The 288358-nt window shown below is 36.5% G+C and overlaps 1 protein-coding gene across 5 annotated transcripts; it reads right to left on the minus strand.

Annotated features, from left to right (window-relative positions):
* Window positions 1–33944: 33944 nt before the first annotated feature.
* On the minus strand, window positions 33945–217396 carry TUSC3 (tumor suppressor candidate 3). 5 transcript variants are annotated; one of them, XM_060085676.1, is made up of 10 exons: window positions 217049–217396; window positions 153701–153870; window positions 137822–137939; window positions 133601–133741; window positions 131361–131501; window positions 110543–110632; window positions 62762–62825; window positions 51403–51477; window positions 47743–47833; window positions 33945–34419 (listed from the first exon to the last, which is right to left on the minus strand). In XM_060085676.1, exons 1-10 carry the CDS (start codon window positions 217184–217186, stop codon window positions 34404–34406), a joined length of 1044 nt encoding a protein of 347 aa, XP_059941659.1. In that variant the 5' UTR covers window positions 217187–217396; the 3' UTR covers window positions 33945–34403. The 5 variants fall into 5 exon arrangements, with proteins under 5 accessions (XP_059941659.1, XP_059941661.1, XP_059941664.1 ...); XM_060085678.1 differs by lacking the exon at window positions 110543–110632; XM_060085681.1 differs by lacking the exons at window positions 33945–34419; window positions 51403–51477; window positions 62762–62825 and having other exon boundaries at window positions 47746–47833.
* Between the last annotated feature and the right edge of the window lie 70962 nt (window positions 217397–288358).

Consider the following 288358-nt stretch of genomic DNA (forward strand, 5'->3'; position numbering starts at 1 on the left):
GCCAGTACCACACTGTCTTAATTACTGTAGCTTTGTAATATAGTCTGAAGTCAGGGAGCCTGATTCCTCAAGCTCCTTTTTTCGTTCTCAAGATTGCTTTGGCTATTCGGGGTCTTTTGTTTTTCCAAACAAATTTTGAAATTTTTTGTTCTAGTTCTGTGAAAAATGCCAGTGGTAGTTTGATAGGGATTGCATTGAATCTGTAGATTGCTTTGGGTAGTAGAGTCATTTTCACAATATTGATTCTTCCAATCCAGGAGCATGGTATATCTCTCCATCTGTTTGTATCATCTTTAATTTCTTTCATCAGTGTCTTATAATTTTCTGCATACAGGTCTTTTGTCTCCTTAGGTAGGTTTATTCCTAGATATTTTATTCTTTTTGTTGCAATGGTAAATGGGAGTGTTTTCTTGATTTCATTTTCAGATTTTTCATCATTAGTGTACAGGAATGCCAGAGATTTCTGTACATTAATTTTGTAACCTGCTACTTTACCAAATTCATTGATTAGCTCTAGTAGTTTTTCGGTAGCATCTTTAGGATTCTCTATGTATAGTATCATGTCATCTGCAAACAATGACAGCTTTACTTCTTCTTTTCCGATTTGGATTCCTTTTATTTCCTTTTCTTCTCTGATTGCTGTGGCTAAAACTTCCAAAACTAGGTTGAATAAGAGTGGTGAGAGTGGGCAGCCTTGTCTTGTTCCTGATCTTAGTGGAAATGGTTTCAGTTTTTCACCATTGAGGACAATGTTGGCTGTGGGTTTGTCATATATGGCCTTTATTATGTTGAGGAAAGATCCCTCTATGCCTACTTTCTGCAGGGTTTTTATCATAAATGGGTGTTGAATTTTGTCGAAGGCTTTCTCTGCATCTATTGAGATGATCATATGGTTTTTCTCCTTCAACTTGTTAATATGGTGTATCACATTGATTGATTTGCGTATATTGAAGAATCCTTGCATTCCTGGAATAAACCCCACTTGATCATGGTGTATGATCCTTTTAATGTGCTGTTGGATTCTGTTTGCTAGTATTTTGTTGAGGATTTTTGCATCTATGTTCATCAGTGATATTGGCCTGTAGTTTTCTTTCTTTGTGACATCCTTGCCTGGTTTTGGTATCAAGGTGATGGTGGCCTCGTAGAATGAGTTTGGGAGTGTTCCTTCCTCTGAAATTGTTTGGAAGAGTTTGAGAAGGATGGGTGTTAGCTCTTCTCTAAATGTTTGATAGAATTCGCCTGTGAAGCCATCTGGTCCTGGGCTTTTGTTTGATGGAAGATTTTTAATCACAGTTTCAATTTCAGTGCTTGTGATTGGTCTATTCATATTTTCTATTTCTTCCTGAGTCAGTCTTGGCAGGTTGTGCATTTCTAAGAATTTGTCCATTTCTTCCAGGTTGTCCATTTTATTGGCATAGAGTTGCTTGTAGTAATCTCTCATGATCTTTTGTATTTCTGCAGTGTCAGTTGTTACTTCTCCTTTTTCATTTCTAATTCTATTGATTTGAGTCTTCTCCCTTCTTTTCTTGATGAGTCTGGCTAATGGTTTGTCAATTTTGTTTATCTTCTCAAAGAACCAGCTTTTAGTTTGGTTGATCTTTGCTATCGTTTCCTTCATTTCTTTTTCATTTATTTCTGATCTGATCTTTATGATTTCTTTCCTTCTGCTAGCTTTGGGGGTTTTTTGTTCTTCTTTCTCTAATTGCTTTAGGTGCAGGGTCAGGTTGTTTACTCGAAATGTTTCCTGTTTCTTAAGGTGGGATTGTATTGCTATAAACTTTCCCCTTAGAACTGCTTTTGCTGCATCCCATAGGTTTTGGGTTGTCGTGTCTCCATTGTCATTTGTTTCTAGGTATTTTTTAATTTCCTCTTTGATTTCTTTAGTGATCACTTCATTATTGAGTAGTGTATTGTTTAGCCTCCATGTGTTTGTATTTTTTACAGATCTTTTCCTGTAATTGATGTCTAGTCTCATAGCATTGTGGTCGGAAAAGATACTTGATACAATTTCAATTTTCTTAAATTTACCAAGGCTTGATTTGTGACCCAAGATATGATCTATCCTGGAGAATGTTCCATGAGCACTTGAGAAAAATATGTATTCTGTTGTTTTTGGATGAAATGTCCTATAAATATCAACTAAGTCCATCTTGTTTAATGTATCATTTAAAGCTTGTGTTTCCTTATTTATTTTCATTTTGGACGATCTGTCCATTGGTGAAAGTGGGGTGTTAAAGTCCCCTACTATGATTGTGTTACTGTCGATTTCCCCTTTTATGGCTGTTAGTATTTGCCTTATGTATTGAGGTGCTCCTATGTTGGGTGCATAAATATTTACAATTGTTATATCTTCTTCTTGGATCGATCCCTTGATCATTATGTAGTGTCCTTCTTTGTCTCTTCTAATAGTCTTTATTTTAAAGTCTATTTTGTCTGATATAAGAATTGCTACTCCAGCTTTCTTTTGATTTCCATTTGCATGGAATATCTTTTTCCATCCCCTTACTTTCAATCTGTATGTGTCTTTAGGTCTGAAGTGGGTCTCTTGTAGACAGCATATATATGGGTCTTGTTTTTGTATCCATTCAGCCACTCTGTGTCTTTTGGTGGGAGCATTTAGTCCATTTACATTTAAGGTAATTATTGATATGTATGTTCCTATTCCCATTTCCTTAATTGCTTTGGGTTCGTTATTGTAGGTATATTCCTTCTGTTGTGTTTCTTGCCTAGAGAAGTTCCTTTAGCATTTGTTGTAAAGCTGGTTTGGTGGTGCTGAACTCTCTCGGCTTTTGCTTGTCTGTAAAGATTTTAATTTCTCCATCAAATCTGAATGAGATCCTTGCTGGGTAGAGTAATCTTGGCTGCAGGTTTCTCTCCTTCATCACTTTAATTATGTCCTGCCACTCCCTTCTGGCTTGTAGAGTTCCTGCTGAGAGATCAGCTGTTAACCTGATGGGGATTCCCTTGTGTGTTATTTGTTGTTTTTCCCTTGCTGCTTTTAATATGATTTCTTTGTGTTTAATTTTTGACAGTTTGATTAATATGTGTCTTGGTGTATTTCTCCTTGGATTTATTCTGTATGGGACTCTCTGTGCCTCCTGGACTTGTTTAACTATTTCCTTTCCCATATTGGGGAAGTTTTCAACTATAATCTCTTCAAATATTTTCTCAGTCCCTTTCTTTTTCTCTTCTTCTTCTGGAACCCTTATAATTCGAATGTTGGTGCGTTTAATGTTGTCCCAGAGGTCTCTGAGACTGTCCTCTGTTCTTTTCATTCTTTTTTCTTTATTTTGCTCTGCATCAGTTATTTCCACTATTTTATCTTTCACCTCACTTATCCGTTCTTCTGCCTCAGTTATTCTGCTATTGATCCCATCTAGAGTATTTTTTATTTCATGTATTGTGTTTTTAATCGATGGTTGATTCATCTTTAGTTCTTCTAGGTCCTTGTTAACTGTTTCTTGCATTTTGTCTATTCTATTTCCAAGATTTTGGATCATCTTTACCATCATTATTCTGAATTCTTTTTCAGGTAGACTGCCTATTACCTCTTCATTTGTTAGGTCTGGTAGGTTTTTATCTTGCTCCTTCACCTGCTGTGTGTTTTTCTGTCTTCTCATTTTGCTTATGTTACTGTGTTTGGGGTCTCCTTTTTGCAGGCTGCAGATTCGTAGTTCCCGTTGTTTTTCGTGTCTGACCCCAGTGGCTAAGGTTGTTTCAGTAGGTTGTGTAGGCTTCCTGGTGTGGGGGACTAATGCCTGTGTTCTGGTGGTTGAGGCTCGATCTTGTCTTTCTGGTGGACAGGTCCACGTCTGGTGGTGTGTTTTGGGGTGCCTATGGCCTTATTATGTTTTTAGGTAGCTTCTCTGCTAATGGGTGGGGTTGTGTTCCTGCCTTGCTAGTTGCTTGGCATAGGGTGACCAGCACTGTAGCTTGCTGGTCGTTGACTGAAGCTGGGTGCTGGTGTTGGGATGGAGATCTCTGGGAGATTTTCGCTGCTTGATATTATGTGGAGCTGGGAGGTCTCTTGTGGACCCGTGTCCTGAAGTTGGCTCTCCCACTTCAGAGGCACAGCACTGGCTCCTGGCTGCAGCACCAAGAGCCCTTTCATCCACCCGGTTCAGAATAACAGGGAGAAAAAGCAGAATGAAAGAATTAGTAGAAGAAAGAAAGAGAGAGGGAAAGAAAGGAAGAAGGGAAGAAAGGAAGGAAGGAAGGAAGAAAGAAAGAAAGGAGGGAGGGAGTGAGGAAGGATGGAAAGAAAGAAGGAAAGAAAGGAGGGAGGGAGGGAGCAATGAAAGCAAAAGGAAGAGTGAATGGAAGAAGGGAGGGAGGGAGGGAGGAAGGAAAGAAAGAAAGAAAGACAGGAGGGAGGGAGGGAGGAAGGAAAGAAAAAGAAAGTGGAAAGAAGAAGGGTGGGAGGGAGGGAGGAAAGAAAAAGAAAGAAGGAAAGGAAGAGCGGAGGGAGGGAGGGAGGAAGGGAAGGTAGGAAAAAAAGAAAGAGCAGGTAAAGTAAAATAGAATAAAGTATGAAATATAGTAGCGTTATTAAAATTAGAAAGTAATTATTGAAAAAAAAAAAAAAACGGACCGATAGAACCCTGGGACATATGGTGGAAGCAAAGCTATACAGAGAGAATCTTACACAGAAGATTACACATACACATTCACAAAAAGAGAGCAGGGGGAAAAATCAAAAATCTTGCTCTCCAAGCCCACCTCCTCAATTTGGGATAATTCGTTGTAAAAAGAGGAAAAGGGGGGAAAGTCTTAAATCTTGTCCTCAAAGTCCACTTCCTCAATTTGGGATGATTCGCTGTCCATTCATGCACTCCACAGACGCAGGGCACATCAAATGGACCGTGGAGCTTTAATCCGCTGCCTCCGAGGCTGCACAGAGAGATTTCCCTGACTCTGCTCTCACAGCTCCCGGGTCTCAGCCTTGGACCTGGCCCCGTCTCTGTGCGTAGGTCGCCGGAGGGCGTCCGTTCTTCGCTCAGACAGGACGGGTTTAAAGGAGCCGCTGATTCGGGGGCTCTGGCTCACTCATGCAGAGGGGAGGGAGGGGCGCGCAGTGTGGGGCGGGCCTGCGGCGGCAGAGGCCGGCGTGACGTTGCAGCAGCCCGTGGCGCTCCGTGCGCTTTCCCGGGAAAGCCGTCCCTGGGTCTCGGGACCCCGGCAGTGGCGGGGTGCACAGGTCCCCCGGAAGGCAGGGCGGACAGTGACCCGCGCTCGCACACAGGCCCCGCGGCTGCGGCGGCGGCGGGCGGCGGCGGGCGGCGGCGGGCGGTGGGCGGTGGCGGCGGCCCACGCCCGTCTCCGAGGTCCACGCCTTACCCGCGGCTCGCGCCTGTCTCCGGCGCTTCCCTAAGCAGCCCTTTTAATGCCCTCTCCTCGCACACCAGGAAACAAAAGTGAAAGTGAAAAAAGACTCTTGCCTCTTCAGCAACTCCAGACCCTTTCCCCGGACTCCCTCCGGGCTAGCCGTGGTGCACTAACCCCTTCAGGCTCTCTTCCTGCCGCCAGCCCCAGTCCTCTCCCTGGGCTCCGACTGAAAGCCGATACCCAAGCCTCAGCTCCCAGCCCCGCCCGCCACGGCGGCCCGAGCAGACAAGCCTCTCGGGCTGGTGTGTGCCTGAGGGCACCGATCCTCTGTGCCGGAATCTCTCCGCTTTGCCCTCCACACCCCTGTTGCTGTGCTCTCCTCCGCTACTCCGAAGCTTTCCCCCTCCGCCACCTGCAGTCTCCGCCCGCGAAGGGGCTTGTAGTGTGTAGAAACCTTCCCTCCTTCACGGCTCCCTCCCACTGGTGCAGGTCCCGTCCCTATCCTATTGTCTCTGTTTATTCTTTTTTTTCTTTTGCCCTACCCAGGTATGTGGGGAGTTTCTTGCCTTTTAGGGGGTCTGAGGTCTTCTGTCAGCGTTCAGTAGGTGTTCTGTAGGAGTTGTTCCACGTGTAGATGAATTTCTGATGTATCTGTGGGGAGGAAGGTGATCTCCGCGTCTTACTCTTCCGCCATCTTCCTCCGGGGTCCCATGTTTCTAAACAAGTTTATTTTTCAGTTACTGATTGGTCATCTTGAGGTAGTATCAAGAGAAAAGCTCCCCCACTTCTGAACTGTCTCTGCTCTTGTTAATCTAGTAAGATCCTGACAACTTTCTGTCTTACTGAAATCAATTTTTAAATGTTTCTCTGCTGTTGGTGACATCATTTCTGGTTATCAAGCCTGTTTCAGATTTATTTTTTTCTGCATGTAATGAAGTTTCAGGGGTCTTTTGAGAGGTGTGAAAGGCATGTGCTTAGTCCACCATCATAAACTGGAGTACAATATTAATTTTTTAAACTATAACCATTTTATTGTATAAAAAGCTTATTAGTGCTGGTGGCCAGTGTAATTACAGAAATAATTAATACAGAAATAATTGTGTGTTAATTAAAATACATATATTAATTTTTTAAAAGCTCAGGAATATGTAAAGAATTAACACTTAATTACCACTGAAATTAGATTGTAATTCATGTAGTAACGTTAAATATTTTAGCTACTGGTGTTGGAAATCAGATCTTTACTAGATTAACACAACATCATCCCTTTTTTGGAATGGTATAAAATAGTGCTAATTTGGTGTGAGGTAGTAAAATGAAGAGAATTCAAGGAACGTTGAGGGTTTGGGGTCCCTCCCCCCGCCCCAGGGGCAGATGGTGGTGGTGGTAGTTGTTACTGTTGTCTTTAGAAAATCCAAATTTACCCTCTAAAAATAATGTTCCTTAGTTGTTCCATGTTCTCTCCTTAGAAGGTAGAAACTATGCTCTTTGTAATGTTAATCGCAACAAACATTCACTAAAATTGAAATATTGTAACTCTTTACATTTTTCTATGGAAATAGTACCAGATAAGTTTATTAGTCAGTATTTTCTTTCATCTTGGTTATGCCACTTGAGAATGCAGCTTTCTTTGATAGTAGGATAAAAATGAGTATAATTAAAGGGAAATTCCATAAAATGGTAATTATCATTAAACACTTCTGCTTGTGCAGTATTTGGGGTAGAGGAATGGTTGAAGTTCACAGTAAAAATGCCAAGCAGCATTAGTGTCATAAGCAAAATTTTATATTTGAATTAGAGAAACTCCTTATAAAAATTCAGATCCTCATATTTTAGTATCAACTTTTCACCTGTTCTTTTATTCTAATACTAGAATGCCAAAAAAAGATGTAGACAATAAAATTGAACAACCTGAATTCTAGGAGTTGTAACTAATTTAGTCATTAAATGTTGAAGTACCTACTGTATGCCAGGCACATGAGATTTACTGGGTATATACTACAATGATAAGTAAAAATATCTGTAGAGAGAGTTAGGGATGGACAATAGTATATAGATTAGGGAGCCATTTATCAGGGACTAGGTGACTGACTGGATGTGGCCGCCCCGTCTGCTTTTATACCTGGCAAATGGTGATATTTAGTGAGATATAATCACAAGGGCTCACAGAGTAATATATATATATTTTAAATACTTCAAGGTATATTATCTTTAATATATACAATATTTATATTAACACATATCCTTTTATTTAGAAGAGAATCATTTTAAACTGTGTCAGGATGTTTACTTTCTTGTTAAGCCATGGAGATTATTTTGGGTTTTACATTAAATTTTTGCCATATACTAATTTTGAAATCAGTAATTTAGGTGCCTTTTAGAAACAGCATCTACTAGATCTATTGAAGCACCTTAAAACAGAGGAATTACTACTCTGTAGATCAATGACTATAACAGAACTTTGTTCAAAGAGTTTCTGTAATAAAATGTCTTACTCAGTTGCAACAACAAACCCAGGATCTAAAAGTTACTGTGTCTTTATTTCTTATCCTTCATAGTCATGGCTTTGCTTCTTTCCAAACACATGATCTCTTCCTTGACTGCACTCTCACATTTATTCTATTTGCCTCTCTGAGGCATTGTTAAAATCCGCTTTGGGTATGTTGCCTTGCACTCATATGACAGTTGAAGCCTGTGTGGATGAGATGCAGAAGAACATGGTCTTTTCCTTTCAGTAAAACTCAGTGTCATCGGGTCTTCACCAGAGTACTGCTTGCTTTAGCTCTATGTGTCTGTGGCCTTTGACACTTGGCTCTTTTAGTCCCCAGTACATCTGAGCCAAAATAATTCAAGGGCTGATTTTGAGAGACTGTGGTCTAAAAAGTTGTTCTATAAAAATTGGTATTTTGGGGGCTTCCCTGGTGGCGCAGTGGTTGAGAGTCTGCCTGCCAATGCAGGGGACACGGGTTCGTGCCCTGGTCTGGGAAGATCCCACATGCCGTGGAGTGGCTGCTGAGCCTGCGTGTCCGGAATCTGTGCTCCGCAATGGGAGAGGCCCCAACAGTGAGAGGCCCGTGTACCGCAAAAAAAAAAAAAAAATGGTATTTTGTGGTATGATTGAAGTAATCCTTTTATCATTAAATAGTATTGTGACCTTGAGCATCTTAAAAAAAAACTAAGTAAAAAATGTATAATAGGGGCCTCCCTGGTGGCGCAAGTGGCTGAGAGTCCGCCTGCCGATGCAGGGGATACGGGTTCGTGCCCCGGTCTGGGAGGATCCCATATGCCGCGGAGCGGCTGGGCCCGTGAGCCATGGCCGCTGAGCCTGCGCGTCCGGAGCCTGCGCGTCCGGAGCCTGTGCTCCGCAACGGGGGAGGCCACAACAGTGAGAGGCCCGCATACCAAAAAAAAAAAAAAATGTATAATAAAAGAGAACAAAAAATCATCCTAATTCCATTACTCTATGACAATTATTTAACATTTTCATCTATTTCCTTTTTTTTTGCATATGTGCATATGGACAACTCTCTTGTTAAATGCTTTAAAGAAATTCTTAAATATTAATCAAAGTGAATGTTCTATTATCCTTTATATTAAAATAATCTAATTATAATTTTAGTTGGAATTAGGAATAACTGACTTCTCTATATTGCCTACTCTTCCTAGCCAGGAACAAGGGCTCTCCATTTATTCTCCTATAATTTCTCCTTACAAAGGACCCACATAATTCTGTTTAGGATCAAGTCCAAGTGTTCTTTTAAATTTTAATTTGGCATGGATAAATTTCTTTTATTGAAGTATGGTTGATGTACAATATTATGTAAGTTACAGGTATACAATTTAGTGATTCACAGTTTTTAAAGTCTGTACTCCATTTATAGGTATTATAAAATATTGGCTATTTACCCTGTATTGTACAGTATATCCTTGCAGGTTATTTTTTTTGAATTTTATTTTATTTTTTTATACAGCAGGTTCTTAATAGTCATCAATTTTATACACATCAGTGTATACATGTCAATCCCAATCTCCCAATTCATCACCCCCACCACGGCTTTTCCCCCCTTGGTGTCCATATGTTCTCTACATCTGTGTCTCTATTTGTGCCCTGCAAACCAGTTCATCTGTACCATTTTTCTAGGTCCAACATACATGTGTTAATATACAATATTTGTTTTTCTCTTTCTGACTTACTTCCCTCTGTATGACAGTCTCTAGATCCATCCACATCTCAACAAATGACCGAATTTCATTCCTTTTTATGGCTGAGTAATACTCCATTGCATATATGTACCACCACTTCTTTATCCATTCGTCTGTTGATTGACATTTAGGTTGCTTCCATGACCTGGCTATTGTAAATAATGCTGCAATGAACATTGGGGTGCATGTATCTTTTTGAATTATGGTTTTCTCAGGTTATATGCCCAGTAGTGGAATTGCTGGGTTATGTGGTAGTATTTTTAGTTTTTTAAGGAACCTCCATACTGTTCTCCATAGTGGCTGTATCAATTTGCATTCCCACCAACAGTGCAAGGGTGTTCCCTTTTCTCCACACCCTCTCCAGCATTTGTTGTTTGTAGATTTTCTGATGATGCCCATTCTAACTGGTGTGAGGTGATACCTCATTGTAGTTTTGATTTGCATTTCTCTAATAATTAGTGATGTTGAGCAGCTTTTCATGTGCTTCTTGGCCATCTGTATCTCTTTTGTGGAGAAATGTCTATTTAGGTCTTCTGCCCATTTTTGGATTTGGTTCTTTGTTTTTTTAATATTGAGATGCATGAGCTGTTTATATATTTTGGAGATTAATCCTTTGTCCATTGATTGGTTTGCGAATATTTTCTCCCATTCTGAGGGTTGTCTTTTCGTCTTGTTTGAGGTTTCCGTTGCTTTGCAAAAGCTTTTAAGTTTCATTAGGTCCCATTTGTTTATTTTTGGTTTTATTTCCATTACTCTAGGAGGTGAATCAAAAACGATCTTGCTGTGATTTATGTCAAAGAGTGTTCTTCCTATGTTTCCTCTAAGAGTTTTATAGTGTCCAGTTTTACATTTAGTTCTCTAATCCATTTTGAGTTTATTTTCGGTATAGTGTTAGGGAGTATTCTAATGTCATTCTTTTACATGTAGCTGTCCAGTTTTCCCAGCACCACTTATTGAAGAGACTGTCTTTTCTCCATTGTATATCCTTGCCTCTTTTGCCATAGATTAGTTGACCATAGGTGGGTGGGTTTATCTTTGGGCTTTCTATTCTAGTCCATTGATCTATATTTCTGTTTTTGTGCCAGTACCATATTGTCTCGCTTACTGTAGCTTTGTAGTATAGTCTGAAGTCAAGGAGTCTGATTTCTCCAGCTTCATTTTTGTCCCTCAAGACTGCTTTGGCTCTTCAGGGTCTTTTGTGTCTCCATACAGATTTTAAGATTTTGTTCTAGTTCTGTAAAAAAATGCCATTGGTAACTTGATAAGTATTGCATTGAATCTGTATATTGCTTTGGGTAGTATAGTCATTTTCACAATATTGATTCTTCCAATCCAAGAACATGGTACATCTCTCCATCTGTTGGTATCATCTTTAATTTCTGTCATCAGTGTCTTATAATTTTCTGCATACAGGTCTTTTGTTTCCTTAGGCAGGTTTATTCCTAGGTATTTTATTCTTTTTGTTGCAGTGGTAAATGGAAGTGTTTCCTTAATTTCTCTTTCAGATTTTTCATCATTAGTGTATAGGAATGCAAGAGATTTCTGTGCATTAATTTTGAATCCTGCAACTTTACCAAATTCATTGATTAGCTCTAGTAGTTTTCTGATAGCATCTTTAGGATTCTCTGCAAACAGTAAGAATTTTACTTTTTCTTTTCCAATTTGTATTCCTTTTATTTCTTTTTTCTTCTCTGATTGCCATGGCTAGGACTTCCAAAACTATGTTGAATAACAGTGGTGAGAGTGGACATCCTTGTTTTCTTCCTGACGTTAGAGGAAATGCTTTCAGTTTTTCACCATTGAGAATGACGTTTGTTGTGGATTTGTTGATATGGCCTTTATTATGTTGAGGTAGGTTCCCTTTATGCCCACTTTCTGGAGAGTTTTTATCATAAATGGGTGTTGAATTTTGTCAAAAGCTTTTTCTGCATCTCTTCAGACGATCATATGGTTTTTATTCTTCAGTTTGTTAATATGGTGTATCACATTGATTGACTCGTATATACTGAAGAATCCTTGCATCCCTGGGATAAATCCCACTTGATTGTGGTGTATGATCCTTTTAATGTGTTGTTGGATTCTGTTTGCTAGTATTTTGTTGAGGATTTTTGCATTTATATTCATCAGTGATATTGGTCTGTAGTTTTCTTCTTTTGTAATATCTTTGTCTGGTTTTGATATCAGGGTGATGGTGTCCTTATAGAATGAGTTTGGGAGTGTTCCTTCCTCTGCAGTTTTTTGGAAGAGTTTGAGAAGGATGGGTGTTAGCTCTTCTCTAAATGTTTGATAGAATTCACCTGTGAAGCCATCTGGTCCTGGGCTTTTGTTTGTTGGAAGATTTTTAATCACAGTTTCAATTTCATTACTTGTGATTGGTCTGTTCATATTTTCTGTTTCTTCCTGGTTCAGTCTTGGAAGTTTATACCTTTCTAAGAATTTGTCCATTTCTTCCAGATTGACCATTTTATTGGCATAGAGTTGCTTGTAGTAGTCTCTTAGGATGTTTTGTATTTCTGTGGTGTCTGTTGTAACTTCTCCTTTTTCGTTTTTAATTTTATTACTTTGAGTCCTCTCCTTTTTCTTGATGAGTCTGGCTAATGGTTTATCAATTTTTTTGTATCTTTTCGATGAACCAGCTTTTAGTTTTATTTATCTTTGCTTCTATTTCATTTATTTCTGCTCTGATCTTTATGATTTCTTTTCTTCTACTAACTTTGGGTTTTGTTTGTTCTTCTTTCTCTACTTCCTTTAGGTATAAGATTAGATTGTTTATTTGAGATTTTTCTTGTTTCTTGAGGTAGGCTTGTATTGCTATAAACTTCCCTGTTAGGATTGCTTTTGCTGCGTCTCATAGGTTTTGGATTGTCATGTTTTTGTTGTCATTTGTCTCTAGGTATTTTTTATATTTTATTTTTTTTAATTTATTTATTTTTGGCTGTGGTGGGTCTTTCTTGCTGTGCATGGGCTTTCTCTAGTTGTGAGTGGGGACTCCTCTTTGTTTTGGTGCGCAGGCTTCTCATTTCTGTGGCTTCTCTTGTTGCAGATCATGGGCTCTTGGTGCGTGGGCTTCAGTAGGTGTGGCACGTGGGCTCAGAAGTTGTGGCTTACAGGCTCTAGAGCACAGGCTCTGTAGTTGTGGCGCATGGGCTTAGTTGCTCTGCAGCTTGTGGCATCTTCCTGGACCAGGGATCGAACCCATGTCCCTTGCATTGGAAGGCAGATTCTTAACCACTGTGCCACCAGGGAAGTCCTCTAGGTATTTTTAAATTTCCTCTTCGATTTCTTCAGTGATCTCTTGGTTATTTAGTAACATATTGTTTAGCCTCCATGTGTTCGTGTTTTTTACGTTTTTTTTCTGTGTAATTTCTAATCTCATAGCATTTTGGTCAGAAAAGATGCTTGACAGGATTTCTGTTTTCTTAAGTTTACTGAGGCTTGATTTGTGACCCACAATGTGATCTGTCCTGGAGAATGTTCCATGTGCACTTGAGGAGAAAGTGTAATCTGCTGTTTTTGGATGCAGTGTCCTATAAATATCAATTAAATCTATCTGGTCTATTGTGTCATTTAAAGATTGTGTTTCCTTATTAATTTTCTGTTTGGATGATCTGTCCATTGGTGTAAATGAGTTGTTAAAGTCCTCCACTATTATTGTGTTACTGTCGATTTCCTCTTTTAGAGCTGTTAGCAGTTGCCTTATGTATTGAGGTGCTCCTATGTTGGGTGCGTATATATTTATAAGTGTTATATCATCTTCTTGGATTGATCCCTTGATCATTATATAGTGTCGTTCCTTGTTTCTTGTAACATCCTTTATTTCAAAGTCTATTTTATCTGATATGAGTATTGCTACTCCAGCTTTCTTTTGATTTCCATTTGCATGGAATATCTTTTTCCTTCCCCTCACTTTCAGTCTCTATGTGTCCCTAGGTCTGAAGTGGGTCTCTTGTAGACAGCATACATATGGGTGTTGTTTTTGTATCCGTTCAGCGAACCTGTGTCTTTTGGTTGGAGTATTTAAACCATTCATGTTTAAGGTAATTATTGATATGTATGTTCCTATTACTATTTTCTTAATTGCTATGGTTTTGTTTTTGTAGGTCCTTTTCTTCTCTTGTGTTTCCCACTTAGAGAAGTTCTTTTAGCATTTGTTGTAGAGCTGATTTGGTGGTGCTGAATTCTCTTAGCTTTTGCTTGTGTGTAAATGTTTTAATTTCTCCATTGAATCTGAATGAGATATTTGCTAGGTAGAATAATCTTGGTTGTAGATTCCTCCCTTTCATCACTTTAACTGTATTATGCCACTCCCTTCTGGCTTGCGGAGTTTCTGCTTAAAGATCAACTGTTAACCTTATGGGAGTTCCCTTGTATATTATTGGTCGTTTTTCCCTTGCTGCTTTCAATAATTTTTCTTTGTCTTTAATTTTTGCCAATTTGATTACTATGTGTCTTGGCGTGTTTCTCCTTGGGTTTATCCTGCCTGGGACTCTCTGTGCTTCCTGCACTTGGATGGCTATTTCCTTTCCCATGTTAGGGACTTTTTCATCTGTAATCTCTTCAAATATTTTCTCAGGTCCTTTCTCTCTCTCTTCTCCTTCTGGGACCCCTATAATGTGAATGTTGTTGTGTTTAATGTTGTCCCAGAGGTCTCTTATGCTGTCTTCATTTCTTTTCATTCTTTTTTCTTTATACTGTTCCACAGCAGTGAATTCCACCATTCTGTCTTCCAGGTCACTTACCCGTTCTTCTGCCTCAGTTATTCTGCTATTGATTCCTTCTAGTGTAGTTTTCATTTCAGTTATTGTATTGTTCTAGCCATAGGGGCTTGAACCGGAACCTGTTGCAAGTCAGGGCTTCTGCTTTGATATCATGGTGATCATTGCCCTATTGGGGGTAGTGACAAGGCAACAATCAGGATCTAGCTAGTGTCAGAGTGTAATCTACAACAATGTCATGAAAGTTTTTACTACCACTCTTAAATTACAGAAGATCCATCAGCATGTCACTGAAATAATGCATCCCCTATTCAAGAATCTGCACCACTACTTCCATTCTTTATGCCTCTAATCTGTCTCACAATCTGTCTAGGGGATGCTGAGATTCCAGGTTCAGAGTAGTTTATACCTGTTGGTGTACAAAGAAGAGTGGCAAAAGGCCAAGATTGGTGGAAATATATGGAAGGCAAAGATACTTCTTCTGTCTCTTGAAACTCTTCCAGAAATGTTCCTTCCCAACACCTGAGAGAAATTCTTGGACCCATAGAGACTGTGAATTCCAAAGCAAAGATGGTGCTCACTAGACACTTGCATTCAAGTATAAATAGGAATAGGAGACAAAAGACAGAGCATTCTAACAATTTTTAGCATCTGGAAAGCAAACGTTATTAAGGAAAATTGATTGCACATGGATAAGAAAAGCCTGGAAGGGAATATAATAATTAGAAAGAAATGATTTATTCTCCCTTGCCGTTGAGAACAAGGGTAAATGAAATTGGCTTAGAGAATAAAATGTTTTGTTTAAATATTGCAACATACTTTTTTATGTGTGGCTTTTATTACATCTTTCAAATATAAAAGTGACTCTTCTGAATAACTTTAAAAATAGATGATAGTTGTATGTGTTTGGAATTGCTTATCTAAAGGTGAGTAGTTATACTTTATATAAACTACTACTCCCAGTGTTTCAGTATAGCCTTTTCACTTTTTTGTGATAGTATACTTCTTAATGGACGGTTTTTCCTTGTAAATTTGATGTAATAGTTCTTTCTATGTAACAGAAACTATTCATAGGCTCCATATTATTAAATATTATTAAATTTCTACTGATTTAATAATAGAAATCAAGGTTCTTTATTGGCAGTACATTTTCTAATTGAAGGGTTTTGCTAGGATTGCTACCCTATTCTTCTTCTTCCTTTTCACACTCCAAGGATATAGCCTTTATCCAAGGTCCTGGTTTCTCACGCTGGAGATATATGGGTTTTTTTCCTTGATCCCATGGATCATGGTATTTCTTTATGGAAAATCTCAAATAGTATATACCATTACTCTTTTTCTACAAGTATTATGGAAAAAAGATAATGCTAAGGGTGGACTACTCCTAGTAACTTCCCAGGATGCATATGAGCATAGCTGAAACAGAATATCCCAACCCCAGCCCTAATCCTGAAACATTATTAAAGGTAGCTTTTTGGAGAGGTAATATTCTAGATCCCTGGGGTTTTAATATTCAAATAGAAGTAATGTAAACTTAGAAAGACAAAACTTTTAAATGCCTTACTCTGTATTCATTGTTTGATATCTAACAACCCAGAGCAGAATAGCATGCATAAAAAGTTTCTTGCTATAACTTGCATTCCCAGATAATCACCTTTTTGAGGACACTTATAGTCCCCTTTCTATAAGGTGAAGGTATATTTTGGGAAAAGTACTTTTGGAAATACACACGTCTCTTATTTAGTATAAAAATCTAGGTAAATAATGATTTTTTAGGAGAATGGCATAAGGTACCTTCTATACTGTGCTCAGTGTGGTAACAATAAATGTTGGTAGCAGAATAAAAGAGAAAAGATGGTTGAATTTATAAAATCTTTGTTCATAGTTTTCTTCTTTGAGTCAGACCTGAATTTAGTCCCTTGGTGTAGTAGATAATTAGTCAGTAACATCTAATACAATATTAGAGCCCACAGATTTCTGCCTTATCTTTTTGTCTGTTATTTCCAGAACCCTAGAAAGACACCATTATCGAGGAAGATGGTTTGTTACTGGCAACGCTTTCTCTTTCTCACTTAAGGTTGTTACCGTAGTGCTAATTATAGTTTCCAGAATGAATACAATAAACCGACTTTTTTAATGGAAATCAGTAGCTTTGGTACCTGAGCAGTGACTCTTAATTGGGTGGGAGCAAGAGTTTTGTTAGCCAAATTTTTTTGCCTGATTGTATTGGGCTCTGAATCTCCGAAGTGAGGACACATTGGGATTGGTTGGTGAAGGAGAAGGAAATGGTGTTCTTCAAATGCTCTTTTTGTTTGAGATTTAAGCACAGACTCCTTGCTGATCATTTCTAATCTGGTCCATCTACACTGAAGTTAGGTGAATTCCTTCAAGAAACTGACAAAACTGTACATCAGTAGCTTTACTTTTTCAGAACTTTCATGAATTTACACTTCCTGTGTCCCTATATATGTGTGTATGTGATACTTTAAAAGGGAATTTCAGAGAGAAGAAAAGAGGATGAATTGGGAACAGTTAGCCAGTAGGCATCACAGCCCATCAATCTTGGAGCATTTATTTTCCTCTGTGCTGTAGGCAACTATCAACACAGAATCTGTAGTTATACTTGCCTTATCAACTATAAGAAGCTGTAAGCCTCAAATAAGATAATATATGTGCAAAAATTTCAAAGAGTTAGAGTTGCCATATAAAAAGTTAGTATTATTTATTTATTATAAATGTATTTATTTATTTTGGGCTGTGTTGGGTCTTCATTGCTGCACACGGGCTTTCTCTAGTTGCGGCGAGTGGGGGCTACTTTTCATTGTAGTGTGTGGGCTTCTCATTGTGGTGGCTTCTGTTGCAGAGCACAGGCTCTAGGTGTGCAGGCTTCAATAGTTGCAGCATGTGGGCTCAGTAGTTGTGGCCCACGGCCTTATTTGCTCCAAGGCATGTGGGATCTTCATGGACCAGGGCTTGAACCTGTGTCCCTGCATTGGCAGGCATATTCTTAGCCACTGTGCCACCAGGGAAGTCCCGAAAGTTAGTATTATTTATATACTTTGAATCTGCTCGAGTTGTGGGATTCTGTGTTTCCTCCTTGACCCACTAACATCTAGCACAGCACAAGACTGAATTTAGATATATTTAAGCAGCATACGTAGAGATGTAAGATCTTCTACCCATTAATTTTTGTGCCCTGTCACCAAGATAGGATAAAATTAAATCTCCCTTCATAAGCAATGAGGATTGAAGTAAAGGGAATAGGGACTATGGGAAAGCCATAGAGACAAGTTATGCCTTTTTTCATGTTGGGAACAGCTTGGTAACACCTCTCACCCCCCAGTAAGGGTGTGATGGTAATTCTGTTACCTTGATTTTTTTCACATAATAAAAGCTTAACTCTCTCACAGAGAGTTATAGAATTCTTTTGGAAAACATCACTTTAAATGATTATAATATCCAAAGAAGGCCTTAAAATAATGTATTTTGCAATGGTAGAGTGTAAGACCATTAAGAAGAAATATTTAAATGATAATATAGCTCATTGCCAATTAGAGACAATAAGAATGTGGCAAAAAATACTCCTAAAAGGCCCCCGAAGAATGTTAAAAATGGATTTGAATATCTAGCACAGTGACACTAAATGTTAAAATTTCTTAAACACCAAATAATGATAATACAGAGAAGGTTAAAATGCTGCATTGAACCTTGCAAATATGAATACATTGGCAAATAACAAATCTAAATCCATGCGTTTTGAGTTAGGACTGAAATCTGAAAACAGTATATTGACATATCAAATATTGCAAAGATGCTTCAGAAATAGTATTCCCTAAATATCAAGCAACAGCCTTCTCTCCCAGAGGAATGGCAAGCCACATGCTCACACTTTGAGGAATTCGTCCTTTCATAAAGAAATATAAAAACATGTGCTAAATATAGAAGTGCTTTCTTCCTTAGGGGTCATAGAAAAAAGTATAGTTACATGATCATAGGTGAAAATGAGGCACCAGAAATTAAAAAGCTTTATGAGAACTTTCAAAAGCTTCTCTTTATGAGAATGAATTTTTTTCATAATCAGCTGAAAAGATGCTGACATAAAAGCAATCACCAGTAAAGATATTCTTCAAGGCTACTCTCCCTTGCATAGTGATACACTAAATGTGTTGTACAATACAGAAACTACCAGGCATTTGAAAAGCAGCGAATTAGACAGGCACATCTTTTCTATATCTAAAAACTGTATAGTAAAATTTCAGAAGAATTAAAGAAAAAGAATTGAAAAACAATCTCACACCCCTCCCCACCATTTAACTTGATTTCCTTTTTCTACATTGGTTTGATTATCTTGTTTTCTGCCCATTTTTCTCATGTTTTCCACACTGATCAACCTCTTTACTCCTATTCAAAGGCACAATACAACAGGGAAAAAAAGATACATTCAGAAGCAATGCCTCTTTTGTATAAAAGAATTTTGCCTTTTTACCATTAAGGATATTTTATTTATATATACGTCTGTGTATATCTGTAAATCTACCTTTTTGGTCATTATGTACCTAATTTAGACTCTGAAAGTCCAGATGATGGGACCATGTCTTCTTGAATAGCACTGGTTTTAGGTTGCCCCAAAAAATTTTTTTTAAATAGTTACATGTGTAATTTCTTTGTGGTGGAAAAAAAACCCGATAAAATGTAACATTTTAACCGTTTTAATGAGTATATCCAGTGTATTAATTACATCACAATGTTGTTCAACACTATCTAGTTCCAGAATATTTGTCACCCCAAAAGAAAACCCTAAACCCATTATGTAGTCATGCCCCATGTTTCTCCTGCCCTCCGGCTTCTGGCTACCACTAATCTGCTCTCTATCTCTATAGATTTTTCTATTGTTGGCATTTCATATAAATGGAATTGGCTTTTTGTGTCTGGATCATTTCACTTAACATAATGTTTTCAAGGTTCATATGTTTTAGCATATATCAGCAATTCATTCCTTTTTATGGCTGAGTAATATTTCATTGCATGGATACACCCATTTTGTTTATTCGTTCATCAGCTGATGGCCATTTGGGTTGTTCCATCTGTTGACAGTTATAAATAGTGCTGCTATGTATCTTCATGTACACATTTTTGTTTGAACATCTGTTTTCAATTCTTTGGGGTATATACTTAGGAGTGGAATTGCTGGGTCATATGGTAATTATATGTTTAATTCATTGAGAAACGATTAAATTGTTTCCAAAGCAGCTTATTCATTTGACATTCACACTAGTAATGTGTGAATGTGCGCTCCCACTTTTCCACATGCTTGCTAACACTTGTTCTTTTTCTTTTTAAATTTCAGCCTTTCTGGTAGGTGTGAAATGGTATCTCATTTTGATTTTGATTTAGCATTTGCCTAATAACTAATGACATTGAGCATCTTTTCATGTGTTTGTTGGCTGGTTTTGTATCTTTGTCCTAAGGTTTACTCAAGTCTTTGCCTACTGTATTAGATTCTTAGGGCTCTTGCAACAAAGTACCACAAACTGGATGACAAAAAATGACAGAAATTCATGGCCTCCATGTTCTGGAGTTTAGAAGTCTAAAGTGAAGGTGTTGGCAGGGGCATGTTCCCCCCAAAATCTTCAGGGCAATCCATCCTTGTCTCTTCTTAGCTTCTGGTGGTTTGCTGGCAATGCTTAGCATTCTTTGACTTGTAGCTGCATCCTGCCAATCCTCCATATGGAATTCTCCCTTTGTCTTCACATAGTTGCCTTTGTCTAAGGACACCAGTCTTATTGTATTAGGGGTCCACCCTATTACAGTATGACTTCATATTAACAAATTACATCTGCAGAAACTCTATTTCCAAACCAGCCCTTCCAAGGTACTGTTCTTAGGACTTTCATGTATCTTTCTTGGGTGGAACACAGTTCAACCCACAACATCCATTTTTATTTGGGACTTTAACTTTTTGTTATTGACTTGTAAAATTCTTTATTCTAGATATTAGATCCTTATTAGATTTGATATGCAGATATTTTCTCCAATTCTGTGGATTGTGTCTTCACTCTCTTGAAAATGTCTTTTGCACAAAAGTTTTTAATTTTGCTGAAGTCCAATTTATTTTTCTTGCTTGTGTTTTTGGTCTCATATCCAAGAAACCATTGCCAAATCTAAGATCATGAAGATTTAATGCCTATGCTTTCTTCTAAGAGTTTCAACTTTTAGCTCTTATATTTAGGTCTTTGATCCATTTTGAGTTAGTTTTTTGTAAATGGCATGAGGTAAGTGTCCAACTTCATTCTTTTGCCTGTAGGAATCCAGCTGTCCCATTATCACTTCTTGAAGAGACTATTCTTTCTTCATTGAAAGATTTTGGCACCCTTGTCAAAAGTTACAAGAACAGAGACTAGAGTTATATTTTGGGGCTCTCAATTTTATTCTGTTCATCTGCATGTTTATCCTTATGCCAGTGCCTATTTTGGGGACCTTGTAGTTGTCAGTACCGATATTTCCATTACTGAAGCATTGAAGTAAGTTTCAAAATTGGGACATGTGAGTCTTCCAACTTTGTTCCTCTTTTTCAACATTGTTTTGGCTATTGAGGGCCCCTTGCGATTCCATGTGAATTTTGGAGTCAGATTGCTTATTTTTGCAAAAAGGCCACTGGACTTTAATAGGGATTGTATTAAATCTGCATATTGCTTTGGAGAATATTGCTGTCTTAACAATATTGTTTTCCAATATATGAGCACAGGATGTTTTTCCATTATTTAGGTCTTCTTTAATTTGTCACAGCAAAGTTTTATATTTTTAGGTCCTTGATTAAAATTTATTCGAAAGTATCTTACTCTCCTTGATACTACCTTAAATGGAACTTTTATTAATTTCCATTTCAGATTGTTCATTGTTAATGTATAGAAATACAGCTGATTTTTGCATGTTGATCATGTATCCTATAACTCTGAAATCATTTACTTTTTAAAAATTCTTTATGATATTTTTAATATATAAAAATCATGTCATCTGTTAATAGCTTTAGGTCTGCATTTCAAATTTTGTTGTCTCATTTCTTTTTCTTGCTGAATTGTTCTGGCTAGAACATCTAGTACATAGAAGTGGTGAAATAGAAGTGGTGAAAGTGGGTATTCTCATGTTCCTTAAGGGGAAAGCTTTATGTCTTTCGCTATTCAGTATGATGCTACTGTATATTTTTCACAAATGTCCTTTATCAAGCTGAAGAAGTTCTCTTCTAACTTGTAGTTTGTTGAGACTTTTTAAGAATGAAAGTGTATTGAATTTTGCCAAATGATTTTTCTTCATCAACTAATAATACTGTGTAGCTTTCCTGCCTTCATTCAATTAATGTATTCTATTACACTGAATTTTTTATCAGTTAAACCACCTTTACATTGCTGGAATAAACCCCACTTGGTCATGCTGTATAAAACTTTTAATATGCTGTTGGATTAGATTTGCTCATATTTTGTTGAGGATTTCTGCATGCAGTCATAAGGGATACTGGTCTATAATTTTATTATAGTGTCTTTTCCTGGTTTTAGTATCAGAGTAAACGCTGGCCACATAAAATTAGTTAGGAAGTATTCCATCATCCATTTTTTGGGGAAGAGTTTAAGAAGGATTAGTGTTCATTCTTCTTCATTGGTGAATTCTACCAAATGTTTGAAGCCACCTGGTATTGCGTTTTTATTTATTGGGAGCTTTTTAAAAACTGATTTGATTTTTTTGTTATAGGTCTGTTCAGATTTTCTGTTATCTTCTTGATTCACTTTTGGTAGTTATGTTTCTACAAATTTGTCTATATCATCTAGGTTATCTAATTTGTACAGTTGTTTATAGTACTCTATAATTTCTGTAGGGTGTTAATACTCCCAATTTCATTTATGATTTTAGTAATAAGAATTGTTTTTTGTTGTTGTTTTGTTTTGTTTTTACTTAGTGAGTCTGAAAATGTCATCAAAATTGACAAACCTTTAGCTAAAGAATCAAGCTTTGGTTTCCTTGACTTTTTCAATTGTTTCTCTATTCTCTATTTTGTTTGTTTCTCCTCTAGTTTTTTAAATTATTTCCTTCCTTCTGCTACATTTGGACTTAGATTGCTCTTCTCTCTCTAGTTCCTTAAGATGTAAAGTTACGATACTGATTTGAGATTTTAAAAAATATAGGCATTATTGCTATAAATATTCCTCTGAGTATTGTTTTCACTGCATCCCATAAGTTTTGGCATAAAGTGTTTTTTTCTTCTTTTCATCTCCAGGTATTCTCTAATTTCCCTTGTAATATTTTTTTCCTTTGACCCATTGGTTGCTTAAGTGTGCTGTTTAATTCCACATAGAGTTGACCCTTGAACAATGTAGGTTTGAACTGCACAAATCGACTTATACACAGATTTTTCCATAGTAAATAGTAAACAGTGTACTACATGGCCTGTGGTTGGTTGAATCCATGGATGTAGGGGAACCGTGGATACAGAGAGCTAACTATAAGTTATATGCAGATTAACACTGCCTTGTTTAAGTGTCAACTGTACTTGTGAGCTTTCTAGTTTTCCTTCTGTTACTGAATTTTTTTTTTTTTTAGTTTCATTCCATTGTGGTTGGAGAAGATACTTTGTATTATTTTGATATTTTAAAAGTTACTGAGACTTTCTAAAATAGTCCGTACTGGAGAATGTTAACATGTGAACTGGTGAAGAATGTGTATCATGCTGGTATTGGTGGACTGTTGTATATATGTTAGAATTTACTGGCTTATAGCATTGATTTTGTCCTCTATTTGCCTTTTACTCTTTGGATACCATTTGCATGGAATATCTTTTTCCATGTATTCATTTTAGTATATTTTTGTCTTTGGATATAAAGTAAGTTTCTTATAGACAGCATATAGTTGGATATATTTTTTAAATATTAAAAACATTTTATGGACAAAGGTATACATGAATGAACAACATTTTTATGTCTCTCAAAGCTTTCTGAATATATTGGCTTATGTATATAAACTTGGTGCCTCTAAGTAGAAGAATATTAGATATCAGTCTCAGAAAAGTACTTTTCTGCATGTACCATACCTTTTTTTAAAAAACAAACAAACAAGGTAACATTGGTTTGTAACATTATATAACATACACAAGAAACTTATATCAACTTCTATATACACTGCAGCGTGGTTACCACCAAAAGTTTAGTTTCCATCCATCACCATACAGTTGACCCCATTTCACCCTCCCCCACCCTGCTCCCTCTTTTCCTCTGGGAAGCATTAATCTGTTCTCTGTATCTATGTGTTTGTTTTGTTTATACATTTATTTTTTATATTCCACATATGAGTGAAATTATATGGTATTTGCCTTACTCTGTTGGACTTATTTCACTTAGCATATATAGTCTCAAGCTCCATGTCATAAATGTCAAGATTTTATGCTTTTTATGGTTGATTAGTATTCTATTGTATATAGGCATGTATATATATGTGTGTGTGTATACACACACAAACACACACACACATCTTTATCCATTCATCCATCAGTGGGTACTTGGATTGTGTCCATATCTTTCCATATTTTGGCTGTTGTAAATAATGCTTCAATGAACATAGAAGTGCTTATATCTTTTCAAGTTAGAGGTTTTGTATCTTTGGATAAATACCCAAAAGTTGAATACCTCGATCATATAGTAGTTCTATTCTTACTTTTTTGAGGGACCTCCATAATGTTTTCCATAGCAGCTGCACCAATTTACATTTCCACTAACAGTATGTTTATGAGGGTTCCCTTTTCTCCATGTTCTTGCCAACACTTGTTATTTCTTGCGTTTTTGATAATAGCCACTCTGATGGGTGTGTGGTGATATCTCATTGTGGTTCTGATTTGCATTTTCCTAATAATTAGTGCTGAACATCTTTTCATGTGCCTGTTAGCCATCTGTGTGTTTGGAAAAATGTTTATTCAGATCTTCTGCCCATTTTTTGGATTGAATTGTTTTTTGTTATGGGTTCTTTATATATTTGGAATATTAACTCCTTATCAGATATGACTTGTAAATATCTTCTCCCATTTGGTAGATCTTTTAATTTTGTTGATGATTCCCTTTACTGTGCAGAAGTTTTTAATTTGATGTAGTCCATTTGTTTATTTTTGCTTTTGCTTCCCTTGCCTGAGGAGACATATCCAGAAAGATATTGCTGAGACCTAAGTCAAAGAGCATACTGCCTGTTTTCTTCTAGGAATTTTATATGGTTTTAGGCCTTATATTCACCTTTAATCCATTTTGAGTTAATTTTTGTGTATGGTACAAAAAAATGTATTTTCCTTCTTTTTCATGTGGCTGTCCAGTTTTTCAACACCATTTATTGAAGAGGTAATCCTTTCTACACTGTATGTTCTTTGTTCTTCTGTTGTAAATTAATTGTCCTGCTGTATGTCTGGGCTTATTTCTGAGCTCTCAATTCTGTTCCATTGATCTTTATGTCTGTTTTTTTTTTTTTTTTTTTTTTTTTGCTAATACAATGCTGTGTTGATTGCTATAGCTTTGTAGTATAATTTGCAATCAGGGAGTGTGATATCTCCAGCTTTCTTTTTTCTCAGAATTCCTTTAGCTATTCAAGTTCTTTTGTGGTTCCATACAAATTTTAGGATTTTTTGTTTTAAATCTGTAAAAAAAATATGTCATTGGGATTTTGATAGCGATTTCACAGAATTTGTAGATTGCTTCAGGTAATATGGACATTTTAGTAATGTTAATTCTTCCAATCCATGCACACAAAATACTTTCCTGCTTCTTTGTGTCTTCAGTTTCTTTCAACAGTATCTTAGAGTTTTTAGTGGACAGGTCTTTTACCACCTTTGTCCAGTTTATTTTATTCTTTTGTGCTGTGACTGTAAATTGGATTGTTTTCTTAGTTTCTCTTCCAGTGAGTTCATTTTTAGTGTATAGAAGAGCAACATCTTTCTGTATATTGATTTTTATACCTTGAAACTTTGTATCCTTTTATTATTTTTATTGGTTTTTTGGTGGCATCTTTATGGTTTTCTATATATAAGATCATGTCATCTTTAGTGACAGTTTTACTACTTTCTTTCCAATTTCAATGTTTATTTCTCTGTCTTGCCTAATTGGCCTGGCTAGTACTTCCAATACTATGTTGAGTAAGAGTGGCAAGAGTGGGCATCCTTGTCTTGTCCCTGATTTTAGAGGGACAGCTTTCAGTTTTTCACTGTTGAGTGTGATAGCTGTGGGTTTGTCATATATGGCCTTTATTATGTTTAGGTATTCTTCTATACCTGTTGTGAGTCTTGTAATCATAAATAAGTGTTGAATCTTGTCAAAAGCTTTTTCTGCATTACTGAGATGATCATACGCTTTTGTTTCATTTTGTGATATATCATGTTGGTTGATTTGCAAATGTTGAACCATTCTTACATCACTGGAATATTTCCCACTTGATCATGGTATATGATCTTTTAAATTTATTGTTGTGTTTTGTTTGCTAATTTTTTTTTTTTGAGTATTTTTGCATCGGTGTTGATGTCTGTGTTGTCCTTGTTTGGTTTTGGTACAAGGTAAGGTTGGCCTTGTAAGATGAGTAGGAAGCATTCCCTCCTTTTCAATTTTTTGAAAGCATTTGAGAAGGATAGGTAGTAAATCTTCTTTGAATGTTTGCTAGAATTCACCTGTGAAGCTGTCTGATCTTGGACTTTAATGTTTAGGGAGGTTTTTTTTTTTTTTTTTTGCAGTACGTGGGCCTCTCACTGTTGTGGCCTCTCCCGTTGTGGAGCACAGGCTCCGGACGCGCAGGCTCAGCAGCCATGGCTCATGGACCCAGCCGCTCCACTGCATATGGGATCTTCCTGGACTGGGGCACAAACCCGTGTCCCCTGCATCGGCAGGCAGACTCTCAACCACTGTGCCACCAGGGAAGCCCTTGGGGAGGTTTTTGATTACTCTTTCAATCTCTTTACTAGTAATTGGTCTAGTCAGGTTTTCTGTTCCTTCTTGATTTAGTTTTGGAAGTTTGTATGATTCTAAGAACTTAATCCATTTCTTTCAGGTTGTCCGATTTGTTGGTGTAGAGTTCATAGTATTCCGCATAATCTTTCATGTTACTTTTTTAACCACTATAACTTCTCCTCTACCATTTCTGACTTTTATTTATCTGAGCCTTCTCTCATTTTTTTCTTAGTGAGTCTAGCTAAAACTTTGTCAATTTTATATTTTCAAAGAACCAGCACTTAGTTTCACTGATCTTTTATATTATATGTTTAGTCTCTATTTCATTCTTTTCTGCTCTGATCTTTATTTCCTTCTTCTAGTAACTCTGGGCTTTTTGTTGTTGTTGTTGGTTCTTTTTCTATTTCCTTTAGGTGTAAGGTTAGATTGTTGAGATCTTCTTGTTTCATGAGGTACGTCTGTATAGCTATAAGCTTCCCTCTTAGTGCCACTTATGCTGTATCTCATAGATTTTGGTACCACATTGTCATTTTCACTTGTCTTCTGGTACTTTTAAAATTCTGCTTTGACTTCTTTGAGCCCATAGTTGTTCAGTAGTGTACTGTTCAGTTTCCACAGATTTGTAATTTTTTCCCAGCTTTCTTTATGCAGTTGATTTCTAGTTTTATTGGAAAAGATGCTTGATATAATTTCAATCATATTAAATTTATCGAGACTTGTTTTGTGTCTCAACATATGGTCTATCCTTAAATGTTCCATGTGCACTTGAGAAGAATGTGTATTCTACTGCATTTGGACAGAATGTTGTGTATAAGTCTATTAAGTCAATCTGGTCTAATGTTTTGTTTAAGGCCACTGTTTCCTTCTTGACTTTCTGTCTGGATCATCTGTCCATTGATTTAAGTGGGGTGTCAAAGTCCCCTACTATTATTTTGTTGCTGCCAATGTCTCCTTTAAGACTGCTAATAATTGCTTTATATATTTTGATGCTCCTATGTTAGGTGCATATATGGTAATAAATGCTACATTTTCTTGATAAATGGTCCCTTTTATCATTATATAATGTCCATCTTTGTCTATTGTTACTCTTTTTGGGTTGAAGCCTATCTTGTCTGATATGCGTATGGCTACACCTACCTGCTTTCTTTTGGCTGCTATTTGTTTGGAGGATCATCTTCCATCCTTTTACTTTGAGCCAATGTTTGTCTTTAGAGCTAAGATTAGTCTTGTAGAGGCAGCTTATAGTTGGGTCTAATTTTTTTTTTAATCCATAAAGACACCCTGTGTCTTTTGATTGGCAAGTTCAACTCATGTACATTTAGGGTGATTACTGATAAATGAGGACTTAGTACTGTCATTTTACTTTTTATTTTATGTTTGCTCTAAAACTCCATTGTTTTTCATTGTGTTTCTGCCATTTTAGTTTGGTGATTTTCTGTTTTTTGTCAGTTTCTTCTTTTTTAATATGTTGTGCCTCTGCTCTAAGTGTGTTTTGTGGTTATTAAGAGGTTTGTATAAAATGATAAACTAGTCGTTTGTCTGCTGATAGCATATTCATTTGCCTATATGACTTCAGTCCTTTTCTTCCCCTTATGTTTTTGTTGTTTCAAATGATCCCTTTTTATTTTGTGAGTTTGTTACCAAATTGAAGTAGCTATTGTTATTTTTATAGCTTTTTTCTTTAATTTTTATGCTATAATTGTTTAACAGCCTATCCTGATACAGAGTTTCAATTTTCAGAATCTGTCCACGTATGACTTTACTCAAAGTTTTATGTACTTTTGCCTTTTCATTTCAGGTAGAACTGCTTTCAATACTTCTTTATAGGGCAGGTCTAGTGGAGATTAACTACTTCAGCTTTTGTTTGTCTGGGAAATCCTCTATTTCCCCTTCACATCTGAAGGATAACTTTGCTGGACAGAGTATTATTGGCTGACGGGTTTTTCTCTCAATACTTCAAGTCTGTCATTCCATCCTCTCCTGGCCTGTAGAGTTTCTGCTGGGAAATCAGCTAATAGCCTAATGGGGATTCCTTCATAGGTTACTGTCTTTTTTCCTCTGGCTGCTTTAAAATTTTTTTCTATGTCATTGACTTTTGCCAGTTGTAGTGTGTATCAGAGAAGGTCTTTTTTTGTGTTGAGATAATGAGGTGTTCTCTTAGCTTCATGGATTTTATATACAGTTACTTCCCCAGGATTGGGAAGTTATCAGCAAATATTTCCTTAACTCTCTGTGACCTTCTTCTCCCTCTCTTTTCCTTCTGGGATATCCATTATTCTCATTTTGTCTTTACTAATAGAGTCAAATAGTTTATACAAAACTTCAGTTTTTAAAAAAATACTCTCTCTTCCTCTACCTGAATCATTTCTGGAGTTCTGCCTTAGAGCAGACCTTGTGAAAGAGAAAATTAGCAAACTCAAATTTCCAATGCTTTCAAATATGTTCTTCATCTCATTTACTGAGTTCTTCAGCCCCATAATTTGTTTGGTTCTTCTTTTTAGAGTTTCAGTCTCTTTGGTAAAGTGTTCCTTCTGTTAATCTGACTCTTGAGCTCACTGAACTGCCTTTCTTACTTTTTTTTGTAGCTTGTTTCTTCATGACAGCTATTTTGAATTCTCTCCAGTTGCAGTGTTCTGTGACTTGAAGTTTGGTTTCTGGAGATTTGTCATTTTCTTTTTGTGACTCTGTTACCATGGTTTTTCATGGTGCTTGATGAGTTGTTCCTCTGCTGGCACACTTTGAAGTAGCAAATACCTTTCTTCTTTAGGTAAAGCTTGTCTTTTACCTTGATTCTAACAATTTAACAGGTTGGTAGTTAGAGGCCTTTCTTTGTTTTCCAGTAGGTGGCCCTATAGCACAAGTTACTTGTTTCTTTTACCTGATCTGCCTCTGGCTATATCTGAGAATCAGTACTTTTTACTTCATGGTGTCTGACAGGTCTCTTAGGTCTCATAGGCATTGCCCATTTTTCCTTTGTTCTTTTTGTTTTGTTTTTGTTCCTCAGACTGGATCATTTCAATTGATGTAGTTTCAAGTTCACTGATTCTTACATTTGTCTTTTCTGCTGTTGATTCCCACTAATGAATTTTTCAATTCAATTATGGCATTTTTTAGCTTCAGAGTTTGTATTTGATTTCTTTTATAATTTCTATTTCTTTATTGATGGTCTCTATTTGAGACATTGTTTCAAATAGTTTCCTTTAGTTGTTTATGGTTTTATTTACCTCTTTGAGTATATTAAAGACAGTTATAGTCTTTATCTAGTAAGTCCACTGTCTATGCTTCCACAGGGATAGTTTCTGCTAATTTTTTTCTTCCCTGTGAACAGACTATGTTTTCTTGTTGTATGCTTTTATTTTTTGAAACTGGTCATTCTTAATACTACAGTATGGCAACTCTGGAAATTGAATTCTGCTCCCTCTTCAGAGTTTTTGTTGCTTGTTGTGGGTGGTAGTTGTTTGGTGACTTTTCAAAATTGTTTTTGTAAAAACTCTATTCTTTATCATGTGTGGCCTATGAAGTTTCTATTTCATTAGCTTATTGGTCAGATAGTGGTGTGACAGCTTTCCTTAAATGCCTAGAGACAAAAGGAAATAAAAGGAAACAAAAGAAAATACTATCCTGGTCTTTGCAGATGGACTCTGTGTTGTGGTGCCCCTTCAACACTTACCTAGGGTGTTTACAGTTCTGCTTTAGCCTTCACTTCCTGCTTGGGCTTGGGTGTAAAGATCAGCAAGAGGTAAAAGCTTAAGGTCTTTCCGGATTTTTTATGAGGATGCATCCTGTCCTGGGTTATTGGCAGGTCCTTTTAGATTCCTTAGAATATGTGGGTGCTTTTCAAAGCCCTTATTCCCCAAAGTATGTCACTCTCCAATTTTCCTCTCAGGCTTTCAGCTCTGTGTCTGTTGTTTGTTTGTCCCAGCTATTATCTTTTGCCCAGGCAGCAGCATGTTCATTTACCTTCAGAGTTTTATTAGAGAAACACCTCTGTGTGTATCCTTTTTGCTACCCCGAGTAACTTCTGAGTTGGGTGAAACAAAGGCAAGACCCTTGCATCAGTTCTCCCAGGACCCTCCAGACAGGTCAAAACAAACACTGTTCTTTGGGAACAAGGTCTGTTCTGTTTCCTCCAGAACCAGGCACACACACTAGGAACACAGGCTGCCATTTTTAAGATGCTGACTGAGGAGGAGGGTGGAGGAAGAGTAAGATGAAATGCCATTAAGCTATCCTCCTGGGTTTCAGTTGTTGTTTTATGTTTGTTTGTTTTTTAGCATTTATTTGGTTTCTGTAAGCCTTTAACTATTTTCCAGACTTTGAACAAAACTGACTTCTATCAGTTTTTGCTAGTTTTTTTAGTGTTTCTATGGAGGGGGTAGGTCCCTAGAATTCTTCATTTTGCCATTTTTGTTGACATATATGCATATTTTTAATGGAAGTAATGCACCAACATTTGGGTGAATGTGACATGATTTTCCTATTATAGTCTGAATATGTGATCTTTATTAAGACTTTGTGTACTTACACTCTAGTTAAGATATAAACATTTGCATATATTTCAGAAATACAAGTAGATAAAGAATATGGAAAATTTAAAAAATGACAGATGCTCATGAATTATATAAGGGAATTTAGGGGCTATATGTACCTACTTATACCCTTTGAGTGTAACTAGCTACTATGCTCATCCTTTCCCACTATTAGAAAAAGTACTATTAGATTATTGGTCAGACCAGGTATAGCTTCCTGCTGGCATATGAAAAGCATCTTGTTTTAATGTTTTAAACTTAATGTTCCTCAGAGTCCATGGAGTTCATTAAGTTTCCGAGAGGCCACTCAAATGTTTTGTCCCTAGATGCTACAGCTAATGTGTTTGCCCCTGTCACCAGTCCTTCTTTTTTTTTTTCTTTTTGCGGTATGTGGGCCTCTCACTGTTGTGGCCTCTCCCGTTGCGGAGCACAGGCTCCGGACGCGCAGGCCCAGCGGCCATGGCTCACGGGCCCAGCCGCTCCGCGGCATATGGGATCCTTCCAGACCGGGGCACGAACCCGTATCCCCTGCATCGGCAGGCGGACTCTCAACCACTGCGCCACCAGGGAGGCCCCTACCAGTCCTTCTTAAAACATGATGTTTAACGTCTTTGGTATGTCATGCCTTATTTAGAGTAACCACTCCCTTCGTGTACCCTTAGAGAGGTTCTCATGACAGCAAGAAAGGGAATACTTGACAAGCTCTTTGGTTACAAGATCTCATCTCCCCAAATTACCATGCTTGCTGAATTGTAACTGACAAGGATATTACTTCATGTGCTAAAAAAAAAATTACAGTAAACACACAACACTATTGGGCTTACTCTTGTGAATATCTAATGCAAGGAAGAGTGTGCTAAGGAAAGTGGAACACTTTATTCATCAGATGTTATTATAGATGAGATTTTTATATTAAGATTTAAATGGAATTTTACTCCTTTAGATGGAATTTTATATTAAGATTTTTCTCTCCAACTGAGTAGGAAAGTTAATTCCTCTTATTCTAACTGGAGATCATTAAGCATATAATACTTTTTTTTTTTTTTTTGCGGTACACGGGCCTCTCACTGTTGTGGCCTCTACCATTGCGGAGCACAGGCTCCGGACGCACAGGCTCAGCGGCCATGGCTTGTGGGCCTAGCCGCTCCGCGGCATGTGGGATCTTCCCGGACTGGGGCACGAACCCGTGTCCCCTGCATCGGCAGGCGGACTCTCAACCACTGAACCACCAGGGAAGCCCCCATATAATACATTTTTAAGGGAGTCTTGCATGTAGTGAATCTAGTTGAAGTGACATTGGAGGATATAACAGCACATACAAATTAATTTTTCAGTTTAAAATATTTGGGAAAGGTAAAGATAATATATTTTGTATGTGATTTTCCACATGCTACATTCTGAAAGCAAACTACATTTGAGCCACTCTCTGTAGCACTTTCCAGTAACAACTTATTTTAAGGCAGATTTTTCCCTTTCCCTAAAGCAATAATTGTCTATAGAGAAGCTACATCTTTTAAAACTGAAATTCTGAAAAAAAATTGTTTTCATAGTTGGCATATTTTTAATATTTGGAGAAAATTACGGAATATAGGCTAGAATTTTTTTTTTTTTTACTAATCTGAGATAGGGAAGTTTTCCTTACCTCAGTCACAGTGTCTGAGAACTCTCTGACTGTGGTCATGATTAAACATTATTAGGCTTTATACAGAGAGATTAGATGTTTGTTGTTAATAAGAATTTTGAGCTTTAAGGGGACAAACATAAGCAACAGTAATTAATAAACATTTATTCGATGTAAAGCTTGGCCTCAAAGTCCAATTTTGATGTTTGTACTGAATAAACTTTAGAAAACAGAAAAGTACTAAATGGATTAAGATTTATAGGTCAAATGCTACCTAGGTGTAGACATTAAAAAAATTATTATGGGGCTTCCCTGGTGGCGCAGTGGTTGAGAGTCTGCCTGCCGATGCAGGGGATACGGGTTCGTGCCCCGGTCTGGGAAGATCCCACATGCCGCGGAGAGGCTGGGCCCGTGAGCCATGGCCGCTGGGCCTGTGCGTCCGGAGCCTGTGCTCCGCAATGGGGGAGGCCACAACAGTGAGAGGCCCGCGTACAGCAAAAAAAAAAAAAAAAAAATTATTATGATCACTTAATGGCTCTTCCATAAATGCCACTGCAATACTGAATTTATCAATCTGTGAACAGGAACTAGGGGAATGAATGTGATTTTTAATAACAGATTTTGGGAATATGTAATAATGTTAACATAGTTCAGAATTTACTTTGTAATTTTTGCTGAATATAATTGTGTTTTGAAAACATAGCTTTCTTCCTGCTAGCACACATACTGCCCTGGGATTTAACTTCATATACCCTTGTAAGCTTTTATATCTCCCATTCTTTACTGAATTTCATAGATACCAAACGGCTAGGGTCATTGGATACACACCTGGGTCCTGGTTTGAGACTACATAGGTGGAACTCTCAACTAACAAAGTTCACCATGGTTATTACTAAGATCTTAATGAAAATTAGATAACAAAGCCTAAAAAAAAAGTTTATTGAGCTGACACAATAACTGTGTTTCTAAATCCTTCTTTAGGAAGCACCACAGAAAATAGAAATTCAGGTTTGAGAGTTTGAAAGCCCAGTTACAAGCTCTATTTTTTCTTTGTGGCTTTCAGCTTCCAGTACTTAAATAAGTCAGATAAAATTTACATTTCCTGTCGAAATTCCTGTCTAATTTACAGGGTTGATGTGAAGAAAAAAATACCATAACATATGGGAAAGTGCTTTATAAACTAAAATACAATATACAAACATAATAATGGTTACACTCCTATATTTGATTTTCAAGAAAGCATCATTGAGTCCCTCATATTAGGATAACTAATCTATATCTAGGTCTAGGAATAAGGTTTTGATGGCAAGCTTCTTCCATATAACATAAGGGCAAAATGTCCATAGTGGGTTAGTTTTGTGGTTGTAAGTCTGGATTCTTGGGTGACACTTCTAAAGTTGGAGAAGAATTAATTCCTAGTTGTGGTGTGTTGCTTTCGTTGCCTGATGCCTTGAGGCATGTTGATTTAGTCATGTTGGCTTTACATTTATATTCTGGGAAGGACCTCCATGTCCCAGGGTAGGTATCTGAGTACTATTCATCCAGCTCCCTGTCCTATTTCCTTTATGTAGTTATGATGAATAAGAACAAAACGCTATTTGTAACCATACATGTCCTTTATACTGAAACTGCAGAAAGTATAATTTTTCAGTACATGACATATTTTCATGCATACACCTATGTGTGTACAATCCCAAGAATGAAGATACATTTCATTGTTTTCCTTTACTAACATTGTGGTTTTCTTTACTAGTGAGTGAACAGTTTAAAAGCATGAATTCATAACTGCTTTGTCATTTATTTCCACCTATTGCATACAGTGAATATAATATGCTTGAAAAACACTTCAGTGATGCCTCTGTTCTTTCCATATTAAATTTAACCATCCATGGCTATGAATTCAGTTTACTAGGAAAACTCACGTTTAAAAAAATTGTACAAGAAACAGCTGGATTATCACAATCAGCAAGGAAATGAACTCAAGAATTTGAACTAGTATGTCAGGAACACTTTGTCTTCATGGTAAGCATTCACTTTATGCAAATCCCACTCGGCTTCATTTAATTAAAAAGCTGAAAAAGAAAGAAAATTCTGGGCTGAAAATAAGAAAACACCAAGTGCTTTTTATTCCATTCTAAATTAGTACATGTAAATATAAAATAAAAATGTCATAGTTACATACATTTTTTCACCTCATTCTAATTTTTATATCAGGGCAATTTCTCTGAACTAGTTCCTGTAATGGGATCAGGCTTGTGGTAAGAATAGGTTAGGGGTGGAAGCAGTTGTTGATAAGAACTTGAACTTGTGGTGTTTAAATTTGAGTAACTTTTTTTTTTTAAATAGTTGATTAACAATGTTGTGTTAGTTTCAGGTGTACAGCAAGGTGGTTCAATTATACATATACATCTATCTTTTCTTTTTCAAATTCTTTTCCCATTTAGGTTATTACAGAATATTGAGCAGCGTTCCCTGTGCTATACAGTAGATCCTTGTTGGTTATCTATTTTAAATATAGCAGTGTGTACATGTCAATCCTAATCTCCCAATGGGTAGTTTCTGTGAGCCATTCTCATTGTTAGCTAGACCATTAGTTAAATCAGCATTTAAACTGACAATGTAGGGGAAGAAAAGGGAATGGATCGAAACACATATTTGGAGTGGGCCATTTCAACATCCTAAACAAAATAGTTTTTTCTGGTTATTTAATCTATAATGCATTTCTTAAAATAACTAAAGACTTTTGAGGATTTTATAATTTCATTATATTAAACAGCCAAAAAAGAATGTATTATAAATCATAATAAAAATAACATCAGATTCTGATGAAACAACACAACTATGTATTTCTATATGTACATATAGAAATACAAGTAAAAAGTAACTATTTTTCCTTTCTTAACTTCCCTAAGCAAAACTTTAACCTATGAAAAGAAATTTATTTAAGTTTGTAAAATCGTGAGTCAATTTAAATAACATTCTTTAAGCTTTTGTTGCTTATTTGTACCTTTCTGCTAACAGGTAGCAACTTTTTTTTTCTAAAGTCTTCACAACATAACTTTAGGACAACCAGAGATAAACCAATTCTTAACTAAATATTAAAAAAAAAATTAATGGTTACTATGGTTGGAAAGCCATGTAGCTGGGAAAGGGTTCAAACTAGTAAGTTTAATAGTTGAACATTTAAATGATAACATCCTAGGCATACGCTACCTCGTCTTTCTGAACCTCGGTTTCCTCATTAGTGAAAAGAACGGTTGTTTTGGATGATTTCTAAAGTTCTTTCCCGTGCTAATATTTTATAATCCTGGTGATACTATATGCTAATAGTTTATAATCCTGGCGATACTGTACACTAAAATATATGTATTATAAAACATTATATGAAACATTTAAACATATTTTAAATATATGTTATCTATATTGGTTTACATTATATAATAAAGTAATTATGCAATACAAACTAAACTTTTTATTACTCTGTATCTGTTTCTGAGGAATTACTAAATTACAGGACAGAAATCATTGTGCTGATAGCTAGATGCAACAAGACATTGCTTCTCTTTTTTGAGATAACAAGTTATGACTTAAGTACTGCAAGGGTAACCAATGCCATGAAGAGTCGGAAGTAAAATTCCTCAGAACATTAAGATACAGATGCTGTTCAAGCCACATAATCCTTAACAACACTGATGGCAAAGCAGGTATATATGTCATGTGTAGATGAACACTTCGGCTTTCTCTGTCCTCAATTAAAAGACTGCCCTGAAGATAAAGCTGACTGAAGAATAAGGGTTAATGAAAAAAGAAAACCTGATCACAGAATATTTAAAACTATAATTCAAGTTGAAAAACTTATAACTTAAAAGAAACCTGAGAATTTATAGTTTCTTTTTTTTGTGTGAAAAATAGTCCGCACATTTCCAGCGATGGAATACTAAAAATCACCTTTTAGCACTGCTAAAAGTATTACCATCATAAAAGCAAGAATAGTAATATGACCTTTATGGTCATTTTATACTTGCTAACTTTCTGGTGCTGGAAAGGTTAAAAAGGTTCTACAACTTTTAAATGTTGCTACATTCACAGGGTAAAAGGATCTTTGTATTTTCTTTTTTTTTTTTTTTTTTTTTGCGTGGTACGCGGGCCTCTCAGAGTTGTGGCCTCTCCCGTTGTGGAGCACAGGCTCCGGACGCGCAGGCTCAGCGGCCATGGCTCACAGGCCCAGCCGCTCTGCGGCATGTGGGATCTTCCCGGACCGGGGCACGAACCCGTGTCCCCTGCATCGGCAGGCGGACTCTCAACCACTGCGCCACCAGGGAAGCCCTGTATTTTCTTAATATTGAAATAGACTAAGAATCCTTAGTTACCAAGGTATTTGTTTACGCCAGGGTTTTTTCCAAACTGAAATATTTCTAGAAAACTTAAAATAATATTTTTTATATATTATTATGAAATAAGAAATACATATTTAATCTTGAACTGATCATTCTATTGTACTAAAATAAAAGTTTAATCTAGCAGAGTACTACCTAATTTATATTTAAAATAATCTTTTTCATAAGAGTTATAAGCATTTGTTCAAGACACCGGAAATACCTGAGGCACAAAAGTGTCAAATATTTTGTTAAAATGTTTCTTAGAAAAGTATGAACTATTATTCTCCAGGTAATCATTCAATAGTTCATGTCTGGTTTTATTTTTTTATTATATAAATGTCCTAGTTGTGTTCCAGTATGAATGTTTTATACTGATTTCATCACTCAAGAAATAAGTTCCTTCATTTCTATGTATCAGGGTCTGACATACTTTTTGCTCTTCTCACATTTACCTATCTAGTGTTGATATATCATCTAATGGTTCTCATAGATTCATGCTTCTAATACTGTTTGGATATTAACTTTCCTAATAAGGCTTATTATAAAACATATACAGTGCTTTTGTATCATACTTAAAAACTGCTGAATGCTGAAAACTGAATATATTCCTCTTATTTGGAATGTATTCTTCAGTGTTGCAGTCTGTTTCCTCAGCGGGAGAAGCAGCCTTGGGTGCCACAATCAACTTCTGTCCGGACTTCTGTCTGGACTTCTGTCCACCCGCTGTCATGAATGAATCTCATGGTAGTCTATACATGCGTAACACTGACGACCGTGGCTGGCTTATTCTCAAGTGAATACATGCCTGGTCAACCCTAACTCAGGTAGCAGTATAAGATGGATGCTACTTGGCAAGGGTATTGACCTGTACCCAGGAAGAACAGGTAGAGGCTGTGACCAGAAAATATGCCCCAGAAGCTCCCCTTCTCCTAGCCTAAAGGGATGCAAATATTCCCTTCTAGTGTGTAACTTTATTATTACTTAAAGTACACCAGGGATGCCAAGGGGCCTTGTATATACAAAGTCAAAGCACTTCTCCCTTTAAGTCTGGCTCTCTGCTAATGCTCCCTCACAATAGCAAATATTCAGGATTTAGATAAAAATGCAGTCACTGACTTGCTGGGGAGTGATATTCCACAAGTTCATAAACAAGCTTATTATTTGAAATCAAGTTTTTCTAGAGAAAGATTATTTAAAGTAGTAACTATTTCCTCAAATTCAGGGCCCCCAGAAGTCAGCTTCAGTCAGTATTCAACAGGACATACTGATCGTCTACTGTGTAGAAGAATATTATGAATAGAAGGGTGTTGCAAGAAAAAGAATGATTGAAAGTCATGGCCGTTATGTTTCTTCTCTAGAGGAGAGAGACCTGGATACAATAAAGTATAACACAGTGACACATTTGATAAGATGGCAAAGAAGAATTTAAACAAGCAAACAAAGGAAAAAACTGGGAACAAGTGAAATGAAGGGATAACAGCCTAAGTGAAAGGAGCTGATGGAAGAAAGACAAATTATAAGAACAGATTCTGTGTGTGCCTTACGGCTAAACCAGGAGTCGGCACACTGTGAAAGGCCTGAAAGTCAATATTTTAAGCTATGCGGGCCGTAGGTCTCTCTCGGAACTACTAAACTAAGCTGCTGTAGGGCAAAAGCAGCCTAAGTCAAGGCACAAACAAATGAATCTGGCTGTGTGCCAATAAAACTCTATTCATGGACACTGAAGTTTGAATTTTATATAATTGTCACATCACAATATTCCCTTTTTTCCAGTGATTTAAACCTTTCTTAGTTTACATGGCACACAAAAAATTGGCAGTGGGCTAGATTTGGCCCAAAGGCAGTAGTTGCTAACCCTGCTCTAAACCACAAGGTACAGTGAAGACTGTGCTGTAAGATGAAACAGATGGAGCCAAACTTTTAATATAACCCTTCCCTAGGTTCAAAATATATACAAGTCAAACTGCTGACATCCCAACTTGAATGTTGGGATTATACAAAATGTTATTTTATTCAGTTTCTTGATATTTTCTAGAAGGAACATGTATTAACTTTTCCTTCTTTCTGGTTAGCCATCAATGGATTTTGATGAAGCAGCAGCATAATCTGTGCATATCTTTAAAAAAATTCTGCATTATTCTCGAGTAAGTGATGGCTTATCGATGATAACGACTAAACACGGAGATAAATTAGGAGGCTGGGTGATATTCTGAAAAAGATACTAGGTATATAAATTCCTAGCAGTGGGAATACAAAGTGATGGAGACCAAACCGACTCCAAGGTTTCCATCTTGTATGATTATGAGAATAACAGTGTTGTAGGGAAAATGGGCAGGGCAGGAGACACAGGTTTGGAGCAGAGATGAGCTTGGCTTTGGGGTTGAGGGTGAGGTGTTAATGTGGTATTAAGGTCTGTTTCTAGATCTCAGGAGAAAGATCAGGATTTAACATGTATATTGGGGACTGAGAAGTAATCTAAAAGGAAAAAGGAAGGTCCAAGTGTGCCATGTTACAAAATCCAGGGCATAACATGACCAAGAGGAGCTAGTTAACTAAAGTCCTAGAAAGGTTACACGGGTTGCAGAATGAGAAGAAACATCTGGATCTGGTTATTGGGTGGCTACTGGAGACCCATATTACATGTAATGTGTAATGTATTTCCTTTTCTCTTCCTGTGAAATATCTGAACAGGCACCAAATAGTGGTTTGCATTTTGTTTTGACTTCTCTTAATTAATTTAACTGTTCCCCAGTGTTTTAAAAAAACAGAATGTATGCGGTGCTCTTGAATGAATGAATTCTGTCCAATTGGGAGCAGGTTAAGTTCTCTACCAAGATCTTAAGCTGGACAGAATTTTCTTGTCTAATGTTCTCACTTCCTGTTGTCAAACTGGGAAGGAAGTCAGACCTCATGGTTACATAATGGCACTCGGTCGCACATAAATCACTTCTGTGGTTAAGGGGCAGCTGCTCTGATTTCATCTTGGAGCCAAAGAAGTGAACTCACTCCTGTTCCCCTGGCCTTGTAGCTACTAGAACTTAATGAGTCACTGTTCTCAGGACTTTCTAACCTTTATATTGACAAGTGTTCTAAGGGGATGCGAGGGAGAAGTAGTTACAGCTGTCAGCCAGGCCTCTTCGGCCAAAAGCCCTGGGGCTCTCTTCTTTGTAACAGAAAATTACCAAGTCCAGAAAAGTCTTCAGGTCTGAAGTACATGATCTAAAATAAAGCCCTAAAGAAATTCAGGACTTTATTAGGAGTTGGGAAAGGGATCTTTGGGAATGGAAACCTTTCTACTGATATACCTACAGTTACGCACGGTGAGAGCTGTCAAGTTTAACGACTGCCAAGGCCTCTTCTCTGAAGCCTACAGAGCGGGGCACTTCGGAAGAGTCTGGATAACATTACTGTTATTATAACTAGGTGTGGTCAGAGACATGGATGCTAGGTCTGGGGGGAAAAGACCAATAAAGCTAGTATGTGGGGTAAGGTTGGGGGACAGGTGAACAACAGAACTTCTAGATCACAGGAGCTTCCTACTCTCCCTCCTTTCGGGGGTTGCTGAATGGTGGAGTTTCTGCCGGTGTAAGAAAGTTGTGTTTGCACAATGGAAATAACCCTCTTGAGCTTCCTTTGCTGTGTGTGTCTCTGCTCAGACCACGTGTTCTGAGGTTTGAGGGACTGTAGTGCAAAATCAAAAAACCTGGACTCTGAGTTTTCTATAAAAATTACTTTGGATTTATATACAGGTTCCTAGTATCTATTTCTGAAATATCAGGTATTGATTAAAAAATCAGTACCTGTTTAGAAGACTTGTATTTTATTATTCTGGATATTAAGGCTTATATTGTTTGTTAGTGGGAAAAGGCATTTGACTATACTTTTCCTCAGCAGAATTAAACGTATTTCTGTCAATTGTTCTGTGTTCCTCCCTCAAGTAATAAAACAGAAGTAACCAAACCGAATTACATTTTGTTTGAAGTGGTGGGCATACGCATGCATATGAATATTATTGTCTAAAAAAACATACTGTGTGTGTCAGTGGTTAATTCCATGGGTCAAAGTCTACTGCTGGAAATTTGTATCTGAGGGTTTGTCCCCGTAGCAGCTAAGTACAACAGCATAAGGCTGGGATATGAGCTCTCGTAGTTCTAAGTTATCTTGCATTTGTAAAACAATAGTTGGCCACAACTTGTCTTACTTATGAGATAAATATTATGGTGGTTATCCGAAAGATGAGGAAAACTGAGGCTCAGAGAAGATGAAAAGACTTGCCTGAGGTTACAGTTTTAAAGGGCCATGGTCCAAATCACATCTTCTCACTCAAAGTCCAGATCACTTCCCAATACACCACAGTGAGATACAACAATATGGAGAGAATAGTCCTTAAGATTCGATTTCCATTTGTACAAGAGTATTACAAAGATTTAGCACTGTATTCTTTATGTAGCTAAGATAGGACACACACAGCGGTGCCGCTATAGCACTCCAGCTCTTCTCTGAACCACCTCTAAGTCTTTGGACCTTTACGTCATTCTTCAAAGCTGGAACTCAGCATCAGAAAGGCAATCCCAGTGAAACTCTTATCAATTATACATATTGTGGATTGATCACCACACCATTTCTGTGTTTTATTTTTGTACGGCTCAAGATTGTGTTTTATATTTTCCCTACAGATGAAAGATCTACATCTAAGTAAGATGTAGAAAGGAAAGTGATATTGTTACATAGTGTACGTCCTGGGATTTTTTGCCTTGCTGTGCTTGTTCACTAGCATACTTTTCTCAAAATTCATTAGGGATATCTTTCATGTCTACCTATTATTCTGTACTTTCTCTTACTGAATGTCAATCCTTTTTTTGGTTATTCATCATCTCTGAAAGCAACCAAAGCCATCATGAATTACAAGTATCTTGTTAAGACAATGGAATAGTTTCTATGTCCATTGTAAGCTTAATTAATACATATTTTTATATTTACTTTTGATGCCAGCCAGCTCAGGATCATTTTGAGGTTGCAGTAAGTATCTTTAGAGCCCAGGTTTCTGGAATAATGTTTACACACTCCACACACCCCTCTGGGTGTGTGGAACAACCCAACAACTCCACGGCGTATCATGTGATGTGAATTCCACCTTCTGGAGTTGTGTAATGTGGCAAACCAATACTCTCCTCTCCACTATGTTTTTATCTTAATGGTTCCTGTTGCAGTTAGATAAGGAATAAATAAAAAATGTTTTTGAATAAACATATTCAATTAACAAGTATATGATGAGCACCTACTATGTGCACAACACTTTGGAGATATAAAAAAGGCATTTCCAAGGACCTTCTCTAAAATACCTTACGATACTCTAGAATAAAAAGAACTGCAACACACAAAAGTTACATATGAATACTTAATGAAAAATGTAACGTGGTAAGGTGCTACTGAATAACCAAGTGCTGAGAACCCACTACCTTTCAGGCACTACAAATTGATTGTATAATTTATCCCCTCAAAATTCTCAGATAGGTATTAATTATTATGCCAAGTTTACAGATGAAGAAACAAGCTTAACAAAGCTGTTATCCAACCCCATAAAAACACTACTTTTAGAGGTGATGAAAAATGAGACTCAAAAGTTAAGTAACTCCAAGTCCCAAAGTTAGTGAAGAGAGAATGGAAGATTCAAACTTGGATCCGTGTGACTGCAGAGCCAGAATTCTTAACTAACATACAAAATTATATACTGAATTTGAACTCAGATCTTGTGATTCTAAACATTATTTTTCCATTATACCATACTACCTCTCAAAGACAACCAAAGATTCGTAAACAGGAAGCAAAGTGATAGAATTAGTAGAGGATGTTTCATGCTGTTTTCCTACTAAAACAGAGACTTGATATGTCAAATAGTTTTATAGAAATTTTTTGAAGAAAACTTTGAATCAAAGTGTGTCAGTGGAAAACAGTGGGAAAGTAATTACCCATAATGGAAGACTCTCATGTATGACCACTAGCACTTTACTCTTCTTAGAAAATGGAATAAGCCCTAAAGTTAATCTTTATTTAATATACAAGATGAATTCAGTGCTATCACTAGAATAAAATTCCTTCTTTTTCTGAACTATGGCTCAGATGGTAATTACATCAAATTCTTAATAATCTTTGATATTTCACTGATAATTTCAAGGGATTCGAGAGACCAATTAAGTTCATCAAAAGGTTCAGGGAAAATCTGTTCTTCACCCAACTGAATCATGCAAATAAAAAACAACAGTTACCAATCCCAAACTCCCTAACAACAACAACAAAAAGACAAAAAATAATTGTAAATCACTATATTGTACACTTGTAACTTATATGATATTGTACGTCAACTATACATGAAAAAGAAAGTGGAAAAAAAAAAAACCCAAAACAACAATTGCTTAATCTTTAGTGTAAAAAAATCCTGCTTAGGAAAAATTAAATATAAATGTGTAAAATCTTTATATCAGAACTAATGAGAATAATTAGCATCAAAGACTTATTGAGTAATTAATACTATGTGCCATTTACTAAGTACCAGGCAATGTGCTAAGTGATTTATATCATGTAATCTTTACAAATGTCAAAGTATGTAAACATTTCCCATTTACAAATGAGAAAACCAAGGTTTAGAAAAGTTACTTAACTTTCCCAAAGTCGCTGAGCTAGTAACAGGTAGATCAGGGGTTTAAATGAGGGAAGTTTGCTTATTGAAACTTAAAGATGATCTGGGAGAATTTAGTGATGGCATGAAACATGTTGATACTGTGGGGAAAAAACCCTTAAGACTAAAATGTGGGGAAGATTTAAGGAAATAGAGTAAACATGTAACAGACTTTTATCCCTTTCAGCAAGTACACAGACCAAAAACAAAAAAAAATAGCAGTGTGAAGTACTCAAAAAATAGGAAGCGCATGAATGTTTAAGGTTTTGTGAGGTTTAAAATTAAAATAAAAATGAAAAGCAAAAAGATCATTCCTTATAGAAGAAATTAAAGGTTGTATATCAGACAATTCAAAATTGTGAGGAAATAAAAAATTAGTTTTAAAATAATTCTGGACATAGTTCTGTGCATCAGAGGCATTTCTTGGTACAAAAGTTATAATTCACAAACCTAAAACACAGATATCAAAGGCTACCAAAGGCTGGGGCATTACACCCAAGAGAGTACTTTGGCACTGGAGCCAAAGCCCCTGGCTAAAGGTGTTTTTCAGTTAGTAGATGGTGTTATGTTCAAATATGCGTTTTCAGTAAAGGACATCTCTCGTCTTATCCAAAGTACTGGTATTATCTAAAGTAGGTAGAAGTGGGAGGTTTTCCCATTCTTTTTGAAGAAAACTGTTTATTTGTCCTGGCAGCTCATCTCAAAGTCAAGGAAATGGTCTTGGTTGAGAAAGTTTTTTTTTTTTTTTTTTTTTTGCAAGCCTACTTCAATGTATGTCTGGCACAAAGGATTGGACTGATTTAGCTCTTGGTCACCAGGGTTTATGATTCATTATACTAGGCACTAGCTGTCATTGAAGATGGACATCCACAGTGTCTTTTCAGAAGTACCCAGGCCAAGACATACCTCTGGAATATGGAATACCTTTCCTGTTGCTATAATGATGGTGTCGAGTATCTCATTTTCTCATTCCCTACAAACTACCTTTATCCGATAGGAGCAAGATTTGGTTTGTTTTTTATTTATCAAATACTATAATGCTGGTGCCACAGATGCGTGCTTCTGAGAATGCAAAGTGTCCCTTCAGAATGTAGTACTATGTTCATAACTGACCGAGCCTCTCCCATAGGATAATTCAGCGGGAAATTGTCTCTTTTTCTTTTTTTTATTAACATGTCATCTCTCAACTATTCCCAGAATTATTTCTCTTGTCCTTTCTTTCATTTATTCCCTCTCTCACTCTGGCTTTTGCTATCACCTTTGCTTTCTCTCCAGTGAACTAGTTGGACAGAAATTGTTTTCACTATACTGCCAGGTTTTTAGAACTTAGCTGAGGATTTATCCAAATCTCTGGTATATATACTCTCTCCAGTCCTTTTGGCAACACTTGCTCTTGAGGTTAATCATCTATTTATTATCATAATCATTTGCAAGAGAACTGATACAATTTCTGAGTAAAACCTTATTCTGAAGGAAAATGATGCAGTGGATTAAAAACAAACCCCAAAGCAATACCTACCATTACTAAAGTAACTCTGGCATATATCCACATGTTAGATAATAAGAGAATAAAGCTTTTCAGAGGCAAAGTTGGTATTTTTTGCTCATAATGCTCCCCTCTACCATATTTTGTTAGCTCAGAGGGATGCTGTAAATGTAATGAAGGGAACACATATAACCTATTCTATCAACCTGACAAGGCAAGAGAATTTGATGATGAATGACTGGAGAGGTATGAAGTAGGAGGGCTAGAAGGATGTATGGAGGAAGCTTGATGAACGATGCATCACTATATCCATGGAAAAGACAGAATGCAGAAAAGCAGATACAAACAGAAGTTCTTAAGAGGCTGAAGAGAAATATTAGAAAGCTTTGAAGTGATATGGGAAGAGATGAATAAACTAAAAGAATGATATAAAGTGGGCAGTGGAAGAGCTGGATGGCTAAGTCCTGCAACAGCGCAGCAAACGGTGGAGTTTGCAAGAGTGGAGGCCAAAGCCAGGATCCTGCCTTCACGTCTCTGTAATGACATGTCACAGTCTTTCAGTGCACTGGGTTTCCCAGGCTTTTTTGCTGAGCTCTGTTCTGATTCTGTTTCTTGGCAGCTCCTTTTAGGGGTCTTCATCTAAACTATGTCAGACTTCATATTCACAAACCACTCTTGGGCGTGATTTCCATCTGACTTCTTACATCTCCACTTCCAGCCCCGTGAGGCCAGCTAAAGGCAAGCCCAGTCCTTGTTTAGCCTGGTGGGCCCTTGGAAAGGGAGTGTGACTGTGACACAATAAGAATGGTTGATGCCACACTGATAAAGAAATAAGCATATACTCTGGTTCAGAAATGCTTACTATGAATATCTAGGGTGAGGCCTGGAATATGTATTTTGAAAAGCTTCCCAGGTGATTTACATGTCCACTCCTGGTAAAGAATCAGAGGATTAGAGACTTATACTTCTAAATGACAATGACTTCTTGGGGAAAAAAGTACAAACTTAAACTCTTCATATCATAACAAAATAGTGCTGTCAAATGTAACATTATTCTATGGAACGAGAAAAACAACTTTTCTCGACTTGTTCTAACATAGCAGTATCATGACTAGGAAAATCTAGATAGGGAATGATATTCTTGTTAGAGTTTGATGCTCTGATGTAGAAGGAAAGCTGGAATTTGCTCTTTACCTTTCCCTGTTTTCTGACCGTCAACTAAATACGTTTTAAGAATCGCACAACATCCCTTACTGTACATTACCTTTTATTAAAATAGACACCGTTCATGGACACTGTAAATGCTGTAGGTTGAAATGAATTAATTTAACTGTTTTTGACACCTGAATAAAAACTTAAGGGAAAAAGAAATAGAAATACTCTTCTACAGATTCCATCAACAGAAAACATGCAAGTCAAAACTAAGCCTCCAGTCATACAGAACTGTGATTCTCAATCTTAGGGTAGGGAGAAAAAGAAGAACATAAACTTCATCTTTCTTGGGCGTACTTAATCTGAGATTTGATTAGTCTGATTTCACATTTTCAAAACCCAAATTAGATAGCCAATGTCAAGAATAAAATCAAGAAACTAGAGGCTTTATTTGCCTTTCTTATTACTCTTCTTGCCCTCAGAACTAATGTTTTTTTAAAAAATTCACTTATGCTGCAGGCAGGATTAAAGGTAGGTGGCCTCACAGCTCAGATCTGATACTCACATTTCTTCTACGCCTTTAGTACATTTATTTTTAATGGGTGTGAGAAGAAGAGATTGGAAATGTGCCTCTGTCTGTATGAGAAAACAGAGAGGGGGTGCTGAAGCGTCTTACTCTACATTGTAAGCCCATAATCAGATCTCTGTCACGGGAATAGTTCTATGCCCCAGAAAAAGCTGTACATTGCTGCCATCACCTATGTAGAAACATTCTCTTAATATAATTGCTCAGTTCACATGCAAAAGGGATGTAAGGTATGAGATTTTATTTTCTATCAATATATCATTAGTTCTACTATCTCAACAGAAAAGAGTTTTCAAAATCTCTGAGAAAGGAAATACAGAACCTTTACTTATTAATTAGAGAGAAGGATGGGTTATTAGAAGGACTCCCTAGAGAAAGAGAAAGTGGAATATTTATTCCTTTGAGAGAAGCTGAGGGAGGAATGTGGTCAAGAAATGAATCTGCCTAATTCATGACCTGGACAACTCTAATCTGGCACATCAGTTGTATTCTGCTTTAGTGAAAAGTATAGTTTGGTTATAATAACATCATTTTGGAATGAATTTTCAACATCTTTCCATCCCCAATTATGAAAATGTTGGTAAAAATCTTAGGAGATATTCATTATACAACTTCCAGTGACCAGACATTATTTTATCATTTAGTTTTCCCTTTCAAGTTTGCTTTTATTTGAAAAAAAGCTAAAACTTTGCAGAATTCAAAAGATGATGCAGTTTATTGGACACTGAATAGTAGGTTTTATGAGAAAAAAATTTTGCAAATGAAGTAAAAATCATGATGGACAGGCAAACCAAGACAAGAAGAAATTGTGATAAATTCCACAGAATTTAAAACATTTTGTTATCTGTTTATGTACATATGTAATATGCATATAACATGTATCTCTAAAATAAAACTATACTATGCTAGGCAGCAGGAACCATGCCTTATATCTCCTTCATATGGTCTATGTGGAACACATGGCAGGTGCTCAAAAACTTGCTTAACAGAGTTTAAAGTCATTTGGCAAATAAGTTAGCTACTTTATATTAATCCTTAAATATATATTAACCGTTGAAGTTCTATTTATTCTGTTAGTTAAAAATGAAAACAGTCACATTAGTATAATGATATTACCTGTAAGGGTAGCCGTGGTACTTGGAACGAAATATTGAAAGTAGAAAACTGAAGAAGAAGACCACCAGGCCTAATCCCACTAGACAAATGACTAGAAAGAGACAGAAAACTCCATTGGTCTGGATACACACAACCCAAATGTTTATATTTTTAAAATGCATTCAGTTAATTACAGTATACTTACATGTAACAGTTCATGGCACATACAGGTACAACAAACCAGATAATCATTATTTTCCACATTCTTCTCAATGAAAATGTACTATTTGGGGTATGAAAACAACAAAAGTGATCTAAGTCTTCTGGTGGTTTTCTTCTCTTACAGAATTCCTACAAGTACTAAAATGCCCCCAGAGGGATCAAAACAAAACACAACAAAATATGTGGTAAACCGCAAACAAGATTATCAGCCCCTGCATTGTGAAGTACTGGCTATATTAGCAGAGACATTTGCATTATTAGAATGTGCAATATAATTTTATTTTCAGATGCCATGGAATATTTACAGAGAAATGTAATTTTAGGTTATTGGCTAGATTATTGCCTCAGTAAAAGCCTGTTACTTACAAATAACAGTTCGTCCCAGCGCACTGAAGGCTAGGAACAAAAGCTTGGGGAGTGAGAAAATATGAACTCTGTGACAGTCAAAGCAGGAGAAAATCCCCCTAAATAGCTGGTAATAGTGTCACGGTGTTACTGTTTGTTTGTTTTACAAAGGAACAGATGGTGTATGTTACAGCAGAACGTGCTTAGGCTGTGGTCTAGGTTTTCAGTATCACTTTGTCCAAGGCAAGTTGACAACAGGGAAATTTCTTTTCCTTTCTGTTATGGTTAGGAAGATTTTACTCTAAAGTAGATGACTAATCAAATATATATAATATATATAATAAAAATGTATGCAAATACATATATTGGATTTTAATTAAATAAGATACATTGCTATTAGTAAAATAAACAAAACATAAATGCTTAAAAATCTGAGACAATTAAATGCAGGTATGTTTAGTATAAAAGAAAACATAGGTATATTTAGAGAAATAGCAATTTATTTAAATCTGTTCTGTAAATAAGTAGAAATTAGTTCTTTTAATAAGAAATAGCTAACCATTTCTTAAGAATAAAACATTTGTGCGATACTTGTATCCTTTTGTTAGTTTGAGGGAATTCTTTAAAAACACTGAAATATCTAATATAATTAATTATAAAAGAAAGGGGAAGACAAAAGAGATTAAACATACTAAGAGAGAAGGAAACAAGGAAGATTAAATGGTTCTATGTGCTGCTATAGTGATGAAATACGATTTTTAAATTATTCTAGCACATAAATTAGATCAGGTTTAATTACAATCCTGGAAATCAGGGAGTAGATAAGGTATGGCATTGTTAAAACATGGTCTCGAAATCTGTCAGTTTTCTTTCAACTCTGTAGGAATACCATTCTCTCAGTTTTGAGAACAAATTGCGAAAAGTCCTAAGTGCTTAGTAGCATTGAGCTGCAGCCTCTGTGGCATTTCATTTCAGGTAACACTCATGAAGGTGAACTTCAAATGAATATTGGCAGAAAGCAAAGCAAAAACAGTTGGTGAATACCGCAAAAATGAAAAACACCTTTTTTTCCTTAAATTGTGGAATGTCCAAGTATGAAGACACTAGCCACTAGACATAGCAACTGTGCTTACAATAATCTTAGTAAACCCAGAATTAATGACATGATGCTTTACTTTCTACTTCTACATTTGGCATTACCAAATACTTTTTCCTTTCCTCTGTCTTTTTCTCCAGAAACTGAGTAAAACACTTTTTCAGTCCCTTTGCCGCTTTCAGTAGCCTCATCTGATAGTGTTTGATGGGAAATAAGCCTCAAAATGTGATCAAGTAAGACAGAGTATATTACTTGATTCTATGCAGTGGAACAAAATAATGCTACTCAAGTACTCGCACGTCGGGGAGAGGACCCGAGACAGGAGTCAGTAATGACCCAACAAACCACTGCAGCCCATACGAGATAACGTACTTGTGAGAAGAAAATGCTATGACGACACAGACACATTCTGACCTGGGCAATAATAATCACAGTACTTGTATTATATCAAAAATAAAAATCACACTGGAATCAAAGGGGATAATTTAAAAATATATTTCCCATTCTCCACCCCTTCTGTCTCTCGCCCCCCCGACACTCACGCACACACACACGCAATGCACACACTGCCACACACACACACACACACACACACACACACACACAGACACGAATAAATAAACTGGCAGTGGGTGGGGGCTGGAGTGATTATTTATATAATTATAGACCTGCAATTTAAAAATTACGTATTTCTATTTTAATATGAAGGATACATGATAAATATATAAACACATAAGAATTTGTCCTTATAAATATTACTTGCCAGTCCCAAGAACGTCACATTCTTAATTCAAAACATAAATCATAAAATGATATTCTGAACAATGATTAACTAAAGAAAGTAATGCGTTTGTCGCTTGTGTAGTTTCTTTCTAACAGTGTATAGATGGCATCTTGGGAAAAGAGAGGGTAGACTAAAGTGTCTGTTAACGTCCAAAACATTTAAACACTTAAGATACCTAAGAATTATATTTAGAAATCACTATGACTGACTTACATACATGTCACCATAACTAGAATTCCCATTAAAAAATGTCTGGATTTTTATTTTAAACTTCTTAATAAATTATGAGTCTTTTCCAGATGCCTGTGTTCTGCACACATACATTCTGGGTTTTAAAAAGCGTTCAGAAATGCAAAGCATATTGAGAAAAATCTTAATTATAGGTTTCTGGAAGCATAATCGTAAGCTCACATGGGGACTTTATATTAATTAGAGAAAGATCTGTGGCGGGAAATACTGAACGTAAGGCTGAGTGTCCTTTCCTAACCTCTGCTCCGCAGGGCAGAAGATCTTTCCCATGTGTTTTTTCCCTTTTCCTGCCAAAAATATGTTACTTTATAAACATGTATTCTTTTTCTACAACTCCCTGAGAGGAACAGTTCTGTCAAAGGATAGAATGTAGTCACCTTGTTAAGACATAGTGCTGGAACTTGGTAGAGTTGTAAATCTTGGAATATCATTGGAAAAGGCAAAGACACTGGAAAACATGGTATTACAAAATGCCCCCTTTCTAAATGTTGCTAAAAGGTTTTGGAGGTAATCGGAAGTATAATATTTCAGGGTACAAGACCTATGCAAACTCTTCTCTCTCTGAGTCAGTCCTTGAATGCATACCTGATTCTTGTGGCACAGGGAAACATATCATTAGCCAGTAAAACCTCTGAAGACTGCCCGCAGAATTTTCCACCTCTTCCTGTAGGGTGGACATGACTACAGAGACTACGGCTTTAGCAGAGATGCGTCAGAGCACCCCAACCAAGGGTGAATAAGAGCTCTTCTTTCTATCCAGTTCCACAGAAAATCACCCAGTCCCATTTTGGAAGAAATGTATTTTTAAGTATTTGCCACACACACATCCAAGAAACAGAAAAAAGTAAGAAACACCACAAGTGTCTTCAAACCAGAACATTTCTTTAGAAGTTCATTTACAAAGGACTTTTATCTATTTCCCATTTGATTTAAATGAAGCTTAAGATTAAAACAAACTTAGAAAAATACCAACACAGAGACTTACTCCGTCTTTTTCCAACATCGCCTTTGGATGTTGCCGCTTCATTTAGAAGAACCATCCCCATGGTGATAGCAGCATCTATAGTAGTTGTCAAGGAAACAGCAGAAATAGATGCAAATAAAATCTATTACTTTTTCTGGATCTGAACACAATGTGTTCTGTCCCAGAATGATTAAATTACAAACGCACAGAGGTAAATGCAATTTATTCTCTTTATATAAGATTACCGCTGTTTGTGTATTTAAATATGCCTTAATTTTTAGACTGTATAACCTGAAACTTTGAGATTTTAAAGGTCTAATTCTAAATGCCCTTAAATTCCAGAACTTTCATAGTGCATATGAATTATAAACTCTCAAAACCAATAATGGTATTTCACATTATACATAAAGGTATACACCAGTTACAATTAGAATGAAAATTTATTGGAAATCACAGAAAATTAGAATATATTCAGCATGGGTCCAACCAACCAACCTCTGTTGGATGCCTAATGCATCCAAGAGAAAAAGCCACTACCAGCCCCATGCAGTACCATCTCCCTGCCGGACACATATGTATACCACTAAACTTTTAGGAAATCCACAATAACACAGTTTGAAAACCTCTGAAATTTAGATAATTACTAAGTTCTTTGTGTTTCAATCATGTCGTCATGGCCTGAAAGGACAAGGTAACAGAATGAATGTTTTGCACTAGCAGTATGTTAGTTTGTGGACTTTAAGGATTCATTATTCTTAAGGTGTTTTGGACAATTAACTGATACAAACTCCCTCGAGTCCAGAGTCATAGGAGGTTGCCAATAATAAAATGATCGAAAAATTAAAAGCTTGTATCACTCAAACTGCTGATACACAGGGACTTTCGACTGCTTAACTTAGTTCTCTGGAGCAGACTGATAGGACTGATGTAGATCCTTAATAAGGAATTAAATTAGGGCTCTCCTTTCATCTTTCTTTGGCAACGCCCTTTTATATTCATGTAAAATTCTAATCTATACATTTATGTACATATTTGATCTACTGAAAATTCATAGAGTTCTGGATTATTTTAACTATCACAAAAACATTTTTATAAATATTCAAAATATAAATGACACTTAAAAATGATTTTATATAGATAATATAAACAAAATGAATATTTCTTTTATGACACCATCTGCTCAGTAGCTTCCAAAATTCCTTTATAAAACTGGGGAAAATCACACTACTTTTATTTCTGGGGAAAACAAGTTTTAAAAACTAAATGCTGGGCTTCCCTGGTGGCGCAGTGGTTGAGAGTCCGCCTGCTGATGCAGGGGACACGGGTTCGTGCCCCGGTCCGGGAAGATCCTACATGCCGCGGAGCGGCTGGGCCTGTGAGCCATGGCCGCTGAGCCTGCGCGTCCGGAGCCTGTGCTCCGCAACGGGAGAGGCCGCAACAGTGAGAGGCCCACGTACCGCAAAAAAACCAACCAACCAAACAAAAAAAACAAAAAAAACCTAAATGCTTTAAAATTTTAATGAGAGTAAAGCCATATATTCAATATTCTCAGGATAAAACTGAATACATGAACACCCATGTGTACATAATAAATGTGTGTGTATTATTAGCACACACAGACATCAATATGCACTTAGCGAGAAGTTATTTTATTAAGCAAATTATATTTTATTGGATATTAACTATGGTCGCTCAAGGGTAACATATCCCTGTTAATATATCTTCATACGTGTTATTTTTACTACTGTCTCTCTGTAAATTGCTGCATTATTATGTTGTAAACTGTGACCTACATGCTGCTCATCTGATTGCTTTTGAACTTCGCACAAATTCAAACAATGTTGTTACAAAATTGTAAGATTTCCATAAGAGTGTACCACATGTTATTGCTTCATCTTACTGATGGGCATTTGTTTCCAAATGTTTGCTATTTCAAATACTCCTACAAAGACTGTCTTTTTACATGTACACGTGCAATATTTTTTCCTAGGGTCTACACCTAGAGGTAGAGTTTTTGAGAGGCTGATATGTGTATTTTCAAATTTACTAGGTATGATCATATTCTGTAAAACAAGTACTGTTAAGAGTTTCCATTTTTCTTACGTTGCCAAAGAAACGTTACGTTGGTATTACTGAACTATTGATTTTATCAAATTGTTGAGTGGGGATCTGTATCAGTAGTGAGTCTGAGTATCTTTCGATATGTTAATTCTTTTTTGTTTAATCTTTTGTATAGTGCTTAGTTATTTGTCCATTTTTCCATAAGCATACTTGCCTTATTAACTTAGAAAATGCTTCACTTTTTTTCTGTATATGAATTGATTAAAGTGTTGCATTTAGATTCTTCTACTTCTAAATTGTTTAGTTATTCAGGTTTTCATTTTAGTATGGTCAAAATTATTATTCTTTTATGAGCTTTGGTTATTGTTTCTTGCTTATGAAATTAATTCCTACCCCTAAGTCTTAGAAATATTCTCTAGCTTTTCTTAATTGAAATATACAATATTATGTTAGTTTCAGGTATACAACATAGTGTCTGCACATTTAAATACACTAGGAAATGATTGCCTAGTAAGTCTAGTAACCATCTCTCCCATACAAAGTTACTACAGTATTATCAACCATACTCCTTATGTTGTGTATTACATCCCCATGACTATTTTAAAACTGTAAGCTTGCACCTGCTAATCTCCTTCACCTGTTTTGCACAACCCATCACCCACCTGCCCTCTGGCAACCACCTTGTTCTCCGTATCTATGAGTCTGTTTTTGATTTGTTCTGTTTTGTTCATTTTTTAGATTCTGCATACAAATGAGATCATAAGGTTTTTGTCTTTCTCTGACTTATTTCACTTAGTGTGATACTCTTCAGATCCATCCATGTTGTTGCAAATGGCAAGATTTCTTTTTATTTAATGGTTGAATAATATGCCATTGTGTATATATATGTATATATATATATGCACATATATATATGGTGTGTGTGTGTAAGTGTGTATATACACATATCTTTATCCACTCATCCATTGATGGTCACTTTGGTTGCTTCCATATCTTGCTTATTGTAAATAATGCTACAGTGAGCGCAGAGGTGCATATATATTTCAGAATTAGTGTTTTTGTTTTCTTCAGGTAAATAAAATATCCAGAAGTAAAATTGCTGAATCATATGCTGGTTCTATTTTTAATTTTTTTGAGGAACTTCCATAGTGGCTGTGCCAAATTAGATTCCCACCAACAGTGCACAAGGGTTCTGTTTTCTCCACATCCTCGCCAACACTTGTTATTTTTTAACTTCTTGATGATAGCCATTCTGATGGGTGTGAGGTGGTATCTTATTGTGGATTTTATTTGCGGTTTCTTGATGATTAGCGATGTAGAGCATCTTTTCATGTGTCTGTTGGCCATCATATGTCTTCCTTAGAAAAGAGGAAGTCCTCTTCAAGTCCTCTGCCCATTTTTTAAGTAGGTTGTTTGCTTTTTGATACTGAGTTGTATGAGTTCTTTGTTTATTATGATATTAACCCCTTATTGGATATATGATTTGCAAATATCTTCTCCTTCTCCCATTCAGTAGGCTACCTTTTCATTTTGTTGATGGTTTTTTTCAGTGTGCAAAAGATTTTTAGTTTGATGTAGTCCCACTTGTTTGCTTTTGTTTCCCTTGCCTGAGGAGATAGATCCAAACAATTATCACTAAGACTGATGTCACAGAGCATACTGCCTGTGTTTTCTTCTAGGAGTTTTATAGTTTCAGGTCTTTAATCCATTTTGAATCTATTTTTGTATATCGTGTGAGAAAGTTGTCCAGTTTCATTTTTTTGCATGTAGCTGTCCAGTTTTCCCAACACCGTTTATTAAAGGGGTAGTCTTTTCCCCATTGTATATTCTTGCCTCCTTTGTAGATTAACTGACCATAAGTGCACAGGTTTATTTCTGGGCTCTGTTCCATTGATCTATGTGTCCGTTTTTGTGCTCATACCATACTGTTTTTATAATATTACCAAAGCTTTTTAATATAGTTTGAAATCAGGGAGCACGATACCTCCAGCTTTGTTATTCTTTCTCAAGGTTGCGTTGGCTAATCAGGGTCTTTTGCAGTTCCATGCAAATTTTAGGATTATTTGTTTTAGTTCTGTGAAAAAATGCCATTAATATTTTGAAAGGAATTGCATTGAATCTGTAGATTGCCTTAGGTAGTATGGCCTTTCTAATATATCATTAAAGTCAGTCAGGTAATGCCATTCTTCTCCTCAGAGCACTCTAATAGCTTTCCATCTCACTGTGAGTAAAATCTAAAGACCTCAAAATGACACCAAGGCTGTACCTGATTTATATCCTGACCCACTTCCTATACTTCTCTGCCCTTGATTGCTCTGACTCATGTCCTTGGTATTCTTCCAACAAGAGGAACCCCTCTGCCTCAGGATCTTTGCAATTGCTATCCCACTGCTTGAATACTCTTTCCCCACAATGTCCATGTAACTCACTCCCTCACTTCCTTCAGGTTTTTGCTCCAATGACATCAGAGGAGCCTCCCTTGAACTCTGTACTTCTTTATCCTGCTATGTTTTTCTCTATTAACATTGTTTTTTAAAGAAATTTTAGATTCTGTATCTTTTTTATTTACTTATTGTTTCTGTCCTGTCACTACAAATGTTAGCCCCCAAAGGGTAGGAACTTTGTTTTGTTCACTGTCTTACCCAGTACCAACTACTCTTTGAACTACTCTTTGATGTAGATACTGGAATATCATTATTATCCTCAGTTTACAAATAAGGAAACTGAAGCCAGCAAAGAGGTCCAAATAACTTGTGCAAAGCCACAAAGCTAGTGACTAAAATTTGCCAACCAAAAGAACATAGAAGGAATGAAGTAAGGATGATGAGAGGGTTAGATGAAAACGATGAGGGAGAAGCAAAAGAACAAAAGAGCTAAATCTATTTTAACATAATGTGTAAGCATAAAATTTTATGTCAAGTGAAAATGTACAAAAATATAATCTCATCTCTTTAAAAACAAATAATAAGAGAAATGCAGGGAAAGAAAGATAATAAAAAGTTGAAAGCAACTGTTTTGGGGTAATGAGGTTGTTGTGGGTTTTTGTTTTCTACTATTCATATCCTACATAACAGTAGTTTGCAAACTTTTTATCTAAAGGGCCAGAAAGTAAATATTTTGGTCTATGCAAGCTGTATGGTGTATTGTTACTACTCAACTCTGCTATTGTAGTGCAAAGTAATCATAGACAATACACAAATGAAAAGGTGTGGCTGTGTTCCCATAAAACTTTATTTATAAAAATAGTAGACAGGCTGGATTTGGCCCTTGCTGGTCCTAGTATGCCAACCCTTGCTATAGAGGATCTAAAAGACCATGCCAAAGATACTATAAACTATTATGTCTGAGAGGAAGTTAGCTTTGCTCTTATGTGAAAATAAAGGAATGAAAAACTTAGTAAACCCTTGTGTTATGATCTTGAAGTAGGAATTTTAAAGCAAAGGGATTACTAGATACAAGTGTTATGTTCAACTCCAAGATAAAATATTTTATTAGAAAGCAGCAGGGTCAGGAACCAAGTGTGAGTTTGTACTCAGAATGTTTCCTGCAAAAGTGAGTTTTCTAGGCTTTAACAAGGAATGAGCTGTGAACCTACTTTAAACTTGATGGCTGTAATTAAGATACAAGAATTAAACTAAAATGGCTTTAAACTTGCCAACCCTCCTCTTTTATTTAAAGATACTTTTAAACTTAAGGACTTAGAGTATTGAGAATTATTTAGCTTAAGTTCTACTGTATCACTGAAAACAGTTTTGGCTAAAAGAGAGCCTACATAATACTTATCATTTTGGGAAAAAAATCACATTGGTAACATAAACATTCTTAGATAAAGGACTGATTTATAGACAGAGGAAGAAGCTTGAAGATTATCTGTCAGAGTTAATGTGTAGGTCTTCCTTCATTGGGTGGAAGGCTGAATGACTAACGAAAGGTCCTACAGATCTCTAAGGGATTCTGTGTCTGACTCTGGAATAACAGATGCTTTTCTGTCATTAAACTGATGGGTGTAACCATTTGACTATGCCTTATTAAAGAGTCTCAACATTAAAAGAGAATAAAAGAGATGTAAATATACACTAGATAAATTATAATGTTCCTGAGACTTTTTCTGTTGTTCTGAGATTGTTAATGCCTATGCCTACACACACACACACACACATGCCCTTGTTCTACTTCATGTATTACTTTGCACATTTGCATTGATTAATATCATAGCAATATACACTCAACTACTGTGTACTCTCCAGTTTCTCTCTTTATCCTGTCAATCACCTTCTTACCACGAAAAAAGTCAAACTATTGCTATGATCCTACATAAAACAGAAGCTGCTGTTTGTGTAAATTATATACAAAACCCAGAGGCAATGAGCATCCTACTGAACTGGTAACACATACATTTGCATTACATTATAATCCAATCTCAATTGCACATGATGTTGTGCTTACTGTTGCTCCTAGAAAGAGAATCAGGACTGTCAATTTAAAGATAAATGCAAACAAATGTTGAAAAAAAGTCAGCACATTATAGAAGACTTGGTCTTCTATCTAAATCTAAACTATCAACTTGCATCTGTCATTAATTTTCTTCTATAGTATGTTTCTCCTTGGATATAACACATTAAAATAAAAGAAATGTTTGCTCTCTATCATAGAATGAAAACAAATCAGAGTAAAATCATACTGTTTCATAATAAATGGAAAACAAATATTTTTCTCATAGGAAAAGCAAATATGAACCATGTAAGAATACATATGTTTTAAAATATTTTAAAACTGTTATTATTGCTAGTAAAACCTTTGTCTTTTATCTCAGAACTTTTACTTCCAATTGACACTAATCTCATGTCATATTCTTGAGATTACAGAACTTAGAGGATATGCAGAATTAAAGGACAGGTCAGAATTTGTATACTTGACAATAAAGCCAATCCTGGAACTCATGTGTCTTGTTTCACCTAGCACATATAACATATCTTGGTGATTGAAATTTCTTAGCAAGGTATGGGAAGATATTCATTATCCAGCCAATTAACCTTTCATCAATCTGCCCTTCACAGTTTGAGAATACTCTCTCATTTTATGTTTTTGTACCTGCTGCACCTTCCACTGGAATATTCTCGCTCACTCATTCTCCACCTGGGGAGAAACCCTTTTTCTGCTGTATCAAAACCCAGCTGAAAAGTCTGTTCAACTTCTCCAGGAATCAAGTTGCTCCTTCCAAGCACTGATTATAGGATCTGTCTTACCAGATTAAAATTATTTCTCTATCAGTCTACCTTCTTGCGAACAGCAAATACCTTATATTTTCATTATGTAACTAAATTAAAAAATATTTTACTCGGAAAAATATAAAGGATTATATGAGTTAGTCTTAGTTCGTATATTCCTTATTAAAATGTCATAACATTTTTTATTCCTTTTTTTTTTTTTTTTTTTTTTTGCTGTATGCGGGCCTCTCACTGTTGTGGCCTCTCCCGTTGCGGAGCACAGGCTCCGGATGCGCAGGCCCAGCGGCCATGGCTCACGGGCCCAGCCGCTCCGCGGCATATGGGATCCTCCCAGACCGGGGCACGAACCCGTATCCCCTGCATCGGCAGGCGGACTCTTAACCACTGCGCCACCAGGGAGGCCCTTTATTCCTTTTTAAAATAGTTTTCTCTCAAAGACTACTTAGGACTGTTCTCCCCACCCCCATAAGGTACTGAAATAAAACACTACTAAAAGGGAGAAAAATCTTACTTTTACTAAATGTGAATCAATAACCTATGACATCAAATGACCCCATCTGTTCTTTCTTAGGTTTTTTTTCAATAAAATTTTGTATATAGTAATTACATCTAATGATCTCGCTTACTAAATTAGGAAGAGAAAACCTAAAGGCATAAATGTTCTCTAAACAAAAAGCAACCACCTGGAATTTACCTTTTTTGTTGTTGTTGTTTAAAGAGAAAAAATATACATGCAAATTACAAAAAAATTACATGATAAGTTTAAAAAATATCGGTAGACTCTGCCAAAGAAAAGTAAAATCATAAATTATATATAAAAAAATATTAGATACTGGCTTCTACTAAACTTTTACTGATAATTTTAATGAGTCCACCATTTTAAAAGACATTTTCTCTTTTCATAGATATCTGTAAATAAAAATAACAGGAGCGATAAAGCAACAAATAGTTACTAGTAGCAGAAAGAAAATAGGGGCTTTTAATTCTATGTATTACTGTTAAAGCAAGTATACTCCATCCAATAAGGATGTTAAAAAAAAAATCTACATGGAAGACTTCTTAATGTTTGTGAAATTTCTTTGCATCCTAAATCTCAGCTTGATGTCAATGAGCCAGGAAATGAAACCTTGGGGAATTCCTGCTATACAATGGAATGATGGTCTCAACACACCTTTTCATTCCTTTTGCTAGGTACTCCTGATGTATTTATAGGCTAACTGTTTGGAATAAAGTATACTGCTAAAATGCCACATCATGGATTGAAATCAGATAGAAAAGAAAAAAAAAGTCCATACAAATAAGTACCAAAAAGTTACCTCCAATACATATTCCCCCTTTTCTGCAGGTTCTCTTCTGTGGTTTCAGTTACCCACAGTCCAAAAACATAATATGGAAAATGCCAAAATAATTCGTAAGTTTTAAATTGAGATTTAAATGTCATTCTGAGTAGCATGATGCAACCTCACACCTTCCTGCCCTGTCCCACCCGGATGTCAATCATCCCTTTGTCCAGAGTATCCACTACCCATTCACTAGTCACTTAGTAGCCATCTTGTTACCAGATAAACTGTCGTGGGATCACAGTGCTTGTGTTCAAGTGACCCTTTTTACTTAATAATGGCCTCAAAGCACAAGAGTAGTGATGCTGGCAGTTTGGATATTCTCTTACTGTGCCTGATCTATAAATTAACCTTTATCATAGGTATGTATGTATAGGAAAAAATATAGTATATGTAGGGTTTGATACTATCCAGTTTCAGGTATCCACTGGGGGTGGTCTTGGAACGTATTTCCTATGGACTTGGGGGGGGGATTACTGTACTGTGTTTTAACACAAATGTGTTTTACTTCATAAATTAACTTATATAATTAAAAGATAAATTAAGAGCAAATATGGCATTACCCTTAATTTTTTTTAATAAGGATGAGATGTTCCTAGAAATGTATTTGCAAATATTTTATTTTCTCACCTAAATTCCCTCTAAATGTGCAGAAAGTATTAATCTCTTATATGAAAGCTGGAAAAGAGAAACCAAGTAGTTAACTTATCAAGATCACAAAATTTGAGAATGGAATTGGAAATACCTACATTTAAGTAAACAATCTGAGACAGACTAGAGCAAAAAATACTCATCATAGTACCTTCTTAATGGTGAAGCCACAAAGCACATAGGTAATTAAGTAAATGCAAGGAATGGGTTACAGATATGCACAGTTCCATGAAATGCACTCAAGTATGAGTAGCCAAGGATGAAAGGAATAAAAATGTTGAGAACTAATACAGAGGAAGAAGATGGTCGATGTTGTTTGGTGAGTTTCAAAAAGATAGTGTTTAGTTCCCCTCTAATAGAAAATGGAGTCTTATAATCTCATTTAAAGCTTCATTTCCAAGGTCAAATCTTCCAAAGGTACCATTTTACTATCTTGTTAAGTACACATGATTAATGGGCTCAGTGAATCACACTCCAGAAAAATTAATCCATTATGTTCCCAGTGTAACCTTTAGAATTCTGATAAATACCATAGGACTATGTTTTTGTTTTGTTTGTTTTGTTTCTGGTCATCTGCACCTTTGCCAAATGTTAAAAGAATCAACCAGTAACTGTTTATGCATGGTATCTATGACCAGCAAAGTTTTGAGTGAGAAAGATGGGAAAATACAACAGGAAAACCCGAAGCCTTTAGTGAGTACTAGATGTTTTCTTTGTGCTAGCTATCTCATATTCCACAGAGAAGTGCCATGTGATTAGTTTACTAACCCTGGTTTTACAAATGAGGAAGTTTGTGAGTTTCTTGAGAATTGGGAGTGCTTTTAAGAACCTCCCACTCCTTTCCTCCACTATAGTTAATACAAGTCTCAGTATATCCTGGCACCTGATGCACTGTCCAGAACATATTATGCAAGTAAAAGAGAACTAAAGGTGGCATATACATATTTGCCAGGTGGATTAAAGAGTGCACTGTTATAGCACAACAAAGTAATAAAATACAAAGTTTTAATGCTATTAAAAGATAGTCTTTTCCATCCAGAATAAAATTTAAAACTTCAAGATGTCATGACTGACACTTATTCATGAAATCCTATAAATAATAATACAATAATATAATATATAAAACCTGTACAACCAGTAGACTGTTAAAAACAAAACAAAACAATTTGAATCCTAGTTCTTCCTCCAACCTAAGGCAAGTCCATTAAATCTTGTGGTTTTTAGTTTTCCTAGCTATAAAATAAAGTTTTGGCCTAGGTGAGTTCTAAGAATCCTTAAAGGTTTAAATAGTTATGGTTACATCAAATACTGGAAAATTTGGTCTAGACTGCTTCATTTGAAGGTGAATCTCAGTAACCAGGAGAGTAATCAACTTTTATAAATGACACTATAAGGCACACTCTAAATCCCGATAATGATTCAATACTTTCAACACTAAATTTAACATACAGATATTTCCACGGAACTCACACAAATGTCAGTGTTCCCCCAAAGTACAGTTTTTTGCCCCAAAAGTAAGCTTACTTCATTTTAGTAATATTTAGTTTGCTTTTAGATACATGAACCTTACCTCCTTCCTATCCTGCTATCTTCTTTACCCTTCTACCTCTAAACCATAAATTGTACTGTGTTATCTGATTCATAACATTTAGTCTGCCATGTTCCAAAAAGATGTCGAATTATCCTAAATCTCCCTCTTCTCACTTACTATAATAGTTAAGGGAACCAGTACTAAGATAATTTTTTTATCCTGCTTTTTATATCATAGGACACTTTTTTCTCCCCATTAAGATCCTAAAGGGGAAAACCATACAAACGTCATAAAAAACTCTAGCCGGAGATAATCAACGCAGAGCAAAAGCTATTCTTCAAAATTCAGTAGTCAGTTCAAAAAAAAAGGAGAGAAAATTACAGTCTATTAATGATTCAGAATTTTAAAAATTACAATGCAAGAAAAAATCAGCATAGGAATTAGAAAATTAGTCAAATGGTAAAGTTTAAAATTTAATGTCTTGAAAGTCTTGATATTAGAAAAAAATCAATTTGATAGCATGCAGCTTTGCTTTGTCCTTTTCAGTCCATCTGTGTTTTAAAGGATACTTAGTAGCAGAATTATGTGTGACTCTGCCACGAATTGAGCCTGGCTGCTCCCATGGATGTAGCTCTATAAAACAAGACAAAGAAGCGAAAATTACAATCCGGGCAAAAGCAGATGTTGGGTAGTTTTTTTTCTTTGTATTGTATAGTTTTATGCCTTGAAGGTAAACAATGGATGAATCTATGAATTAAGCCCTTAGTTATAGTTTTTGAATAAAATAATTATTAGTTATTTTTGAATAAAATAATTATTAGTTAACTAGAAATAACAGATGAAAATGTTGGTGGCTGATGTAACTGTAAACTGTAGAAAGCAACCTAACATCAGAAGTAAACTTAATATAATTTGTTAAAAGGTTTTACCACAAACACATGCACAATGTAATGATTCTTCCAGAGTTACTGTAAAATGTACTTAATATAAGCATAAGGTACAAATTAGAGCAACTAAGTTTAATGACTCTCCATCCTTCAAAGTAAGTAGAAAATGACCTATCCAAAGTTATATGACTCTTCCACATTATCAAAGTTTTAAAAATAAGGAGATAGCTTTATCAATGCATTCATTTTATTAGAGAATTTCAACGGATTTTTTTCAAAGTATAATTACTATAATCGTTTAACCCCATTGAGAAATGTACAGTGTCCTATACCTAGTAAGAACTCTATTAGTTGATACCAGTCAGTTATAGAAATTTGACAAAAATCTCCACCCAGGATATTTTGCTGATTCCCACAGTATTTCTGCTTTAATGGAAAGAGTATTTAACTAAGAGTCAGAAAGTTATTCCATCTTGTCCTCAACCCTGGGCATGTCACCAAATCTCTCAGATATTCAATATCCCCTCATCTAGAAAACTAGGAACTGGATTAGATGATTCCTACGATCTTGCGGAAGCATATACAGTCTTGTGCATATTGTCATCAATTCTGTCCTGGTATTTCCGTGCAAAGGCTGCTCTTGATACTCTGATCTAAACTGTCTTTGTTTCCATCTCTAATTTCTCAGTCATTTGTAGTGCAGCTGCCTCATCCAAAGGTGTGTTTGGATATATTTTTAAATCACAGCTTCAAGCAAACTGACTAAAAAATAGTCATTTCTGGTTTATTCACATTATAGCTTCTGAGGAATCCTATTAGGTGTGTTTTCTTTTTATTCTATTAAATATTTGCCAATGAATGACAGTAGTGTAGTAAGACAAATACAAATACTATAAGCCATATGCTTGACATTACTTCATCTGATTAGAAACTAAGATCTTCAGAACTAAGAAATGAAGGTTTTATTATTCTAGTAACTGTAACAGCATAGATAATAACAAATACAACCATACCAAGTACTAATAACAACTACCATTTATCGAGCACTCATTTTGTGTTTAACACAAGCTCTACATGCAATATCTCATTTAATTCTAATAACTGTAACAAAGTAGGTATGCTTTGGCATACGTTCCTTACAAGAAAAAAAAGTGCTCACACCAATCCCAGAGAGATGTGATTCTGAATTCTGATCACTGAAAAAAATGTAACTTATTTAAAAAGAAGCATTTATGACACCAAGAAAATGGCAAATGAAAACTAGGGTTTGATAGTGCCTGCTGTTACCCAAATGACAGTTCAAGGTCAAATCCACAAAAGTACTTTTGGTCCCTTCTTTCATTTTTAAAGTACATGATTGCAGAATGAACCAAGAGCCTGTCAACAGCTAAAGGAAATGCTGTTGTGATTATAATTTACCATCTACATGAATTCTTTCTGTCCAGTCTTTTCATGCAGTTTGACTCAAATTAGTTATGAAATTTTATTTGCTCATTTTCTTTCCCCTTTCTTGCATACGTCATGAAAAATTACCTGTGTGAATCCTTTCAGCTTTTTTCAGTCCCTTATTTACTATCTCCCAGTACAAGAAGAGCAGACACTTGAAATTTAAGAAAATATTTAAGTGATGATCTCTCACTTATCTAGCATATGACTCTTTCTTTGCAACAGAAGTACTGCAATAGCAAAAAGAAGAAAGCATGATGATTTATTATCAACATAAAATCAAAATGTAGGATGAAAATCTTATATTTTCTTTGGCAACACTTCCAAGAAGTCAAGAGTTGCCTCATTGCTCTTAAATAAACTTATGTCTTTAAGGTTAAGTAATTAATTCTCATCCCTCCCACACACAAAAAAAACATTTCTAAATAACAAATGAGTTAAAGAAGAAATCTCAAGAGACATTTTAAAATATTTCGACTAAATGAAAATGAAAAACAACTTATCAAAATTTTGGAATGTAATGAAAACAGTGCTTGGGGGATATTCATAGCATTGAATGCATATATTAGAAAAGAAGAAAGATCTGAAATCAGTAATCTAAGTTTCCACCCATAGAATGTATACCACCAAGAGTGAACTCTAAGGTAAAGTATACACTTTGGGTGATTATGATGTGTCAGTGTAGGTTTGTCCTTGGTAAAAAAAGAAAAACCAAACAAACAAAACCATTTTGGTGAGTGATATTGATAATGGGAGAGACTATAAATGTGTGAGGTCGGGGGATATATGAGCAATCTCAGTACCTTCCTCTCAAGTTTGTTGTAAACCTAAAACTGATCTTAAAAAAATAAAGTCTTTTAAAAAGAAAGAAAAAAAGTTAATCTTGGCTATTTAAGATTTGCCAGTAGAAGAGCCACTGCTTTCCTGATCAAAGCCTATAGACAATGAGGGATCCATTTTCTATATATGATAGAATCAATCCTTTTTTTCTTTTTTTTAACCATGTAACTCTAAATAAAGAAGATGCTATTTTAAGATATACTAGTTAGTAGGAATGCAGTAATGACACCCTAGGCCTGAGTCTCCTTGGTATGCCCAGGTACCCAGAACTAAAATGAAATCATCTTTATTATTTCCTTCTGTTTCTTTCGGAGAATACTAACATCCAGGAAGAGATTCTTTTGAACTATGAAGATATACTATCTTATTTAGTGTTAAATTTAATAGAAGTACTTAAAGGCATTCTATGATCTTCCCACTGTATGATACTACCATCTTGCTTAAGATGGAACCAATTGCTTGAGTCTTATAGTAAAAACAAAGTGTGAGAGCAGGCAGGTAGGCAGACGGGCAGGCAGGGGGGCTTCTGCTGGCAAATGGGAGTATCCGGGTCACCTGCTGGTGCACAAAATGAGTGGAAATCCCGAGGTACTTAGCACTCTGACATCCTAATAAAAGATTTCCCCATTTCTTGACAGTTACATATTCCTAGCCCTTTCCTCAGGGCTCCTCTTTTTATTCATCAAACGACATAAACTTCTCTGAGGTAGCACTAGTTCTTGCTAGGCTGCTACCCCAAATGGCAGATGGGATATAGATCATACAGTAGCTAGGCAAAGTCCTCCTGGATTTACCTAAGAGACATAAATAGGTATTATCTATATCCAGGTGGCAAAGAATGCCACTGTGTTTGATTTCCCCAGGCTAGGAAGGGTATGATTGGTCTTAATCAAACCCTTCTCTACAAAAAGTTGTCAGCCCTGCTAGTACAGTGAAGAAATGGCTGTCCTTATGAGCTTTACCTGAATTACAGTGCCAATAAGACTGGTAGTTCACATACTGCAAAGGGGGGAGGGGAGGGGGAGAAAAAGTAACAAAACAGAACACCAAAAACAAAAAGCTCCAGTCAATACTAAGGAAATCCTCAGCAGAATATGCTGAAATAGTTCATTATAATTGGCCCTCCCTACAAGGTCAGCCAATGAGAACACAGAGTGCAGGGCTGCAAGACTGCAGATACTACAAAACAACCCTAAGCCCCAGACACTAGTAAGACAGCTACTGGGGATAAACTATGTTTGGAGAAGCACCTTTTACTTTTTGAACAAAACTGATAATATGACTGATGAGAGAGCTTCTCATATTCACTGTGCTTTCAAAATGCTGAGAGGTAAAAAATGTGACAACGCAGTAAGACTAAGTTTCTTCCAAGTGTACGGCAAAAACTTAAAAGGGCCTATGACTCAGCTTCTAAGCAATTTTAGTAATTAATATTTTCCTGAGGACATATTTCTAGCCTGATTATAGATTTTCTTTTATTCACTAATGAAAGAAAACTTGAAATGCACAGTATAATTACTCTCATAGAAGTTTTTTGGTAACTAAAGTAGTAAGTTCAAAATGAAAAGTTATGTTATATTCTTCATTTTAAAATCCAACAGAACAGCTTTTGATGTGAGGTGAACTGAATATGTAAATCTACAATGCAAAAGTTTTGGTAACTCTGTCATATCAGATATATATGAAAAGTATAATTTAATAAAAATATGTGGGCTGGGCTTCCCTGGTGGCGCAGTGGTTGAGAGTCCGCCTGCCGATGCAGGGGAAACGGGTTCGTGCCCCGGTCCGGGAGGATCCCACATGCCGCGGAGCGGCTGGGCCCGTGAGCCATGGCTGCTGAGCCTGCGCGTCCGGAGCCTGTGCTCCGCAACGGGAGAGGCCACAACAGTGAGAGGCCCACGTACAGCAAAAAAAAAAAAAAAATATGTGGGCTTTTTTCCTTTTTATCCTTGGGGAAAAAATCAACCATCAAGGAACATTACTATTCTCATGTCATTATTGTAAATGTAATCTAAAATGCAAGAACAACAACAAAACAACTAATATAGCTTAAAATTTACATGATTCTGTGTTAAAAATAAAATCACTCATTTCATATCACTGAATATTTTGCATCTGTGATTGGTGTAAGAAATGCATTAGGAACAGAGTTTCTTTTGCCCTATTCTAGCTTTGCAAATAAATTAAATGTTTTCCCCCAGGAAAGCCATTTAACCTCTCTTTAATTCATTTCCCTGGTACAGATCATTTTTTGTTACTTATGGGGTTACTAGGTGATAAAAAGATGGTATTATCAAGAAAAATCTATAAAATGCATTTAAACAAAAAATAAAAAAGAAAAGGACCACTGTCTTTTGAAGCATAGTCTCTTATATTTTTCCTCTTTTTTGGCTTATCTGTGAAAATGGACATTCACATCTTCACTCTCAGTGCTCACATGATAATCTTTGATAATCCTATATATGGAAGCATCTTCACATGGATGAAAGTACCCTGGGTGGCTAGGCACTTTTTCCTTAATTATGAATCTTTTAGCATATCTATTAGATCATCCTTTGATCACTGTACTTGGTATTTTTTCCTGTAACCGCCTCACTGATTGAAACATGAGTAAAACACTGCTCAGTCTGGGTCCCATTATATCATGCTGGACTACCTGCTATGACAGTTTTTCTAGTCCCGTTCTTCAGATAGCTTTAGTCCTTGAAACTTCTCTTATATTGTCTTAAGAATGATACTCTCTCTAAAGTTCACCTAATGCCAACTGCTTTAAAAGTCCAGTGTCATCCATTTTCTCCAAATGTCCAGGATCACTGCATTCTGATGAGCAAGTCTGGAAAATCACTGCCTCTATATCTTTGACATCAGAGACTTTATCTTGACATTTGATGTGAAATATAGCACAAAGGTACGATAAATGAAACCTGTCTAAAAAATGAAAATGATGCTGATAAGGATTCAGATATTAGATCCATATAACACTGTTGACAGTACCACGGCTCTGCAGGCCTTGAGATTGGCTTTAACTAATGATGGATGCTACTGGTTGAGCCTGCTAATCTGGCAAATGAGACGTCAAATTCTTGGTGTGATTCTCTATTTCTTTAAGCTTAATATTTGAAGGCTTCAAATTAACGGCATTCATCTGTATATTTAATCAGTATACTAACAATGTGAATCCAGGTATATGAGAAGTATATTGCATGTAGAGGCTAATATACAACTTCTGGCTCTTCCATACAAACTTTATAGCACCAAACACAGCAATCATCTTCAACAGAAGTACCACACTGATGGCTGGGAACTCTGGCTAGAAACCAGGCTGCTAGCAGTGTGAGATGGGGCGTGTTACTTAACCGACCGTGGTTCAGTTTCCGTATCAGGAAAGCAAGGATGTTGTAATAATTTAAAGCTTTAGAAAAGCTTACATGAAGTAAGCTTTTAGAAAAGCTTACCTGAAGTAAGCCTTAATTAAGTGTTGGCTATTGTTGTTATATTTATTTATTCAACTGGTATTTACTGAATGTCCGATATGTGATAGGTACATTTCTAGGCACTTGACATAAGAGTGAACAGAGCAAATATCTCTGGCCTCATGGGGTTTACAGTCTAGTGTTTGTGCACATATGGGTGTGTTGGGGGAGAGAGCCAGAGAAAGACAAAAAAACAACAAGTACATAATACATATATGTATATATAAATAATATAAAATTAATTGTATACAGAGAACAGTATTAGCGATACTGATTTTGAGGGAAGCACACACCAGGCAGGGGGAAATCTGGCCAGCGCGAAGGCCTTAAGGTAGAAATGTGTTCATCAGGGAACAGAAAGGTCAGTGTATTGGTGAGGCCTTAGATTTTACTCTGAGTCACATGGGAAGCCTTAATAGGTAAGTTTTGAGCAGAAGAGTAATGTGAGCTATGCTGAGAATAGACTATAATGGAGCAAGGATAAAAGCAAAGAGATGAGATGGTGGTTACTGCAGTAATCCAGACAGAAGATGCTGGTGGTTTAAAGCAGGTTGATGGTAGGTGATAACAAGTGATCTGACCCTGGATATATTTTGAAGGAAGAACAACAGCATTTCTTATTTGTTGTGTGTTCTTACGCTAAAGGAGATCAAAACTTTATAACAGGTAGAATGTGTAGTAAAAATTTAGTTATTTCAAAGTTCAAACTCATAGTATAAATATATATATAGTCCAGTATTTATACTAATATATAGAACATTTACATTCAATTGGGAATACATGAATCTAAAACAAAATCTAGGTATTCATGGGTTTATTAAAATAAAGAGGTCATTAAAAATGGTAACATGTACTTTAATTAGTAAGGACTCTATAATTGAAATATAGAAAAGTTACATTATTTGTCCATGACATTCTATTCTCTTTTCACATTTTCTCCTTTGGATGATTCATACTCTTAAATTCAATAGCTCTTTGGTATGAAAGACTCCTTCTCAGGTCTATAGTGTCACATTTTATGGATAATTACTAATTGGATATATCTACTTGAATATCCCACTTGAATGTCCTAACACTCTAAAACCAAAATTTTTTTAAACAAATGTCAGTATTCTCCACACAAAATAATTTATCTTTGCCAGACTTGCTAGACTTCTATGCTCCTGTCAATAATGCAACCATTCTTCTAATGACCAAGTTTCAACTTTAGCATTTATGTCTGCATCAATCATAGAGCCATTGAACACTTCCTATTCTACATTTGCCACTTTTCTGTTACCTTGACACAACTGATTGTGTCTGAATGTTTATTATATCATGCTTGGATTACAGATGCTCTAATCTTCACACTCCAATCTCTCACTTCTAGCTAAATCTTCGAAAATCACCACTTTCATCAGTCTACTGCCCACAAACATTTGAAAATTTAAAATTGCTTAGAGGCCAAAGCCCTTGGCAATTAAGTCAAACACTTTTGAATCAATCAATTAATAAATCAAGCCAGCAACTATCTACTCAGTACTTAAAAGAGATACTGTATTCCATAAAATGAGAAAATAAGTAAATATAAAATGTGGTGTTTTTGCTCCAAAGGACACATAGTAACATTTGCATAAAGAGATCTCTAACCATATAGGTAAAATAAAATGAGGGCAGTGTACTTAAAACACTCTAGAATTAGTAGACCAAGATTTGAGCCTGGGCTTGAGTTGCCTTCTTTGTAAATGGGGATAATAATAGAATCTTTCTTACTGAGGACTGCTATAGGATTTAACAGATCAGACGTTAATAAAATTAGCTACTAAATTACATGGTATTTAGTAAGGACTATAATTTTGGCTATCACTTTAGCTATGTGTTCAGTGAGTCCTAGAGAAATATAAAAGGTGAAATTACTGTAGGGTGAAATGGAAGGAAAAGACTCCAAAGATGGTTAACTGTAAACAGGATATTTCGATGGAGATTATGTTGAGATAAATTAGTAACACTGGGAGAGGATTTTAATCAGGTAGACTATGACAAGGAAATTAACAGAGGATGGGAAGGAGTTTAATCTTACTGGGAATGGGTATGGAGGTAGACATGATTGGGCTGCCACATTAAGTCCATTTATTCTCACACTATTTCTATTAAAAAAGATTACACCTCAGTGGAAAAAAAATTATGGCCCCCAAACATCCTATCCTCATTTCCACCTCTATATGGGTTCTTAAGGCTGTTCCATTTTTTTTTTCCCTGACCCATATCAAGGAATGATCTTTATTCTTACTGGGTGGCCAAAATTCAGCTTGATTTAATGCCAACTCAAATTCTACCTCTTGTAATAAAATTTAATAATTAATTAATAAACAGTTAATGCTCTTAAACTATTATAATACTTACTGTCTATAACATTTAATCTGTATCTTAATCACATTTGGATTTAGAATGTTAGGATTCTGGACTTAAAACTCACATGAATAACACTGTATCAGGAAAAAGGACATATCATTTATAGAATCCAGAATATTTGCTATTTTTTAAAAAGAGAACAGGCTTCAAATACTTGCTTCTACATATTTCAAAGTAATTTAAATACAAAACATATTTAAACCCTAAAGTGAAATGTAAAATGATTGCAGAACTCTGTATATGTAGTGTAATTCAGGAATTTTTAAAAAAATCTAGAGCATCTATTAATAACTCCATATTTTTTAACATCTTAGATGAAGCTAACATATGAAGGTAAATTCCTCAAAATAGCATAAAGAACAGTTAAACTCTGGAAATTTTATATATAAATCTTAGAGAAAAAGTGATGCTTTAAACAGCTATGTAGCATGAATGTTATTTAAAATTAATAAAATCAGAGTTTACTCTTTTCACATTGAGACTGAGCTCATTAAATAATAATTTTTCTTTAGTAAGCAGTTTTTTGCCAATAAAATTTTTAACAAGTAAATATTGATATTTGGTGGTTATCAGTATGTACTATAAGCATATAATTTAAAAAGTCATATTTCTCCAGATATTTCAAAAGTGTATTCCATCATTAGTAATTAATGTACTACAAATGTACTTGTGAATTAGTATTACAAGGGAGTATTTGTATACACTTAATGAATTTTTTACATATAAATTGGTTTTGTTGTATACAATTCCATTTTAAAAACCTTGGCTTTTTCTTTATAGATTTTAAAAATCTTACATGAGAGCTTGCAAATATCAAAATGTGAACTTACCTTCACATATTGAGAGTTTGTGACACTATAAACATATACATTATATAAAGACTAAAGCTTCTTCTAACTGTGCTTTCTCTCTCTTTTTAAAACTGGCTAATTCATAAGAAATTCTTCAGATTTGTTCTTAATCAGAAATACACCATAGGGGGAAAAAGGCACTCACAAATTTTGTGTTTGGATATTTAAGGCCAGTCAAAACTCATCTTATAGATTTAAGTCTTTTGCACTTTTCTGTCAATTCTAAAGAGGTATATTTTCAAAGAAACATTATCTGGAAAAAACAAGCAGAAACAAATGAGTTTTTCCATCGTATCTGTAATAAAATTCTTCCATGAGTTTTTCACTTATAATCAGGAAGTACTTTTTTTTTCAAAAACAGCCAGCACTGCTGGGAGAAATTTGTAAACCACTGTTAACTGTGGAACAAATTTTACAAGTTGAGAGAGGAGTATTAAAAAAGGAGGCTTACATATTTTCTTTTACATAGTTCTGTATTATTTGAATCTTTGACAACGTTTACAAAAATATTTGTGGATTATTTGGGGAACAATATGTTCTTTTAAAGAAAGGCAGTTTTTTTACTCTTGTCATCAAGTAGTTTATAATATTCTAGAGCAGTAAGAATTGCTTGCAAATGCTGTGGACAAATCAGGTTTTAAAAATGACTGGAAAATGTCCATCTGATTTAAGAACATGGAAAGCCCTGGTGAACTTGGTGTGATTTTGAGGGGAGTCATGGGTGTACAGGAGCCAGACAGAAGGATGCTGGGAGTGACCAGAAATGAAGTGAGTTCATGAGCACAGACAACCTAAGAGAATAGAAAAAACCGAATTCAATGATACTAACTTCAAGTTTGAGAGCTTGGTTTTGGGAAATGTTACAAGTTTTGATGAGGTTTCAAGTAAACAGTTCCCAAATGAGCAGTTTAAGTGGAATGAATAGGTAGGTTATAGAATTTAAAGAGAAAAAAATGATCATATGAGGCCAGTGCTAAAAGAATCAACGGCATGGGTGTTCTGAACAAAGGGACTGAAAAAAAAAAAAAGATTTTATCATGTCTGAAGGCAGAAGAATGAATTAGATAAACTTTGAAGTCTTTTAAGACCCTCTAATCTTACTTTTCAATGAAGTTACTACGTGGTTGTCTTCAATATTGTAAAAAATATTTTCCAAAAAGAATATCAATGACACAAAGAATATTCAATCCTAAGAAATAAAAATATAACATCATTTACATAAGTGCTGCAAATCAACTTACTGGGATTTTTTTCCTCTTGAAAATATTAAGAAAAAATCAAGGGCTGCACAGTTCTAATTTATCCTACTTAATTGGAATTAATATATCATCTGGTAGCTATTGCAATTTTTTTAACAAATCACAACAACATGTATTCATAAAGTTTCTTATTTATGGTTTCCTTTCAGTTCCTAAAAATATAGTGAAAACCCGACTGTATCAAACTGGGGGGAGAAGGAAGGTATAAATTTAAAAACAAATTCTCAAATAGAATAACTCTGTCAAGTAAAATTTTGAAAGCAGAAAACCTACTCAGTAAAAGATAAAATATATTGGCAATTAGCATCATCTTTATGGATATAAACAATCAAGGTACTATTGTCCACTTAAAGATATTTTCTTGAACAAACTAAACAAAACTCAGTCAAAACTGTTTACAGCTTTAATTTGCTTAGTAAACCAGGCCTGCACCATACAATAGTGTACTTATCTAAAGATAATGTTAAATTATCACAAACTCTAAAATTGCGTCCTTTTTTTAGTGAAGTATAGTTGACTTACAATACTGTGTTAGTTTCAGGTATACAGCATATTGATTCAGGGTTTTTGCAGATTATATTCCATTATAGGTTATTAAAAGATATTGGGTATAATTCCTTGTGCTATACAGTAAATCCTTGTTGCGTATCTATTTTATGTAGTTTGTATGTATGAATTCCATATATATTGAGTCCTTAAGTAATGCTTAAAGCAATTTAAAAATATAAGTACCTTTCTTTTCTTTAACATGTAGTAAGCTATTTCATAAGATAACCTTTTCGTTTAGAAAAAATAAATTATCAATGGCAAAGTGCTTTGAGATTTTTATCCTTTCAATCTTCCAAATAATGTTTGAGAAAAAAAAAAAAGGCAGAATCTTCTATGCCTAGTGGACTAATTCTGGAACCCTACAATAGAAGGGGGAGGCTCCCAAAATATGATCTTAGGGCTTAAGGAGTTCAACACCGAGGAGAAACTTACCAGAATTCTTCAGAAGAAAATTTTTAGGAATTTTTATTATGAAGGAGAAAGCTGGTATGGAGGGAAGATGACAAGAAAACAAAGGGAGGGAGAAGAAAAAGGAGGAAGTACCTTGGGGAATAATGCTTGTTACATCTGCATGACCAGGAGCAGGCCTGGACTGAGGCAGAAGTTCTGAAACTTCCTGTACATAAAACGCAGGAAACCCTTGACAGGTGGATTGAGGTGGATTAACTAGTGAATCAGTGGAGCAGCTTCTGGAATGCAGGCTACACTATATTTCTTGATCTGGTGCTGGTTATGTAGGTGTGTTCTCTTCATGAAAATTAAGCCACACACTTATGATCTGTGCACTTTCTTAAACTTATGTAATGTTTCTATTTTAAAAATCTCAGATGAACAAATAAGTAAATAAATTGGGAATCTTGCTACAAGGTACATTTCTGGATACCATGCATTTTAACAAGTATCCTGGGGGTCTATGCAGCCATTCCAGAACATAACTGGAAAAACAATAGCTGAGAGGTTCAAAAGTAATTTCTTCATCCTCTCAGCAACTGCTTTCTCCAGCCACAGGCATTTCTGGGTATTCAACAAACCTGCTGATTTGAAACCCTTCTACTCTAGTTGGCCAGGAAGCAGCTGAATTACTGACTATAGACTTGGGGTCAGAACTCATTTCCATCCTTACTCTTTACTTAAGGCTTAAGATGCACCTGGCCCTGTACTAGATATCACAAAATGAGACAATCATAGTTTCTGCCTTCAAGAAGTTTATAATCTAGTTTAAATAACTATACGTTACCTAAAATACAAAACAAGCAAAAAATTAAGTGGCGTAAGTAGCAGCAAACAAAGCACTATAAAAGTAAGAGGAAGGATGGAGAAGCAAACAAAGCCTCTTGGAAGACAGCATCAAAACTAGATAAAACCTAAAGTAAGATGTCCACAGTCAAGAGAAGAAAGAGGGAACGCTCCTGAAAGGGCAGGTGGGGAGCACTATGGTAAGGACAGCACGGACTGGATATGGGCTACTGGGAAGAAAGTAGTTAAAGTTGAGGCTAGAAATGCAGGCGGTCCCTACCTTTAGAGGGGTCTTGGATAAAACGCAGAAATAACTATGCCTAATTTTAATTTTATAGGAATAAGAAAGTCACAGAGGACTTTGGAACAGAAAGGAGACGTGATTGTAAGTCACTTCAGGAAGCTGAATCCGCAAGCCAGATTTAATGTATCGCGACAAGATGAAGGTAAGTCAACATGCTGTATCACGGTGACTGTAAATCAAGGCTACACAGAGAGATCTAGGTTCTCTTGCTGCTCTACTTGATCGAGCCGCTTAAGCTCTCTGAGTCACAGTTTCCACTTGTAACTAGGGGATAATAGTGACTACTTCATATAAGGGTACTGTATACACTGAAGGAAGTAACATGTAAAGTTCCTAACATTAGAGGTCGTTCGTCATTGTGGTCCTCGTCATCATCCACTTTTTCACATCACTCAAGTTTTTCCTGTGCTCTTAGATGTGGTATTTTTAGATGGCTCACATGAGTTTGCCCAGAGCTAAATTCTGATGAGGAAAATAAAGGGTAAGGTAGAAGGGGGTAAAGTGAAGAAGGTATAAAATACATGCAAGAAGTTCAGTATGCCAAAGAACTAAGATATATGTGAAATAGCCAAAAATATACAAAATACAACTTTTCTAGTAGTACTTGTTCTCATCGTCTCGTACTTGGATTTGGGTAAAAGCTTCCAGATTGGCTTTGATCCCTCTAATAAAATAACTGCACTGTATGTTGCTGTCAAGATAATACAACTAAAAGAAAACGTATTTTCCCTCCCCCCCACCCCCAGTGGTAACCAATCTGCCTACCTGATGTTCCAAGACAGCTTACGTTGGTTTTACATAGCCTAGATTTTTACGTATGCCTTTCCAAATTTAACCCAGTCTAGTATTTGGTTGCCCTCTCTTTTCTAGTCAGTCTATCTATCCTGTTTTGAACCAACTTAAATATGACTCATCAAATCTAAATTCAGTACCACTTCTTTTTATTTTTTTATACAGCAGGTTCTTATTAGTTATCTATTTGATACATATTAGTGTATATATGTCAATCCCAATCTCCCAATTCATCCCACCACCACCCCAGTATCACTTTCTAAAGGAGGCTTCTTAGAGCACTCAACATGACACAGATCCTTTGCTAATCTTAAACTCTGTAGTATGTTCAAGTCAGAACTACTAAGTTTATACCTGATTATATGTTGATTTGAATTATTTTCTGCTTCACTTTTATGAGTCTCATGACTCCAAATGTCTGGTAAAGTTCTTGAAACAGGACCATGGTTGTGCATATTTATCTCCAAAATACCTAGGATAAGGTTAGAAAGTGTTCCTAAAAGACTGCTGATTGGGACTTCCCTGGAGGTTCAGTGGTTGGGACTTTGCCTTCCAGTGCAGGGGTTTGGGTTTGATTCCTGGTCAGGGGGCTGAGAGCCCACATGCCTCCAGGCCTGGAAACCAAAACAGAGAGCAGAAGCAATGTTGTAACAAATTCAGTAAAGACTTTAAAAATGGTCCACATCAAAAAAAAAAAAAAAAGTTAAAAAATCCTGCTGATTGACTGCTCAATGAAATTCTCCATCTAAAAATTTAATGTTATATATTTCCTCCCCCATGAACATTCTTAGTTACATCACAGGCTATCAACCTGCCTCCCAAGCCAATCTCAAAATCACCCCAGTCCTCTCTTCTTAATTCTACTCATTTTACCAGGTATAAAGTTCTGTCATTATCAGTCTAGAGTCACTACCACACTTCTTGTTCAGGAACCCACCATCTGTTACCTCAGTCCTCAAACTAGTCTTCCAACCAACAGTTTTACATATAACTTCCCTAAAAAATACAAATCTACCCCTGGCCACTCAAAGACTTACAGGTTTCTAGCAGCCAAATGCGTACAGAAGACTGTCTAAACATCTTAGTGTAGCACACAAGGCTTTTCCAGATCTGTACCAAATCAGATTTCTTAGAATCACCTGAACAGTACTCAAAATTCACTCCATTTACTCTAAATTGATTACCCTGAGCCACCTAATAACTTTTCATGCCTCTGTGCCTTCAGGCATTTTCTTTATTATTGTACTTTGCCCACTGTAGTGGGTTGAATAGTGTCCCCACACAATTCATGGCCACCCAGAAACTCACCACATGACCTTATTAGGAAATAGTGTCCTTGAAGATGTAATTAGCTAGGACTGGGATCACACTGGATTAGGGTGGGCCCTAAATCCAAAAAGAGTATCCTTATAAGAGACAGAGAAACAGAAGGAGGTGATGTGAAGGTGAAGACAGAGATTGAAGTGATGCCTCCACAAGTCATGGAAGGCCAAGACTTGCCAGGAATCACCAGAAGCAAGGAGAGGGGCATGGGATGGTTTATCTCTCAGAAACTCCAGAAGGGAACCAACTTTGCCAATATCTTGGTTGCAGACTTTTGGTCTCCTGAACTGTGAGAGAACAAATTTCTGTTGTTTTAAGCTACCCAGTTTGTTGTACTTTGTTATGGCAGTTCTAGAAAATGAATTCACTCAGTTATCCACTTGTTGAAATCCTACTTTAAACTTAAAAGATCTGGGCTCTTTCATTTGTCTCTCCTCATCTCCTATAGATTCATCCAAGCAGTAAGCTGTTGCTCCATCTTTGCTCCCACAGAAATATATTGAAGCTTATGTCTGTCACTGAGTTGCAAGGCTGTTGTCTATTTATGTCATTTCTCCTGTGGCACTGGGAGCATATCGAGATTGATTTCCAGTACTTAGTGGTGCTTGACATAATAGAAACTTTATGCTAACTTTAGCAACCTTATAGGTTGCTAAAAGTATAGGTTTTAAGAAATAACATAAGCCCTACAACTTACAAATTTTATGTTGTATTCAATACTGTCATTACAATGCTTATTACAGAAGTTCAGGGTAGAAAAAGCCCAACACCTTAAACCTAATTTCAGATTTTTTAACATGTAAATATAAAGCTTTTGAGAATAGCCTGGCAAAAGCATTTTTCAGCTGTATATGCATTTACATTAACCTGTTATCTAGGTTCAATTACTCTGTGCACACACTGTGAAAGTAGCTGAATCTCAGAAAATAACACCATCCTATATAAAATTAGGTTAGTCTGACAGACTTTTAGTGTAATAGTAAACAGTGGTGCTAAAGCTTTCAGAGACGTAACCTGAAAACAAAATTAGTATGCAGAAAAAATATGGAGTCTAAAATTCATGAAATATACTTCTCTTATAGTTCACAAATGAGGATTTATAATTCATGCGGTTCAATGATCAGGACTAGCGTTCTTCTAGTTGTCAACTGTTTAACGTTTGGATGGCTGAATCAATTTCGTGACTTCACCTACGGTTTAATTTCCCAAATTTAAAAGCACAATATAGTGGAATAAAGAGTAGAATAAAGATGATGACAATATATGCTTCTCTAGAAGTACTTTAGTTTCATGAAATGTTGAAATGGTTGTACAGTGCAAGGGTGTTCAGAAGATGTTCATGAACAGATTTTTGCACAATCAAGGGTTCAATGTGGTTTGTGTTGCATCCATGCAAAAGGCGTAATTATGATTTTACTGTCAAGTTATGAAATATTTATCATTGTATTAACATCTATCATATTACAAACCACATTTTATAATATAAGCAATGTAAAATTGCTTACACTGTAAAAACAATGGTAATAGTGATATTTTTTCTCCACTCCTGCAAACATAATTGCAGAATGGAAGCTTCTTCTACTGACATTTCAAACGCTTTTTAAGTATTCACATGATGATTCTGATATCTGTTTGATAAGTACAATGTCATGAAGAAAGTTTAAAGAATAATTTCTTTATAAGCTTACTTGGGAACCAGTATTTTATTACCTAATTAAATGTTTTTGTTAGAATATATATCATGAGAAAACTTTGTTCCCTTTCCTGAGGAAAAAGCACCCCAAAATAGAATGCTGTTCATAAGAAATAACATTTTCTTCTTTTCATTTGCTTCCTTAACTGATCTATTGATAAAATAAATGCAAAGAATAATACACTAAGTTCTAAAATGAAAATAAGCAGCAGATATACAATTATACATCAAAAGATACCATAATATATGGTGTAAGGTATATACATGGTATCTTTTTAAAATTTTTATTTTATACTGGAGTATAGTTCATTAACGATGTTGTGTTAGTTTCAGGTGTACAGCAAAGTGATTCAATTACACATATATATGTATCTATTCTTTTTCATATTTTTCCCATTTAGGTTATTACAGAATATTGAGCAAAATTCCCTATGTTATACAGTAGGTCCTGGTTGGTTACCTATTTTAAATATAGTAGTGTGTATATGTCAATCTCAAACTCCCAATTTATCCCTCCCCATCACCTTTCCCCTTTGGTAACTGTTAAGTTTTTTTCTGAAGTCTGAGAGTCTGTTTTTGTTTTGAAAATAAGTTCATTTGTGTCTTTTTTTCCCTTAGATTCCACACATAAGCCATATCATATGATACTTGTCTTTCTCTGTCTGACTTGAAGTTCACTTAGTATGATAATCCCCAGGTCCATCCATGTTGCTGCAAATGCCATTATTTCATTCTTTTTAATGGCTGAGTAATATTCCACAGTATATATGTACCACATCTTCTTTATCCATTCCTCTGTCTGTGGACATTTAGCTTGCTTCCATATCTTGGCTATTGTAAACAGCACTGCAATGAACACTGGGGTTCATGTATCCTTTCAAACCATGGTTTTCTCCAGATATATGCCCAGGAGTAGGATTTCTGGACCATATGGTAGCTCTACTTTTAGTCTTTTAAGGAACCTCCATACTATTCTCCAGAGTGGTTGTACCAATTTACATTCCCACCAACAGTGTAGGAGGATTCCCTTTTCTCCACACCCTCTCCAGTATTTATTGTTTGTAGACATTTTGATGATGTGATTCTGACTGGTGTGGTAATATCTCACTGTAGTTTTGATGTGCATTTCTCTAATAATTAGCAACATTCAGCATCTCTTCCATGTGCCTTTTGGCCATCTGTATGTCTTCTTTGTAGGAATCTCTGTTTAGGTCTTCTGCCCATTTTTTGAATGTTTGTTTGTTTGTTTGTTTGTTTATATTGAGCTGCATGAGCTGTTTGTAAATTTTGGAGATTAATCCCTAGTCGGTCACATCATTTGCAAATATTTGCTCCCATTCTGTGGGGATGTCTTTTCATTTTGTTTATGGTTTCCTTTGCTGTGCAAAAGCTTTTAAGTTTAATTAGGTCCCATTTATTTATTTTTGTTTTTATTTCCATTATTCTGGGACATGGATTGAAAAAGATATCGGTGTGATTTATGTCAAAGAGTGTTCTTCCTATGTTTTCCTCTAAGAGTTTTATAGTATCAGGTTTTACATTCAGGTCTTTAATCCATTTTGAGTTTACTGTTGTGTATGGTGTTAAAGAATGTAGTTTCATTTTTTTACATGTGGCTGTCCAGTTTTCCCAGCACCGTTTACTGAAGAGAGTGTCTTTTCTCCATTGTATAGTCTTGCCTCCTTTGTCATAGATTAATTGACCATAGATGTGTGGGTTTATTTCTGGGCTTCCTATCCTGTTCCACTGATCTATATTTCTGTTTCTGTGCCAGTACCATACTGTTTTGATGACTGTAGCTTTGTAGTATGCTCTCAACTCAGGGAGTCTGATTCCTCCAACTCCGTTTTTCTTTTTTAATATTACTTTGGCTATTCAGGGTCTTTTCTGTTTCCATACAAATTTTAAGATTCTTTTGTTCTAAATCTGCAAAACATTGCCATTGGTAATTTGATAGGGATTGCACTGAATCTGTAGATTGCCTTGGGTAGTACAGTCATTTTGACAGTATTGATTCTTCTGATGCAAGAACATGGTATATTGTGCCAGCTGTTTGCATCATCTTTGATTTCTTTCATTAGTGCCTTATAGTTTTTGGAGTACAGGTCTTTTGCCTCCCTAGGTAGGTTTATTCCTAGGTATTTTATTCTTTTTGATACGATGGTCAATGGGATTGTTTCCTTAATTTCTCTTTCTGATCTTTTGTTGTTAGTGTATAGAAATGCAACAGATTTTGGTGTATTAATTTTGTATCCGGAAACTTTACTGAATTCATTGATGAGCTCTGGTAGCATCTATATTTCCTGTGTATAGTATCATGTCATCTGCAGTGACAGTTTAACTTCTTTTCCAGTTTGGATTCCTTTTATTTCTTTTTCTTCTCTGATTGCCGTAGCTAGGACTTCCAAAACTATGTTGAATAAAAGTGGCTAGAGTGGACATCCTTGTCTTGTTCCTGATCTTAGAGGAAATGCTTTCAGTTTTTCACCACTGAGAATGATGTTTGCTGTGGGTCTGTCATATATGGTCTTTATTATGTTGAAGTATGTTCCCTCTATGCCCACTTTCTGGAGAGTTATCATAAATGGGTGTTGAATTTTGTCAAAAGCTTTTTCTACATCTATTGAGGTGATCATATGGTTTTTGTTCTTTAATTTGTTAATATGGTGTATCACATTGATTGATTTGCATATATTGAAGAATCCTTGCATCCCTGGGATAAATCCCACTTGATCATGGTGTATGATCCTTTTAATGTGTTGTTGGATTCTGTTTGTTGGTATTTTGTTGAGGAATTTTGCATCTATGTTCATCAGTGATATTGGTCTATAATTTTCTTTATTGTAGTATCTTTGCCTGATTTTGGTATCAGGGTGATGGTGGCCTCATAGAATGAGTTTGGGAGTTTTCCTTCCTCTGCAATTTTTTGGAAGAGTTTGAGAAGGATGGGTGTTAGCTCTTCACTAAATGTTGGATAGAATTCACCTGTGAAGCCATCTGGTCCTGGACTTCTGTTTATTGGAAGATTTTTAATTGCAGTTTCAATGTCATTACTTGTGATTGGTCTGTTTATATTTTCTATTTCTTTCTGGTTCAGTCTTGGAAGGTTGTACCTTTCTTAGAATTTGTGCATTTCTTCCAGGTTGTCCATTTTATTGGCATATAGTTGCTTGTAATAGTCTCATGATCCTTTGTATTTCTGTGGTGTCAGTTCTAACTTCTCCTTTATCATTTCTAATTTTATTGATTTTAGCTCTCTCCCTTTTCTTGATGAGACTGGCTAAAGTTTTATCAATTTTGCTTATCTTTTTTTTTTTTAAAAAAAGCTTTAGTTTCATTGTTCTTTTCTATTTTCTTTGTCTCTTTCACTTATTTCTGCTCTGATCCTTATGACTTCTTTCCTTCTACTAACTTTGGATTTTCTTTGTTCTTTCTCTAGTTGCTTTAAGTGTAAGGTTAGGTTGTTTACTTAAGATTTTTCTTATTTCCTGAGGTAAGATTGTATTGCTATAAGCTTCCCTCTTAGAACTGCTTTTGCTGCTTCCCATAGGTTTTGGATCATTGTGCTTTCATTTTCATTTGTCTCTAGGTATTTTTTGATTTCCTCTTTGATTTCTTCAGTGATCCATTGGTTGTTTAGTAGAATACTGTTTAGCCTCCACGTGTTTGTTTTTTATAGTTTTTGTTCTTGCAGTTGATTTCTAATCTCATAGCATTGTGGTCAGAAAAAAAGCCTGATATGATTTCAATTTCCGTAAATTTACCGAGGTTCGCTTTGTGGTCCAGCATGTGATCAATCCTGGAGAATGTTCCATGTGCACTTGAAAAGAATGCGTATTCTGCTTCTTTTGGATGGAATACTCTGTAAATGTCAATTAAGTCCACAGGAGACCCTCCAATAGCAGCAGGTAGTTCTGGCCCAGGCTCTTGTTAGCTCATTGCTGTTTCCCTTGGGTCCTGGTGCACACAAGACCTTGTGTGTGCTCTCCAAGAGTGGAGTTTCAGCTCTGTGAAATTCCTTCAGTCAAACCCCACTGGACTTCAAAGCCAGATTCTCTGGGGGCTCCTTCCTCCATTGTCAGACCCGCCAGGCTGACACTGGAATTTTCACTCCAGTGGGAGAACCTCTGTGATATAATTATTTTCCAGTTTGTGGGTCACCCACCTGGTGGGTATGTGACTTGATTTTATCGCAATTGTGTCCCTCCTACTGTCTCATTGTGACTTCTTTGTCTTTAGATGTAGGATATCTTTTTAGTAGGTTCCAGCATTTTTTGTCAATGGTTGTTTAGCAGTTAGTTGTGATTTTGGTGGGTTTTTTTGTAAGAAGAGGTGAGTTCATGTCCTTCTACTCCACCATCTTGTCCTTATCAGCTATGTGGTATCTTTTAATAGTCATCCCTGATGTCCTGAAAATTCAGAGGCACACTGTGTACTCCTATGCTCAGTCAGGGGAATTGAGACAATAGGAGGGTGGGTAATGCTCCTGTCTCTAGATGAGAATCCAGTTCAATTAGGTACAAAAGATAACTATTTCTGTTAGACTCAGTACTGAAATCTGGGAGAGATTCAACCATGTACAATATGAGCATCTGAAAAAAGTGTACTTAATTGTCATCTAAAATTTAAGTTAATGACATCTAAGAAGACAGATAGTAGGCAATGGAATGCCTTGAAGTTCATCTCTATGGAGTCACAGCACGGGGATTCAAGCTTTATGAGTAAGAAAGGGCATATGGAGTTTTATCTGATTATAAATAAGATGTGGAACACGACAAAGGGGATGAAAGCAGAAAGAGAAGCTATAATATCTAAGAAATATGACTGACTGAACATGACCCACCTGCCATCACCACTGGAGTGAAGCAGTACTACACAGAAGAGGCAGGAAGACCTTGTTTTTCCTAATCTATCACACGGTCATGCTCAAGGAGGTTAGAGTGCAGTCTTCTGAGAAGGATTTATCAGAACAAGCTATCAACACTTGAAGGCAGTTTGGCAGTTCTATCATATTACCCCAAGAAATGGTTACATGAAGACTTTGTTCAACGTTTATGTAAATTAATATATATGGCAGTAGTGTTAGGTGATCAAATCTAATGTAACAAATATTCATCCTGATTTCTAAAAACAGTTTCACAAAAATGAATAAATTCTGGATTACTTTTCTACAACCATTTAAGAAGACTTCTTAAATATTAATGTTTAGAATATTTAAACATTAATAGTTTGCTTTTGTTGAAAGTAAATCTTTTGTTTTTTAAAACATATACACCGGGCTTCCCTGGTGGTGCAGTGGTTGAGAGTCCACCTGCCGATGCAGGATCTTCCTGGACTGGGTTCGTGCCCTGGTCCAGGAAGATCCCACATGCCGCGGAGCGGCTAGGCCCGTGAGCCATGGCCGCTGAGCCTGCGCATCTGGAGCCTGTTGTTCTGCAATGGGAGAGGCCACAACAGTGAGAGGCCCGCGTACTGCAAAAAAAAAAAAAAAAAACAACCAAAAAACCAAAAACCAAAAAAAAAAAAAAAAAATAGACCACCATGAAGCTCTACTCACCATAAAAGCCAAAGAAAATATTCCAGCAGTATTGCTTTTAACCATAAAAATACTGTCTCTGCACTCCTTCTTTGGAATAATTATTTTGATGATTATGGCTCTAATCCCTACCTCTAAGAAGTAATGCATGATTCTGAGAAAAAAATCATGCAACCAGGGCATTTTAAATGATCTCTGGAGAGATGGGTCATGAAAATATAAAGATGTAAATAATACACTAATGAAATAAAGCTATAAACTGTGAGCTGCCAACTTGCTATGTGGCTTTGGGCAGATTATTTAACGTCTTTGGTTCCCAGATTCTTACATAAAATTTAAATGACTGGAGTAAGGATTCTTCCCATTACAGAATTCTATGGTAAAAGAGTGAAATCACATAGGAACAATGTTCATTCTCTCTATTCCTAAGCATCATAAATCTGCAAAAGAAAAAGAGAAGGATGGAGGATGAGAGGAAGAGGGACAGACTGGGATAGAGGGTGAGTGTGGTAAGAAAAAGGAAGGAGCAAAGGGGAAGAGGAAGGAAAGGAAAGGAAACTTCCTCTAGCTGGCATTCATGCCTACCTTGGTACTGTTCTTAAGTGTTTCTGAATGAAGGCACACCATTTGTGATGGGGAAATTGATTGTTGGTGTCCTACATGCTGCAGAACATTTTGCTTTTCTGATCCCTAGTCACTGTGAAACCAAAAATTCCACCCTATACTTCCAAAGTGCACTTCTGTGTGGGGAAGGAGGACACATTTCTGCATGTGTCTTGTGGAGGACCAATATTAGAATCCACTTTATTAGTAGCCCTAAAGTGAATGAAAACTAAGAACCAGTAACGCTGCATGGCTGTCTTTTCAAAAAAAGTGATTCTTTTAAAATGTCAGTTCATCTCACTCCTCTGCTTAATATCCTCCAGTGGCTTCCACCCCACTTAGATGGAAGTCCAAAGTCCTCGCCATGGCTCACATATCCCTACAAGGGTACGTACAAGGTCTGCGAGCCAACCCACACCACCAGCCCTACCCCTGCTATCATGCCAACCTCAGCCATCATGCTCTCCTTCACTCTCATCACTATAACTGCACTGGCTTCCTCGCTAGTCCAGAAAAATGTTAAACATGTTTCCACCCCAGGGCCTTTATATTTGCCGTTCCTCCTTCCAGGTATTAGTATAAATCACTTTCTCACTTCCTTCAGGTCTCTGCTTAAATGACCCCTTTTCAGACAGGCCTTCTCAGAATGTTATGTAAAAAAGCATTCCCCCCACACTCCTATTGCTTGGCTTTATTTTTCTCAAAGGGCTTATTACCACCTGACACATTTGCTTTTTACTCTCTATTTCCCCCAACTACGTGGAAAGCTTTTAGAGGTCAGGAGCTTCATCTATTTTGTTCACCCCTTAACTGTAGTGAGCAGCCAAGATCACTTAGCAGCCTGACTAGAATAGTATTAGTAGACACTCTTTAAACTTCTGTTGAATGAATAAACATGTGAACAAATGAGGCTGCCAAAAACTTATTTTCAGTATCACTAATATAAAATACACAATGTTAAAAACAAAAATGAAACTTCAAACTCTCCAAGTCAAGTGCAACCCACAGTATGCGAAATTTAAAGAAATTCCCATTTAAAATAGATCAGAAAAAGAATGAGTAGTGTAGGGTAGTTGGAATACATTATTTATTTTAACCTCTATTTCCATTGTACTATATCCTGTAATTAATTAGGCTCCAGTCACATATCTCTTTAAAGTTTACAGCTATACTAGTGTCCCCTGCTATTTCTTCTACAAAGTCCTTGAATTCAAAAAGAGTTTAGAAAGATGCTTCCTTCCCTAATAACAGCAAGCCAAGCAGAGAGTGACATTTTGCCACCATTTGGGGAATCAACAAGCAAGAATCTCAGCAGTTCCTCCCAGTAGTAGGGTCTGAATGGAGCAAAAATAACAAGAGCATCAGTGCTCCTGGCTTTGCACAGCTGTTTTCAAAGAAGGACTAGCACAGTCAGATGTGTGGTATCTCTCCCTGCCTAAGAGTTAATCATCGAAGAACAGAGATTTCTTTAAAAATATAAGAAAACCAAATACCGTCTATTCATTTGGGCTTCTATTGACAATGCTTTCTAATCTCTCTTTCTCAAACCACTAACTCTTTGAGGGGGCATTCCTTCAGAAATACAACTAGATTTTCTCTTTCAACTTGCAGAAGCATGGTTTTTTCTTACACCAACTCATTACAAAAATGTCAATTCACTTTTAGATGGTACAGATCTGAAGCAAAGAGTAGCTATTCTCTTTTCAGTTAGTAACTAGGGACAGTGTACTTCCAAGTATCATGCACATAAACAGGTAGTTTCAACTCATATCTCTGGAACCCCATTACCTGTCATCCTCAACTGTCGTTAGTAATGGTGAAACCAAATGAGCCGTGAGTTTAAGTGTGATGAAGCTGTTAGAAAGCTCTGAAAACGTTAGTTTTGTTTTTGTTCTTTGAGTATGTAAGTCTGGTACGCAGAAATAAATACTTCTCCTCCTCCCTGTTCAGAACATATCTAAAGAATAATATGCAAACTTGAACACTGCAGTTAAGAGCAGCACTGACAAACGAGAGTAAAACAGAGGACAGTAATTAGGACAGTGAGGACTTACACTCTGCCCCATGGTAACAGTTGAAGGAACTGGAAATAGGTTGCCTAGAAAAGAGTCCAGAATGATAACCCACCTCACGTTTGTTCAGCTGATATACAGAACTTAGAAGGCACTTATTCTATGAGATTTCAGCAGGTGGGGTGGTGAGTACTAGTATTAGGTATTTCAAAGGAGCAGTCTTCAAACCAATATAAGAAATACCTTCCCAACAAATAAAGCTAAAATTGGCTGTCTCATGAGAAATCTAAGTTCCCTCTCATCTAAATTGTTTAAGAAGAGGCTCAAAAACTATGATTTAATATGGATCTTATAAAAGGGATTCTTAGAGGATTCTGGCCTTGATAAACTTCTAGAATAACTTCCATCTATAAGATCTAGAAAAAGTCTGAAAATTAAATGCCAAACTGAAAAGTCTACAAAAATAAGCCCCATCAGCCCCTGAAAACAAAATCCCTTTATTTTCACTCCAAATATACCATATTGATCCCTTATCTAATGGTTCTTCCGGTCTCATCACATCACTATTACTGTGGTTGCAGCCTTAATAACTTGAAATTCATCAACAAACTTTTAACTTATCCCTGAGAACTGAGACCATCTGTGTCAACATGACTTAGTAGTTTGTTCAAAGAAATCTTTGCCTGGCAAAGATAAGACTATAAACCAAAAAAACAACCTCACTGTTTGCTTCAGGTAGTTCTTACAGATCAATTTATCAGAGACAATAGTCTGCACACCTGAATGAACAGCTTAAAGATTTTCACTTCTAATTAATGCACAGGAATCTCTTGCATTCCTATACATTATTAATGAAAAATCTGAAAGAGAAAATAAACACTCCCATTTACCACTGCAACAAAAAGAATAAAATACCTAGGAATAAACCTACCTAAGGAGAGAAAAGACCTGTATTCAGAAAACTATAAGACACTGATGAAAGAAATTAAAGATGATACAAACAGATGAAGGAGATATACCATGTTCTTGGATTGGAAGAATCAACACTGTGAAAATGACTATACTACCCAAAGCAATCTACAGATTCAATGCAATCCCTATCAAACTACCAATGGCATTTTTCACAGAACTAGAACAAAAAATTTCACAATTTGTATGGAAACACAAAAGACCCCGAATAGCCAAAGAAATCCTGAGAAAGAAAAACGGAGCTGGGGGAATCAGGCTCCCTGACTTTAGACTATACTACAAAGGCTACAGTAATCAAGACAGTATGGTACTGGCACAAAAACAGAAATATACATCAGTGGAACAGGATAGAAAGCCCAGAGATAAACTCATGCACGTATGGTCACCTTTGATAAAGGAAGCAAGAATATACAATGGAGAAAAGACAGCCTCTTCAACAAGTGGTGCTGGGAAAACTGGACAGCTACATGTAAAAGAATGAAATTAGAACACTTCCTAACACCATACACAAAAATGAACTCCAAATGGATTAAAGACCTAAATGTAAGGCCAGGCACTATAAAACTCTTAGAGGAAAACATAGGCAGAACACTCTATGGCATAAATCACAGCAAGATCCTTTTTGACCCATCTCCTAGAGAAATGGAAATAAAAATAAAATCAAAAATGGGAGCTAATGAAACTTAAAAGCTTTTGCACAGCAAAGGAAACCATAAACAAGAGAAAAAGACAACCCTTAGAATGGGATAAAATATTTGCAAATGAAACAACTGACAAAGGATTAATCTCCAAAATTTATAAACAGCTCATGCAGCTCAATATCCAAAAACCAAATAATCAAATGCAAAAATGGGCAGAAGACCTAAATAGACATTTCTCCAAAGAAGATATACAGATTGCCAACAAACGTATGAAAGGATGCTCAACATCACTAATCATCAGAGAAATGCAAATCAAAACTACAATGAGGTATCACCTCACACGGGTCAGAATGGCCAACATCAAAAAATCTACAAACAATAAATGCTGGAGAGGGTGTGGAGGAAAGGGAACCATCTTGCACTGTTGGTGGGAATGTACATTGATACAGCCACTATGGAAAACACTATGGAGGTTCCTTAAAAAACTAAAAATAGAACTACCATATGATCCAGCAATCCCACTCCTGGGCATATACCCTGAGAAAACAGTAATTCAGAAAGAGTCATGTACCACAATGTTCACTGCAGCACTATACAGTAGCCAGGACATGGAAGCAACCTAAGTGTCCATTGACAGATGAATGGATAAAGAAGATGTGGTACCTATATACAATGGAATATTACTCAGCCATAAAAAGAAATGAAATTGACTTATTTGTATTGAAGTGGGTGGACCTAGAGTCTGTCACACAGAGTGAAGTAAGTCAGAAAGAGAAAAACAAACACTGTATGCTAACATATATATATGGAATCTAAAAAAAAAGGTTCTGAAGAACCTAGGGGCAGGACAGGAATAAAGACACAGATATAGAGGAAAGACTTGAGGACATGGGGAGGGGGAAGGGTAAGCTGGGACGAAGTGAGAGAGTGGCATGGACATATATACACTACCAAATGTAAAATAGATAGCTAGTGGGAAGTAGCCGCATAGCACAGGGAGATCAGCTCGGTGCTTTGTGACCACCTAGAGGGGTGGTATAGGGAGAGTGGGAGGGAGACGTAAGAGGGAAGGGATATGGGGATATAGGGATATATGTATATGTAAAGCTGATTCACTTTGTTATACAGCAGAAACAGAACATTGTAAAGCAATTATAATCCAATAAAGATGTTAAAAAAATTTAAGATTTTCACCTCTACGTGTCCAAGTAACCTAAACTATTCTGTAAAAAATTTGGCTAATTCAAATCAGCCACCTGCCTGGAAAAGCCCACCCTAAACCATTTGAGTTCATATCGCAAGACCCTATAAATAGCCTACTTCTATTTCCTACTTCCGAGATACTGCAAAGGGATTCTAACTGCAGCAAGTTCTAATACATTTAGCTTTGCTTTATTTAAACGGTTGTCTGATGACACTGGGGGGGGTTATACATTTCCATGCACCAACCATCCCTTCACCCCCAAAACACCTACTGTACAACTAACTTCCTTCTTAAAACATTACTTTTTTAATAAACTATTTATTTTGGCTGTGTTGGGTCTTTGTTGCTGCGTGCAGGCTTTCTCTAGTTGCATTGAGCAGGGGCTACTCTTTGTTGCGGTGCACGGGCTTCTCTTGTTGCAGAGCAGGGTCTCTAGGTGCACGGGCTTCAGTAGTTGTTGCATGCGGGCTCAGTAGTTGTGGCTCGCAGGCTGTAGAGCGCAGGGTCAGTAGTTGTGGCACACAGGCTTAGTTGCTCCCCGGCATGTGGATCTTCCCGGACCAGGGCTCGAACCCGTGTCCCCTGCATTGGCAGGTGGATTCTTAACCACTGTGCCACCAGGGAAGTCCCTAAAACATTACTTTTAATATATTGTTCTATGGCTTAAAAATTTTAATAGTAAATCTATACATACACACACACACAGACACTCATAAATCATCTTCAATCTCAAAAACACTGTTAAGTAAAACTATATATATTACAGATACATACTCTGTAATTTTTTTCTTAAATTTTTGAGCACAGGCAAATTAATCTATGGCAATGGAAATCAGAACAGTGGCATCCTATGAGGGAGTGGGGTGTAAATGGAAGCAGGCCTGAAGAAACCATGGGGGGATGCCAATAGTCTATATTTTGATTGTTACAGGAATATATACATGTGTGAAAGCTTATCAAGTTGTACATTTAAGATCTGTAAATTACATTGTACACTTTACTTCCATAAAAAATTTGTAAAAGTCAATTTTAAAACTTGTGGTTATGGACAAGATGGAATGGACATATTTCTCCTCATTCCTCGTGCTAACTACTGCCCCAAACCCTGGATGTTACTTATATATAAAACAAACTTAAGAAGACTCTGAAAGGTAGGGAGAAGAACATATACAGGCTAGGGACCTCAGGAACCAAAGAACAATACACAAGCTCCTTGGGGTTTCTTTGTACTTCTTACGTCCTGGAGTGCATGATACTGGAGAAGCCCAGAAGCAAGAAAATATTAATGGCCCAGACAGAACAAAAGCCTGCTCTTTCTAGACAAACAAAACAAAACAAAAACCAGGAAAGGGGCAGCCTCACAGTGCAAAGTCATTTAGACAGACATTCTCACGCCATGTCACACCACGCTTTCTGCACATCCTCCCGTGATTTCCTACTGCTCTTATGATTAAGAACAAATAACCACAAGGCTTTTAAGGTCCTTCATGATACAGCACAAAGGTATCTTTATAGCCTCAGTTCTCAACATTCACAGACACTAATCACATCAAATTACTTTCTCTTCTCTGAATAAGGCATATGGCCTTTGTTCACCCTGTCCTCTCTATCTTGAATATATTTTCCACTTGTCCTTTAACTGACAGAATTTTATTTTTCCTACAGTACTCAGCCTGAGGGGAAAGGCCTGTCATTCCTTCTTACTCTCTGCTCACATATCACTTTGCCTTTATCATGATTATAGCTCTTGTCACACTGTATACAAAATGGGCTCTATATTTTCCTGCATCCTTGACTAAACTGTGAAACTCGAGAATGCAAGAATTAAGCCCAGAATATTGTTACAATGCCAGAGCAACAGAGTGAAAAGCACACAGTAGTTATTGGCTGAACTGAACTGAAATGACTGAAATGTAAATATTTCTGTGGTATCGCATGATAACTTCAATTTTTTCTGGCTCAGTGCCACTGGTTTCCTAGACTTCGAGTTTATTTGGATCTGAGTGGATTTGGATACTTAAAATACCATCACCTAGGCTTATTGCTGTCACTTCAATCTTGTCCTTTTTTTTTTTTTTTTTTTTTGGATCTCAGGAACATGCAAAGGACAGGTATTCGATTTCTACAACTGATCCTGGATTCTATTAAATTGTACACTATAAGTAGATTGTGATGTAGAATACCCTTTATGCTGACCCAAATCCTGCTTATAAAGAATGAGCTGGGATGATCTTTTATATGGGCTTTGTTGTTTGTCTAACTCTTGCTTGTATGCTATTTGTTTTAAGGACAGCCATTTGGTAAAGAAAAAACAAACACCTATTTTATAAGTTCTATTTCCCCTCTAAGTGCTTATAAAACACAGAATTAGCTTTTCCGACTGTGTTAGTTACTGACTAATAGAAAGTCTATACTCTGAAAACCGCACTAAATCTAACAAGCCACAAAGTATTCCAGTGATGTGTCACACTAGTCCAAGACAGGGAAAAAAGCCATGATTATTACTATATAAAATTCATTAGAAAATCCAACCATAATTAACAAGGAAGTAAGTTTCATTCTGAATTTAATCTTCTTTCTGGAGTAAGTAGCACTTTAAGTATTTTCTCTGCAGTATTTTTTCCAGCTTTACTGAGATATTGACATATAACATTGTATAAGTTTTAAGATGTTCAACCTGTTGATTTGATACACTTATACTGAAAAATGATTAACAGTATAGCATTAGCTAAAACTCCATCACATCACATAATTACCATTTCTTCTCTGTGGTGAGAACATTTATGATCTACTTTCTTTGCAATATTTAATTATATAATACAGTATTGTTAACTATGTTCATTTCACTCTGCTGTAAATCATATCCCCAGGATATAAGATGTTCTTATAAGGTAGACATATAAGATACATACCTTATAACTGAAAGTTTATAACCTTTGACCAGTATCTACATACTTCTCCCACCTTCAAGCCCTGGTAACCACCACTCTACTCTGTTTCTCTAGGTTTGGCTTTTTTAGATTCCACATATATGTTATACCATACTGTATTTGTCTTTATTTGTCTGGCTTACTGCACTAAGCGTTGTACCCTCAAGGTTAATTCAGGTTTTCAAAAGTGGCAGGATGTTCTCATGGCAGAATACTATTCCATTTATATATATACATATATATATCACATTTATCCATGCATCCACTGACATACATGCAGGTTGTTTCCCTATCTAGGCTTTTGCAGATGTATACCCAGAAGTGAAGTTGTTGGATCATATGGTAGTTCTGTTTTTCATTTTTTGAGGAAACCCCATACTGTTTTCCATAGTGGCTGCACCAATTTACATCCCCACCGAAAGTACACGAGGATGCCTTTTTCTCCACATACCTCGCCAACAACTTACCTCTTTTATTTCTGATGATAGCTATTCTGACAGGTGTGAGGTAATATCTCATCGTGGTTTTGATTTGCATTCCCCTGATGAGTAGTGATACTGAGCCATCTGTTCACGTACCTTTAGGTCATTTGCATGCCGTCTTTGGAAAAATGTCTATTCAGTTCCTCTGCTCATTTTTAAATCAGGTTGTTTATGTTTTTGCTGTTAAGTTGTATGAATTCTTTATACATTTTGGACATTAACACCTTATTGGATATAGAATTTGCAAATATTTTTCCCATTCTGTAGGTTGTCTTTCCATTTTGTTGATGATTTCTTTTGCTGTGCAGAAACTCTTTAGTTTGATGCAGTCCCACTTACTCTGCTTTTGTTTCTTGTGATTTTGGTATTACATCCAGAAAATCATTGCAAAGATCATTGTCAAGGATCTTTTTCCCAGTGTTTATTCTAGGAGTTTTATGGCTTCAGGCCTTAGGTTTAAGTCTTTAATCTGCTTCAAGTTAATTTTTGTGAGTGGTGTAAGAAAGGGGTCCAATTTCATTTTTTTGCCTGTGCTTATCTAGTTTTTCCAACACCATTTATTGAAGAGAATATCCGTTCCCCTCTGAGTATTCTTGGGTCCCTTGTCAAATGTTAGCTGCTCGTATTTGCAGGGTTTTATTTACGGGCTCTCAAATTCTATTCTATTGATCTATGTGTCTATTTTTATGCCAGTATCACACTGGCATAAAATTACTATAGCTCTGTAGTATAGTGTGAAATCAGGAAGTGTGACGTCTCCTGTTTTGTTCTCCTTTCTCAGAATTGCTTTGGCTATTCAGGGTCTTTCACAGTTCCACATAAATTTTAGGATTTTTCTATTTTGTAAAAAATGACATTGGAATTTTAAAAGGTATTGCATTGACTCTATAGATGGCCTTGGATAGTATGGACATTGTAATATTAATTCTTCTGGTCCATGGCCATGGAACATCTATTTATTATGCTTTCTTCAATTTCTTTCATCAACATCTTCAGTTTTCAGTATACAGTGTATATAGATCTTTCATCTCTTTGGTTAAATTTATTCACAAATGTTTTTGATAGTATTGTTAATAGGATTATTTTCTTTTTTTCTCAGATATTTTATTGTGAATATATAGAAATGCAACTGATTTTTCTACGTTTATTTTCTATCCTGCAGTTATACTGAATTTGTTGATTAGTTATAACAGTTTTTTGGCAGAGTCATTAGTATTTTCTGTACATTTTCTATACATTTTCATACCATTGACAAAGAGTTTTACTTCCTCCTTTCTGATTTGGATGCTTTTATATTTCCCTTTCTTGACTGATTACTCTGGCTAGGCCTTCCAGTACTACACTGAACAGGAGTGATGAGAGTGGGCACCCTCGTCTTGCTCCTGATCTTAGAGAAAAAGCTTTGAATATCTCACTGTTGAGTACAATACTGGTTAGTAGTCATATGTGACCTTTTCCAGTTATTAATAGTTTCACAGCACTGTAGTCAGAAAAGATACTTCGTATGATTTCAATATTCTTAAATTAGCAAAGACTAGTTTTGTGACGTATCATATGGTCTCTCCTGGAGAATGTTCCATGTGTGCTTGACAAGAATGTGTATTCTACTGCTGTTGGATGGAATGTTCTATGTCTGTTAGGTCCATTTGGTCTAATGTATGGCTCAAGCCCAATGTTCCCTTCCTGATTTTCTGTCTGGATGATCTATCCACTGTTGAAAGTGGGGTACTGAAGTCCCCTACTATTACTGTACTTTTGTCTACTTCTTCCTTCAGATCTGTTTACTATATACTTCTTCAAATATTAGTAAACTAATGATCCCCTTATCATCATATTGATATAAAGACTTTCTTGTCTCTTGTTACTGTTTTTGGCTTAAAGTCTATTTTGTCTGATATAACTATCCCTGTTCTCTTTTGCCTTCTAATTTCATGCTATACCTTTTATCCATCCCTTCATGCTTAGCCTGTGTCCTTAAAGCTAAAGTGCATCTTTTGTAGGCTGCATATAGTTGGTGTTTTATTTTAACCATGCGGCCACTCGATGCTTTTTGATTATTCAGTACATTTATATTAAAAATAATTATTGATAGGTAAGGACTCACTAATGTCATCTTCCTGTTTTCTGGCTGTTTTGTTGTTTCTTTGTTCTTTTCTTTGTCTTGCTGCCTTCCTTTGTGAATTGATGATTTTCCATAATGATATGCTTTGATTCCCTTCTCTTTATCTTTTGTAAATCTACTGTAGGTTTTTCCTTTCTGGTTACCATGAGGCTTATAGAAAACATTATATATATATATATATATATATAATTATATATATATATATGTCCATTTTACACTGATGACAACTTTACTTTGATCACATACAAAAACTCTAATCTTTTACTCCCCCTTTTGTTTTTGATGTCACATTTACATCTTTTTATATTATTTATACATTAACAAATTGTTAAAGCTATAGTTTTTTTTTTTTTTTTTTTTTGGGTACATGGGCCTCTCACTGATGTGGCCTCTCCCGTTGCAGAGCACAGGCTCCGGACGCGCAGGCTCAGCGGCCATGGCTCATGGGCCCAGCCGCTCCGCAGCATGTGGGATCCTCCCAGACCAGGGCACAAACCCATGTCCCCTGTATCAGCAGACGGACTGTCAACCACTGGGCCACCAGGGAAGCCCGCTATAGCTATTTTTAATACTCTTGTCCTTTAACCTTTATACTAAAGTATCTAACACATCACCATATTACTGTGTTATTCTGAATCTGACTATATGTTAACTTTTACCAATGTGTTGTACGTTTTCATGTTACTAATTAGTGTTCTTTTGGCAAAGCTTGATGAACTCCTCTCAGTATTTCTGTAAGGTAGGTCTAGGGATGATCAATGCCCTGAATTGTTTATTAGGAAAAGTCTTTATCTTGCCTTCATTTATGAAAAACAACTTTGGGTGAAGTATTCTTGGTTGGCAGTTTCTTTCTTCTGCACTTTGAATATGTCACTCCCTTCTCTCCTGGACTGCAAGGTCTTTGCTGACAAATCTCTGATAGTCTTCTGGGGCTTACCATGTATAAGAAAAATTATTTTCTTACTACTTTTAAAATTCTTTGTCTCCAATTTCAGATAGTTTTGTTACAATGCATCTTAGAGAAGATCTTTTAAATTGAAATTTTGGGTTTACCTATTAGCTGCAGAACTTGGAAGTCCAAATATCTCCCTATATTTGGGAAGTTCTAAGCCATCCTTTTTTTTTTTTTTTTGGCCATGCTGCGTGGCTTGTGAGAGCTTAGTTCCCCAACCAGGGAACCTGAACCTGGACCCTCAGCAGTGAAAGCATGCAGTCGTTACCACTGGACTGCCAGGGAATTCCCTATTATTTCTTTAAATCAGCTTTCTATCCCTTTCTTCTCCTTCTGGGACTTCAGTGATGCACATACATCATTACTCTTCATGGTGTTACGTCAGTCCCATAAGTTCTTTATTCCCTTTCATTCTTTTTTCTTTTTGTTCCTCTGACTTGAAAATTAAAATTGATGTGCCTTCTAGCTCACTGATTCTTCTGTTTGGTCAAGTCTACATTTGAAGCTCTCTACTGAATTCTTCAGCATTGTATTCTTCAGCTCCAACCTTTCTGTTTGGTTTTATTTAATGTTTTCTATCTCACTGTTGAACTTCTCATTTTGTTCTTGTATCATTTTCCTGGTATTGTTAAATTCTCTGTGTTCTCTTATAGCTCTTTGAGCATCTTTAGAGCAATTATTCTGAATTCTTTGTTGGCAATTCCTAGATCTCTATTTCTCTGGGGCCAGTTACAAGAGGTTTACGGTATTCTTTGGTGGGGCCATGTTTCCCTGATTCTTTGTGATCCCTGGAGACTTGCATAGGTGTCTAAGTATTTTAAGAAGCAGTCACTCTTCCAGGCTTTATGAACTAACTTCGATAAGGGAAGCTTTTCACCTGTGGGTGGGGCATAATAGAGCATGCTGTCATCCTGGGTCTAGTGGTCCAGACCACCGGGTGCGGGGCATGTGGTGGCACCAGGTATTCATGTGTGTGTGCACATGTGTGTGTGTCTGTGATGGGACTCAGGCATAATACCGCTTCTGCTCAGGTTGCCGGACATGGAGGTTGGGGTTAGCAGGGAATCTAGGCTTGCATCTTGCATCACAGAGCCCTGAACTGCCACCATGGCTCCCAGGTTCCTGTGAAGGTGGGGAGGGACTCAGACGGCTGGTGTCTTTCACTTGTGCAGATGCAGATGACTGTGATGGCTGCTGGTGCAGTTCTGGAGCTACAGCAGGGGTGGGGAGGAACTCAGGTGGCTAGTGACAGCAAACATAAATACCTGTGGAGTGAAAGATGGCAAAATTTGCTGGGGGTCCCTGGTGGCTGTGCTGGCCATTGGCTTCATCAGTGGCAAAATCTGCTGACTCTGTCCTCAGAGCAGGCCTCTGCGAAATGCTATTATTAGCTCTGCATTTGTGCTAATAATAGTCCCTGCTTGTCCTCCTTGATCCTAGTTGGCTCTGTAAGTCTCAGCTTTGTTGGTGTGGGTGGTGCGAAGCTGAAATTGCACAGGGCCCCAAAAGGATGAAGAAGCTGTTTGCTCACCTCACTCTTCCTTTTTAGGCACGGGGAATTCTTTCTAGCTAGGAAGTTCCTTCCCGGTGCTGAACAGTGCCAGCATGGGGGTGGGATGATGCAGGCAAACAAAGCTGTTTTCCTTCTCTTCTCATGAGATTATTTGCAGGGGTTTTGTTCCACTGTGTTGCTAAAACTTCCTAAGTGGACTTTCTAGGTTTTTCTTTGTGGATAGCAGTCCAATAATTGATTTTTATGAGGTGCCTGGGGGACTGGGAGCCTAGGATCTCCTATGGTGCTATTAGCGCTTTTAAGTCATTAATTATCTCAGATCATATTACCCCTATTAATGCTAGATTTTATGATAGACTTTGATTACTGACAGCTGGAGACTTTAACACCAAGCAATTGGATTTTTTTAAATAGCATTAATGAAATAGAAAAAGGAGCTATGAAGGTTTGAAACTTTCCAGAACCATGGTGAATGTAGGAAGTGTTTGGAAAAAAATACAAAGGAAAAACTTTCTCTAAGATGAGGCTGTCTTGGGACTTCCCTGGCTGTCCAGTGGTTAAGACTTTGCCTTCCAGTGCAGGGGGTGTGGGTTCGATCCCTGGTTGGGGAGCTAAGATCCCACATGCCTCGTGGCCAAAAAACCAAAAACATAAAACAGAAGCAATACTGTAACAAATTCAATAAAGACTTTAAAAATGGTCCACATCAAAAAAAAAAACACTTTAAAATGAGAATGTCTTTAGTAATGACTTAATAATCAGTAATGAAGTGTAGATTATAACTCAGTGAGGAGTTATTATAGTTGAATGATTGCTAGTTATATTTACAGTGCCTTTTAATAAACCTGTTAGTTTTTAAAAATATGTTGACGATGATCCATGCTTTCAGAACTTAACATATTAACCAATAAGCAAATTTATTGGTTATTAACAGGAATAATGGTTTCTAGTCAACAAAACTAAAATATAAACACTATAAGAATATCATGAAGACATAACACGACGACAGATTTTTGTGAGATTTGATGTAGGACACAATAATTTTGTTTCTTGGCAGAAATAAAATGTGGCTTTTCAGAGTAATTGCTTCTTTGGGAGAGAATGAAAGCATCTTTGCATTATTAACACAGCAGCTCTGCTAGTACATCCATTATAAAATTCATTTTAGGCATGAGGCTTATTTAGAATATTATAAATTCAACAGTATTTTTTAATGTTACACTCAGGGATAAAATAAAAGATTAGAAGTTATAGTAGAGGCAAGCAATATTTAAAAATTGTTTCAAAACATTTTATGGTACAGACTTTGTATTTCAATACACAGTTTGGGATAAACCCAAATCAGACAAGTCCAAACTTTTCAAATAGATTAAACTTTATTAAGGTAAGAAATAAACAATTACAACCTGTGTAAGTAAATTATTAATAGACTATTAGATACAATTATATAGCTAGAAATAATTTCATAAGTAATAATTTCTATACTTGTATATGGTCAATGGTCTCCTAGTTAGTGAGCAGAACAAAATTAATTTAAAGCACTTATTTTCTCCAATTAACCTAAGAACAAGCAAATAAAAAACAAAACAAAAACTTTGACACTTTACAAATAGCTAGGAGAACACACACAGCATTATCAGCCCAAATACAGAATAAAATGTACATAATCCATCAGGTTTGATCATTTTGTGTGTATGTTCTTTGGCTCGTTTATTCATTCATTCAACAAGTCTGTATAAGTCTTATAAAGAGAATTATACAGATAAGTAATATGCTCATTCTGTGGCCAAGGTAATTTCATTTTATTAGTGGAGATGATTATGCAAAAACTATATAAGACTGAGAAAAATGAATATGACAAATAACTACCACAGCCATTCAGAATTGGAGAACTTTATATTCATCCAGGAGCATAAAGAAATGACTTCATTCAAAAAAGCAGCACTTTTTTGGATGAGAGAGGAAGAGGGTTTTACAAGTATAGAAAAGGAGGAATGTCATTCCACAATTATAATGCTTACAATAAAAGGAAATGTATTATGTGTACATTGTTAACAAGAATTAACAGAAAATACCTCTGACTCATTTTTCTGAGTCCTATTCTAATACATCCTTTAGGCTATCTTATTATTTAGCTAAAATGACACCAAAAGTTTAATAATATTTAGGTGGAGGGAAGAAATGAGTAAGAGAGAACGTACGGAAGGGGAGAGAGAAAGACATCTACTGTTACTTCAAAATATTCAGCATGACTCCTCCAAGATAATGGGACATTTCTCTAATGCAGACCTATTGTTTCTTCCCCTTGAGGTTATTAATTATTCATAAACTATAGCATAATTTGGTCTACAGCATGACCAAATCACACTGTGGCATTTGTTTTTTAATATAAGAGGGACACAGTATATTTGATTCTCTGTTTTGATGAATATATGTGACACACATGATGTGGTGTTTAAGGCTTTATGGGGAAAAAAGGTTACTTAAATATACAGAAGCACTAAAACTTATTTAAATATAACCTAATATGTAAATTTTACACAAATTTTCTCATGGCTCCTAATCTTTATATCTAAAGGTGATGTGATAATATGAATATTGAAATAATTTTTGAATGCTAATTTCATCCAAGTTTATAAAAAATTTATTTAAATAATTGATTAGCATTTTAAAGAATCAAAATATAATGATGTTGGAAAATAAGCAATGAATAATATTCTGAGTTACCGAAATTTACATGGTCTTATTTTGAAGTTGTGGAGATATAACTCTAAAATGCTTTTTTTTAATTAGAATGTACATGCTTATTATGCTTAATATAATTGACTCAATTTTATTCATAGTATGAGAATAACTTCCTTGGTTTATAATGACCATAGGAGTCTATTTAGTCCATTATTCTTTGCAGTGTACTAAATAATTTACCAAAATTGGAAAAAACTTAAGTTATTTGCTAACTGGTTTGTATTATTTATCCCTTTCTCTGTGGGCGGGTCAATTCTTCGTGCCTTTGCTTTTTTACTATTTTCTCTGAAATCACATTTATTCTGGATTCTCAGAATGTTTAACTGTAGTAGATTAAATTTGACATCGTAAAACACATTCTCATTTTGTAGTTTTATAATCCCTTTGGGTATGTGCTTCAAGGTTTTAATTACAAAGTACAAACAAAGCTCAGGAGGGAAACCACTGTTTTTCAGACATAGTTAACATTTTTGAAAGGCTGAAAATATAACGAGTTCCTATTTGCAAAGAAAGATTTATTCATCTATTCAGCTTTATTTTTATGTAATATCTGCCATGTGTGAAATGTTTTGATAGGTGGTAAGGATACAAATCACATGGTCCTTCTTAATTAATTGCCAGGGTTGTTAGTAGCTAAACAGTTGAAAGGAAGTAAAGGAGCAGTTTGGGTTGGCTTCAGAAGTTGGTAAAGATCAGTGAGTTTAGGATCAGGAGTGCATACTGTGATGATGAAAGTCAAAACCACGTGTAGAGAGGGCAGAGAGAAGCAGCAATAGATGCTAGAGATAAAGGCAAAGAGTCATACCAATGGCCAACTAGACACAAAACATTTAAAAATCAAAAGAAATAAAAAGATAAGGCAAAGCTTGCCAAGAGAGAAGACGCCAGGTCATAGCAACAGAGCAACCATGGTACTGAGGCAAAATTTTTAAAGTTCAGTTTCTAATACCACACAATGCAATAATAAGTAGAGCTTTAATGACTGAGACTTTGGGCAAAGCCAGATCATACTGCATCTCTCTACTAGTCTATCAGCTCCATGATATAGCTGTACTACTAGGGCAGATACAGTACCTGGTATTGAATGGGCTCTCAACAAACATTTATTGGATGGAAAAATAAAGGAATGAATAAATGAAAAGGCAGACTCTCAATTCCAAACTCTACCATAAAATTTTTGCATACCTTTACCAATTATTATCTTTCTGGGTTTTTTTGTTTAAAATTTTTCATTATATGTTGACATTCTCTTTGCTGGTGGTATGAAGATTATTAATAAAACTCCTGAATATCCTAAATAAAATAATTGTATTTAGTTTAAGCCTATACAATTTTCTACTTAGGACTAAAATATGTCCCTCAAAGAGCTAGTATATGCAAAATCCCTGAGGCATGAGAGTGTACAGCACTGGAGAAAGTGTAAGACTATTATGGCTACCTGAGACATAGAAAAAGTGCTACATTAACGATACATTCTAGATTAAGCAGCATGCATTTTTGCAACAAAATGCTTTTGCCTGTGCATGTAGAACACAGCTCTTAGCTACATTCACAACTGAAGTATAATGCAGTGAAAAATTTTGGATTATATGTGGTAAACCCATAGCAACTCTCAGGCAGCAGCTAAAAGCCAAATCTTAAAAAAGAGGATAATATATTTATTTAGTTGGGAGTTATAATCTAAGCACAAGTTTATTTAACTGAATGCATCTCATTCAAGATTTTTTTTTAACGACAGAAAATGTCATTATGTCCCATGTAATCATACAGTTATATAGATTCCCTTTAGCTACACAGTAATGACTATTTTTGTGATGACTTTCATGCTGTGAAGTAGGCCATTAGTACTTGGCTTGTGCCATTACATAGCAACTTAACAGTAACAAACAAACTTGCAAATCAGCATAGTAACATACTGCCTTCACTATTAATTTTCTTTACATTCTCTATATTCATTTACATTTAAGTTTAGTGTGGTGAAACTTACTCTGATAACATCTGTAGATCCTTGTAGGCATGTGTTATTTCACAATTAATATGTGAAAATGTGAACAGTCACTGATACTACAAATATATATATATATTTTAAAGCTAATAGCTAAGTAAAGACCCAACAACATACTCCACAGTCTTTTAAGCTTGTCTGATCCAATTAGCTCAGTTCAGAGAGAAAATTGAACTACTGAAGCTAGAATCAGAAGTTCAGAGCTGACACAGGCCCACTATATATCAATTCTGTTGATGGCCACAAACTATGCACTACTCATGATTATATTTTATCTCACAAACTACAAGGTAAGAAAAGCAGTATTAGTCCCTCTTTTCTTATATTAAATGAGTCTAAGTAACTTCCACCCCTAGCGACACAACTGCTAACAGGCAGAGCTTGGGAAGAACTCAAGCCCGTTTTCTTCCCATCTGTTTCTCTGCCTGTACACTTCAGGACAAGGCATAAACATGACTCCGTGGGCCTAAGAGTCATTTTTACTCTCTCTTATGTAAACATCTCTTTTTAAGCATATATAAAACGTCCAAGATTAAATAGCATTTACTAAGATAGATTAAAGCGAACAATTATACCCAAAACATTTTCATATCAATTATATTTGGTGATGGCATCCCATATATACAATCCTCTCAAACATTAAACCACAAGTCAGTGTGATCCAAAGCACTCACTGGTTGCTTCAATTAGAAAAAAAAAATTTTTAAGAAAGTCATCCTTTGGGTATAAATGCTAGATGGGATGGTTTTCTTGGCTACAAAATATATAAGAAAACAAAATTATATGTAAGATTCTCTGGAGCTTCTCATTTTCAACACCGATGTTTGAGCCTGGTGCTTCCTTGTTGTGAGCAGTGCCCTCTGCACTGTGGGATGCTTAGCGGCATCCCTGGCTCCACCACGAGTTGCCAGTAGAGGGCAGATGCCCCCACCGTTGTGACAACCAAAACTGTGTATCCAGAAACTACCAAATGTCCTCTGGGGGTGCCGGGAGGATGGGGGCGGGGAGCCAAATTCATCCCTCTTGGTGTGATACACGTTTCACAGCCCAAACATCCCTTCACTACTCCATGAGACAGCCAGTCTGTAAGGGCAGTAAGGGTTAATGTGGCGTGGGGACAGAAACCACTTATACCTTGAAATTTTACAAATGAGGAAAAGTTGAAGTCCTGGTAACATTTATCTAACGTTATAGGGTTCCAAAGTTAGCAAGAGTGGAAGAAATTAACAATGGGTGTGAAGCTTATGCTTCTGAAACATTACATAATGCTGTTTCACAGAAAGAAACACGGCTTTTCACGTTTGGGGCCAACAAAGGAATCTGTTATCAGCTTGTCTTTCCCACAAGTAGCTCAATATAGCCCCGACAGCATGAGGCAGAACATGAAACCTCTGGTAAGATGAGAGGAGGACATGGGAAGTAAAACAATATTTCTGGGGAATAAGTGAAATAAATGTAAGCATACTGATGGCAACTTAAAGAGAACTCTGAGGAAGTTCACAAGCACGAAGAAACTATATGCCAGTGTCCATTTCAATAAATTCACATGTTAACAGAAGTTCTCCCATGCTCTGGGATTTGGGTTTAATTAGCTTTACTTTGTAATTCTGTTGTTGGCTTTGCATTTTGATGAATCCCTATCAGTATTTAACAAGAAGGAAGGCAGAGGTGTATCGTACCACCATCTTAACCCTGAAAAATCTCTCTTCACTTCTGTTTCACTGTCATCTTTTTATAGCATCATCTTAGGAATGTACATAGACCCATCCATCACCTTTGTTAAACTGTGCGTACGTAGGTTTAAATCTATGGTATTTGCTTGATGCAAGAAAAGACTAGTCAATTCTCACTGGCCTTTTAATCTTTCTGCTTATATTTTGAATGACTAGCCTAGCTTTTAATGTTCTGCATCTCATACTTCTCATAACTTTACAGCTTAATGCAACAACATGCTCTTTCATCTATTACCTATACGGAGACAGTTTACTTAACTACATAGTGTGTTCTTTCTCCTTGACATGAAACTACAAGGGGTTGCATTTATTGATACCTATTTTTTATAATTTTCTAAATTTCCATAGTGAGCATTTATTAATTTTATGATCAGAAAGTAAACTTTAAAAGCAAAAGTTGAAAGAGGAAGTCAAAGTATCATATTTTAAAGAATAATGAGAGGAACCAGATAATAGAAAAATACAGCCTGGAAGCTAATGACACATTCTAGGATTACACCTGGCCATGTGTATTTTTAAGCCTCTAGGGTCTTATTAGGTCTTAGTCATTTCATTTAAAAGGACTGTGTTTGTCAAGGTTATGGAGGTTTCATGACATTTCACCCATATTTAATTAGTCAATCTCCCTGCAGACAATAGTAGGTATCATTTCGGATTCATAGAGTGCTCAGGGCCCTCAGACTTCTTAGAATTTCTGTCAAAAGTTTAAAATAGATTTTAGATCAAGATCCAAACATTAACCACTGTTACTAACAATATTTATGTCTAAACTTTCAATATGTATTTTAAATATTTAGTCTAATTATTATCAACTTAGTCTTCAAATGACTCTCGGTCATGTTACAAGATCCACCATTCTAATTCTGGCTTCTACTACTTGGACTATTATTTTTCCTCATTTGTAAAATACCTGCTCTCTGACCTCACAGTATTATGCTTAAAAGGTATAAAACTAGATGCTACAAAGCCAAATCCATTAAAAACTCCCATATACAGGAAAAACAGCAAATTAGGCAATTTAAAAAGTTTGACACAAAAGAACTCACCACCATCCAGAATTCTATTTAGAAACCAACTTCAGAAAAAGGGGTGGGGGGGAAACAACCCAACTATTTCTGGAAACCATATAGTCCTTCATAGTACAATTTTAAAGTATTTACAAAGTTAAGTTCACTTTAACATTGAAATAATTATTCATAAACAATTTTAATACAAATTTCTTAAACCATCTAACATAAATCAAATAGTTGAAGCCAAACATATTTTAAAAATTAATTTAGAAAAAATGAACAAAAATTAGAATTCAATTAGCTGATATTTATGTGTAATAGCTACCTAAAAATAAGTCTTTAAAATGTAAATGGTTATTCAATTATGTTACAAATATGAAAACCACAGTAAACTTACTGTTTCATATACCTTACTCCACTAAATGTGCATTGGTCATCAAGAATTAATGCCAAATTATAAAATTGCTTTATAAATATTCATAAGATACTCACTTTGTCATTTTATTCCATACCACTGAGAGAGATAAATAGCCTAATTATAGTTATTCTCAAAACCACAAATCCTACATGGTAATTTCTTTTTAGAAATACAGGTTAAAATATGAAGAAATTACCAAAGAAGGATAGTGCTAATTTTCAAGTTATATCTTGAAATTTAAACACATCTATTATAAAGAAAGCCATTCACTATTATTATTCTAATGGACAGTCATCGTTTAAAGTATAATTCTGTACCAGTAACCACTTGATTTTATAAAGCAAAGTTAATCTTCTATTTTGTTCCAGTAATATGAAAACACATTATTATGCAAATCAATTCATTAAAACAAAAACAATTTTCTCTTTCAGTGTATGTTGACATTATGCATATTATAAAGCAGGAAGGGAAGTTTTGCTAAAATACGTTAAAATGCAAAACAAGAAAAGAGCTATATACTAATGGGCAACATTCCCCTGCCCCTTTAACCTGCTTTTGTCTATACTGCTTAGTAAGTAACATCTTAGTAATTAACATCTCAGATCAGTCCAAAACCATATCCACATCTCTGGCCAAGAGCACACTCAAGCAATTGATTGTGCAGCAAGAAGCTCCTATATTTCCAAGACTTTCGTGATTTTTTTCCTTCAATCCTAATACTTTATTCAAATATAAGAAAAAATATTTTTATAAAATATGAGGGTGAAGAGTTTGGGACAAAATTCATTTCTTTAAACAACTTGGTTATAGGTTTCAGTCTCATCATTTCTGTAACTTTTGATTAAGGTGCTGAAAAGCTAAAATACGTATGCTGAAATCTAGATGCACGTATGAAGGAAAAGTTTGTTTTCTTTTAAAAATATAGAAAATTCAGTTTTCTTAATGTGTTCCTCTGAGCCATCACAGTACCTTTTCCTAAGGGCCATGCCAATCTCTACCTACAAAATAGTAATACAACAATGTGGAGGGGGCAGATAAAACATTTTCTAAATCAATAGAGAAAATTTCTTTCCAATCTAATCTAAACCTTAAAATAAGTGTTCCTGTCACATTAAGGTTACTAACTGGTTTATGCGGAATTAACAGTGACATGTTGATCCTATTATCCTTCAGACTAGTGACAAAAAATAAATGGAAAGAATTAAGATAATACAATTCAAGAAACCAAAATCTCCTAGTGTGAGTCTTTATAATCATTTAATAAAACATTCATTGAGGACCAGCTGTATGTAAGTGTAAAGATGAAAAACAGCTTAAAAGAAACTCCCTATGTTAAGAACTTGACTAATACATGAAATATTAAAAAATTATTATTAAAAAGGAATGCAGAGATACATAAATGGGCTAACTACATATTTATAAATGTGTAAAGGGAAGAAGAATGTCTAACGTAATTAACGAATGCATTTCAGAGGGATGGCATATTAGGTGGTATTTGAAGGATGGGCATGATTTGATAGAAATTCCGGGAATGGAAGCAGCAAAATAAAGCATATATTTAGGGGACAAGGGACAGTACAAATACACTAACACTGAGTTTCTCTGCAAAGGAGTAGAGGTCTTAGGCTGAAAAGGAAAATTACAATGGGCAAGTAATGGAGAGCCACTTAGGATTTCCAATTTAACTGATAACTCTGGTCCACGCATATTATCACTATAGTCAAAGTATGCTTTAGGAATATTCACCTAGTGGCCTAAAATACTCATTTGTGAAGTCTAGTGCCTAGCATATATTCAGTGAGCAATAGATGGCACCCACATTGTCACTGTAATCAGTGCAAACTTTTTTGGCGCTTACTCCAGTAAATGACATGAGGGGATTAGAGTCTCATGATTTAGCAAAGTAATGGTTGAAATGGTAAGAAGATTACAGTGAGAATGAAGAGTGACAGAATACAACACTTTAAAATATGCCACTTTGGCCTAAGAATTATTTTAAGCTGAAGGCACTGAGAAGAAGCAGATACTAGAAAAGTTCTCTGCCTTCCCCAATCTGCCTAAAAGCAGGACATAAATTCACAACAGTGTCCCTCCTCCTTTCTCTACCAGAGAGGACATAGGTAGAGATAATCTACAGGTAGAGACAATCCTTGGAGACAACTTTAGATCCTTATCAATGGAGAAGGCAACCATGAACTTAAATCTGCACACTACACCTCACTTTTGCTTATCTTACTTTTCCTGGTCACTTCCACAACTGGCTTTCCCTCAATACCTTTCTTTCTGTCTGTAACTGAAGATGGCACTTAAGCCTGAGCTCTAAGCCACCTCTGAGAGTTATTCATTTTTCCCTATCTCCCATGTATACATGAGGTATACATGTTAATCAATTTGTTTGTTTTTCTCTTGTTATTCCGTCTTTTGTTACAGGGGCCTCAGCTAAAGACTCAGAACAGTAGAGGGAAAATTATATTTTCTTCCCCTACATAAGCTAAAACATTTCACAAGAATGTTGATGAATTTTTCATATACTTTAACAAATGTATTTAAGCAAATAATAAAAAGCAATGCTTAATATGTTTATTTGCCTAAGGAATGTTATAAGAATATTAAAAGGCAGTAATAAAAATTTTATCAATTTCCAAAATTTACACTTTTAAGTACCATTAACACAATAGTGATCAAATCTTTGTGTCAGGCCCTCTTTATGAAATAGGAACATATCAGGGACCAAAGTGGATAAAAAGCCATGCTGTCAAGTGCTTATAGCCTACTGGGGTCCTGGCAAAAGACAAACAAAAGTAACACAAAATAAGTAAATTATATAATGCGTTATAAGTGCTATGGAGAAAAAATTTAAAAAGGAAAGGAAGACAGTGAGTATGGGTATTGGGGAGGAGGATGAGAGAAAAGGACTACACTTTTAAATAGGATGGTCAGGAAGACTTGAAGATAAGGGGACAATTTATTGCTTGACAATTACTTCCTATTATTTTTTCTGTAAAATTAATTTTGAATATTAGACATTCAAATCACTTTTCTAAGTAGTGACAGATTTAAAAAATACAGAGTATGCATAACAAAAGACATGTCTGATTTACTACAGCAGCTGATTATCCAGACTCTAACTTTGACTCCATATTCTTGACACCTATAGAAGAAATCTGAAAATGTTGACAAAAATATGAGACCAAAATGGTTATTATATAGTATCAGTGACTGTAACTAGCAACCAGCCCTTAAAATCTAGTTGAGCCATCAGGGTACATACAGTAAGTAAAGTGAATTATACCCCTATATTACAGTTCCACAAAGAAGTTCAAAGAAAGTCACAAACAATTTAGGAAGAAGAAATAACTTGTTAGCTTTTTTAATATTAAAGATATTTGAAGTACTGTAAGCAATGAAGAACAAACCTCATAAGCTTACATTATACATTTATATTTATAGAGAAATTATAACATGATTGGCCACAGGATAACTTTAGTCCATTCAGAGCCACAGTTTTCAGAAATTAAGAATTTATTACCATTTTAGGTGTGATTCTGGTACTGTGGTTATGATTTTTTAAGAGAATCTCATCTTTTAGAGGTACCTATTGAAATATTTATGTTTGAAATGAAATGATATTGGGCAGTTCTTTCAAAAGAATCCAACAGCGGTAAAGAGAACTGGATGGGAGAATAGATGAAACAAGATTGGTTATGAACTGGTAATTACGTTTGGTGATGAGTGCACCAGGGGTGTCATTATATTCTTCCCTCAAAATCTGTATAAAGAAAAAGCTAGAGAAAAAAGGCACATTTTAAAACAGTAATCTTCACCAACCTATACTAAGCCTCAAAGACAGTATTCTGCAAAGTTGATCTATGACAATATTTCCCACCCACCAAAAGGAAAGGGAAAGCAGCAAAACAGTAGCAGTTACTAATGTAAATTTTGCTACTGATTTAACTACACACCAATTTCACTTTCAATTTTCTGGCAAACAGTTCCTGGCATCCTAATAAAATGACTTCAGGGTTCTTAATGATCTTCTGAACTAAATTAAATTTATCATTGCTGGGACACTGGCTACAAACTGTTCCTATTTCCTCTTTTGGCATTACATATTATTGCCATAGCAGTCTACAAAGTTGAAAAAATAATTTATGTGTATATATTTGATAAGTGGTACACTGAATTTTTTTTAATCCACGCTAAAGCAGTCCTCACCCTAAAATATATATATATATATATATATATATATATATATATATATATATGCATATTGTGTCTATGTACATGGTGAAGGTAGTAAATGAGAAGAGAAAGAACATATATTTAGATTTACAAATAGAATCCTTTCTTACTAAATGCTAAACATAATTTCGGATTCCTATGTAAACAGGATTAAAGTTCATAATACTGATGCACAGAACATGCACTTACCACTTGTCCATTGTGCGGGTTTTTATGAGCATATGGTGGCCCACGGATATGATTCCACATCTGGCCAGAAGTCATAGCAAAGACTATACACTGAAAAAACAGGGTACAATATTATAACATGTAAACTGAAAAATAAGAGAATACTGCATTCTTTAAAAAAAATGGTCATGAAACTATCTTTCAAATATCATGTAACAGCTCATCCATTAAAATCATTTTCATTTACTAACTATCGGACCTTCAGTAAGTTACTTTTCTTCTGCTTCTCAGATTTGATATCTATAAACTGGGGATACCAACTACGCTGATGACATACATTAATGATTAAACTGGGTAACATATGTAAAGCATCTGGCGTGGTGACTGATAATCTGATATGTCCTAACTAGAGCTAGTCAAAAGTATAGGTAAAACATGATGTTTTAGATATAGCCAGGAATAATTCACAGAAGCCATATTCCTGCTAGATCTAGCAAAAAAGGCTGCATTTTGAAAAACTAATCTTAAAGATCCGAGACATTACAGAGATGGTGGGGGAGGAAGGAGTATGAACCAGAAGTCACAGTCAATCACTGTTATATGTAAGCAGATTTGTTTAAATCATCCATGCTTACATTTACAAACATGGACATCTTTAGACTGAAATATGTCTTCAGGTTAAAACACTTCCTACTGTCTCAGAACTTGCCCCGCTCACTCTTTATTTGAACTGCCCACCGCTGGTAGGTAGCTATATCAACAAAGATTCAAGGTCAGAATGAACAATGTGTGACCGGGGATCTAAACATAACAAGATTTGCACAATTTTTAAAGGAGAAAAGAGGATACAAAAGGGGAAAAGTAGGATGAGGCAAATTAATGGAGGATTTTTAAACCCAGAGAATAACTCTGAACTCTGTTTCATAACTTCTTGGGAACCACAATACTTCAAAAGAAAATAAAAATGATATAACAGGATTATAGAGATTAATGTGAATCCTTTCCACACTTTCTTGAGGATAACTCTGAAATAAACTGAAACTTCTTAAAAGTCAGATTCGACTTGCATATACTTTGCGTAGATTGAGATATTTCCTGAAAGTCAAGATTTTACAAAATATTTGCACTTTAAACTTAGAAGGTACATTAGAATTTAGGCCCGAAGTGAAACAGAGAATGATGCACCACCTATAAAATCATTTAAAAATGTGAAATTGTTACATGAGAAAAATAAATTGTATATCTAATTTATAGGAGTATCATGTCAGTGATTTAGAGAATATATTAAAGTTGATTATTCTGTAGATAGATTATAATATAGTAGTGTGAAAGGCAGAGTATATTTTAAAATCCAGGAAAAGATATATCTAGTGAATAAACACATTTATAGTATAAGCAAGTGACCTTTTTGTTTTTAGTAGATGCTCAGTAATACTAGAGTTCTATCATTTTGGGGATCTAACCCTCATAGTCACTAATCAGCACTGAAGCTGTACGTATTTCTGGTTTTACTTTTACCTGTCTGCCTATTCCTCCTCTGCCTTCTACTGCTTCACTTGACATTCCTATTTCCAACTACGGTGGGGAAAAAATGCATGATCAAGTCTATTTTAGAAGGCTGGTACTAGTCACAGTATGGAGAATAGACTGGAGAAAAGTATAACTTGAGGCAGAGAAATCAGTTTGGAGGCTGATGTATAAAAACGCTTGAGAGACTATAGTGGCCAATTCCATGGTAGTGACAGAATTGAGAGATTTGGACAAACAGGAGAAATATTTAAGAGATGGAATCAATAGACTTTGGTGAATGACTGATGTGATAGAAAATAGTCAAAATTAACCTCTGGGTTTCTGATTTGAGCAACAGTATGTAGTTAGTGGTGACACCCAATGAGATACAGAGTGAGGCAGAAGCATGTTAAGGGTGAAAGGGAAGAAGGTAACAAAGATTTGGAGTTCCTTCTGTTTTAATTATTATTATTATTTTTTAAAGTAGGTCCGTGTTTGTTATGTATTTTAAAAATAGCAGTGTGTACATGTCAATCCCAAATTCCCAATCTATCCCCCCCACTTTTCCCCCCTGGTAACCATAAGTTTTTTTTGAAGTCTGCGAGTCTGTTTCTGTTTTGAAAATAAGTTCATTTGTGTCGTTTATTTTTAGATTCTGCACATAAGCGATATCATATGATATTTGTCTTTATCTGACTTACTTAGTATGATAATATCCAGGTCCACCCATGTTGCCGCAAATGGCATTATTTCATTCTTTTTAATGGCTAAGTAATATTCCATTGTATATATGTACTACATCTTCTTTATCCATTCCTATGTTGATGGACATTTAAGTTGCTTCCACATCTTGGCTATTGTAAACAGTGATGCAATGAACATTGGGTGCATGTATCCTTTTGAACCATGTTTTTCTCTAGATATATGTCCAGGAGTGGGATTACTGGATCACATGGTAGCTCTATTTTTAGTTTTTTAAGGAACCTCCATACTGTTCTCCATAGTGGCTGTACCAATTTACATTCCCATCAGCAGTACAAGAGGGTTCCCTTTTCTCCACACCCTCTCCAGCATTTATTGTTTGTAGACCTTTTGATGATGGACATTCTGACTGGTGTGAGGTGATATCTCACTGTAGTTTTGATTTGCATTTCTCTAATAATTAGTGATGTTGAGCAGTTTTTCATGTGCCTCTTGGCCATCTGTATGTCTTCTTTGGAGAAATGTCTATTTGGGTCTTCTGCCCATTTTTTGATTGGGTTGTTTGCTTTTTGGATATTGAGTCACATGAGCTGTTTGTAAATTTTGGAGACTAATCCCTTTTTGGTTGCATCGTTTGTGAATATTTTCTCCCATTCTGTGGGTTGTCTTTTCGTTTTGTGGTTTCTTTGCTGTGCAAAAGCTTTTGAGTTTAATTAGGTCCCATTTGTTTATTTTTGTTTTTATTTCCATTACTCTAGGAGGTGGATCCGAAAAGATATTGCTGTAATTTATGTCAAAGAGTGTTCTGCCTATGTTTTCCTCTTATAGTATCCAGTCTTACATTTAGGTCTTTAATCCATTTTGAGATTTTTTTTGTGTATGGTGTTAAAGAATGTTCTAGTTTCATTTTTTACATGTAGCTGTCTGGTTTTCCCAGCACCACTTATTGAAGAGACTGTCTTTTCTCACTGTATAGTCTTGCCTCCTTGTTGTAGATTAACTGACCATAGGTAAATGGGCTTATTTCTGGGCTTTCTATCCTGTTCCACTGATCTATATTTCTGTTTTGTGCCAGTAGCATACTGTTTTGATGCCTGTAGATTTGTAGTATAGTCTGAAGTCAGGAAGCCTGATTCCTCCAGCTCTGTTTTTCTTTCTCAAGATTGCTTTGGCAATCGGGGTCTTTTGTGTCTCCATACAAATTTTAAGGTTGTTTTTGATCTAGTTGTGTGAAAAATGTCTTTGGTAATTTGATAGGGATTGTATCACATCTGTAAATTGCCTTGGGGAGTTCATTTTTAAATGGGTTAACTCTAATGTACTTGCAAAACATCCATTTCAAAACATCTTTGGAGAGTGAGACATCTAAGAGACATTTACATATATATCTAATGACAGAGGTGTAGGGAAGAAAAACTACAGATTGGGAATGGTCAGCACATAGTTGTTCACAAGTCATGGGAATGGATAAAATTGCTCAAGAAGAGTAAATAGGGTGAGAAAAATAGAAGGCCTAAAGGGCTAGAAAAGAACACTCATGAATACTTGTAAGTTCATAAACTCATAGACAGGAGCCTGCAAAGGAACCTGGGACACAGAAGTAGGAAGAAAATGAAGGTAGGAGATATAGTGTAACAGAACCCAAGGATAGAATTTTGAAAAAGAAGAATGTGGTGGTCAAAAATGGTCAAATGCTGGGGAATGATCGAATACAAAACAACCTGAAAATACTTATTTTTTCTTGACTATTCATTTGAGACACTGAAATACTTAAAAACTATAACAGTTAAAAAGTTAAAAGACAGTAGTATCTATCCAATGACCTGCAACATTCTTAAGATCCACCACTGGTATGTTTAAAGTACTTTGCCCAGCAGTATATCATAGTAGTTAAGGACAGAGGCTCTTAAATTAGAACACTTGAGTTTCAGATCTGTCTTGAGCACTTGGAGAAGTTCATCATTCTGGGCCTATAACATTAGGATTATATTAGCATCAACCTTTTTAAGCTATGGAGGTTTAGTAAGTTATTATTATCCCAATGCCCTCCACAACCTGATCCCACATTCCTAAATAGCACTGTGCCCCACACTCCTTAACTGGCTCTCTATGCTTCATTCAGGTCACTCTTCTTGCTCCACCCCCTCCATCCAGGAAGCAGTGCCTACGTTTACATCTTGTTAATGCCGTACCTGCCCAGGACTCCTACCTAACCAACCTCTCTACACTTGGGGTCTATGTATGGTTCTCTCTGAAGCTATTCCAGTTTAATTTATTTGTTTGACAATTATTAACTGAGCACACCAAGTATTTACTGGATACTAGGAACATAGCAATTAAAAAGACAGTCCCTGCCCTTCAGTGAAAGTCCTAAATAAGTGACATGTGCTCTGAGTCATAAAAAATAAGTAGGTATTTCTCATTCATTCAACATTTATATACTGAGAACCCACTATATATTCAAGAACTGTTTCAGAAGCCAAGAATAAAACAATGAACAAAAATATAAGGGGGGAAACTCCCCTCATGGAGCTTACCTTCTATAGGGAGAAAACAGACAGTAAAAAATTAAATTATATGAGAGACAATGATAAATGAACTGAGGAAAAGTAAAGCAGTGAAGGTGGAAAGAAGTCATGAGAGAAGGGGTTGCAATACTAATGAGTGGTTGGGAGGAGCCTCTCCAAGGCAGTGGCATTTTCAGCAGAGATCTGATGATGTCTAAAAGCTATGTAAATACTTGGGGAAAGAGAGAAGAGCCAGCGAACCAGGCTCTACTGAAGGACAATGTCTGGCATATTTTAGGAAGAGTAAAGAAGCCAAGAGGACTGAAAGACAGTTGATGAGGAGAAATGGATAAGGTTGGTGAAGTAGTACAGGGCCAGATCCCAGAGCCTCCTGGGTTGGAATTTTGAAAATTAACCGTATGGTGGGTAAAGATGGAAGCTAGGATATAGTTAAAAGGCTACTGCAATAAGTGGATTAAGAAATAATTAGAGCTTAAACAAGGGTGGTAGGTATGGTGAGAAATCGTTGGAATCTGGACATATTTGGAAGGAAGAGTCAACAGGATTTTCTGAAAGATTAGATGTGGGGTATGGCAGGGAAGAAGTGGTGAAGGAAGACTATGAGGTCTTTGACTTGAACATGAGAAGTCGAAGGCTATGGGTGAATTAGGTCTGGGGCCTGAGATGGGGAGTCTGTCCTGTACCTGTTCATTTGGAGACACCCAGTAGACTTCCAGGTAGAGGTGCAACATGATCAAGTTGGATTTATCAGTCTGGAGTTTACAGGGAAGATCTGGCCCCAAGATAAAATTTAGGACTCAATAATAGTTAGACAGTATTTAACCTTTAAAGCTGGACACCAATTAAGTAAATATAAATAGAGATGACCAAGATTTGAACCCCGTTTACACCAAAATAAGTGCAGAAGATAAAAAATGAACGAGCAAAGATGATTAAGAAGTAGCAGTCAGAGAAGTAAGGAAAATCACAAGCGTGGCCTCCTAGAAGACAAGTGATTCTGGATGAAGAGATCAGTTCTGTAGATACAGAGAGAGCAGTAATATGAAGACCCAGAACTAAAAATTGAATTTATTTCCCTGGAAAATATTTGTGCCCTTGACTAGAGCATTTTCAATGGAACAGTGAGGCAAAAGCCTTATGAAAAAAATAAGGAAACAATGTAGACAACTGTTTCAAGGAGTTTTGCTCTAAGAGGGATCAGGTAAATAGAACAATATCTGGAAGGGAAAATGGTGTCATGTCCCTTTAGGATGAGTAAGGAGATGTTTGCATTGCTAACAGAATGATTCAGTAATAAAAGAAAAAATTAGGATGACAAAGAAAGAGGCGAGAATTGTTGGAACACTGTCACTGAATAGATGAGATGCGATAAGATCTAGTACACAAGTGGGGGTGTTACACTTAGATAAGAGCAGGAAAGGTTCAAGTAATACAGCAGTACACAGACTCCAAGGGGCTCTGCATAGAATGCAGTGGCGGAAGGAGATCTGGGTACTTAAATGGGATAAAAGCAAATGTTCATTTCCACTATCTTCTAAACATATCATTTCCTTCAACTATGAATGTAGTTGACAGATCACAGTAGTTTTAGCGGCACCTGTGATTTTTGTTAGTGAGGGAAATGCAAATATCTTCATACTGTAACATTTTCATATTATAACAGTAACTATCTCAAAATATTGTTTATATTCAGACTACTTGAAAACTATGGTAGTTATTAGATTCACACTAGGTTTGGTGATTTAATGCATTAATAGGAAACATATATATTCCAATATTCTAAATTTTACTTACACATAAGAGAAAATGCTCAAATTTTAAAATGAGATGTTAAAATTAAATAGCAATAGCTATACTATCTATGGTTTGTTACAGAAGTTTTAAAAAATTCATCTTAATACCTGATTTATTCAAAATTCCAAGAAATGGTTCAATAAAAGAAAAGCCAGCTTAAACATGGTGTTTAAACATGAGTCATTTCAAGTAGTGACAGATGTATTTACAGTATTTATTTATAATTACACACAGAGCTGTGGCACTTGTCACAACATGACAAAATACTAAACAAACATAAACTTCTAAAATGCAAAACGGCCCAGATTTATAGAAACTCTTTCTAAGTATGTATAATTGATATTTCCTTTTTTGATTTTAACAACTGAAATGTCCAGTACTTCACTGCTCTCATTAGTTTGGAAATTTAAATTTTTGTAATTAATTACAACTTTATTTTTGTATCTATTTACTAAAATATTCATGCAGAAAAGGACATGATTCATAAGGGTACATACAGTTCAATGAATTTTTACATGAGCATACCCTTGTAACCAACACCGAGATCAGGCAGTGGAATACTATTAGAAAAACAGGAGTCCACTGATGCCTCTTCCTAATCATTACCTGCATAACCCTCCAAAGGGGTAAGGATATTTTTTTGAAAATGCTGCATCACAGAGTATGTGTATACCAGGCTTTAGTGGACTAACCAAACATTTCTCAGAACTTTCAACCAAATTTACACTCCAACTAGCAGTGTTTCAGAGTTCTGGTCCATGCACATCCATACCAGCAACTGGCATTATCTCTGCATGTGTGTGTGTGTATGTTCATCTTGGCTATTCTGGTAGAGGTGTGGCAGGCCATACTATAGTTAGTTAGTTAGTTAGTTAGTTAGTTATTGTTGGCTGCATTGGATCTTCGTTGCTGTGCATGGGCTTTCTCTAGTTGTGGCGAGCAGGGGCTCCTCGTTGTGGTGTGTGGCTTCTCACTGCAGTGGCCTCTTGTTGCAGAGCATGGGCTCTCTAGGCATGCGGGCTTCAGTAGTTGCAGCTCGCAGGCTCTAGAGCACAAGATTAGTAGTTGTGGCGCACGGGCTTAGTTGCTCTGTGGCATGTGGGATCTTCCCGCACCAGGGCTTGAATCCGTGTCCCCTGCATAGGCAGGCGGATTCTTAACCACCAGGGAAGCCCTATACTATAGTTTTATTTCACAATATGCAGATGATTAACAAAGTTGAATATGTTTTCATATGTTTACTGAAATTTGAACATTTTGGTAAAGTACCCAGCAAGTCTTTACTCCTGTTCAAAATTTGATTATCTGACTTCTGCTTATTGTTCTCTAAAAGTTCTTTATATATATAAAATAAGTAAGTATACACATAGCAAATAATCTTTACCAAGCTTGTGACTTGCCTTCCTTTTCATTTTCTTAATGGTATCTTTTGGCAAACAGAAGTTCTTAATTCACTGCAGTTCAGTTTACCAGTTATTTCTTCCATTATGGTCTGTTTCAAGAAATCTTTGCCAATCCAGCAATCATAAAGATAAATACCTATGTTTTCTTCTAAAAGTGTTAATGTTTACATTTCACACTGAGATGCACAACACACTGAGATTCACAATTCACCTTTTATTTTATTTGAGCTGTAACTGACATACAACATTATATTAGTTTCAGGTGTACAACATAATGGTTTGATACCTGTATATATGGGGAAATGATGACCACAGTAAGTCTAATTTAACATCTGTCATCATACATATTTATAGACTATCTTTCTTGTGATGAGAACATTTAAGATCTACTCTCTTAACAACTTTGAAATATGCAGTACAGTACAGACTATAGTTGCCATGTTGTACATTACATCCCCAATAGTCGTTTACTTTATAACTGAAGTTTGTACCTTTTGACACCCTGTGCCCATTTCACCTACTTGCACCACACACCCCCTCTTCTCTGTATCTCTGGTTTTGTTGGTTTGGGGGGGGTTGCTTTTTTTGTTTTTGTCTTAGATTCCACATGTAAGTCTTTCTTCACTTGGTATTGGGTTGGCCAAAAAATTCGTTTGGTTTTAAGTACACATTCTTCAGTTTCACCAAGAACTTTATTGAACAACATATTCACTAACTGAACGAACTTTCTGGCCAACCCAATTTAATAATGCCTTCAAGGTCCACTTATGTTGTCACAAAGGGCAAGATTTAATTTTTTAATGGTTGAATAATATTCATTGTATTTACCACAAAGTATCCATTCATTGATGGACACTTAGACTGTTTCCATATCTTGGCTATTGTAAATAATGCTGCAATGAACATGGAGGTACATATATATTAGTTTTTTTGTTTTCTTCTGATAAATATCTAGAAGAATTGCTAGATCATATAGTAGTTCTACTTTAATTTTTTAAGGAACCTCCATATGCTATTCCACAGTGGCTATACCAATTTACATTCTCACCAGTAGTGCATGAGGGTTCCCTTTTCTCCATATCTTCTCCAACACTTGTTATTTCTTGACATTTTAATAATAGCTATTCTTACAGGTGTGAAGTGACATTTCATGGTGGTTTTTATTTGCATTTCTCTGATGATCAGTAATACTGAGCATCTTTTCACATGTACCTGCACCATCTGTATCTCTTTAGAAAAATGTCTATTCAGATCCTCTGCCTATTTTTTAATTGACTTGTTTGTTGTTTTTACTACTGAGTTGTATGAGTTCTTTATATATCCTGGATATCAACCCCTTATCAAATACATGATTTGCAAATAGTTTCTTCCATTCAGGTTGCCTTTTCATTTTGTCAACCTTTGCTATGCAGAAGCTTTTTAGTTTGATGTAGTCCCACTTGGTTATTTTTGCTTGTTTTGCCTCGGTTTTTGATGTCAAATACAAAAACTTATCACCAAGAAAAACATCAAAGAGCTTACCACCTAGGTTTTCTCCTGGGAGTTTTATTGTTTCAGGTCTTACAGTCAACTCTTTTATCCATTTTGAGTTAATTTCTGTGCACGGGGTAAGGGTAGGGGTCAAGTTTTATTCCTTTGCATGTGGCTGTCCAGTTTTCCCAATACCATTTATTGAAGACACTGTCCTTCCCCAATGTATATTCTTGGCTACTTTGTCATAAATTAACTGACCACATATGTGTGTGTTTATTTCAGGGCTTTCTATTCTGTTCCATTGATCTGTATGTCCATTTTTATTCCAATACCATTATATTTTGATTACTACAGCTTTGTAATAAAGTTTGAATCAGGGAGCATGATGCCTCCAACTTTGTTTTTAATATTGATTTTGCTATTCAGGGTCTTTTATGGATCCATACATACTTCAGGATTTCTTCTATTTCTGTGAAAAATGCCATTGGAATTTTGAAAGGGACGGCACTGAATTTGTACATTGCTTTGGGTAGTATAATATTTGGTAGTTAAAGTTAACAATACTAATTCTTCCAATCCATGAGCATGGTATAACTTTCCATTTATTTGTATCATCTTCAATTTCTTTTATCAATATCTTAATAGTTTCTGGTGTACAGGTCTCTCAACTCCTTGGTTAAACTTATTCCTAGGTATTTTATTCTTTTTCATGAATTGTAAATGGAATTGGTTTTTTAATTTCTCTGATAGTTTGATATTAGTATATGGAAATGCCACATAGTTCTATATATTGATTTTTTTTTAGCCTGCAACTTTATTGAATTCAACTTTATTAAGTTCATTTACTAATTGTAGTAGTTTTTTGGTGGAGTCTTCAGGGTATTCTATATACAGTATTATGTTATCTGAAAATAGTGATGGTTTTACTTCTTCCTTTCTGATTTGGATGTCCTCTGAATATGTCAAATAAAAGTGGTGAGAGTGGACATCCTTGCTTTCTTCCTGATCTTAGAGGAAAAGCATTCAGCTTTTCACCACTGAGTACCATGTCAGCTGTGGGCTTGTCATGTAAGGCCTTTATTATGTTGAGGTATGTTCCCTCTATTGAGAAATCTTATGATAAATGGAGTATAGAAGCTAGGTGGTCACTCCATGTACTAGATCTTCACATTGAGGCTTACTTGTGACTTTATAATAAGCAAAAAACTCAGATAACCACATTCAAATGCAAAAAAAAAAAAAAGGCAGGTCCATCTATCTATGAGTAATTTTAAAATGTTCTTCGAGTTTATTAAGAACATTATCTATCCTCCTGAAAGAAAATTAAGTGCTAGATTTATTAAGAAAAATACACCCTAAGAAGATATTAATTCATTTCATTATATTGTTGCCATACTCCTGACCCAAACAAAAATACACAGAAATTACCTATGTTTAAATGGACATAGCTGTCTTCAAATGGGCAAATGATTCAATTGCCTGAGGGGAAAAACTTTTTATTCAAAGTTACTTCACTGGAAAACAATATTATCAGCAATTATTTGCTTTTCACTTGGAAAGAGAACAAAATAATATGCCACAGAGATCGTACCTATATGATATTATAAAGTACATAATTTTATTCAAGAAAAATTTGAAAGAAAAAGGAGCTTATTCCATTCTATTTGAAGTCAGAGCTGCCCTGACTTCAGAGCAGTCACAAAAAAATACATTTCTACTGATACACCATAATGTATAGACACCAAAGAATCTTTCAGGAATTGTGAAAATTGTGTAATAACATATATTAATCTTGAGCGTTTAAGTTTTTCATAAAACTAACATAACTAAACTGATATAATTTCTTTGAGACAGAAGAAACATTAAGGTATGTATGTGAATCATCCTAGTATGTACGTGAATCATCCTATAATGCAGAGCATCAGTGTTAAAAGGCAGAAAACAGCTTCTATCCTACTGAGATTTACTGTAATATTAAGGTTTGGGTTATTAGACCTTTCAAATGATGTTTTACCTTTCATGGTTTTACTTGTAGATTCTTAGGATGTTTTTCTTTGTGTTTTTAATGAATGTAACTACTCCTCACACTCATATTTCTGGTTTGAAATGACAGCCATCTCTGAAGAGCATTTGCCTCCCATGAAGCTCTGCATTTAAGGGCTACAAAACGTAACATTTTAACTCATTTTGATATTCCCAGTCAACATTTCTGCCTGAAGACCATAAACTATATATCTATCCTACACTCCCTGAAGTTATGTACTGGTGTAGTTCAATACTTTACTCAATCATTCTGCTTTAAACACACCATGAAGCAGGTACTGTGTATGCTTATTGTCCATCATCCTCCATCTTTAGAGGGTGGAGTAAGTTTGGAAAGCCAAGTGAAACCAAAACAGAACCAATGTATATTCAGCTCCATAAACAATCATCAGTACCTATTAAATAGTAGTTAACAAGCACTTTTCCCCTTAGGAAGCATGAGACCAGGAAGCACTTACAAATATTCCTTTACCTATTTTTTTTTTTAAACTCAAAACCAGGAAGCTTTAATACCTATGTATGTTTCAACATTTGCATATGTTACCTCCCCTATGCAAGGAAATTGCAAGCTTTGTCTCTATCCTACACCCTAAAGCACTATGAATAGTCTTCTCTCCCCAGTATACACTTCATTCTTAATCCCGTGAGTCATAAACAATAATATGAATATGATAATGAAAAAGAAAAAAATTACCAGCCACAGAATACAGCCTACCCCAGAGCTAAGGACTCATAACACTAACTAATCCCAGAAGTACTTCTGCACAGGTTCAGTGGTAAGACACAACTGCTAATTGTAGGTAGACTTGTTCTTTACTAAGAAGTAAGCATGTAGCTAGAAATTCTCTACCGAATTGTTTTTCTCGTTATTTTCCTCTTGCATATAAATGTTTTCATTACAGAAGTGGTCTGCTGTTGTGTAGTTCATTACTATTTTTATTTTAGGAGCTTTCATTTTACTGTGCAATCCAAGGCTTTCATCAGAGTTTCTACAAATCAGATGACAAGGCTTTGCCAAAAATTATTTTAAAATATATTCTCATTGCCAAAGGAAAATGAGATATTAGTTGCTTTTAATAGACAAATGTTTAAGAATCTGAATAAATGGTTCAGCATTTTGGATAGCCTCTTAACTTTGTAAGGATATCCCAAGAATAGGATTAAAAAAAAGACTGGAATTGAACAAATCCAGTTTTTCACTTAAAAATAGTTTTTCTTTATAAACAAAAATCAAGTTTGGGGTGGTAATGGTGACTATCAGACAGAAAATGGTAAAGGAGCTTCAAATTATTTATCTGACCTCATTGTTTAAGTGACTTGAATAGTTTCATAAGCCATCAGCAGATAAGAAAAAACCCCACAAATCAACATTTTATATTCAGAGTAGTTTTCAAATGTATTGTTTGAAAACATGTCTGTTCTCTGCGTCCTGTTACTGACTTCTGAAAGGCTGCCACTGGGGAGCAGATATACCTGCCCAGATTTCCTTCTCAAGTATGTGTTTGTGAATGTTAGAATATCTTCTGGTATGCCAAGCACATTAGCTTTCAAGGATTCAAAGAAAAACAAATCTGCATGATGTAGCAGAGGTGCAAGAAAATTGACTGTTGGAGTACTAACATTTGTGCATCACATAAATGTTCTTAGGCATTTATTTACAGTCCTAATGGCTCATTGCATGCTCTGGGTTAAACACCCAGCATATGAGACATGTGCCCAGATTTAGAGAACCCAGCACTGTGAAAAGAATACAGAACTTGAAGTCAGACACACACACAGAATCAAATCCCAGTTAACCATTTTCTAGCTGTGTGAGCTTCTGCAAATTGAGTTTACTGAATCTTAGTTTCCTTGTTTGTAAAATGAGGATAATACAAATTCCTTTTTATAGTTATTATAGGGAATAAGCATATAAAACATACCCCAAAAGAAGGAAGAGATGCAGTAAATGGTAATGCCTGTTATTACTAACTTTCAACAATAATTCTGGAGCTCTTCTCAAGGAGAGAGAATAATAAAGGCATGCTAATGTCATCTAAGTCCACTTCAGCCACAGGATTACATCTTAAGTAGACAGTTTTTTAGTAGAATGAAACAGTGACAAAATTTGGTATATTAATGTTGAAATACTAAAGGAGTTTTAACTTTCCAACAACATTTTGAAAGAAGTGCTGTATTTTTACCAAGAAACTGGGTAGCTTTAACTGAATGAAGCAACCTGAGCAAAACCCAAAATGCTTTCAAACTTAATGACTATGGTGACTGAGATCATCCATAGTATCCAGTTATACTAAACAGAGTATAAACTAATTAATCTCTTTTAACTCAATTATCAAAAAGTGAGAAAATATTAAGACACTTTCCTTGAAAATTCTTCCTTACTCTAAAAAATCCAAACTTAATCCAAACTTCAAATTCGTACTTCTCTATCTACCACAAAGCCATAGAGGTTCTCTGTGAATTTCTAGACTCCAGCTATTATTGCAGATGATGGGTGCTTTAAGGTGATTTGCTTGGGCTGCTTATCAGTCTATCCTATCATATCCAACTCAGTCATAAACACCACTAATTCTTGGTTGAAAAGAAAAATGGAAGGATGAAGGGCTATTGCAAGAAGGCAAAAGGAACAAACTGACACTTAGCATATACATTTGTATGCATATATATTAAAGTTTCATTTTTGACATTGTTTACAAATATTTTATACATCTTTTGTTACTTTTATTTTCAAGTACCATTACTTTTCTTCTTCCTATTGGGAATGAGACTGTATTTTCAATTATCTATTGAAATTGTTTACTAATGATTTTTGGAGACTGACTTTGAATTCAGAAAACTGTTCAACTCTAGTATTAATTTCATTATTGGTTCTCCATAAATTGTGATGAAATTTCCATATGGACAATCATACCATAGGCAAATCATATCTTAGGTAAATCTCTTTTTTTTTACACTTTTTTGTTCCCTGTATTTCTTTTTCTGTTCTTAGGCTTTGACTAAGACCACTAGTAAAATGATGAAAAGCAGGTGATCGTAGGCATCGTTTTAAGTTACCACTACTAAGATATTTGCTAGAGATTTTAAGATACCCTTAACCTAATTAAGAAACTTCACTTTCTTAATTCATCATGAATTAGCTAAATTTGGTTGGTAACACATTTTCAAAAAACGTTTTGCTTCTATGTTCATAAGCAGCATGTGCCATATACCATGGCACACCCTGAAGGTGGTGCAAGTACGCCTTTGTGACACTACTGGCATGTGCAGAAAGCCAGTCAACTCTGCAGGACCAGGAGAAAGGACACAAACTAGAGCATTCAGCACCAGCCTAGGCAAAGTGAGCAAAGGGGAGGCTATCAGCACCCAACCTAGCTTTACAAGATTGAGAGAAAGGATACAATCTTGAGTATGCCCACAAGAGGGAACAAGAAGTGTGGAACAGGCTTATCCACAGAAAAGATCTGAGAAAGCCTCAGCGTCCCCAACAGGACTGAAGAAAGGAATTTCTCTCCCAAAGCCACCTAATTTTGGAGGAGGTACACTTCTTCAAATATGAAGAAAACAATGTAAGACTTCAATTTCAAGGAACATGACACCATCAAAGGAGAACAATTTTCCAGTGACCAGCGAATAAAGAATTCAAAATAGTTGTTTTAAGGAAGCTCAGTCAATGAGCTACAAGAAAACACACAAAGATAATCCCATAAAATCTGGAAAATCATACATGAAAAAAATGAGAAGTTTAACAGAGAGATAGGAATCATAAAAAAGAACCAAACAGAAACGTGGGAGCTGAAGAATATGACAAATAAAATGAAAAATGCCATAGAGAATATCAACATCAGATTGGATCAACTGGAAGAAAGAATCTGTAGAGATCACTTGAAATTATCCAGTCAGGGAGAACAGAGAAAAGAATAGAAAAGAGTGACAAAAACCTACATAAACTATGGGATATCTTTAAAAGGAACTATCTGTGCATTACTGGAGTCCCAGGAGAAAAGAAGGGGCAGAAAGTTTAAGAAATAATGGCAGATGAAAAGAACCCCCAAAACAGAATTAAATCGGAATTTTCACAATTAGGAAACAAATACAACTGTCACTGAACAATATATTTTTAAAAATATGTATACATATGTATATTTACATAAAGGTCTTTATAAACATAGGAAAAAATCAAAGGATTGCTTTGCTTATTAGAGGTTATCCCTAGGGAATGTCCCTTCCTGATATAATTAAAATTAAGGGGAAAAAGATAGTTTTTAACAGTAAAGTTACTAAAAAGTAGACTTATTTTCAAAGCTACTCTCTCTAAGCATATTTGCTAAACACAAACATGTGAACAATCTTGCCCTAATTTATTTTCTCCACTTTGCGAAATACTGTTCTCCCAGCATAGTACCACCAAATTTCAACCCTAAATCATCTTCTCCAAGATACACTATAGTAAAACTGTCTAAAAGACAAAGAGAGAACTTTAAAAGCAGCAAAAGAAAAAAAAAAAAAAGAAAACCCTCATATACAAGGAAACCTCCTTAAGGCTATCAGTGTATTTCTCAGCAGAAAGCTTGCAAGCCAGGAGAGAGTGGAATGAAGCATTAAAAATGCTACAAGAAAAAAAAAAAAGCCAACCAAGAGAACTTTACCTGGCAAAGTTGTCCTTCAGAGATGAAGGATAGATAAAAACTTTCCCAGACAAACAAAAGGTAATAAGTTCATCACCAATTGATTTGCCTTACAAGGAATACTGAAAAATATCCTTCATGCTAAACACACTGGTAAAGGCAAGTATATAGTCAAATTCAGAATATTCTAAAACTGTAATATGGTACTGTGTTAATGACTTAAATCTAGAACAAAAATTAAATAAAAACAACAGCTATAAAAAAGTAAAATTGTGACCTCAAAAACAAAATATGTGTGGGGAGAATAAAAGGTCGTTTTTGTATACAATCAAAGTTAAGTTATCAGGGTAAAAGAGACTATTATAAGATGTTTTATGTAAAGCCTCATGGTAACCACTAAGAAAAACTACAGCAGATGCACAAAAGAAAAAGAGAAGGGAATCAAAGCATACCACTACAAAAAATCATCAATTCATAAAGGAAGATAACAAAAGAAGAAAGAAACAAGGGAACTACAAAACAGCCAGAAAACAATAAGATAACATTAGTAAGTCCTTATCTATTAAAAGTTACTTTAAATATAAATGGATTAATTTATCCAAACAAAAGGCACAGAGTGAACGAATGGATAAAAAAGGAAGACATAACTATATGCTGCCCTCAAGAATCTCACTTCAGCTTCAAGGAGACAAATAATTTCAAAAAAAGGGATGGAAAAAGATATTACACACAAGTGGAAACCAAAAGAAAAAATAGAGTAGCTATGCACCCATCAAACAAAATAGACGTGAAGGAAAAAATGATTGCAAGTGACAAGGTAAATGAATAAAATGAAAGAGGAGACATTAAACTCATACTACAGAAATACAAAGGATTATAAGAGACTACTATGAACTACTATGTATGCCAACAAATTGGATAACCTAGAAGAAACAGATAAACCCTCGAAACACAAACCTATCACGACTGAATCATGAAGAAATAGAAAATTTGAACAGACCTATAACAAGTAAGGAGATTGAATCAGTAATTAATGACCTCCTAACAAAGAAAAGCCCAAGACCAGATGGTTTCCCTGGCAAATACTACCACATATTTAAAGAAGAATTAATACCAATCCTTTTCAAACTCTTCCAAAAAATTAAAGAGGGAACACTCCCAAACTCATTGTATGAGGCCGGCATTACACTGATACAAAAAGATAAAACTACAGATCAATATCCCTGCTGAATACACATGAAAAATTCTCAACAAAATACAGTAAACCAAATTCAACAGCACATTAAAAGAACCATACACCATTAACAAGTAGGATTTATCCCTGAGATGTAAAGATGATTCAACATCTGCAAATCAAGGAGATATATCAATTAACAAAATGAATAAAAATCATATGATCATTAATGTTGATATAGAAAAAGCATTTGACAAAATTCCACATCCTTTCATGATAAAAACTCAATAAGGGTATAGAAAGAATGTACAACAACATGATAAAAGCCAGATACAATAAGCTCCCAACTAACATCATGTTCAACTGCGATAGGCTGGACGCTTTACCTCTAAGATCAGGAACAAGAAAGGGTGTCCTATCATCAACCTTATTCAACATAGTACTTAAGTACTATCTAGAGCAATTAGGCAAGGAAAAGAAATATTGGATATTCAAATCAGAAAAGAAGTTAAACTGTCTCTGTTTGCAGATGATATGATCTTATACACAGAAAATCCTAAAGACTGCACCGAAAAAGGGTTCGAACTAATCACTGATTTCTTCACTAAAGTTGCAAGATTCAAAATCAACATACAAGGACTTCCAAGGACTTCCCTGGTGGCGCAGTGGTTAAGAATCTGCCTGCCAATGCAGGGGACATGGGTTTGAGCCCTGGTCCAGGGAGATCCCACATGCCGTGGAGCAACTAAGCCCCTGTGCCACTGCTCGCCCACGTGCCATGACTACTGAAGCCCACGCGCCTAGAGCCCGTGATCCACAACAAAGAGAAGCCACTGCAATGAGAAGCCCACGCACCACAACAAGGATTAGCAAAGAAAGCCCACACGCAGCAACGAAGACCCAACACAGCCAAATATAAATAACAAAACAAAATACAAAATCAGCATACAGAACTCAGTTGCATTTCTACACTAATAATAAATTATCCAAGAAAGAAATTTAAAAATCTCATTTACAACAGCATCAAAAACAGTTAAATTCATTCCTAAGCATTTTATTAAGGAGGTGAAAGATCTGTACATGACATTCATGAAAGAAATTAAACAAATGGGAAGTATCTTGTGTCCAACTGTAGATATCCAACTACCTAGATTGGAAGAATTAATATTGTTAATATGTCCACACTACCCAAAGCCATCTACAGATTCAATGCAATCACTATCAAAATTCCAATGGCATTTTTCACAGAAATAGAAAAAACAATACAAAAATTCATATGGAACCACAAAATGATCCCAGATAGCCAAAGCAATCCTGAGGGAAAAAGAAACCAAAGTGGGAAGCATCACATTTCCTGAAATCAAACTATACAACATAGCTACAGTATGGTACCACCATAAAAATCACATAAACCAATGGAATAGAATTGAGAGCTCACAAATAACTAATGCATATGCCATCAAGAAATATTTGACAAGAAAGCAAAGAATATACATCAGGGAAAGGACAGTCCACTCAATAAACAGTGTTGGGAAAAGTGGATATTCACATACAAAATAATGTGAATAACTACTTCCTATCTTACACCACTCACAAAAATCAACTCAAAAAGGATTAAAGATTTAAATGTAAGACCTGAAACTGTAAAACTCCTAGAAGAAATATAGGGCAAAAGCTCCTTGACATCAGTCTTCACAGCAGTATTTTGAATATGACACCAAAAGCTTTTCATTTTGTTGATGAGCTTTATAGATTCCCTTTACTGCTCCTTGAGCCAGAACCAGAGATATCTTCTAGATATCTTTGCTCCACATGGCTCACTTTAAACTTTCAAGCTGAACTGAGTTTAAGTCAAGAAAAACCAAAATAGTAAACAAAAAATTATCAACCCTCAACATCTTCTAATTAGATGTCATTTTGAAAGCTGATGTTCTTACCTGATCTACCTGCTGACACTTACTTTTTAAAAACATCAAATACTTGAGCCTTGCATTCTCTCCAGGTTTTATAGTTATATCACCAGCAGAAAAAGGTTGGCATATGTATAATGCCATCTTACCTATAAACAGAGCGTCATTTTTTAAAACCATGATTTCTGTCTTATAACTGAGTAGCAATAATCCTTTACATATTCTATGTGACAGCACATAGTCTGCTAATGCATTTTGATCCAAACTGACAATTTCTGTCCTTTGATCGAGGTACTAAATCTGTTTATATTTAAACTACATAAGTATATTGATATGATATGGCTGATATGATGGTATTTACGTCTGTCATTTTTTAAATTGTACTGGGTTTCTTGTGTTTTACTCCTCTGTGTTAATTATATATTTTTAGTACTCCATTTTAATCACTATCTTAGCTTTCCAGCTAATCTCTTTTATTATGTTTTCAATTGTTCCTCTGAGGATTACAATATGTATCTTAAACTCATCCCAGTCAATTTAAAGTTGATATTGAACCACATCAGGTAAAATATAGGAACTTTTCAACAACATAGCTCAATTTATCCTTTAACATGCTATTGTCATGCACACACAACAAACCCACCAATCCATCAATGCAGTGTTATATTTTGCTTTAAACAGTCATGTCTTTAAAATATAAAAAGCAAAGAGAAAAATATTAACCTACTATAATTAGGAAAGCTCCATTTTCTAGTAAGAATTTAAGTCTATTTGCATAATATAGATACTATGCTACCGTTTATATTATTTTACACCAATATTTTTAATTAGTATAACTATTAAATATCAGATATATCACTGAATATATTTTATTTATATACTGTTCACATTTCCATTTTATTAGCTAATTATTGTTTTTTAATTTAGCACAATCATAAAGGGAAGAAAAATCCTTTTAGTACAAACTGAAATAGGATTATGTTCACCTGGATTCTCCTAATAGTATCCTAACCAAGTTTCCTGATCCCAGACATACCCTTCAATTGATTGCCCACTGCTACCAAAGTGATCATTCTAAAACATAAATGATGTCACACACTCTAGGAAGCCTGTCATGACCTTTGTCACTCAAGGTTAGGTGACCTTCCTATGACCTTCCTATGATATTTTGTGCTTACCTCCATCACAGCATGTGTAACATTACACTGTATTTGTCTTCTGATTAGCTTGTATCCCCACGATGAATTACGTACAGGTAGGGTCTAGTCTTACCTTTATACCTCCAGTACCTAATAAACATCAGAAACATAGTAGAGACACAAGAAAAGAGTTGCTGGAAAAAAACAACTGAATGAGTACATTTCCAACTGCTTCAGCTTGTAAGAGTCTCCAAACTACTAATTCTTAGTATATTTCTAAATGTATTCAACATACATTCCTTTAGCACTTGTAATATGCCAAGTACACAGGGAAAGACATTACATTTTAATAGTGAAACGTAGAAGGGAGATAGCACAGTCTAGACTAACTGAACTTAAATTATATCACCTTAAGTCCTAAAAAGTTAATTCCTCTCATCCAGACTTGATTTCCATTATAGTAATAATCTGGCTCATTTTGTTAATATTATACAACTTATACCATTACACAAAGAAATAGGGTAAATGTGTTAACATACCAGAGATACCATGGCCCAACCAGTCTTGTTATAGATGAACTCCAAGTTGTTCCTTCTTAAATACAGCAAACCACCCACAAGTGACACTAACAAGGCCAAAGCAATGGTGCCAGAGTAGTTGGGTGGTCTGAAGACACGAATCTGCAAGAATACAATGGAAGTTTTTAAAGTTAAAGAAAGATATTAATCTTTTTTGCTGAACCATATTCTAGTCCTTCCAGTCTTTTAACACAAATAATTCAGAAAGGTGTCACCTTACTTTTCATACCTGGAAATAACATTCCTTTTGCTCTTTATGAGTCAAAAAATACATGCCTTAAAACACCATGGCTTGCTCTTCAGGTGCTTTTAGGTGAATACAGTTAAATATATGCAAAACCTACTTATATTCATGAACAAAACATGACCTCTGTGGTATTGTGGTCAAGAATGCATTAGCAGAATCCAGTCAAAAGCAAACATCAGGCAAATCAAATAAGGATCATTCAGTTCAAAAAGTGGGAGAGGATTATATTCTTCAAGATGTCAAAGTTTTTAAAAGACAAAGATAAGTTATGGAAATGTTCCAGGTTAAACAAGGCTAAAGGACAAGTAAATGTAATACCTAACTCTAGACTGGATCTTGTACTGAAGGTGGGAAAATATTAAAGGATAGTATTAGGTCAACTGAACAAAGCTAGAATATGTACCATAGCTCAAATAGAAATATTATACCAATGTAAATCTGTGAAGGTGATAACCATACCATCTTCATGTATTTCTTAGGAAATGCAATTCACCTTCTAATGGTTCAGAAAAAGACTGTGTGTGGGTGTGTAAGTATGTGTGGAGAGACAGTGTGGGGGAGAGGTTAAGAGAATAAGAATGGCAAAGCAAAAGCTGTAAAAAGTCAACACTTTGTGAATCCTGATAAAGGGTATACACTGAAACTATTTATACTATTTTCATTTGTGGAATTTTAATTTGAAATTATTTACAAATAGATCCACATTTGTAAAAAATATACATATCTACTAACAATGCGTAAGTATGATAATAGGTTAGAATCATTTCTGATTAAAATTTGGTATTTCTTATAAAGAATTAATAGTACTTTTCCAAATTACTTTTAATATTTTGTAACAAATAAATGATACATTGTAGAGCTGAATATCTGCCAAAACATTTCCAAAAAAATGATGAGTTAGAAAGTAAGTTTAGCCACCGAAATATCATTAATACCTATATTATTTATTTACAATGATGGTAGTATAATATGAGAGACGTCTTTCTCAACTGAGAATAAATGTGTTTACACCTTATGGTAAAAATCAATGCTTCTATATTACTTCTAAGGTAAATATAATTTTAAAGTAGCTGGTTATAATTGTTCACTGTAGAACATTCTGGTGACATTAAGTGCTCCACACAGACATGAACTATCATCAACATTTTTGTTCATTTACTTGCTGAATAAACTGTCTATGCATCTACACTCATATTTATGCTTTTCTGAGTCATACTATAAATACTATTTTTCTAACCTTTTTCACTTGTGATACCTTAAGCTTCTTTCTACATCAGATATTCTTGCAAACCACTATCTAGACTCTGGTACATTTAATTAGTCTCTTATTTTTACACATTTGATTTCTTTACGATTTTTTCCATTAGAATGAACGTTAAAAATTTTTTTCCTATGGTTAAGAATTTAGATCATTCCTGATTATATCCTTAAGTTAAATTCCTACAAGTGGAGTTATTAAGTTAAATTCCATAAAATAAAGACATGACACATACCATTAGAATAGTTACATCAATTTATAGTCCCAGGCACAGTATATGTCAGTGGCATTTTCTCACATGGCTCATGAAAAAGTGGGTATTATCCCATTTTTATTTGCTCAAAGGATAGATAAAAATTATACATCTGGCTTTTTAATTAGAATTTCTTTGATTACTAAGACCGCTGAGCAACAGTCAGTATATTTTTTAGCCTGTGAAATTACTTTGTGCCTAACTTACGTATTCTTTAATGGTTCCCTGATATTTTAAGAACCATTATTTTAAAAACCATTTAAATTCACCTAACTCAAAGTTTAACTTACAGCTATCAGATGCAGTTTTCTTGAAGCAAGGAGAAATGTTCCATAGAGAAATTGAAAAAAAAAAAATCCTGTAGCCTTATTACAAATCCTGTAGCCTTATTACAACCACACTAATTAGCCTATTATTAAAACTGATAGGGAATAAGAACATACATGAACATCCGTTCTGTCAGCAATCCACTTTGCTAGTTGCTCAGCTGCAAATCCAATTCTTTGAAGGTCAAAAGTATCAGCTCTCTTGGGTCTGCCTTTTGGAGGAAAATGCATAAATGTAGGAGCGGAGTTCATGTTGAGCTGTAAAACATTAAGATAAAACATACTAAATACAATATCCCACCAATCTTTATATATCCTTCATCTGACATTTTATGGGGCTTTTCCCTGCATGAAGTTTGGAAAGATAGCATTTATTATGAAAATCCAAGTGGCTTTCCAGAGCTTAATTACTGTTTTTAGTCATCTTAGTATATTGTTGAATAGAAAAGAACTTAGGAATTAGGCCAAGCTTGCCGAACCTTCACATTTAACATACATCATTCACATTCTCAGCTGCATCATCTATTTCATTGGCCATTTCCTTCTTTATTTTCTAGAATTCTACAACTAAAGAATGAAATGATTCAAAGTGCAAAATAGAAACACTGTAATTTGGTGGTACATGGACTGTTTTCACTTCTTAAGCAGTTACTAAAGAAAAAGGACCGGCATTTGATGAAAGATATAAATATATCATGTAATTAATTTCAAGTATATTGACTTCTTTGTTAAAACTTTAAAGACTTTTGTTCAACTCCTCCATTATTTCAACTGTCTCCAAATGGTCATATCTCTTAACTATTTTCTAAAGGCAAGCTCCATTTGAAAAGTATACTGAATAAAACACTACTCTAGTATAAACAATATCATATCTAAAAACAAATATGAGGTTAATTTGCATTGAGGAGTAAACTGCAAAACATACATACAGATTAAATTCTTGCTGCTCAAGAATTATGAAAAATGTTTCAAATGAAAGGCAACGTGATTTTTGGCCCTGACTTCCAATATATAGTTCAGAATTCCCCAATAATGAGAATAAAAAGCAAATTGAAGTAACAACAAACATCAGATCATGCTTGCTGTCATCAAGGTAAAGATACAGCAGTACCAGCTGTGGGCCTGCATGTTACGGACATTTAGTAATTTTTATTAAATTGAACAGAACACGGTCACCCATTCCTCTCTTCCCTGTGATTTCTCCCCCCTCCACACTTTGTTCATGTGTTTCCTGACAGATGCACAAGAGACAGCTACAGCCAATATGTAAATGTAAGATTCAAGGGAGAGGAAGTCCCTGCATTAGAACGACCAGAAACTCCACGCTAAGACACTTCACATCCTAGAATTTTAGAGTTAAAAAAATATAATTCAAAGCTTTCATCTTAATTAAAATGTACAAATTCCCAAGGCTACATAAAGCAGGGTACAACACACTCCTGACTGCTAGTGCAGACTGCCTTCTAACACATCATTAACTTGTTGGCCTGCTGTCAGACACAGCCTCAGCCATCACAGGGGAGTCACATATAACTTACTTTCCAAACAAGTCTCCAACAAGCCAAAGACTGTCCAATTTCTTCACTTGTTCTTAATATCATATCCAGACACCACAGTGGAAATGCTGACAGTGCTTTCAAACATCAGTTTAGAGAGATACTTCAACGAAACGTGACTCAGTGGTCAGCAAGCAAGAAAACATACGCAGTAAGAATCTTCTAGTAGTTCCCAAGTAAAACAAAACATACACTTCCCTAGTTTTTTTTTTTTTTTTTTTTTTTTTGCGGTATGCGGGCCTCTCACTGCTGTGGCCTCCCCTGTTGCGGAGCACAGGCTCCGGACGCGCAGGCTCAGCGGCCATGGCTCACGGGCCCAGCCGCTCCGCGGCATATGGGATCCTCCCAGACCGGGGCACGAACCCGTATCCCCTGCATCGGCAGGCGGACTCTCAACCACTTGCGCCACCAGGGAGGCCCACACTTCCCTAGTTTTGTAGATTATAGTTCCCCATAAAAATCAGTAGCAGCTATACTTTTATGCACTTCTGCATTTTAAAATGAAAACTCTCATTGCTAAGCCAGGGGCTAGGTTTTGGAAAAGCAAAGCAGTGCTGTGTTTGGAATTCTGCTGATTCAAAATTAACCTGAGGATATTTTTCAATTAAAAACAATCTTGACTTCAACTCTTATATCTATGCCAAAGTTAAAAAAAAAATGTGTAAAGCATATAAAAGAACTCAACAATTATATCTAACAGTATATCTATATGTTTATATACTGGCAGCTTATATAGTCAGTACCTAGCACAAAGGAAGGATTACTTTGTCCCACAATTTTAGTTTGGTTTTCTTTAATTCGAATTAGCTGACAACATTTTAAAGATAGAGAAATTTCATACAAAATTTCATTATTTGTGTCTCTACTTGAAAAACAGATCTAGCTCCACTGGCCTGCATTTCTTCACTAGAGAGAGAGCTGAGCTGCATCTCCCTCACTGGGTCGGCTGGTCCCGTCCAGTCCGCTGTAGCCCCACCCATGCCAGTGAAACCAACAGTCAGCTGCATGGCATTCTACTAATTTTATTTCTTACAGCAGTTAGGAAAAAAGTGAAATTTGAGTGTTTCCATTAAATATTTATTTTTTTAAAAAAAGACCAAGAAAGATTTTGTTCTAATAAAGATAGGAGGGAACATATTTAATTATTCAAGTGAAGAACTAATGTTTTTAATATACTAAGTATGTACATAAACAAAGATCCCATAGAAACTAAACTCATGTAACCGGTTTCCCTCATTCAGCTTCCACGCCTGGCCAAGGTAGACGTTTGGGCTTGAAGCCTCTGCTCTAGCAATCAGACTGGACCTGGGTGACTGTTTTCTAAGATGGCAGAGAGGATTCATTTATATACTGAGTGAAAATATATATTCATGTATATACCAAATGCTATATATATAGCACTACCATCTGATGATCTCTAAGGCCAAGTCTCCTGAGATTCTACACAGACCTATAAATTACATGAAAAAATATTTGGATGTTATAGCACTGTAATTTACCTTTACAAGGTTATTTGAAATTACACATTTATGTTTATGTGTTTTCCTTTGTTTTTATATTATTAGCTCCCTAGTCTATAAGCTCCTTATGGGGAAGAACTATGTATGTTTTTCTCACCAATTCAGTAATACTTCCTGAATAGATGGGCAAAAGGAAACATGCTCAAAAGGTAAAATAAATTTATAAGGAAAAAATAAACGAAGAATACTAATAGGAAAGCCCAAGGGTAAAGGGTATTGAAGGCAAAAAGAAAGAACTTATCCTATTCAGCTAGAAACTGTCAAAGAAGAATGAATTATCCATCTGGAAGCAAGTAAGCAAAAACACTCACTAATGGACCATTTACAATTAGCTTGAGTCTTTACAGAACTACTTTTCCATGACATGGTAAAGAACTGCGCCAGAGTGTCACATGTGAGAAAAATAAAATAGACCAAGATACCCAAACTAATCAATGCTGGGTATGGCACTAAGTCTTACATTTGAAAGGCATGATCAAGTAGTGATAAATACAAGAAATTAATAACTGCAGGGATCAAGAAGCCAGACAGCTGAGCTCAAATTCTATCACCATTTTATTTTATTATCTCCATATACTAACTCTGTAACCTTGCACAAGTGATGTTAACCTCTCCATACCTTAATTTCCTCATCGATGAAATAGAGATAAAAACAACATATTTCTCTTTGGATTGTTATGAAGCTAAATGAAAGAAAACACATGAAGTACTTAGAAGAGTCCTTGGACTTATAAGGACTCAATGTTAGCGATGATGATATAATCACGACAAGTTCCAATAAGACTGGTATCCTTATAGGAAGCAGGACGTGAGTGCCATTGGGTTAGGGTCCCACCCTTATGACCTCATTTAACCTTAATTACCCCCTTAAAGGCCTTATATCCCCCCAAAACAGCATAAAGGTTAAGTAAAACTTACACTGAATCTCATATAAAATTTCACAAATTTATGCAAAATACGTATTTGCAAAATACAAATTTATGCAAAATACCACCCAAACCACACACAATGTATCAGTGGCATGTAAACTGCCACTGTATGCTGAAAAAACATACTTCCTCTATAACGGAAAAGTCAAAATGTGTTTATTCACTAATGGCAAAAACTATGTACTGATAAAGGTAACATTGACTGTAATTATTGTAATCATATCACATAATTAATAACTACTCATTGTATGCACTGAATTGTATTTTTATCTGGCAAAGATGCAGCAATCATAACGAACTCTATTAAATGTTATTAAAATAAAACTCTTTTACCTGCTGAAAAACATCTGTTCCCTCATCGTAGTCCACCATACTGAAGAAGAGTTTGTTACAAAAAGCAGAGGAATAGCGCCAGGAGTTAGCCAGTATTTGATATTCTTCGTTAGCTTGCCTGATAAGGATAATGGGACAGAGTAGAAACATTATCAGTATTGAAACATTAACAAAGCTATTAATAAAACAGGGAATTCTGGGGCAAGAGTTGGCCTGTTTTAGTACGGACTGCAAGCTAAGAGTAAATTTTATAGTTTAAACGGAGGTAAAAACATAAAAATATATTCCACAACATGTAAAAATTATACAGAATTCAAACTTTATCATTCGTGAATAAAGGGTTACTGCATTACAGCCACACTGATTCCTTTACATAAATTGCTGTGTTTGCTATTATGCTACATAAGGGCAGAGTGAAGGAGTTCTAATAGAAAGTGTGTGGGCAAAAAAGCCCATCCTGGGCTTCCCTGGTAGCGCAGTGGTTGAGAGTCCGCCTGCCGATGCAGGGGACACAGGTTCGTGCCCTGGTCTGGGAGGATCCCACATGCCGCAGAGCAGCTGGGCCCGTAAGCCATGGCCGCTGAGCCTGCGCGTCCGGGGCCTGTGCTCCGCAACGGGAGAGGCCACAACAGTGAAAGGCCCGCGTACCGCAAAAAAAAAAAAAAAAAAAAAAAGAACATGCAGGATCATCAGAGCCCATGGCAGGATGATCATACTGTTGCTTTTCCCAACAGTATTCACAAAAAAATAACAATGCCATATTTAAAAAAAAAAAAAAAAAAAAGCAAAGAAAGTAAAAGAGCAAGCACTTGTAAATAGAAAATACGATTTCTCAAATTAAACACCAATATTAGTAGATAGAGTTAAATAAAATTCAAAGAAAAGGACACAGGTGGACAATATTGGTGGGAGGAAGGAGAAAGGTACCTAGGCATATAGTCCAATAAGCCCAACCTTCAAATAGGAGCCCCAGAAAGAGAAGAGACTAAGGAAATTTTCTGGAAACATAATACAATTAAAGGAGACTAGGTATTCAAATTAAAATTACTTCCCAGGTTCTGAATAAGAGGAATAAGAAAAGACCAACATATTATGATATTTTAGAACACTCTGGATAAAAAGAAGATCCTAAAAACTTTCAGAAAAAAAAAAGTACTTAACAAAGGCAAACAATGAGACGGGGATTGCACTGGTTATTAGCAGCAGTAGACGCTGGCAGATAACAGAATAACGCCTTCAGAGTTTTGAGGGCATATTATTTTCAATCTAGAATTGTATATCAAGCCAAACGATTAAGTCTGAAATAAACATGGTTGAAGAAATGTAAGTCATATGAAATTACCTTAGGCTATAATTGATAGAAATGGTAAAAATGAGAGTGATAGAAGAACTGTAAGGAAGGTAAAGGGGCAACTAGAAATATGATGCAGTAGGAAAGGTGGAAGATGTGTAAGAAAGCTGTGATCCAACTACGAAGCTATGAAATACAAATCAGGACAGGAATTTACTTGGACTTCAAGATGAAGAGAACCGATTCTAAGCAACCATTACAATTAGAAAGAGTGGCACGATGTCCAGACCATCGTTAAGGCACATGTGGTCCTGCGACAGGAAAAACAACAACAAAATGAATCTAAAAGGCAAGGTCCAAAGAAGAATAAAATTAAAATGTATCATAATGTTGATTGCTAGGTGATGGGAAAAGGTAGTCATTTTGAACATTTTCTTTTGCGTCAGGGAGGGGGTCATAAACAACAGCACTGTGGAAAAGGAACCATAATAAAAACCTACTACTTTGCAATTGATGCTATTTCTGTGGAAACAATAAGTTGACCTACAGACAGAGCACAGATGTAATGATGGTTACAGTACAGAATGTAAGAGCTATCAACTATGACAATACAGAAGTACAGGGAACAGGATTTGGTAGGTAAAAGGGAGGAAGAAGGTGTACTTGCTAATCTTCGACTTAGGGAATCAAGAGATATCACTTACACTTATGAACAAGAAATAGAAGAACGCTATTTACTGTTTACAATAATAAAAGAAAACTATAAAAATGATAAGGGGTGAGATGAGTTAAATCCTCACCTATTAGAGCCAGAAATGTAAAGATCAGGTCTACTGCATGAAATATATAAGACTAACATTTAGAGGTATGAAAAAAACGCCAGAAGAAAAGAACACAAAGGAATAACGGTGATTGCCTGTGGCTAAGTCTGCAAATAAGTGAGTGCAAGGGCTAGGGACATTCTAGGCCCTTTTTTATTAACAAGGAGCACCTAACAGTGCTATGATTAAAATATATTTAAGTGGGCTAAATATGAACAAGGCTATAATCTGAGGTCACTTAGCATAAAGACCTTAAGGGCACATTTTAAGAGAGCACAGTACAAAACCCGACCCTGTACAGGTCAGCCTGAGACTGCACTGTGCTCACCAGGCAGAAAACTCTATTGTATACATTCTGAATCTGTTCAATGAAATAATTACAAACTTTTAAAACTTTGGTGGTTAAATTAGATTTAACCTGAGCACCGAACAGAAGAAGTGAGCTAATCTCCAAGGCCTCTGCTTTCATGGAGTTGACGTTTTAGTGAGGAGACATATAATAAACAACCAAATAAACAAATGAAAATCATTAAAAGGTAAGATATACACTGAGAAAAAAAAATTACATGGAATTGTATTACAGAAAACAATGGAGGATCTACTCAGATGACACGGTCATCTAGCGACACTAATGCCCAAATCTCAAGGATGAGAGAAAGCCATCGCTGAAAAGAGCTAGAGAATGGACATTTCGGGGAGCAGGAACAGCAAGCACGAGGGCTGGGAAGGGAAAGACTTCAAGGTGCTGGAGAAATGAAGCTGTGATATAAATGGGAACATGCTCTCTGTCTCCTGGAGGGATACACGCGGATTACATAGCTCACACCCTCCCTCATCTATTTAAAACAGTGCCTCATGGCTCCTCTTCCAACCCTAAATAAAAGCAGAGTTAGGACCAATATGAGCCTTAAAATCTGATTTGATTTTTGTCTTATGGAATATAATATTACAGGTAGTTATTCATCATTAATTTTCAAAGAAAAATGTATAGTAATGTCACACCATGAATTGGCACTGACGATTAAGTAGATCTGAACATCTCTGTACTAATGAACCTTAAGGGACCAGTGCGTCCTTAAAAAAATCGTTAAAACGATAGCATAACAATTAAGAAAGCAGTTTATTTTTACACGAACATCTTACACAAAAGTACATTTTAACTTTTAAAATAAAACTGAGGGAAATGGCACATCTGCAAAAACTGGCATTCTTATGATAATGATGCTCTGAGAAATGAAAATGCTTCATTTTGAAAAATACACAGGAAAAATACTATCAAATTTTAGTATTCAACATCCGTGTATAGTATCTTATGGAATGACATAAGACTGGGATAATCTTGAACTTTTTTCCCTTATAATGTTATAACCTACCCCAAACCTATTAGAATCTACTAAGAATACATTCATTCACTCATTAATTCACTCCACAAATATATACTAGTGCCAACAATGTGTCAGGTAATGAAGGACTGAATAATAAGTTCAAGGGCCCTGACTTCAAGGAGAATACACTCTAGTGAGAAAAAGATGCCTCACACAAGTATACACAAAATGTCAGATAGTTGGAAATACCCTGAAGAAAATAAAACAAGAAAATGTGGTAAGTGGTATTGAGGGGTCAAAGAGGATGAATTCATTTTGCCTTCAAACTCTGTTTTCTACCCCATCCACTTCCTCAGTTTAATTTCCTAATAATCAGCTGTGGGTTCTCACCTCTGTTCCAAAGTCCTAAAGAGTTCCCCACTGCCTATATAACGAAGACCATGGGCAGAAGAGAAGAGCCCCTATCCCCTGGCCACAATTTACATATACAGTCTGTACCCATAGGAACATACCACATGCTCAAAGGGTCTCTCCGTTTTGTGACACCCTGTGTTCATTCTTTAAGCTTTAAATCATTAAATCCTCTGCTTAAAATGTCCTCCCTTCTTTCAAAAGCTTGCTCAAAAATGCCCCTCCTACAGAAGCCACTTCAATTCTCTGTAATACTTCGGGCAGCTGTCAGAAGTGGAAATTCTCAGCTGCTGTGCAGCGCTGTTTATTTTATGCATATACTGTTCTGCTTATGCATACTATGTTTATGCAGTAATTGTTCGTTGGCTAGGCCTTAGTCCAGAATAGGCATTTAATAAAGGTTTGATGATGAATAATATACTTTCCTAAAGAGTCAATATATTACATATACCCTAAAACTAAATAATACTAAATTAGAGATTTTGAATTCTGGACAGTCTGACTAAAAGCCCACTTAGTCAGATTTATGTCACAGGTTAATGTCTCTTTTAAGGCCAATTTGCTTCACGGTATTGGTGGAAAGAAAAGAATTGGAAGAATTGGAAGAATTGGAAGGTATTGGAAGAAAAAAAGAAACACCTTAAATCTTTGTACCATCACAAATATATGTTATTTGTCAAAGGAATAGTGGTCTTGATTTGAATAATGACTAAATCATCTCCTAATGTCATGTTCCTAAATTAATTTCATATGAAATATAAAATCTAGATCTTAATCATCAGTGATGTTTATTCAGCGTTTTAATATATGCTACAATAATAAAAAAGTATACCTCACAGTGTCCGCCTTTAAGAAGCTTGGCAGAGAACAGAATACACACACTAACACACAAGTAAGATACATACATTGAAAAAAGAATGCAGATTGTAGATGCTATACAGCATATAGAAGAGAATGGGATCACAGTGGATTGGAGCAGCTGGACAAAGTGTGAATGGGAAAATATTCAGAAAAGAATGGGAGGACTAAAATTATAATAATCAAGGAAGGACCGGAAGAGAATATGAAGGCAACAGAAGCAGTATAAGCAAAGATTACCCAGTCTGAAATGTATTTTATGTAGTCAAATAACAGAACTAAGTTTCATGTTAGAAAATAAGAATAGACTGGACGCTCTCTTCCAGGAGAAAGATAAATAAGATCTTGACTTTATTCTGTAAAAAGTGAACAACTACTACAAGTGTTTTGGAAGAAGTAGATTATGCAAAATACTAATTAAGAAAGCTGTATCTGGCAACAGTGTGCATAATGTATTAAAGGAGGAGAAAATAAATGTTCGTAAACCACTCAGAATGTTACTATACTGGTCTAGTTGGGAAAATATATGCCGCTATTAAAATACTATATAAATGAAGATATGACCTATTTCTTACATCTTCTCCTTTAGAATCTAGAGCACCCAAGCAATGAGCAAAATTTTCGACACATCGTGCTTCTAGTTAGGAATCTATCTGTTGGCATAAAGAATTCCAGGGGAGCTAAGCAAATTACACTTTTTCAACACAAATACAATACTCAGAGAAAATTTACTACTGACAAGGTAAATGGGGGCTTTCTTCTGTTGAAGGTAATTTAGTAGCAATAGGACTAGAGACCAGATCTGTTTGTCACTAGAAATAATTCAATAAGCCTGAGAAAAACATAGTTCAATGTTGATGATATCTATTTAGGGTAAAAAAGACTTGTTAGAAGGAATATGCCCCAATAACATAAACCCTGTTCTCTAAACTTAACTCCATTATCTCTTATCTCTCCATATTCCAACTTCTTCATGCTTAACAGGGGATAGAAGAAGCCTAACTAATGACAAAGAAAGTGACTGGCTTCTTGCATATGTTTGTGTCAGCTTAGACTAATGAGCAAAGGTGTCACTAATGCTTACTAGAACCCTTCAAACTTCACTGCCATCTGAAATTGAAAGTTGAAAACCACAAATGCTCCTAGCACTTAAATAAGCACATTTCCAACACTGTTAGCTAAAAAAGTACTTTCTGTTTTAATAGTTCATAGGAACATTAGAGATGTACCTTTATGAATGGAAGGAACACTGTAAATTTTTCTAATCTATTAACATGCAGCCTGAAGAGGGCAGTCAAGTTGCAGCAAAGCATCCAGGAAGGCTTAAGCAGTAACTGCAGGGCACAGTTCTGGTAAAACTCTTCTATTAAATCTTCTCAATTTTTTATTATGGAAACAAGAAAAAAAATCAATCCAAATGCTATAGCAGTTTATAATCCTTTCTAAAGGGTTATGTAAAACTAAAAAAGATTATTAACTCATCCATAGTTGTATATATTTGATATAGCTCCCATGATGAATGTAGCTTTTATCTTTTATGCCCTTGAAGGGCATAAAACTGTTTCTCTTTTTAATGTTAATCAAACTTCCTATAAGATTCATATTAAAATCTCTATGTATGCCTTTTATTTATATTTTTATGATAAATTATATATAGATATAACTATATATTGCATGGATATTCCAAAGTGTATCTTCATAAGACCTCAAATTATTCAATCTCTATAGATAGTGATATATATAGAGAGATCTGGTGTGAGTGGAACCATCCATTACTTACAGTTCTGATACCCTGAAGAGAAAAAAACTGGTAAGCAACACCCTGCACAAGGATTTCAACAGTGATTTCTCTCTGGTTGTGCTATAAGTATTCAGGACCCTACTGAATATACTGAAATATATTACATAGACCCAATGTCTCTGAAGAGCTGAAGAATCCACAGTTAACTACCACTTTGTAACTGGCTCTGTATAATTCACTACTTGCCAGATATTGTGTCCATTACGCCTATGTTTTCTGAGCATCTATTTTTTTCTTTGGAAAACAATTCTAACATGAACATGCGATTCCAACACATATATTACAGCAAAAATGTATATGAACGCAACAGATATTAAACTGTATATAACATGCATAGTAGCAACTCAGTTTATGAGTCAGCAGAATTTTTGTTCTCTTAAGAAAAATGGTAATACTAACATACAAAAAAGCTTAACAGGTTGTATGCTAAGAAAACTGACACATAGCTAAAAGAAGAAAGGGACTGTGCAGAAATTAGGAAGTCTAGTTCATGATTTGTTTTCAGAGATCATACTGGTGTTGTAATTCTAAAACTATTTTATATGCACTGAAAGGGAGAGCAAATATACCAATACTGCTGGGATCCAGGTTTTCATTTTGGAGAAAGGAGATAAAACTATGGAATAGGGAAAATAGAGGAAAAACCCTACAGTGTTAGCTTGGAATAGAAGATATCCAGTTAAAGTCATAATTTATATATGTATGTATGTATGTATATGTGTGTAGGTATACACATACACACATCCTAGCTCTATCTACTAAAAAAGGCTGCAAGCAATGATACTATCCCAGCAGCAAACAGTATAACTTGCCCAGTTCTTGCTTTCTAAATATCATTTCCTACCAAAAAGATGAAGGACTCCTTGAAAGAGGGAAGAGATATGGGAACATATGTATATGTTTAACTGATTCACTTTGTTATAAAGGAGAAACTAACACACCATTGTAAAGCAATTATACCCCAATAAAGATGTAAAAAAAAATGCTTCCTGCACTTCCATGACAGGGGAAGTATATAAAGTAGGCTTAGAATATTTTGTTGAGCCAGAAAGCAAAGACTAACAGAGGCATGTGAATGACACAGGAGTTGGTTTCCACTGATCAAATTTAGGGCAACTTGAACACTGAAGAAGAATAATCACAGCAACAGATTAGTAAATTTAAAAAAAGAATCTTTGCATTGAGATACTCAGAAGGGCAAATAGAGGAAAGAAAAGCTCTCATTTATAGAAGAATACCAACTAATTAATGTTAAAGCAACGACAGAATGTTTAAAAATCACCCCTTCACAACCATCCATGTAATATCAAATTCAGGCAGAGATGATCAATGGATGTTACAATCACTGGGTAAAAAAGTGCCAAGAAACAGGACAGTCGCATTATCTCAAAGTGTCCCCCCTCTTAACCCATTCACCTTCCCCAAACACTTACTACAAGGGAAAGATATACTTGTACAACAGAAAGATGTGATGATCACTGCCTTGATCAAGTGATCGATCTCATCACTGGTATTTGAAAGAACTAACATTATGTGCCTCCTGATAGGATGCAATAAGAAGTATACAAATAACTGCTATAGTACTTTTAAAAAAAGCAGATTATGTCATTGAATTAATGCCATTTCACTTAAAAGTAATAATGGTATTCTGATTAGGTAAGGATGTCTTATTAAAATATGCAAACTGAAGTATTTAGCAGTGATATTTCATGATGTCTACAAGTTAAAAGTACATTTGCTGGTATGTGACTCATTTTTTACTTATACTTAAAAGAATGTGAACAAAGAAGAACAAAGAGCATCTCTCATCACCCACTTCCACAGGGGTTAAGTCGCAACCATTGCGGTCGCCCACAGACAGTGTACCAAGAGGAGTTCAGGATGAAAAACAGGTGAGGAGCCCTGTGCTTTGGATAAACAGGCCCTTAGATAGTTAGACACATATCTCAGGAAGAATTTCAATAACCCGAGATTCTTGCATCTTCCCAGACATAGCAAAGCACTAAATCATTAACATACACCTGTTCTTTGGAATTATCAGTGATCTTTTACCAAGATGTGTGTCATTGCTTTTAACAAGACTGCATGTTATTTCCAAACCAAAAAAATTTATAAACTGGCCCCTCCCCTACCTCTTCAGAGCAGTTTCCTCAGGACTGAGTGGCTGTCTCCCAGGCTATATACAGTCCCCAGTAAGACCCTGAATAAAATGTAAACTCACAACTCTTATGTGTCTTTCTTTAAGGCAATGAGCAAAATCAAATGTGGCAACATGTTATAATTAGTGAAATCTTGGCAAAGTGTAGACTGGTGTCTTTGTACTACTGTTTCAATTTTCTGTAGGTTTGAAATTATAAGATGGGTGACTAAATCTGGACTTTATATACAAATACTATAGAAAATAGAGCTCAGAGAATGCTACAGTGTCACACAGATAATGAAAGTTCACTGAAAACATCCATTTATTCATTGTAAAAGAGTTGGGATTATCCAATCTGAGGAAGACACACCTAGGAGGAAATTTAAAACAGTGAACTTAAATCACACCCCTTCGACCTAAAAAAATAATTAAACTAGACAGCGTTCAGCAATAACCCTAAAACATCATTTATATTAAACTGGTCATGGATTCAGTCAAGTCTGAAACAGTCCTCACGTATTAGCCAAGCCAGGCAAAGAATGTGGGAATGGCATGAGAGTTTGCCAGTCTTTGACAAAGAAGTGAAATACTTTGTCCAGGTAGCCAGACATATTAGAAAAACTTAAGAATTAAGGCCATAGAGAAATATTATCCAAGGACTAAAGGAAATGAGAAGGGTTGTAATCCCAAAACCATTTAGAAAGCACTTACCAGTGCATTAAGAGATGGACAGGGTAATTTTATCTATAAACGATTCTCACATTATGTGCTCACTTTAGAATTGAATCTCCTAAGAGATATGTCTTCACTGTCATGAAACAAAAGGCTGATGAGCTCTTCCACATGGTCTTGGCCAGCTATCTCCAACTCAGCAGCCCTTGCTATGAAATACTAATCTGAATGAAAGCTTTTCATGATCTAATGAGTTTAAGGAATGCTGGCTGATGGATCCCTGCACTAAAAGATTAATAATCGTAGTTGGGAATGCAAAATGCAAATTACAGTTCACAGGGTAGAAGCAATAATGAATACGTACACTTCAGGGAAAGCATTAACCTTACTAGCTCTGCAGTCACAAGTCCCCACCCTGACAGGTATTAGCTCTGTGACTTTGGGTGAATGATATAACCTCTCAGCTTTGATGCTGTCATCTAAACCATGGACTTTTTTCAGCCCCACCTTCTAGTGTAGTGAGAATGACATGAGATATCATATATATACATGACCTAACACAGGACTGCCCGAATAGTCTACACATCATAAACAATCATCTTATTTAGTTGGAGAAGAAAAGATGTTAGCCAGTGAATATCTAATATATCAATGTAATAATTTATTCTCCCTCCTCTTTAAAATACCTTTGTAATTACTAATCATTTTTTCATTTATTTGAAGTCCAACAATGTATTAACTTCCAATACATTACCAGCCTTTGATTGTATGTGCACCCTGCTTGATTCTACATGTACTTTTTGATTTTCCTTCATCTGGATGTTTTTTTCTTACATCTATTGAATGATAGTAATAACCTTGGAAGAGGTTATTTTGTTCTTAGAATTTTTAGCGAATTCTGGAAGAGATGAGTAAGTTTGTGGTAGAATACATCTAAAAGATTTAGCAATTATGGGGAATATTCCTTATAGTACAATTAGATAAAGGAAGTTTGGAGTTAACACTTAGGGGAGGTGCGAACTGTATTGAGTAGTCTTAATTTAACAACTTTTTTTGGCCAAGGAGTTTGATGTGTGCACTGAGGAAGGTGAGAATTGAATTCTGAGATTTGTGAATAAACTGACTTTGTGAAAGAAGAGCAGAATGATTTGCTAAGAGGGCTTACAAGGAAGCCAATAGCTCATTCATCAGCCATTCAGCAAAGAAAAGCAACTGGAGAATCTTTAAGTGTGTCAGCTCTAGAAGAAAGTTTCACTTTTTCTTAAAGAAAAGAAAAAAGCAGAAAAAGTCTCACAAAGGAAAACACTAATCTTTTAAACTTATAGCTATTAACATTTCAGTGACTCTACAGAATTATAAAAAAATTATAGCAGTACTATAGAAATGGTCCCAAATTACACTGACACAGAAGGACCCAGGAGAATTCAAGTTTTTAAACAAAAATGACTGCTGATGATAGAGTGCCTTTCTCAATGAATCTACAGCTCCCTTTGAGGCACTTAATTTATAATACAGAATATAATTTGAATACTTTTTCTTGAAATTTTTTCTTGAAACTCCTCTTTACCTTTCCATCTTGGCTGTCCCCTTGAGATCTCTTTCATTCACTCTGCTCATAAGGGTCACATTCGGTACTCTCCTTGGCTCAATGACAGTAGATCTCAGACCACTTTTCGGCCACAATTATTTAACAGATCCTCCTTTTAAATTTATATTACTCTATAATGTAAATCTATTGGCCTCATCCAATAAACTCCAAGACATCCCTCTTTCAGCTCACTTAATATTTTTCCTCTCCAGTTCCATTAAAATCCTGAGTTATTTCGACATACATGTTTATAATCTAGATGTGACCCCAGCCTTATCATTCCTAAAGCGTCTCTATTATATCCACAATCGTCTACATTATACTTCAGCAATTTACTCATTTATTTAATCAACCCTTTACAACTTACTAATTTTCAACCCCATCCTCCTTTCACACAAAACCTCTCCTTCACTCTTGTGAAAATCTAGCTTAATTGTATCACACCTAGTTTATCAGCTGTCCCCTGGCTTCTTTGACCCCCAACCTTTAACCCACAATTATACATTTCAGATATACTCTCACTAGCATTCTCAGAATATGTGCCGATTAATCCACTTCGTAGAATAAAGCAAACAGGTTAATCCCTATGGAGGGTGTTCTTGCTCCTAAATTGCTGAGTATTGGGGAAGAAATCATTTCATTCTAGAGATTCTTCACTAAAAATCTGAGTATTCTAGTTTCATAAAGGATCCTTGTCAATGCTATATGGTCATCCATCCAATTAACTAATAAGGCTTCATCCATGCCCATTGTTCCTCAACGAAATTAAATTTTAAAAAGCTGTGAATCATGAACCTGCTTCTTAGCTTCCCTGTCTCTATACTGGCTGCACACTAGAATTACCTAGAGCATGTTTTTAAAAATGTCAATGTGTTGACCCCCCCAAAGAAAACCAATTAAACTAGAATGTCTAGGTACGGGAAGCACATATCTGCTCTACACTTTTTATTTGCCTCTAAACCTTCATGGGCCCTTCCTTTCTCCTCTAACAACTTCACCATCATCTTGATCCATGAATTAACTTTTTCTAATAACTTCAATCTTTTTCTCTTGTAAATCTAAAACTACTCTAAAATTTAAAAGCTTATTACAAAAGAGGCTGTAATAAACAAGTAAATAAAGGTTATTTTGAGCTAAGCATCATTAAAAAATTGAGGGTCCAGGGCCTCCCTGGTGGCGCAAGTGGTTGAGAGTCCGCCTGCCGATGCAGGGGATACGGGTTCGTGCCCCGGTCTGGGAGGATCCCATATGCCGCGGAGCGGCTGGGCCCGTGAGCCATGGCCGCTGAGCCTGCGCGTCCGGAGCCTGCGCGTCCGGAGCCTGTGCTCCGCGACGGGGGAGGCCACAACAGTGAGAGGCCCGCATACCGCAAAAAAAAAAAAAAAAAAAAAAATTGAGGGTCCATATTTAACCATTTAACAACATAATGCATTAACTAAACTATTACTTAAAGGATATACCATTTAACAGTATGCTGTGGTTTATGTTATCAAAACATATACAATTATATGTAACTGTAAAATAAATACTTGGATAATAAAGTCTTTCTAGGTTACAGTTGCAAAAAATATAATAGTCAATTAAATAGATTTCTTCATAACAGTGGTGAATACAGGAAATCAATATATTCAACTTTTAGAAGCAAAGAAATGATCTCCCTAAAATATATAAGGTATTGTAGGATGCCAGAGGACAGTTTATATTTTTGTGGAATCTGAACTGTTACACCAAATGCCAACTAACATGGTATTTTTGCCTCAGGAGGGCTTTTCAGCACCCCTTAGATAAACACAATGCTAACCTAATTCAGACAAATGTTAATGTCCACTTAAGTACTGGTCCTCAAATTGATAGGAGGGGAACTCATAATCATCTGAAATGGTGTTTTTCAAAATATTTTGCTTTTTATCTTTTCTACCCACTTTGAGCTATGTCCCAACATATACTCATTATTAGATTGTGATAAAACCTTTCATGAAAATTTCAGAATACTGAAATTACGTTTCTGCAAGCTAGTCTGAGAGAAATTGGTTTATTTTTTTCATTGGCCCATGTTACTAATAATTTTGGTTTCCACTAAAGTTCAAAATGGTTTAGAAATCTAAACTCTACAGATGATTATACAATGTGAAGAGTCTGAATGTGGAGCTACAAGTGTTTGTTCTTGAAAAGAGAAAGTGTTCAGCCAAGAAGAAACAGAAAACCTGAATTGTCCTTAACAATTGAGGAAATGGAATATGTAATTTAAAATCTCCAGGTCAAGAAGATTTCACTGGAGAATTATATCAAACATTTAAAGAAGAATTAACATAATTTCTAAAACTGTGTAATTTCACAAATCACTTCCAGAAAATAAATAAGGAGGGAACATTTCCCAATACATTTTATGAGGTATCAGCGTGATACCAAAATTGGACAAAAACAGTACGAATAATGAAAAATATAGATCAATATCTGATATGAACTTAGATATAAAATACTTCAACAAAATATTAGCAAGTAGAATTCAGCAATACATAAAAAGAATATAATACAATCAAGTGGGATTTATTCCAAAATGCAAAGCTGATTCAGTGATTGAAAATCCATCAATGCAATCTACCATATCAACAACCTAAAGAAGAAAAAGACTATCAATTGACTCCCCAAAATCTGACAAAATCCAACACCCATTCATGACAAAAGCTCTCAGTAAACTAGTTCCTCAACCTGATAGAGAACATCTACAAAACTCTTACACCTAGTATCATACTTAGTGATGGAAGACTGAATCCTTTCTCCCAAAGATCAGATCAACAGTAAAACATAAAACTATAAAACTTTCAGAAAAACATAGAAGAGAAGGGCTTCCCTGGTGGCGCAGTGGTTGAGAGTCCGCCTGCCGATGCAGGGGACACGGGTTCATGCCCCGGTCCGGGAAGATCCCACATGCTGCAGAGCGGCTGGGACCATGAGCCACGGCCGCTGAGCCTGCGCGTCCAGAGCCTGTGCTCCGCAACGGGAGAGGCCACAACAGTGAGAGGCCCACATACCGAAAAAAAAAAAAAAAAAAAAAAAAACAGAAGAGAAAAAAATAGAACTTTGTGATCTAGGGCTAGGCAAAGAGTTCAATTTGACAACAAAAGTAAGATCTGTAAAAGGGGAAACTGAACTCACTAAATTAAAATCTGCAAAAGACCTTGTTATAAGAATAAAAACACAAACCATAGACTAGGAGAAAATATTTAAAAACCACATATCTGACAAAGGACTAGTATCTACAATATATAAAGAACTCTGAAAATTCAGTAAAAAAAAATTCAATTAGAAATAGGCAAAAGGGCTTCCCTGGTGGCACAGTGGTTGAGAGTCCGCCTGCCAATGTGGGGGACGCGGGTTCGTGCCCCGGTCCGGGAGGATCCCACGTGCCATGGAGCGGCTGGGCCCGTGAGCCATGGCCGCTGGGCCTGCGCGTCCGGAGCCTGTGCTCCGCAACGGGAGGGGCCACAACAGTGAGAGGCCTGCGTACCGCAAAAAAAAAAAAAAAAAAAAAAAGAAATAGGCAAAAGATATGAAAGATATTTCACTAAAGAGGTGAATGGTCACAGATGACCAAAAAGCAAACGAAAAGATGTTCAACACCATTACACTAGGGAAATGCAAAATAAAACCGCAATTAAAACTATATACCCGTGGAATGGCTAAAATAAAACAATGACAACACTGATGCTGGTGAGGATATGGAAAAACTAGGTCCTTCACACACCACTGGTGGGACTGTAAAATGATACAGCCACTCCAGAAAACATTTTAGCAGTTTCTGATAAAGCTAAACATGCAACTACCATTGCAATTAAGCCATCAGACTCTGGCCATTTATCTCAGAGAAATGAAAACTTAAGTTCACACAAAGCCTGTACAAGAATGTTCATAACAGCTGTACTTGTAATAGCCAAAAACTGGAAAGAATCCAGGTGTCTTTTAACAGATGTATGGTTAGACAAACTGCAGTACATCCATACCATAGGATATTACTCAGTAATGAAAAGAATGAAGTACTGACAAATACAACAACTTGGATGGATTTTGAAGGAGTTATGATAAGTAAAAAAAGCCAAATCCAAAAGGTCATATACTATATGATTCCACTTACATAACAGTCTCTAAATGATGAAATTACAGAAATAGAGAATAAATTCAGGAGGTGGGGAGATGGGGTGGGCGTGGCTATAAAGGGCAACAGGAGGGATTCTTACTATGATGGAACTGTTCTGTATTAAAATACCAATATCCTGTTTGTGAAACTGTGCTACAGTTTTACAAGGTGTTAGCATTGGTGGGGGTGTCACTGAGTAAAAGGTATATAGGATTTCTCTGTATTATTTCCTAGAATTGCATGTGAAACTACAATTATCTCAAACTTTAAAAGTTTAATTTAAAATAAGCACTGTTGTATATATATTATATTTATACTTGTCCAAAACTTTCTTTGGTATGTTCCCACTGAAAAATATTTCATTCACTTCAAATCATATCATAGGAAGAAATTTCTATATCATAGGAAGAAATGTCTCATTATTAGAGGTACTGAAAAGTAAACAGACTTCCTTGAGTATGGCCTCTTGATTAAACTATTTAATCAGAGTATGTTTAAGGGGGCTACTTCATTGCCCCTAAGATATATGTAGGTGACCTACAAGGCAATATTTGAACCAAATTCTATAACATATGTACCTTTATACAGGACATAAAGATAAAAAAATCTGTTTTATGATTACATGTGGATTGGTTAAGTAAGTATTTTATATAATATAAAAATATTAGCCTATCAAAGTCATTTCCTAGAAAACGACTTTGAGCTTACATTTAAATGCACTTATAGTTGACTACAATATCGAACAAATGTTTAATTCTATTATATACTTTTATCTTAACTCTAACAAACATATAATCATACAATAATAGTTTTTAATTTTTTAAATACATACATTACCTGCACACAGAACACTGCCGCTGAGGTTGAAGAGCAGTGAACATAACAATCATAGAATAGTTTCGAGGTGGTGTCTTTATAAATTTTCGGAATTTGTCACCATTCATTCGGAAGATTGAGCGCCTGGAGCTCCATTCCATCAGCTGTTCTACTTTCTCAGCTAAAAGATTCTGCAATAAACATAGGAATTTAAATTTACACAGGGTTAAAATTCTTCAGTTTGTACTTCAAGTAAAAAGAATTACGTGGGATTATATTTTACCTAAAATTCATTTCTGCTAAAACTTGTTTTGGTGAACACAGTCATTGTTAACTGACCATATATGCATAAAACATTTCATCTATTTTTCCTAACAATTGTAAAAGTTTATAAAAATAGATATCAAAAGTAAAATAGACTTTCACTTCCAGAAAGATGGAATAGATATGCTTTTCCCTAATCCCCCACTAAATACAGCTAAAAACTCTGGTCATATGAAAGACAAGCATAAGAAGGCTCTGAAAAGTGGGAAGGAGGAGGAAGGCTGGCTGGCGACCCCAAAATGCAGAGCGCCGTGGTGGTGGGTGCCCTGAGTTTTGTTTCAGCCTTACCCATCCCAGACTGGTGGCCAGAGACATTGGCAATCCAAGAACACCAATGGACACAAACAAACAAAAAAAAACCCAAGAAAAGCCTGCTCTCTTTACCCAAAGGACAAAAGAGGGCGACCTAGTAAGACAAAAACTAACTGCTGTGGTCTAGCCAAACACCACAGACGAAACACTGCGCTTCCACCACCTCCCTCGCTAGCAAGGCGGAATGGGGAGCCTCAACCCGACTCTCAATTCCCCTCCAAGCATCAACATGCAAACAGCTTGGAGGGATCTCACGAAGACAAAACTGAGTGAAAGACACGTATGCACAAAAGAGCCCTGCGTGATTCTACTTATAGTAAGATCAAAAACAGGAAAAAATCTACTGTGCTAAAAAGTCACGATAGTGGCTTACTGCAGCAGGCACTGGGATGCTGGGAGGCGTAGTGAGGCGAGACGGTACCGTGGAGCTGGGGGCTAAGAAGACTCTCTTCCAGGGCGGGGTGACAGTGAAAGTAACACTCTAGCCTCCGTACAGAACGCTCTTAATCTTTAGATTGTCCATTTTACCTGAAAAAGTCTGAGAAGTAAAAATCTCTACAGGGTAGTATTCCTATAAGAAATTTGTTAGCCTTGGAAAATCAAGAAAGAATGAGTGGTCGGAAGAGAAGGGCTTCGACTGTGCCATTTAAGAAGGACTAAGGACCTAGGCACAGACGAAATCTTAATTGATGAGACGTATGACACCTGAGCACACCAGGCACAGTCTAAGAGTCCTGCACGAAAAGAAAAAGGGCTGCGTCCTGGTCACTACACACGAAAGCTTGGACAAGACACTTCACCTCTCAGAACCTAGGGACTCATCTATTAACCTCTGACCTTCCAATACATACCTAGATGATTTACTGAGAGATGACAGATAAAAACCTTTGTAAATTATGAAGTACTATAAAATACAAGGCAGTATTGGTAGAAGTATTGTCTTCACTATTGTTAGATAACAAAGGGTGATTTTACCACTATAATCCTATATGTAGTCTACAATTCTTTTCCTGTCAAATTTCCTACATATTCTGAATATACATCAAAACACATGAGAACCACAGTTTTAATTCTGGCTATTGCCGGAGAACTTGTGAAGAACATTATATTCAGATTAAATATTAGATGACAAAAAATAATGAGATATTTTCAAATAAAAGTCTATCTTTCTCTAGTTACAGTCTCAGAATATTAAGTGCTTTAGACATGCTAAGCGCCATGTTATGGACATCACATATGCTATCTTATTAAACTCACATAGCAACCATAGCAGCACAGAGGTAATAAGCTTAATCCACAGAGGTTGAAGCTGAAGTCTAAAGAACGGTAGCTCTCACCACTGCCCTACCCTGAAGTGGTTTTACTTGCAACAGACTTTAAAAAGTACACCAGTTACCTTAAACCAGCAACTGACATCTCTAGTGAGCTCTCACTTTTACTCATCTGACAAGCCTCAAATCCCCCATTATTAGAGGAAAAGGTACTGCTGACCTATTGTTTGAGATAAAACACCTTACCATGGTAAGTGGTACAGAGGTTTATTAGTTTGGGTTTTTGTTGTTGTTTTTTTTTTTTTTAAAGAAACATTCTAATTTTAAAAAGGTGGTAAGTCAATAATTTCTGTATGTGGAGAAAATAGTCTTAGTAAACCAAATACATGTCTTTCCATGTGAAAAAAAACATAAACAGCAACAATTTCTGAAGATACTCAACTATATTAACAAATCAGGTTTAGAAACAAAAAAATAAAAAGGGAAAGGTATTGTAAAACATAGCAGTCATGCACCTTAAAGATCTGTAGTAATAACAACAATAGCTAGCACTTATTGTGTGCTTACTATGTGCTAGGCACTGTACGAAATGCTTTTCTTATATAATGAATTCATCAATCCTCATAACAATTCTATGATGGGGGTCTCATTGACATTTCAAGTTTAGAGACAAGGAAACAGAGGCACCAAGACATTAAGTAACCTGTCCGAGATTATAAAGCTACTAAATGGTAGAACTGGAGATTCCCAGTCTTATTCCAAAGTACATACTCTAAACCTCTATACACACTGCAGAATCTTACAGGTTTTAGAGGTTACAGAAAAACTCTTGCAACCAATAGCCTAATATTCAAATGAACACATTGCATTCAAAATAAAAATGTTAAGGGAATTCCCTGGTGGTCCAGTGGTTAGGACTCCACTCTCACTGCCAAGGGCCAGGGTTCAATCCCTGGTTAGGAAATTAAGATCCCATAAGCCATGCAGCACAGCCAAAAAAAAAAAAAAAAAATTAAGTAAGAGTCTACATAGTGAAGAAGGGACAACACTACTACATAAGGAAAGAGAAACCTCGTCACATCCTGAACTAGTCACCTTTGCAGAGAAAAAGAAATAAATGGTCTAGGGAGGTAGGTTTTTAGGGCATCATGGTTGATTCAAACTTTCAAGAGCGTTTGTTGTAAAGAAGGCTAAGCTAATTCTCAAAGGAAAATGTTACAAGGTGATGGAGTAGAAATATTCAGTAAGGAACAGAATCTGATTAATGTGAATTCATGCTTTTAAAATCTACTAAGAAAGAATCACAGGTTGAGCTACAGTCCACAAATAGGGTTTATTCTATGTTGCATTTCTCTGTGACAGGCATGTGATTTTCTTTAAGGAGAAGGTTGGGTGCATCTGATCCTTCCAAGTATTTCCCTTTTCAGGGCCATATGTATCCCCTCTTTGTTGGGAATTTTTCTTCATGCTACAGTTACCCTTATCCGGGACTACTTTTAAGACTTCACCACCTTCTCTGTTTGTGTGTCCCTTTTGGTCTCTTGAAGAGAGTGATGCTCATGAATCTCTCTTCCCACTGGAGAATAAAACCTGAAAGAAAATCATGCCCAAGGGAATTCTGTGTAGTGAAGGGAGCATGGAAACATCCGTAATATGGAACATAGTGCAACCTTTAAAAATTGAAAAGGCACCATATGTTCATTTTCAAAAGAATTTAATGGCTCAAGTTTAAATGATGATTCTGTATTTACATGCAGTGTGACTTGACCAAATTATTTCTCTGAATCTCATCTTCATCTATAAAATTGAAATAATATCTCACAAATTGGTAAAATTAAATGAGTTAATGTATGGAAAACTATAACAGCAACTGGAAAAGTACAGGCACTCAAATTCTGTTCCCTTCTCCTCGGGTTAATTTCTATCAGCCACCTCAATCAGGTTGCTAAAAGAATAACTACAGAGGGAATGTTTTTTTTAATCTTATTAGTACTTCAACCTCAAGAGTTACCAAATGTTTTCTGAGTACTTAGTACATAGCAAACATTGTGCTAAATTTCTAAACATCCATTGTGGATTACTAAATACACGACCAGCACTATGCTAAGTTTATGGAAAATGAAAGTACAACAGATTCTACTCTCAAGGCTTTACAGCAAATAAGCTCTAGCATTAAAAAATATACTTGGCTTATATTGATGTGTTATGGTTGTGGCTTTGCTGTTAAATAAATGGCTTAGTGCCAACTCAGGAAAGGATGGCACACAAGATCTTGTTTCTGTGAATACTAACTGACTGGTAGCAGCTAATTTAAATTCAGTACAAAGCACAGTTTTGAAATCCACACTAATACTATCAGTAAAGAGGGTGTGAGCAGTTGAGTTTTGTCTGCTGCTGGCACAAGGCTGGGAAATAGAGACACAGATGCCATATATCTACCATTTCTAAAAGGAAAAACAAATCTAAAACTTAGAATCTTCAAGGAAGAAACCCTGTCCTTACCTGTTACCTTGTAAAAATCATGGGCCAGCAGGTCCCACATATTAATGAAGGTAAGATACTCAGTCACACTAACTATAGGTGCCCAGCCCTCTATTTTTATCGTAATTTTTTTTTTTTCTTTTTGCGGTATGCGGGCCTCTCACTGTTGTGGCCTCTCCCGCTGCGGAGCACAGGCTCCGGACGCGCAGGCCCAGCGGCCATGGCTCACGGGCCCAGCCGCTCCGCGGCATGTGGGATCTTCCCGGACCGGGGCACGAACCCGCATCCCCTGCATCGGCAGGCGGACTCTCAACCACTTGCGCCACCAGGGAGGCCCTATCGTAATGTTTTTATAAAAACTGAATTGTAAGGCAATTCACTATTAATAAACAAACTGGCATAATCGACATATGCCAGTCCCCAACATATGACATTACTCCATTTTTTCTCAATTCATGTTTTTTTAACCAATTCATAACAAAAATACAAAGAAATGGTACATTTCACTAAACAACATGTAATGAAATTGATCATTCCAAAGTGAAGCTTAAACAGGAAAAAAAAATCTCACTAATACTTTTATACTCATATTTTTTTCCAGCATTTTATCCCTAGGTAAATTTTAATGATGACCAGATGCACCAAAACAAAGATATGTATGTGGTCTCTTGTCTTAAAAAACATCTGCCAGAGGGATAGCTATTCATGTATCTGTTCTAGCCACCTACGTAGTATTTACACCTACATAGTATTTGTTCAGGTGCCATATACACTACTATGTATAATATAGATAACTAATGAAAACCTGCTGTATAGCACAGGGAAATAAAAAAAGAAAAAGATGAGTATTAGGATATAATGTACAACATGATAATATAATTAACACTGCTGTATGTTCTATATGTAAATTATTAAAAGAGCAAATCCTAAGAGTTGTCATCACAAGGAAAAAACTTTTTTTTCTTTTATCTTGTATCTATACGTGATGATGGATGTTCACTACACTTACTGTGATCATCATTTCATGATGCACATAAGTCAAATCATCATGCTGTGCACCTTAAACTTATAGAGTGCTATGTGTCAATTATATCTCAATAAAAATGGAAGGAAAAAATAGCCACGCTAACTTGCTTACAATAATTCACAGGACATAAATTTGGAATGAGAATAAGAAGTACATGTTGAAGGTATCTCTTAGTGACACACAGAAACTTCGTGACCCTTCTGTCCTTCCCTGTATTTTATAGAAAGTCTCTGAGAGGAAAAGAGAGCTGTACTTTTCACAACTTGAATATCCAAGAGGTTCAATCAAAGCCCACTGACAAGGCAAAGAGAAGCAGCCAGATGCATATTTTTGCATTTGGGAGAAAAGTTAGCTTCAATTTCTACAATTATTTGATCCCCAAAATCCTTACTCATTTTCTTAATATCATGCCATTCTTCTCAGATTTGAATAAAATATAAGGGGCAATGAATGCTTCCAGAAACCAAAATATCAGAGATTATACCACCCCATCTATTGATACATTACAAAGTGTTCACTAAAGATCACCAACAGCCTTAAGGGCACTCAGCCTTAAGACCTCAATGAACTACACAATAAATAGGACAAATACACCATTTTTATCAAAAATAAAAAATGCATACAGTACACATGCCATAGAGAGGGCAAAGATTCAAACAAAGGGTTAGTTAAGAACTCGGCAAATCATCTTACCTCTGCAGGAAATGTAATCTACACTCTACAGGAAAACCTCAACTATCATTACTTCAAAGGTGAAAAAGTGAGAGATTCAAAAATACATTAAATAAATCATACTGAGAGTTCCTTGATGTATTCAATATCAAGCTCTTTAAAAGTAAAGAGAGAAATACTGGGAAACCCCAGACCAATTCTTCCTCAGTGTAGATCCTAAAGAGAACCTGGCTGTGTAACTACAGAAAAGGGAACCCAGCCGGCTACCTAAGGCCAATACCAGCGCAGCTACAAGTTTATATGGGGGAGAGTGTTACATGAGTTTTTAAGTCCCACATGTTAAAGACAGTATCTAAGTCAATTCAGAGCTGAATGAGAAATGTAGAAATAAAGTTATCTGTGAAAACATTTTTTCCAAACGTTCATGCTTTTTTAGAAAGGAGAGAACTTCAATTGATGGTGCTACAATATTCAATTAAGTGGACTTTCTTCTAGAGACTCAGTAAAACTATTTCCAGTGACAATCTTTTAAGTAGTGACTTTAATAACCTGAACTCTCCCCAGAAAATTTCCCTAGGAAAAGATCCACATTTCCACGATTTTGTATCCTTCAGAGCATCCTGAGGATGGCTAGCTCCTGATTGGCCCTGAAGATCCCTCTACATACACCGTGTATCTGCTGAATGGAATCTGTAAAATTTTTAAGCTATAAACTAAGAATCTGTAATTTATTATTCCTATTCAAATGTAACTTAAAAAAAAAAGGATTTCTAACTTCAGTTTATCATAGATTCTTAGCTCTATTTTTTCACTGCTTTGAAAGTGCAAAGAGTATTATACAAGAAGCAACTGTTTCCTGAACTTGCATATTTATAGTATATATAATTGACATAACCATAAGAACTTAAGAATTACTGTGGTCAAATTTAAAATTAATAATTCAAGAATCTAATATCAATTTTAATTATTCTAGGATTTCCTAATTCACAAAAATAAAAGTAGTGCATTTACATAAACACATGAATATGAATTCTACAATGAAAAATATCAAAATGTTTTGTTCCGTGAAAAACTTAACTATCCCATGGCAGTAATAAATTTTAAGATTCCTAATGTTAAATGCCATTATACCTTAACTTTATTAGAGAAAACACACAGAAACTATCACACGGTGTTTTGAAATATTTTGTATTTGATACTAGTAGTAGTAACAACACTAGATTAATGAATGTATGGAATTATATAAATTCAGGTGTACTAGGAAATACATCTCATCCCCAAAAAGTAAGGCCCTACACAAAAACATTGATACAAAATAATAAGTTATTATCAGTGTGATGTAATCACATCTACTTTAACATAACCTAAAAAATAATTCCAAAGGAAAAAAGCTGAACATAGTTATGTGATTAACATCAATAAAAATAAAAAAGCCAGGAAATAAAGAGCATATTAAAACAATGAAATATTAGGGACTAGAATAATATATATGGGGTGTGTAACTAGTGAAAAAATTCTATTATAACATTAAGTGGAAAGATAGAAGGCAAAGTTTATACTAACTACAACTAAATAACTATTAACTATCTACAGATAAATAAATCAAAGTCATGTAAATAGTCAAAAACTGTCTTTTTTAGAATTGGGAGTTATTCTGTTTTATTTTGTACTATAAAGTGAACACAGTTTGGTTTTTGTTGTTTGGTTTTTTTCGGTTTGGGAGGAGGTTTTCTTAAATTCACGTGGGTTGTCTTTGTGACTTTTTCACTGTAAAACTGCTGAAGTACAATACTCTCCTGTCAAGAGACACCATCATTAGAATGGGGACCGTGATGTTTTCACTTGAAGGATCAAAATATGAAGTCATTTTAATATGGAACAATCATGACATGGGCTAAACGAGCATCCCATTTTTATCCCACTATTACATTTGTTTCTGAGACCTTCTTTCCTGAACTCCTTCATATCCTTCTGTTAGACATTTATTCTTTTTTTTTTTTCTTTTTTTTGCAGTACGTGGGCCTCTCACTGTTGTGGCCTCTCCTGTTGCGGAGCACAGGCTCCGGACGCGCAGGCCCAGTGGCCATGGCTCACGGGCCCAGCCGCTCCGCGGCATGTGGGATCCTCCCGGACCGGGGCACGAACCCGTATCCCCTGCATCGGCAGGCGGACTCTCAACCACTGCGCCACCAGGGAAGCCCAGACATTTATTCTTGTATAAATATCCCACTGTAAAACAGGTACCAGATACAAAGAATAAGAGTAGCTGTATGAGCAGAGAAGAAAATCAACTTGAGGCTGTATATAGCCATGGGGCCTTACTGCCTCGAGAGCATGGATCCAGGCAGGATGGTCACTACCAGCATCAACAAGTATAGCAGATACCCTATTATAATAATGCATTATATCATAAAATAATCTGTACTTTCTAGAAGTGGTTGTATACAACTCTTCACTATTAAGAGCAACATACTATGTGTTACAGCTGAAGAAAAGTTTTATTACAAGAACATGGAAAAATAAAAACATTATTCCATAAATTGCAAAATGAAGAGATGAATTTTTTCAGCAGGTTTATTCTTGAGTCATATAAATTTTTGATAGTAAAATTTGTGATGGTAAAATTATTAAAATCAAGAAAAATTAAATACAATCCAACAGAAAGCAAGCCAAGAGGAAATCAAAGCTTCTAATGTACTTTAAAGCTTTCCGATACCTTTTTCATTAACCTAAGTAGAATTTCGTCTACCAAATTACTTGCAAGCCAAGTTTTTGGATAGAACAAAAGATCTGGTTTGGTTATTTCATATAAACCGTATACTATCAAAATTATCACAGCTACCTAATAACCGAAATCTGTATTATTAGCAGAGACCCCAAAACTGGGGGCATTAAAACCTCCAAAGAAACTAACTGCATGGGGCTTTACGTAGAAAACACTGAGTAGTATTAGAAACAATATTCTAACCTCACACCGTGCCTCCCTTTCCGGATAAGGGATACCTCTACTATTGTTCCATTTATCCCTGTTATTATAGGGATAATAAAAGAACAATAGCATATTGAAATATATTATTTATTAAAAGTATAAAAATTATGTAAGGTAACAAAGCAAGTAAAAAATTAATGAATTCAGTACAAATTAGACCAAGTCACAGAGGTGGGGGCACTACTTGAGGATAAAATCCAACCAAGAGATACATCAAAGTAAAGAACTCAGGAAAAGAGAAGCTATGGATAAAATCCAACCAGAGTTGACTCAAAATGAAGAATTCAGGAAATAAACTATGGTAAAAGACTAAATGTTGACTATAGTGTTTAATTTATTAAATACAAATACACTTAAGTATAAAACTAAGAATAATAAACAACTCCAGCAACTATTATTATAGACAGTCTGATCATCTTCATTTGCCTAGGAGGACCCAAACTGTACTCGCTGTCCCTGCGTAATCATGAATAGTACCTCCTTTCTCTCTCACAAATATCCTTGTCTGGGTAAGCTATATGGTCGCTCAAGGTTTATAACACTTGCATTACGTTCCAAAATTAAACAAAGTAATTAATCAAATATTTGGAGACAGGAAAGGTATTTGGGAAGGAATGTAAGAGTACAAAGTTTCTACATCTTCTATAGCACATAGTTAATCAATATAGACTTTAATTAAAACACAGTACTATTTAAAATAGTAGTTAATCTATGCATGTAGAAGGAAAGAAGGATACTTATTTCTGCAACTTTAAAAAGGTGGACGATAAATGATAGGATTGGACACATGATAAAGCAAGCACAGTAAAATGCTGATTGTAAAATCTGGGTGGTGAGTATTTTTGAGTATTCACTGTAAAATTCTTTCAACTTTTATAAAGGTTTAAAAATACTCATAATGTTGGAGGAAAATGAAATTCATCCAACATTAATGACAGTTGTTTTTAGGTGGTTAAATTGTTTTGTGAAATGTTTTTGCTCTCATCTGTGAACATTTCTATTTTGCCTTTTGTTACAGGGTATTATTTTACAAATGTCATTTTATAACCACAATGCTAGTTTTTTAAATAGTTGCCTATTATCAGCTGCTTATCAGTTTCTACCACTAAATTATTAAAATAAAGCCCAGAACTTAAAGCCCAGAACTGTGTCTCATTCATCGTGTCCCCCGTGCCCAGCCTGGTGCCTGTCTCACAGATAAATACTTGTATAACTTAAGTAATGGAACAATTTACTGGAAATGCAGAAACAGAATTAACATAGCTCTCTCATGGCTAACATAGTCGTTGGTCCAGACACTCTTTCCCCATCTCCTTGTGGCAGGAGAATGACTCTTTTAAAATCATTTGCTATTATGATCAGAGACAGCAACCCAAGATGAAAGCTGATCATTAAAACTTGGAAGTGGTATGTACATAAGGTCCCATATGTTTAGTGGTAATATTCATTTGGTAAAAATACTATAAAAACATTTTGTTTCCACTTCACATATGAATATAATGTTATATTAAAAACACCACTGTAAAATATTAAGGTAAACAATATGGATATACATTGGTACAATCTTTCATGGTCACACTAATAATATATACAAAATTTTAATGTATGTACTGTTCAGTACTGCAATACCATTTCTAGGGATTTATCTTAAAGAAAGAATCAGACAAGGCACACATGTTTATTCAAAAGGATACTCACTGCAGCACTGTTTATAATCGCAAATATTTGGAAATAATATGTGTGCCCATAAAAAGGAGATTGGTTAGATCATAATATAGTATGAAATGGAACATATTATAGTCATTAACAAGATGAGACAAACTTACTAAAGGGATAGTCACAACTTACCTTTAAGTAAATCCAAAAGGGTTACTTATCACAACACTACGTAAAAAACTATTTCATATTTTAAAAATAAATGTGTGCTATTCACTCATTAACTTATTTTACATACATGCTAAATATCTTAAAGGATATACAGTGAATTGATAATGGTTTATTTCTAGAGGTGAAGATTACAGGGGTGTATTTATTCTACTTTATTAGTTTCTATGTTATTTGAAATGTTTACCTGTATTACTTTGTAAACAATAAAACAACAATTATTGCCAATTGGAAAGAGACAGTGAAAGAGATATCCAAAAAGGAATAGTTAAAAGACAAGAAATTCTGATTTCTCTAGGAAGAAATGTGCAACATAGCCAGGGACTGCCTCGGTTACCCTGTGCATCTTTGCAGTTCCTTACTAACCTTCCTACCTATGGACTGAGTCCATGCTCTTGGAAGCTGTGTTCACTTCACTTCAATCTAATCCTTACTTTTTGGTCAGGTTAGTATTTGAGAAAATGAAGACGTTTCATTATATTCTAACTTGTGCAGTTACCACTACATTCATCCTTATTGACGAACACCTTAGTTCATTTCAGTGAAAATGACCTGGAGTATTTATCAAAAGTTCTTCTTCAATAACCAGGATTTTATGTATCTCTTTACTAAGAAAGTGAAGAAAGCAATCCCAGATATTTCAGATCTAATTTAGTGAACCATTAGAGAGAAGAGATACAAGAAACCAATATAAGCCCAACAAATAAAACCATTTTCCTGGGTCTAGTAAGATAAAATTTTGAGCTTTTCTGGTGATAAACATGCCAGAAATGGACAAATTCAGGGCTATTAAGTTATTGCAGAGTAACACAGTCCTAACCACATTAACTGAGTTTCCATTCTGCTACCATAAACATCAACTGCTATTTAAAGGCTTACTTTTACAATCTAAATAGAAAAGCAGAAAGCAAACAAATACTTGCATTAGTCACAAAATATCAATAGTACAATTATGTACAGGAATAAGCTATATGTACCCGAAGCAAATGAAAGAAGTTAATCCCCTTTCAACTAATCTGTCTCTGTAGCACTTCTTTTTTTATTACAATGTTTACTTATAATCACTATAATAAAATATTTCATCATAATCATTATTTTAAAATGTTTGAGAACTGTTTTAATTCTGAAAAGTACAAAGAATAACAAAGCAAACACACACCTATGTACCCACAATCTGTAACTGATTATTATCCAGTCTGAGATTTTTTTTTAACATAAACATTTAAAACATTGCAGGTATATCTGAACTCTTTATCCCATCTTATTCTCCTCTCTCCCATTTAGGCAAAAGTATTATTTCTTTTAAATCTATCTTTGTTATCTACAGAGACACACACAAAAACAGGTACATAAAATCATCAGCAATATGCAATATAGTTTTATATGTTTTTTAAATTAGCATAATATTCTTTTCTAATTTCATACTGAAACTTTTAAGTCGAAGTTTTGTTTTAAAAACCTGTGCCTGTTGACCCATACAGGTATAATCTATTTATTTCCATTGCTGGAGAGCATTTATAAGAATTCTAACCATTTATAAGATGTTTAAAAATTCTTATAAACAATGAGCACCGTTCATGGTTTATAGACGCTCTCTGCAAGAGTTCTTAAACTGGGTCTCCACTGCTTCCATGATTAGAATTCGGGGAAACCATGAACTTGGAAAGGACGGAAAACATGTCTTCACTTTCACAAATCTCTAACTAAAATTTACCATTTCAATTATAAATGGAGACAACAAACACCACAGAATTAACAGTATCTGTGACTTTGTAACCAATAAAAATCAGGAATATTTTCCTCTTCCATTCTGCTTGTTGCTGATAGCTCTAGATATTGTTTATACTCCTCACTACTTTGAACTCAGTTATAAGACCTGTCATTAGATTCTTGTTATAAAATGACTTCACAAAAAACAAACATTATTGCATCACATTTATATTTTGATAACAGTATTTCAGTGAGGTTATTATCTTTTGTATGTCTACGTATTTTATTCATTTAAAAATTATTCTGCAAAGAAGTGCATAGACTTTACCAGACTGTCAAATTCGCCCACAGCACATAAAAAAGTTAGTAACCAATTATAAGGCATTGCCAAATGGCTTATCCAAACTAATTATGCCAATTTAGACTCCCACCGACAATGTATGAGTTCCTATTTTCTCACATCTTTCTTTTTTTTTTTGCGGTACGCGGGCCTCTCACTGTTGTGGCCTCTCCTGTTGCCCAGCACAGGCTCCGGACGCGCAGGCTCAGCGGCCATGGCTCACGGGCCCAGCCGCTCCGTGGCATGTGGGATCTTCCCGGACCGGGGCACGAACCCGCGTCCCCTGCAACGGCAGGCGGACTCTCAACCACTGCGCCACCAGGGAAGCCCCTTCCCACATCTTTATCAGCCCTACAACTGTCAGACTTCTAAAAATTTCTTCCAGGCTGATGAGTAACAAATAGCATCTCAATATTCTTGTAATTTTCATATCCCTGATGATCAATGATATTATATGCATTTTAATATTTTAATATGTTTACTAACCACTCAGGTTTCCTCTACGAACTGCCTGTGTGTGTATTGTTGCAAAGATGAGGAAATTTGCAGGAGACCACAGAGATAGCTACTTATGCTGACTGACTGCAACTCTACACTGCATATCAGAGACACTGCATCACCTCCTCATTCCACCACGGGAAACTGCCTCTAATAAGCTCAACAGTACTTTTAACAAGTGAGTGTAAAATGTGAAGCTGTAAAAACTACAATCCATTTGACAAATTGCGGGGAAATAAAACCTAGTAAATATTTTTCATCATATCTGTATTAAAGTTCATTTAATGGAGATTTTTCTTCCAGAGAAATCAAATTTTATCATGTAGTCCACACAGACTTCACAGGAAATAAGTCATTCTGTGTAAACAGCAGGCAACGAAACAATAAAATTACTAGTAAATGAAGTCCCATATAATCCAAATTGTTATGTAAAAGTAAATACTGATACTGCATTTCAGTTAATTCTGGAAACTAAAAAACAAACCACAATAAAAATAACCTATCATTGAATAAATTCTTACAAAGTATATGAAAACAAAGCAAATATATTCATAAAAACTTGTATGAAGCAAGCCACAAAATGCAATTCTTATTAGGTTACAGGTAGCCAGTGTGTGTAGAAGAACAAATTTTTCAGAGAGAAAAACTGGCCCAAAGCATACATCAATGTAATAAATTGAAAGAATTCCAACATTATGTTCACACGTGTATTAAAATCAAATGTTTCAGTTAGTATAATGTGTATCACAGTTGAAAAAAATATAAATGAATCCTAAAAGAAATTCATACTTTAATGACTGGAACTAGAAATATGAGTATGTTTTTATCTTCAAATCGAGAAAAATCATTCCCAAGGTCTCAAAAGCCATCATTCCTTCAGAAATTCAGGCAATCTCTTCACCAGGAGCCTTAACTCCATTAGAACCATCACCAGTACCTTCAAAATACCACTCTGCACCTCTCTACTTCCTTCATAAAGTCTCCTCAGACTTAGCTTGAAGCTAACATTAAAGCAATGCCCCCCCACTGCTACAGAACCACAGGTTTTATAAGTGGACAATAATAAATTTAAAGAGAAAGTATTGAATTTAAATCTAAATTGTTACAGAAGCAACCCAAGTTCTAGTTCTGATGAGTTGTGTGGCCTGTGGCTTATTTTTTAAAAAAAACAAAAAATTCTCCATAGAATGGGACCTCAGCCTCGCTCTAAAGTGTTGGGTTACCAGGCTCCACCACTAGGTGGGAGTATCACCACTATGGGCTTTCTTGCTCAAAGGGCTAGCATCTCTCCCGAGATCCCTTCAATCTACTAACCTCTTACTTTAAGCACTTAGACCTTCCACCCCTACTATGAGTATACATTGGTCAGAGAATAGTTTGGGGAAACATTTGTGTGGTTTTTTTTGGGGGGGGGGTATTGGGGGTAATACATTTCATACACTTACAAATATAAAGTAGACAGCCACTGTAATTAATGAATAAATACAAATACTGCTTATTAAAATAGTCCTCTGAAATAGATTCAGACCTCATCCTCATAAGAATATTTCAGTTAATGAACCCACTTTAGGCCTGCTACCCATGGATACCATGGGAACAAATCCACTAATGACCTCCTTCAAAGTTAACCTATAATTTAGAATTCTGCAGTGTTACAGACTTGTAATTTTAATTACTTCTCTTGATTTCAGCAAACCTGTTTTTCCTGCTGAAAAGGGGGGAAAAAAGTATTTCCACTAAACACATAAGGTATTTAACACAGTGCCACACATATAAACTCTCAATATGAATAATTATTAAGAAATTCAGATTAGTCATTTCTATTGTTGTGAAGCAATTTCACATTGATATTCCATTTATCTAATCTACCAGGGACACAATTCCTTTATTTGCAAGTTCAACAATGCTAACAAACACAAAAAAATTTCAGAATCTGTAATATATAGCAGGTAGCTGAACCCTCAATGAGAAGGTTCAAGAATGTGATTTCAGTTCTCAAATAGCAAAACAATATCCCATACCTCATATCTCACAACTGTTGCTGAGTCACCTCCTCAAATATTCATGTATGTTTTTAATCCCTCTCTCCTAACTGCCTATCCAATTCATTTTAAACTAATCCATTAAGATAAAACAAACAGAAATAAAATAATACCTTCTATATGTCTAACAAACTTGAGTAAGAAAAATGATAAAAATTAAGGAAAACAAATTTATACACAAAATAAACTATAAGAATCATTATCCACCTCTAATTCTCCTTAATTATTAATAACATTCTTTTTATATTCCCTAAGGCTACCTAAATTCTAATCAAACTTGCTTATCCTTAAATACAAGGATTTTTTTCCCTAATTCAATCATTCAACATTTTTCTTAAATACTATTACTACAGCAATATTATTTTCTTTTACTTTCATTGCAGATGTCAGTGTTCCCCTCCCCCACTGCCAGTTAAATGTTCTTCCATGGACTAACCATAGTTTTCTCTTTTTTTAATTTAATTTTTATTTCATTTTAAAGTATAGTTGATTTTTTAAATTTTTATTTATTTATTTATTTATTTATTTTAACATCTTTATTGGAGTATAATTGCTTTACAATGGTGTGTTAGTTTCTGCTTTATAACAAAGTGAATCAGCTATACACATACATATGTCCCCATACTTCCTCCCTCTTGCGTCTCCCTCCCACCCTCCCTATCCCACCCCTCTAGGTGGTCACAAAGCACTGAGCTGATCTCCCTATGCTATGTGGCTGCTTCCCACTGCTATCTATTCTACATTTGGTAGTGTATACATGTCCATGCCACTCTCTCACTTTGTCCCAGCTTAACTATAGTTTTCTAATAGCAAATATATTTAGACAAGTTAGAATTTTATAGCTCAAATGCTTAACAAAACAATTTTTAAAACAAACACATTTGCAAGATGTATGTATCCTGCATAGATGTGTGAAATCTTGTCCTACCATACTAAAATTATACATCTTTAAGAGGAAAGTCGGGACAGGGGACATGGGTTTGAGCCCTGGTCCAGGAAGATCCCACATGCCGCGGAGCAAGTAAGCCCGTGTGCCACAACTGAGCCCTCATGCTGCAACTACTGAAGCCCGCACGCCTAGAGCCCATGCTCCACAAGAGAAGCCACTGCAATGAGGAGCCTGCGCACCGCAACAAAGAGTAGCCCCCGCTCCCCACAACTAGAGAAAGCCCACATGCAACAACGAAGACCCAACGCAGCCAAAAAAAAAAAAAACCGGACTTCCCTGGTGGCATAGTGGTTAAGAATCCGCCTGCCAATGCAGGGGACACGGGTTCAAGCCCTGGTCCAAGAAGATCCCACAAAAAGAAAAAAAAAAGTCATAACAAAAAGAAAAAAAAAGTCATAAAAAAAATGATAAATACTGATTACTTCATCTAACATGATGAGATGTCCTAAATCCTACAGCACAGATTAAATATCAAATCCACAGTAAAATCTTAAATTATATTTGTGTACTGGTTAAGAGTATTTTACTTTAAATTAAATGACTTGGAAAACCTTGCAAACCTATTTTAAAATATGGAAATAAAAGAGGATGGAAAATCTACTTCAGTACTTTTACTTATGGTCCAACGTGCAATGGAACAAAATATGTTAGTTTTGACTAACTATAAAATAGGGCAAAATTTATAACAAAACATCACATCTCTAGGTTGTAATAAACGTAAAGGTCATCTAACTCAGTCAAAATTTCAGTAAAAAAGGAATATTATCATGAACCTAAAACGCATACAAGCAAGAAAAGCCAAAAGAAAAACTTTTAAATTAACATTTGGAGGGTTGGGGGGAGGGGATGAGGTTTTGATTATAATAACAAGAATTACATAAAATCTCAATTTATATTATACTCTCTGAATCCCCTCTTCAATCAGAAACTCTTGAAGTTTGGAAATAGCTAGATGCTCACAGCAATTAATTATCTTAAACGGAGAAAAACCAACAACCTTATATGAAAACTACTTCAAAACTATCAACGATGGGCCACAGTGTTTCATGCTCACATGTGTGTGTGTACATATATACATACATAAATGTTGATCAATAAACATTATTGAAATTATATATTATTATTGAAAAACAATGTTCAGTATCAACTAAAGGTTTTTCCCCCCATTACCAAATTAAAATGTCAATTGCTTTAAAAATCTAGGTCATACTTATTTCTGACAAATGATAAAGTACAAAATAGATAGCAAGAAGTTAGGATTTAGACATAAACTTTCAATACATGTCCTTAATTCCAATGTCAGATATCTGGTCTTCATTTTCCAAGAACACATTCATGAAAGTTTTTCTAACTGCTATCAGTGTAATTTCAATGTTCAATTTCAATTTTATAAGCCTTGACCATTTAAAGGAATAATTAGCAGAGAATTTTATTTAACTCAGAATTCACTGTGCTAAAGAGAATAATTTAAAGAAAAAAAGAAACATGAATTTATCCAGTAATACCAAGCACAGTGACGAACCGAGACTAGTCAGGAACCCAGCACCTAATTGGCTCAAGAACAGTACAGAGTTTACCTTCAAAAAAGTTATCCAGATTATACGCAGACAAACCAAATGATATTGGTTCAGATCTCTTAGGCTCCAAGGGCCCCTGAGCCCCCGATATCAGTATAGACAATTCCTGGGCTGGATGAGAGAGACTTAAGTTACCACCACTAACATCTGCAGCAAATCTCTATTATTGAGTTAGCTCCTCTTCCCACTGTCATAATTCTGACCTTGAGCAAGGCGCTACCTCAACTCCGTATGTCACTTTTCATTATATTTCGGACCTCTTCCTACTACCCCTGGTGATATTCTCAGGCAACAATTCTTTCTTCTGCTGAACTGAACCGAACTGACGCAGTTTCTCCTAGCCTTCCACAACTAATTATTTACTTTCAACTGCTGCTAACTGAGCAAGCTTTTAACTGGACTATCAGCCCTGCCACCTATTGCACAGTCTCCATCACAACCTGTAGGCCAATTCACTAGGTTAAATTTAAAACTATCTTCGATGACTTGAAGTGATAATTGAGTATAATTAGAAGATATTTATTTCATGAAACATTCAGGGACAGGAGAAGAAGATTTATGAATAATAAAACTATGTTCAATCCCAATCATAAAACTATAGGCACTCGTTTAAAGTAACGTAAATCCTCCCAATGCCCACACCCTATATTGCACTTTCAAAATCTCTTTACAAGTCAATGAAATTTGGGATTTTATAGGGGAAATATAACTATAACTGATGTATGAAGATATTAGCATAACAGAATACATAAAATTAAGGTTACAATTTATAGGGCATATTAATTGAAGTGTCAATACTTTTTTAGCAAAACACTCTTAAAAACATGGTATATTATTCTTTCTGTAAGCAATTATGCAAATAAAATCAGCTTCTAAAAAGGCATCTATTTTAGAAACTTCATCTCATTATTATAGATAGATTATATAATTCCAGTTAGAACATGTGACTATAAAATGGAAAGGAATACCTAGGTTTTTAAATGCCTTTTGTAAACTCCTTCTGAGAAAAGAAATGTTATATTACCATAGGTGAGAGGTTAGAAAACTGTCGAACTAAGTCTAGAGAATACTGGCTATCATCCTAGAGCTACTTTACACAGAACTTCAATACTAAAGATCTTGAGAAATATATTAAAGATATACCCTTGAAGCCTTTAATAATATTCAATTGGTCAAATTACAGTCATTCACTAAAATCACTAACTCTTTAAAGCATACCTTGAACTTATAACAGTGTCATTTTAATTCTGACAGCAAAGATAGGTAAAGTACAACTTGTAAGGATAAAAGAATTTAAGTCTACTTTGATTTCCATACACATACTAGAAAAGACCTCTACTTATTTTCAATAACTTTAGGGAAATATAAAGCTAAAATGAGTACAACACTGTATTGCACTCAGCTTAAAAATGACCAGACCCCTTAAAAAGTTTCTCTTATCAACCTCACCATGCTTTTCAAAAAGCAACAACAAATGTAATACTTCCATCTCTGGCCAAGATAAGCCAACAGGGACTGTATTTACCCACCTACCTGAAACAAACCAAAGGCAAACACATATATGAAACAACAGTTTCTAAGACACTGGACATCAAGAAATAAGACAGTGATACTTATGGGACAGGAAGCAAACAAGGTGAGCCCTATGACTATTCTACCACACTGCCTTGAAAGAGATCCAAGGCCGAGGCACATAGGTGGAGTTCAGGTGACTCCCTGACTTACGGAGAAGGAGCTGCAAGTGCAGGTAACCAAGGCAGCTAGAATCGCAGACTAGAGTGCTAAAGAGAGCTGCAAAGAGAGAACCCTGGAGATCTACAGGTGCCCCAACCTAAGTATTCAGCTGACTGCTGATCAAAACTTGCATGTGGGGCTTCCCTGGTGGCGCAGTGGTTGGGAGTCTGCCTGCCGATGCAGGGGATACGGGTTCGTGCCCCGGTCCGGGAAGATCCCACATGCCGTGGAGCGGCTGGGCCCGTGAGCCATGGCCGCTGAGCCTGCGTGTCCGGAGCCTGTGCTCCGCAACAGGAGAGGCCACAACAGTGAGAGGCCCGCGTACCGCAAAAAAAAAAAAAAAAAAAAAACAACTTGCATGTGAAGAAATTACCTGGAAAAAAGATCTGTCTGAAAGGATAATGAAAACAGTATGCAGCACTCACAAGGGCCCAGAACAGCGCCTATTCCCACCAGCCGGACCGAGAAGCTCCTAATTCACAAGGCACTGGGCGGGGTACACAGAGGGTCTTGTCTTAGTAGTGAGGAATAATTATCCCTAAACTGAATGCTGTTCTGGTATTGCCTAATAAAACTTATAATCAAGACCCATAAAGATCAAAAACACTTGCATCCCAGAACAAAGCTCAATGATACTGACAGGAATACAAAAGAAAACAGCATCCAATAAGGTAAAATTTTAAATGTCTAGAATCCAATCAAATATTTCTAGGCATGCAAAAAAGCAGGAAAATACATTCTATAATTGGGAGAGAAATTAATCAAAACTGACCCAGAACTGACACATGTTAAAATGAGCACATTACACTGTATTCAACATGCTCAAAATGTTAGACGTGAAAGACCCAAACTGAACTCCTAGAGATGAAAACTACAATATCTGAGATGAAAAATACAATGGGTGGGATTAATGGCAGATTATACATGCAGAAGAAGATTACTGAACTTAATGATGAAACAATAAAACTATCTAAAATGAAACAGATCAAAGAAAATAACAAAGATTGTACAGAAAATCCGTGAGATATGGGGCAACTTTAAGTGGCCCAATAACTGTATAATAATAGTTTTAAGGATAAAAATATTTTTGAAGAAATAAAGGGCTGAAATTTCCCAAGATTTGATGAAATCATGCATTCTAAGAAGTGCAAGATCACGTATGCACATATAAGAAGTGCAGCGAATCCCAAACACAAGAAACCAAGAAAATTACACCAAAGTGCAGCACAAGTTTCTCAAAACCAGTATCAGAGAGAAAATCTTAAAAATAGCCAGAGAAAAAGAAAGGCACCTTAGATACAGAGGCACAAAGATAAGGATGACAGCAGACTTCTGTCTGGAAATAATGCCAGTGAGAAAACAGCAGAGGGACATCTCTAAAGTACGGACACAATATACATAATCATCCAAAATGTTTCTTATTTAGAGATCTTCTAATAAATCCCAAAGTCTTTGTGCCAAATTTCCCAAATCAGGAAATTTTATGGCTCTAAAATGAAGCTCACTATTAAAAAAATGTTTTCAGCTTTGTTGCCCTTCATCCCTCAAACTTATCTTTAACATGTTAGTCAATAGACACACATCCACTCTGACTCTGAAGTAAATACCATTAACACAAAAATAGCATGTTAACATTCATACCTTTCAAGAACAACGTATCACAGAAGTGTGACCCTGCATACCAGCATAGCTATTTGGGGCTTTGATTTCTTGAGTTTCTCTTACCTGAGTACATGAAAGGACTGAAAATAAACAAATGCCTTGATTTTGGGGAATTTAAAAAGGGCTTTCTCATGTCGGGAAACCTGGATTCAGAACATTATATTAAAATATATGTACATGTAACCAATGATTATTGTATTTTCATAAGTCACTTTAACAAAAGTTCTTCAGCGAGTGCCTTCAATGGATACAATACTATATACTATGCCAAATTCTGGAAGTTAAAAAATTAGATACAGTTTCTGGCCTCAGGAATCATACAAGTTGGGGAGAAAAAAACATACATGTACAAAACATCTCATAACATAGTACTATTAGCACATGACAAAGTTAGTGATATTGAATAATGAAAAGAAGAAGATCAGTATTGGCTATAATAGTAAGGGACAACTTCACAGAGTAGTTTAATGCTTTCACTACGTCTTCAGAATTGGTAACATTTTGACTGATGGAGAAGAAAAGAGAAAGAGTCATTAAAAGGCAAGGATGAGAACAGAAAAGGAGGGAGTGAATAATGATAACCAGTAGTGCACAGGGCATAAAGAATAAAAGGATGAAAAGGATCTTGGGTACAGAAAGAAAAAACCAATGAAAAGCAACAGAGTGACTTCAATACAAGGGTGGAAACTGAGGAAAGACTGCAAGAAGTTAGGAAGGTATGGATAGTAGAGCTATGGTAAAAAAAAAAAAAAAACCTAACCATTGGAATTGTAACTGTATTATTAAATTAACCTTTGGGAACAACAGGTGGCAAATCATAACTCCAGTGGTTTTTGGTTTTAAACAAATAATGAAACTCAAAGAGCAGATGATAATGTATATATAACTAGTTATAACTTTAGAAAATATCTCTATGGAAGTATATAATAATGATCTGACCATGCTACTGGCCTAGTGAAAATGTAGTTTACACCATTTTAATAAGTGATAAACATTGTTTTAAAGCACATTAATACATAATGAAGAGTTTCTGTTAGTATTATCTATAGGCTAATAAATCCCAAAATGTCCATATCTCCGAGTCTGACCTTTCCTCAAACTCCAAACTCATAAAAATTGAGGCATATTAAAAGTTGAGCTTATTTCAGCAAAACTCAATTTGTTTTTCTCATATTGAGTTGTATGAGCTGTCTATATACCTTGGATATTAACCCTTTAAAGGTCACACCATTTGAAAATATTTTCTCTCATTTCAGAAGGTTACCTTTTCATTTTGTTGACGGTTTCCTTTGCTGTACAAACGCTTTAAATTAAGTCTCATATGTTTGTTTTTGCTTCTGTTTTCTTGCTACAATTTATGTTGAAGAGTGTTCTATGTTTTAGGAGTTTTACGGTTTCTGGTCTTACATTTAGGTCTTTAATCCATATTGAGTTTATTTTTTTTAATATGGTATGAGAAAACATTCCATTTCATTCTCTCATATGTAGCTATCCAGTTTTCCCATCACCACGAAAAGCAACTTTCTAAAATCTCATTGTCAGTTAATGGCAAAGCCGTTTTTCAAGCTCAGGCTTCTTAAACAAAATCCAAGATTCTGTCCTGCCTCTATCATTGCCACCATAAAAATAACAAATTCCTCCTCAGCCAAATCAAACCTTATTAGAAATGTGTAATTTCAGTTCTCTCAGAATACACATGCAACTAATTCAAAGGGCAAAATTTACTACTCTTTTTAATTTGATATCAGGATAAACACTAATAATGGTGGGGGAAAAATCTCAAGCTTCTTCATTTGATGAATCAATAATAAGACATAACTTTGCAGAGGAGAAAGCAACAGGATAATCTAGAAGTATTTTGGAAGTGGTGAGGGTATGTACTTTTCATACCCCTAATTTACTACCGAAAGACATACAGCAATCAGCCACATATAGTCAAAGAGTACAGGTCCCCAAAAGAGTGAGTGTGGGACTGTTTCCCGTGTCAGTATCACCATAACAGCTGAAGAAACAAAATATCAAAGTCTAAAGAAAACAGCTGTGAAAAATAACAAAGAAAACTACCATTGGGGTGATGGAAAGCTGACAAAATTTTTTAAACTACCACCTGGAGGGGAGGTAGCTCTCATTTTCTATCCCATCTAGTACACATAGTTCATATACTAAATTAGTAATTACATAACAAAGTTCTCAAGATTTAGAGAACCACATTTACAAGAGCCTGATTATAAGTAATAAAACATTTTTGTATAAATTGAAAAGAAAATCCAGGATGACTAATTTTAAAATTCAAATATCCATAAATGTCATCTATCATCTACTTTATGATGACACAATAATATGTGGCTGCCTAAGTACTAAGAAGCTTTTAACAGAACATTAATAGACTGGGGTCTAATCCAGACTTTAAATGGTAATCAGAAATTAGAGATACATTGCGAAGTGAAAGCTATCCCACCAACAAGAGCAAGTTTACCTTAACGAAGGCTTAAGTTTATAAGTTCTTTCCTATTCCTTACTAGAGACAGTGAGATTTTATACTCATTTGCTTCTACATGGAAGTTTCCCCCCAGCTTTTCCACAAGAGGTTCCAGAATCAGAAGAATTTGAAATCATTCCTTGGCTCAACCATGAACTAACAGTGGAACAGTAACTACATTACTTAAGTTCTCTAAGGCGATTTGCCTCATTTGTAAGATGATAATAATGATGATGGTGATAAGTGACCTAACAAGAGGCAAATACTCAAATCTGTATTTTTTCTTCTGTTTTTGAGCTAAATTCAAATTTACACATATTGTCCAAGTGATCTAAGGCTGCGAGCTTGGCATTATACACAGAATCTGAATAGGACCTAATAAATATAGGTTGTAATAACATTAAGATTACTGAACCAGCATACTACTTATGAATCTCAATGAAACAGCAGGCTTATTTTGTATCTCATGGCAAATGTAATATTAATTTAAAATTTAATTTTTAATTACCCACTTTCATCTTGTGTTAAATTAACTCTGGTCCATACTACACTCTTCCTTCCTAAACCTCATCCCATATTTCTAACTGATCAATTTAATAAAATCAGCCCACATTCCAATCATGTCCTATTCTATTATCTCAAGTTCTTCTCAAACTTTAAGATGCATAAGGTGCTCAGGATCTTGCTAAAATGCAGATTCTGAAAATGTCTGGAATGTGAGCCTCAGATGCTACAGTTAAGCTCCCAGGTGAAGCTGATGTTGCTAATCCATGCAGCACACTTTAAAAGCAAGGGTCAACATACCTGCAGCCACAGAACCATCACCTACCTGGCTTCCAGGAATCTCATCCTCCCAGGACCTTGCCTAATCCGTTAGCCCCCTACCACTCCACCCTCACATCTTCATGTTGTTTTACTGGCTCCTCTGGTCTTCTCCCTACAGACAAGTTCCAGCCTCTCCCATTTAAAATAACAACAACAAAACTCCTCACTCCTTAACCCCCGACATTCAATCCCCATACTTACACTTAAAGTTCCCAGCAAACCAAAGATGAACGAGCAAATCTGATGGACGCTCTTCTGGCTTTACCTTATCTGAACACAGTATCTAGCACCATTCATCATTCCCTCCTTAAGATGTTTTTCCTAGTTTGAGACACCACACGCTCCTAGCTCTCCTCATGCCTCCCCCTCACTATTACTTCTCAGTCTTCTTCACCACTGGTTCCCACCCCCCACCCCAGCCCCAGAACGCCGCTTCCTCTGGCCACCTGCTTTCTTCATTCTATATGAATTCATCTGGGTGATTCCATCTACGTTCATGGCTTTAACTATCAGCTTAAACATTTATAACACCTATTATGGATCCTAAGTCTATATACTGCTCTCCTCAACCTTAAGTGAAATTGCCAAGGACCTAAACTGCCATGTGTCTAAAGTTGAACCCATGTGGATCCTAACAGTTCCCACACTTGTATTCTTAATGCCAGTGAATTCACCAGTTGCCTAAGCCAGAAACACAACATTCATGACACAGGCCCCATTCTCCTTCATTCCTTATATCCTGGTAGCCATTCCACCTCCTAAAATGTTTGACTCTTATCTCCTTCTCTCCATTTCTTTTACCGTAACACCAGCGGCCTTTCATTATCTTTTCCAAACTAATATTTTCATAACCTTGATTGGCCTTTATTCCAAAAGTCTTATATTTAAAACATCTCCAACCCCAAATCCCTCCTCCACTACTGTGGGTTATCTTTCTAAAGGTAGATATGTGGTGTCTCACATATCTGTATATTATCCTTCAGTGTCTCCACATCTCCTACAATACAAATTTCAACTGCTTTGAATAACATTTCAGACCCTTAAAGCCTTGGTTTCCATTCATACTTGTCCAGCCTCAACTATGTTAAATCCCAACAGAACTCTTAACTCTGCAGGTGCAAAAGGCCCCACCATTTGAAATTCCCTGAATTCATTATATTTTCAGATTGTACCTTTGTGAATCCTGTTCTCACCACCCGGGATTTTCCATTCACCTCCCGTCACACACACACACACACACACACACACACTCACTCACTCACTCACTCACTCACTCACTCACTCCATATCCAACCTGCAGCCTTCATCAACTTGTCTAGCTCCTCATGGGTCAAGACTAAATTCAATTACCATGCAGAGACATGGACTTATTCTTACGAGGTCATAAAGTGAATCTACCTAGCACTTATCATATTGCTTTTGTTAGTTTTTATATGTCTCCCTCATTAAACAGAGTCTCTGAATAGGAGGTACCTTTAGATTCCCCCTAAACCTGTAAACTCCTGTAAGAGTGCTAGTACACATTTAATGAATGATCAATAAATTAAAACAAATAAAAGAATTATAATATAATTTTATATGTAATTGGAATCTTTTCCCACTTTTACAATATAAAAAGAAAACCACCCTTATTCTTGATCAGTTTGCCTTTAAGTCAGTGCTTTTCTGAGATTAACAATTTTACAACTGTTCACTAATACATCAATACATTTGTCCTCTACTCAAATTAACTAGAATATGTTCACGAGGTTCACAATTAAAAATATGTTAAAGCAATATTAAATAAGGTTAGCATCAATTAAGCATCTAAGTATATTTAATTCCCACAAAAATACTAGTTATGTCACAGTGTTTGACCACACTTCCCATGAAGAGCTGTTTTTAACATTTCCTTACAAAATATTGTCGTTAGTAGAGCGCAACCTAGTTACATCATTTAAGATTTAATTCAGCTCACCTGCTTTCTAAGGTAATATTTCCCCTTCCTTCATCCCATTCCTGATTTTCCCCCTAAAATTGTATCCTCATTTAAGAGGAGTCTCTTCTCAATTAAGAGGGTTTTTTTTTAATTTTTGGTTTGGAACATATAAATGGTTCGTACTTCACGTACATACTTTTTAAAGAATTGTCCAAGAAAGATAACAAAAAAAAATCCATTTTTTTGGAAAATCCATTACCATTCCCCTTCACTAAAGAATATAACTGGCATTGGAGTAGATGTAATTTAATTAAAAGTCCCACACAATCAGGCATATACAGTAATCCTGACAGTTGATCACCACAGGTGAACACTTTGAGTAAAAATTAGATTGTCAATATTGTAAATCAACTATACTTCAATAAAATAAATAAAAAATTAAGCCAAGATTTAAAAAAGAGACAGAGAGAGATGTTACAGAGAAATTCTAAAGCATCTTCAGAAAAAAAATTTGCTCTTCAACTTCCCAGGATGGGATGGTCACAGGAAAAGGGAAACCACATCAGCAGTGACTCTCCTCCTACCAGATATGATCATTGCTGTTAACCTACTCAATTGACATTGAGTCATAAAACATAGGAAGTCATAAAACCCGTCTTAAGGATGTGAGGAAGCACAGCCCAAGATGTATCTTAACGCAGTATCATCATCAGGCTTTGTTTCATTCATAGTTGTTTGCAACTGGTATATGGAATAATCTTGTTTCGAGGGGTTTGGGGTGGGTAATTTTTTTGAATTTTATTACTGTAAGAATACTTGACATGAGACCTTCACAAATTGTAATTCTATTACTGTTGACTACAGGCACAATGTTATACAGCAGATCTCTAGAGCTTATTCATCTTACGTAACTGAAACTTTCTGCCCATTGATTAGTAACTCCCCATTCTTCCTCTCTCCCCAGTGCCAGACAACTATCATTTCACTCTGATTCTATGAATTTGACAATTTTAGATACCTCATATAAAAGGAATCATGGAGTAATTGTCTTTCGGTGACCAGAATTTCATTTAGCATGTCCTCAAGGTTCATCCATGTTGTTATATACTCCTTTTTTTAGGCTGACTGTATACACCACACTTTCTTTATCCATTCATCTGTTAATGGACATTTAGGCTGACGCTACACCTTGTCTTTGGGAATAGTGCTGCAATGAACATGGAAGTGCAGATATCTCTTTTGAGATTATGATTTCAATTGTTTTGAAAAATCCCAAAAGTGAGATTGCTGGATCATATGGCAGTTATATTCTTAATTTTTTGAGGAACCTCCATACTGTTTTTCATAGTGTCTGCACCATTTTGCATTCTTGTCAACAATATGCATTTCTTTATACTAACAACAAACCATCTGAAAAGGAAATTAGGAAACCAATCCCATTTACAATAACACCAAAAAGAATACTTACAAATAAACTTATCTAAGGAGGTGGAAGACTTGCATAATGGAAACTACAAAACACTGAAGAAAGAAATTAAAGAAGACACAAAAGGAAAGATATCTCTTGTCCACAGATTGGAAGACAATATTGTTAAAATGCCCGTACTACCCAAAGTGATGTATGGATTCAATGCAATCCCTACCAAAATCCCAAATGGCATTTTTTGATAGAAATAGAAAAAACAATTCTACAATGTAAATGGAGCCACAGAAAACCACAAAGAGTCAAATCAATCCTGAGAAAGTAACCTTGATTGTCTTTCAAATATTATTTGAATAATACATTCAATAATCTTGTCTTTCAAATGTTATTACATTGAATTTCAAGAACAGTTAAAATCTTAACTTCAACATATCAACTGTGTATGCTTTAAACTCAAGAAATATTATGTAAAAAAAAGGACAACTGGGGCTTCCCTGGTGGTGCGGTGGTTGAGAGTCCGCCTGCCGATGCAGGGGACACGGGTTCATGCCCCGGTCCGGGAGGATCCCACATGCCGCGGAGCGGCTGGGCCCGTGAGCCATGGCCGCTGAGCCTGTGCGTCCGGAGCCTGTGCTCCACAGGGGGAGAGGCCACAACAGTGAGAGGCCCACGTAACAAAAAAAAAAAAAAAAAAAAGGGGCAACTGGGCTTCCCTGGTAGTGCAGTGGTTGAGAGTCTGCCTGCCAATGCAGGGGACATGGGTTCGAGCCCTGGTCTGGGAAGATCCCACATGCCGCGGAGCAGCTAGCCCCGTGAACCACAATTACTGAGCCTGCGCGTCTGGAGCCTGTGCTCCGCAACGGGGGAGGCCGCAATAGTGAGAGGCCCGCGCACCGTGATGAGGAGTGGCCCCCAGCTGGAGAAAGCCCTCGCACAGAAACGAAGACCCAACACAGCCATAAATAAAGAAATAAAAAAATTTTTAAAAAAAAGCAAAAAGAAATCTGAATGAAGTATGGTCTTAAAAAAAAAAGAATAAATAGCCTTAAAAAAAAAAAAGGGCAACTGTAAGAGGGTACAGATTATGGATGTTACGGTCCTATTTTTAAATTTTTAATATTGTTATGCCATTTATTAATAAACAATTAAAATAATTTTAATATGTACTACCAGTTTCAGTTGAGCCATTTTAGTGGGCCATACAACTGCCAAAGACCTGACCTCCCTCACCTGGGAGAAAATTCACCTTGGCGCTCCAGATATACATGGAACAGTGAGAGAGGAGGAGAGAGGAGGGCACATCAATCTAGACTATCAAATCAATCCTGGTATTCAGTGGAGAGAAAGATTTCACAGCTATATAAACCACAGCCTAGCTAGTTTGGTTTCAGTATATCCCACACTATCTCAAAGCTGAATTTTGGTATTATGTTAACGATAGTTTGAAAACCACGGGAATTACAGAATGAGTAGAACCTAAAATCAAGAAAAATAAAAAAGGTCAGATTCATCACCAACTAGCTTATGGCATTATTTAGTCACTTAGCCTTCCATGAGTTAATTTCACCATCTGCAGATGCATAAAATATTTCTAAATGCTTTCTAGAATCAAGATTTCCAGAATGGCTGTGAAACGAGCTTGGCAGACTCTCTTCCTCAGCAAAAAAGAAGGAAACTGGTGAAAATTATCAAAAACAATCATTTAGGGGCCTCCCTGGTGGCGCAAGTGGTTGAGAGTCCGCCTGCCGATGCAGGGGATACGGGTTCGTGCCCCGGTCTGGGAGGATCCCATATGCCGCGGAGCGGCTGGGCCCGTGAGCCATGGCCGCTGAGCCTGCGCGTCCGGAGCCTGCGCGTCCGGAGCCTGTGCTCCGCAACGGGGGAGGCCACAACAGTGAGAGGCCCGCATACCGCAAAAAAAAAAAAAAAAAAAAAAAAAAAAAACAATCATTTAAAGTCTCTGGAAATTGACCTAAGGGCATGCAAAATATTGAAAAGCATCTATTCAAGATAATCTACTGAATCCTGGTAAGAACAGCACAGTTTGTGGCATCTGAGCCAGCCATGCTCCCATTCCCATCCCAGCTACGTGTTGCAAAAGTTCTATTCCAGGCAGATGAGTCTGAGAAGAAAAAGGAAGAGGCCCCTTTCCCTTGCCCAGCCCTGTTCACAGGGCATGAGGTGAAGGTTCTACACTAGGAGGGAAAAACTGAGAAGACCAGGGACTACCTTCCCCTACTAATTCCTACTCATGGGTAGAGGGGTTACTCAGGAAGAAACAGGCTCCATCTCCCCAAGCCCAGCTCCAAGACAACAAAACAGAGGCCCAATCAGGAAGAGAAGCCAGATGTGAGAACTGGCAGCTCCGCAGCACAGCCTGAGGTATTATGTAAGATGACAGAGATTATGTTGGCAAGCAATTAGAGAAAAATAATACACTGGTCAGAAATTTAACAGAGGGATTCAAGGAAAGAGGCAGCCAAAAAAAAGCCCTGCAAAGATTATACTCACCTTTTAACCATCTGGAAAGCTGCATGTATACAGGCGGACCTCAGAAATATTGTGCGTTTGGTTCCAGACCATCGCAATAAAGTATCAAAATAAAGGGAGCTGCACAAATTTTCTGGTTTCCCAGTGCACATAAAATTTATGTTTACACTATACTGTAGTCTATTTAGTGCGCAGCAGCATTATATCTAAAAGAACAATGCACATAGCTTAATTTTAAAATATGTTATTGCTAAAAAATGCTAACCATCATCTGAGCTTTTTGCAGGTCATAATCTTTTTGCTAGCGGGTTTAAAATATTACAAGAATTACCAAAATGTGACACAGAGACACAAAAAAAGCAAATGCTGATGGAAAAATCGCACTAATAGACCTATTTGATGCAGCATTGCCACAATGTCATTTAATGGCTCATTGTCAGTTAATGGCTCAATAAAACGAGGAAGGTACACCTGTACAGTATACTGCACATGCTCAGGAACCATTAGAAAAAGAACTTGCCAGCTGCTAACCCCTGGCTAAATGCAAAGAAGACATGAAAACTCCCTTAACTTTGAACACATTCCTCAAACCACACACAGATCCACTGGCAAAGGATGGGAGACTTACTGGGTCTGGACTCTTAATCACAACCTCTAACCAATCACTGGCAATTCCTAGGTAGCCAAGCTTAAAAATAAAAACAAGGAGGAAAAAAACTAAGCATTAAAATCAGAGGTTGAATACTGCAGGGGAAAGAGACTCCACAGAATTAATCCAGGCAAGCCACTAAATAAATAAGCAAAAAAAATTAAAAGAACAAGAATAAGCTAGGGGACATGGGGGGGGTAGTCAGAATCCAGAACTGCTAAAATATCTTATCTAAAATATCCAGTTTTCAATAAGAATATAGAGAAACAGAAAAGTGTGACCCTTGCACAACAGAAAAAAAAAAAAAGCAGGTGAGAGAAAAACCACCTCTGAGTGGGAACAGACAAAGGTGTCAAAGTAGCTATGTAAGTATGTTCAAAGCACTAAAAAAACACGTTTGAAGAATTAAAGAAAAAGAGGATGACAATAACTTATCAAATAAAGAATAAAGAAACAAGCTCTAAAAGAGAACCAAATGAACATCAGAGTTCAGAGCATGTTTTCTACCTCCAAAAATCTAAGCAGGAGCAAACTGTCCTGACATGATTAACATCAAACAGAACAGTACTTTATTAACTCCAGGATCCACTGTGCACGATGGCAAATTTGCTTTTTAAAAGCGTCTAAACTAAAATATACCACTTAATGTTGTCCTTAAGAAATAACATCATTCAGGCTATTTGCATTAGACATGCTTGGGACAGCCCTGGTTTATTCCTGTTGCCATGGGTAACTACTGTGAGCTTCTCCTTTCATTCCCAAACAAGTTCCAATTCTGATGCTCATTTATATGGTCACCTAGCTATATGCACCTTTACAAGTTATTTACAGCATCTTTAACTTTACTCTGTTTAATCTTTAATTATTTAACTGCCATTTAAAATGTTAATATGAATTTTTAGAAACTTAAGATAGAGTTGTAGATATTTAAAGTGGTCAAAATGCTCTTCCTTATAGCATGAAGATATCCTCAACCAATTTGGGTACTCGGATAACAAAACAGAAATGTGTTAGGATAACAACAAAAAAAGAATTTATGAAAATTGGTTTAAGTCTCATTCTTCAGGAAAAAGAGGGTATTTAATTTAGCTCCATTTTCACACCCTGATAGAAAAAGCAGTGGATTCCTAATTACCTAGCAAAAGGAAGCTGGTCCATCAACAAATGAACTTATACTTTAGTCTTCCACAGTTAAGCAAGCAAGAGTTCTGCACATATCATTCAAAGACTCTGATGGTTGCTTTAATGGCAACTTTTGTGCTAAGTAGGTTCAAATAAATAAAGAACCAAAGTATAATCATAATTTTTAAATTTCAACAGGGAAAAGAAAAACTAAACTCAGTCTCAAAATCTGAAATTTGTAATCTTATTCAGCTGCTATTATATCCATTTATAATTAATATCCATTTAAATATATAAATCATAAATTTCTGATTCACTTTTATAACCCTTTCTTTTATTTTAAATTCATTTTAACCTTGGGTGTAAAACTATATTTAAAAAGTCTAAAATATGTATCATTTCCACCAAAAATTATGTATTTGTAAAAGAAGTATATCTCAAAGGAATTTTTGAAATAAAATATCTATTATTCCCTTATTTGATGAAACAATATATGCACACACACATTAGATATTTAACTTCTTAATATTTCAATTAGTTGCCATGAAAAGATTATTGCCATTAAGAAGATAACAAGTTTGAATAATCGCTGCAAAATAAAATCAAATTATTCCAGTTCAGTAGATTTTTAATAGCCCACTGGCCACTTACTAGGAAGCCTTAGTCCTTTTTAAAAGTGTTAAGAATCAAATACAAAAAAAGAACGTTAAAAATTCCTGTTATTTCCTAATATAGAATACATGTTTATATACAAAAGATATGTATATATATACACACAAAAATTATTCAGCTGATTCAATCTGTCCCATAAAATGTGCATTTAAAAAGACAATGTAGGGCTTCCCTGGCGGCACAGTGGTTGAGAGTCCGCCTGCCGATGCAGGGGACACAGGTTCGTGCCCCGGTCCAGGAAGATCCCACATGCCGCGGAGCGGCCGGGCCCGTGAGCCATGGCCGCTGAGCCTGCGCGTCCGGAGCCTGTGCTTTGCAACGGGAGAGGCCACAACAGTGAGAGACCCGCGTACCGCTAGCTAGCTAGCTAGCTAGCTAAATAAATAAATAAATAAATAAATAAATAAATAGACAATGTAGTATATTTTAAAAATCACTAATTGTTTTTGATGAGTAAGCTTACAGTAAATATAAAAATTTTCTAAACAATAAATTTTTTTAAATGTTTAATAAAAAATAAATATTCTGTAGGAAAAAAAAACTCCCAAAAGTTAAACTATCTTTTCTACCTCAGAATAACCTTAAAATATAATAACATTAGGAAAGTTAGTTCCAGAGCAAGAAACAATCCTTACAACTAGAAGTATAGACATTTCTCAACTTATTATGGGGTATGTCCCAAAACAACCCATCCTAAAATGAAAATATTATAAGTCGAAAATGCACTTAATACATGCAACCTACCAAACATCATAGCTTCGCCTTGCCTACCCTAAATGTGCTCAGAACACTTACATTAGCCTACAGTAGGGCAAAATCACCTAACACAAAGCCTATTTTACAATGAATTATTGAATATTCCAAGTAATTTACTGAATAGGGTACTGAAAGTGAAAAACAGAATGTTTGTATGGGTACAGAATGGTTTTAAGTATATCAGTTGTTTACCCTGGAGATCACGAGTGGCTGCCTGAGAGCTGAGGCTCAAGACCACTGCCCAGCATCATGAGAGAGTATCCTACCATGTAACATTAGACCAGGAAAAGATCAAAATTCAAAGTCCAGTTTCTACCTAGTGCATATCGCTTTTCCACCATTGTAAAGCCAAAAAATTGGAAGTCAAGCCACTGAAAGTCGGGGGCTGTATGAAATCAGACATGCTTATTAGGTTCTAACTGGCTGATCCATCTGTTTCCAAGTAATTTACACCTAGATGAAAACCCATTTGGACAGAAAGTATAATATCTAGCTTAAAATAATATTTGATTGATCTACTTCTCTATGGTGGTTGCAAAGGACTGAATATTTGTGCCCCCTGCCCCCAAACTCACACGTTGAGATTCTTATGCCCAATGCGATAGTATTAGGAGGCAGAGCCTTTGGGAAGTAATTAGGTCATGAGGGTGGAGCCCTCAGGAGCTGGATTAGTGTCTTTACATAAGGGACCTCAGAGAGCTCTCTTACCCTCTTTCTGCCGTGGGAAATACAATGACAAGTCAGCTATCTGCAACCCATTACAGGGCTCTCACCAGAACCCCAACCATTCTGGCACCTATTCAGACTTCCAGCCTCCAGAACTGTGAGAATTAAATGTCTGTTGTTTACAATCCACCTAGTCTATGCTACTTTGTTACAGCACCCCAAAACGACTAATGCAGTGGTATAAACCCGCCAAATTCTCAAGAGGAATGAGACAACGTTAGTCACAAAACGAGCTCCAGCTCTTATGGAAAAAACTGTGAATAAAGTTACCAGAAGAATTATCCACATATAAATTACTCTTGAGGCAGCGGAATGCTGTGCTAAATCACATCTATTATCCAGGCCCACCTTAACCTACCTGCTAAGTGTAGGAAAGAACCTCCGGTTTTAAGAAAGGGCCTGAGCAAGAGAGACAATCTGATGAACACTAACTACCCTAGGGAAGAAATGAGAGCAGGATGACAATGAAACATAGAAGAAAAGAAGTTGAGTACTAGAGAAAGAACAACGCCTCTTGACGATTTTATAACCTATGCAATTTTCCCATGTTCACCAAATTTATTTATAATCAAAATTGTACACCTTTGGTGGCAACAGTGGGAATGCAGGAGGTTATCTCTATAAACTTTGACAGTGGGGATGGAGTGTGCACAAGAGCTATCAAGTGAGTACACAAAAAACTAACAAGTGACTAGGAAGCGGATTAACAGCTAGAATGAGGCTCTCTTCACAGGAGAATGCTGAACTTTCTAAGTCCACCTAAGCCAGATAAATGAGTCCAAAAAAAAAAAAAAATAAGGACTGGAAAAACTTCCAGAAACAAAATATCACCCCAAAATGGCAATGGAAATAGATAAAATTACCTAAGGAAAGAATTGGTTTAGCCAGCTTCTTCATTCTCTACCTTGTACTGTGAAGATAAGTGGGTTTTTTTTAATCCCTTATATTTAGAATTTCAAAGAAGTTGCAAGATGGCATGCACTTGGGAGAAAGATCCCCAACTTCTGCATATCCTGTCCTGTGACAGCTTTTCTTCTAGACTATCTTTTCAATAACGTTTGTAAAACAAAAAGCCCGGGAAGCTAGAGACAGAGTTTCCCTCTGGGTCAGAGGAGAGATTTGCTTCCTAACCAGAATAATAAAGATATTTCTCCTACAGAGCAAAGGCTGGACAGGTTTGCTAGCTCCCCCATTAAAAGACAGAAGTTTCCTAAACTCAGGGTTCCTCAACTATGACACAGCCCCAGTGAGTACACAGCATCCACCAGGGGCTACCTCTGCATCACCCCATGGGATGTAAGGGGACAGACAGCCCATTCAAACCTGAAGGTCATACTGTCTGCTGTGTCTGGAGTGATAAACTACCTAAATCCATTTGAGCTCCCTGTCTCCTTCCAGAAGAATCTATGGAAGTGTGTGGCAAGCAGCTGTGGCAACCTAGCAGCTGTCACTACACTGTTCTCTAGAAACCATTTAACTGCTTGACATACACAAGCCCTGCATGGCTGAAGCTGTCCTAACTTTGGACGCGGCTGCTATGGAAGGCAGTATAGCTCGGATTCTCTTGGTTCTCGAACAGAATAACCCTAAGCACCCCAGGGGTGACTCAACAGTATGCCAAGAAAAACACGATACACCATCCTGAAGCAGTAGTTATATTCAACTGAGAGTACAAAAAAGAGACAATTGCATTTTTTAAATAAAAAAATCAATAGATAATGGAATAGAAAGCAAAGTTTGCAGAATGCTTTAATAGAAAACATAAGATCACAAAGACAATCTGAAAAATCAGGTGGCTTCATGCTGCACCTATAGATCCCCAGAGGAACGCATCCATTCTTCTGCCTCAGTATGAGGAGCACAGATAGAGTCATAGTTAATTAAAAGGAACAGCTTGGAAGTCAATTCTGAATTTCAATATTGGCACAACTGCTAGCTGCATTATTCAGGGCAAACGACTTCAACTCTATTAAGCTCCTCTGTAAAATAAAATTGTACTAGGTTGTTGTGGTGCTTAAATGAGGTAATATATATAAAAAACACTTAGAACATGGCACATAGTGGGTATTTAATAAACGGTAGCTGTTATTGCTTTATTATAAATTATGTTGAAACATACCAACAAAATGTAAGTACTAGTGTCTGTTTTAAGTAAATCTAAACAATTACATGTTTTTAAAATAATTTTCAAATTTCTTCTTCAAGCTCAAAACTACTAGTAGCTGCTGCTCAATGAAAAGTTTGAGATTTCTTCAGATTAATAAAGGAGGGAGAAGAAAACATAAGACTGTATTTGAATTGATGTAGTTTCATATGTTGTAAGTATAGGTGACAGACTGCAAACCAAAGAGTACAATCTTTTAACCAATTTCCGAAAAGCATCATTATGAAGATGAGTGAACATTCAATAGATGTGTTTCAGCACTCAATATATGTGTGTGTGTGTGTGTGTGTGTAAAATATTGTTTTAACACTAGGAAGAGACTAAAACATGCGTTACCATGTTTTGTGAAATAAATAAATTACAGGGAAGACATATAATGTGCAAAATCAGAGTTTCACCATACTAAGAAAATTACCAAGACTTCAGGGTTATTGACAAGCTATAAACAATAAATGAGTAATGATAATGTGGGTACATTTTTATACCTATGGGCCTTTTTGAGAAAAATTTTCCACCAGTATTTTGTATATATAATCTAAAGTTCATTATTTACAAATACATGGATGCAAATAAACCTCTATTTTTAATGAAAATCAGTTGCTTAACTGATGAAAAGGTAAAACTAGTAGGGTAAAATTTTAAATCTGAGTTTAATTAGAGAAATAAGCAGCACTAAAGCAACCAGATCAACACACAAAATCCTTGTGCAGCACAAAACAGATAATGAATCATACACAGGAGTGTAAACACAGTGTTTAAATACAGAGAGAAAGTTGATCAAAATTCCTATAAAATAATTCCAATCAATCGATGAAAACATTAACTGTGTATCCCCTTTAAAACCCTATCCCACTTCTAAGGTGACACATGTCATAGCTAGCCCAGGGACAGTCCCAGTCTACTCCTGTTATCTCACGAAAATTATTAATTGCACCTTTTTTCACAAGTATCCTGGTTTGGACAATAAATTATATGATTACCCTACTTCTAAATACCTGGCTCCTTCTGGCTGTAAGCTATTACCTTGGCCCTGGTGCAGATGTCAGGATAATTACACAGATATTCTGAGACAGGTAAACCCAACTTTGTGTGTATGTATAATGTTGTTTCATTATCATTATTCTATACTTTGTTATCTCAAATTCATATGGTGAAATTTCCTGATTCTCACCTCAGTTAGTCTTATTAAGGAGTATATATTTTGTATGAAAATAAATTGCCCATACATTTTCCAATAGGTACCAAGAAAGACTATATAAATGATGGTAAGAAATTAGTGACTGAAAGAATTAAGTTGCTTACCTATCATATAGTACTTGTGCAAAATACAGAGGCATCTAGGACAAAAATATTTCAACAATTGTAACAGTGCAAATACACTTCTGTTTCACTTATTCTTAATCATATATAATAGCAATAAAAGAAATTAAGAAATTTAATTTGTATTCCTAGTTCTCAATATTTGCTCATCCAATACGTAAGTAAGCATACAGTATTCTTCAAAAATGATTTACCAAAAAATTGTGGAGTCTACAGAGTAGACATACAGATTACCAACAAACACATGAAAAGATGCTCAACATCACTAATCATCAGAGAAATGCAAATCAAAACCACAATGAGGTATCACCTCACACAGGTCAGAATGGCCATCATCAAAAAATCTACAAACAATAAATGCTGGAGAGGGTGTGGAGAAAAGGGAACCCTCCTGCACTGTTGGTGGGAATGTAAATTGATACAGCCACTATGGAGAACAGTACGGAGGTTCCTTAAAAAACTAAAAATAGAACTACCATATGATCCAGCAATCCCACTCCTGGGCATATACCCTGAGAAAACCATAATTCAAAAAGGGACATGTACCACAATGTTCATTGCAGCACTATGTACAATAGCAAGGACATGGAAGCAACCTAAATGTCCATCGAGAGATGAATGGATAAAGAAGGTGTGGCACATGTATACAATGGAATATTACTCAGCCATAAAAAGGAAATGAAATTTGAGTTATTTGTAGTGAGGTGGATGGACCTAGAGTCTGTCATACAGAGTGAAGTAAGTCAGAAAGAGAAAAACAAATACAATATGCTAACACATATATATATGGAATCTAAAAGAAATGGTAACTGATGAACCTAGTGGCAGGGCAGGAATAAAGACGCAGATGTAAAGAAAAGACTTGAGGACACAGAGGGGGAAGGGGAGGGATGAAGTGAGAGAGTGGCATGGACATACATACACTACCAAAGGTAAAATAGATAGGTAGTGGGAAGCAGCTGCATAGCACAGGGAGAGCAGCTCGGTGTTTTGTGACCACCTAGATGGGTGGGATGGGGGTGGGGGTAGGATAGAAAGGGTAGGAGGGAGGCTCAAGAGGGAGGGGATACAGGGACATATGTATACTTATAGCTGATTCTCTTTGCTGTATAGCAGAAACTAACACAACACTGTAAAGCAATTATACTCCAATAAAGATATTAAAAAGAAAACGGTGGAGTCTAAAGCACGTCTACTTGGATATATTTACTAAACAAATAGTTACGTCTCCTGAATGACTAAAGAAAGTAGTCAACCAGAGTGCTTTACCAGAAAACCATGAGGTTAAAGCCTGGAACGGAATATAAGAAAAAAATAAAGGATAAGGTAATCTCCGTTTACTGAAAACTGGGGAAAAAATATAAAAGTATATGACAGGGCTTCCCTGGTGGCTCAGTGGTTGAGAGTCCACCTGCCGATGCAGGGGACATGGGTTCGTGCCCCAGTCTGGGAGTATCCCACATGCCGCAGAGCGGCTGGGCCCGTGAACCATGGCCGCTGGGCCTGCACGTCTGGAGCCTGTGCTCCGCAGCAGGAAAGGCCACGACAGTGAGAGGCCCGCGTACCAGGAAAAAAAAAAAAAAAAAAATATATATATATATATATATATATATATATATGACAAAAGTTTACCCAAATTCAGAAATTGGAATTTATTCATATATTTTAAAATCTGTATCATCTTCTTAATGAAAGATGAAATTATACATGGCTTTCATATTTACCAAAGTGTCTTTTATTAAAAATGACATAAATCTAATTCAATCCAGCTTGGACAAAAAGGGACTGTATAAGTACATATAACAAGGAAGGATGGAGATAAATCTGGTTTCAGGAATGACTACATCCAAGAACTTGACTGTGTTGTCGGTACTCCCTCCAGCCACAGGAGGGCAACAATTTTTATATGGTATGTTTATTTCTGTATTGGTGGCATCTAGAACAAAGACCAGCACTGAGTTAGCATTCAAATATTTAGTGAATCTGTGAAAATCTCTTTGTTTATCTGCTTAGCTTCTGTATATCAGCGTTTTTCATGCCAGAAGTGATAGGCAACCTAAAATCCCATCCTTTCAATTTCATACACAATCAGCAAGGCAAGCTACCAGTGCCATTTAGAAAATCTCAGTAAATGACTCTAGGTCACTCGCCCAAGCCTGTGGCAAATACAAGTGGGATGAGTGGTATGACCATCATGTCCTGGTAATATACTCACCCCTGTGGCCCTTAAAGAAGGGATTGTTAAGATGAAAACAAAGAGGAGGGAAAGGAGTGACAGCCTACAGAGGACAAAAATAATAGGCACCGCACCTTCTTTACGATGTCCTTTCTTCCCAGCAACACAAAGACAAACAAGCCCTTCATCTCAGCAATTTCACAGCAGTTTTCTGTTCTATGTATGCCAAAGGAGCTCCTCCTTACCTAAGTATTCAATATGTGCACACAAAAAATACAAAGTTGCATAGAGAGGCAAAAAAGATCTACGGTATATTCACTAATGAACCATCCGTTTACAAAAGTAATGCCTATGCAGACATCCATCCTCATTTCAACCGAGCACCTATCCCAACACACCACGTCACACTATTTTTTGGTCATTATTACAATTGACTGCAATCTTATAAATGTCAAAAGATTTCATCAAGTTGATTTTTAAAACTGATGCAGCAGGAGTACTCAAATTATATGCAAAACCACTGACAAATGAGTATCTGTCAGAATTATAATGAGCAACATATAAAAAGAGAAAACCAACTAGGAGGATGACATTAGGTACTTCAAAAGAGAATGATATGAATATCAAAGAACTGAGAGGCACCCCTGAGAAAAGTGGGAAACCTGAAAATATTCTTATGAAAATGACTTCCAGAATCATACTCCAAAAGTCAAGCAAGCATTAACTGAAGATGTCTGACTATGCTATCATATAATTTTATTGAGAAATCTCACACCAAAAAATATGAGCACTTGTTCATTCCTTGTTCATTCTAATAAATCATGACTACTTTCAATTAAAAGCTAAATTTTAAGCATATGATCAATTGAATAAATTTTTATAATTTTAGATAATTTCACTTCTTTAAAATACTGTTCATCATTTTAACTAGATTAATAAGCTGGCCTCTTTTCAATTACTATTTAATTTCAAATAAGCAGACCTTGTGTACCTAATGCTTGCTACTACTTAGAGTGTTAAACAAATACTTAAGTAAGCACCTGATCTGAGCAAGATACTGGACTAAGTTCTATGGGAGATTTGAATGTGAATAATATAAAGGACAGTATGCTAATATTTGAGAAGAATTTTAAAATGTGCTGTGATAGCACTAGGAGAGTGATCAGTGGTGGCTAATTAAAGAAACAATAAGTTAGGAAATATTCTTTTTAATTGAAAAAATATTAAATTTAGTGCTCTTTTGAAAATAAAGCTTCCCCTACTGCCCTGAAGTACTCTTCAATTCTTTCATTAACAGGAATGATAAGATGTGAAAGCTGAAAGGCATATCTGATCTAGCTCAACTCTATTTTTTTTAACTAACAAAAGTGCTGTGACCCAGAAAGTCCAAGTGGCTTAACCAAAAGGACAGGGTCAAGAGTTAAAAGAACTATGACTAGGGACTTCCGTGGTGGCACAGTGGTTAAGAATCCGCCTGCCAATGCAGGGGACACGGGTTTGATTCCTGGTCCTGGAAGATCCCACATGCCGTGGAGCAACTAAGTTCATGCACCATGACTACTGAGCCTGCGCTCTAGAGCCTGTGACCCACAACTACTGAGCCCTCGTGCCACGACTACTGAGCCTGCACTCTAGAGCCCGTGTGCCACAACTACTGAAGCCCACGCGTCTAGAGCCCGTGCTCCGCAGCAAGAGAAGCCACCACAATGAGAAGCCTGCGCACCACAACAAAGAGAAGCCCCCACTTGCTACAACTAGAGAAAGCCCGTGTACAGCAACGAAGACCCAACGCAGCCATAAATAAATAAATAAATAAATAAATCTATTAAAAAAAGGGAAAAAAAAGAAGCTTAGAATGCCACTGAGAAGTGCAGGAGAAACTGAGGTAAGAAAAGCAGCTACCAACAATCTCAGAGCATGGGATTCTCAAGAGCTCACCTGGAGCTCTTAGATTTATTTCTTGAAGGCTTCCACCAAGTTTCTTGGTCTATAACAGCTAAGTGAGTAGTTGCAATGGGCTAAGCAGTGTGCTCCCCTCCAATCCCTGCAAGATGTTCACATCCTAATTCCCAGAAACTCAGAGCATGTGACCTTACATGGTAAAAGGAACTGTGCAGATGTGATTAAGTAAAGAATCTTGAGATGAACAACAAGGTCCCACGGTATAGCACAGGGAACTATATTCAATATCCTGAGATAAATCATAATGGAAAAGACTATAAAAAAGAATATATATACATATATATTCAATATGTATAAGTGAATCACTTTGCTCTACAGCAGAAATTAACACATTGCAAATCAACTATTCTTCAAATAAAAAAAGAATCTTGAAATGGGGAGATTATCCTACATTAGCCGAGTGGGCCCATTATAATCATTAGGGTTATAAAAGAGGGAGGCAAGAGGATCAGTCAATATAAGATGTAAGGATACATGCAAGAGGTTGGAGTGATACAAGTAAGAATCATAAAGAATTCAAGCAGCCTTTATAAGCTGAAAAACACAAGGAAATCGATTCTCCCCTCAGAGTTTCCAGAAGGAACACAATTCTTATTACCACACCTTGACTTTAGCCCAGTGAGACTGATTTCAGACTTCCAATCTCCAGAACTATAAGATAATATATCTGTATTGTTGTAAGCCAGTAAGTTTGTGATAATTTGTTACAGTAACAATAGGAAATGAACACACTGGTGTCCAGGACACTCCTGGATGATGCTGCAAACATCTGCCCATGAATCTGCCTCAACTACTTCTAAAGAACAGTGGCCTCTCTCCCTTTTTACCTTTCAAATCGCAGAGGCAAACTAACACAGACCCTCAGAGGGAAGCCTGTGATACAATCCTGATGACTCTTCCAAACAGGATAGTGGACGATCAGCACAAGCCAAGGGGCAATCTTTAAGGCCAGGCTAGAGATGACAGACATCACTTCCATTCACATTCCATTCACCATGACTTCATCACATGGCCCTAAATAAATGCAGAGGAGGCTGGGAAATGTAGTCTAGCTTGTGTCTATGAAGAAGAAAAAACTGATATGGTAAACAGCTCTGGCAAAACAAACAATTTAGAAAAAATGTAATAAAATCTGATAAAAATATGAAAGCCACAGCAGGAAAGCAAGATGAGAAGCAGCTCTCTAAAAGCTGTTGACAACTATGCTTAGGTATATGCACAAACACAAGTCACTATTAAAAAGATATATGTATCTCTCAAAACAGTATAGGATAATACCATATAAACTGTCAATTTTATTAAGGCATTATCTTGATATTCTACACTATTCTGACTTAGTAATAATAAAGTAGACAATAGATTCCATAGTATTATTTTTTTATAACACCAGTCTGTTAGCAGCTGAATGAAGGTAAGGTGCTAGTATGAATATTTCAAATGAGACAAGAAATCACTTTTATTTTATGTTTTAGCAGATAGTTAAATCGAAACAACATGACTATCCCAATTTAGGTATCTTCCCAATATTCTCTATAATATTAATAAGTGCAATTTGTAAATGCAGGGTCCCTTGCTATGAGGCTAACAAAGATATATAAAGTAACAGCCATAAAAGTGGAAAAAACATCTGAACTTAATAATTTTTCTATTTTGAAACCTTGAGTAAATACCTGAGAGAGGAACAGTGATTTATCCTATAAGTGAGTGGGAGGGAAACATTTATTTATCCTATAAGTGAGTGGGAGGGAAGCATTTCTATAAAGCAGTTAATGGAAGAAAATTTATTTTAAAAATATATTCCACTAAACAATTAAGTTTTAGGTAGATTGAAATTTTCTTTTTAATTTTTAATTGTAAGTTTCCCATGTGAAAAAGAAAATAAAATGTCTGTTACTCTTTGAACTTATTTATCAGTTTAACTGGTATCCTGAGGCTGCAAGATGAGCGAGCTGTTTAAAGTAATTCTCATCATTTCCAACTACTTATTTTTGTGAATAACCATTTTCTCCTTACTATGCAATTTCAGAACTATGAGCTTTAAAAATCACTGAGGATGGTTTCACTCCATCCTCAGAGGTTCAGCTTGTTCTTATTCGTCCCACTGTGCAGCATCCTCCCTTCCCAATTGCTCTTGGACCACAGACTCCAGCAGCAAACATGCAGACAATATCCTTACTTCACCAGCCTCCACCATTACATCAAGTCGGATTCCTGTAACAAATCCAGGTATGGATACATGCACATACATACATGCATGCTCATCTTCTTGAGCTCCTGTTTTTCTGATTGAACTCTGATACTTCCATTTTATTATCACTTCAATTTTATCATTCAACTTTATAGCCTTACCAGAGTCTTATATTAAATAATGTTGTCCTATACACTGACTATCATAACTGTTTATATTGATTTTATAAGCCACCACTTAAAAATACAGAAAAATCTAAAAGTGCAAGCTCACCTACTTTACTAGGTAGAATTCTAAAAATATCCCCAGAGACCCATAACCCTCATATAATTCCCTCCTCATGAGAATGGACAAGACTTGTGAACGTGATGGAACAGCACTTCTATAAGTATGTCACCTTATACGGCAAAGATGTGCAAATGTAGTCAGTTAACTTTTAGTTACTCACAAGGGAGATTATACTGAGTGGGCCCAACCAAATTAGATGAGCATTTCCAAAGTAAGTGAAGAGTCAGAGACACGAGCCTACTGGCCTGGAAGAAAGCAAACAGCCATGTTTTAAACTGACCATGGAGAGAGCCACACGGCTAGGACCTGAGAGTGGCCTTAAAGAGCCAAGAGAACACAACCGGCAAGAAAATATGCAACTGGGTCCTTAAAACTGCCAGGAACTGAATTCTGCCAACAACCTGAGTGAGCTAAAAAGAGGATCTAGAGCTCCAGATGAGAATGCAGCCCAGCCACACCTGAACTTCAGCCACACCTGTGAGCCCCTAACAGAGAACCCAGACTTCTGACCTGTAGAAACTATGAGATTAAAAAAAATGAGTGTTACTTTTAGTCACTAAATTTGCAATAATTTACTATACATTAATAGAAAACTAATACATTCACAAACCACCTTTGTATTTATAATAACAGTGCCTCTGTGTTTTCTGAGTAAAATTACCTATTCTAGCTATTTAAAATGGGTAATTCTAGGCAAATTACCTAATACCTCTTCTAGCTATTTAAGACTGTATTCACTGTTCTAGACCTCCCCGCCCTACCAGCTTATTCCTCCTTCTTAGTTTACCTTCCATTTCACAGAGAAAACATCAATCCCTGCCAACAAAAGAACAAATGTGCCTGCAACTGCACCCGCTTCTTTTATCCATTTCTCCCACTGAAAGGTAAGAGAGGTCAATACTCCTTGGAACAATCCAAAGAGCTTAAATTACAGAGCGCCAACAGCTCCAGATCTCAGTATTTAAAAAAATAAAGGCGGATTTCTCCACCTTATGGGTTGGCAGGGAGACTCTGCGCATCCTGTTCACTCGAGGACCCAGGCTGGTACAGCACCCAGCGCGTCAAACATTCCCAGTCACTGTGCCAGAGGGAAAAAGACAACGGCGAGGCATGTAATGACCCTCGGAGCTTCTGCCTAGAACTGACATGTGACACATCTGCTCACCACTCACAGGCCAAAGTCAGTCTTGGGGCCATAAGTTCACAAGAGTGGGAAAGTGCAATCCCATCACAGGCATGGAAGAAAACCCAAAACTACCTGTGAACAGCGCTGAGAACTACCACCACATTCCTGTATGAAGCCAATTCCACCTGCTGGTCTCCGCTTCCCACTCCTTGCTCCCATGCTCTCAGCCACCTGGCTCTACTTCAGTTACCTTCCCTCTCCATGTCCACCTCTTCTCCAGCTACCACTCACTTAACTCGCCACCCATTCACAGCAAAAGTACTTCATAAGAAGAGGTGGCTGTGTCCACTTCCTCACGACCCACTCATTCACTAACCCACTCACTCCCTTCTAGTTTCCATCCTAGCACTACAGTTAAACTGCTCTGCCTAAATCCAAAGGACTCTTTACAGTTTTCGTTTAGCCTGTCACCATTCGTCTCTGTTGACCTCTGTCTTGTTGAAACATTCCCCTCCTGTGACATCCACAATCTGCTGGGTTTCTTCCTAGCTCTCCAGCAGCGCAGTCTTGGTCCCTTTTGCAAACTTGCCTTCTGAAGGACAGTGAAATACTGCCATCCCTGAGGGTCTGCATTTGCTCTTCCTTTTCACTCTGTATACTCTGGCGCAGGGATTTTGAACCACCACCAAAAACTCAATTCCCATGGATGCTAATGATGTCCAAATCCATTTCATCTTCAGCCCAGATCATAGGTCCGTATCCAGACATTCCACTGCCTCTCAAACACCTGTTTAGCTTTCACACAGGCATCGCGCACATCCTTAAAAGTGAACGTGTTATCTTCCTTCCAAAATCTCTTCCTTCTCCTGTTTCCCATTTCAGTAAACAACATTTCCCTTTTACCAAGAAATGTAGCCATTATTCTTACCTCCTTTTCCCTCATCCCACACGCAATCAACCACCAAGAACTGCCTCATCTGGCTCCCGGAACTCAAAAATCCAGGGATCGTTCTGCATTCTCACTGCCACAACCTTGGACAAGTCATCGCTGCCTCTCACATCCAGTTCTGCTGGAGCCTCCTGAGCAGAGTGCTGCCCCTCCTCCAACTTCACATCCCGGCCTAAGCTAGTTTCCACAGCAGGCCCAGAGCAACCCTCCTAAATATAAACCTCATCCTCACCTCCAAGATAAAACCCTTCAGTTCCTCCCTCGGACTTCAAGGTCAAGTCTAGACTCTAACATGGCTTGCAAGGTCCTTTGGGATTTGACTCTGGCTTCCATTCCAGCCCCAACCCTGCCACTCCCCCACCCTGTGCATTCTAAGCCGAGCCATGTCGAACTACTTTGAGTTTCCTCAATTTGTTGTGTTTTTTCATACTTCTTGACCTTTACTAGTACTACTTCTTCTTCTTAGAATACTTCTCCCTTCATTAAGCCATTTCCTTTGTGTGTCTTCAGTTTTCAGCTGACCCCAATGTGCTAACATAACACCACGGCACCCAACAGTTCCCAGTTTATGCATTTCTCACACCATACTATAATTGCCTATTTTCCTGTCTGAATCTCCTACAGGACTATGAGCTATACGATACATCAGGACAGTGGCTGTCTTGTTCACCACTTTACCTCCAAAATCCAGTATGGTGTCTGCCATGTAGTATTCATCAACAAATATTTGTTGGAAAAAAGGAATGGTAGATCACATTTTAGAGAAATGTCAGTGACATGGCCCTTTATTCAGTAACGTGCTGTATTTTAGGAAGATGACACTCAAATATACTTATTTTCTACCATTTATGTCAATACTATTATTTCTATTTAAAACAATCAAAATGGACGTAATATGAAAAACATTTACAACGTATTTAAGAAACCAATAAGCAGACAAACAATCATAAAACATAAAAGACTCATCTACTTTGGGCTTCTGTTATGATTATGATGACACAGACAAGTAAGACTAGGAACTTCCCACACTAAAGAAGTTTAGATTTTAGTAACAAATCAGGAAAATAATACAGAAAGGTCCCTGGGATCATCTACTTACCATGACATGATGGAATCCTGTGAAAATACATAAACCAAAGGACTGCAATCTGTGTAGAAAATGCCATAGGGCTAACCTAACCTAATTTTACAAAAGTAGCTTTACAAAGAAAAGGGATACGAAGAAAAGGAAAACAACACCTTATTTCCCTCACCAATTCCTTTTTTAGATAATGAAATAGGTTCCTTTATTCTGCTAATATGTATCTTGGACATTAGAGGCCAGTGCTAATGATTGTACTCAGACAAATTACTACTTTTATACGTTTTCTTATCTATATGAATTACTGCAGATAAAGCACCTATGCTGTATTTTCAATACTACAGCAATGTACAAAAATAGCTTATTGTTTTAATTTGTGGCTTTGTAGATTACATATTTGAAACAGGCAAATATAAGGCAAGCATAAATCTAATTGCTATCTGATAGGCAAATAAAAAGAACTGAAATAGCTCTGCCACAATTAGTTTTAGTTATCCTCTGTGGATCATATAACTCAAATTGTTGAAAACGAGTATTAGTTAAGCTCCTTTACGATAAAGACATTGTAATCAAATAAGAGCAGAACTATTACTAAGATTCAGCCTCTAAGACATAAAATTACCTTTGATATATAGAGAAACTACCATAAATCATTCTACTACCATATTTCATATAATCATACCATCTAGAAAGGATCTAAGCAAACATTTAATCCAATAGTTTTTAACTTTTTAAAAATCTAATATACGTTACAGATGCTCATACCAGAAAAATCCATTTATGCCATAAATGAAAAACGTTTATAATTTCAGACAGCCAATGGGAAACTTTCCCTATTTTCCCCAGATTCAGACATCATGATCTTGTTCAATGGTCTCATTTTACAGTTGAACGAACTGATGCTTCAAAAGGTTAAGCGCCTTGCCCAAGAGCCCAGAGTTTATATCAAAGAAACTGGAACCCACGTATCATTTTTCAGAACTAACTTTCATAAAACCCTTAACATTTTGTAAAGTTCGCATTTTATTTCATTTCATCTTCAAAACAACCCCATGCGAGGAATTATCTCTAGTTTATAAAGAAGGAAATTGCGGTCCAAACAGATAATTTGTAAAGATAAACAATGGGGCTAGAATTCACATTACCTGCTTTTCTCATTCTAATTCCATTCTGTAAGACTACCAAACAGTAAAATAAGAAAAAAGACAATGAGAAAGCAAATGACCAAATCAAATTATACAGAGTGTCACAGGCTTCATTAAACGCCAAAGAAGAGTGACAACTGAAATCAACAGCAAAGGGCTTCCCTGGTGGCGCAGTGGTTAAGAATCTGCCTGCCAGTGCAGGGGACAAGGGTTCAAGCCCTGGTCTTGGAAGATCCCACATGCCGCGGGGCAACTAAGCCCACGCACCACAGCTACAGAGTCTGTGCTCTAGAGCCTGCGTGCCTACAGCCTGTGCTCTGCAACAAGAGAAGCCACTGCAATGAGAAGCCCACGCACCACAAAGAAGATCCAGTGTAGCCAAAAATAAATAAATAAAACAAATAAATTTAAAAATAAAATAAAATCAATAGCAAAAGAATAGTAGAGGTGATAATGGTGTTCTAATAATCTATGCTATCCATCATTCTGGTATAAAGCCATGTAAGGGTCACAAAAGTCACAAAAGTCACAAAAGTCAAGGGTGGTGAGCTTTTGAAAAAAAGGAAATAGGAGTGATGTGAGCAACATGTCAGCATAAGTCAACCCTTTCCTCCCCTCCCCTCAACAACAAAAATTCAGCATCCATCCAAAAGCAAAAGTACCTCTGTAGGAGTTGTGGGATCCAGAAACCCAAACTGAGCTGACTGGTGAAGTACTACTATATCTGTCAAAGCAAACGTGCAAAGTCTGGAAAAGGAGACCACTTACTCAAACGTGCAGATACCAATGTAGGGAATCAAGGATCACAAAAAATCAGGTAAATATGACACCACCAAAGGAAACTAATAAAGCTCTAATAATGGATACTAAAATAATGCAGATCTATGAACTGTCAGACAAACCTCTTAAAGAAGTTTAGTGACCTACAAGAACATGCAGACAGACAACTAAATGAAATTAGGAACGCAATGCATCAACAAAACAAGAAGTCGAATCAACAGAAATTTAAAAAAAAACCCCAAAGAGAAATCTTAAAGTACAAAAATACAATAACTGATCAGAAGAATTCAACAGAGAGTTTCAAAACCAGACTCAACAATGGAAAAGAAAGAATCAGTGACCGGGAAGATAGGAAAATTGAAATTACCCAATCAGAAAAACAAAAAGAAAAAAGAATGAAAAAGAGTGAAGAAAGCCTATAGGAATTATGGGACACAATGAAAGGAACACTGTTTGCATTATGGGAATTCCAGAAGGAGAAGAGAAAGAAAAAGAGATAGAAAGTATATTTAATGCAATAATAGCTGAAAACTTCACAAACCTGGGGAGAGAAATAGACCTCTAGTTCCAAGAGGTCCAAAGGACTGCAAATAGGTTAAACTCAAACAGGGCTACACTGAGCACCTGTCAAATGCTGTAAGAAGTCAAATAGGAAAAGTAACCATGATCAAATGGTTACTGCCAAATCTTTAATCATCTGAAGAAAGGAACAATGATATTTTCTCAAGAGCCAATTTAGTAGCAGAATCTGTCACATAGGAAAATTAAGTATTCATGAAAAATTATGCATATCAACTGCCTTTAAAAGTTTCTTTTGTAATGCCAAATCAACTTATGCTACTCATGAAAATTCACTTTGGAAACATAAAACAAACCACAGAACGTCCTGCAGTCATTCACCAATATCAGCACCAAAGCTAACGTTCATTAAGCACTTACTATGTTCCAGGCACTATGCTAAGTATACTTTAGAGGATTATCTCATGTAAGGCTCACAACTCTATAGTAGAGACTAACAAACTATCTCCACTTAACAGATAAGGAAACTGAAGCTCAGAGAGATTAAGTATCTCGACCAAAGTAACTTTACTAAGCATTTACCAAGTACAAGGCACTATGCTTGAATATGGAAATACAGATACAAAAATAAACCCACAACCCTTCTCCTCAAAGGGCCTGTAGAACAACAATAATGACAGACAATAGGCAATAATTCACTTAAGTGCCATAAAGAATAAGCACAGACATCTATCTATCTGAGCACAGGGTAGGAATTCCTGATCCAAAACAGGGAAGAAGGGGTACCCTGCTTAAGTTAACACTGGAAGGAAGCATCTAACAGTGGTGAGATAGAAAACAGCAGAGTCAGACAAGGGCTCACTCAGGAAAAGCACTCAAGAGCAGGCAAAGAACACTGGAAGGAAGCACGTAACAGTGGTGAGATAGAAACCAGCAGAGTCAGACAAGGGCTCACTCAGGAAAAGCACTCAAGAGCAGGCAAAGAACACTGGAAGGAAGCACATAACAGTGGTGAGATAGAAACCAGCAGAGTCAGACAAGGGCTCACTCAGGAAAAGCACTCAAGAGCCTGCAAAGAACACTGGAAGGAAGCACGTAACAGTGGTGAGATAGAAACCAGCAGAGTCAGACAAGGGCTCACTCAGGAAAAGCACTCAAGAGCCTGCAAAGAACACTGGAAGGAAGCACGTAACAGTGGTGAAATAGAAAACAGCAGAGTCAGACAAGGGCTCACTCAGGAAAAGCACTCAAGAGCAGGCAAAGAACACTGGAAGGAAGCATGTAACAGTGGTGAGATAGAAAACAGCAGAGTCAGACAAGGGCTCACTCAGGAAAAGCACTCAAGAGCAGGCAAAGAACACTGGAAGGAAGCACGTAACAGTGGTGAGATAGAAACCAGCAGAGTCAGACAAGGGCTCACTCAGGAAAAGCACTCAAGAGCAGGCAAAGAACACTGGAAGGAAGCACGTAACAGTGGTGAGATAGAAACCAGCAGAGTCAGACAAGGGCTCACTCAGGAAAAGCACTCAAGAGCCTGCAAAGAACACTGGAAGGAAGCACGTAACAGTGGTGAAATAGAAAACAGCAGAGTCAGACAAGGGCTCACTCAGGAAAAGCACTCAAGAGCAGGCAAAGAACACTGGAAGGAAGCATGTAACAGTGGTGAGATAGAAAACAGCAGAGTCAGACAAGAGCTCACTCAGGAAAAGCACGCAAGAGCAGGCAAAGAACACTAGAAGGAAGCATGTAACAGTGGTGAGATAGAAAACAGCAGAGTCAGACAAGGGCTCACTCAGGAAAGGCACTCAAGAGCAGCCAAAGAACACTGGAAGGAAGCATGTAACAGTGGTGAGATAGAAAACAGGAGAGTCAGACAAGGGCTCACTCAGGAAAAGCACTCAAGAGCCTGCAAAGAACACTGTATTGCATCCTAGAGCCACGTAAAGAGTACCCCCAAGACAGCACTGGCTAGGAAGTCCCAGGGGACGTCTTCAGCTGGGGTGAAGGAAGGGGTGTTGAAGAAGGTCACGACTGAGTAAACGTTTGAAACTAAGTGAATGTGCCCGGATTTCTGGCTCTGGCAAAGAGATGTACGACAAGGCTTTCCTTAGCATTAGGGACTGTAGGAGGCGCTATTTGGGGAAGACAGATGGAACGGGAACTTACATACTTTCGTCATCCATGTAGGTTACTGAGTTCTGACTCTTGTGACTTAGGCTTCCCTTAGACTAATTTCATTTATTTAAACAGCTTCATGAAGAAACAGATGGCCTAATTTTATAAATTATGTTCTCAAAGGGGTCAAGTCTAAGCAGTATTACTAGGTTTGTTTTAGAGCTGCCAAACCGGTAGTCATTTTGAAGTTTACAAAACAAGTACCCATGAAGAAGTTCAGAAAAGATCAGCCATGAAAACACAGAGGAAATGATAGTATACTTAAAGTCATGAAGAGGGGAGGGGCAGAGACAAGACAGCATAACTGAGCACGGGGATGCAGAAATAGCAACTCTGGAGGCAGGAAAACTCCCTCCTAGTCCCAGCTTTGTTATTTAGCCTGAAATCTGACTTTCCTGCTCTATCATTCTATAACGCAGTGTTTAAACACCACACACACACACACACACACACACACACACACACACACACACACACACACACACACACACACACACACACACCAGTTACTGTTCGCTTTATGATTTGGAATAGGCTCCAACATCAAAGCCTGTGACTCAGGCTGCTCTCCGTAGGAAGCTATGCTGAATGAGTGCCATGACGATGGTGTTACACCTTGACTCAGCGGCTCTTTCTCCCCATAAAGGCTCCAAGAGGAAAAATGCACAGGAAACAAGAGCAAGACACAGCAAAGCCACTCCACTTTCACAAGTATGAGAAAAATCTTTTATTCCCTTTGAAAGCTTCCACTCTAAAAAAACATGAACCAACCAAGCATTGCATAAAGCCTGATCTTTGAGGAAGGTCCCAGTTTTTCTTTTGCTTAATCTTAACTCAGATGTTAACTAAAAGAACATTATTAAAACATGATCATTTTAAAAATAAAATTAAGTATCTTCCTGAATTTTATTTCGCATGTCTTTAAAATGAAACTACGTGTCAATCTATTGCATACACAAAAGCAAAAGGAATAAGTATTTCTTAAAAACATTCAAATAGAAAACAGCATACAGCAAATATATCTTGGGCATACTTACTCTCTTCCACTCTGTTATTGGGCTCATAGTTTTTAAAGCACATAATAAATTTATGCCCAATTTCTTTCCTACAACGTTTTGGACATAACTTTTGAGTAGAGAATTTCAATTCATACAATAAAAACAAAGTTGTTTTAATAAGAGGAACATGAAAATTCACTTCAATGACAGCGAAACATACACCAACTTCTTCTAATACTGACAACTGATATTCAAAGACTGGGGACAGCTATACATACTTAAATGGTCCTCCACTAATATTTAATAACTAATTCACAAAGAGGGTCCGGTTACTAAGACATAACGTAGAAAGAGTTCTTTGGGGTAAGGCTGTAAACTTACAAGTTGTACAGTCATGGGTAAAACCCTTAATCCAAGAGAACCTTCCTCAGTAGAATGCTTTCAAATACAAAAAATCAGAAATTCAATTTGAAGTGTCTTAAACAATAAGAAAGCTTATTAACTCATATAACAAGGAGTCCAGAGGTGAAGCATTTACAAGGCTAGTTAAGTCATGCCATCAAGTACCCATGTTCTTCCCAATTTTCTACTCTGCCAGCATAAACTTACTGGTTTTGCCCTCAGGCTTGTACTTTTTGTGATTACAAGATGGGTTCAACAATGCATCACATTCTCATACACATATCCAAAGACAGGAAGAAAGAATTACCCCACTTTGGGTCCTTTATGAAGAAGGAGGAAACTTCCAAAAGCCCCACATAATTGTATCATGTGCTCACTCCTAAACCAATAATTTGCAGGGTACTGGATAATCATGATAATCTTTGACTAATAAAAATGATTGCTTGGGGCTTGGGATAGTCCCAATTCCTCCTCCTACTTAAATAAAACCAAGGTATACTGTTAACAAAGACAAAGGTAAGGCAAACAAAACTCTGTCATAATCACCAAGATACTGTGATGATTATAAACAATTTAGGTGAAATACCTGGCATTCTATCTTCTATCGACTCTCCTGTTATGTTTTTTTTCATTTCCTGAAATAAGCCTTATTTCCAACTCCCAAGTTTGTTAAATTCACTAAATTACAGGACGGTATCTCATTAAATTTAATATTTAATATGAATAGTAAGCAGATCTTACAATTTGTAATCAATCTTGTACCTTAAGTTTTACCACAAAAATCATATGAACTAACTTTCCAATGGTTTGCTTTGTTTCTAAGCAGAGAAGACACTGAACCACAATATTTCTCCAAAAGTTGAGTCAAATCATATTGACAGCAATATTAAGCCAGCTCTAAAAATACACATCTAAAATAAACAGTTCCATTTAATAAAATCAGTACCACGATTTATCTAACCTATACTCAAGTGCCCCTTTTCATTAGAGATGGTTGAGTTCTCATAGTAACATACAGGGGAAGGAAATTTTCCTTCTCACTTCCAAACGTCAAACTAGTTAGGTATCTTCATATGAGCAACCAAAAATGTAATAACAATAAATGTTAGTAAAGGCTTCCTTTTATTCTTAACTTTTTTCAATTCATTAATGGCTTCAGGATGCTACACTTCTAAGTTAGGACTTTTATCACAGATTGTGAAACACTCTGTAACATAAGTTCACTGTTGACACTGACCTTTTTCCTTCTGACATTAAACAGACAATCAGGCAAGCAGGTAGAGAGATAAGACAGATATCAATTACTATGAAAAAAAATACTGTCTATTTTTCTGAATAATATATTTGAAACTTTACTATTCAAACTAAATATTTGTTTTACATATCTATGTATAATAGAGGAATCATATTTTTGCAAGATGCTCTCCTTAAATCTATGTACGACTCTGCAAGAAATTATGTGAAGTCAGCCTCTCTGTGTACACGTGCAAAACAGAAGAGCTACAAAGATATAGTATTATATATGGCAAGTGATTACTTAAAAAAAAATAAGGTTAAAATTTGTTCCCCATAAAACAGTACTGTTGACAGCAATGAGAAAACAGATGGGTCAGATGGGCAAAGGAAAGGATTGAGAGTTCCCTTTTAGGTATGCTCAACTTTTTTTCTTTTTTGAATTTTATTTTATTTATTTTTTTATACAGCAGGTTCTTATGCGCAATTTGAGAAGCTGCAGAAATCTTGCCAACAGATAGAATAAAAACTGGATAGAGACTGACGTAAATACTACCTATTTGGTCCACATACATGCATGCACACAGTGTTACATTTGTTCATGATCTAGCAGGAGAAGAGTTACTCCTATACTTAGCCAAAGGTAAATCTTCTATCTTGGTGAAATTAGCATGATGCTCCAGGTGGGGGTCTTATGGAAAGAAGCAATCATTACATGGTCTAATACACCAAACCAACCTGGAGACTACTAAGGTAGTCACAGGCGTACTGATCACACTCACATCCAAACTCACTGACTATTTAAGGCTAAAGAGAATATGCACAAGTAAATGCAGCCCAAAACAGTTAACAAATAGCTGATGAATCTGTGGCTCAAGTTTCATGTTTCTGCCCTTTCCCTTTCTCTGTGTCTTCCACGTAGAACACATATAGAAGGGGCTGAACATGCTGGTGTTTTGTGTATGTAGAGGAAAATATCCTGAAGTGTTCCCTTTTGACCCAGGTTAGATCCCTTGCATAGGCAGACGGTTCATCACAGTTTCTACGTAACTTGCAAGGGCAAGTACTGACTGACTTTGTTCTAGGCTATCTTTTCAAGGATGTTTGTATAGCACACAGCTCTGCTAGACACTGTCCCTTCAAGAACAAAGATCATGGGGCCTCCCTGGTGGCGCAAGTGGTTGAGAGTCCGCCTGCCGATGCAGGGGATACGGGTTCGTGCCCCGGTCTGGGAGGATCCCATATGCCGCGGAGCGGCTGGGCCCGTGAGCCATGGCCGCTGAGCCTGCGCGTCCGGAGCCTGCGCGTCCGGAGCCTGTGCTCCGCAACGGGGGAGGCCACAACAGTGAGAGGCCCGCATACCGCAAAAAAAAAAAAAAAAAAAAAAGAACAAAGATCAGGTTTACTTCCCAATTTAATAAAGATAGTGACTCCCTCTAAGGCTGAAGTCAAATACGTTTACTGCCCATGATGAAAGATTTGGGTTCCATAAGCTCAAGGTCCTCTCCTGCTCTGAAATTCACTACATTTGCAGGTGTCAGCTGGCCTGAATCACGAGCACAAACGCTGATACTCTGGCAATTCTATTACTGTAATAACCTGTCCACCTGTGACCCAGGAATCCCATACCTTCTGCCATTATCCATGAAACTGTGGCAGGCTAAGCCTCAAAGTTATTGACAAGAAGTTTTGGCCATTTTAAGTAAGATCTGTCATTTCCAATTACTCTTCAAGGAGTTACTGTACACAAAATCTAACTTAGCTGACACAACTGCCTGACATCAGCATGACAGGTGTATATGTGTATACATATCAAAGTATAATTATTATGCATTTCTTAAAGTTGTGCTCATATGTTTACAAACTATTTCTTCCACCTAAGTTCTCTGCTTAAAGGTAAAATCAAAATCCATCTCTTACCTCCATCCTCTCCCTATCATTTGCTAAGACACTAAAGTCTCTATTTCACGTCTGTGCCGCTAAAGAGTAACTGGATATATACATCTCAGTGTAAAGTGTGCTTATAGAAGTTATCTCAGAGGCAACTAATAACACGACTTCTCTCTTAAAAAATATTTATGAGCCGCTACCTACATGTTGTAGCCTATTCGCTAATCATTTTCTTTGCAGAAAGTATAAATTATTATATTATAGTTGTCCTTCCATATCCAAGGGGGATTGTTTCCAGGACCCCAGCAGATATCAAAATCTGAAACTGCTCGAGTCCCACATGCTACAAAATGGTGTGGTACAGTCGGCCCTCTCTGTCTGCAGGTACAAGACCCCCGGATTTGAAGGGCTGACGGTAGCTGCTTTTGATGATGGTAAAGTCATTAAGTCCACCAGAAATCATTACAGAATTTGAGCTCTTTTTATACTATTATAAGAGGTCATTAGAGATTAAAACAATTCTAAATGAAGCTGATTAACTGATAAGTGTTAACAATATAAGAAATAGAGAAAGTCAAAATAATGGAAACCCACGATGCATCAGAAATGCAAATGATATACTACTAAAAAGCTAAAGTCTCCCACAAATCCATATCACTTAACATGAGGATTCAAAAATCACTTAACATGACTGTATTCAATGTAATTAAGGAAACTGACCATAAACATCTCCCGTCAATTATCTGTGCCTATTTAACTATTTCTCTTGACTATATTCTTAAATAAAGAATATGACAAAACTATTTTTTGATGAATGAAAATGTCTTCATTTAGAAACAGATATATACCTATATATGTAGACACACATACACAAATCCATGAATACTACCAATTCTTCCATGATGTAAAATCTCCTCTTGGGAAGTTCTCAAGCAATGTTAGAGTTTGGAATTCTTAGTGTTTCATAATAAAATAAGTAATGAACATTTTATTCCATAAACTATATAATTTACAATTATTATAAAGTCAGTTTATTTAGCAAAAAAATTAATTTGAAAAAAAAATTTTATCACATTTTAGAATCTCATTATCATGTCTATCTTTCATTTAAATGAAGAATACATAATAGCAGCTACCAAATTACTGATCATTTGTTATGTTCTAGGCATTGCACTAAACACTTTAAATACAGCCCTTAAATACAGCCTTATTTAATCCCAATGACAACTCTGAGATGTAAGTATTATACCTGTATTTTTACTTTTTTTTTTTTTTTTTTTTTTTTTTTTTTGTGGTACACAGGCCTCTCACTGTTGTGGCCTCTCCCGTTGCAGAGCACAGGCTCCGGACGTGCAGGCTCAGCGGCCATGGCTCACGGGCCCAGCCGCTCCGCGGCATGTGAGATCTTCCCGGACCGGGGCACGAACCCGCATCCCCTGCATCAGCAGACGGACTCTCAACCACTGTGCCACCAGGGAAGCCCTATACCTGTATTTTTAAACAAAAGAACTAAAATTCAGGGAAGTTAAGTGGTTTGATGTCAATTAGATAGGATATGAATTGTAACTGGACCATCAGTTCCATTCAAAAATCTATGGTGGTAACTATTACTGTCATAAATGTTACTTCCTTAAAAGCAACTATCATCCAATTCCTGATTCCAGGTTCAACTTTAGATTTCCGTTTGGGTTCCCCAGAACAAAAGAATACACAATCCATGCCAAGTCAACTATTCCAGTACTTATGTTTGTAATATTTATTGCAGTAAATTAAGTTCCAGCTATTATATTTTCTGGCTCAATGGTGTCAAATCTCATACTGGGCAACAGGTTCTAAACTAAGCGAAAGAAGAAAAAAAAAAGCAGAAGCAGCCGCCACATATGATCAAAACAACTCTGGAATATCCCTAGAAAAGTAACACACTTGTGACCAATATTTCCAAGAAAGAATGTTTTTCTTCCGGTATTAGAAGAGATAATAGTTTTTTGTTTGTTTGTTTGTTTTTTTAAAGAAGATGTTGGGGGTAGGAGTTTATTAATTAATTTATTTATTTTTGCTGTGTTGGGTCTTAGTTTCTGTGCGAGGGCTTTCTCTAGTTGTGGCAAGCGGGGGCCACTCTTCATCACGGTGCGCAGGCCTCTCACTATTGTGGCCTCTCTTGTTGCGGAGCACAGGCTCCAGACGTGCAGGCTCAGTAGTTGTGGCTCACGGGCCTAGTTGCTCCGTGGCATGTAGGATCCTCCCAAAACCCGTGTCCCATGCATTAGCAGGCAGATGCTCAACCACTGCGCCACCAGGGAAGCCCGAGATCATGGTTTTTGAACTGAGTACCAGATACCGAACTAGACTGCATTTCAGAGACATGCATGCTCATTTAGTAAAGTATTAAAACTTCAACTATATGTTATTTTGCTCTTTTCCTTAAATAAAATATGTGTATTCTACAATATCACCAAGTAGTATCATTAGACTCTCCTATTTAACAGAAATAAAAGTTTTGGAAGACATCCTTTTTTACATCCTCAACAATTTTCTCCCTAATTTTGCATTTTTAAAATAACCTTTATAAAAAATATTTAATGGAAATAGATGTTATCACAATTTATAATTACACTAAGTTAACAAATGTCACATGTTAAAGTAGTCTTACAATTGGAGATGCTAAGATGCTTTGAAGATGTACACTTTTTAGACTTCTTTTGGGGGCTTTTTTCTTTTTCCTTCCAACTGAAAGTTACCATGGTTACAATGATCCATCTAGGAGATAAATCATCAGAATTTGCAAGAAGTTGCTCATTGTTTTTTTTTTTTTTTCTTTTTGCGGTATGCGGGCCTCTCACTGTCGTGGCCTCTCCCGTTGCGGAGCACAGGCTCCGGACGCGCAGGCCCAGCGGCCATGGCTCACGGGCCCAGCCGCTCCGCGGCATATGGGATCCTCCCAGATCGGGGCACGAACCCGTATCCCCTGCATCGGCAGGCGGACTCTCAACCACTGCGCCACCAGGGAGGCCCTGCTCATTGTTTTTAATGCCCTCTTCTCTGGTAATCTACACGCAAAAAAAAATACTTTTCAAATCTTCTCCCTTTCTCAAGAAAAACTATGCCCACAGCAAACATCATTCTCAATGGTGAAAAACTGAAAGCATTTCCTCTAAGATGAGAAAGAACACAACGATGTCCACTCTCGCCACTATTATTCAACATAGTTTTGGAAGTCCTAGCCATGGAAATCAGAGAAGAAAAAGAAGTAAAAGGAATATAAATTGTAAAAGAATAAGTAAAATTGTCACTGTTTGCAGATGACATGATACTATACATAGAGAATCCTAAGAATGCCACCAGAAAACTACTGGAGCTAATCAACAAATTTGGTAAAGTTACAGGATACAAAATTAATGCACAGAAATTTCTTGCATTCCTATACACTAACAATGAAAGATCAGAAAGAGAAATTAAGGAAACAATCCCATTCACCACTGCAACAAAAAGAATAAAATACCTAGGAATAAACCTACCTCAGGAGGTAAAAGACCTGTACTCAGAAAACTATAAGACACTGATGAAAGAAATCAAAGATGACACAAACAGATGGAGAGATATACCATGTCCTTGTATTGGAAGAATCAATATTGTGAAAATGACTATACTACCCAAGCAATCTACAGACTCAATGCAATCCCTATCAAATTACCAATGGCATTTTTTACAGAACAAGAACAAAAAAATCTTAAAATCTGTATGGAGACACAAAAGACCCTGAATAGCCAAAGCAATCTTGAGGGGAAAAAACGGAGCTGGAGGAATCAGACTCCCTGACTTCAGACTATACTACAAAGCTAAAGTAATCAAGACAATACGGTACTGACACAAAAACAGAAATATAGATCAATGGAACAGGATAGAAGGCCCAGAGATAAACCCACACACCTATGGTCAACTAATCTATGACAAAAGAGGCAAGGATATACAATGGAGAAAAGACAGTCTCTTCAATAAGTGGTGCTGGGAAAACTGGAGAGCTACATGTAAAAGAATGAAATTAGAACACTCCCTAACACCATACATAAAAATAAACTCAAAATGGATTAAAGACCTAAATATAAGACTGGACACTATAAAACTCTTAGAGGAAAACAGAGGAAGAACACTCTTCAATATAAATCACAGCAAGATCTTTTTTGACCCACCTCCTACAGTAATGGAAATAAAAACAAAAATAAACAAATAGTACCTAATGAAACTTAAAAGCTTTTGCACAGCAAAGGAAACTATAAGCAAGATGAAAAGACAACCCTCAGAACGGGAGAAAATATTTGCAAATGAATCAACGGACAAAGGATTAATCTCCAAAATATATAAACAGATCATGCACCTCAATATTAAAAAAACAACCCAATCCAAAAATGGGCAGAAGACCTAAACAGGTATTTCTCCAAAGAAGACATACAGATGGCCAAGAGGCACATGAAAAGCTGATCAATATCACTAATTATTAGAGAAATGCAAATCAAAACTACAATGAGGTATCACCTCACACTGGTCAGAATGGCCATCATCAGAAAATCTACAAACAACAAATGTTGGAGAGGGTGTGGAGAAAAGGGAACACTCTTGCAGTGCTGGTGGGAATGCAAATCGATACAGCCACTATGGAGAACAGTATGGAGGTTCCTTAAAAAACTACAAATAGAACTACCATATGACCCAGCAATCCCACTACTGGGCATATACCCACAGAAAACCATAATTCAAAAAGACACATGCACCCCAGTGTTCACTGCAGCACTATTTACAAAGCCAGATCATGGAAGCAACCTAAATGTCCATCGACAGACGAATGGATAAAGAAGATGTGGTACATATGTACAATGGAATATTATCCAGCCATAAAAAGGAATGAAATTGGGTCATTTGTAGAGACGTGGATGCACCTAGAGACTGTCATACAGAGTGAAATAAGTCAGAAAGAGAAAAACAAATATCGTATATTAACTCATATATGTGGAACCTAGAAAAATGGTACAGATGAACCGGTTTGCAGGGCAGAAACTGAGACACAGATGTAGAGAACAAACGTATGGACACCAAGGGGGGAAAGCAGAGGGGGGGCTGGGGATGGTGGTGGGATGAACTGGGAGATTGGGATTGACATGTATACACTGATGTGTATAAAATTGATGGCTAATAAGGACCTGCTGTATAAAAATAAAATTAAATTTAAAAAAAATAAATTTCAAATATGTTGGCAAGATTATAAGATAAAAAAAAAATTTTAAGAGAAAAACTATGAAATCTAAGAAATGTATATAAATACCAAATGCTAGGCAAAAAAATCGTTATATTTGTAAATACAGTCTTAATTTAACAGTGGTTCTTCACCAAACCTCTTACTATGACACCACCAAGAATTTCACTAAGGCCTATTTTTATGTTAAAGTAAAAAAAAAAAAAGTTAAAATAAAGAAGTTAAAGGCAAAATACTGAGTTCAGAGTTGTTTCAGGCAAGGAGTAAAGAGAAAGAGAATCAGAGTTACTTGTGTGTGAGGCTGTTTTTTCACTCTTTCCACCCAGCTGTCAAGAAAGTTGCGGTAATATTTGAAACCCGAATTAGAGCCACGTGTATGTAAATAAAACTTCACCAGGAAAAACTACTTGTAATTAATATGGAGAGACACTCTCACTAAAATGACGTACAATTAGAAACCTTACATTTCCAAAATAATATTTTTTTCTAATCCCACTAGATCAACCATCCAAGGTAGAGATGGATAACTGAAATTCACAAATAACTCTACAACTACTTTAAATACGGTCAGTTACTTCAATCCGCGTCCTCATCAGAGTTACTATAGGACTAAGATTGAAATCAGGTGATCTGAATTTCACAAATTTGCGCAACCTAAATGTGGTTATTCGCACAATTATACCTTGATTTAATATAAAGGAAAATATACAGCTTTAAAAATGTATATAAAATACAGAATAACTTTAAACACGGTCTCAGTATGCTCTGTTGCCTCCTGAAACGGATAACGAAGGGAGCAGGGTAATGAACACAAGGGACAACTCGTTCCTATAGGTTTTCCTAAAGGGTCTTTTCACATCCAACACACTCTTTTTTACTGACTCGACGGCCCCGACACTCTGCCTTCAAGTAAGGGTCAAAAACCCTCCATGTCTTAAAGGTGTGAGGTGCTTGGCGCACAAAAGACGATGCTTCGTTGTTTTTTGAGAAAGCACTGGGCAACCCCACTTTTGAAACTGTGGAGCCCAAAGGACTTGCGCAAAGGCCTCCCAACCGCTCCCCAAAACAGCCATCGCCCACACCCGGCGGCCCGGCTGCCTGGCTGCCTAGCAACGCGGGAAGGCTGCCTAGGAACGCGGCCCGCCGGCCCAGACCCGTCCTGGCCCTCCCAGGAATGCCCAGAGGATTCATTCTACCTCCTTTTTCTTCTGTCCTCCACCGAGCTGGATGCAGAGAAGCAGCAGGAGGAGGAGAAAGGGAAAGCTCCCGGTGGGCAGATACCGCGGTCGCCGCCCCGCCTGCCTCCGGCGTGAAGGAGCGCCCCTGGCACCCATCGCCGCAGGGACGTGTCTCCTCCACGCTCGGTAACCGTGTGCGCCCAGCTCCTACCGGCGCCCTACACCTGCCAGGCCAGCCGCCGGGAGCCCCCTGACCGTCCCCCCGTGGATGCCTGCGGCCTTGCCAGGGAGCCGGGAAGCACCGGAGGACGCCGAGGAGGAAACTGACGGAGCATCCGGTTCACTGGAAGAGGAGACCTGGAAAGGCCCAGGATGGGGCAGGAAGTGGGCGTGGCGAGGGAGCGGAGCTTCCGTGCACGCCGCGCTGCGCTCTCGGCGGGACTCCATCCCGAGACCCCGGCAGCGGAGGGCACGGTTTTCCACCTTGCTGATCTGAACCGTAGGCTGTCCTGCCACTGAAACCAACACCGGGTCTCGGGAATATGCGAGAGTCCTGTTTATCCAACACTTTACCTGGAACCAGAGACAGACATAATTGCCTTCTTCGATGATGGAGAAGAGCTTTGAGGAATTAGTAAGGATCTGGCCCTTCTAGCTAATGGCAATCTCTGATCCCATTGGGACATTTTTACTCAACAGTAGTTCAAAGAACTGAGTGATATTGTGATGATAGACATCTTCTACTCCTGTCTACTTATTGTGAACAGAGTTTCTTAGCACTTAGCATAAACAAAAATCTAAAATAAGAAAGTGATGCCGAATATTCTCATTCTAGAAATAATTTTTATCCACAGATGCATAAACTAATTTTTAAAAACTTTAATTATTTCTACAAGTAATGTTTTCCCAATACAGTTTTGCTTTTCCTGTTTATTACTATTTTCTCAATTTCATAACATGTTGTTTTGATCAATTGGGTAGTACTAATAACTAATGATAACTCAGTGCAAAACATAAATTTTAATATAGCCTCATGGTCACAGAAGTTTGTTTATATCAAATTTCAATTTATACAACTCTGTCTGCATAGAAGAATGACTCTGAAGCATAAAAAAAATCAATAAAAGACTTTCAAGCATAAAAATATATATATTAGGATAAAATTCTATCAGATTATACTGCCTGTGGGAGAGTAAATTGGTTTAACCACCTTGAAAAACTGTTTGGCAGTACGTGCTAAAGCTAAATACACCTACCCAAGACCCAGAAGTTCCACATAAACATATAGTCAGCACGTGATATGTACCAATTTGTATAGCAGCTTTATTCCTAAAAGCCCCAAGCTGGAAAAAGACCAAATATCCATCACAGTAAAATAGAGAAATAATTTGTGATATAGTAACACTATATATCAATAAAAACAAACTAATGACACTTATACATAATATGAATGAATTTTACAGCATAAAGATCTAGACACAAAACTAATATATTGGGATTTGTAGAAATAAAGATCAACCAAATGAGAACAGGCAAAGGCAATTTATTCAGAGCTTGCAATATATTGCAAGTAAGTCAGCTGCCATCACCTGAGTTTGGGCAAAGACTCAAAGGCAGGCAGAAAAGTAGGAAACATTAGTAGTAGAAAAAGAGGAAGGCTTCAGGTGTGCTATGACTGGAGGCTGTGGACATGTGGGAAGCTGTAGGTGGGCTAATCAGAAGGGGGCACCTATATGACTGTCTAGGGGTACATATTTAGCTTTCTCTAGTTGGTCTTAAGCTGGACGCAGGGACAAAAATTAGGGAAGCTGTCAATTATTAATCAAGCCCTGGCCATTCAGGATCAATTATTACAGAAGTTATTGTTTGGTTTCCTAGATTGTTATTAAAGCTAGCAATCTAACTTCCTACTAGTCCAACTTACAGCAGCCTGGCTTACTGGGTTATGATAGATAAGGGGTTGGTTTCCTGAGTAGGCTGCTGCAGGTTGTGGATCCAAGCTCTATTTTTATATATGATCTGGCTGTTGTTGGTTATTATATTTATTATCCCAGATTAGAAGTCAGGACAGTGGAAGAGGACCCAAGAGAGAACCCTGGGGTGCTAAAAAATATTTTACAACCTATTTCTTGATCTGAATGCTGGCCGTTACATGAGTGTATATTCTTCGTAAAAATGTATTGAGCCAGAAACTTATGATGTATTTATGTGTGTTATATTTCAATACAAAATTTACTTTTTAATAAAGAATTTTATGAAAAGCACATATTTAAAATCCTTGGAGGCAATAGAATGGAAATACAAGTTCAGGAGGGTAAAAATGTAATATAAAATATTCAACTGTTAAAAAGAAGAGCTCCTTCTTGTTTGTTAGTTTTGTAATGGATAATGATGACCATCATTTCCATACTTTGGGAATATTTAAAAGAATGCTGTGACTTATTTTTTAAGTGTCAGTATTTATAACTTGTTGAAAATTTTATTCTTTGCAGCTATTTAAACTTATGATGAGAATTTTTAGATATTTGCTTTAAAATGCACAAAAGGGGATCTAGTCTTCCATACTCTTTTACAGGGATGTTATCAAAGCATTTTGAAGACCATATTGTCGTGTTTCTGGCACAGAGCTCCCCAAACCCTTGGAATTTCCTAAGTGATGAGAGGGATAAAAGTGTCTTTTGTAACATTGATCAGGTGAGATTTGGAAAGCACCTAAGGATGGTGCTAGTTGCCTGGAGAACTAACGGGGTGATGAAAGGGTTAAAGCTTTCAGTCTCAACACCTGACCTCTGGGGAGGGGAGAGTAGGGAATGGGGCTGGAGGTTGAATCAATCGCAGATGGTCAATGATTTAATCAATCATGCCTATGTAAAGAAGGCTTGAGTTCAGAGAGCTTCTGAGTTGGTGAACAGGTGGAGATCTGGGGTGGGGGGAGAATGATGCACTGGGAGATAGCACGGAAGCTCTGCACCATTTATCTCATACATTTCTCTAGGCATCTCTTCTATGTGGCTGATCCTGAGTTACATCCTTTTATAACAAACCAATAGCCTAATAAGTAAAATGTTTCCCTGATTCTCTGAGCCACTCTAGCAAATTAATAGAACCCAGGTCATTGGAACTTCCAATTTATGGACTATCAGTCAGAAGCACAGGTGTTAACCTGGGTTTGTGTCTGGAGTCTAAGGAGGGGTGGGGGGGTGAGGAGAGAGGAAGGGAGGTGTGTAGTCTTGTAGGGCTGAGGACTTAACTTGTGAGATCTGAAGCTATCTCCTATCTCTGGGGTAAATAGTGCCAAAATTGAGTTCAACTGTAGGACACCCAGGTGGTGGTTGAGAATTCCTGGTGCTATGGAAAAATCCTGCCACACATTGGAATTGGGTGCAGAATGTTTTCAGTGATGCTTTATCTTTCTTACTTAAAAATACCCAGCACCCAAAGATTATTTTCTAAGTAGCTTAATCATATGTCTAAGTCTGCTGTTAATGCAACTCTCTGATTATGGAAATGTTCTATATTTGTACTGTCTAATATGGTAGCCAGTGGCCATATGTGACTACTGAGCACTTGAACTGTGGTTAGTGCAATTGAGGAACTGAATGTTTAATTTATTTAATTTTAAGCAATTGAAATTTCAGTAGCTACAGTGGCTATTATCATAGTCACTACTGTCCTGAACAGTACAAGGTCTTGAAGTTAGTTAAGAACCTGGAATATAATCTTAGTTAATACATTAAGTCCTCATGATTGGCAACATTGTAAGAATTGCATAAAATTAAACATTTAAAAAGATGTCCACTGTTTTCATTATGTATATATACATATATGTATACATACACATATATATGTTTTCATATATTTTTAATTAAAAAAATAATAATCTACTTAAATCATAAATCATTTTAGGGAATTTAAACTGTGTGAAATTTAACCCTGATTTGTATAAATCTAAATATTGTGCTAATATTATTTTTATATGGTAAACTAAATCTAACAGACTCTTTAAATAATGCCAAAAGTTATTTCACATATTAGAACTAATAGCTCCTTTTTTAATCTCATAATTGAGTAATGAAGGCTAGTAAGTGCACACTGAAGCCTCTACAATTTTTAAAACAAATGTAACACAATAATCTTTTTTTAAAACAACTTTTAGTGTTTGCACTAGATATCCCCAAAGTGCATGTATACAAGCAAAATGACTTTTCTAATCTGTTACTCTTTAAGATTTCCCAAGCACAAGAAAAAGAGAGGGAGAATAACAGAAATAGAAAAATAAGAAGTGAGAAGAAGCCAACTTCCAACAAATATTAAGTTATCACTGAAAAGAGCTAATTGTCTCCTCATTTGCAAGGAGAGGAGACAAAGTTTAGATGCAGGAAAACACATTTTGGCATATATACACAAAAGAGAGAAAGAGCGTTTGACAATTTTATCAAGCCATTCAGTTTAAAAGCCAGGGATTATTGTACCCTGAAGAAATGAAATGAAAGAGGAGTCTTCTACATTGAATAAAATAATCTCTTTGTTGTAGAAAAGACAATCTCCCCATGAGAGTTTCTTCCTCTTTTGTTCCAAGGGAGCTATCAAATGAACATCTTGCTAATGTCAAAAGTTCCCCCAGCAGTCATTGCAGTTTCACATTGTCTCTGGGAAATTTCACCAGTCAGAGAGTAAGTCTATCTTATATTTAGAGAACATAAAGGAAAGAGGGGTTTGGCTTGAAAGAGTTGCAGAGTTAGATCAAGATGGCCCCATGAGAACTCCAGTGGTCAGTAACGTTGGTGTTTGTGCAAACTTGTATCTCTAAAACTTGCCCTGATCAGGAGCCAGATAACCACCCCCGACTCTGGGGATGAAACTACATAAATTATTTCTCACAAGACTGAGGGAAAACTCCTTACAAGTTTTTGAAATGGTGACCTAATGCATTTTTACTCAAAGAACATTAGTCTGTTGACACCTTCTGAACTCCTTCTTCAGCACTGGCTGAAAGATGGACTTATCAGGTCTATGTCCATCCCCTCCTTACATACTTTTCTTCTTATAGAATAAACAAGCAGACCGTAGAAGTGAATATGACAAGGCCAGAAAACAATTCACCGAGAAACAACATAAATCTGATCATATGACCAAAAAAGTCCCAAGAGAACTTGTTCTTAAGTACACAAAAAACCCAATGCTGAAGAATCACAATGTAATAATAATCAGAGCTTAGTTCAGAGTGAAATTAACCTCCCATAAGTGGCCAGGGTGACACCTTGAACACTTGAGCAGGTAGAGATTTCAAAGGGGCCCAATGTGCACCTTACTATTGAGTCTAGTGTCCTGGTCCAACAGTGAGGGTCTCGGCCCAACCTTAGTGGAACCTGAGTGTCTGTTAATACCCTCCAGCCAAAGAACACACCTGAAGTGGAAGTAAATTGAGTTTATTGGCTCATTGCAAACAAAGAATATAGCTCATCATGAGGAACTGGGGGAATCTCAGTAAGACAGTGTTAGAAGAAACTGCTGTAGGATTTAGGCTTGTTTTTAAAAATATGGTTCTGCGCTGGATTAGGAACTGTCACAAACAGGGGCAAGTCCATGATGGTGTCTTAATAGTTTCTGTCTAGAAGGTTAGAGGAACAAAGTAGAGCTAAAGATAAAATTGATCAGAAAAGACGAGTCATTTACATCAGCTGAGATAGGGAATGTTTGGTCATTTTTGTGGTTTGTAACGTGCTCTTCTTTTTTGTCTATGTTCTGACAAGATTATAACGGGACTCATTTTTGTCTTTCTCTGTCACTGTCACAGAGTGACCTTGTCCAAGGTTGGTGTGTTCCGTGAAGTTTTTTATAATTCAACAGAGGAAAACTAAGACCTGTTAGAACCAGAGGAATCCAAGCTGACTGGAGTCAGGAGCTAATTTGTTCTTCTCATCTTGAGCAAAATTTTCTTAATTTCCTAATCAAAAAATCTATAGGATTCTTCTGAGGCTAAATTAACAATATATATAAGGGAATTATTACAAAGCTCAGAATATATAAATTCTTAATAAATATTTGCTAGTGTCATGATTATCTTTTACCATGACATTGAAAATATGTTTCCCTCCTGCTGAATAGTAAATACTCTGAGGACAAGGACTGTGTTTAATTTATCTTTGTACTCCCTGCACCGATTACAGTGGAGTCCCTGGGAGCATGGGCACTGGAGCTAGACTCCTTCCTCTTCTTCTTAACTAGCTGTGTGATCTTAGGCAGATTACATCACCTCTCTGTGTCTCAGCTTCTTTATTTGTAAAATGAGGATAAGAATAAGACAATGAAGATGAAAGAAGTGAATGCATGCCAACAATTTAGAACAGTACCTAAAACATTGTAAATTCTAAAACATTGTAAATTCTATGTTATCTCCCACTGTGGTCCTAGGTGCTCAATAAATATTTAACTGAATCCAGACATGAACTCTACTCTACTAGATACTATAGGCATAGTCCTTGCCTAAGAAACATGGCTAGATATCCAGCAGGTTTCCACTGGAGAGAGGAGCTGATCAGTGTGGTGTCAAAGCATCCCTCTAGCTGCTGTGTGGAGGATAGACTACCAGGGAGCAAGAATGTTGACAGAGACTTCAGCCCCATATTCCTAACATTGTCTGTGATGCAATACAGGAGAATAAAAACCTTTTCCCTCAGATCTGTTATACAGATGCCACTATGTTACACAGAGGACAGTGTAAAGAGAAAACACCTAGAACTCCAAGAAACACAGTTTGAAAACCACAGTTTGGAAACATTAGGCATTAATTTTTAATCCTAGCAGCCTTTTCTCATTTTCCTAAACATACTCGTTTGTTAGATAGTATATCTAAGTAATTTTAGTATTTATCAAACACTTGGCTATTTAAAACAAGTTTTCTATGCTGAGTGTTTCTTAGAAATATTCTAAAATAAAAATAATTTTTATATTATGATAAATTATACTCAATTATTTTTAAACTCTATCTTAGTAACTGAAATCTTGAAGTACTATGTCTACATAATCAACAAGAATTAGATTATTTTTATAGGTATTGTTAAACCTCAACCTAGTGCTACTTCCCACAGCATTAAAATATTCCTTTATTCATATAATTTAGTAGCATTTATAAAAATCCTTTGCATATGATCTTTTCATTGTTGTTAGATTTCTGCCCTAGAATATCTATCAGATTCAATATAAATTCATATTTAAATCACAGTATTAAGGAATAGTCGAGTACAAGATCCACCAAATGGAATTATAGTACTAAAGAGCTTGCCCCTGTACAGTTACATTTTAGAACCTAATGTTTCTGTTTGGGATGTTTTCAGAAACATCCCCCAGCACATGATTTAATTATGTTGAATGTCTGGTTATCTCGAGCAGCATTTCACTTATTTATTCAGCATGTTTCATGTATCAGGAGGAGCCAGTGGAGTGTATGGTAGGGTCAAGAAATATAATTTCAAAGAACTGTGCATTGGTTAGTAACTGGGGGGCCACTGTGAGGACCATTGGGGAGGGCATCACTTTCTTAAATTCTTATAAATCAGATGCCCTGAGGTCAAAGTCCAAAGTCTGGCTGTTTTTTGGCAGAATGCTTCCAGAGTATTCTAGACTCACTAAGACAATGCAATTCATCTTAATGAAATTATATACAAGGAAGATAGGGATATGGACAAATGATTGAAGCTATTTAATTCATGCAATCTATAGCAATTTTCTTTTAAAGAGAAAAGAATCCAAGAGGGTCACAGGAGTGCATGGAGAGTATCTCAGAGATTCTGAAATAATTGAAGACGTGTTCTACAGAGCCAGGAAAACATTGGAAAGGAAACTATGAAGCCAGGTGAGCAGAAGAGGTAATTTCACTCTCCTTATTATGGCAAACATATTGTCTGAGCTTGGACAGATGTGAGTTTGCTGCTGAATACTTAACAGGATTATTCTGATTTGTAGTTTTCATGGTTTAAAAATGCTGTAATTTGTTAGGATACAAGTGGCCAATTTAACTTATTTTTAACTCTTTTCAATTATCTCTTCTTTTGAATTATATATAAAAGGTTAAATTGAACTTTAAAATGTAATGAGTAGGGCTTCCCTGGTGGCGCAGTGGTTGAGAGTCCGCCTGCCGATGCAGGGCACACGGGTTCGTGCCCCGGTCCGGAAAGATCCCACATGCTGCGGAGCGGCTGGGCCCGTGAGCCATGGCCGCTGAGCCTACGCGTCCGGAGCCTGTGCTCCACAGGGGGAGAGGCCACAACAGTGAGAGGCCCGCGTACCGCAAAAAAAAAAAAAAAAAAAAAAAAAAAAAAAACGTAATGAGTAAACTATATACTGAATCTTCAGGTACATGGCTTTCTTCCTAATTTATTTCCTAAACTCACCAAATAAGGTACCTTATATGTCAATATTCATATGCCAATAATTTTATTTCGCTGAATAAATGTTCATTTTTAACCCTGTCATTTTTCAGGGAAAGAAATAATGGGTAGCTTTTTTTTTTAAATACCACGAATGCTGAGCTAAGTATAATTTTTTTCATATTGGCAAAATTAAGTATTTAACTGAAATTATAATCAGTCATTAAGTTTTATTTGTAGAATATTATGACAAATTCAGTTGATTTCCTGCAAGAGTTCATCATCTATTCTAGGGGCTAAATTAGTTATTAAGAAATATGTCAAAGGATATTTCCTGGACTAAAACCAGGACTAATCAAAAAGCTCAAAATGTAAATACCCCAATTTATTAGTTAATGGGGTTTAATCCACACTGGTTTTATTACTAAAAGTCTTTTTACTCATTAAAATTATATGTAAATGAATATAGGGTAGGATGAGGGGAATGCATATGGAGCTTTTAAAGAAGGAGACAAAAAGCACTGTAACGCAGGGATTTATTTTGTGCAATGATATTGAAGCTGTAGCTCAGGAGCAAGCTGCAGGGACATTCATGCTTCGCACATGAAGAAGCTGATAATACGTGAGCTAACAATTTTAAATCAACAAGAAATAGATTTTCTTGATTATGAAGTAAAACAGACCAATAGTTGATATCAATGTGGAAATTGCAGTAAACTTTCAGTGACCTCGCATGATTAAAATGGAGAATCATCAGTTATTCAAAATAATTTTTAAAATTTATTTATTATTTATTTTTGGCCGTGTTGGGTCTTCGTTGCTGCGCGCGGGCTTTCTCTGCTTGCGGCGAGCGGGGGCTACTCTTCGTTGCAGAGCACAGGCTCTAGGCGCACGGGCTTCAGTAGTTGCAACACACAGGCTCAGCAGTTGTGGCTCGTGGGCTCTAGAGCGCAGGCTCAGTAGTTGTGGTGCACGGGCTTAGTTGCTCCGTGACATGTGGGATCTTCCCGGACCAGGGCTCGAATCCATGTCCCCTGCATTGGCAGGTAGATTCTTAACCACTGCGCCACCAGGGAAGTCCCTCAAATTAATTTTTTTTTAGAAGGTGTTGGGGGTAGGAGTTTATTAATTAATTTATTTATTTTTGCTGTGTTTTGTCTTCGTTTCTGTGCGAGGGCTTTCTCTAGTTGTGGCAAGCGGGGGCCACTCTTCATCGCAGTGCGCGGGCCTCTCACTATCGCGGCCTCTCTTGTTGCGGAGCACAGGCTCCAGACGCGCAGGCTCAGTAGTTGTGGCTCACGGGCCAAGTTGCTCCGCAGCACGTGGGATCCTCCCAGACCAGGGCTCGAACCCGTGTCCCCTGCATTAGCAGGCAGATTCTCAACCACTGCGCCACCAGGGAAGCCCCCTTCAAATTAATTTTTAAATGCTTCACACACTTTGCTTATGAATTCGCACAGTTAAAAATTCCAGTATGATAAAAAATAGACTTAATATGTAAATTCTATCAAACATCATTTAGTAGTTATGATCCAGACGCGTCTTCAACATCAAATGGTGGATTTATCATCATTATCAATATCTTATCTTTCCTTCCAATCCCTGCCGTGTGCTCTGTTTTCCTTAATGCTACTCCATTCTCACCCATCACTCAGGCTTCAGACCCTGAAACTCTAGCACTGGTCCTTGTCATTTTATACAGGAACCCCTAAGATTACATTTTGACCAGTTTCCCTCCATGTAGAATCTAATACACCACCAAAATGAATTTCCCCCAAGCAAAATTATATTTGTCACCCTTCTGCTTGGGAACCTTCATTGGCTCCCTAAAGCCAATATGATTAAATTTAAATTCCCCTAGTCCCGTGTTCTAGCCTTTGTCTTTCCTACCTGTCTCTTGCTACTTGTCTCATTACTTTGCTACCACTTGCTTTCCCCTTACAGCCAAACACATCTAATTCCTCTGCCCCCGCCCACTCCATGGTTTGCACCTCCATCTTTGGCTCCCCGACTTTGGGGGCCCTTTCTATTCTACAATGCTCAAATTCCCCTTTATCATTTAAGACCCAGTGCAAGTCCCTATTTCCCCAAAAAGCCTTCACAGAATCTTCTAGTCCACATTGAACTCACTTTCTGAATTCTCTGCCTAGTCCTTTCATTGGACAGTTATTGATACACTGCAGCAGTTCTCAGACTTTTTGAACTCGGGATACCTTTACCCTCTTGAAAATGATTGCAGACCCAAAGAACTTTTGATTATATGGGCTGTATTGATCAATGTTTGCCATGTTCTAAATTAAAGCTTAGAAAAAATTTAAACAATGTATTTAACAATAAAAGTAAGTCAATCGCTTGTTAGCATAAATAACATTTTTATTTTAAAAAGCCGTAGTGAAAAGGGTGACATTGTTTTATATTTTTGCCAATCTTACTGTCTGGCTTAATAAAAGAGAGCTGTATTCTCATATTGATTCTACATTTAATCTGTTGTGATATCACAAATCACATATATGATGTGATATCATATAACTTCTAGAAAACTCCACTGCACACTCATGAGAGAATGATAGTGAAAAGAGTTTCACTATGGAATGACGGGGACAGAGAAAAGGGACAGTAGGTGATTAAAGAGTTAATCCCACTAGGGAATTGTAAGTAGAGAAAAAAGTATGGGAGACCCCTGTAAGTTAAGAATCACTCAAGAAAGCAGGTTTGCTTGCCCACAAAACCAAGCAGGCTTGCTTAGCAACAAAACCATGCATAGAAGCATGTGACATGCCCCCAAACAATAAAACAGTGGTGGCATGAGACCCACATCCTGCCCAGTGAGCTCAGTAAGTTAATGATTCCCAGGACACGGTCCTCCGTGCACATGAAAAACAAAAATATAAGGAAGAGGTGACATTATACTGAAACTTGAGATGATTTACCATATTTTAGTATATGTTACCTCCTTTTTGCTCATTTCCATTGCACCAATCACAGTCCCAGTTTGACCATGTAGGGACAAGAAATCTCCCCCACCCAACACAGAGGAGGAACTGATGATGGAAACATGACTTCTACTCAAGAATGAGGAAGAAGGTGGTCTTCTCCCCCTCCCCACTTTTCCTTTGATTAAGTGATTCCTTTAAGTGATTAAAACTGGAGCCCACTAAGTTCTCAGGGCAGCACTCCCTTGCCCACCCAGTTGTATCTCTCACAAGCAGCCTATCCTAATAAACTCTTTGCTTACCTGTCGCTCTGCCGCTCTCTGAATTCTTTCTGTGCCAAGACAGAAGAACCTACACTCTGCTAAGTCCCAAGATGCATTCTGTCGGTTTCAGAATTAAGCATAAGTTTGGGTATCTAAAAATGAGTCCTTCATTAGGTCTGTCTATATCTATATCTACTTGCAAAAAAGTAAAAGCAAAAGAGAAGTCATATATGGTCACAATTATTTAAACACAGATTACCCTCTTTGTGGCTTTAAATCTCAAATAAACTTCCTTCCAATACTAATGCTGGGTATAACTTCCACAAAGTCTATTCTTAATTTAAGGAAAAAAATTTTAATATAAGTTGAAGCAAAAGCCACTGATTTTACATAAATCTAAGACATTATTTTTGTTATAAGTCCATAATATATTCCAAATTCAAAGGTAACTGATCTTAAAAATTAAGTCACAACTTGGGGCTTCCCTGGTGGCGCAGTGGTTGAGAGTCCACCTGCCGATGCAGGGGACACAGACTCGTGCCCCAGTCCGGGAAGATCCCACATGCCGCGGAGCGGCCGGGCCCGTGAGCCATGGCCGCTGAGCCTGCGCGTCCGGAGCCTGTGCTCCGCAACAGGAGAGGCCACAACAGTGAGAGCCCCGCATACAACGCCCCCCCCAAAAAAATTAAGTCACAACTTACTCCTTTCCATTATATATGGTAACTGAGAATCAAGTCTATTAATTATCCCACAGTGTTCACTATTATTATGGCTGGATGGTTATAAATTTATTGAAAGGGATTATTTATAGTAAATAGGCTTATTATTATTTTAAATGCTAATTAACTCCTATTTAATATTTCTACTTTCAAGAGCATAATACTAAGTATGTGGTATGATCACAGCAGTTAATATAGGCAAAGAAAAAAGGTTTTTATTGAAGTGTTAGGATTATGGGTTATTTTACTAGGAAATATACTTAAAAAAACAGCTTTTTAAAGTCAATTATCTGAGAAGCAAAATATTTGAGAAGCAGGAAATACATTTACTATTTAATTAACAATTATTTAATATGCTACTCTAGGGAACATGGCACATTGATGGGTGATCTTAAATTTAAAATAAATGAAATAAGTCTTGTCTCTCAGAGAGCTTACATATTTTTTGGAAGACAGAGCAAGCACTCATGAAAGTTATATAAGGAATAAGTAATAATACCAGTGATACTGCCAAATGTATATCATGTAGTGGGAAATGGTAAATGTGAGCCCATGCCTTTATTATAGGACACTCAGACACCTCTGTGGGCCACTGCATTTCTTCACACCCTCCCCCACTCAGCCATGCGTTTAGGGACTACTTACTCCGGGTTTACACAGATGCACTGGGCAATGCTTCAACTCAGACTGTCTCACATAATTCTCACTTCCTGACTCAGGGTTTGCCTGATACTGTGGTAGAGACACCCACAGATGCAGGAGGATTAGTAGCATGGCATAACCCTTGACAACTAGGAGATGAGAGACAATGGAGAGATGGTTCCCTATTACATCAACCTGGCAGATAGTTCTGAGTCATTCATAAAAGTCATAAGGATTGAGGACTGAGCATCAGTCTCTCAGGTGATGCATCTTTGTATTACTTTGCACCCTTTCCCTTTTCACTTCCACTGTCCCTCTCTCCTGCTACTTGAAATAATTTCCCAAATAAACTGCCTGCACATAAGCCCTGAAATAGGGCATTTGTGTGGATGAGCTTGAGGATCTTAAGCCATCAGAAGAACCCTTGAGTTTAGCAGATGTCATCCTCTTGCTAAAGGAAAGCAGCTTTTCGTTACCTGGAAACATTGCAAAAACCCTGCCTGAAGCCAGAGCTTCACAAGATGATGCTTTCTTCCTCACTGCCTCCAGCCCTATATCCTGGATCAGAGCTAAGCATAACTAGAATAGGAAATAGCCCCTGCTTTGGGAGGAAATAGCTTGCACACCAAAAGTATTCACCATCTGGTTAGTATTTAGCCAGGAATAAGTGGAACGCATGTGAGAGTGGAGCTTGAGCATGTTGGCCCAAAGTAACAGTCTTAATAGTGGAGTATTTACTAATTTAAGAGCATTTACCCATGACTTGGGGTGCAATGTCCCAGTAAAGCCACTTGGAGCTGGTCCAAAAACTGATGAAATGTTTCTCTGAAGCTTGGGCACAACAATGGTCTATAGTAAATGAGGTGGGGATTCCAGAAATGCCTTAGCAAGGTATTGCAGAAAGAGTCAGAGGCTAGGGAGGTGGGAATAGAGAACATATTTCTCATTTCCTGCCCCAGTGGCATGGGTTACCTGCAAGACCAGCTAGTCGCTCAGCCACACACAACTTGAAAGTTCAGGGAAATTAAAGCCCTGGATTAGCCTTGGCCAATGAGTAAGGGGACCAATGAGAAAGAGTAGTCAACGGCCCAAAGGGGACATCATTTTTGAGACCCATTTGTAAAGTACCTCAGAAGGTCCAGTGGGATGATGTGCCAGTCTCCAAGAGATAGGGCCAACTGGAGAACACATTCTTTGTAAAGAATTTCTCTCTTCCCTGTTTCATTCCCACTGCCCCTTACTCATTTCCTGCAATTCATTCCCAAATAAATTACCTGCACATAGCCTTTGCTTCAGGTTCTGCTTTGGCAGTCACTTTCATCATCTTATTGTAAATATTGGTTTACTTTTTTTCTCTCCCAGCAAGACTATAAGAACAGGAATTTTCATTTATTCATTTCTACATCTACTAGGCCTAGCACATAGTAAAACCTTACTGTAATTTAAAAAAATAAATGATAGCATTTGTGGAAAATTTCCTGTGAGTAGAAGCAATAGCAGGTTGCAGGCTAGAGTTAAATAGGTAGAGAGTAATATGAATGCATGAGCAAAATTATGGAGTGATAAACCTCTGAATCTTCTCTATTATTTCTATATCTCTGTATTTCCAGGTACATGCAATAAAAATTGTGTTTGTTATCATATAACACAGCGGTTTCATTCAATACAGAGGAAGGGATGTTTCATGGCATCCTATAGGACTCTTTTGATTTTATAGAAATATAGGTTGATACCATTTAAATAACAAGTAGCTGTAGGTAGCTAATTTGTTTTTTTTTTTTTTTTATAACTGTACCAGGCACTGGACCAAGTGGTTCACATGAATTATCTCATTGACAAATGAGGAAATGAAGGCTTTCAGAGGTTTAATATCTTACTCAAGGTCATAATGTTGCAAGTGAAATCCAGTTTTACTGTAGCATCAATCTCAGTCTTCATGATGTTAAAGATATTTAAACATGTCTATCTACTTACAAAATCAGAAATCCTTATTGTCAGAGACCATGCTTCATTCTTTTTTTCTCTCTCAGTGTTGCCATAATGCCTCTCAAAAAGGGAGTATTTGTTGAATTTGAATTCATCTAAAATGTGATTAACAAAGATATCATGTGATTAAAGAAAAATTAGGAGATGAAAGGATAGCAGGATGAAGAGGTTAACTGGATCACAAAAATCTCAGAATCTGTCTGAATCCAGTTAGGTATATAGGAGGCATAGAATATCCTAATTCTTCTATCCTTAAGTATCTCCAGGTTTTCCTTTTAAATATATTGAGAGCTATACTGGCTATAACCACATACCAAGATTCCATATTGAACAGGCTAGTCAACAAACTAGAGAATTTTTATACATAAAAATATTTTAAAATAGAGCCAAGCGTCCACTTGCCTTTGATGGTAGGTGTTGACCCTTCTACAACTATAAGATCACTGAGTCTATTGTAGCTTCAAGGCTCTGTAATTTATGAGTAATAAACTAGTTGAAAGCCTATATAGCTACAACACAAGAACGAACTATGAAAAATGCTGATTATATAAAATAACCTCCTAGGATTAATACCAAAAGATATTAATGTCTTTACAGTCTTCAGTAAGTTTCAATTAGGGTTTTAGCTCCAAAAAAAGTTTTTTAAACTATCCTAAAATTAGCCAAATAAGAGAATAAAATGCAATCATTATTCTCGCACTCATGACTCCTACATCATGCTTCAGCAGTTTAATTAAAAGATGGCCGATAAATCTTATGTCAGCAGATGTGTGTATGAGAGTGAATAGGAAGCCAAGTCAATGAGCCAAAATACAGGATGACACAACACTGTCGTAACAGTGTTTTGCTGTATAAGCAAATGCTATTTTGTGACTTATTTGCATAAGAGATTTCATTTATTGATTCAATTTTAGGATAGTCTTAGAGTGTCATGAGCATATTTTCAAATAGAGAAGAGAGAACAATATAATTTAGATTGATTCTTTTTTAAATGGAATTATTTCTTCATATTTAGATGCAAATTTGAGCATAAAACTTGTGTTTAGCTTTACGAAAAGATGAGGGATTATTAGCATTGCTCACTTTTTTTCTTTCTTTAAAAATTTTATTGAAGTATAGTTGATTTACAATGTTGTGTTAATTTCTTCTGTACAGCAAATTTACTCAGTTATACATATTTTTCATATTCTTTTCTATTATGGTTTGTCACAGGATAGGAAAATAGTTCCCTGTGCTTTACAGTAGGACCTTGTTTTTATCCATCCTATATGTAACAGTTTGCCTCTCTTAATCCCAACCTCCATTCCTTCCATCCCAGCATGGCTAATTTTAAATACTCTTTTAAGTAATTACTAAAAGAACCCCTGAGTAAACCTTTAGTGACATAAAGATGTTTTAGCCCTTTATTTTTCTCTCAAAATTCAAATTTACTGCCATGACTAGTAACCACTCCTACACATATTTGGTTTATTTAATGTCTCTTTACAATATTGGGGAAAAAAGAGAAAAGGATGTAAATATTATAGAAACTGAGGGTATCTTTTGATAAGAAGTGACTTGATGATACATTAATCCAATTCAATTAAAGAAATTCTTCTATTGAATATTTAATACATATTGTGTGTGTGTATATATATTATCTCTATGTAATTATCTCTATATTAGATATATTATTACATCTATATGTTAATACGTTTTATCTATATAGTAACCTTATATTAAAATATGATATTATTACATAAATAGATATGTTAATGTATTATATGCATGAATATATCTTTCCTCAATTAAGAGAACAAAGAAAGATTTGAAAAGGGTTTGATAACATTTTTTATATTTCTCTTTATTTTCTCTGTATTTTTCTACTTTTTTCTCAATATCACACACTATAAGGATAAAACCATAACATGTATAATTTGAGATTATAGTAAATAATCTGACACCAGAAAATTAAGAGCATATTGCATAAAAGACTTTCTTTCTAATGGTAAAAGGTAATAATTATAAAAATACTAACCAAATCATAAAGCTAGAAAAGATTTCAAGAGACAAGCACAAGCAATATGCTAAGTGAAAGAAGCCAGAGAAAAAAGGCCACACATTGTATGATTCCATGTATATGATTCCATGTATATCAAACCTAGAGAATGGGTAAATATATCGAGGCTGAAAATAGATTCATGGTTATCAGAAGAGAGAGTGGGGAATAACTGCTAATACACAGTTTTGTTTTTTAATTTTGCGGTTATGAAAATGTTTTGGAATAGATAGTGGTGATGGTAACAAAACTTTATGAACATGGTAATAACCACTAAATTATACACACTTTTAAAATAACCACTAAATTATACACACTTTTTATACACACAATAAAAAGTAAATTTTATTGCATGTGAATTCTGTATCAACTAGAAATAAAAATAAAATTTTAAATGGAGCCAAAAGACGGGACATCTACTCTTTTATTTCAAGATGACACACATGTTGGTGGAGATCTTTTAGTTATGTCCCAGGGGAAAAAAAACAAACAAGCACAAGATTTGGAAATACATAATTGAAGGTGAAATATTTAAGATACGTCTGATGTTTAACAATTGTTTACTGTGATGTTTGGCAACTGTGTAACATGCACCGTATAAAATGAAATATGAAGAAGGTCTCCCTTTGAGGTATATATTGTTGAATTTGATCATTGTGCCAGAAAGTACAATCATCTAATAGCTGTGTACAAAACTTAAATGTGAATATTGTGGCTTTTTCTTGCCTCATAATAAATATTAGGATGTTCTCACAGCCCTTTATAGTGTAAGTTGTTATTCACCTTCACCCTAATAGGTGTGTGTGTCTATATATCTCCTCGTGTCTGACTTTGTGAGTATGTGTGCATGCGTGGTACATAGTAGCACAGGGAGCAATCGGGTGGAGGTCAGTTTGATGAGGGACACATAACACTGTACTGGTAAGGAGATCTGAGTTATTTTAGGTTTGGGAATAACTTTTTAATGACCTTACACAAATCAATATACTTCTTTGTTTTTAGCTTCTTCATCTCTAAAATAAAAGGATTGGATTAAGAGAACTTATGGCAAATAGGTATAATCTCAAGTGACAATTCTGAGCTACTGGTAGAGACTCCCTAGAGTTCTTGGCTCAGAAGGAAGTCCAGGCTTCCAAGGAAAGTGGGAATTTTGATTAATGACAGGTCATAGCTGAAAGGGAACAAGGGAATCTAAGCACTGATACCACGAACTAGATGATCTTTAAAGATCTTCATATTTCTAAAGTTCAATCACATTTTATTAAGATCTTTTCCCAGTTCTGATACAATTCAAAGAACCATATTAAGAGAGGCATACAATTAATCAGCTCACTCCCTAAAATTAAACTTAAATGATATAAACATGCTAACATTATATACTACTGTTAAAACCATAGACTCATTTGGAAATATATTCTTTGTAATGGATAACCCACATTTTTATATTTTGCCTGATTATCTATTACTCATCCTTTTTATTCTTCAACAAACAATGAGGGAATAGTGAGTGACCTTTTATATTTCATAGAATTAATTGTCTAAATATAGCCTGTCTAAATCAGAAGCATTATTGCCCTCTGGTTAATGGCAGTGTGACTGTGAGAGCAAACACTTCACATAATGAATGGCAGAACAGAGAGTTTCATGGAGGAACCAAATTCTTTCAGCTCCAATTTATAAACCTACCCACTTTAATTAAGAAAAGTAATCTGTATGGTAATGGAAACGCAAACCATTCGGCGGGGGGGGGGGGGGAAATCACCTGCTATAGTGCCAAGAAGCTATGTATGTATCAAGAGAAATACATAGAGCCCAAGTGTAACGTATTGTAAATGAATAATGCCATGAAGTAATCAAAATGAGAAGCAAGTCTGCAACAAAGGAAGCTAGTAAACAAAATGAAATTGTCAGTAATTAAGGTCAGGTGAGAACATTGGAAACATTTTAATCACTTGCTTTAAAAAGTTGAAATAGATCATGAATTCTGTATATTGGTTGGCAATACATTCGTCTGTAATTGTTTTAATGGCCACTTTATGCTGAATATATCAAGGACAGAATATAGGAAATATATATGAATTCTAAAATCAATGAAGCATTTCTGACTCAGTTAACTCAACCATGAAAGTCATTAACAATAGATAACTATAAAAATCTATACTAACTTGACTTTTTATACATTCCTCCAAAGTCCCCTAAAACTTTTTATTTCACAAAATAGGAAATTCTGGGAAAGTTAAAAGGGTATAGTAAAAATTTTTGAATAGTACATTCCTTGTGTAATATGCTACATAAATTTTCATATTTGAAAACAATAAAAACTTCACTGACATTTTGCTCTATGCTGATGTTAACAGGACAGCCTCCAATTTTGGTTCCAAATTCTACAACTAATAACGAACCAAGGAAAATGTAACATTTGGACATTTGCTAGAGTCAGCAAGATGCTGAAATAAGAGGGTAGAATTTGAGCAAAATACACACCTAGATTATCAATCTCCCTTAAACTAGTCCATTATCCAGAGGTCTTATTTTCATTCCTCAGTGGAGCCAGTTAGGGGGAAAAAAAATGTAAGTATGTTTAACTATTTCACTGAGGATTGGCAGCTGACAGAGCTGGATTTTAAAAAGAAACTGTCCTTTAAAAAACATTAAGGTAGAAATTGATGGGCTCATCTTAAAATTCATATGGAAATGCAAAGGACCACTTTGCATAGAGAGCCAAAACAATCTTGAAAAAGAACAAAGTCAGCAGTCTCATACTTTCTGATTCCAAAACTTTGTAGAAAGCTACAATAATCAAGAATATGGTCTTGGCATATGGATAGACATGCAAATTACCAACAGAAAAAAATTTGATTCCAGAAATAAATCCAACATCTGTGGTTCATTGATTTTCCAACCAAAATTAAATAATGATATTATTTATGGAGTATTCATTATATGCCAGGCATTGAGCTAGAATATCTACATATTTTCTTCCTGTCTTAACCACACCCATGCAAGGTAGCTTTTATTACATTCATTTTATCGATAAGGAATTTGAGGCTGAGAGAGTGTAAGTCAACACACAAGTAAGCGGCTGAGTCATAATTCTGAAGCCAGATCCACCTGATTCTGGAGGCTGATTCCAAAGGAATCGTGAATACCACCCTATGTGATTACTTTCATATGTCTTTATAAAATAAATAAGATAAAGTGGCTTTTGAAAATATTATTATTAACATCAAGTAAACATAAGTGTAAAAATAGTTTAATAGGACTTCCTTGGTGGTGCAGTGGTTAAGAATCTGCCTGCCAACGCAGGGGACATGGGTTCGAGCCCTGGTCCGGGAAGATCCCACATGCTGAAGATCAACTAAGCCCATGTGCCACAACACTGAGCCTGCGCACCACAACTACTAAAGCCTGTGCGCCTAGAGCCCATACTCTGCAACGAGAAGCCACCACAATGAGAAGTCCGTGCACCACAACGACAAGTAACCCTGCTCGCCGCAACGAAGACCCAACACAGCCAAAAATTTTTTTTTAAGTAAATAAATAAATAAATTTATATAAAAAAAGAATTCTTTAAAAAATAGTTTAATAAACAAACATAGGAAGCTATTCCATACCAAGAACCAAACACAGCGATCAGGTCCCTTGTTTCAGATTAGATATTGTCTTCATATTTTTAAATAATAGTGTATAATTCTCAATTTATCTCCAACAAATTAAATAGTACCTTTTGATTCTCCCCATGAAAGACAAAGAAAATGGAAATTTTACTTCCAATGACCAACTCTCCATCTCCCCATCTATGGCCATTTTTAAAATGATTTTTTAATCCATTACTATCAAGTTATTGTTTATCTATTATGTAGTTTTCCTTTCATGAATTACAACAATTATACTACATTTGTAGCTACCAAGTTATTTATACTTAATCTATGTTTCTTTGGATCTACTTCTCTTAATCAATTTTTATGTATTATGACACTCATTTGTGAGTTTCTAATTTTTACTTAATATTTGGGTGGCTGTATTAAATTTTCAAGTAATATTTTCAGTTAGGTTCATGAGTATGGTAGTTCACAATGTCTTGAATATTTAGGATTATTAGGAATCCTCTCTGGGCAAAAACTTCTTGGGTCATGTGCTTGGGTTCTCCAGAGAAACAGAACCAAGCATACACATATATGCAATATACATATAATATGTATAGAGATTTATGTGTTTGTGTGTGTGTGTGTGCATGCACACATAGAGAGAAGGGGGGATTTATTTTAAGGAATTGGCTTATGTGATTGTGGAGGCTTAGTGAACCCAAAATCTCATGGAGGAGGCTGGCAGCTGGACACTCAGGGAATAGTTGAAATATGAGTCCAAAGGCGGTCCACTGGTGGAATTCCTTTTTGTTCAGGGGAGATGCCTTTGTTCTATTAATGCCTTCAACTGATTAGATTAAGCCCATCCCATATTATGGAGCATAATCCAATTTACTCAAAGTCCATTGATTTAAATGTTAATTTCATCCAAAAGACACCTTCATGGAAACATCTAGAATAATGTTTGACCAAATATCTGTGCACTGTGGGCCAGCCAAATTGGCACACAAAACGAACCATCACATTTTTTTTTCTTCTACTGTGTTGACACTTTGATTCTCTCCTCTCTTTCTCCTCCTCCTGATGCTTCTCCTTTTTCTTCATCTTCTTCATTCTCCCTGAGTGAGCTACTAGCTTTAATAGGGACAGAGTTAAGTGACAATGTAGGTAATTAAATAGTTAATCTCACTAGGGGATTGTAAATAGAGAAAAAAGTATGGGAGACCCCTGTAAGTTAATTATCACGCAAGAAAGCAGGTTTGCTTGCCCACAAAACCAAGCAGGCTTGCTTAGCAACAAAACCATGCAACAGAAGCATGAGACATGCCCCAAAACAATAAAACAATGGTATCATGAGACCCATATCCTGCCCAGGGAACCCAGTAAATTAATGATTCCTAGGACATGGTCCTCCGTGCACACTAAAAACAAAAATATAAGGAAGAGGTGACATTATACTGAAACCTGAGATGATTTACCATATTTTAGTATATGTTATCGCCTTTTTGCCCATTTCCATTGCGCCATGACAGTCCCAGTTTGACCATGTAGGGACAAGAACTCTCCCCCACCCGACACAGAGGAGGAACTGACGATGGATGCATGACGTCTACTCAAGAATGAGGAAGAAGGTGGTCTTCTCCCCCTCCCCACTTTTCCTTTGATTATAAAACTGTAGGCCACTAAGTTCTGGGCACAGCACTCCCCCCTTGCCCACTGGCTTGTAAGCCTCACAAGCATCCTATTCTAATAAATCACTTCTTATCTATCATTTTGCCTCTGGCTGAATTCTTTCTTCTCTGAGATATAAAGAAATGAAGCTCCTTGGAGCTCCCCTTAATGCATTTCTGTGGTTTCAGTTTCTTTTTTCTGAATCCTTACAAGGTTCCTTTTTTATACTTACATTATAAAACCCCCTTGACTGTGGTCTGGTGGATCTTATTAATTTTTTATTTATTTTCCTTTGTTTAGACATTGCAACTTTTCAGTCCTTACATTTAGGCTTTCTTTTCACTGGACCTTTTCATAATATTTTGATTTTTTTTTTCTGTTCCATTTTTCTGTTTTCTTCTGCACATAGCAGATTGCCATTGTCTATTTACTTGTGATATTATAATTTATAAGAAACATAGGGGGCTTCCCTGGTGGCGCAGTGGTTGAGAGTCCGCCTGCCGATGCAGGGGGAGACAGGTTTGTGCCCCGGCCCGGGAAGATCCCACATGCCGTGGAGCGGCTGGACCCGTGAGCCATGGCCGCTGAGCCTGCGCGTCCGGAGTCTGTGCTCCGCAACGGGAGAGGCCACAGCAGTCAGAGGCCCGCGTACCGCAAAAAAAAAAAAAAGAAATATATATATTTAATTATTCTAATGACCAAAATATATTTCTCACATATATTTGGTCTTTATTCACAGTTGTTGGCTCACAGCTCCTAAAACCCTTGGAATTTCCTAAGTGTTTGAGAGTAATAAAGTGTCTTTTGTGTAAATGAAGTGACTTTTGGAAAGCACCTACAGAAGGGGATTGGTTGCCAGGAGAACCAATCATGTGATTAGAAGGTTAGAACTTTCTGCCCTACCACATGACCTCTGGGGAGGGAAAAGAGGAGGGGCTGGAGGGTGAATCAATTGCCAGTGGTCAATAATTTAATCAATCATGCCTATGTAATGAAGCCTCCATAAAACCCCAGAAGGACAGGGTTCAGAGAGTTTCTGGGTGGGTGAACACATGGAGGTGCTGGAGAGTGGCACCTGGAGAGGCCATGGAAGCTCTCTGCCCTTTCCCTATACCCCACTGTATTCATCTTTTCTGCCTGGCTCTTCCTGAGTTATATCCTTTTATAATAAACCAGTAATCTAGTAAGTAAAATATTTTCTTGAGTTCTATAAGCCTCTCTCATGGTCTACCCATACTGCTTAGCCTCTTCTTTCTGAGAAAGGACTCTTCATAGAACCTGCTGGTTGCTGTCTTTTGCAACACCAACAAAAATGTATGGTACACCCTTGTCAAGAACTGTGAAGGGTCTGGGATTTTTACAATACTTGCAAGCTAATAATTAGCTTACCACAATTTCATGGATGCCGGCAAAGGACACAGACTCCTGGGTTAGAGACAAAGGACTTCATTATTTATGGCACAGTGGGCAGCATGAGCTTAGTGTTTGAATAGTTTCTCTTGTCCTGCAAGTCTCACAAGGGCAAAACACAGGTCGTCCCAGGTGGCTACTATACACACAGCTGAGTTTAAGAAACCACCAATGTATTAATAGGCTGAGAGCAAACCTGCATAAACTTTGCCTCAGAGGGAGAAATTATCTTTATTATTTTGGTGAAGAAGCAACTAGACCCTCAATCCTGATGGCAGACACTATGTCTATCTTCCAAAGTCTAGAACACAGATGTCAATTCTTCTTGCTCAGAAGAAAAACAAGCAATCCATGAAAAATTGTCTCCCCAAAATCTTGACCTCATTGTTCAATTTGTTTCACATTTCAGGGTCTTAATTATTTGTGACCTCCCCCCATTTTTGTTCTTTGTTTGTTTTGGTACATTTTAATACTGAAAGTTACACAAGTGTCATTCGAATCCCTGGAGGATGGGATCTTCCTGATGATGAACCTGGTGAAAGATGCAGAAGTTCCTAATGACTATAAACTCTATTTTATCTTTCAGAATGGTGATCTAATCTCATTACAGAAGAGCTATTGAGTAGTGAGAGGTCAACACTTTTCTCAGCACTGACAGGACTCCTCGACTGTATAATGGTGAAGAGTTACAGGCAAGAATGTATCCCTTTAGGGACCAAAGATGACCTACATAGATGATCACACCATCTACCTACTCTAAAGTGAGCCCCATCAGTCACTGCTTTCTGTAACTACCTTGTTTTGTTGTAATCTGTCCTTCAGGCCTCATAAATCCAGAATTTACAGCAGGAGTGTGGATGTTGTCTCTTCCTAAATCAATAACTTACCTGCCATGCAGCACGAATCTGAGATGTGCAAACATTTTTTGGTAAGCAGTGTAGAGCGGTTAGAGATTCAGGCATGCTCCTAGTGACACAGTAGGATGATTCAACTATAAGCAGATATTAGGATTGATTGGAATATGAGAGATGATGAATTGAGAAATATTTTTATAACTTTGAATATTATATAAGGATTAACAGCCTTATGTTTTCTTATATTGTTTGCCTCAAATAGAAAAAAAATCATTTTATTTTCAAAAACAGTGATACACGCACTTATTAAAAAATTAATACCAAAAGCACTTTGTTAAAATAATGCAATTGCTTGCACCCAATGTCTCTCAGCCAATTTTGGCCTCTCAGAAGCAATGATATTCAATTCTTTCAGCTACTTCTTTGGGGATTCTTGAAGTATAATTGACATAAATAAAATGAGTATTCTTAAAGCATAAATCTGCAAGATTTTACATGTGTACACACTCATGAAACCATCACCATAATCAAGATAATGACCACATTAATCACCCACAAACCATTACTCACGCCCCTTTGTAATCTCTTCCTCCTGTTCTATCCCTTTCTCTCTTATATTGATATCTCTTTGAGGTTTTAACTTGAATTTCACCAATGATTAATGATGTTGAACATCTTTTCCTGCACTTAATTGAAGTACATCCACCATCTTTCATGAGGATTTGTACAAATCTTTTGCCTGTTTTTTTTTTTTTTTTTTTTTTGGTGGTAGGCGGGCCTCTCACTGTTGTGGCCTCTCCCGCTGCGGAGCACAGGCTCCGGATGCGCAGGCTCAGTGGCCATGTCTCATGGGCCCAGCCGCTCCGCGGCATGTGGGATCTTCCCGGACCGGGGCAGGAACCCGTGTCCCCTGCATCAGCAGGCGGACTCCCAACCACTGCACCACCAGGGAAGCCCATGGCATTGCTTTTTAAATTTCAGTTTCTAACTGTTCATTGCTAATGTATAGAAATATAACTCATTTTTTTATATTGACTTTCATTTCTACAACCATGCTAAACACACTTATTAGTTTCAGTAGCTATTCTGTATATTTCATCACATTTTCTACATACGTAATTATATCATCTTCCAATAATGACAATTTACTTCTTCCTTTTCAATTTGGACGCCTTTTGCTTTTTATCTTGCTTTATTGCACTGGATAGATGACCTTCCAGTACTATGTTGGTAATAGTGGACATTCTTGTCTTCTTCCTGAACTTAGGGGAAAGCATTCAGGCTTTCATTAAGTTTGATATTAGTTGTAAGTTTTTTGTGGATGTGTTTTATCAGATAGAGGAAGTTCTATTCCTAGATTGCTGAATACTTTCTCAGGAATTGACGTTAATTTTTAAAAAATATTTTTCTGCATCTATGGAGAATATTAAAGGGTTTTCTTTTTTAGTTTGTTAATAAGGTGATTTGCATTTATTGACTTTTCACAAACACGAAAACAATTTTGCATTCTAGGAATGAACTTCCCCCCATTTACATAATGATGCATAATCCTTTTTACACACAATGTCAAATTAAATTTGCTAAGATTTTATTTGGAATCTTTGCAGCCATAGTCATGAGGGATATTGGTCCTTGGTTTTATTTTCTTATAGTGTCTTTGGTTATGTGATCAGGGTAATACTGACTTCATAGAATAAGTTGGGAAGTATTCCCTCCTCTTCAATTTTCTGGAAGAGTTAGTGTAAAATTTGTGTCATCTTTTCTGCAAAAATTTGATAAAATTTACCAGTAGAGCCATATGGGTCTGGAGTTTCCTCTTCAGGAAGATTTTAAACTACAAATTCTTTTTTTAAAAAAAGATATAGAATTATTAGGTTATTTAGTTCTTCTTGAGTGAGTGTTGGTAGTTATCTTTCAAGTAAATTGTCATTTCATATTAGTTGTTGAAATTATTGATGTACATTTGTACATAGTATTCCCCCATTATCACTTAAATACCTGTAATTTCTGTAATGATGTTACCGGTCTTCTTCCCGGTATTGGTAATTTGTATCTTTTGTTTTCCTGATCAGTCTTTTAGAAGTTTATCAATTTTATTTATCTTCACAAGAACCAGCTTTCAGTTCCTTTGATTTTTTTTCTTTTCTTTTTTTTTTTCTGTTTTCTATTACTTTGGTTTCTGCTTTGATCTCTGATATATCCTTACTGCTTACTTTGGGTTTAATTCTTTTCATTTCTAGATTTTTTAAGGTTTGAAGTTGAAGGCTTTGATTTGAGGGGTTTTTTTTTTCAGTTATAGGTGTTGAAGGCCAAAAATATCTCGCTAAGTACTGCATTAGCAGCAGCCCACGCTTTTGATATGTTGTATTTTCATTTCATTCAGCTCAAAATAGTTTTTAATTTCCATTTTAGTTTCTTTTTTGACCTACACGTTATTTAGAAATATGTTATTTGGTTTCCAAATAATGGGGGATATTCCAGACATATTTCTGTTATTCATTTCTAATTCAATTCCATTTTGATAGAGAACGTACTTGGTATGAATGGAATCCTTTGAAATCTATTGAGCCATGATATACATTCAGAATATACTCTCTTGTAAATGTTCCATGTGCACTTGAAAAAGTATGTGTATTCTATTTTAAACTTATTTTTGTTTATAAACTTAATCAGTTCAGTTGTTTTCCCAGGGAAAAGCAAAACAGAATCTGAGTTATAATGCCCTAGTAAATAAATTTAGTCAAGTAGAAATTTACCCTACAAGTTTCCTGAAGATGATCACCACTGTTGAAACTTTACTAAATAGGACTCCATTCCAACTAATTTGGAAACTTTCAGACATGGAGCTTCTCTTTGCCTTGAGGTTTGATTTAAATCTGACTATTGAATTAAACTGGAAACTAGATATTTAAGAAGACAGAGGATGAATCAAATCTTGTTACTCCAAAGCACATACAAAATAAAAAGATTAGGACCTCCCTGGTGGTGCAGTCGTTAAGAATCCACCTGCCAATGCAGGGGACGGGTTTGAACCTTGGTCAGGGAAGATCCCATATGCCACGGAGCAACGAAGCCGGTGCACCATAACTACTGAGCCTGCGCTCTAGAGCCCGCAAGCCACAACTACTGAGCCCACGTGCCACAACTACTGAAGCCTGTACACCTAGAGCCCGTGCTCTGCAACAAGAGAAGCCACCACAATGAGAAGTTCACACACCTCAACGAAGAGTAGCCCCTGCTCGCTGCAACTAGAGAAAGCCTGCATCCAGCAACGAAGACCCAATGCAGCCAAAAATAACTAAATAACTAAATTGATTTAAAAAAAGATTAATTTTATTACTACTCGACATGTTTGAACTGTCAACACTTTCTCGAATCTCCTGTTTAGCATTACATAAACAGAAAATAACTTGTTAAAACATACATACATATGCATGTTTTGATCAACTAAAACACAAGAAGATAGTCCCTTTGTGTATTCACATTCATCTCATTTCTAAATGATTATGTCAGTTAATTTACAGGGATGGAATGTGAACTTCAAGGTGATTTGCATTTTAAAGATAAGATGAAGCCCAGAGATATTAAAAGTTACAAATCCAAAGTTAGGACTACAAGTTTGTTCTGATAATACCAAATGTGATGTTTTTGCGCTGTTATATCACAATTTCAAATTTCAAATTTCACAGAGCATTAGATTAAAAAGAAAAGGAACCTGACATAGGGTGTTGCTGCTTATTTATTGACAAGTAAGGACATTAAAAAAGAAAACAAAAGTGGTCACTAATGTTCTCCAATATCCACTCTTCTCTTTCATTGGAAAAGAAACTTGATTTTTATCAGACCAAAGATTTCACTCTTACCTGGGTCCTCAGTGTTCCTCAGCTATTCTTTTCTCTTTCCCCATTGGCTTCTTCTCCCATTCGCAAGACAGTTTATCCACATCATTCACAGCTTTCCCTAACTATCCCTCTCATTCTGAGCCAATGCTCTTATCTTGAATTACAACTCTATCAATCAAGACTTGTGCAACCTGGGGCAGTTACATAATTTCTTAAATTTTCAAATTCCTATTTGTATAATGGAGTCAGTAACAGTACCAACCCTGTTGGGAGGAATTAATTAAGGTAACACATTTAAAGCTCTATATTTATTTAATATAAAATGGGAAAAAGACAGTCTCTTCAAGTGGTGCTGGGAAAGTTGGACAACTGCATGTAAATCAATGAAGTTAGAACACACCTTCACACCATGCACAAAAATAAACTCAAAATGGCTTAAAGACTTAAATAAGAGACAATAAGAGACAAGACACCATAAAACTCCTAGAAGAGATCATAGGCAAAACATTCTCTGACATAAATTGTACCAATGTTTTCTTAGGTCAGTCTCCCAAGGCAATAGAAATAAAAACAAACGGGACCTAATCAAACTTACAAGCTTTTGCACAGCAAAGGAAACTATAAACAAGATGAAAAGTCAACCTATGGAATGGGAGAAACTATTTGCAAATGATGCAACTGATAAGGGCTTAATTTCCAAAATATATGAACTCATACAACTCAACAGAAAACAAACAAAAACCCAATAGAAAATGGACAGAAGACCTAAATAGACATTTCTAAAAAGAAGACGTACAAATGGCCAATAGGCACATGAAAAGATTCTCAACATCACTAATTATTAGACAAATGAAATTCAAAACTACAATGAGGTACCACTTCACACTGGTCAGAATGGCCATCATTAAAAAGTCTACAAATAACAAATGCTGGAGAGGGTGTGGAGAAAAGGGAACCCTTCTACACAGTTGGTGAAGTGTCAGTGGTACAGCCACTATGGAAAACAGTATGGAGGTTCCTCAGAAAACTAAAAATAGGATTACTATATGATCCAGCAATCCCACTCATGGGCATATATCTGGACAAAACTATAATGCAAAAAGATACATGCATTCCTATGCTCATTGCAGCAGTATTCACAGTAGTCAAGGCATGGAAACAACCTAAATGTCCACTGACAGATGAATGGATAAAGAAGATATGGTACATATATACAACAGAATACTATTCAGCCATAAAAAAGAATGAAATAATGCCATTTGCAGCAACATGGATGGACCTAGAGATTATCATACTAAGTGAAGTAAGTCAGAAAGAGAAAGACAAATACCATATGATATCACTTATATGTGGAATCTAAACTATGGCACAAATGAACCTATCTATGACATAGAAACAGACTCACAGACATAGAGAACAGACTTGTGGTTACCAAGGTAGGTAGGTGGGGGAAGGATGGACTGGGAGTTTGGGGTTAGTAGATGCAAATTATTACATATAGAATGGATGGGCAACAAGGTCCTACTGTATAGCACAGGGAACTATATTCAATATCCTGGGATAAACTATAATGGAAAAGAATATATAAAAGAGTGTACATATGTGTATAACTGAGTCACTTTGCTGTACAGCAGAAATTAACACAACATTGTAAAGCAATTATACTCCAATAAAGATGTTGAAAAATAAAATATAATAGAAAATAAGAAAAAGAAATAAATTTTAAAAAAAAGAAAGGAAGTCTAGATTCCTAAACTACCTTAATGTTTTGCCTTTGGACTATACATTTGTCTACAATCTCACTTAATCCCATTTAACCATTTTGTCAGTTTTCTAAGGAAGAGGGCTCCGTCTCTAGTTTTAGCTAATCTGACCTTCTGCTTTTTAGATCGTATGCCCTCCTTCCCTCTTTGAGATCTTGTCAATCATCCATCCCTTTTCTTCCCACAGAGTCCTTCACTTCAGTTAATGAATATCCTCAAATGTGTCCTACGAAGAACGAATGCTCAGAGCAAGTTTCAGCTCATCCTTTATTACTGTGGCTCACATACTACCTCTTCTGTTAAGATTTGTTCATCTCCCTCCGTTCTGTCTGGCTTTACCTCTTTGTTAGGCAATTCCTCTCCTTTATTCCCTTTGCATGTTTATCACTTAACTGTAATTTTTTCTACTTCCTCCCCATACCCTGCCCAGTATTAACTCCAAGAAGGCAAAGACTTATTAGTTGAACCTTCAGCACCTGTCAGATTCTCAGTACTTAGTGCTTGTGAAATAATTCTTGAATTAGAATATGAGAGGTTATAGAAATCATCCTCATTTACATCTATTTTCTTTGTCTTGTCTTTGTTCTTATAGATTCCTTTGACTTCAAAAGAGCATTATTTAACTTCTGAAAAATTTGATAAAACTGAGAAAGGGCAAAAACTCTTAATTTTCTGTAACTATAAAAAGAGCTGGAATCTAAAAGACACATGGAAAATGGATGTTTTCCAATTTTTTTCCAGATCACCATCTGTCTGGTTTTCAACAAATATTCCACTTTAAGAGAATTTTGGTAAGGCATGAACTATAAAGGGATCAGAGTTATGTATATGGAAGATATCTGAAAAAACAACCACCAATAGACACTTCCTCCTCCCAATTAAAAAGGACCCTGAGGCCAGGGAATTAAAATATGCAATAGGAGAAATCATGTTTAAAATGGTAAACTAAAGCTTACCTTATTATTCTTTCTGTCCGCATAATGAATGAAGATGCCAAGTTCTTCTATAGTTTAAGCAATTTACTATGTGTTCCAGCATGAGATGGGAGTTACTCTCTTTTTTACCCTCTCTTCACTCAAGGCATTTTTACAATTTGGGGGGCAGAATCTCTCACCTAGAAGCTATTGCAAACACTAGTACAACAGCTTGCTGTGGACAGGGATCATGAGTTAATAAATTGATTTTTTAATTGTTTTTAACCTCTTCACTGTGTCCTATTGTTTATGTGACCAGATTAGGCAAGAATATGTTCCTTAGGATTTTACAGAGATCTGTAATCAAGTGCTAGAAAGGAATGTTCTCCTTCAACCACTGGAAGCCTATATCGAATCCTTTCATGTGTTTACTATCAATCCTTGCTTCCTTTGAGGGTTTAAAGCAAAAAAAAAAAAAAAAAAAAAGTAACTTTACAAATATAAAATAGTTTAAATTAGTGTTCCCAATTTGACATAGGATTCATCAGTTAAAAATATAGTTTTTCTGGCCCCCCTTTCAGACCTATTAAATCAGATTCCCCATAGGAGAGGCCTGAGCACCTCTGCTTTTAGTTGATGAGTCTTAGGACAGAGAAGTTTGTGAAATTCTGTGGTAAAGGAAGCCACAGAATGGGAAGGAACAACTAGTGTGGCAATGGAACAGGCAATCAGGGAATGGTCTGTTGTTCACTGCTGAAGACTTTACCAACAGGAATAATAATGTTGCTAAGATTATGCACCAGCAATTAACACTCAAATTGACTGATAAAGAAATAGACATGGTACATTAAGTACAGACCTAAAAATATGTCAGAAAACAACTAGACTTGCCACAATGCCATAATAACAAACAAACCCCCTGGATATCAGATTATCAGAATAACATCCTGATTCCTTCCTCCCTCCCTTCTGCCCTCCCTCCCTTCCTCGTTTTCTCCCTCCCTCCCTCCTTTCCTCCCTCCCTCCCTCCCTCCTTTCCTCCCTCCCTTCTTCCCTCACTTCCTCCTTCCCTTCTTTCCTCCCTTCCTCCTTTCCTTCCTTCCTTCCTCTTCCCTCTCTTTCTTTTGAACTGACAGTGCACTTTCACTTACTGACATAGATGTCTTCTTTAGAAGAAATATTCCTAAAATATTTTATCACAGAAAAGTAGCTGTGGCAAAGGACATGAATCATATAAGGAAACAGTTGCAAAGTAAAGCCAGTTCTCATGTTGATAACTGAGATGATTTATTCCAACTGATGGATATTTTGTAGGCTTGGTGGATGGAAGGCAATCTGTCCTATTTTCATTACGTGGGAGCCAGATTTCCTGACTCTTACCATATGGTAATAAGATTTTTATTATTTTGTTTAATGTTTAATGCATATTGAAATAGTATTGTTTAGGAAGTCTCTACCTCTTTTGAAATGGAAAACACATGAATTACAGAAAAGAAAAAAAACAAACTTCAAAAATGTACCTCAAAAATATTACCTTTAGGGGCTTCCCTGGTGGCGCAGTGGTTGAGAGCCTGCCTGCCGATGCAGGGGACACGGGTTCGTGCCCTGGTCCAGGAAGATCCCACATGCCGTGGAGCAGCTGGGCCCGTGAGCCATGGCCGCTGAGCCTGTGCGTCCGGAGCCTGTGCTCTGCAACGGGAGAGGTCACAACAGTGAGAGGCCTGCATACCGCAAAAAAAAAAAAAAAAATTACCTTTAATAGAAGAATTTGGTTTGGCAACAGCAGATATAGTCCCAAAGAAAGAGCACTAACAATATAGTGTGATAGGAATGTATTTCCTTTTGAATAATTTAATAAACTAGTGTTAATAATAATGATGATAACTAATACTAATAATAACTTATCCTTGCTGAAGGCTTATACCTACGTTGTCTCAGGCATTATGCTAAGTAATTTACATGGATTAATTTAATTCTCACAAAATTCTATGAATTGGGAATTCTAATGATCTCCACTATTTTACAGTCAAGGAAACTGAGGCTTACGAACTTAGAAAGCTGGCTAGTAGTAGAGCCAGCATTTGAACCCAGGCCTACATTATTAACCATTACTCTGTAGAATTAAAGATTTGCCTTTGCTGGAAGCATTGCGTGCCTGACTGAAATCTAGTCTGAAGTGAGCAGTGGATGGGGAGATAAACTGTGTGCTCTTTTCTACAGAAATTCTTTTTATATCCATACCTCTTGGGTCTTATAACCCAGGCACATGAGGTTCTTAGTTATAAAGTGAAAGTTCAGTATCTAATCCCAAAAAGAGATTGGTACAGAATCAGTCAATAAGTACTATAATTATATGTTAAAGTCAGATTAATATAATTTCCAAAAATGATGAGCTAGTAAACTGACATATTATTTCCTATTTTTGCTGTAACAAATTATCACAATTTTGGTATCTTAGAACAATACAAATCCATTATTTCATAGTTCCAGGAAGTCAGGAGTCTACTGGGCTAAAATCAAATTGTCAGTACAGCTTGTTCCTCCTGGAGGCTCTAGCGGAGAATGCTTCCTTTTCTGGCTTCTAGAGGAAGATGCCTTCCTCCATCTTCGAAGCCAGCAGGATAGCATATTGAAATCTCTTTCTCTCTCACACCTCTGATTCCACCAACACATCTCCCCTTCTCACTTTGGCCCTCCTGCCTCCCCCTTGTAAGGACCCTGTGATTATGTTGAGCCCATCAGGATCATTCAGAGTAATCTCACATCTTAAGAACCTCAGCTTAACCACAACAGCAAAGTCTCTTTCCCATGTAAGGTAACAGGTTCACAGGTTCTGGAGTTTAGGATACAGCATCTTTAGAGGGCCATTATTCAGCCTACCACAACTGGATTGATAAATTCAAAGACATTGTGTGTATATTTTATTTATCCTACAGAATTTTATTGCAGAAAAAGACTAATTTCTAATGATGGAGAAATTGAGGTCAAGAAGGAATAAGAGAGTGTTGAAAAATCGCTTAGGCTCTTCAAGTTTCTTTTAAAACCTTAAATTAGAAGAGAAAATGGAAACTACGTGACAGCATGTTTGCACACGAGCCAAGTGAAAATAAAAATAAGAGGCTGGCCTAGATAAGCAGTTGTGCAAAAATATACTCCCATTTCTTTTTCCATCCTAGATGCTTTTACTGATGAAACTTTTACAGTGATAAGATCACGCACTGACAATTCTTAAGTCTTTCACAGAATCACTCAAAAACAGCAAATTTTATGCATCTAGTCAAATTTGCTGAAGCATATGAATCCCTATATTTAAAACTCACTCTGAGGGCACAGCACAGTAAATTTAAAAGACCCATGCCAAGGCATATTAGAGTAAAATTACAGACAGTAGGGCATAAAAGGAAGATCCTAGAAATATCCAGAAAGAAAAATGGCTCTCATGCAAGAATCAATCTCAAAATGATACCAAATTTCACTAACACTGGAAGTCAATGGAGAAATACCTTCAAAATTCTGACGTTTCTAAACCCAGCTAAATTATTGACCAGATGAAAAATAGAATGAAGACACCTTAAAAAATACAAGAACTAAAAATAGTATCTAACTTGCAGTCTCTTTGGGAAGGTACTGAAAGATGTGCTTCTGCAAAATGTAGGATAAAGAAGAGATAGAAAAAAACATAGGATCCAGGAAATGGTGATCCAGTAAAGGCACTCTAATAAAAGGAGGTTCCAATCAGGTTCCAGTGGTAGGAGGGTGGAATTCTGGAAAGAGATCTCAGTGCTGAGAAGGGTGAGATAAATTATAGATTATATGATGTATTTGAGTTGGAAATATATTGCTTAGGTATTTGACAAATTAGTTGGGGCATTTGGAGGAAAACAGGAATGTATATATAAAACTAAGCAAGTGAAGAAATAATGAATATATAGACTCCAGCAAAAAAAAAAGTACAAAGGAAGACACAAGCATAGTTTACTATTTGGCTTAAATGTGAACATTATTTACATTGTCAAAATAATCTAAACTCTGCAGCTTTAACTAAACATTGTGATGTAACTATATTGAGAGGATGGATTCAAGTTGAAAAGATATAAGAAATGATGGCAGAAAGTTCAGTCCTCATAATAACATGAAACCAATAGACGATGACTAAAATTGAAATATCAAGAAATAGAATTATGAGCATAATTGTTTGGAAATATGGAGGTAAATACCAGAAGGAATAGATTAAAAGTGATAAGAGGTACTTCTACAGATCAATACTGGAGGAAGGTGGGGACAGGTAGGATAAGAGTCTGCTGTTATTAAATATGTTTTCAAATACAATTTGCTTTTTAACTTTATACCAGAATAACTTTGACAGAAAGGAAAACTTTAAAAGAGCACTAGGAACAAAGTAGTAAAGCAACCAGCATCCTATTAAGTATATAGTAAGCACTCAATAAGTATTCTCCATCATTCTTATTGTTGCCCTTTTCTGGAGGGAGAAGACAGGAGTAGGAGGGGAGGTGAGTGCCTTGCAGACTCATCGACACTTTGGGTGCCTATGGGAGTCTTCTGTCTGGTTGAGGACGACTGCCACGCTCAACCTGGCTTTGTCTTCCCTGCTCCCAAATGGTGTACCAACTTGAAAGGATGAAAAGAAAATCTACCACCATTCCAGACTCAATATACATTTACTAAGCAGCTACTGTTTTCAAGGCACTAGTGATTCAAACATGAATATGACACTCCTGCTTTCCAATAACTGAAGACCTACTGAGCATAATAAAGGTGGCAAGTTTTGCTAATTGCTGAAGTGAAGTATAAGCAAAGTGCCACGTGTGCACCAAAGAGAGAACAACTGGTCAAGACTTGCCTTCAAAGGTGGATTCATGGAGGAGGAGGTACATATTTTATTTAGGTCTTGAGAGTATCTTCATAGATTTCATTCAGAAACGGAGAAAAGGTACGGCCAAGAAGACAAGTTAAGCAGAGCCTCTAAAGGGAAAAATATGTGAGAGAAGCCTCATAGTTTTTTGTATGAAGGCACAGAGAGATTTCAACAGTTCTGTATCTGATTTGGTGATGATAACGTGGCTGTATCTCGATCTGACAAAACTCATTTAATTGTACACTTTAATCTTTTCATTGTATTGTATAGAAAGTATACCACAATAAGGAAAATATATTAAAAAATAAAAATGTTTAAAATTTTCAGACATGAAAAGACAGACAGAAAGAGAGAGAAAGGAGAAAGGAATAAGGAGGCTGGCTTGACATTGGAGAGATTGACACTGAATCCAGAAAGAAAGCATCAAGATGAAAGCAGCAGTGGAACGTAGTGGTGGTATAACTGATAAGAAGAGATTTGAAACTGAGATGGGGCACAGGTTAGGGAAGAGGAGAGAGAGTAACTGGGCAGCAACAATGAACAAACAAGGAAAACACCTAGCTGACCTCCAGGCCCAGTTTCCAAAGGTCTGTGGGAAAAAATAACGAGACACCTGGATCAGCTGAGGTTTAATTAGGTAAGCAGAAACACTATGAATGATGTGGAAATGAGAGAATTTATTATATGGCTTAGACCTTACACGTTGGGAAGAACTGGAAAAGAAGTCTATGGAAAGCTCTAGTGTTTGCATGTGGGATGGCTAAAAGTCGCTGTAGGTGAGCGGGGCCAACAACTGGGAGAAAAACCTTGAAGGAAGGAAAACAAGTAGAAGTGGAGGATCACCAGAACCTGCATATTTTTCACTATGTCCAACGTTGACAATGCAGGTGATCTGCAGAAGATGGGAAAACCTAAAACACTGGTTATTTCCAATGCTCCACTTAATCCACACCTGCACTTGTGCAACTAATCGAGGTTGGAAAAAGACAAAACCATGCTGAGTGATTTAACTTCAAATTCATGGCTAGGAGCCTCAGGAAGATGCCTTGGCCACCATACTGTAGTTTTCTGGTCTATGCACTCTCCTAGAATACTATTTCATACCTACTCTTCTCTACTCAAATCTCCAGCATTTTCTTATTTTCAACTTTTGCTCTTACTTCCTACCTCACTGAGAAAATTGAAGCGATCAGAAGCAAACTTCCACAAACTCAACACCACATCTATTTATCTATTCAGTCTCTATTCTTATGATCTCTTCCCTCTGGAAGCTGTAATCTTAAGGTGGAAACCTATACTTTCAAATAAATCTCATCCCGTTTCTCTACTCAAATGCACCATCCAGTAATTTTGCATCCCCTTTCCCAGATTACCAAGTTTTCCTTCTTCAATAGGTAATTTTTTAATCAGCATGCAAATGTACTTTTGTCCCTTCCACCTTAAAAAAAAACAAAAAGAGAGAACCTGTTGCAAGTACACTTGCCTTTTAGCTACTATCCCATCTACTGGAGCAAAACATTTCAAGGGCCTCCCTGGTGGTGCAGTGGTTGAGAGTCCGCCTGCCGATGCAGGGGATACGGGTTCGTGCCCCGGTCTGGGAGGATCCCATATGCCGCAGAGCGGCTGGGCCCGTGAGCCATGGCCGCTGAGCCTGCGCATCCGGAGCCTGTGCTCCGCAACGGGAGAGGCCACAACAGTGAGAGGCCCGCGTACAGCAAAAAAAAAAAAAAAAAAAAAAACATTTCAAAAGACAATAACTATAGACCTGTAATTATTGCCTCTAAATCCTCTCCTCTCATTCTCTCTAGAATTTAACTGCAATTAGGCTTTAAATCCCATCACCCCAACAAATTGCTCTTGTCAAGGCCTCAGTCATCGGAAGACCATTCCTTATGGGTCTACAGCGTTTCTGTAAGTTTTGTGAGAAGAGGCACTGACTCTCTTTTCTAAAATATCTTTTAAGGATGTTTGTGTAGTGAACAACCTTGGATGATAGAAATAGTGTCTTTCTCTGGGACAAACGTCAAGCAGGATTACTACTCGTTATAAAAGTTTTGGATACCCTCGTTTAGGGATTTTTCTGCTCTGGTGTAACCCACTGCCTGTGTACTCATTACCTGGCCCTCTTTACATCATCCTGTGGAAATTAGGGCTTGAGGACAAACACTGACACTCTGATTCATTTCTCCATCAAGTCTCTGCTCAAACGTAAACTTCTTAGAGATTTTTACAATAAATATCTCATTAAGTTGAAAATAGCATCATCACATTTTAATCCCCCTTACTTTGCTCATTTCCCCCCCAGCACTTACCACATTTTCCACATTATATCATTTACTTATTTATTATGTTTATTGTTCATCGTCTGCCTCCTTCGTCTTCCTGGGAACAGAGATCTTTTTCTCTTTTGTTCACTGATATATTCCTAGCATCTAAAACAGGGTCTGGCACATAGTAGATGCTCAATAACTATGTTAAAACAATGAGTAAATTCACATTTATTCTTGCTAGATTTCTACTCCCAGCTTCTTTTAATTCTGCTATGAAAATTTTCTATGCACACAAGTCAAGGTTTTGAAAATTCATTCAAAACAAAATAGTAATTCTTAAGATTTAACGTAAGACACAAACATTGAAAAGAAATTGTCAAATGAATTTTCCAGCATTGTTTTTATTTTTCTCTGATTAAATTTTACACATTTGATAGAATTTGATATAACTGCATGGTCATGAATAGAAATTTCTACTTCCCCTCTGTTTCACTCTTTAATGAATATCCTGCCTGCTAAACTACATCTAAGAATTTGCTTCACAGGGAATCCAAACTGACCAGTGATACTTGATGCCAGGAATGTTCTGAGAAAGCAGGTGCTAAAATGGGGTTTGGAGCTGCATCACTCACTCACTGCTGGCAAAGAGGACCCTAGAGCTGGTAGAAGGTAGAAAACAGATAGCCCCCTACACTAATTGTTAAAACTTTTACCAGTAGTGAATTGGTATAGTATGCAAATGGAAGGACTGAATTAGCTGGTGTAATGTATCATGAGTTTGAGGTTTATGGGAGAAATAATAAGTTTAAAGAAAGTAAGATGGGGCTTCCCTGGTGGTGCAGTGGTTGAGAGTCTGCCTGCCGATGCAGGAGACGCGGGTTCGTGCCCCGGTCCGGGAAGATCCCACATGCCGTGGAGCGGCTGGGCCCGTGAGCCATGGCCGCTGAACCTGCGCATCCAGAGCCTGTGCCCCGCAACGAGAGAGGCCACAACAGGCTAGAGGCCCGCGTACCGCAAAAAAAAAAAAAAAAAAAGAAAGTAAGATGCTAAAATGGCCCAGCCTTCCCTATTCAAATGAGCCACTCCTTTTGGCTTCAAGATAATGAGGCTTCTTCCATGCAAGATAACGTGTTCCCTCTTCAGGATCTGTTCCTATTTCCCACTTGGTCACTGGGTCAATAGCTAGGCTTACCTCACAAAACAGCTCAGCTGGGAATGTGCTGAGCATGATAAGTGAGGAAAATGACTCTATATCTAAGGACACACAAGGCCTTGCCAGAAACATGCCAACAAAAGCCAGGAAAGTATGTGTTGGCTTGAACTCAGGGTATCTGATCAAGAGGGCCAGTGCAGGGCTTCCCTGGTGGCCCAGTGGTTGGGAGTCTGCCTGCCGATGCAGGGGACGCAGGTTCATGTCCCGGTCCGGGAAGATCCCACATGCCGCGGAGCGGCTGGGCCTGTGAGCCATGGCCGCTGAGCCTGCACGTCTGGAGCCTGTGCTCCGCAACGGGAGAGGCCACAACAGTGAGAGGCCCGCGTACCGCAAAAAAAAGAAAAAAAAAAAAAAAAAAAGAGGGCCAGTGCACAAGGTTGGATAAAGGAAAGGTTATTAATTTGAGATCAGTCTCCCAGAATACTGGATTTAACACTCTGGTAATGACCTTAGGAGATGGTGCAAATTTGCTAACAGGATGGCTCCTAGAAGCATGGGGTCATCAATGGCCTGTGCTAAGTGACGATGAAGTGCCAGATATTGCTTTGGCAGAGAACAGAAAATGTGTTTACGGGCTCAGGGAAGTGGGCTGGCTGTGTAAAGCCAAGAGGTGTACCAGGTGATTATGTGCCATAGGAAGACCCAGAGGGCACACCATTTACCAAAGCTATAAGGAATGCTGTTGAGAGCGGCACCAGCATCACTGGGATTAGTGGTGGTGGTTCTCTGTAGGACAAGGCTGATGATAAAAGAGGGTATTAGGGAACTAGTATCACTAATAGCAACAGGACTATTACAGGTGGATGACAGGACTTGGAGCAGTAGAGGAGACCTGGTAGGGTTACCTGTTGGAAGTCAGGTAGATGAAATTTTCATATTTAATTGCAAAGTAGGAGAAGCAGAACTTCACCAATTTAATAGAACATGAAGACCCTAGGGACAAAATAAGTGAGAAGTAAACAAAGATACATTCAATCTATAACAGCAAAAGAAACTAAAGGTGGATGATTATGAGTTCAAGGACAATTTCTCCAATATAAAGCTCGAATGTTCTTCCCAGTTTCTCTACTGAGCCAGTGTTTGGATCTGGAGCCCACTGATGAAAAAAAAAAAGCTGCTTTCCCTGGAATAATGACCCTGAAAGATTATGGCAAGTATACTTGGTAAAGGTTCCCATCCTTACCCAATAGGGACCAATTTCTTGGGTAGAATTGTACAGTAGAGACGGGGGAATACACAAACATATCAAGGGCTACAATATATAGAATCTGGAGAGTGAAAGCGTCATCACAGAATCCTGCTAGAAATGGGCATGTATGGGACAGGTGACCAGCTCCCATCCAGGCGTTCATCAAAGTCACCGCATTAGAACAAAAGACACTGCTATCACTCAGCAAATTCCAAGGGCTTTAGGAGCTCTGTGTCAGAAACTCGGGTCAAAGACCAAATGTTAGAACAAAAGATACTCTTTTTTTTTTTTTTTTTTTTTTTTTTTGCGGTACGCGGGCCTCTCACTGTTGTGGCCTCTCCCGTTGCGGAGCACAGGCTCTGGACGCGCAGGCTCAGCGGCCATGGCTCACGGGCCCAGCCGCTCTGCGGCATGTGGGATCCTCCCGGACCGGGGCACGAACTCGTGTCCCCTGCATCGGCAGGCAGACTCTCAACTACTGCGCCACCAGGGAAGCCCGGGAAGCCCCAAAAGACGCTCTTAATGCTTTTATCACTTAGGAATTTACAAGCATTTTAGGAGGTCTGTGCCAGGAACTGGGAACAGAGACCAATACATATATTTTCTATTATCTCACAGTTCTACTCACCTTTCTCTTCTAAGTTTCCCTCTAGAAGAGTGGTCTATTGGATTCTTGGAGGACCTTTTCACAGAATGTGTATGAATTATGACTCCCAAGTAGCACAAGCAATGTGCTGTAGCCGACACTGTGATGTGCTGCCCAGATCCCTCTTCAATGAAGTATTTGTTACTCTAGCTGCTAAAAAAGCTGCTGGGAAGCTCTCGGCAGCCAGACCTCTTCTGAAATTGCCTTGACCCCAGAAAGCCTCCTTGTCCAAGATCACAACACTTCCTGATTAACCCACACCCAATGACAGACCTCAGACTGACTGTGGCTACTCTGAAGAGGACCTTCTAGCTTGAGAATCCCCCAAGGGGTTAGCTGAGGCTGGCATTTGTCCCACATCAGAATTCAACTTATCTCTCTGTTCATTTGTTCTTCTTCTTCTCCCTTCCACAGATACCCCTTAATAAATATCCTACATGCTAAACACCATTTCAGAGTCTGCTTCCCCCCAAAAGTTAATCTGTAACAGATATCTTAAGTATCCATTGATTAAAAAATGATAAAAACTATATAAATTCAGTAACCGTTTGAATAAATTTGTTTTCTTAATCATACACATATGAAAATAGTAGTACATATATATATACATTCCTTATTCTGCCTGTGGTAGGAATAGGAGTTTGAGAACTGCTTGTAATAATTCTTTAGTCCAGTAGAGATATACTGCCCATAGGTTGGAAATTGGAATAGAGGTGTCTCATTTTTCCATAGGTATCTTTCATCTACGGTACATAATTTCATTACCTGTCAGATAGAACACTACTCCATGTCACTCATACAATTTAGATGATAGACTCCAAATTAGACGATATGACATCCATATGACAACCCTGAAGGGCTTTCGATTCAAAATTCATCGACTGGGCTTCCCTGGTGGCGCAGTGGTTGAGAGTCCGCCTGCCGATGCAGGGGACGCAGGTTCGTGCCCTGGTCCAGGAAGATCCCACATGCCGCGGAGCGGCTGGGCCTGTGAGCCATGGCCGCTGAGCCTGCGCGTCCGGAGCCTGTGCTCTGCAACAGGAGAGGCCACAACAGTGAGAGGCCCGCGTACCGCAAAAAAAAAAAAAAAAAAAATTCATCAACTATATATGGCACAGGAAGACCGCTTGAAGCAACACAGCCTAGCGGACACTGTGAGGACAGTAGCAGTGGCTGAGAGCAGGGCAGCTCGTGGAGCATCAGGCTGGTATGGGGGGCTATTCTTGAACAAAGATCCAAGTATATTACAAGTCTAAAGGGAAGGAAGTGCAAATAATACCATGTTGTGTAAATAGCAGCTGGACTTGTAAATCAAAGGGCAAATTTTATGGGCACAAATCACTGAAGAGGTTATGGCATATTTATTGGCCTTTTCAGTGAAAATCATTAGTACAGTCCTTCAGCTATGACGAAGGGCGATATTTAGACATTTTATATCTTGGTTTCCAAACTCAGTCAAAATAATGGTTATAACTGGCTAATTGATTACCTAATTGATTGGGTAAGTAACTACTAGGAAGGAAAATTATAACTTTTATATTCTAGATGTAAAATTAAGGTTGATGTGTTGCACTCATCTTTTTTTTTTTTTGCACTCATCTTTTTGATGTGATTGTTAGTTTAGCCTTTAATATACAGTATTTTCTTTTCCTAACTGGATAGTTCAACTTCTAAGGGCAAGAACTACATTTTATATTTATTTAAAAAATTTATTAAACCTACCAGCACCAAGCATTCAATAAATATTTAGTGCTTCATTTTTTTAAAGTTGATGTCTCAAAGTGGGACCCATAGAATGTAGTAAATTAGTGAAGAATCTAGAGTCAGACCAAGGTAGAATTTTTAGCTCTTTGATTCACTGTGTGACTTTGGATACGTTACTTAACCACTCTGTCTTAGTCTGTTAATAATAACTACCTTGCAGAACTTTTATGAGGATTAAAGATTATGTTTACCAAGCACCTAGCACTGTGTGTGGAACACAGCAAAGGTTCAATAAATGGTAGCCACTGTAATCAGTTCTCTCTTTTTTACAATATATTATAGGACTTGGTGAAGAGAAGAAAAATCAACTCCATTATTTTTGTACACTTGTACATTTTGAATATTTTATGTATATCCATGAGGATAAAACTTCATGGATATCATAACTAATGATATATTTAAACATTTACATAATTTATGTCTGAAGTAATCTGCAAATCACTACATAAAATCTCCTACCCAATGCATTATCTATAATGTTCCTAGGGCCACCCAGTTTCTGTTTAAACACTTCCAGAAATAGGGTTTCTACCACCTCAAGTCTTCAGTTTTGGGGCAGTTCTTAATATTAGAATATTTCATCTTTAGGGACTTCCCTGGTTAGTCCAGTGGCTAAGGCTCCTTCCAATGCAGGGGGCCCAGGTTCAATCCCTGGTCAGGGAACTAGATCCCACATGCCTCAGCTAAAGACCTTGCATGCCACAACAAATATCTCACGTGCCACAACTAAGACCCGGCGCAGCCAAATAAATAAATAAGTAAATACATATTAAAAAAAAAAGAATGTTTCATCCTTAAGGTGAAAACAAATTAGGAAGCTGGCGATCTTCCTCCTACTGGCCTTAATCCTGTCTTCTGGAACTGTATAGAGGAGACTTTATTGCATACAAGGTCTTCAAAGAACAAAATGGAAAGAACAGTAATACCGAGAAGCTAATGTTAACTGTCATATTCATATTATTAATATGAGGGGGAGGTCAATCAGGGAAGACTTCAAAGTGTGGGCATTTCTTAAGTAGCTGCTAGCTCCTATTGTCCTTCATCTCATCACTCTACCCAAATAGGATTCACACACCTATCCTCTGTGTTCCCACAGCCCCTGCACGTACCTACAGACCGATGAGCCCCTAGATGGTGGCAAAGAGACTTCCACGTGGTGAGTACTCAACACATATTTTACAAATAAATGAATAAATAAGGTAGATTAGGGGTAGAGGCATTTCAGGAAGCGGGAACCATGTGGAAAAACCTGAAAGTATGAGACTGCATAGTTATTTGAGGTAACTCTAGGTAGTTATATGCAATTAGCTGCACTAATGAATATTAAAGTTGTCAATATACAAACAAAATCATTTAGAACGGTTAACACATGGGAACTGCTTAGAAGAGAGCCTTGCATGTTGGCCCTGCTTTCTTTAGGTCATGTCTCTGGGTTGATGGGTAGCAGCTAAATATACCTAGGGTTCCCAGAGGATGCTTAGCCCTGGTTTCTCCACCCTGTGACTTGTGAGTCAGCTGGACAGGGTACGGCACAGAAAGGTTAGGGACTTGCTTCCTAAGGATAATCAGCCATATTTAGCAGAGTGTGTGTAAGCAGAGAGAGAATTCGTGTGGAAGAGGTCTGTAATTCCACCTCTTCACTAGAAATCTGGCCTTGTCTTCGGATTTCCCAGAGACTCATTCTGATCTGTCATACAGATCTAGCTAATGAAATTCTGAGAAAAATATCTCCTGCATTGTATTGTTTTGGTGAATTTCTTTCATTTTGCTAAGTAATATGAAACGATGTACTTTCTTTGATAAATATCATCCTTATTGTAGAAAGGAGTGATTTATTTTTTATCAGATATAAAACAAATCAGTACCTCTCTCAGACAAAGGATGGACTGTTTTATAAGAGAAGGAAACCAGCATGCCTATTATGTATACTTGGGCTGTCCTGGGCTTCTTAGCCCTCAGGTCCACTCCTTTCTCTTGCCCTGTAGGGCTGGCCTCTGCAGGCTGCACTTCCCAGGCTTCATGTCAGCAAGCCTGCAGCTGGGTGCAGCCAATGGGAGGCACTGCTGGAAATTGCAGGGTGATATTAGGGTTGGGGAGGGAGCAGTGGAGAAGAAGGGGAGAAAGGTGGAGTGTTTTTCCTCCTCTTTCTCCTCCCCCTGGGGCAGCTCTCTGGTGGGGGCCGTGCCTTCTCTGTGGTTCCAGCTCCTGGAACAGTCCTGCCATGATTCTACCTTCATGTGGTTGTGATTCTGGCTCTTGTCCTTTGATAATGGTACCTCTTTTCTTTGTCTCTCCTGCCTAGGGGTGGTGATGGTTTCATGTTGGTCCTAATATCTGATGTTACTCACCATCACCTATTTGGCTTTCTAGTCCTCCATCATCCATGTAAAAAAGAAATCTCTGTAATAGATTCCTTCTTTTGTAAATACTTTTTGAAGGCTCTTTCTTTCTGGTTAAAGCCTCATTGATATAATGTCTTAGCAAAGCAACACAAAAGAAGACAGCTTTTCTTCTCACTGTGTCAGCATCAACAGAATGACAATACTTTATAATATATGATCATCTAATCATAACGGAATTAATCTTTACTACCTTATATGCCTGATTTTGGGGGAATAGAATAGATTCTGATATAATGTATTTTGAATGGCTAGGAATCTTTAGAAACAATAATTGAAACTATGGGGGGGAGGAATCTCAAAGTTAACATACTTATATTCCTAGAAGAGGTTACCATAGTGACAGAAATATTTTAGAGATAAATGCATATATTAAAAGTTGATATTGAAGGAAAATTTTAAGTGACACAGGAAAAGGAAACTTCAATCAGGATGGGATACAAAGTCAAAGAAACATACAAATTGTCTACTTTAGATCTTCCCTTCCCAAATGTGTATCATTTTACAGATAATGAAACCAATGCTCAGAAAAATTGATTTTCTAGAGTCCACACTGCTTAGATTAGAGCTAGGAGTAGAATTCAAGTCACTTGAATTCTATACCACTTTTTTTTTTTAATTTTATTTATTTAATTTATTTATTTTTGGCTGTGTTGGGTCTTCGTTGCTGCACGCGGGCTTTCTCTAGTTGTGGTGAGCGGGGGCTACTCCTCGTTGTGGTGCGCGGACTTCTCATTGTGGTGGCTTCTCTTGTTGCGGAGCATGGGCTCTAGGCGCATGGGTTTCAGTAGTTGTGGCACGTGGGCTCAGTAGTTGTGGCTTGTGGACTCTAGAGCGCAGGCTCAGTAGTTGTGGCGCACGGGCTTAGTTGCTCCATGGCATGTGGGATCTTCCCAGACCAGAGATCGAACACGTGTCCCCTGCATTGGCAGGCGGATTCTTAACCACTGTGCCACCAGGGAAGTCCCAAGGTCACCTGAATTCTAGGTGAGCGTGTTTTCAACAACTCCATACTGCCAATCTTCTTTTTAGTAGAAAATATCTTTGTAAGCATATTGACTAGTCTAGTGACAAGAACAATAAACTAAGACTAGATAAGAAATTAGGTAAAGTTTGCTTTGAAATTTAAGGCAATGGTGCCAAAAATATGTGATTATTGGAAATATCTAACATGGAAGATAGAATTTAGAAAAAATAACAGGATAACTTGAAAAATGTTTTGTATGTAAATGTAGGAAGATAGAATTACTTAGGGAAATAAGTGTTTTAGCTTATGAAAGAAGAAAGATATGAAACAAGCTGAGAGGATTAAAATACACAAATAAAACTAAATAGATGATTAAGTCAGGAAACTATTCCTCAAATATAGTAGGCAATGAAGAAAAAAAAAGAGATAGAATTTTATTGCTCTGCCAGAGATGAAGGGAAACTAATAACAGATAATGGTATAAAAACTGAAGGTTTTCAATGTATACGTTTCTGACACTTCAGTTATTTAAAAATAAAATAAAACCCAACTATATGTTACTTTAAGAAAGCAATGACTGGGTGAATCGCATTCCAATTATATTCAAAAGTTGTAAGGCATAACTTAGTAGGAAAATATATACAGTACCTGGATATATTCCTATTATTAAGAGGCATACTTAAGGAACTACATTATTATTAAATTCAAATTTTGAAACAAAAAATATAGAATAAATTCCTGAAAATTAATAAAAGAAAAATAATATGTTTATCTTAAATAATTATAGAATAGGAAGAGAGGATTATTCTTGGAAATTACAGAATAATCAATCTAAAAAATATTACAACCAAGTACAGGCAGTCTCACTTTGTATAGCCTGGATATGCATAAATTTCAGTTACCACATTTTAGTTAAGTAACACCAGGCCCCTAGCAACACAGTTCAAGTTTCAGTTACCCTATATATTAACTATAAATAATTACATAAAGGACAAAATTAGCTGATAGCTCTTCAGTCCACAAATCACCACATAAATAATAGATGTATATTATGATCAATGACCAATCACATCTCTTTTCTCAAAATCTGTGGCTAATTGATCACTGTGCATCTGTTATTCAGTTCCTGCCCAGACAGCAAAGTGTGTAGTTAATGTTGCTTACTTGTTCCCCAATGATAAACCTATGTGACATTTTATGAAAATGGTAGTTGAAAGAGGGAATTAGCCAATAAAGATGAAAGTGCAGCAAAGAAAACAAAAGTGATAACACTGGAAATGAGATTCACGCTGAACAGTGGATTTATAATGGCTGGTAATGGTGATTTATAATTGCTGCCATTTGAAAGACTCTAGTTATTGAGCCAGAAGAACTTGGTGAAGGTGAAATTATAGAAACAAAGGAGGAATGTGGTTGTGATAAAAGGGATAAAAGTGTCCTAGAGGAAGTGATGCTGGCAAAAAACTTCACTTTCAAGGTTCTCTTGGAGATATTTTCTGACACTGAAAGTGCAAAAGATAAGTAAATTAGCTGATCCAAACTTAGAATGGAGCATTATGATTCTTTAAGGCATAGACAAGATGCTCACTCCAGTCATAAACTATACTGTGAGAAGAAAGCAAGTACTGTTCAAATTACTCGATACGTTTTTTGCACAGAAATAAAACATGTCTCAATTTTCTAATGTTTTAAATTAAGATGTATAAAATACACACTTCTTTTACTCTTTTTCATTTCCCTCTATATTTATAGCCAACAGTAAGAGTTCTTAATATTGACAAAATTTTTAATGGTCTTTGAATAATCATAAATTTTCCCATAGATTTTTAAGATTGCTTTGCATGGTTTCAGCTTGCACAGTCATCTTCATGACTCTGCATGACTTTGCAAAGCAAGAACTGCCTACATTAAGCAACTGGTTCGTACGTACCAAGAATAATATAGTATAATGCCTAATTATTTTTGTGAAGAACAAGGTGCTCAAGATTAATGTTACATTTTATCTATCTCATTCCTGCTATGGAATGAGAAAGGGATAGATATGTTAGATCTCATTTGACTGAACACTTAGATGTATCTCTCATAAATACTGTAACACTTATGGGGTTACTGAATATTCACTGTGTGTCTTCTATTACACCAGAAAGTGTGGAGAAAACTAAAGAAGCTTTTACTTCAGTGGCTTCATAAAATAATCATAAATATAAATGAGCACAAATGAAGCAACTAGAGAACAATTAAGTGGTGAACTATGTTCATTTCTGATACAGAGTGATTGATGTGGTGTTATGCTTCCTGGGAACTGGGCTTAGGGCAGAGTGGGGATTTGAGTTAAGATGTGAATCATGAGATGGATTTGGAAAAGTGGAGACAATTTTATTCTAAGAAGGAGATGCATTATATCAGCATAAGATCATAAGTGGTTGTTGTCTCTGTCCATGTGCCTGGTATCCCTAGGGCACGGAATAGCAAAGGAGTTTGCTAGAATACACAAATAAATACTTGGGAGTCCACAGATGAAAGAGAGCATAGATCTTCTGGAGCCAAATGTGTTACCCTCTGTAGGTCAGTGCCCAGGTCAGAACAAGAGAAGAATCAGTGTGAGAAAATAGAGGGTGAATTTACCACTTCCCAAGGACCACACAAAGTAGATGTTGAATTCCAAAGGCTAGAAAAAGAGCCATGAATTCGAAGGATAGCATAAACTCTAAGAATACTATTTTTGTACCTGACTTATATTTACACTCCATCAGGAAATATATATTTCCTTTTAAGGAAGGCATCAATTTATAATTTCCAGTTGTATTTCACCCAGGACCTGAAGGTGGCAGCATTGCACTGGTGGGTTTAAATAAATGGGGGGAAGACAGATTAGAAGATTAGAAGGGGATAAGATAATTGTTGACAGAGTATGAGAAAAAGGGCCAGATAATAATCATACTATGGAAAAGTGGATGGAATAATACTTAGTTTTCAAATGATAGCTTGTAGAAGACGATACATGATTCTCTAATTAACGGGAAGAGTGTCAGAGATAGTTTATCTAATATATTAGAGCAAAAAGGTCTGTACAGAGCTGCTTTATGTAATCATGAACAAGATTCTAGGAAATAAAAAGAAGTCAACTCCAAACACTGAAAATCAGACTGGTCTTAGACTATTTCACAGCAACATTCACTGCAAGAAGGAAATGAAGCAAAGTCTACTAACGAAAGAAAATCTGACTCTAAAATAAGCATAAATGTAGGAGGCAGATTTCTTTGAACATGAAGATCTCAGGGACGAGCCCCCATTAAAAAAAAAAAAAAAAAACTACATGATGAGAACACTCCCAGCCAACCAAGACAATCCAGAAATGCAAAGCATGTGGCAAAGAGCTGGTGGAGAACACTGAATGCACTTAAGTCAAAAGCAAACAAACAATTTGAAAAGTTTGGGTTGCGTAACCAAATATAAATATTAAAAATTTCACTAAAGTAGACATACTGTAACATATGTGACAGGATAGTGGGAGAGAAAAGGAGAACATATAGCCATGCTCATCATCTCATCTTTTACAGTAGAGAAACAACATGTAGTTAGAAGTCACAATGGTTTCCTTTATTCTTAACTTCAGAGGATTTTTTTAAGGAAATAATAACTCATATCATTTAAAAATATGTATCTGAAAAATTTAAATGTATTCAACTTTACTCCAATTTTTCTTTTGTGAACTGTAATTAATAAAATTTTATAGAATTTAACTTCAGAAGAGTATATATGGTATTAACACATTTCTCCCTTTTCTTCTCTCTTTTCTCTTGTTCAATATATATGAATAGAGATGGATCTTGTATGTTCTGCAAATGTTTGAGGTGGTTTTTAATGTGCGAGTGTTTTCAGTTTAAGATGATTTTTTTTCCTTGACATTTTTATATGATTTGAATTTCTGTGTTTTGTACTGGTACTATTTTAATTTATTAAGAGTCATTGTGTAAAGTAATATGTACTCAAGGTACAAACTTTGGAACCCAAAAGAAAGTCGAAAGAGGAGAAAAAAGTCACTCATCCTATTATTTACAGACACTGCAATTAAAATTGTGTTTCCTGGATTTTTCCAATTTTTTTCCTATTCCTAAGAATTTCAGTAGAGACAAATTTGTTATTATTCTGTGTATATTATGTGTTACTCTACCACAGCATTAATTTCCCATGTCATTATAAACTCTTCATAAGCACCCCTTTAGTGATTGTATAATATTTCATTGTGTATATATACCGTAATTTAGATTAAGTACATCTAATACAGTTGAAAGGGCAATTACACAAATAGCCTTGAATATGCTGTAGTGGTTCAAACATATGATTAAAGGAACAGTGATTGGCATACTAATATTCAACTTCTTTCTGAATTATATTAATTTTTAACTATGAAATCATTAGTAGAAGCTATAACTTTTCTTTACATGTCTTGAAGAATAAGGTCTTTGAGCGTGACGTTGAATGCACAAGACTCCTGGGTTTAAGATGAAACATATAATTCATAAAATTTTATATATCTATTTTATTAATCAATAAAATAATTTAATTTCTTATTTTCAGAGCCAGTGTATACAAAACGAGGGATCAGGTACTCAATTTTTACCCTTAGGGTATAAGGAATCACAGAGGATTTAACAGGACATCAATGATGTACATATATACGAATCAAAATAAACTGTATGCTACAAAAACAAATGATCCCCCGAATATTACTGGCTTATATCAACAAAGATATATTTCTTGCTCACCATCGATATCCACAGAAGACAAGCTTCAGATAAGCTCTACATTATCTTTACTCTAGGATCTAGACTGTTAAAGAAGCATTTATCCTTAATAGTGCCCAAGGGAAAAGAGATCATGTGAGCCACAAGGTAGCCTTTAAAAGTTCTGCTTATATTTCATTGGCCAGACCAAGGACCAAGAGGTAAAGAGGTAGCAACGTATAATGACAACCGTTCCATAGGGAAGGGTACTGGAGTGAGGGAAAGTAGATTATTTGCCAGAAGAGTAGTTTAGTCATGTTATGGACTAAATTGTATACTCCTCCCACCAAATTTATATCTTGAAGTCCTAACTGCAAGTACCTTAGAATGTGTCTGCTTGGAGACAGGGCCAAAGAAGTAATTAAGCTTAAATGAGGTTGAATGGATGGGCTCTAATCCAACTGATAGGTGTCTTTATGAGAAGAGGAGATTAGGACACACGGACAGACACGAGGGGCGTGTGTGCACAGAGGGACAACCGTGTGAAAAGGGAGCAGGTGGGTGGCCACCTGCAAGCCATGGAGAGAGAGCTCAGAAGAAGCTACCCACGCCAACCCCTTGATTTTGGATTCCAACAACATTTTTTTGTTGTTTAAGCCACTCAGTCTGTTATGACAGCCCTAGCAAACCAAGGCATGTCAAGTATAACATATCTTCATGAAAGCTTCCATGGATATTTTACTTATTTGTGTAGCATATGGAGCCTAATTCGGAAATAGGCAAGAAGGAGAAAAATAAGAAAAAAAATAAAGCAGGAAAGCAAGAAGATAATTTAGCCATCATGTGATTTAGGACCTACAATTCTTTGACAATTTATATGAAAACACCATAGTGTATAACATACATTTCTCACTATACTTAGTTCTTGCAAACTGTCCAATGTGAAACGTGAGATTGATTTTTGAAGTTAGTTAATTGATTGCAACTCGCTATTTGCAGAAGTAAACTATCTTTACAATAAAAATTTTATGTTAGGTTGTAGGTTTTTTGAGTCTCCATCCCAGAAAACATAAAAAAAAAAAAGGTGAGGTTGTGGTTGTGGGTGGTATAACATCATAGACAACTAAATGGAGGCTTTCTGGGCAATGGAATTGGAAAATTCCAATTTTTGAGCACAACACAGAATAAATTCCTTTGTCAATAACATTTTACGAATATAAGTGAGCCCTGTGTTAAACCTTAATCTCTGAGGATTTACTGGCTTTGGTGATATAGCTACTGTGCTCCACAGAGGGGGAAAATATCACTTTAATCAATCAGTAAAAAGACCACAGTGTGTTAAAGTCAAAACACTCTGTAAACTTCTGAACTATTCAACAAAGATAAGCTATAACAGAACACAAATGAATATAATACATTAAGAAATAAGACGCATATTTTGGGTGATTAAATATATTTCCTAGGATTTACTGTAGGTTTTCAAATTATTATACTCTGCTCAGTGTTCACACTGAATTAGACATTACTAACTTTTTTTTTTCTTTAAATGGATTCTTTTCTTACATAAGAATATAAAACCTATTTGAAAAATCACACAATTACATAGTCATTCCTTGGGTACAGGCTGCACTTTGGTATGTTAAAAAAATTCACTTTATTCAGAATGAAATTTCTAAGTTGTAGCAATCAAGTATTGTAGGAATAATTTTAAAGATATTTTTGAAAGCTTGATGCACAGAAAGCCAAAAAATACCTCATTATGTTGTTAAAATTCTAGAAGTTCTACTCTATTGAGTTCTAAATGTTCATCAAACTGAGTTATCCTTGTTAGAACAACCTAATTAGAAAGGAATATATTCCAGAATCACTTAAACCTATCGGGGAAGAGAATTAATGCAACTATATCACCTAGACTTTCAGAGTGCATACATCCTGTTAATGCTAATTATATTTATAAAATGCAAATTACTTACTTCCCTTTGCTCTGTGTATTTATGTTAATGTGCACAATTTAAACGAAGGCAAAAACACACAAGCTGATAATGTTCATGTAAAACGAAAATGATTAGTTTATTTTATTTTTTATTTATTTTTATTTATTTATTTTTTTGGCGGTACGCGGGCCTCTCACTGTTGTGGCCTCTTCCGTTGCGGAGCACAGGCTCCGGACGCGCAGGCTCAGCGGCCAAGGCTCAGGGGCCCAGCCACTCCGCGGCATGTAGGATCTTCCCGGACTGGGGCACAAACCCGTGTCTCCTGCATCAGCAGGCGGACTCTCAACCACTGTGCCACCAGGGAAGCCCTGATTAGTTTATTTAAAAAAAATAACTATTGTAATGGTGCATATCCCCAAATACTCTAATGCTCCAATTTTCCAGTTTATTTATTTATACTTTTTCTTTCAACTCTATAAAAATGAAAGTATCTGTACAGGGTTAAATAGTTTCTGGTCTCTAAGTTTACCTAGGGGAATTTAAATATCACTTTGGGGATTTGGCTAAGAGGCTGAGAGATAAATGGAAAACTGACAGATGGGAAGAATAATATTGGTACTAATTAACTGAATCCAAAGATGATACAACCTAAAGATTATCTCAAATGCTGCCTTAACTAGGTAAGCACCATACAAGAGCACAGGGTAATAGTGCCCACCTCTGGGGAAAGACTGGTTTAGATTCTGCTCTTAGCTCTGTCCTTCATCAGTTCTATAACTTTAGGCAAGTTTCTTAACATCTCTAGACTCATCTATAAAATGGATCTAATAATCATATAAACCTCTCAGGGTTGTTGTGAAGATGACATAGGATCATTTAAGCCTTCACGGCTTAGCAGCAGTGCCTGGCAATATAATAATTGCTCAGTAAAATTAGCTATTATTATCATGTAGCAGCAAACCACATAAAAAGGGGACACATAAATGCAGTAGTTAGATCGTATCAGTTGACAATTATCCAGACATTTAAGTAGCTAATAGCAAAATAAAGTAAATGAATCTCTGTATCAACACATGACACAGAAGAGAGGGGTGGCTTGAAGATAGAAGAATGCCTTCTTTAACAGAGTGAACAGAGTCTGGCAGTGATGCTCAGGGTTGGAGTGGGATGAAGATGGGATGTGGGTGTGTGAGTACAGAGGAAGAATACAGAAGGTGAGATTATGAAATAAACCCCAAGTTCTAAACTACCCAAAATTCCTAGTTATTTCACTTATATTTAAATGTATTCTCATTTCTTTGAACATTCAGTTTTAAGTTTTTTCTACTATGAAGAAACAAACACACATAGTTTCTAGTTTAAAAATATCACCACAAACCCACAGCTGTAAAATTATGCATGATTTTTTCCCTGCATTTTCCCAATAAAGAAGTTAAATTCCAGGATGCATGCAGCTTTTCTTATACCTGTTCCATTTGTTACTCTTAGTGAAACTCAATGACTTTGTCAATGAAATTAGGTAACTTTGCTCAGTAGAACTGAAAGTTTTTCTTGTTCTGTGAACCTACTAACTCTAAACCAATGCTTTGAGTGACAATGCCAGCAAGACTTCAACTTGAAGAATTTCAGATGAAGCAAGCTTTTTTCATATAATGTTTCATATTAAAGTGACACATTATAAGAAGCCCCACTACTGGTTTTATGGATCCTGATCTGTATATCAAAACACCTGAGATATCAGTATCCACTACAGGAAAGTTTGATTATTTTCAGAGATAACATCAATGTTGAAATTATACCGTATACTGAAAATACCTATTCTCCAGATTGGTATAGAGAGTCATACAATTGCCTTCCAAATTCCAACAAAAGTTTTCAAATTTGCAACCTGATTCTAAAGGCTATATGGTAGAGCCAAGTTACAATACCAGGCATAACAACCTCACACCTATCAGAATGGCTATCATCAAAAAGCCCACAGATAACAAATGTTGGAGAGGACGTAGAGAAAAGGGAATCCTCCTTCACTATTGGTGGGAATGTAGTTTGGTACAGTCACTGTGAAAAACAGTATGGAAGCTTCTCAAAAAAACTAAAGATATAAGTACCCTATGACCAAGCAATTCCACTCCTGGGTATATATCCAAAAAACCAAATACACTAATTCGAAAAGATATGTGCACCCCAATGTTCATAGCAGCATTATTTACCATAGACAAGATATAGAAGCAACCTAAGTGTCTATCAACAGATGAATGGATAAAGATGTGGTATATATATATACAATGGAATAATACTCAGCCATAAAAAAGAATGAATTTTTGCCATTTGTAATGACATGGATGGCCTTGGAAGGTATTACGCTAAGTGAAATGTCAGACAAAGACAAATACTCTATGTTATTATATATGGAATCTAAAAAATAAAACAAAAGAAAGACTATAACAAAACAAATATACTCACAGATACAGAGAACAAACTAGAGGTTACCAGTGGGAGGAGGTGAGAGGGGAGGGGCAGGATAGGGGTATGGGGTTAAGAAATACAAACTACTATGTATGAAATATATAAACTACAAGGATATAATGTATAGCTCAGGGAACATAGTCGCTATTTTATAATAACTATATATGGAATATAATCTTTAAAAATTGTGAATCACGATGTTGTACATCTGAAACTTATATAATACAGTACATCAACTATACCTCAATTTAAACAAAGAATAGTCATAATACTCTTGAATAAGAAGATAAAACCAGAGGAATTTCCCAGAGAGATATCAAGGCATATGATAAAGCTGTACTAACTCAGATAGCGAGACCATGACTCATATTGATCAGTATAACAGAGCTCTTCTAAATAGGCTCATACATATAAAGACATTTTAAATATCATGGAGTGGATGCTACAAATCACTAGAATAAAATAGCAGTCCTGGGCTTCCCTGGTGGCACAGTGGTTGAGAGTCTGCCTGCCGATGTAGGGGACACGGGTTCGTGCCCCGGTCTGGGAAGATCCCATATGCCGCGGAGCGGCTGGGCCCGTGAGCCATGGCCGCTGAGCCTGCGCGTCCGGAGCCTGTGCTCCGCAACGGAAGAGGCCACAACAGTGAGAGGCCCGCATACTGCAAAAAAAAAAAAAAAAAAAAAAAAAAAAGCAGTCCTGAACAACCCGTACTACACGAAAAAAAGAAAAATCAATTGGATTTCTACTTCAATTCAGATAGGGTGCTACAAAACATCACACAAACCTTTAAAAAAATGATGTGGCAGAACTTCATTGGTGCTTTCTCTAACAGTAGCTAATCTTTTGGCCAATTATAGTAATATTTCAGACATTCAGGGAGGGCCCATGTGACCCAAGTCATTGGCTCAAACTTAAAATAACATTATTCGCACCCTGTGTAAATACCAATATTCCTGGTAAGGGTAACATTTTAATCCACTAAGTAACATTTATATCAATCATAGTGGGAGCTAAGTACATGAAAGTGGGTTTTTATTGAGATAGGAGCAACAAAGACATCAAATAACCCCATACTTTCTTGAAGGTCACTAAGAAATCAGTCCATTTTCAGTTTATAGCTCTGTCTTTTCCAGAAGACTTTTAAACAAATCTGCCTATTAAGACAGTATTACTTTTTGGTTTCTTCCTTTGCAAGTTTAAACTATATGGGCTTAGTTTTTTTTTCATCCCTGACTGATAAACATGTTCAGGCAAATATTTCTGAAAACCAACTGTATAGATTAGTTCTTAGTAAGTCTAGGAAGCTGTGTTAGTGATGCTATACCCAAGAAAAGGCTCAGTAAATTTTTGTCTCTTGAAATATTTTTCTGTATTTGAAGAATTTATAGAATTAAAACATTATTTCTCACATCAACCTGAGACTCAAATGATGTAATTTATTCAAGTTCACATCCCTCGTGAGGCTCACAGCTGAGATTAGAATCCAGGTCTGCCTGATTCCAAAGTTGGTATTTTTTCTACCACATTTATCATTCATACACAGAAGGAATGAAATAGTGAAACAGAGTCATGCAGTTGATATAAACAACATTAATGTGAAAATGTAGTAAATTATTTCAGATTTTGCTTTAGTTATAGATCTAGAGTTCATGCATAATTTCAGATACAGCTTCAGGGAACATAACTACAAACTAATATATGTGTCTGATCAGTGAATATATGTCATCCTAGGCATAGGCATTCTGCCTAATTATATCTGTAATTTCATTTCATAAAATATTTGACCATATTTTTGCAGCATAATAGATTTGACCTTGATGTTTAGTAGTAGAAATGTGGATAACTGGCTACGTGGAGTAAAAAATTTTTAATTGACATCATTTCCAGTTTACAACTCGTGTCCCAGGACACTACCTTCTTGCCTACGTCCTTGTGTCATACTGGATATCACTAAAGTGAGCTTTATTTCAGAAGAAAATAATATGATTCACTTTGATGTTCCACTCGAAACAGAAAGTTGGGGCTTGATGAATACTTAGGAAGGACATTAAGATGATGAGAGAGGTTTTGACTACTTCGAACGTACTTTTGTCCATAATGGAAGGAATGGCCAGAGACAAAATTCAGACCTTCAAAAATCACTTTCAAAAATGATTTGTTCATGGTAATATCACAAATTGATGTAAGTATGATATTGAATCTTTCGTTCAACCTCATGGATGACAAAGTTTTAGGAATTTATTTTATGTTCATTTTTGTGGCCAATTATCCTTGATCTAAAAATATTTCACCATCTCTTAGGCTTTGAATTACAGAAATTATTTGAGGCAGACATTTTGGACGTTTACCACAGAAAACCAAGTCAAGTTTTAGGCATAAGTTGGAGAGACCTTTATTTTGTTTTCTCTATATGGTATTTGAAACAAGCTAGTTCCAATTTGGAAAATTCCTCATAAATATTCCCATCAGAAATACACCAAAAATATTTTCTCAAAGCTAAGAATTATTTCTCATGTATTATTGAATAATTACAAATCTGTTCACTATGATTATAACTTGGTTGAATAGGGTAGCCTATTTTAATTAATTTTTCCTTGCGCACATAGCCAGAAGACACATTGAAATTACCAATTATGTTATTCAATTATGATATTAAATCAGTGGAACTAGAACGAAATTTCACAGTTGTAAATTTATAGTGCTATGATTCATGAGGTCTTTTATGTGAATGTCCACTTCTTCCCTAAAAAATTGAGTAAATTTAAGATAGTTTCTCTCAGAGGTGAAGTGAAGAAAAAATTTTCATGGTAATAAATAGATAGAAAATATCTTCTTCCAGGGACAATAATACATTCTTTCAGAACAGCGTTTTTCAGTTTGGAAATAGCCAGAAAATGCAAGTAACAACAATTGTTATAATGAATGAGCACTGGGGAGCAAATTTCATGCAATTATTTTGCATCTGTTTCTCAATAAAACAGGTAACACAACACTTGAGAGGCAATGTGATACTGTGAAAAGAGTATGCTTTGGGAGTACTATAGAAGGTCTTTGGACTTCAAGGGCAGTAAATATTTTCTTATTGTTATGTTCCATCTTGCTGTTAATTCAATCAATCTTTTTCCATTAAGCAAATTTGATGTTATAGCAATTTTGACACTATTAAAACAAATTAATAGTGTTGCCACAATTATTGGTTTGCCATTATTTTAAAGTTTGAAGAAAAATTAGCCTTTGGAGATAAAATGTTAAAATAATCTCTAAAATTGCAGTACTGGAAAGTTCTATGTTTTCTTTGAAACACTGTACTAAGCATTAGTACCATTTTTATTGTATTAATTATATTATGTGAAAAAAATAGTAGATCACTGCAAAGTTCAAAGGGCAAAACTTTTTCAGCAGTTGATGTGTTCCTCTTATTTCATCAGATAAAAGCAAAAGAGGATGGAAGCTTGAGGCTGTTTGGTCTAGTCAGTACACACATCTGTTCACTACATTTCTAAGCAACTTTATTTTTCCTAATGTATCTTGCATGTTTCTTAATTTTTCGTGGCTAATGTCATCCTGGAAGAGTTTCACAATTTTATTCTGTGGCTATTATAAGCGCTCAGAGCTCAGCTATTTAGTTTGAATTTGAAAGATGTAGTAATGATAAGGATTTTTAACTTCCCCTTGCGCTATTGTAGAATTCTGAAAGCATTAAGAAAATGTAATACAGATGAAATACATTAGGACAATCATCTTATATTAAGAAATAAGTTCTACTCAGATATTAAAAGGTATATGTATAGCTCAAAACAGGACAGGCTTTGAGATCACAGAAAGAGGCAAAGCTTGTCTCTGCATCCTTTTGGCCATGCCCTTTGGACATTCCCAGAAACAAGACACCTTATTTCTTCATGGAAACCAGTATCCATATTTCTAGTTTCATATTTTCTTCTACAGACATATCCTCCAGAACTCAGGACACAAACACCTTCTCTGCATACTAATCTATTTAATTCAGGTCTGCTGATGCATAAAATGAACACACTCTATTCAGAGAATAGGATAGCTCCAACTTGAATAGTAATGCCAGAATGGTAGTGTGAGAAGTAGACAGAATAATGGCTTCACAACCAGCTAGATCTATGATTTAAATTCCTTCTAGACATTACTAGCAAGTTGTTCACTTTTTCTGAATATCAGTTTTCTCATCTGTGAAATGGAGTTGTTGTGTGGACTAGAGAGCACATGGGGTATATATTGAAGCAGTGATGAAAGCTCCCATGAATTGCCCTGTGTGGTCCACACTGAATGACTCGACAGTGTGGATGACTTAGAGCTTTTTGATTGTGCTTCTCTAAGCAAAATGTAGAGTAAACAAAGGATCTTCATACATACCAACCATACTAATGGATATTTTGATGATCTGAAAGCAGATCCCTAGGAGAGATTTCTATCTAGTATCATTTCCTAAATAGTTGCTATTTTCCTGAGAACTTGCTTTTTTTGTTGTTGTTTATTTGTTTTTTTGTTTTTTGTTTTGTTTATTTTTGTCTTGTGGGAACTTGATCAGGTTTCCCTTTTTTTGGGGAAAAGTTTAGTATCAGAACTGACATAAAACTATTAACTATGGGGCCTCCCTGGTGGCGCAGTGGTTGAGAGTCCGCCTGCCGATGCAGGGGATACGGGTTCGTGCCCCGATCTGGGAGGATCCCATATGCCGCGGAGCGGCTGGGCCCGTGAGCCATGGCCGCTGGGCCTGCGCGTCCGGAGCCTGTGCTCCGCAACGGGAGAGGCCACGACAGTGAGAGGCCCGCATACTGCAAAAAGAAAAAAAAAAAAAAAAAAAACTATTAACTATGAATGTTGTTTGACTCTTTCATGGATTTAGTTTTTCTTCTATTCCTGTTTACTTTTCTTCTTTTGTCATAAATATATATATTTATATGCATTTATTATGCACACATATGTATGTATTCACATGCACACATATATGATTTTTTCAATTATCTCTCTACCTAAATTTATACTATCTATATTATTTATACCATCATGCTGTATTTTACTTACAGTTTTAAGTTACATAATTTTTTCTGTAGGACAGTAATTAAAAGTAACTTGAAGTATTTTAAAAAGTAAAGTACTTATTTATTTCACAAAATTATAGGGAAGAGTAAAGAACAGAAAAAAGGATAAAGTTTATTAGAAGGGCTGATTTAAAATATTGAGTGCATTACTGAGCACTGAATTCTTATTCCTCTTTCTATTTTAAATTCCAGTGAAAGGAATATGGTGCTGACTGTGAACCTGTTACCTTCTAATAAAACTGGTAGAGTTCTGTGGGAAAGGATATCTGATTATCTGTTCCCAGTGGATTATTTGTTTATATTCTTACTAAAATTCCCTAAAAATGTAGTACAGGACGAACATGTACAATATGGAAAAGTAGGACTGATAAATAGCCCGATGAAACAATCTAGAAGGAATTAATGACATTAGTGACAAAGACTCCTCTTTGACCAGACTTTGATCAAGATCCTGTGAGCCCTCGTCTAGACTAGACCTCAACCTTGGTCTTCTGTGTCTATGACTTCCTAAGCCTGGTTTTGGTGTGAATCCCCTGATCCTTGATATGTGATCAAGTTCTTCATCCCCAATCCTTGATATGTAAGTTTTTTGGTCTGTCTTTAGCAAGAAACCAATTAAACCAGTTTAGCAAGAATTCCACTATGCTTGATGTCTCCTTTTAGTAATTTTTCATCCACTGATCCCTTCACTCTGCTTGTGGGTATAAATCTGTCTTTGTTTTATTCAGAGATGAGCTTGGTTCTCAGTTGAGTTCAACTGAACTGAAGTTTCTCTCCTCTACTACAACAGTTTGAATAAAATCTGTCTTGCCATTTTTAACCAACGTCTGGGGCAAAATTTTTCTTTATACTAGTAAGCAATTAATTGATGCAATTACACACACACATTATCCAGGCTATAGCATACGATACATTGCATCTTTGCCTTATAAAATAGACCACTTAAAAGTAAGAAGAGGCTCCATATTGTTAAAGAAAAAATTATTCATGAAACTTGTTAATGAACAGTGAGTTTGACTTTATATAGGAGGGCTACTGCAATAGATACAGGGTCTACTGCATGGGGTTTTACAGTAGGGGGAGAGATTGGGCTCAACTACAAAGACAACAGGAAAAATGGAAAATTACAGCCAAGGAGCAGGGTGTGTGTGTGTGTGTGGCAGGGGGTGGTCAGTGAATGGAAAATTACTAAGAGGAAACACCAGGGGTAAGGGGGGATTCTGGCTGAAATGACCTAACAGAATTTTTGCTGTAGGCAAGCTGGGGTGATTAGACACCACCTGGGGATGGTGGAAGGTGAGAAACCTGATCAGATACTGAGATTGATCAGATATTGAGAGTAAGGAAATCTGGCTAAACTGACTCAGCAGGATTCCTGCTAAAATTTGACAATGCAGAGATGAACACTGAAGCCCCAAATCCAGGACCAAGTTGAGAAGAGAGTTCAGTCAAGAAGAGAATCTTTGTCAGTAGCTCCCAAATATCTGTTCTCTGACTCAGAAATTTAGAATTTATGATATATAAAGAGAATGATAAATGTTTTCCTGTATCCATAAAAGAGTACCAAGTGAGGCAGGTAGATTCCATTTCCTGTACCTCATCTCTCCATTTGTCAGTATTCTTCATCTTGAGAGAAACACAAAAATCCCAGCAAGCTACTGGAAAGGAAGTAGAAGGAGAGTGCTGACAGAGAACTTTCTGGGAACTTCAGACCCAGGAGAAGGGTAAGCTGGGAAATGTATTGTTTTCCTCTGCTATGTCAGTTTATGTACCAGAAAACTGGGCAGTGGAGGAAAGAAGCAGATTAACTAGCAGAAAGCACATTGGAAACAAGAAATTTGAAATGAAGCTATTAGCATCAACAGCCCTTCCAGTGCAGGTCTGAGGACAGAGAGGAGGAACAGGGAATGAGGAAAACTAAATGATCTCATGTCTGTAGAGATCTCCTTGACTTAAGGGTGAGTAAGAATAAAAACTAACTGTAGGCTATTAAAAATCATTGCAGACTAAGGAGGAAAAGTATCTCCTGGTGGGGAAAAGCAAAACTCTAAAAATGATCTATTCCAGGATCTATTAAAAAATTCCAGGGAAATGTTTGTGATAATCTACAGACTAAAAAAAGATAATGGCCTGTTTAGAAAAGATGTAACAGGTCACATGGAGAGAACCAATTGAGATGAAAAGTGAACAAAATGGAAGTGTAGGTAACAGAATAGGACGACAAAAGGAGGTAAATAAAGTAAAATAAGGATCTGAAGTAAATAGCGACACTATTCAAATGGAAATTCAGACTTAGAGTAAAGAATAGAAGTGTTTCTGAAGAAAATTCAGTTGGTGATATGGAGAGCAACTTCAACACTGTTTCCTAACTGAAGAGGATAAACATAAAATTAAAATAATGAGATGAGATAACAGAGAATGTAGAGTGTTCTCTGCATAACAGATGTTCCTAAATTTAGTTCAAGACAGAGTCTAAGGAGAAATCTGAAGAGCATCTATATTACTCTGTTAGGACTGACAAGGTTATTTCTGGTGAGGCCTCTCTTCCTAGCTTGCAGACAGCTGCCTTCTCACCGTGTCCTTATGGCATCTTCTCTCTGTACAGGTTATAAGAATCTCTGGATCTTTTCCTCTTATGAGGACACCAGTCTTACTGGATTCGAGCCCACCCTTATGACCTCATTTAACCTAACACCTCCAGAAAGGCCTTATCTCCAAATATAGTCACATTGGGGGTTAGGGCCCCAACCTATGAAGTTTGGAGGAGACACAATTCAGTCCATAACCATATCTATTCAGGAAAAAAAATAATAATTCAAAAAACCCCCCAAACAAGCAGCCGCATAGCACAGGGAGATCAGCTCGGTGCTTTGTGACGACCTGGAGGGGTGGGATAGGGAGGGTGGGAGGGAGACGCAAAAGGGAGGGGATATGGGAACATATGTATATGTATAACTGATTAAATTTGTTATAAAGCAAAAAAATGAAAAAAAAAACAAAAAACACCAGTATCATACTTCAAGGGATGCACACTTAAAATCCAGAAGACAACAGAACAAGATCTGAGGAGTTTTGATGAGAAAATGCTGTAACTCAATTTATATACCTGATAGTACTTCATGTGCTAGAAAAACAGAGACAAAAATTGAAAATAAATAAAAGCATATGAATGAGGAAGAAATGGCATTAATGGAGATTAAAGATGCAAATTTAAATTACTGTTAGATACCTCATTATAAAACTAAAAATAAAGATTAAAAAGTTTTCTAAGAAGAAATTTTAAATATAATAGAATATTTCTAAATTGAAATGCTCAAAAACTGAAAAGTTTATAGTACAGGAGTAAGAAAAGAAGCAGTAAAAATGTAGTAAATGCTTCGTTTAAAATAGATTTGACACACAGATTCTGTCACTTTGACACTCTTGACACTAACGTGCTTCAGAAATATAGGTTAATGATTACCTTTGAAAAACATAAAGGCAATTATGTCACTTGTTCAGTTATTTTTATTTTTCCTATTTAGAGGACATTATGTTCGCTTCTCTGCAGGAAATCAAATGTACGTGATGTAAAATGTCAAAAAATTATTACCAATACAAGAAACGTTATGGGGGGCTTCCCTGGTGGCACAGTGGTTAAGAATCGGCCTGCCAATGCAGGGGACATGGGTTCGAGCCCTGGTCCAGGAGGATCCCACATGCAGCGGAGCAACTAAGCCCATGCGCCACAACTGCTGAACCTGCAATCTAGAGCCTGTGAGCTGCAACTACTGAGCCCGAGTGCCACAACTACTGAGCCTGAGTGCCACAACTACTGAGCCCGAGTGCCACAACTACTGAAGCCTGCATGCCTAGAGCCCGTGCTCTGCAACAAGAGAAGCCACTGCAATGAGAAGCCCGTGCACAGCAACGAGGAGTAGCCCCCGCTCACAGCAACAAAGACTCAATGCAGCCAAAAAAAAAAAAAGTACCAATGTCATTAAAGGCCAAAGGAAACTAATTAAAAAAAAAAAAGAAAGAAATGTTAAGGGATTTCACACAAGAACATACAAAACCAGAGATAGCCTCATAATGTTATAATGTATAGTTCAAAAAACAGTCATAAAGGATGAAGAGCTGCATTATTTGACATGGTAGCCCCTGGATACACATGGTATCTAAATTTAAAAAAAATTAAATTAATTAAAAATTAAAAGTGCAGTTCCTCAATTACACTACATCATGCAATCAATAGCCATGCATGGTTAGTGGTTACTGTATTGTATGGCATAGACACAGAACTTTTCCATCACGGCAGAAAATCCAACTGAACAGTACTGTTCTAAAGGGTATTATGCTGAAGGAAATAAGTCAGACGGAAAAAGACACACATCAAATGATTTTATTCAACTGTGGAATATAAAAAACAAACAAAAAACCAAAATTAATGAACAAACCAAACCAAACCGAACTGAACCAAACACACAGATACAAAGAACAAAGCAATGGTTACCAGAGAGAAAGAGGCAGGGAGAGAGCCAAATGGGTCAAGATGATCAACTGTATGAGAATGGATGGAAACGAAATTTTTGGTGGTGAGCACACTGCAGTGTACAGAGAAGTAGAAATATAATGCTGTACACATGAAACATACAATGTTATAAACCAATGTTACCTCAATAAAAATATCTAAAAAAAAGAGTAAATAAATATTGATACAAGCTAAAAGGCACATATCAGAATCACCTTTGGAACGTTCTCCTATTTTAAGATGGACCTACTCAGTCCTTCACATGTTCTATTATTTGAAGAAAATAGTAGGGCAGATGCGAAAAAAATGTACATAGAATAGAGTAGTGTCCATTATAGTATTATTTACAAGCTTGAAAGAGTCGATATAAAGCTTTGCCCAATAATATTACAGTGCTGGTTAAACAATGAGTATAACACTACCAGGCAAATATTAAAATTGATTTAGACTTTTTAATTGAAGTGGAAAGATATTTATGATGCCTTGTAAAAAAGAAAGAAAAGAGTAGTGCTAAAATGGATATATGACATAATTTTACATATATACACACACACACGAACTCATATAGAAAAGCTTAGGAGGATTCACTCTTAACAATATTTATCCCTGGGTAGTGGAATTTTAAAGTTTGTGTGTGTGTGTGTCTACATGCTTATCACTATTCTCTTTTTTTTTAAAAGCAAGAATGAGGTTTTTTTGTGTAACGAGTTTAAAAATTATTATTAAAAGGTAATTTAGAAAACTGCTGCTTTATACATATTTGATACATACTTTATTTGGTGAACTGAGTATTTAGAGCTCTTTTTTCCCACTGAAAATATTTTTTTTTTAAATCACACAATGAATACATTCTTATGGAGAGAGTTTCAATAACACTAAAGTACTATCACATACCTTAATTACACATAAACAGAAATTGACTCTGGCTGACTATTTTAAGCAGGCAAGAAACTAATTAAAAGGATACTGCGTAGCTCATAGAGCCTCCAGGGAGCTACGCAGGCGTACTTAGAACCTCCAAAGCCGGAAGTAATGCCTGCATGGCCTATTGGGAGGACACTGCTGGAGTCTGCATGGGCGGCCTGGTTTGCTGACCCTGCAGGTAATGGACTGGGCACCACTTCTAGCATCTGCCACTCCAGGTTGAGAACTGCATCTGCCAGAGAAGACTCACTACATACCCCTTTCCTGGACATCATTAACTCTTGATTCAAAATTCACTTGATGACGTTTGGTCATGAGTCCGCGTCCTCCCTGCAAAGGAAGGCTTGAGGAGCAAGTACGTGGCATTTTCAGCTTCTATAATGTGAGAAGATTCTAGATCATGGGCAGCTCCAAAAGATGATGCTGTCTTACATGAGTAATTAGAGGAAAATAGGAATGCACTCAACAACTTCACCATTGTCTCCTTCTAACTCCTTCCTGCGCCTGTGGTAATTATGATAGGAACTTAACGGTAACAGTACTTCGTAGAAATTGAACCATGAAATTATTGAGGGTTTGCTATGTGCATAAACAACATTTTAAAAGTGTTTTAACTGTAACATCACATTTAATTTCTATAAACGACCATATCAAGTAGTTCTCATTAGTATCCCTATACATTTAGCAACAGAGAAATTGGGAAAATTGACCAGGGTCACAGCGCTGATGAGAAATATGACAAGATTTTAATCCAGGAAATTTGGTGCCAGAGCTCACACGCCGAAGCCTGAGGTTAGGCTGCTTCCCATATCTTCAAAGAACTCTGCTGTGGTGGTGATTTATATTTCCCTTAACCAGATTTATTAGAATATCTTTCCATGCCAGTAATAAAGTGAGAAAAAAACTATCATTTTCCCATCAGTGTAGCTGCTTTATTTTACCTTGCTCAGGGTGAACCTGGGGCTGTTTTTGCTTGTTTTGGTTTATCTTGGACGTGAGGCTGTGATAGGCATGCAAAATGTTAGGGGTTTTTGTTGTTGTTGTTGTTTTTCAGGAAAGAAAACACCTGTCAACGATGGAACATTTTGTTTGCTGACTTTCTTCTCACTTCCTCTTCTTTCCAAACCTATTTTAAAATGTTTTGAGCTCTTGGTTTAAATACTACATTTTCCAAGTCAAAAAGAAATTTGGATGAACTTATAAATTAAATCTCAGAAGAGCCATCAGTGAAGGCAAAGGGGCAATGATTACCAATTCCTTTAATTATATGCATGTAGAAATTATTCTTTCCCCACCAGAGTAATAGTTTGCTAGTTGTAGATATCTACTTAAGTTCTACAACTTTCCCGAACTTTAAGAAAAGGCAAAACATATTAGGAGGACTCCTTTGCAAATGGAGATACCATAGTATAGAGGTGAACTACGTAACTAGAATTAGTGGTTAGGATAGAACGTTAACATACACATAGGCTGGTGGTTTTAGTATGCAGACATGGGTGACCACGTCCACCCATTTTGCTTTCTGTAAAGGTCAATGCATGGCTTATACAGGTGATTGCAGAAAAACTGCCAACTGGAATAATTTTTTTGAAGAATGCCTGTGTGTGTGACTTTACATTAGTATGCTAATAATTATTACTTATAATTATTTCAAATTTTAATAATGTCCCCAAACCATGAAAGCAATAGACTCTTCTTTCCAAATCATTCAAATAAATTGAATAAGTATGTATATTTATTCAATGTTCATTTCTCTCTCAATGACATTGCCTGTTTACTTTTATGGCGCCAGCAAAATAGCATGTAGCTCCTTTCCTGTCAGCATCTTTCAAGAAAAAGTGGTGATTTTCCATCAGACCTTTGACTTGTCAACTTGAGCAAAATGACTCCATGCAGCTGCTGTGAAGCATTTAACGAATCACTTTCTTTTCCCATCCAGTTGCAGATTCATTAGCTACAGTGGCCACATTTTCAACACATGCATAAATGCATGGATTTCTTGAATCACCAAGAGGTAGACAAACAGGATTTAAATATATTCATAGAACATTCTACTTGGGTCAATCACTTGGGACTTTATAAAATTACACAGAGGACTAATTCTCAGGAATAGGGTAACTATTTATTCCCAATGTGGAGCCTACAGATTATGTATAGATTTTTTTAGCTACAGGATTCTGTTTTGTCTTTCCAGATTTTCTGTCAGGCACTGATGCTTTAACTAGACTCCAGCCAGCTATTTGATTCAATTCTGTCATCTGTCAGGAACACAGCTTTCTCTGACTAGCTGTTCCTTTCTTCTTTTAGGGTTCCTTTAACTTTGTAAAATCACTCAAATATTGCTGTAACTCAGAAGGAGCCCTTATTTTGTATGTGTTATGTAACCAGAAATAATTTTGAGAAGGAGGTGTTGAACTTGCCTGCCCAATTCTTACAGTTAAGAATGCCTGCCTACAGTTAAGTAGGCAGAGTTGATTTGGAAAATTATATCCTAAACCTATCAGGATATAATTTAATCAATGATTCAATAAGCATGCTAATTGCCTTGTGTGTATTTTTCGTACTAAATATAAACTTTTTTTTCTGTACAATTTCCAACTTTGTGTAAAGCATATCAGTTTAAAATGTTAGAATATTCTCTTAGCCACTAGTACTCGTTCCCTCTTTCAAGATGAATCCTGAAGGAATTAAAGAGGAAAAAGACCAAGAATACCATGGGAAACCCTAAAGGCAATGGGTGGTGGTAGCAAGCAGGGTGTTTTGAGATAACTGGAAGGTGATGACTTTGACCTGGGGGAGGAGACAGCCTCAAAGGGCTAAGGCAGAATAGAATGGTAAAGGAGACATTTGTCCTGCTCCTGCCTCTCTCCACTACCGCCTTGAGATAGACACCTGTGAATGAAGATCCCAGAAAAATAAGTTCATACTAACTGATCACTAGCATTTGCTTCCCATCCCTTTTTCTCCAAAGTCCCAGGGCTGGCAAATCATGATCTAAGGAGAATCTAATGTGGCTTCTCTCTGGGAAGTGAAGAGAAAATTCCTAATCTGTAGATCTGTTTTATAGACTGAGGAGCCAGTGACTGGCTTTCTGAGGCCTGGGTTTCTTCATCATAGGGCCAACAGGTTAAAATGATAAGATATTTGAGAAGTATAACTATTTAAAGAGGAAAAAAGGCATATCGGACTATGGACTTTCATTAGGAGCAGACATATTAGAAAGATGAATTGAGAATATGTTCACTGCAGCACTATTTACAATAGCCAGGACATGGAAGCAACCTAAATGTCCATCAACAGAGGAATGGATAAAGAAGATGTGGTACATATATACAATGGAATATTACTCAGCCATAAAAAAGAACAAAAATTGGGTCATTTGTAGAGATATGGATGGACTTAGAGAGTGTCATACAGAGTGAAGTAGTCAGAAAGAGAAAAAGAAATACCGTATATTAATGCATATATGTGGAATCTAGAAAAATGGTATAGATGACCTTATTTGCAAAGCAGAAATAGAGACACAGATGTAGAGAACAAATGTATGGATACCAAGAGGGAAAGGGGGGTGGTGGGAGGAATTGGGAGACTGGGATGACATATATACACTATTGATACTATGTATTAAATAGATAACTATTGAGAACAGACTGTATAGCACAGGGAACTCTACTTAATGCTCTGTGGTGACCTAAATGGGAAAAAAATCCAAAAAAGAGGGGATATATGTATATGTATAGCTGATTCATTTTGCTGTACAGTAGAAACTAACACAACATTGTAAAGCAACTATACTCCAATAAAAATTAATTTAAAAAAAAACTAGCCAAATGAAATGTTCTAAAAGTTATTAGGAAGGGATTAGCCATAAGTCTATGAACAAGAAAACATGATAAAAGACCAAACATAAATATCAGACCTACTTTTTTTGAACAATTGAACAACATATATGAACTAAATACCAAAAACATAAAATTGAAGAATGAAATAATGTGTTGGAAGTCTAAATTGAGAAAATCTTCTAGAATGAGTTGGGAGATTTTTTTTCAGTATAGAGCCAGAGAGTAGACTACGTTTTGTGGCCACAGATGGTCTCTGTCATATATAGACATGCCTCATTCTATTGTGCTTTGTTTTATTGTGTTTTACATTTTTTACAAAACGAAAGTTTGTGGCAACGTTACATGGAGCAAGTCTATTGGCACCATTTTTTCAACAGCATTTGCTTACTTTGTGTCTCTGTGTCACATTTTGGTAATTCTCACAATATTTTATACTTTTCCATTATTATTATATTTATTACAGTGATCTGTGATCAGTGATCGCTGATATTACTATTGTAATTGTTTTTGGGTGCTGTGAACTGCATCCATGTAAAATGGCAAACTTAATCCATAAATGTTGCATGTATTCTGACTGCTCCACCAACTAGCCATTCTCCCAACTCTCTCCTTCTCCTTAGGCCTCCCTATTCCCTGAAACACAGCAATATTGAAATTAAGCCAAGTAATAACCCTACAAGGTCCTCTAAGTGCTCAAGTGAAAGGAAGAGTCATGTGTCTCTCACCTTAAATCAAAATCTAGAAATGATTAAGCTTAGGGGGAAGGCAGGCTGAAAGCTAAGATAGGCCAAAAGCTAGGCCTCTTGTGCAAACAATTAGCTAAGTTGTGAATGCAAAGGAAAAGTTCTTGAAGGAAATTAAAAGTGCAACTCCAGGAAACACAGGAATGATAAGAAAGTGAAACAGCCTTAATGCTGATATGGAGAACGTTGTAGTGATCTGGACAAAAGATCAAAACAGTCACAACATTGCCTTAAACCAAAGCCCAATCCAGAGCAAGGACCTAACTCTCTTCAATTCTATGAAGGCTGAGAGAGGTGAGGAAGCTGCAGAAGAAGAGTTTGGAGGTTTAAGAAAAGAATCTGTCTCCATAACAAAAAGGCAAAATGTGAAGCAGCAAGTGCTGATGTAGAAGTTGCAGCAAGTTATCCAGAAGATCTAGCTAAAATAACTAATGAAGGGGGTTACACTAAACCACAGATCTTCAATGTGGGTGAAACAGACTTTTATTAGAAGACAATGCCACCTAAGACTCTAGGAATTTCATAGCTAGAAAGGAGAAGTCAATGTCTGACTTCAACGCCTCAAAGGACAAGCTGACTCTTTTGTTAGGGGCTAATGTAGCTGGTGAGTTTAAGTTGAAACCAATGCTCATTTATCATTCTGAAAATCCTAGAGCCCTTAAGAATTATGCTAAATCGATTCTGCCTGTGATTTATAAATGGAACAACAAAGTCTGGATGATAACACATCTATTTACAACATGGTTTACCAAATATTTTAAGCCCAATATTGAGAACTACTTCTCAGAAAAA

The sequence above is a fragment of the Mesoplodon densirostris genome, chromosome 20 (genome assembly GCF_025265405.1).
Source record: "Mesoplodon densirostris isolate mMesDen1 chromosome 20, mMesDen1 primary haplotype, whole genome shotgun sequence".
Classification (NCBI taxonomy): Eukaryota; Metazoa; Chordata; class Mammalia; order Artiodactyla; family Ziphiidae; genus Mesoplodon; species Mesoplodon densirostris.

Excerpts from the sequence above, each read along its gene's own strand:
- TUSC3 (XM_060085676.1), bottom strand. The coding sequence starts at position 217,186 with ATGGGTGCCAGGGGCGCTCCTTCACGCCGGAGGCAGGCGGGGCGGCGA. Across the intron at positions 133,742-137,821 it reads GAACAGATGTTTTTCAGCAG|CTCAACATGAACTCCGCTCC; the intron begins GTAAAAGAGTTT and ends AATGTTTTACAG. Across the intron at positions 110,633-131,360 it reads GTTGGGCCATGGTATCTCTG|TGTATAGTCTTTGCTATGAC; the intron begins GTATGTTAACAC and ends CTGTTTTTTCAG.